The 272895-nt window shown below is 40.4% G+C and overlaps 4 protein-coding genes across 8 annotated transcripts; 2 read left to right on the top strand and 2 right to left on the bottom strand.

Moving 5' to 3' along the window:
• Window positions 1-86280: 86280 nt before the first annotated feature.
• On the top strand, window positions 86281-172180 carry CNOT2 (CCR4-NOT transcription complex subunit 2). Of its 4 annotated transcripts, none has more exons than XM_071423435.1 (15): window positions 86281-86513; window positions 137127-137249; window positions 148121-148187; window positions 151499-151646; window positions 152252-152434; window positions 154800-154879; window positions 156029-156154; window positions 158672-158796; window positions 160273-160393; window positions 160505-160661; window positions 162454-162515; window positions 162612-162661; window positions 163461-163561; window positions 164127-164271; window positions 171042-172180. In XM_071423435.1, the coding sequence occupies exons 2-15, from the start codon at window positions 137139-137141 to the stop codon at window positions 171126-171128; spliced, it is 1563 nt and encodes a 520-aa protein (XP_071279536.1). In that variant the 5' UTR covers window positions 86281-86513; window positions 137127-137138; the 3' UTR covers window positions 171129-172180. The 4 variants fall into 4 exon arrangements, with proteins under 4 accessions (XP_071279536.1, XP_071279533.1, XP_071279534.1 ...); XM_071423432.1 differs by lacking the exon at window positions 86281-86513 and adding an exon at window positions 86993-87127; XM_071423433.1 differs by lacking the exon at window positions 86281-86513 and adding an exon at window positions 87219-87426.
• Window positions 172181-178334: 6154 nt separating this feature from the next.
• Window positions 178335-196788, top strand: KCNMB4 (potassium calcium-activated channel subfamily M regulatory beta subunit 4). The gene is made up of 3 exons (XM_071424314.1): window positions 178335-178817; window positions 188010-188137; window positions 195712-196788. The coding sequence occupies exons 1-3, from the start codon at window positions 178479-178481 to the stop codon at window positions 195878-195880; spliced, it is 636 nt and encodes a 211-aa protein (XP_071280415.1). The 5' UTR covers window positions 178335-178478; the 3' UTR covers window positions 195881-196788.
• A 13695-nt stretch (window positions 196789-210483) lies between these two features.
• On the bottom strand, window positions 210484-258242 carry LOC139588281 (receptor-type tyrosine-protein phosphatase beta-like). Of its 2 annotated transcripts, XM_071423431.1 has the most exons (32): window positions 257912-258242; window positions 257466-257742; window positions 250294-250572; window positions 249732-249989; window positions 248722-248985; window positions 245986-246255; window positions 243919-244179; window positions 241506-241772; window positions 239935-240198; window positions 238676-238939; window positions 237464-237727; window positions 236566-236829; window positions 235421-235690; window positions 234535-234798; window positions 233436-233699; window positions 232773-233054; window positions 231315-231593; window positions 229266-229415; window positions 227823-228066; window positions 226542-226648; window positions 225933-226032; window positions 224374-224457; window positions 224253-224270; window positions 224067-224148; window positions 223518-223608; window positions 222299-222375; window positions 221354-221488; window positions 220214-220336; window positions 219848-220011; window positions 218642-218777; window positions 216111-216231; window positions 210484-215202 (listed from the first exon to the last, which is right to left on the bottom strand). In XM_071423431.1, the coding sequence occupies exons 1-32, from the start codon at window positions 257963-257965 to the stop codon at window positions 215180-215182; spliced, it is 6000 nt and encodes a 1999-aa protein (XP_071279532.1). In that variant the 5' UTR covers window positions 257966-258242; the 3' UTR covers window positions 210484-215179. The 2 variants fall into 2 exon arrangements, with proteins under 2 accessions (XP_071279532.1, XP_071279531.1); XM_071423430.1 differs by having other exon boundaries at window positions 210484-216231.
• On the bottom strand, window positions 257978-271872 carry LOC139587648 (uncharacterized; the record flags this gene model as incomplete). Its single annotated transcript, XM_071422043.1, has 5 exons — window positions 257978-258480; window positions 259065-259168; window positions 260490-260506; window positions 262914-263152; window positions 271449-271872. Coding segments are annotated over 5 exons (1287 nt in total), but the record flags the coding sequence as incomplete, so codon positions are not given.
• Between the last annotated feature and the right edge of the window lie 1023 nt (window positions 271873-272895).

Raw genomic sequence — 272895 nt, 5'->3', positions numbered from 1 at the left:
GCTACAGTGTGTTTTAAATAAGCCAGTTCATTTTAGGTATAGAAACTACTTTAAAAATACACAAAAAATTAATCATTATTTTTCAGTTGCAGTGCTGTAAGACTTTTATATGATATGTAGCTTTATATGAAGACATGGCTTTTACCTGTGACATTATAGTATACTTGGAAGCTTTGAACAACTGATGGAAACTCATGATAAGGAATCATTTACTGATCTTGCTTTCATCTTGGAGTAATTCTATTAATGTTCCAGATAAATTGTGCTGCAGAGAAATAATGTATTTCAGATTTGTGTCCTGTATCACTGATAGTCTGTCACTGCAAAAATCCCAGCTGCTCTGCTGGATTTGTGGATTGCTCCTCCTCAGGATGTTTGCTTCCTCCCATGTTCCCTACATGTTGGACAAGGCAAAAGGAAGGACTGGCTTTGATTTGAGCTTTTCTCACAATGATGGTGTATAACTGGATGCTCCCTCGCACATAGATTTCTTACTTGCCTTTGGTAATATTCAGTTTTTCCTGTTTCTTTCTGTGGGCACAAATTTTGTATTTTTCAGCTTCCTGGCTTCAGATTTTCTTGCATCTTAAAGAAACATAATTTTGCTGAGCCTCCATCAAATTTGATTGTAATTGGTCAACACCTTAAAATTATTAGTAAGCAGAATAGTGAAGCTGATCCATATCAGCTTGTGAATCTGATGTTGTGTTAAAAGCCAGGATTTAGTTCATTCCAGACAAAAGTATCTTGAGTAATGTCTCCAAGATTTCTTAAGGGAGATGCTTCTTTTTGAAACAGGATATCTGGGGAGTTTTAGTTTGTAGCTCCAAAGCTTTGGATAACATCTGTGGACCAAGGTGGCTGGGATGCAGTCCTGCTCCTCTGTAGACATGGGACCACTGATGAAGCCTTCATGCCTCCATTGCTCACTAATAAAACTTTGCTAATTGTGTTTTTACTTTGTGAAGGGGAAGAAGATTTGGAAGTGAGTCAGTGTTGTAAGGGTAAATGAATCAGGTACACTGAGATGCTCAGATGTGTCAGGATTATGTATGTCTTGTACTGATCAAACAGGTCCTGTTTGGTAAAACCATGTGCTCAGCACTTTAGAAAAATCAGCCCCAGTGAGGAGTGTACTAGGTCTAGATTTAGCTTTTCAACTTGAATGCTTTGATTCTGGCATGTTAATTCAATATCTTTCTTAAGCTACAGAAATATTTCTCCAGAAAAAGTATGAATGGTTTTTTTTCTGCACAGTGGGATCAAGTAATTGAAAGAAACTGTTTTCACTGTTACACTTCCACACCCCCTCCCCTTTACTTATGCATGCATAGTACTTGTGAAATTCTTCTGATATGGACAGAATAATTTTAATTAACATCTGCAAACCATCACATAATACGTGGAATGGCAGTTGCTGGCTATGAGTCGTGCATTTAGCTGAAAGAACTGTGCTTTCTAAGGAAAGGCCAAGGCATAGATCTCATATATTTGTCCAGTGACTTGCTTCCCCTCCTGCTTGTTTCTGGGCCATGCTGGCAGGTGGTCGGGAGCAGCCTGGCTGATGCACCCAGGGCACTGTGGGTACTGCCTGAAACCTCAGTGAAATTCAAGATGTGTAATGGCACTTCAGTTAGTCCTAGTGTGTTTTGTCCAGGTACAGTGCCAGTAAAAAAAGAAAAATTCATGCACTCACAGCACTTTGGGCACTGATTTCCTCATAAGCAGTTTCCTCTCCCCTCTTCAGCTTCACCAAATGGCATGTTTTCTGTCAAAACAGCACATGAGTGAACATTTTCAGTGCCAACCCTATATTCAAATAACAGGTTTTGCACTGGCAGTCCTGACCCAATTTTAGCTCTGGTTGCTATGGTGCTCTGCGGGCGGGGTGGCTGGCGGGGCAGGACGATGTGGGGATGGCACACAAGCCTTTTGTTGCTCCTTGGCCAGGGTCCAGCCAGCTTGTTTCCCCCCTTCTCCCTCCACCCCACAGCAGCTGGCAGCAGCCTGCATCTGCTGATCAGGAGCAGTGGTCAGGCTGCAGCCTCTGATGCCTCTCTTGGTCTGTGTCCTGGAGGAGGCACCTTCTCCCAGGCACCCAGAGCTGCTCCTCTGCAGACTAGAAGTCCCATCCTTTGGCTACATGCCCCTCTATTGGATAAACCTTCATCTTCCTGCTTCTGGCTTTTAAGCAGGCTCCCTCTCCTCATCCCTCATTTGCTGCTTTCCAGACATCCTGTGTCCTGCTTTACCCCCTCCAGAAAAGGAACTCATCACAATACTTTTAAAGGATGAGATCTAAAATAGGTCATATTCTTAGTAGCCAGTGGAAAGTGACTTCTATGAACAGGATTTGAAACAAAACTCATTATTTAAAAGGCAGATTAAAAAATTTCTGGTTGATGTTAAATGTATCACAATTGCCTACATGCAGTAATATAAGCACAGGATTTGCAAATATGAGTTTAATGTTAATTTAGCTGGTAGGTAGTCTGCAGGGTAATCAGTGCTTTGCATTTTTCATTTGATCTTAATGTTACACTTTGCCTTCTACAACATAATCCAAACCACAGAGCAGCTGGCTGTGTTGATTAAAATCCTTTTTCTGCTTTTTATTAATCTTCACGGTTTTGCCCTGGAATTATGATAGACCAGGTCATGGTCTATCACGAAGGAAATCTGCTGGGCCAGAATGCACTATTTACAAGTTGAGATTTCTGCCTAAAGCATATTGCTGATTCCTAAAATAAGTTGTGTCCTGACTACTTTGTTATATCTGCAGAGCTTGACATGAATTTGGAACAAAGCTCTTTCGTAAATGACTTACAAATAATTCGTTATGCATTTGGATGACACATTTTCTCACTGAAAACCTAGATTAAGAGAATATCATTGGGGGGGTGAAGGTGACAGAGGACTTTTGTTGTCAGTAGGCCTAATCTTGCATTTTGGAGGCACAGAGTCATGCAAGCTTTTCCTGTGGACCCTCATGACCTTTTCCTTGATGGTAGAGGGAGAATGGTTGGGGTCGGGGTTGTGCTGCAAGGGGGACTATCAGAGGTTCCTCAGGATGCACAGCAAAGGGACATGAGCAATTCTCAAACTGGAAGTGATGGAGCAGCAGGAAGGATACTCCCAAAATTAGCCCAAAAGCTTCTGGGACATTGTTTTGATCTTACTTCCTCTGTAAAAGTCATTGCACAAAGGATGTTAGTTCAGACTTGGTGAGATAGGCCCCAAACAAGTAATGTGCTCTGTGTGTTATTGCTTTTTTTGTAACTATTTGATCACAGTGAATTGAATTTTTAACAAATTTGATGTGATGATTAGACAATCACTTTAGCATGTATATTTTCAATTATCTCTTGTTAACAAAATGAGGCAGTAGCTAAGCATGATCTATATTTTCTGAATTCTCACAGTGTTAATTAGAGACTGAATATTCTTGCTGATGTGTTTGGATGTCTTTCCATCTAGTGCTGGTTATAATGGTTATGTCCTGTAGTTATGCCACCCATACATGGACCAAGACCCTACACTTAAGGGTGTTACTCTGAAAATGTTGCACAGGGAGACAGATGTGCTTTCAGGGCTTTGCTGCACTCTTCCTTTCCCTGCTCTGGTGCTGTTGGGGATTGTGTCAGTGCATACCTTTGGAGCAGAAAGAACACATTGTGATGATGCTCATAAACAATGCCTACTAATACTTCAGGGTTTTGCTGCAGGGGGTTCAGTTTTGTGTTAGGCTTTACTCTTTTATTCCTCTAGTTGCATTGAACTGCAAACACCCATTTTTACTACTCAGAGTAAATTTCCTTTTGGATTTTGTACCATTGCTACCTGCTTTGAGCTTTAGCAAGGGGATGTGAGATGTGCAGGTTGAAGAGTCAAGGCCCCAGATTTTTCTAGAAGGTTTTCTTTCACTCTGAGGAATGATATGCTTCAGCTCAGCATGTCTCTCACCAGTGCAGGGGTATCCATCCCACAGCAGAGTAGGACAGAGATGGCCCAGGAGGACATGAAATAGCTGCAGCCACGGCCTGCCAGATACCATGGAGAATGAAGTTTCCTCTGAGCCAGATCTGCTGTGACTTGGGCAGCTGAGCACAAGCTCTATCTGTGAATGGAGTTGTTCTCTACATTATTGCAGGTGTTGTAAGCCTTTATTGGGCACCCTTTCTGCAAACTCATGATTCTCAGTTTCTAGGCTGGTTGGGAGTCTGCTGCAACCTTGTGATTTTGCAATTTTAAACTTTAAGAAGCAATTTCTCTTTCTTCCTTTGGATGGTCTTGGCTGCAAAAAAAAGTGACTGTCTTCCCAATTTACTTTGGTCAATGTTTTTAGGAAGTGATAATAGTTTTCTGATTTATCCAGGCAAAAAAACTTGCACTAGCAACATGTTGAGGTAACCTCATTGCTGGTAGGGTGCTGGTGAGCATTGCTTGGCTGGCTGCTGAAGCCTCATGGGCACTAAAAAACAAACTATGAAAGCTATTGCATGGAGCAGGTTAATTGCCTTGGTTTTACCCTCATGACTGCCCAGCACTTACTTTCACTGGACTTTTGCCATCTCAGATATTCTCTTTGCTAAAGTGCACATAACAGCTGGGCTCTGGCTGCAGAAGTGACTGTAGTGGCATTCAGTTCCTTGTCTCCCCCTGTAGCCTCCTGTGTTCCCATCTTGCTCTCCCCTACAGTATCATGGCTGAAGCAGTACCAATTATCCTCTTGCCAGTTGTTTTATCACTTTCCTAGGTGATCTACTTCCTTTAAGGATCTGACTATTGCCTTGTCTATTGGTAACTATAATCCCAAAATTAAAATTCTTACCTTTATCTTCCAGAAATGTTCAATGGGCTTGGGATCTCTGCTGGCTTTTGTGTTTCTCCATCACTTTTGTCCCTACACTTTCTCATGTAAATCCCTCTTTCAGGTCACTATTTCCTACAAATACTAAACTGTACTATACTATAATACTATACCAGCCATGCTACCAAATATGTATTTTGTGAACTTTCATACCACAGTTTTGGTTTTTTGACACTTTCTGTGCTTGTGATGATCTTATTGACTTCAGCCTGTGCTCCAGGCAGCGCTGATGGGCCTCTGGGAACATATAGCAGAACTCCAGGTGCTTTATCTGCACCTGCTCCTGGGCACAGGGCACAAGCTGGAAACTTCACAAATAGAAAATACAAAAAAAAAAAAAAAAAAAAAAAAAAAAAAAAAAAAAAAAAGAATGGAAGTGCTTAACAAAAAGAATGGAAACTCTGTGTTTCTGATTCACTTTACTGTCCCTTAAGGATTTATTTTTGCATTAAATTGTGGGGTTATATGTGTTTTTCAAGGCAACAAAAAGTGACATGAGGAATCTCATTTAATCCATCTGTCTTGGCAAGGTTTAGTTTCCTTGCTTCTGTTCAGACAGCTACCAAGAACCATATCCCCTGTGTTTACTTATTTAAACTGAATTAGGTATGATGGTTATACAAATCTAAACAAAAATGGTCTGGGTATACAAGAAGCAACAATGTTCTGTTTCTGGAATAAGATATATGAAGAATTTTTTTTCAAAGCAGAAATAATTAAAAAAATCTGAATCTGTCAAAGTCAAGCATACTAAAGCAGATGGCTGAAAGAAGACCCATATGCTGTACATAGCATACGATTTTCTTTCTTTTCCATGTCTGCCCTCTGAGAGATGAAAAACTACAAGGGCAGAAACTGAAAGCATCATTAAATGTTAATCTGCTGGGGCTTCCTTAGTGCTAGCGAGGTCAAGCTCTGCAGCAGAGCGCGGTGACAGATGGAGCATCCTCTGTGAAATCCCTGCGTGCTGCCAAACGCGGCGCAGAGCCGCACCCTCCGTCCCTGTGCCCGCGCTCCCCGGCAGCTCCCGGGGCTGGAGGCGCTCCCAGGGCCCCTCGTGCACGGACACGGTGGCACGGGCGGGTCGTGCCGACACCGAGCCAGGGAGGATGGCCTCTAGATTGGGGCCGGTAATGAGCTTTCTGCCTCTGTGAGCATATTGTAACCTGCAGGCAGGAAAATGCGGTGTTTGGAAGTGGTTTGCCCTGGCGTAGTGCTGAGCTGGGGATCTCTAAATCCCTCTGAAGGGCAATGTCCCTGCTGAGCCTGGTTACTGCGTTTTTCATTGCCTTGTATTAGAAAGGCTGAAGTCTTGGAGATTTATCATGTTTGCAAAATTAAGTTGAAAGCTGAGTGACAGCCTTAAGGGCTTTTCACAGAAACACATAAAGCTATGTGCAGCTTTGGCAGAAGAATAGGGTTTTGCTTGGTCTCCAGATACACCTGCTCGTGACCAGGCTCCCTGCATTGCTGCACTTTTGGCATCACCACTTTGTAACTCACTAGCTAATTTAGTCATGAAGCTGCTGACAGGAAAACTAACCAGCTGAGTTCCTCCCTGAAGCTTTGGCTCAGCAAAAATGGAAACAATACCCAAATCAATGCCTGCCCCAGCTGCTTTTTGCCAAAGTCCTTTGCAGTGGAGAAGCTGAGACTGCTCCCTGGGGCTGCCAGGGCAGACACCGTCCATTAGGACTTGTCTGCTCTTGTTCAGCAGGGAGATAACATGAGCACCAGTTCAATGTGACCTCCCCCAGTGGCACTGCACACAGTTGTCTGCAAGCCTCATCCTCTGTTACACTCTGTGCAGTGGAGACCTGTGCCATAAGAGCAAGTGTTCAGCTCCATGGTGCTTTCCGGGGAGAAGTGGACAAGCCGGCTAGAAGCCCCCTCCAAAATTTTAGCAAGGTCTCTACAAATATTGCTGATGAGCAGTGTAACTAGTGAGCCCTCAGAACTTGTATAAACTCTCCTAACATTTCCATCAAGGATTAGGGAAAGAAGAACAGCCCTCTTGACTCCTTAGGAGAGGTCTTCTGACATCCACTGCAGGTTAATGAGGTCCTTATCACAGTTTCTGTAAGTATGAGTTTCACTTTTGGGAATCTGGGCAGGACAGTTTATGTCAGCCTGAGTATTGAATGCAATCACGTATCATTTTCCAAGCTAAACATCAATTCCCACACCACTAAGTGGTTCATTGCAGTTTTTCTTCTTGCTTGCATTGCCTGCATCTGAGCTCTGAGCCAGAGAGTGCATCAAGGTGACTTCTGTGGGGCACAAGGGCCACTGGGAGCCATTCCCAATACCGACCATCAGCCTTGCCTGAGAGGAACAACAACTCTTCTTGGTTTTCAGTGTTGTTGGTGCTTTTTTCTTTGTTAATAAGAATCGGTGTTGTGTTATTTTGGCCCATTCTTTGTTGCTTTTCTTAATGAGTTCCTCTAAGGAACCTTGTTTGAGCAAACAAAATTTGAAGTGTAAACTTTAGAAATATCTAGCACACATGTATTTTTGGCAGGACTGAAGCACAGGAGAGAGGGAACAGATAAACTGACGGATGAAAAGAGATCCATCTGAAGGAATTTATCCATGAAGAGGCCTCTTTAACCTATGAGGCTGCTTTGTACTCACTACCTTTGCTTTCATTTGGATTATAATGTCAAAATAACTAAAGTATCTAAAGTACAGACAGTCATACTTAAAGGAAATGACACATTTATGACAAATTAACCATTTCCCTACTTGAGGAGAAAGTACCTTAGGCACAAGCTAGATGGTGCTAGAGCATACGGCTAAGATGCTCTTCACCTAACAGCTGTGTGAAATTAAAATATGATAATCAAAACAGACTTTACTAAGGGAGCCTCTGCAGTGTTAGAGGCTTTTTAACACCTGGTTTTGTCTGCTGCTTTTGTTCTGACTATATAAAAGTTGTTTCTGCATCCCTGAGCCTCTCAAAATGCCCTGTCAAATATATCAACTTATGGAAAATGCTCTTTGATATTCTTATTTTGAACTGATTAATACGGACAACCCTGCTCTGTGATTTGAAGTAAGGTTGGTTTTGTCTCTCTCTTTCACTTCTCTATTTGCATTACATCAGGAGGGCAGTCAGACATTCTGCCAAAGGGCAGTGCTGCTCGGCATGGAGCTTGCAAAGAAAGTGGGCATTGTGGAGTAAGTGTTCAGAAGCATTCGTGGGACTGAAGGGCATAATTCCCATTGAAAACCAGTGGGAGCTGTACTTAGGAGTTTCTCTGTTGCAGAGCTTTCCCCAGCATGCTTGTGTCTGTACATCCCCTATTCAAACTTAGGGGAAAAAACACCCATGGCTGTGATTTAAATGATTACATGATTTTAGAAGTTTTGATATGCTTAAAATATGAATTAGTTTGACCTGAGGAATGAAAGAATGTCACTATTTCAGCTGTAACTACAGTCAAAAATTTGTGACCATAAATGTAGTCAGAGGATCCAATAATGCCTCTGGGGCCTGTGCTGCTGCTGTGCATTTTGATAGCACTTCAGGGTGATTTACCCCATGTAACAGAGTCCAGAGTGCTATTGATTGGAAGCATGCATTTGCTTCAGACCAGAAAGGAGAGGGAAAAAGTACCATGCAAGTTGAACAATTACATTTTTTAAAATATTTTTTTTAATTTATAATTTTTTAAAATTTTAAAAAAAATTAAATTTATTTTTATGTTTCATTCATTTATTTATTTATGTTAATTTTAAATTTAAAAGATGTTTTTAAATTTGTTTTATTTTATTTTATTTCTTTATTTGGGGTTTTTTTATTTTTAATATTTTTACTTTTATTTTTTATTTTTATTTTCTACTTTTTAAATTTATTTTTGAATTTTTTAAATTTTTATTTTTATTTAATTTTTTTTACTTTTTAATTTATTTTTTAAATATTTATTATAATTTATTTATTTTTTCTTTTTTCTATTTTTATTTTTTAATTTTAAATTTTTTCATTAATTTTAATTTTAATTTAATTTCTGTTTTAAAAATTAATTTATTTTTAACTAATTTATTTTTATTTTATTTATTTATATTTATTTTTTATTTTTTAATATTTAATTTTAATTTAAAAAATGTTTTTATTATTTTAAAAATGTTTTAATTTTATTTTTTAAATTATTTTTATTTTATTTTATTTTTTTAAATTTTTTAATCTATTTTATCTAATTTTAAAATTTTTTTTTTTACAGATTTCGAAATACAAGATCTTTGCACTTTTTAAAGTGCGGCTGATGAAGGGTTTAAGGTGCAAACTACTTCATCCATGTAAGAAGCTGAACAGAAAACCAAGAGACCATTTACTTAGGTAAAAATCCCACATGATTTAAGATTTCATACTTACTACCTTTGTTTGTAGTTGTACAACTTTATCAGCATGTGTGAGACCCAGCAATGTCCCTAGACTGTAATGTGATGTGATGGACAGAGCACCGTATAGTGAGTCAGGAGGCGTTTCTCCAGGCTCTTCCCTTGACTTGCCATAAGATATTCTGCAGGACTTAGTGTCTGCTATTCTTCACTTACAAAACGTTATAAAAATATTTTCCTAGCCTCATAGAGTGCTGTGACATGTATGGGTCACTGAGTGTAGCAAAAGGAGTAAAACTGGAAAAGCTGAGTATGTTCAATGCATGCAAATACGCCCGGAGGTTAATAATTTAATTGGCAGAGTGCCCTATTTTTCTGGCTAATGGGCCTGTTCAGTGAGCTCCTGCAGTGCCTGACATACTGGCCCACTGCTGTTCAGACACAGCTGTACATCTGGTGAACTGTGCTGTGCTGCTTCTTCTCTCCAACCCCTTTGGTGAGTGTGTCAGAGCTGAGGCGATGCCTAAATTCTCAGCCAAAGAGCTGTGCATTTGTCTGAGGCCTGAGGTCGTGCTGGAAGTGGTCCTTTTTGCAGTGTTCAAGGTGATGGCTGGGCACAGTGGGAAGCTGCTGTGATGTGTGGAAGAAACGGTGCTTGCAGAGCACTGGTGCTGCTCTGTGAGGAGCACACGTGGGAATATAGGTCAGTGAAACATCCAGAGGGGCTGCACAGCTGCAAAGGGCATATTTACACATGCAGGGTGCAGATGGCAGGCTTGAGCTAGACAAGCTGCTGCTGAGCAGCCTGGTGTGTCCCTGGGGAGGGAATGTCAACACTCCCTGTCCAAGCCTGGTCCTCACAAATAGCTATGGTGCTTTGGTCCAGAACAGCCCTCAGGCTGGCAGGACTATTTTGTCTCTGGAGTGGAGTGTCATCTGTGGCACAGGACTGTGGGGCATTAGAATTGTCCAGGTCCCATGGCTCCCCTGCAAGTCCTGGCAGGGCTATGTGCCTGGTTCTTGGAACCTCACTGAGCTTCGCCACAGTGAATGTGAGCAAGGTGAGGCTTGGGGGTCAGAGCAGGTATTGTGTCTGTGTTTTCCAGCTGTATCAACTGATCTGACAGACAGGCTTGGATCCACAAGCATTATTTCATGCCTGAAGCAGTGGCAGCCAGTTTTGCTCTTATGCAAGCCAAAACAGCTTCACTTGCATCAGCTGGTGAAGTATTTACAAGTTTGTACTGTGAGATGTCCCAAGTTTCATGGTCCTTTCCCGCTTACATGTGTGTGCGGCTTCTTGTAAAACTTCTTTACTCTTTGCTGCTTGTGTTTATTTGACTGCCATGATTACCCTGGTACCAATAGAAGCTGATGGATGAAGGGATTGAGAGCAGCCCTGTGGAGAAGGGCTTGTGGGGGGCTGGTGAATGAGAGGCGGGATATGGGCCAACAATGTGTGCCTGAAGCCCCAAAAGCCAAATCTATCCTGGACTGCATCCAAAGCAGCATGGCCAGCAGGGCCAGGGAGGGGATTCTGCCCCTCTGCTCTGGTGAGACCCCACCTGGAACACTGCATCCAGCTCTGGGGTCCCCAGCACAGAAGATATGGACCTGTTAGAGGAAGTCAAGACTACAGTCACAAAAATGATCAAAGGGCTTGAGCAGCTCTGCTATGAGGAACAGCTGAGAGAGCTGGAGTTGTTCATCTGGGACAAAAGAAGCCTCCAAAGTCCAGGGAGACCTTACTGCAGCTCTGCAATACCTGTAGAGGGCTTATAAGGAAGATGGGGACAAGGTAGGACCTGTAGTGATAGGACAAGGTGTAATGGTTTTAAACTAAAGAGGGGAGGAAGAGGGTCTTTATGAAGAGGTGGTGAAACACTAGAACAGAGTCCCCTGTTGCCCAAGTTTGGAAGGCATATGCAGCTCAATAGGGAGTCCCTCTGTCACTTAAGACTGTTGAATGTTTTTGGTTTGAATGTTATGTGACATTAGCCAAGCAGACAAACTTGCCTTACTCTGTTGTTGTGTCCTCTGCAAAAACATGGAAAACACAGTACCTTGCATCTTTCTGGAGGAGAAATTGAGGCTGTGGAGAAAAGAGTTTGCTGGTCGTGGAAGCCAGATGTTCTCACTTGTCATGCAATGTGTCTCCCTGTCCATCTCAGAGTGAAGCTGCAAGGTTGTGTTCAGTGGCAGCCCTTCTGAGTTTGCTGCCTCTTCAGGTTTATGAAATAAGCTCAATAAAACCTATTCCATGTTTATTTTACAAAAAAACCTATTTGTCTGTGATACCATAACTGAGCATGTTCATGGTTATTTAATCCTGTCCAGGATAAGGCAAAGATTTGCTCTACAGGGAATTTGAAGTCTAATGTTAGTTCTGCCTTAGCCTGGATTATGCAAGTGCTGACAAAAATTAATTTGGTGTCTTATTCCTGCTGAACAACTCAGGGTTTTCCTTTAGGGATTCTAAGATTGTTCTTACCTAGTAATTAATTAAATCTTAATTATGTTTTTGCCAAAAGCAGTATATTTGGATTGCAAGGGGGGAGATCCCTCTGTATCTTTCTGTCCCTCCTCCTCCTCCCAGTCATGTTTGCCTTCTCAGTTTTTCAATCTCTGACTCTGCAAACTGGGTCTGCTGGGTCTGCTGTGCTTGAACAATCCCTGTGCCACATCCTGCTTGATACCTGGGTCTGCTGTGCTTGAACAATCCCTGTGCCACATCCTGCCAGGAGTCATTCTCTTTTGTTCCCCTGGCATACAGAGGAGGTTTTCCTGCCCAGGAATGACAGCTTTCCCTGCCAGGAGCCACGGATGCACAGTGGGACTGGCACAGGGCCATCGTGTGCAGTACCTGCCTGCTGCCCAGCAGGGACATGTGACTGACATCAAAGGGCTCCAGGCAGGAGGCCCTACAGAGAGAGCTCCTGTTTTCACCCTTCCCGAGGGATTTCCTGGCACAGTTACCTTGGGTAAATGACTTCTGTCCTTGTAATAGCCAGCCTGGAAAACTGTACGTGCATGACAGAGCAGGGAAACTTGCTAGATTTAGAAAAAGATAGTATGTAATGCAGTGTGCAGATGTATTTGTGTATATTTTCCTGTTGTGTAATTAATCCCATATGGATCCTACTCTGGATTCTGGTATCATATTTGCGTTTCCAGGATTTGAGTCCTTTCTTTGTTCTCCCCAAACCCACAGAATCACAGAATCAATGAGGTTAGAAAAGACCTTTGGGATCATCAAGTCCAACCTATGACATAACATGACCATGGTACTACTGAGTGCCATATCCAGTCGTTCCTTAAACACCTCCAGGGATGATGACTCCACCACCTCCCTGGACAGCGCATTCCAATGCCCAGTCACCCTTTCTGTGAAGAATTTCTTCTTGATGTCCAACCTAAACCTCCCGTGGTGTGGCTTAAGACTGTGTCCTCTTGTCCTATTGCTGGTTGCCTGGGAGAGAGACCAACTCCCACCCGGATACAACCTCCTGTCAGGTGGGTGTAGAGAGTGGTAAGATCTCCCCTGACCCTCCTCTTCTTCAGGCTAAACAACCTCAGCTCCCTCAGAGGCTCCTCACAGGACATGTGCTCCAGCCTTGGAGCCTCCAGGCTTGTTTCACTAGCCTTGTCCTTCTCTGGACATGCGCCAGCATCTCAACATGCTTTAAGTGTCCTTTAGTGTTATTCTGAAAGAATTCTGCATTCTTCTCAAATGCCATATTACTGTTATTATTTCATTTCTAGAAATGCTCATAAAAGCTGTGTGTTCTTTCAGGAAGGCGAATGGTTATCTTACTGGTTTTCAACATCACTGCTATCATCAAAACAATGCTCTGTATTACTGGCTCTGTCATGATAATCTTCAAGAGCATGAAGTCAGTAAGTTCTATAAAACTTTTTGTACAAAGAGTTGAGTTTGTAGATGGATTAGCTACCATGAAAAAAGCAACACCAGAAAAAGTAACAAAATCTGATCACCTTTCCTGTCTGTTGCTCAGACTACTACATATATATGTCCTAATGACAAATCTTTAAAATTAAACCTGGATTTGCTTTCAGCTAAGGACAAACTTTGACAATAAAATCTATTGGAGTGCAGTTTTCTTTTAATTGTTTTCATTCTGGAACCATATTCTGCACTATGGGGCTTTCCAATTTAATGTACAAGTATTTTTTTCCCAGGCAAGAGTCAAACAGACATGTATATGGATATACATAATAATTCCATTTTACTTTTGGGAGTAAGCATAAATATTGCTAGATGTGAAGTATTTAGAGCATGTAGGGCTGAAAAATTGGGTTATATCACCTAGCTTTATCACAGCTTTGTCCTTTGCATGGCTCAAGGACTTACTCTGCTGTGAAAATTACATGCATATTCTTGGACAAACCTTTTCCTTTCTTTGTCTTGTTTACTTTCACAGACATAGTCTCCATGATGGTGATAAAAATTAAGCCTCTGTAGAGTTTTCCCAGGAAGAATATTGGGATACTTTCCCATTCTTCTCTTGTTCATCTTAGAGGACTCGAAGAGGATTTAGTTTGGTTCTGGTTGCCAGTGACATGTGCATTGCAGATGCCAGAAAGACCTTCAGGAGACACAGACACTGTCATGCAGGAGCTACCAGTAGTGACAACTGCATGTGACTTTGAGAAGGTATTAGTAATTCTTCCTGTTCTTCTCACGTGAGTTTGTGAAAATGGACCAAAATGGTGGTTTCCACTGCTCAAACCAGTGACCAGTGTAAAGGAGCAACGCTTTTTTTCTGTGAGTCAAATTGTCTGCAGCACATGCCAGTGTTTAGAGTCATGGCACCACAGCCAGATCATTTCAGTATGGAGCATATTGCAAGGAGAAGTTTCTGTCACCCATCCTAGAAGATCAAAAGACTTCAAGATGTGCATGTGTTTCACAGTCAGCAGTAAATGGTTTAATGTCAAGCCTTGGTATGAGATTGGGTTTGGATTTTGTCTACCTGAAGTAACACAGCAGTTAAGATTTACCTGGTTTATAGTGTTAAGAATTGCATTCAGAGTAATTTACTGAATGACTAGTACTACAGAATTAGTTTCCTTCAGGCACTCTTTTTGGGCAAATGCACTGAAAAAGGAGGTGCTGCCTTCACTTCACCAGTGGTAGGATCCATACCCTATTGTCTAGCTTGGATAAACTTCCTTATACTATGTAGGGCATTCAACTTTCAGTGCCTTTAAAAATGGAAGTATTGTGACAACATAATGTGACGCCCCTAGGTGTGTCAGAGTTTCCTCTGGATTTTCACTCTGAGCAACCTGCCTTCCTCCTCTCCCACCCGCAGACCATCAGAACATTCTTCAGTCCTCCTCTTCCCACATTTCTCTATCTTCCTCTGGCTCCCAGGTGCCATCTCCAGCTGCTGCCCTCCCAGTACCTTGCCAGTAGCAGAAGCCAAGTAAGCTGCAGCTGGTTTGACTCCATGGTTTTGCTCCCATTTTGTGTTCTCCAGGTTGCACTCAGGCTCTGCCCCTAATGCAGCACTGCACTGCCTTGCACTTTGTTCAGCAGGAGAATTAGTGCCATTTAAGAGAGTATGGGCCTTTTCCTGGTGATTAAAGAGACAGAAGTTGAAGGGTACCCAGTAAGATCCCCACTGGACAGTGCCAATACCCCAGTGAGAACCCTGGCAATGCCATTACATCCCTAGTGGATTCCCTTTGAGTCAGCCATGAATGCACAAGGATAAAGCCAAGATTCAGTTCCCCATTCAGTCCAGCTCTGGAAATCCAGCTGAAGGCTTTTTTGGTGGGGGGTGGGTGTTGGATTCAAGCGCCAGCTGGTCTTGAAACCACAAAAGGCACTCAGTCTTGCAGGTGCCTTCTGTGCATTTGTGAAAGTCAGGCTCCTCTGGTGGAATGTGGAAGGCATTCAGAGGGATAACATAAGGAGTATGTGAGCTTGTGAAGAGAATATTGCCTGCTTATGCACGTGTCCTGTTTTCACTGCCTCCAGTTTTCATCTGTGCTGTACTTAGGTGAGGATGAGGAGAAGACAAAGTCAAGGCTCTTCATGTTGATTACACTTAGGTAGTGGATTGCTCCAGTATTACTGATGTGATGGGGCAGTGGCAGCAGGAGGGATGGGAGTTAACTGCTCCTGCCTGGTTTCCTGCCTCTAAGGATTAATCTACAGCTTAGGTTTTTTTCTGCAGCCTTCATCATGCTGACATTGATGTCAGTCTGTGCTGACTTGTTTTTTTTCACTGCAAACACAAACAGCACTTGATGTGCATATTGTCATTTTCACAGCCCATAAGATCTTCTCAGGTTCCTCAGGTGCTTGGGAGAAAGGGGTTATTCAGCAGCAGCTTTAATTCATGGCACCTTGGGGAGTCAGAGATGGTCCTCAACAAGGGCAAGCAGCTAATCCCAGGCCTAGTACTACCCTCTGTCTAGGATAGTCTGGTTGGCAGTGTGGAGCATGGGAGCATTGGCAGTGTGGAGCATGTGAATAATTTAAGAAAAAATGAACATCCCTGAGAAAGGATCAGTTCTTGAAGTTACTGTCAAACTGCATGTCTACAAGGGAGCCCAGCTGAATCTTTGGGGCTGTAGACTTTTACCTCCACATGAAGGTGGAGCTGGCTGTCCAGAGGAAAAGGCAACGAAGTGCAAAAGTTTCAAAGGCTTCAGCTATTGTTTTTTTTTCTACCTGGGATCAACTCCCTTAGAAGTGAGACTTTCTGGATAAATGAGCCTTGGAGACACGGGAATTTCTGCCAGTACAGAGAGGCTGGGTAATCAGTCACATTAATTTGGGCTAAGCGAAGCATGAATGAGGCCTTACTATTCATTCAATGTTAATCATATTGTTAGCTAGAATAACAAAACTGACTCTGTAGAAATCCAGTCTAATTTCCTTTTGTTGTAAAGTTAATCCAACCATGTTGTTATGCATAGAAGTTCCGTCTTCCTGAAAGATCTTTGACATTGCCTTAACATCTCTTTCATAAGCTTAATTCTCCCAATTGAATATTGTTTTGGTCTTTAGCAAAGAAAACCACTCCACATACTTTGTGAAAATAAACATTTAATCATTTATATACCCTTGAAATGGGAGACTACCAAACATGCATCCAGGCAGAGTATGATAATTATGAAATAATAAGGAATAATCAGATGAAAAATCATAATATAAATAGGGACATAGACGTTTTCCAAAAGGTAAAATCACATGAGAAATATTAAGTAAATCTCCCTCCAGAGACAAGACAGACAGCTATGTGTTTATACTTATTTCAGGGGTGAGAGAAAACAAGGCTTGGAAAAGATGTCTAAATGAATGTTATTTAATTTGTATTTTGACTCAATTAATAATTAGATCATAGGTATTGCCAAAACTTTGGCTAATGATAGTTCCTCCTTAATATGTCCTTAAAATACACACAGAAGAAAAGGTTTAGGTCAGTTAATCAAAACAATCCCAACCTTGATTTTTTTGATGATGACATAATCAAATAAGTTAAAAAATACAATTAAATCCTATTTTCAAGTCTGACTTTTGAGTCCACCTTGTGCCCTCTGCTTAAAATAATTGCCTCCAGATATCCTTGCATACTTTATAAAGAAAAGCATAATAAGTATGCGTACACAGCCACAAACTAAAATTCACTGGCAGCCAATGCACCTAACTTTCAGCCAAGTGCACTTGTGTGGTGCTTGTTCTTAGTGATTTAGTGCTTTTGTTTCAAATTCATAAAATGTTAAGTTTTCATCACAGAAGCAATGAGGTCATATTCAACTGGTTGCTCAGATCACTTGCTACTGATACATGCTAAGTGGCAGTATAACCATCTTCTCCAATAACCATCTTCACAAATCTACCTTGATGTGCTTAAGCTGAGTTTAGAGTGCAGGGGATGGCTGGGTCTGACCTTTCCACCTGGCACTCTCCTCTGTGGGTGTCAGTAGCTGCACTACGGTGCCACTGAGGGGTACATTGGTGCAGGTTGAGAACACACTGAGACCTGATACATCCAATGAGTGAGCTGAGGTTAATGCCTGGTCAGACCCATGAGCTGATCTGACACCCTGTGTGGCAGCAGCACCCGCAGCCCTGCCTGAGTGACTATGGGAACATGACATGGGCATGACTGAGGTGCCAAGCCCACATTGAAAGGAGGTGGTGTTTTCCTCCTAGGCAGAAAGGAGCACCAAGAAAGGACACACCAAATTCCACCACCTTTGGAAACTGGGGAGGATGTACTACATTTTAGCTCATGGCAGTCCTGAAGACTCATTACCTGGAGGTTCTGGTTGTTATCAGGGCAATGTGGTTGTCTCTGCCTGCAGGTACCAAGGTGGGGTTATAAACTGCCACTGGGGAAGCACTTTCCCTGGTATTTGTTCTCTCTTGGCTTTGTGTGTCATAAAATAATTAACAGGTGTCTGTGAGAGATTTTCAGTAATGGGTGGTTGTCACTGTTTTGTGGATGTAGGAGCTGCCTTCCAGGATAATCCCAGGCCCACACCTAGGTCAGCGTCCTATGTTCCGTACTGGTCAATGTTGCTGGGAAAAATGCCCATAAATCCTGTAATAACATGTTGCCCATATGTTCCCCTTGGCCTATGTGTGATGCCTGAGTACCAATAGAGCTTTTAACTTTTTCTCCAGCGTGTTGAGGAAAATGAGAACATTTTTGTAGATTGCATTTTAGGGAAAGTGTCCTGAGGACTGCCTAATGCTCCCGAGGTTTCTGAGTGCTACAAAAATATGACATATTTATAAGCACATTTCAGTTGTAATGCTAAGCAACTAAGGCTGACATCCTGCATTTTGTTAGGGAAGACTTTCAATCCTACAGTGCTTTTTAAAGTTGTTTTCCTGTATGCATCTATTACTTAGGCTTATTGCCTGCTACATGGTGCCCAGTACTTCCAGTACTGGGATTTTCATGTATGAGTGAGGGGCAATTTCTGACTGGGTGGGCAGGGGGTCTCTGCATCCTCATCTTCAGGTGCTCCTGGTGAGACTGCAGCTCCAGCCCTGTGAATGGGAAGGGTGTGAGGTGACCATGGAGTTCTTCAGCCCAACAGCAGAGCCATGAGCCCCCCCAGACACTTCTAATTGTCCATCAGCTACTTTAGCAGGCAAAGGTAAGTATACGAGGTCAGATGGTTTCCAGATCTTGACTGTTGGAATTATTGCTCATATGTTGCAAATTTTATCGTTAGCTGGTACTACATTTGCCTGCTTGTGTTCCAGAAGTATTTTAATTTGCTATTTCAAAGTCCCCTAAGTGACAGTTTTAGTTGCCATATCCTTTTCCTGGCCATGACATCTTATTTATCCTCTTCTCTTTGACTTCAGATTTATTTTTTTCTTATGGAGCTTTTTGGCTTTGCACCTCAGTGCACAGAGTATAATGGCCCACTGGGAATTATTTTTCTGCAGCAGAGGCTGGGAGATCATTGTTCACCTCTGGAGAGGTCATGGCTGGGTGAAGGCCAGTAGACATGACCAGCATCTTTTCACACTATCCTGGAGCAGTCTCATGTGACAGACGTGACCTCCTTTGTCCCTCAGGATAAATCTGGCTTCTTCTAACTCATTCTCATTTTGCAAGAAGCTGGGGACAGAAACTGTCCTCAAGAAATTTTGTTAGGGAAATGTAGTTGGGGCTTTGGCTTATTTGTTTAATAGAGTTGTTAACAGATAGAATCAAATGTCCAAAGTTCTTTTAGTTTTGACTGAATTAAGGTTACTTAATTGCCATTGACTTTTGCAAACAATATTGGAGAACAGGAATTATGAAACATAAAATTAGTTGCAAAGTTATCAATCTTCAAAATGATTAATTGTGTGCTTTTTAATTAATCTACAATTGTTGCTTTGTATTTAAACTTGTATTGTGATTACTAAATTCTTTAAATAACAATCTATTGTTTAAAATAGAAGGGAAGACCGTCTGCTCTGATAATGTTTTACTTCAAGCATAGATTTCTGCACCCCTGCCAGTGCTAGCCCCATCTGACATCAGTAATATTTTCTGTCAGGAGAAAGATGCTTCTCCCTGAGATGCAATTAAGCAGTAAATTAGTGTTGGTCACACGAATGATGAAAACTCTGGAGCTCTTGGCTGGTGTGAGCAGTGACACTGCCCCAGGCTGAGGGCAGAGGATGTGCAGGGCTCCACCAGCCCTGCCCAGGGCAGATCCTTGGGGTGTGAATGTGAGATGGGGAGCCCTCCTGTGCCCACCCTGCTCTCCTTCCAGGGCTGGATGAGGGTGTGCTCCAGCCCTGAGCAGCATGGCAAACCCATGGCTGATCTGATGTGGATGCAAAGGCAGTGGAATTGGATGCTGTAGCTCACTGGTTCTTGGTATGTGTCCTTTGACAAGTCTTCTTAGGCAAGTTAACTTTTATGTTCTCATTGGTCTAGAAGAATGGGAAAGGAATATAGTGGCTGATACAAACAGGAACTTAGTTTCTGTTTGAAATTAGTTGTATCATTAGGGAAGGTTTCAGGTGATACAGGGATGCCCAGCCGGCAGGATTTTGTAGAGGCAGAGCATGAAAGGGCAGTGAATGAACCATCCTCTGCAGAGGTTAGGAGAAAAGGTTGCTGCCTCCTTGTTTTCCCCAACAGCTGTCACAGAGGGACATGATATCATGGATGTTATTTTGTGTGTTATTCAACCACACTTAAGGAAGCCTCTTGCAAAAGCTGGTATTGTAGAAGCACTCTGCTGCTCCCCAATTTGGTAGAGAGATCAGAGATGAGCAAAGAGATTTTTTCATGCTCTGAAAGCCACAGCCTTTCCACAGATGTGGAAATACAGAGATGAGTTGGTTTGCAGGAGCTGATGCTGCACTTGTGTCTCTGTAAGGCATCTCTGAATAAAGGAGCACAGCTTCCAGCACTGTCATTTCAGCACTTTGCCTACTTCAAACACAATGACAGGTGTTGTTTTGAATTAGTAGCAAAGTAGTCATCATCAAAATTACACTCACAGTATGATGAGCTTTAGCATTTACCAAGAGCTATGTATCTTTGGTATGTTTATCAGTATTTAATCTGCAAGATTGGATTGTCTCAGCAGAAAAGTTGACATTGAACTGCTTTCTGGATTCTCTCAAGCACCGTAAAACACAATTATCTCTACTCAAGCACTCTGTGGATAAACTAGAAAGTTAATTATTCTCAAATACTATCCTTACAATCTTGTAAAAGCACTGAAGTAGCTCCTGTAACCTAAAAATCCCAGTGAGAACAATTTTTTTCTATTCTACATAGTTACTTGAGGCCAACCCTATATGTTGTTCAGTTGAGCTTCACCCCAGTGGTATTCAGATTAAAACCAAAAAATTGATAAGAGTATTTTTTCTGTTAGTTTTGCACTCAGCCAGCCAGGCAGGATTACTTTTCCCATGATGCTGCTGAGGGTCTGTCACGCAGAGCCAATGCTTTGAGGCTTGAAGTGAGTCCAGTCTCTCAGTGGTCACCATGTCTCCACACTTCCAAGGGGAAGAGTCCTCAGGAGCTGAGGCTGTGTCCTTTCTGTGAGCTCAGAGGGAAGAGTTTCCATTAAACTGACTAGCTCTGGTGCCTTGAATGGATGGTGGAAATAACCTGGCTCAAAGAAAGGAGGTAGGCAATAGGCAAAGCAAACAGATTTTGCCACCTTTTTCTTCTAATCAAAAGAGAAATAATTGGTTTTGAAATTGGCACTGTTCAGCAGACCAGCACTTCCACCTTCCATGGAAGAGCCATAGAGTTATTTGCTCAGAGTATAAATCATCTCAAAAAGGGCTGATAAGACAATAGATCTATAGCTGGTGAATGACACCAAATATTTAACTTAGAAAAGAAAAAAAAAAGAAAATATGCAAATACTGAATTTATAATTCATTGGCACCAGCTATTTCCCCTTAGAGCAGGCAGATTGGGAAGAGCAATTAACTAAGGTCTTTTTTTTGGTGTGTGTTAGCGGGGAGCACAACCCCTTTCAGGTTACAGCATGCAGTGGAGTAAAAAAAGTATTTCTGTCCCTCTTGGATGATGAATGAGAGCAAGCCCTAACCCTACCTCTTGCTGAGAGACAAAATTTGCCGTCTGTTTGTGCCATGGGGTGGCCTGGCCATGGGACAGGACTCAGCCTGGCATGGCACTGAGCAGCTGTGTCCCAGCTGAGGTGACAAAGTCTGGGATCAGTGTTGCACTGGTGAGCCAGCCAAGACCTTCACAGGCTGCTGACAGGAATGATTTGAACAATGAATTTACCCCAGGGGACACTGGATTAATTTGCAGATGGGATGGAGGGAAAAAGCTAGATGTGTCTGATGACAGAACACAGAACCCCCCAGCTGATGTAGTTAGTGATTTAAAAAAAAACAACTCAAGTGCCAGACTGTGTAAGGGACAGAGTGGAAAAAAATTACATGGGGTTATTATTTTTCCTTTCGAGGAATTTGCTGTCCACTTTACTAGGAACATGATTTCTGTTCTGTTTGCCTGTTGTTTAGCAGAGCAGAGAGTGGTCTGGACCAGGCAATAAAAATTAATGAGAGCAGGAAAAGATCTCTGGGAAATACAACAAAAAAAATAGATTTTTTCAGCTAGAGTGGAGATGAATGCAGGGACATGTGGAAGGATGTGCATTAAGAAACAGTACACAGAAAGCAAATTGGCCCAACTGACTTTTCTTCTAGTTCTAGCATAAGAGGGGATTTTGTAAAATGAATTCATTAATGTAAAATGAAAGACTTGAAAGAAAGTGTTAGCAATCTTAGTAAAAGGAACAAGTCCAATGTATTTCAAAAGTTCTGCATATCCTAAACCATCCAATTATACAGCCTTTGCAGTAATCATATCACTATCACAGTATTGCCATTTTACAAAATATCCCATTGAAGTACTCCTTTTTTTTTTTTTTTTTTTTTTTTTGTGATGGCAGGTTTCAGTAAAGAGTAAGGTGGTTTTATAATTGGAATAGCCTTAATGTTCCCCATCTCCACTTCAAATATGTAATTGTGCATTTGTTTGACAGCTAGCTAGGGACCAACACTGCTGAATTTTTTGTCCTGACTTCTAAGACAAAAGAAATAAAACATGTAGAGAGATTTTGGGTTGAGAGGCTGGTGAAATCCAATACTCAGCCCTCAAGACCTCAAGAAACAAAGGGGCTTTTGGTGAGGGGCCATGGGGTACATGACTGATCTGCCAAGGCAGGGCAGGGTTACAGCCCTCATGTGTCTTGGCCAATAAGCTCCTTCTCCTTGATGTTCACTGGAGAAATCACTTGGACCTTTGCAGTGATGTGGAAAGGCTGAATCTTGTTTCAGACCCAAGGAGCATGCACTTTGGCAGCATCAGAAGATGGATCAAATCAGAGGTCCCTCACTCCTTGGTTTTAGTCTCAAGCATTTCACTGTGTCCCCCCTTGGTTACTTGGGGGTTTCCAGTGCCTTTTGGTGCCATCCAGCAAAGTCCATCTCCAAACTTTTTTTCCCTGGATGACTGATGAATGTGTGGGAGTGCACACAGTGTGACACAGGTCCTCCCTCCTGCTAAATGGAGAGGTCTGCAGAGCTGAGCCTCCCTCTGTTGCCAACCAAACCTGTCCAGTGAGGTTTTTGCATAAAAGTAAGCAAATCCATCCACTTTTTCTGCTCAGTACTTTCAAAGGTATTTCTCTAGAATTGCTCCACTGGTCAAGTAAAAAGTGTTTTTACTGTTGTCATAGTGTAATGAGATTTCCTTTTGAGATGTTTTTATGTACCTTTCAAAATAGAACCAAACCAACTATAGTTGGTTCCTTATGAGATTGAAACTGTACAGGCTGCAGAGATAATTCCCCCCCCCCCCTTTCATTTTAAATTGGTTTCTGATCTTCCATTTTATATAAAACTGCTTACCTGGGACAGGAATTTTTGAAGTGCCACGCATTCTACTATTTCTATTTTCATTTTGTTGGGTTTTCCCCCCTGAAATGTGGGAGTAATTCCTAGTAATTAGTGCAACAGCTTGTGCCAAAGCTAGTAAATTAAAGGCTTGATCTAAAGCATGAGGTCATCTCTCTATTTTTATTCATCTAGTAGCAAGCACAGATGTCAAAAGCACTCTTCTATTTCCTGCTCCATGCTCAGAGCAGGCAGAGAGGCACCCACAGAAGGCTTTTTAACCTGCAAATCTGAAACCCTTAAGGAGATGATCTGCCATTTGGAGATGCTCTCTTTCCCCTTTGCCAGAGGAGGGAGCCTCCATGATTAGATCAGACTAATCTAGCCTACACCTTGGTAAAACAAGTGCCATCCCAATTTACCAACTGGCAAAGGTCTTTAGGCCACAAGGTTGTGCAGTGTCCCACTGGCCAGAGTGTTCTTTGAGAGTACTCAGAATAATCCTGGTTTGATACCTGGACTGGAATGCAAAATTTATTTAAGGGAAAAACCATTTCATAGCAATGTTAAACAAAAAGTGCTGGGTTACTTAAATAATACTAAGTATCATGATGTTTAAATTTAATTAAAATCTCTCATTTTCATAAGCAACTGTTTCATTTTTTCCCTGCCTTCATCCGTATTATATATGCCATTTATACCAAGAACAAATTAAGGAGATTCAACAAATATTCTTCAATGGGAATTGAATTTAGCCAAGAATAGAAATGACAGATCCAAAAGCTAAACCTCAGTTGTTTAAACCCCAGGCTCTCTTATAAAGTAAAGATATATAGCATCCATGGATGAGGCTCTATTTAGTATATAAAGAAGGTTTTGAAAATTTGAGAATTTTTTTTTCTTCTGCCTTGTCTTCTGGTACATTCTGTAGGCTTCCCTTCACCTTCTCTTTTTTGGTGAAAGACCCTGAGATTAAGAAACTCTGGAGTTTCATGGCATGAGAAAGCCATTTTTCAGCCAGAGTTAATCTCAACCACAGTACCCTTGGGGGAATTGATAAGGTGAGGTGGGATTTATTTAAAAAAAACCAAAAACATGTTAATTTTATTACTACTTTTTCTAGCTAAACATTTATAGGCCACAGCAAGATACCCCAGCAAAAGCCATTAGAAAGACACTAGAAAGTTTTAATCCTTCTTCTCTTTTTTACCTCTTCTTATTGCTGTTTAGCAGCTGCTTTAGGTCAGAGTCTCCAGGTGAAATGTCCCTTGGTTTTCTCCTCATTTGCAATCCTCACCATATGAAATACACAGCCATGGCTGGCCCCACTGGGTCAGCTAAACCTGAGCTAAACCTCTTCTCTCAAATAGCAGTGCAAGGTTGACTTTTTTTTTTTTTTTGGCAAGAAGTGATTTATTCACAGTTTGACAACACATTACAAATCCAAGAGTGGGGTCATTGCAAAGGGGACCTCAGTTTTTCTCATTAATTTTGTACCTCAATTTCTTAGTTTTAGATGTGTTTGTCTGGAGTGCTTTTAATTAAAGTATTAATCAAAACTACCTCAGTCCTTATTTGGGCTCAGAAATCTCTGGATGAAGGACTGCCCTGTTGGTCAGACAGCAGGGACCTGTTCTCTCAGCCCTTTTTTCTGTGATTTCTGATGCTGCACAGGGAAACTGCCTGTGTCCTGATCTGATTTAGATTATTATCAGGTCTAGGGAATGACATTCAGATCAAACATATTTTTAAAAAAATCCAATATGCCATGAATTCCAAACAAAGCTGAAATTTGCCTGGGATGTAATGACACCAGCCTGTTGTGCTCTTCCACAGCAGCCTGTAATTATATCTCTCCTCAAACTGTGCATACATCATTGAGGAGGCTGATATATAAATAAAAAGGCTGCATTAATTTCAAGCTACATTAGGAATGCAGGAGTAAAAATAACCTGACAGAAGAAAGGGCAAAATTAGAATAAACTTGACTGTGAGGTTTCTAGGGAAATATAGAGCAAGGAGGAAAAAAATTCAGAAAGCAAAAAAGTTTGATATTGTTGCAGGATTACATACAGCATGTGGGCTCTGCAGCCTCCTGCAGGTGTTACTCTTGCAGAATCATAGAATTGTTTAGGCTGGGAAAGGCCTTTAAAATCATTATCCAACAATAAACCCTCCACTAGACAATGTCACCAAGTGCCACATCCACACATGTTTAAATACCTCCAGGAATGGGCAGCCTGTTCCAATGCTTGATAACCCTTTCAGTAGATTTTTGCTAATATCCAATCTAAGCCTTCCCTGGTTTGAACATTACAGGCTGGGCAAAGGCAGGGCTGCAGAAGCATAGTGAAACCCCTGGTTTTTCATCCTGTCTTCTTCAAGGTCATGAGGGAAATGTGATCACATGAAGCCCAGTGTGATTTTCTAAATTGCACGGGATGTGCAAGGTGAACATGTTTTATAAAAATGGGTACATGGAGCTGGCAGAGGCTATCAGGGAGGTGATGGATACTCTTGCTTTCCCTCTGCTATTTTGGAGTCTGCAGTTCAAAAGCTTTTGTGTGCTTGAGTACCAGCTATTCAAAATAGAGGATTATATTGGAACTGAAATTTCACATGAAGCTTGGGTTTGACATGATAAATAAAGGTCTCTTCCCATCTTCCCCATCTCACAGCTGGTCAGTTTATCTCTAGCATCTAACATCTAAACACAGGTATCCTCCATTTGCTCCCAGGAGATGCTGGTTTGGCTTTAAAACAAGTTCTTTCAGGTTAAGGGACATTTTAAAATAATTTTTATTTCTCCATGTCTGCTGTGTACAATCAGGAAGGAGGTGACTGTATTTTTCAAACCAGCATGTTACAAGTTAAGCTTTTAAAGCCATGATTAGGTACACAAATAAGAGTGATTCAGTTCCTGGAAGAGCTGAGTGATTTCAGCACATATTCTGCTGAAATCCCAAAGGTGACCATTTTGGCTAGGAGGGAATGTATGCTACAGAGGTTTTCAAAACAAATGAAATCAATTTCAGTCTTACATGTTTAGAAATCAAGGCCCTTGTTAGAAGAAAGGAGCACCAGGATGAGTTAGCTGCCTGTTGTGCAGCCAGGTCCTTCTCAGAGAGCATGCTGACACCTGTCCCAGAGGTGGTCAGAAGTTGGTCTTGCTGCTTTATTTCTCTTGAGCTCATACACCAGATCTAACTTTTGTGGCTAGGAACCAAATGGGGACTCTCATCAGCATCACCCTCTTGGAAATCTCCCTCCAGGTCTCTGGCAGGGGCTTTTCCTGGAGCCTGGTCCTTCTGGCCCTCCAGAGGGAGCTGGTGCCTGGAGCCAGGAGGGAGGACAGGGCTGAGGAGGGGTCCCACACAGCACTGCTTTGAGTGGGGGGTGCAGCAGGGGAGCCAGGAAGGACTGAGTGTTGGGGCAGTGAATGCCACAGATGAGCAGGAGAGGTGACACCTGGCCTTGAATGCCCATCCTGCCTCATGCAGGGGAGCACTCTGTGGGGAAACAGTGCTCTCACCACCCAGGAGTCCCAGGAAAGTGTGACCTGGTGGTTCTCCAGAGTGTGGGGGCTTTCCTGTGTCTTTTCTGAATATGCAAGGCCTGTTGTGTAATGACTGGAATTCAGGATTTTATTTTCTCTCTTATATACTTTGTTATTTGGGAAAGAGAAGTGAACTAAACAGAAACAAATTTCTGTTGAGTTTTTAAAGGACTGTGGCTTTAGTCAGTTTTCTGTGTGATGTAGTAAAGTTTAATGAGTTACCAAGGGCAGGCAATGAGCAACCAGGTTTTTTATGCAAGGTGTTTTACAGAAATCCATTAAACTCTGAGTGTTAATAGATCATACTTTCCACCAGAGTTTAAGATTACATTGCTGCTATTTCTGCTATGACTAGTGTTGTAGCCTATATTCAATTATGGGTATTCTCTGGCAGGTTTTACTAGACTGTCTACCCAAGTTAACTTCTGTAGCTTGATTGAATGGCACCAGTGAGAAACCTGATTCATGCAACACAAGCCAACCACTTGCTCCCCTATAAATACTCGAGAATTGGCTTTTTCTTGATTGCCTGCAGGAGCCAATCCAAATAAATTCTTCTTCTGGCAGAGGCTGCTGAAGGACATGGAAAGTTTTCCTCTGGAGTAACTGCATTTGACTGCAGAAATACTCAAGTAACAAGTGATTGTTTGGGAAAATGTGTGAATGTTTTCCTCCTTTATTTTCTCATCGTTGTCTGTTGCTGGGTCTTTGCCACATCAGTCTCTTTAAAGAGGGAGCTGTTCCAGCTGCATCAAAATAATTTTCTTTTAAGGGTGCATGTTTTCATTTGTTGATCAAAAGCAATTAGAGCAAGAAGAGCTGACAGTTTCAGTGAACTGTCAATGAAAATACTGTAATGAACAGTTCATTTTGAAATAACCAATTCTCCCATTAAATTATCTGTAGCCCTGGAGGGAGAAGAACTGCATGAGAACAAGAAGTATTGTTTGTTGCAGCCATTTATGTGTTGATCTTTTGATATTTTCTGGGAACACAGTGGTATCAGTATTTTGAAAGGAATATTGGGTGAAAGAGGCTGCACTGTACCAGGATCTGACCTTATGCTGGTGACCACAAGAAGTTTCCTTTTCATGTCAGGAACATTTGGGTGTTTTGCCTCTGTCAGAGCTTTGCTAGAAAGACAGGCCTCTGTGAAACCTCTATTAAAAAATGGGAGAAGTATGCCAAGCCTAGCTTACTGGTCTTAAATAATGTTATCTGTTGATTGCTTCATAGTCCCAACTATGTGGATGATTAATTAACCTTTTATTTTTAATGTGGACATGAATGGTTTGCAGCACAGTCCTCTCAGCCTGGGAAGGGTTTGTAGGACACCATGTCTTTACGTGGGCTGTTAGGTATGCATGCCTACAGATCTTTACCTCATTTCATAGGCAATTCCATCCAAAGATCATCAGCAGGGGTTAATGCAGCCCATCTCTGCACCAGGCACAGCCCACCTGGGAGACCCCAGTGGCTCTTGGTGGTCACGGTGTCACATGAGCTTTGCCTGCCCTGCCCAGAAGAGAACTGAGCAGACCGAGGAACTGCTCACAAGGAGTCATAGGCACAAAACCAGATGCTAGAAAGATGTTACATCCTTGGTGGAGCATCAGAGGAGTTTGCTCACCTCAGGCAATGTGCTCAACATGTTTTAGATATACCTTGCTTAACCTAAAATCCATTAAAGAAAATGTACATGTTTGTAAAAGACTGTATTAGTAATAGAACTTGTTTTGTGCTCTTAAATGCTCCTTTTCCATGGACTTCCCCAGGACCACCCATGCCCAGGCTTTTCCTGCTTTCTGCTTTCCTTTTCATGACCTTCCACATTTTATACATCTATGGCTTTTCCCCCATTCCTAGAAAAGTTCATCTCTGGCCCTCTCAGCCCCATCCCCCTTCTCCTGTTATTCTTCCCCCAGACAGCCTCTCCCTAGGCTGAGACTGACCCTTGGGTTTATGAAAGCACGAAGGAGAAGAGTCTCCTCTGCTCTTTGCTGTCTGATCCACTGTCGTGCTTGACCTATTTCCAGGCCAGGAGCCACCACAGCTGAGCAGCTGCTACCCTTCTCTGCAGCTCACAGACACAACCTGTACTGCCTTGTTTCACAGCCACAGCAAAAGGAGACAGAGCAACCACTTCACTCTTGATCTGCTGACGTCTTGTTTACCTCCCTAACAAAGCAGGGAGAGGATCTTGTGCCTGGCATTCCAAGTCCCCTTGAGAAAGGGAAATTTCTGGAAACACATATGAAGCTAACCTGTCTCAGAAATGGTAGAGCTCACAGTTTTCCCTAAGTGTTCTCTCCTTAGCCTGGAATTTGAAAGACTTCTCCCCTTTGTTCCCAGGCCAGGGCCAGGGTGTGCTCACCATGATCTTCCTGCAGTGTATCAAATGTCAAAGGGCTTCTCTTTGGTACAGCCTACTGAAGCACTTGGTCTCTGTGGCACCCTCAAGATGGCACCATTTATTTGGGACTCATTTTCTTGCACAGGGTCACACAAGAGGTACCACACCTCAGTTTTACACACCTGGTGTGACCACTCACTCTCCCCACCTTGTGTCTCTGAAGCCAAGGTAGGTGTGCTGAAAAGCCCAGAGGAACACATGGTCTGCAGCAGATATGTGCAGAGCTCAGACACCTGGCATGAGTGAAAAGCTTGGCAGTCTGAAGCTTTTCCCTGGAAAGTCTCATTTCCACATTTGTTTGTTACTCATTAGACCAAATTTATGTCTTGTAGCACAAATATCAGAAATGGCCTGCACACAGGAACGACTGACTGTCATCCATCACACAGGAGGTCAGGCCAAACAGTCAGTAATCCCATTATGACCCTCTTTCCCTCTTGCTGGCCTCTTGGCACTGCTTTTATAAACATGTGTCACGGCTGCAGCTCAGTCACTGACAATCTAATTCAGTTAGGCATCTGCTTGAACTACAAGAAGTTCCAAAAATATGGAACAAAAACTGCCTTCCTCAAGTATCTTGTGGTGTAGTGTGTGACAGCCAGTGCTTAGACACCTGGCTGCATTTCACAATGGGCTTCTTTAAGGGTATAATAACTAGCCAATGTAATTAGCAAGAGTTCAGAAATAGCACTGAATGCAATAAAAAATGGATGATCAAATTGGTGTCTTGTCTCCCAAGGATCTGGAAAAGGGAAAATTTTCTTTCCTACCAGAACAGCCAAATTCCCCAGATGTTACAGCAACACTCAGATGCTGCTTCACATTCCCACTCCAGTGTGTTTGTCTGAGAATTCAGAATTTATTACCTATTTTTCTGGTTATGCCTCTTTTCTTAGGACAATTTCTTTCGCATCCCCTTCAGGACGCGAGTTTTATATTAATTCCTGTGGTAATAAGAATCTGTGAAAAGCCTTCTCAGGAGGGCAAAATGGATCCCAAATTATTATCTCAGCTTAGTTATTGCTTCTTTTCCCAATTATTGTTTCCAAGTAAAACTTGTCAGTTTATGCCTTCTGACCCAGATGTAATTATAGCTTGGCTGTCTACTAAGAGATGGTTTAGTGCCAGAGCTGGGAAGCCTCCTGTGTAGAGACATAAGGAGACCATTACTTGCAGCTTCTCTTACAGGGTATGGGTCCTATTTAAATAATGAAAAAACAGCTGTCTGTCTCCAGGAGAACACTTTGAATATTGAGGCCTGATGTGGGTTTGGGTGGGATTGGCTTAATTTTCCTTCAGTAACTGGTAGAGTGCTGTGTTTAAGATATAATATGATATATATAATATATCATATAATACATAATATTATATAATAATAATATAATATAATAGGATATATAATAGGATATAATATGTACTCTTATAATTTTATATTATTACAATTATTTTATTAATATTATGATGATTACTTTCTTCTTTTTCTGTCCTGTAAACTCTCTAATCTCAAACAATGACTTTTCTAACTTTTACTCTTGGCTCCCCCATTCTGCTGGAGAGGATTGAGGGAGAGCTGGGTGATGCCTGATGGCAGCTGACAAACCATGACACAGCCTTTGAGTGAAAGGTTTGGTGCTGGTTTTATGCCTTTTGTTTTTTTCAACAGCTGTTTCAGTACAGTCTGATACAGCCTCTGATGTATCCAAGCTGGACATGAGAAACAGCAAACATAACAATTTTACTGGGCTCTTTGTTAGGATTTTCCATGGAGTTTTCCAGTGCTCAGGGAGGTCCCAGCTCTGTGAAATGCAGGAGTGACTTCTTGCTGCTCTTCCTGAGGCTGAAGTTTCTCCCCTGCTAGAAGCCATGCCAGACAAAGTTTCCAGGTGTCTGCTGATGCTGGAGCCATGCCAAGCCTTATTTCTTCGTGCTGAAAGATGGTGCAGGGTAGAGTTGAAAATTATCACCTGATAATTGTGTGCAACTGGGCTGTGTGCAAGCTCCCAACAAGTGACAGGGCTGTCACTCCATCTATTCCACATCCTCTGGGATCGTGTCCCTGACTGTGCTTTGCTTGGTGGCACAAAGCTCATTGGTGTTATCCCTGTCTCTGGAACACAGCAGCAATCCTGAGTTTAGTGTGTATAACACACCTGTGCCTTCCACTTCCCAGAAAGTGGTAGTAACATTAACACTTATTAGTAACATTTATTAGTAGTCTCTGTGGTTAAAGCAAACAATGCTCAAAATTGTATTTTTCCATGCAGCTTTTATACCACTTCAGGGGCTGGGCTCTTCACTGCCCTCTCCATGCGCAGGTAAGGTATTGGCAGTCATGGAAGCAGTGCTGAGTTTGGCACGCTGGGCTCTGTGTGTAACACGTTCTGGAGTGATCAGCCCTATACACATAAGAAATAGCCTTGGGCTCACACCAGTATTGATGCAACCTGTCAAACAGAAGTACCTCACAAAGCAATGCAGTGCTGGGCAAGTACACAGCAACAGGCTGGACACCCTCACTGGAAGGCTGTGGCAAATCCCACCCACCTTTCCCCAGGGATCCCTTCCTCTCCAGGACACATCCTGCCCACCCTGGCTATCTCCTTGCCCTGGCCCAGCTGCACATCAGGGTGTGTGTGCTCCTGGCAGATCCAGCAGCACTCCTGCTGCTGAGCAAACCAGCACAGCCTCTGTGCTGACCCCCAGGCTGGGCAGAGCAAGCTGCCACGTCTCTGCTCTGACTGCTTTGGCCTTGCAAGGAAGGCTGCCATGGATGGGTGCTGGGCCATGATAGATGCATCCAGGAAAGGATGCACCCAGGGGTGACCTTGTGCTGCAGCCACCTGGTCAAATAGCTTTGCTAAGCTGGGGCTGGGAGCTGGGCTGTGCTGCAAAGCTCACAGCAATGCACTGGCAGGCAGTGTTATACAAAATATCACAGCCTACAACAGTTCAGCACAGTCAAGTAATTAGCAGCTCATAAAGGACGTTGTAAACCCATAAAATTGTTGGACTAATAATGCAGACATTTGTGGCCTAAAGGAACCAAGTGAAAGTAAATGAGGTAAGGTGTTATGCTCCAGTCTATTGTTACTCTGGTTTGTAAACTTGCAGGCACCAAGCCTGATAAGGGTGAAAATAGAGTTGCCTGTATTTGAGAGGCTGGACTTTCATTTTCAGCAGAGGTACAAAACCCATAAATTCAGCAAAACCAATCAGCAATTAAGAACATTTTTCTGAACATCTAGATTTACTCCCAGCAGTAGAAAATTAAGTGCCCATCACTGTGATTTTGGCACTCAGCACTGGAACAGTGCCTGATGCTAAGGAGCAAGGATACTTTACAGCACCATAGTTCCATCTTCTACACCAGGTTAGTGAGACTCCTCCAAAGTAGAAAAGGTGCCTTTGCAAAGAAGGAGGTTGAGAGAAGGAGGCTGTGAGCACTTGCTTGCCAAATCATAGAATGTGTGTGACTGAAGATCATGCCGATTCCATATATAATCTTACTGTGTAAATAATAGAAAAAAGAAAATATTAGTCCTCAGGTTATGGTTTTCTTGATCAATTAAGCTTGCTTAAACTGCCCATTTCCTGGATAGTGTCTGATGGCAAATATTCACATGCCATAGATTCAGTTGCCACTAATATAATTGTTTTGTTTTGAGTTGCATTTCACAGCAGGTATATCTACCTTGACATCACAGGGACCTGATTGTGTGGGCACGGGAAAGTGGCTTCAAGTGCTGAATTTATTGTCAATACATTTGTTATCATTAGCTGTCATACATGTTAATGTGCTTTTTTTTTTTTTCTGCTGTGACGAAAACTACAAACCCCCAGATCCTGCCCTGAGCATGTGAGTGATGCTGGGTGGGAGGTGCTCAGCACACAAGCCTAGCCCACTGTGTCATCTGCTTTTTTTCTCTTCCCTGGTAACTGGGATGTCTCTGCATGAGCCATCCTTTGCAGCCATTGCCCTGGAATGCATTAAGAGGATCACCTCTGGATGACTCTTCTGAGTCTGCTCGTAGGCTGTCCCCTATGTTAGGTGTCTTCTTGTGCTCCTAGACCTGATGTCTGGAGAAACTCCTTCCACATGGGATTCTGATGACCTGCTAAGAAAGGTGCTATTAACCCCTGCCATTCTTCTGCTGTTTCTCCTGAACTATCCCATCCATTCTTCATTCAGACTTAGCATTTCTGTCAAATGGGAATAAATTGCAATTATGGCATCTCTGCAAAGATGTCTGCAGATATTTAAGAACTGGCCAAACCGACATCTGGCAGAAGTGATTTATGGAGCACAGAATCCAGCCATCAGAGCCAAGGGTCAGCTACATGATCCTCCACATGTCTTTCAGCCTAGCTCTATGGTCCATGTTTATATTACTGTATCCAGATTTCTTCCTTGATAGCACAAAAAGCCCTGAAAACCTGAGCTGAGATTAACCAAAACCTTCAAACTAGAATGTAACCAATTAATTTTGTCAATAATGCAATTAATTCTAACAGACTGCCCTGGTGTTTTTATGCCTAGGGTGATTTTCTAAATTCTTAAAATTTTAAGGATTTAATTGAATTCTTAAATTTTAAGTATAGATATGGTATATAGGGTTCCACAGTAATAGTAAATAAATACTGGCCTGCATTTGCATCTACAGTCCCCTTTATGTGCTAATCATATTCATTCCACACCTGCACCCCTAAGGGCATGAAGGCAGTTCCTATTTATTCCATTCTTTTCTTAATATTTAACAGCAACCAAAGCTAATGCAGGTAAATATTACAGTGGGATCTGAAGCCATAACTGAGGTTTTGTGTTATTACACCCTTTGGTGAGGAATCCTTTGACAGATTGGTCTCAACAAACCCAGCAAGTCTTCCTGCAGAGATGCTCCCCTCCCGGAAGAAATGAGGGTGAAAAGCTTAAGCTGGTGGTACTTCTGGCCTGAATGCAGCAGTCAGGTCCACACAAGCAGCTCCACACTGCAGATGTGGTAGATGAGTAGATTCCATGCAAATCCAAGCACAGCTTGTCCACATTGATAACCTTGGCTGGAGTCACACTTTTGCTCACCAGTTCACTGAATAGCCTGTATATTGCAGAGGAAATTCAATTAATCTGTCCTAGCTTTGCACTGTGGGTTCCTTTATTGTAAGTGAAGAGAAAGGGGCCCAAGGAAATGCAAGGAGAGGTGCTATGTCTTAGGGCCATTCAGTCTTCCTCCTCCTTGGGCCAGCAATTACTGGCCTGTAACACCAATTGCTTCCAATAACTGTTCCCCAGTAGTATTTTAACGCTTAACCTTTCATAGCAAAAGGTGTTTTTTAATGCAGAAGGTCCAGGAAGTCTCCTGAAGTTACTCTGGGAATTCATCCAAGAACAGGACAAACCCTGGCAAAAGGCCAGCCCTCCCTTTGAGCCACCTGGGCTGGGGCTGGTCTCAGGCAAGTGCTCTTAGCAAAGGTTTTCTCCTCAAATGGTGTTTTGTCTGCATGTGGCTATTTTGGGCTATGGTCAAAGCTAAATTGGAAAGTTATGCTCTGAGAAGTTTGGCTCCACTCTAATTACACATTTAGTTACACTGTTATTGGCATATTAGAAATATGTTTAAAAGCAGAACAACAGCCTGTACTTTATGTCCAGTTTGGTAGCTCCTACCTTGGGCACTGTTTACCTCTGTGAGCACATTAAATACTTCTGAAGCCCAGAGGAAGCCTCTCCCAGACAAACCCAGCAAGAAGTGAGGTCCTTTACCCTAAATTCTTGCTAAAGAAGTTCAGCAATGTTGCTGCCAGCAGGCATAAGGGTTTGGGTCACTGCAACACAGGTGACTGAGCAACCTGTTTATGGTGACCTTTCCTGTGGTGACCATTCACCATATGGTGAATATGCCAGAAGGTTTGAAAATGCATAGAGAAATATGCCTGTGAACTGGAGGATGGCTTAACCAGTTTCTCTGTGTACAACAGTAAACCTGCCTGAGCTTTGCACAGTTTTTATCCTGATGATTGCAGCTGGATGGAAATAGAAAACAAAAGAAGATTCAGTCTTTTTGTCCTGAAAGTAGATATTTTTAGTAGACTCTATTCCAGCTACCATGATGCTATGGTTACTGGCTTTTTGTAAAATAGATGTGAACTCTCTGTTACAGGCTAATGGGAAACAGATGTTGTCCAGAAAAAAATTCCAGGTGCACACAGCCTGCAACACTGGCCTTCCTGCTGCTGTGGCAGCCAGGGCTGCCACATCTGCATGGAGCAGGGCACCCTCAGTTGCAGGGCAAGAAAGAAAAGGGTGCTATGTTACCTTATCTTTTACTGATTTGGGAATTTTTGAGACCAGGCACTTGCACACCTTGATCAAAGATGTTTTACTTAACATACAATGAGAGCATTTTCAGAGCAGACAGCAGGGTCATAGCTGGGAGCATCACACACTGGCTCAGATTCTGACCTTGAAATTGCAGGTCTCCAGGGCCCTCCATTCCTTCCATCAACCTCCACAGCTGAATGGGGTTCAGCTGGGAAACAAAAAGGCTTTACTTGCATTAAATACAACTGTGACTTTGTGGGCAACAAACATTTTGGTTTAAAACAAAAATTAACAGATTTTATCACATTCTTTGGCTACAGGTCCCTACTGAATGGAAGCTACTGTGAGCAGGGTAAGTAATGCAGGGTTTTTTCTCTCTAGCAAAATATAGTCAGACTCCTTGCAGTTCACCAGGTGTACCTGTCTCCTCATAAGGACAGGGTAGAGCCTACACCAAACACTCAAAACATTTGTTTCCTGGTGAAGCCAGATCAGTATTTATTGGGGCAAGAATTTTTTTTTAGCAAAATATGATATGTTTCTTTTCTATGCCCCTATCCATCTGCTGATGGTAGACTAAAAATGCCTCAGTGTGTTTAGGTGTATTGTCCCTTACTGAGACATCCTGCCCAGCGTGTGCTGCTGGTGTGTGCTCTGTACTGATAGCACATGCTCTTTTGCAGCACCCTCTGACAGCTGGCACACAGGAACCCTGAAAAAGGTGGGAGGTTCTCTTCATGAGACTACCTCTGGTGCAGAATAAAACCATAGCAATGTATATCTATTTCTTTTCTTACTTTTGTAATAAGTAGAGGGACGTCTGCACAGCAGAGCCTTGCTTTATTTCTGTAACTCAATGGGGTCTCCATAGATTGGCACTGAAATTGATTAGCCACTGTAATCTGGCATCATAATGGCATCACCAGGAGGTCCTTCTGTGCATGTGCAAGGTCCATTACCCAAACACCCACCTCCTTCTGCTATGGCAGTTCTAGCTAATAATGACTTTTTAATGAGTTTTTTCAGAGCTAAGGGTTTTTCTTTTAAATCCAACATTTTAATGACCTTTTTTTATGGCATAATAAGACAGTCTCCTCTGTTTGACTGTTTGTAGTATTACAGTGCCTAATTGTGAATCTCAGTAGCAGAGAATAAGTGCTTTACCTTACCTGGCTGCAGAGCTGAGAAACCCCACAGAAGACAAAGGCAGGGGAGTGCAAGGGAGAGCTCAAAAAATAAGGCAATACCCTGCCCAGTGCAGAGAGCTTCACCTCTGTGCAGAGAGAAGCCTGGCAGATGAGGGCAGGCAGGCAGCAAAGGTCTCTGTGCAGCTGCCCAGCCTGTGGCTCTGAGTGCAGCAGCAAGGCCAGGGTGCCTGGACAGACATCTCCATTACACAGGAGGATTTTGGGTGGATGAACTGCCAGACTGTCCTAAGCTGCCACCAGCTGCCACTATCTTGTTTTATAACTTACTTAATTTTCTTTTTTTTCCCTTCAGAATTGCTTTCCCTCCCTTTTAGAGTGAGGATTAGCAAGTTGCCCATTTTTTAATTTATGAATGTGATTTTAATCACAACCCTTTTTATGTGAATGACAAATGCTTCTGCAGAGAGGGAGAACTGGTTTTAAATCCATGTTTCCTACAACATTCTGTGCAAAATTAATCTTTGCCAGTTTTTTTTCATCTGTCCCACCCAAATCCCTCTGCTCAGAGGGAGGCCTCAGGTCCCATTTTTGGTGCTGTTTTCAGACATTGCAGGCTATTGGTGCCTTGCTGTGCTAGCCCAGATTTACAGGAGAACGCTTTGAGAGGCTGAGCAGCCAGGCTGAAGCTCTGGCTGTTGGTGGGGCAGACAAATGCTTAGAAACAACATCTTCCCCTGCACCCCTGAGAGAGAAAAGGGGCTCTCTCAGCCCTATCCTGGCCATTTGGCCAGGGCAGCCCTGTCTGTGCTGCTGGGTGCAGGGCACCTGCTGACAGCACTCCTGTTCCCCTCCGCCTCTCAGGCCCACTGAGAGGTCCCCAGGTGAACGTGCAGCAAACCTTTCAGTTCCAGCCCCTGGCTTTCCTTTATGTATCAGCAGCACTGCCTTTCTGGGTTTAATTTTTTTGTCTTTCCTAGGTCTGATTTGTTTCTTTAATACAAGGCTTTGTGGCTGCCTCAGCACAGAAAACATTCAGGGTGAATTTGCTGGTCCAGTTATTTTATCTGCTGTTGAATCTGCATCTGCTGCTTCCTTTGCTCAGCATGCCCCCCTTGGCTGCTCTCTGCCCAGGTTAAACAGGAGCCCTGCCACCTCCAGCCCTGTGCAGCAGCATCTGAAACCCTCTCTGAGCAGAGATTAACATTCATTTGCTTGATGTGATGGTTCATAGCTCTGACAGGCTCTTTGCACAGCCACGGCACTCTGGCCTGGGGCGTGTACAACCTTTCCAGAGAGTTTCTCCCCCCGAGAGCCATGCAGAGGATGTGCAGCACAGCACTCTGTTCACACATCCCTGCTCCCTGGATCAGCCTGTGCAGCCTCAGCACTGGGGATTTGCAGCACAGGGTGGCTCTGTGCTGGTGCCTTTGCAGCGGCTGCTCCCTCCCGCTGGGGTGGTGTCTCCTTGCACACAGGGATGGCTCTGCTTCTTTCTGGTCTTTATTTACTCTCGTGACACGCTGCTCTGGTCATGCTCCCAAAAGGGACTGGATCTGTGTCTCTCTGCCAGCTTTCCCCAGGCACTGTGGGCACTGGGCTGTGGGGGGGACAGGGATGTCTGCTGGGGACACTGGAAGGCTGAGCTGGAGAAGGCATCCAGACAGTGCCTTTTTTGTCCATGGGCTTTGCCATTGTGCATGAACTCCCAAATTTTTTTTCACTGAAGGAAAAAGCTTCAATGGGGTAAATGGCGGGAGCAGGAGAGCTTTCTGCTAGCAGATAAGGTGCTGAGGAGTTCAGCTGAGATCAGGTTTGGGGTTAAGGTGCCACATTCCCCTTCAGGCACCAGGATCTCCCTTAGTATCTGTCCCAACATCCCAGCACGGGTTTGGCCCTTCACATTTGTGGCTTAAGTGCAGCTTTCCCTGGTGTTTCAGTACTGGTCTTATTTTCTTTCCTATGGTCAAATTGAACCACTCTTTATAATCTAAATTCCCATTCTTGATAAATACACAAAGATAAGGTATTTTCTTTGGCCATTCTGTCTGAAAGCTCTCACAGTTCAGCTCAGTAAAATGAGGATTGTTTGGGGCTAGAACTGCCCAAAACATGCTTTTCCAGCTCTACTGAAGGGAATAGTTCTAATAAAGCCTTTCTTTTGTCTTCACATCTGCTCAGCTCCCAGCTTTAATCATAAGTGAGAACAGGAGTTCTCATGAAAGAAAAGTACAAAAAAAAAAGAGCAGACCTTTATTTTTAAGCTGATCTTCAGAGGGGTTTTTGAGGAGCCAGCTGGTCCCCTTGGAAGGGAGGACAGTTTTAATGCAGTGAGGCCATCAGGTGATGGTGGCTTTTCAGGCTGAGTCAACTGTCTGTCATCTGGGGGTTGTCCTCACTGCAGGAACAGGATCACAGGCTATACACAGCTGTTAATCCCTGTCTTTTCACATCCCTCTGATCCTGCTCCTTGTTTCTTTTCTCCTTCCAGCTTTGTACAAAAGGGTGTTTTCTGTGCCCTGACCCCCTGCCCAAAAGCTCTTTCCTCTCATTTGCCCCCCTGTCCTCCAGTCACTGGCTGCCAGTGCCTTCACCCACTTGTCTCCTCCCCACACCCCACTGTCCTCCTGGCTCCCCTGCAGCCCCTGTGCTCCCTGGGGAACACGGCTGAGTATGCCATGGTTTTGAGGAGAATCACTTCAGGACAGGAATGTACGGGAATGGATCTGCACTGGAATCATCTGCAGCAATGACAGCACCTTTTGTTTCTCCCATGTGCACATTAACTTTATCAGCCGTTAGACCTTGAAATTGCATTCTACCCTTAAATATACTGTTGGGAAATGAATTCAGCTGAGTAAACTGCAGCTCTCCTCTAATGTATGTAGGCTCGGGCCAGCTGGTGTTTAAATTTCTTTTCAGCGTACACATTCTTATGGGCCACAAAGCGTGTGTGTGCAGTTCAGAAAGAAAAAGAAAAAAGGGAAAGGACTCTGCTGCAAGGAGATCATTTGCAAATATTGAGCGAGTGCATATGAATTTTGCAGGGTAATTAGGAGGATGAAGTTGGTGTTTACTCAAGGAAGTTCATTTGGCAAGCGATGTGTTTGAGAGATGCATCCACAGGAATTGTATTGAAAGACCTGGGTTATGTCTGTCTTCTGAAATGAATCCTCTGGTCCATCCATCCTGATGAACAGCCCCGAGGTGCAGAACCCCTTACAGTACAAAGTAATTTATTTTTTAACATTAGCTTCCTGGGTGCATACATTCAAACCCTATAACCCTTGCCACAAGTGTGTGGTAAAATCCACCAAGACTATCTTCAAAAGAGATAAATCTGAAAGGCTTGGCATAAATGTCACACATAAAAAGCACAAAAGAAATAAGGGAACACAACTTAAACAGGAGAAAGAGAGGACAGCATCTTTTTCCCAAAAGTGCATGGTTTTCCTTCTCACACGTCCTTCCATTTAAAACACTGATGATGTAAATCAGCATTAGAGAATTAGAAATATGGTTGCAAACTGGCCTTCAGGACCACACAGATAATAACTTATGGTCTCATGCTGAGCAGATCTTAGATCCACACCCTCCTGCTAGGCTTGTTACATGAAGGGAAGAACTTCAATTCTAAGTTATTTGATTAGCAAAAATCAGGGCAAGTTTTAAACAACTCATTAAAAGAGTTTAAACAGATTTTTATATTAGGTAATATGTATGTAACTGAAGTCAGGTTTGTATCTGATTAAATATAAAAGGTGTGAAATTAGAAAAAAAGTAATATATTCATATGTTGTTGGTTTCTGGGTTGGTCTGTGGAAAACCCTGCAAGTGTTTTTGGATATCAGTGACGTGTACAGCAGCAGGCAACATTACACATTAATGTTGATTAAATGCTCATAAAAATTCATTAAATAGCAATAGAAACTACTGTGCTGAGTAGTACAAACAGAATATGTGTGTGTGTTTAGAAAATCTCTGGACTGCTTTCTTCAATACAGTTTCTGATCTCAAGAAAAAACATAACTTAGAAAAGATTCAAGAAAGAATAACAAAATAAGAGATTTGGTGAGACATTTAAAAAAGAGTATACAAAACCAGAGAATGGTTCTTGGGGAGAAGGACAATGCAGTGAGAACTTGATTGATTATGATTGGTATAGCACAGATCAATCAGTCCTTTTAAATGTATTTTTTTAATTAAGGAACAGAATGATGCTTATGTGAAAGGATGGTAAAATTGTAAGCAATTAAAAGACTCCCACAGGAAATTTGTAGTGGACAGTGCTGGAAGAGACCATCTGAGCAGGCATCAGGGCAGGATTTGAACAAAATGTGCATCACACAGAGAGAACAGGTGATGTGTTCTCAGACAGCACCATGGAGACACTCAGTCTCCCAAAAATGGATGCAGAAATAAGCTAGGAGGAGAGAAAACCAAACCTGGAATGGCCTTTGAGGCCTGTCATGTCCGTGGCATAATAGACTGAAAAAAAGGAAGTGTAAATACATTCTAGGATGGGAGGCCAGAGGAAATGTTGTGGTCATAGAACCAGATTTGCTGAAGTTAATTCCTCCTCGCCACATCCACACAGAATTTAGCTGTGTGATGCCTTTCATTTGAAACCACTGGAGTCAATAGCAATTCTAGCTATATCATATACAGTTTAAGATTACTGAAAATGCATGAGGTGCACACTGATTATTACGTCAATGTGCATTCATGGTCTACTTGTAATTAAGATGCCCTCCTTTCATATCACATACAGTCTCTGCTCCCCTTCAGTATCTATGTCTTTGTTTACACTGCCACTAACTTAACAGAATATTTGTAACATAATTACTCTAATTAATGACCTTTGGAGACTCAAAACTTTTTCACGAAGTTATTTTTAGAATGTTGGTTTTGGGTAGTTGTGTTGTTGTTATTGTAGCAAATTTCTCAATTATCAGACAACATGCTAATTTCAATGAGACTCTGCTTGTCCCTGAGAATAAGATTCTTAATGTATAATTAACTACAACAACAATTTAGTTAGCTGTGGTTTTCAGACACATACTGTATTTTTAAATATGCTTTCAGCAGGATGGTGTTATCTTTTCATTTTTCAATTGACAATGGTCAGTGTCAGTTCCACTCAGCCCCTGTCTCCAGAGGCTGCCAGTGCCCCGCATTTTACAGCTTTATCTGAGGGCACAATTAAACCTCATATGCACCTGTTTGTCCAGGTTTGTCCCCACACAGACACTGGAAGATACCACTTCTGCAGCTCTTTCTGGCAAAACTTGAAGCTATGTTTCTTCCTATTTTATCCTGGTTTCTGCTTCTGCCCTTGACTTACTCCAGCACCTGGTCCAGTGTAAGCTTCTTGTCTTCTGCAGTGTCTGACCATGCTCTTGACCTGTCCTCTGCTCTCATGTGCTTGCTGTTTCTCTTCTCCAATGCCCAGCCTGGACTTCCAGGCCATGCCTGGATTCAGTGCAGCTTTTGCAGTGGTTTTGGTTGTGCCACTGTAGCACAGTGTCCCAGATCTCAGGCATGAGCCCAGCCTTGCTATAAGGACAGAAACAACCTGGTGGAACAGTAAACTTCCACAGCAGGCTGGGGATCTCAGCCTAGTATGTGTTTCCTCAGCAGCATCTGGCAGACCCAGACTGTGATCCCTCCCAGCTCTCAGCTCGCCCTGCCCTGGAGATGATGATGCAGAGGTTTTATGCATTGGAGCTTTGGGGTATTTCCAGACCTTGGTCTCTCCATCCCTGGGTACCTGTCTTCAATGAGGACTTCTGCAGTCTCCAGGGAAAAACTGCCTGCTCCTACTTTCATCTCTCAAATGTCCTCCAAAGATCATCCAAAGATGATCACTGGGTTAACTACTGGCACCTTGAGCTGGCTGCTGAGGAGTGGCAGCCTCATTAGAGAGGGCTCACTTACACCCAGCAGATGTGCTGCTGTTTGCAGCAGTTGTAGCGTGCCAGGGTTATTCTGTCAGGGAGGAAGGAGAAGGAAGTACCACCCTTACAGCTACTGCTGTGGAAGATACCAGTATTGCATCTGCTGTTCCATCTCTAGGCTGATTAATTCTGTACAAAAAAGCTTGCAGAAAGAAGAGATTCACATTAGATCTATGGACAAAATTCAAGATATTTAGCAATCCCTCTTTCCTCCACTAATCCTTAACTCAGGTCTAGGAGCACTTTGACAGCTGTAATGGTGTTCTCTGAAGGTAAGGAAGACAACTGTGTGGGCTGAATGGCTTGTTCCATAAAGTCTCTCTGTCAGCAGGCAATTAGTTAAGCTATTTAGATGTCTAGCTCTTAGATATCTTATTCCTTTTGAGAGTGATGCAATCTGAGTGCTTAAGTAGCTTATTATGTCAATTGTTTTCAACAGGTTTGAGGAAAAGTAATAAAAAATTATATATCCTCCCTATTTTTTTCTGAAACCTGCCCAAATCCCACTTGCTTATAAAAACATTTAATTTTCAAGTGATAAAAACCAGAAAAATTTCCAAATGAGAAAATTATCTGCAAAAATGTGCTTGTGCTCTTTTTTTTCTAAGATAGTTCTTTTCCCTCCGAAAGTATGACCCTTTCTATGCTAATTTCTGGAATAGAAGAAATCCTAAACTGAGAATCCAATGCACGGTGATTTGACAAAGGGAAAAGGGATATGCTAATGTAAAATAAATAGATGTAATTAAATTTATTCACGTCTTTGCAGTGCCAAGGAAAGAAAGGAGAAAGTTCTTATACTGGAACATTGCTGGAATTAGTTTTGTAAAATCTTGGCTCTCTAGTATTTATCCTTTTGGAGCAATAAACCTCGAAAGAAAGTGCAGAATTTGAAAGAGTGGAACAAACCCCCAAGAATACGAGCAGGCAATCTGATAAACCCAGTGGGATTGCTGCTGCAGGAGCTCCCTTTGCCTCCTACAGATGCTGTTTGCAGAGATGTCCTCTCTGGGCACGCTGCACTTTCTCCAGCCTCACCTGCTCACGATTCTGCATCGCCTCTGGGCTCTCCAGGTGACGTTTCCGTGGAACCCAAGCTCTGCACCAGGCAGGGCAGGAGCCCCAGGGTGCCCTCCAGCACCAAGGCAAGCACTCAGCACTGGAGATACCTCAGGATCCCCAGGTGTCTCCCTGGCCCTGGACAGCAGCTCCAGCGAGTCCCTTGTCTCCCGTGCTCCAGCTGCCTGCCTGGAAATCATCCCTAAGTGGAAAGGAGACTGAGAAGGACAGAGAATTGGGCTGAGGTCCAGGATACCCATTTGTGGAGCTGTTGCCACATTAACCTCCCTCCAAAGCCAGGAGTTTGCTTCCTTTTGCTTTACTCAAAATAATTCATGAGGCTCTTAAAATTTATCCTGCATGTACTAAACAGGGAAGCCCATAGAGCACACCTGAAAGATGGCATGAAAAAATAGGATATCTGAGGAGGTGCTAACAGTTTTATTGGGTCTTAATGACAGGGGGAAAATTTTAAAGCTGCTGGAACACAGAGATTTCTTTTTCCCCAAGTGTAACAACATGCTCTTCCCAGGCACAGTATGGAGGTGTGTAGCCCTTGACTGGTCTGCATACAAAAATGATACTGAAAACCCTCCAGTGGGCCCTGCAGAAGAAGCTCAGGCAGCAGTTTGGGGTGCTCCTTCTGTGCCATGTGCAGCAGCCCGTGTGACACCACCCATGCCTGATGGGCTACACCCAGCCTCAGTACAAGGGAAGCCCCCCAGCAGAAGTACTGCAGGCTCCCCCTAATTGCCTGCAGACTGGCTGCCTCCTGGGAATTCTTGTTTTACAAGTTTCAAAAAGCCAAACCCACCACCAAACCAGCTCTCCGGAGAGTCTGGCATGCTGTCAATCCTGAAATGTCTGCAGGATTTTAGTCCTGAGACTGTGTGTGTAGATGATTATTCTGTATTTCAAGTTTACAGGCATGCACATGCCTCTTTGTTGACATATAAGTTAGTCTTATATGGTCTCCTCCTATGCAGAGGCACAAGTCCTCAGAGTCAACAGCTCTATCTGCAAAACCAGGTTTTATAGTATTGCACATGCTATACAGGCTCAGGTGGGCATACACTCACATACAGAGGACAATCTACTGCATTTCATCATTCATAACTAAACCATATTTTCCTAGAGAGACATCTGACCTGCACATGACATAATCCTCAATGCATCCTTGGTGCAGCAAGCCCAACAGATAGTTATTTTGAGGCTCAATAGTGAAAGGCTTGAAGTACAACAAAAATGCCATTGCCTTAACAAGTGAAACATGCTCTGTGTAGCATAGGCCTGCTTATGCCATGCCCTTGGTCAGGCACAGATGCAGCTGTCACTGATTCTGCACCTTGTGCATTAACAAATTGAACACCGACCTTCCAGCTGCTAAGGAGAATGAAATATTACACTGTGAAGGAAACTCAGAGGCTTCCGAGGGCAGGACATATGAAGGCAAATAGTTCCAAGGATAGTACAAAGAATTTCTTTTTCCCCCTTCTGGTTACAGTAGCTCCAGTAAACTTGCTTGTAAAAAAAGATTATTTCTTCTAATATGCAGTTAATGGTCCTCTGCTTGGCATGCTCTTGCACTGCCTTGTGATTTATGAACCATTTCCATTTTAGGCAATGAAATTTTGACATGTGACATGGGATGTATGGAGCTGCTCTCAACTGCCCTTGAGGCTAATTTTAAGCAAATCAGTCTGGAGTCTGGCTGTTGCCAAAAGCTTCAAATGGGTGCATCCTTTCCTTTGCAATCCCTTTTATGCTATGTGATCTCTTTATGTGCATGAGCTGCTTGGGATGCATAAACTTCCATTTATTATTTTCAGTAGCAACTGATATTTTCAAAGAAGGAGATCATTAGGTCTGAAGTAGTGTATGAGTGACTGCCATGTAAATCAGCCCTTAATGTGGTTCATCTTCCTCTCTGAAGCTATCTTCAGCATCAGGAAGCCTCCAGGGGACACATGGCTACTGCATTTGCCCCCACTGCCTGGGGCTGGCATTTTGGCATTCACTCCAAGGTGGCAGCCCTCAGCACTGCTGCAACAGCCCCCAGGGTTTGGCAGTGTAATTTATGGCAACCATCAAGTTTCCTCATTTGCAGCTAAGATATGGCCAGCACTGCTCTGCAGCAGCAAGGAGTGGCACAGGGAGCCGTGTACCTCATGTATCTCCTGTCACTCACCATCTGTGCCCCTGGGGTCTGTCATGCTGCCCACAGGATCAGGAGAGGATGTAGCCTGTGTAAAACTTCAGAAATACCATAATATGCTCTGACAAATGAGAGAATGGTACAACTTTACCTCATCCACCAAGCCATCTCCATCCTTCAGAAAGGGAGCTTCTTTTACTTTTGAAGGCTGGTGGGCTTCTTGAACATGACTGGTGACCCTGGACGCACTGATCATGAAGGATTTACACAGCGGACCTGATTTTCCAAATTAGTGAAAATTAACAGTAGTATCCACAGCAGTGGCAGCTTATGGATGTGAGATCACTTGTTTACCCAAAGAGATACAGAATCACTCTTCTGCCTTTGACAGGAGGTTTCTCTGAGCACCTGGAACTTATTTAGTACCTGATAAATGATTTGCAAATTGTTTGTTAAATTCAGTTAGTGCCAGCAGAGAGCTCTCCTTCAAACACATATTATGCCTCTCTCAATGTACAATCCAGGTTTGGGGCCATGTGTTAAATAGTCTGAGCTGTTGATGAATTTAATAAATGTAAGTTTTTCTCATTGCATATCTTAAAGCAAATATTTAATGATTGGTGTTGTTATTACAGAATATTCCAACAGTTCTGCTTTTCAGTAGGGAGCGCATTAAAACCAAAGAACTCAAAGGAAATCATATTGTCCTGAGCTCCTGCTACTTGAAGACTTTGGGAAGTCATGCAGAAGGAAGATGCCTTAGAAAGTGTGCAGATAAAGATTTTGGAGGGGAATACCAGCATTGAACAGATGATGGGTGAAAATTTCTTTCTGATGGTAAGGCTCCTTGTTCACAGGGTTTGCTCCAGATAATTAGAGGCTTTTTTTTGTTTTAATTTCAAAGAAATTTATAAGTGAGGGAAGGGTTTAGGAGACCTGGAAACTTTCATATACATTAATTTCATGATCTATGGTCCTATGTATTTACTTAATATGAGAAGCTAGCAATTCTAGTATGTAACTCTAGTGAGTAAACCAAAATGAGTTTTGAACAATAAATCAGCTCTTTAATAGTCACTGGGTGTGACACTTTGTAAAGTATTTCAAAGCATAATTCAAAGAGATGTGCAGGCAGTTCTCCATTTTAGTGAGTTTTCCTAATTTTGGAGCCATTTAAAACCTAATCTCTGCCCCAGGACCCTCTGAGAAGGGGCAGAGGAAGAGAGTCAGTGGGTGCAGCTGCAGCTCTGGTGGACATCAGCTCTGGTGGGACTCATTGGACCCTGTGCATCAGAGGCAAGACACTCTCAGAGGGACTTGGTGAACAAGAGGCCTCAGAGAGGGCTTGTCTTACCATGGCAGCATTTGCATAGCCTCTGTCTGGAGAGCTTGGGCCATCATTTAAAAAACCTTTCCATGCTTGTTTTCTTGTTGTTTGAGGTCTGTTGCTGAGTGAACTCGGCAAGGAAAATGAGGTGAATAAATTAAGCTTCATTAATAACAGATCCCCATTATCTGTAGAAAATAAGACCAAGTTGTTTAGCTGATGCAGTGGGTGCTGTTTAAATCACTCCTATAAGCACTAGGGTTCAGAAAAGTGCAAGTAGTGCAAGTTATTCTATGTTTTAATAGTGTATCTTTTTGTGTAATTGGAAACTGGCAGGCAAGGAACACAGCAAAAACCAAATTTTTGCAGAGTGAGCAGTAATGAAACAAAAACAATTTCTTCTCTGTTTGCAATATAAAAATTACCAAAATGAGATTTCCCAGTCTACCAGAAATAGTAAGAAATGAAGAAGTGGGGGAGGGAAATTATCTAACTTTGAAAGAAAAAGAAACAAACGGAGAAATAGCCTCATGCTGTGGTAGAACCTGGTTTTGCATTGAGAAAGAGGCAAATTTCCTTTTGACTTTTACAGGAGCCAAACCTTAGTTCTTGTCAGAGCTGCCTGTGCTGAGCCCATGACAATGTGTCTTCTTAACCACATAGCTGTAGCTCATGCCCAGATGAATATCCTGTTTGGGAGCACACACATTTGGGATTTCTTTTAACAGAGAGAGAGAGAGAGGGAGCCATATGTAGCCTAACCCATGTCCCATTGATACATGAGAAGGCTCCAAGTTCCAACAAAGCAGTAAAACCTTCATCTTGGACCTTCAGAGAGCCCCAGACCTCAGCCACCATCCCTCATATGTGGAGTATAGATGGCAGCCTTGACAATCTCGACTTGGAAACCACATTGGATTTATATTTAACAGGCAGTAAATTCATAATTGTATCATGAGCACATGGTGCTAGGAAAAGCTGCAGCTCAGAGAAAGATGCAGCTCAGTCTGAGAGAGCCAGTCTGTGTGACAAGGGTGATGTGTGTCGCTGACACACGTGTTGGCTCTGGAGAATGAACCTCCCCTCTGGATAAGGACTGACTGAGAAGTTGGAGACTCTTCCCCCATATATTGCTCATGAAGATGGATTCACAGAAAATGCTGCACCATTGGAAAACAAGGGTAAGATAACATGTGAGAAGGGAATAGTTGAAAGTGCAGTGTCTGGAGGGGAAAGGACTTGGGAAGAGTAAAAGAGGGAAAAATAGAGGCCAAAATTGATGCAGTACAATTGTCATAGTGAAGTGGTTTTAAGTTTCTGAAATATTAATAGACCATCTTCTAATTGTTTTTTATGTTTATCTAATAGATGAATAAAAGAAATTACCAACAAACACATCTACAAACATTGATAAAGTAAAGGGCTAAGGAGAACATTTACAAATATATTTTTCTGTACATTCACTTGAATAACTAGAGATATAGCAGCCAAACTTAGGGACAAGGCACAGAGATAACATCATGTGATTATGCTCTCTCTCTCTGTAATTAGACAAACACTACCATCCTAAGCCTAGCTTGGTTTTCTAAAAACTGCATTGTTATTTTCACTACATGATGTGATACTTGGCTGTTACCAAAGTGCCTTTTCCCTCTGGAAGGATTATACCAATGAGATACAATTCTTTTGCCTCTACAATCAACATGTTTGAATTTTTACAGGGTGTGTTTTCTAAATCCCCTGATTCTACAAAATGAGTTAGACTAATGTAACCAAATAATAATCCAATAGTTATGAATACAGAAACATTGTGTATTTCTTACCACTTCTTAACTAATGTCTTTTTTTCATTGCTTATGACTAATTGTTGTTGTGTCAAAAGCAGTAGACAGGAAAATTGGTGTTTCTTCCAAACATATCATTACAGTCACTAAAGTAATGAGGAATACATCAGATATTTTTAGATCATAATTTTTTTGTCAGGGAAAATAGCAACCTTTTTGAATAAACTGAAAATCATTATTGCTTCCACTGGGATTCACACTGAATGCAATAATTATGGTGAATTCATTTGGTACTGACAAAGTTACAACAAAGTAATTTCCTCCATGAGATATTGCAGAGGGCCAAGTTGTCCCCGGGCCAGGAATTTTTCTTTTGTCTCTGCCAAGCAGTCTGTCCCCTGATGGGCTGCCAGAGGGAGAACAAAGTGGGTGGAGAGGGTGCAAATCCTAGTCCCCACAAATTCTCTGGGATTGCCCTTCTCACCTGCACCCATGGACCCCATGTGGGAAAAGAATGGACACCCAGGGGCTGGGGAAGAGGCTGGGAGCAGCCCTTGCCCTGCTGCAGGGTTTTGGGGCATCTCTGGGAGCAGTGGATTTGCATTCCATGGTTGGACTGCACACATAGAAGTGCTCAGGGGTTCCCTTTGCAAAGTAACCTCATGTATAGGTACGTCCTCAGGAAATTAATCTGCATTAACTAGAGGTAAGTGTGTGAAATACCTCATTAAATCACAGCAGGCTGAGGCACACAAGTGTCCACTAGACTTCCAACAAAGCAAAGTAAAGCCATCTTGCTTTCAGCCAGGAGAGTCTCAGTGCAGCCTGAGAAATGTGGATATCATGTACAGTTGATTCCTCCTTCCCATTCCTCAGTCACAGTGTCAGCTTCAGGCTCTCCTTCCCTGGCTGTCCTGGTGACAAGGTGCCACCAGTGTTAGTGGGGCTGAGCGAGGAGTGCCACCAGGGAACTGCCCCAGGTGGAAAACAAAGCCTTCCCTCTTTTCATGCAGGCTTGCTTCTATTGTGAATCCATCATCTGATATCATTTTACACGTGGCTCTAAAACCAGCTGGAGAGGCACAGCTGAGAAGGTGATGGGGAGCAGGAGTGGGAGGCTGGAGTCTGAGGGAAATGTTTGAGCTACTATTAGCATAGGAATAAAACTGTGGCACATGGATTTCACTTGCCTGTCAGCATCTTCTCCCTCAGAGTGTCCTTGTGATCCTCTGTGCTTCGAAGATGCCAAAATGGTCAGGTACTGTCCTAGTACAGACACCAGACCTAACTTAAGGAGTGAGAAATGTCCACAGAAGCAAAATCGTGGATGCCTTTTTATAACTAGGGCTCACAGAAGCACCAGAAAATACTTCCTTTTGTTTTTTAAACCTTGAAATTCAAGGGAAGGGGAGGGCAGGTCTCTTCCTAACATCACCTCCACTTTCCTTGTTGTTAAGAGGATCCTCTGCACAAACACAGCTGATTTGCCCCAGATAGCAAAACCACTGCAATCACTTCCCTACCTGAGCTCCTCCATCACTATTTTTGATCTGTACTGAAATCTGTTTGTTTTGTACAGTTTTCCATAAAGGCAATTCTGCTCCTCACAACACTCCAAAGTGACTACTGTGTGAAATATTCCAGGTGGGAGTGAGTACTGCTGGCAAACACAGCTGAATGTTCAAAACTAGGAATATTTAATTTTATACATAATTTCCAAAGACAGTCATAGGAGAGCCAGCATTTTCTGTTATTCTCTATTAATGAAATTATTTTTTTAGCTTTTTACTGATTATATTTACATTTTAAACTAGAAACTACTTGTCTGAACTAGAGCAATAGGTAGGTGTGGTTTTTTTGTCTGTTTGGCTTTTTTAAAGTAGAAAGCATAAAAAATATAAATAAATTTGGCTCATCATATATTTAGAATAAATATCTGGCATTGACTGCAAACAATCCTCAGATGTTTTTAAATTCATATCACAACCTTATATTTTATTACTTTCAAAGTGTAGTGGGCTGAAATGTGGTTCACAAGTGTTGCTAAACTTTGTTCATTAACTAATAGGCAATTCTGGAACAAAAAAATCCTGGAGGACATGTTGAAAAAATCCTGCAAGGTTTGTGCTAAAAAAAAAAAAAAGAAAAAAGAAATAAAGAAAAAAAGAGACAAGAAAGAACCAATTGAGATGTAATAAAGAGGAAAATGTCTCCAGAGTCAACTTACCTAAAAAATACAAGACTCTGAGGGCAGTACTTACCTTGCACCAAAAACCAACACACCTAAATCATTCAATAGATGCAAGCCACTAAGATGAATATATCATCCTGTTCCTCAAATATATCATGGATCAAAACACAGTGTTATTTTTCTGAAGGCACTGAGTTTCTAAATGAGATGGTCATAACCAAAGTATTTGTGCTTACTTACTTTTTTTTTTGGTCAAAGATTCACCTCACAGAGTGGTTCCCTTTGCAGGGTAGGAGACTGATCAGAAAATGGAATTTTGCTACAGTAGGCAGATTTAAACAGAGCCACTGATTCACCTTAATTTAGCAGAAAGGTAATTAATGTTTTGAATAATGGAATGTATTGCAAATTGATTAATGGTCACTTCCATGAAGCCCTTTCTCTTTTATCTCAGTTCAGTGCTCAGTTTGGAAGCTCAGGGCTCAGTTTTTCTTTCTCTTCCATCAAAGGTCCATATTAAAAATTTCCTTTTGTGGCCACCTGATGGTTGTTTTGGAAACTCGCCTCCCCTGCTACATTAGCTGTGACACCTCCATGAGCACTGGGGACCAGAGGAGCTTTCCCATCACCAGAGCCAGCACAAGACCCAGCACAGAGACCTCTACATCCTTCAGTCAGCACTGAGCCCTGGGAGCCCTGCTGACTTGTTTCTGTGGGCAGACTGGCATGCACAGGGGATTCTACATCTGGATATGGCAGATGACTTCAAAAGGCAACCTTGCCACTTTTTGGTTTGGTTTTATACAAAACCATCTATGTTTTCATATATATAGGTCAGAAAAGTAAGTCTGTCTGCATGAGCCAGCACTCAGATCCCAGAAGCATTGCTGAAGGATCAGCATTGGCCTACAAGAGGCAGATATCAGCTCAGATACCTTTAAATATGTGAATAATCTCTAATTCAGCATTCCTTTGATGCATTAAATTCTGACAACTAATTGGGAAAAACCTCTGTGCAATGCTTTGAGGTGTTTCAAGACTTCCAGGAGTGAAACCTAAGGAGACTTAGACTCTTTAATCATGTTGGGGCTCCTGAAGATGTCACAGTCATGCTGGGAACCAGCAATAAATATTAGTGGGAAAGACAGCTCCACATCACTTCTTGTGGTGTACAAAGACTGAGCCTTGTGGCTGCACACCACCAATTCCTGCCATTTGCTGAACCTGTCCTTCAGATATGGGTCTGTGCTGTTCCAGTGGGGATCAGGATTTTGGCCTTCTGTCCACAGGTACATATGGGTTAAAAGACAACCACAGAATGCAAATCTGTTGCCAACAGGCTGAAATCCACTGTGCAAGGATTGGCATCTCAGCTGGAGGTCATCAGCATGTACCTTGCTACCTATAATCAGTGCCTTCATAGACTCACAATGGCATTGTATTAGAGAACATCTGCATGAAACCTTGGCACTGCTGAAGTCAACAAGAGCTTTGACTGTGATTTTCAAGGTCTTTATCTGCAATACTGCTTCATTTTTTGAAGGTCAGCTGAAAGGGCTGGGTAGCTTTATGCTTACATGGTAACATGAAAAGAATGACAGGGCTGAAGAGCTTAATGATAGTTAATTTAGGGGCACTATTAAGGCTGAGTAAAAGTCAGTATTTAGAGATAAAAGTGGATGAATTCATTTCTTGAAAAAGGTAGAATTCCTGTAGTATCAGAATAAGTGTACTTTATAATAGTTTTTCAGAAAATGTCTGTTCTGGGACAGAAAGAAAATTCCTATGTTGTTTTTAAGCTTTCACATATTTTATATTATAAAACTGCTCTCCACATTAATTTTCTTGCAATTACATTTAGCAGCTTCTCTTTTTTTATCATTCAAAATAAACCCTGTCAATACTCTTCATACTTTCACTGGACATAAGGACACAGTTTTGCTGTCTGTGGCTGAGTAAATAGCTTTTTCAATGCCCCTTGCTTGGTGACTCGTGTCCCGTTTTACAAAAGGACTGTGAGCTAGGATTTATCATCCCAGGCATTTCTTTGCAGAGCAAATGGAAATTACTGAGTTTTCTGGCATTCAGGAGGGACTGCAGAGATGTGTATGCATGTATGACCTACTTTTGTATGTACAACCTGCATTTAAGGAGAGGAGACACACAAGTTGCCAGATCTGGTGAAGCTGTGAAAAGGGCACAGCCAGAGTCAGACTGTAAGTCCTGAATCCTCAGACTTTATGTAACAACTAGAATATAACCTGCCCCATAGCCATGGACAGTATTTCTCTGGACAGATGTAACAATTTGATATAATTACATGAAGTGTCTAAAGACCGTGTTCATGTCGGGTTAAACACAGACAAATGCAGACTCACTTTGTTGGGAAGACTCTGTGTCTGTGCCACTGGAGGATACTTCCCTCACAGCATTGCACCTTTTGCTGAGATACAGCTCCTGAATCGATTCAGCTGAGTGTTATATATAAAAAGACATGTGATTTTGGCTTAGCTTGCTAGCTGCAAGAACAGTGTCACCAACCATAATAAACAAACTGTCTCGCCCAGCTTAGAGATGCCATTGCATTCTGCTGTTGAGAGCAGAAGGAAAGAGGAAGGCCTGAAGTCTGGAAAGGCACAGAGGCAGCAAGAAGAATAAGTCTCTAGAGGTAAATGAGCAGTGTAAATTACATCTTTTCCGTTTATTAAGTACTAATTAAGGCTTGCAAGCCTGGCATTCTTCTACCAGACGTGTGGTGCCAGGAAAGCAGCCACCCGTGTGTTCGGAGGTCGATTGCTATCCTGTGATTATACAGAATCCAAGCGTGGCTTTTTCTTTTTTGGGCATTGCTGCCATTTGAATAATATATCCCCAGCATGCCTGGCTGGGGTGATCCATTATTCACAGGCAGTTATTGTCCAAGAGGGCTGTGACTGCTTCATGGAGCTCATGTGATGCCCAGGCAGCCTGCCCATATGCTGGGAGCCTCCTGAAGGTCTGAGCGACCTCAGAAGATGGAAAAAAGATTCCCTGGCCATCCCTCAGAATCAGTGAGAATAAGCTGGTCCCTGGTATCATTAGGCAGGATATTCCTGACTCTGAATGGAGCCATTGCTGCTAAATATACTACAAATCTCCATGTAGCTCCAGGTAAAAAATACATGTTCCCTGAAGCCCTCCTCTGTGAGGAATGTTTCATTTGCAGAAGGTTTGTTCTGGCTTTTTTACGCAGAGAGGCAATGAACCTCAGAACATTTGCAACATGGCTGCCACCAAATCTGCTACTGCTATCAAAGCCAGGCAGAGGGTGAAGGAAGGGACCATAAAAGGATGACAAGGTAGGTCCAGGGGAGGTTACAGGGAGCATCCTGCAAGCAGGAAAGTGCACACGAAGAACCTGGTTTGAAAATTAGTGACAAAGGTTAAGATGAAACAGAGGATCCCCTCCTGATACCTAAGGGGAAAGGAAAATTTGTCAGGGAGTGAAGGAACAGTAGAGCTAGGAAGTGGAATAACCACAGGGAGGCTGCACCAGGGAGGACAAGCATCCTGTGCTGCAGGAGAGAGAGGAAAGGGAGGTGCTGTTGAGGAGAGCAGCAAGGAGAGTGCTGTGTGCAGCCCTGCTCTGCCAAGGCCAAACAGGAGCCTTCCATGAAACCTCAGTGTCAGGGTACCAGTCATTGCTTCTCTGGGTCTGCATTGAAGCACTTGAGACAGTAGCTCATGTTCAGACTCAGGTGTTTATTGTTTCTCATCAGTAAAACAGTCTCAACAATGTGAGTTCAGCAGCTTTTCATTAGAAGGCACAAAATGGCTAACTATCTCTTGTTACAAGGTCTTTTAAAGCTAAACTGTCCAATTAAGAACTGGCACCTAGATTTTTTTCCCTTTTAACCCAATAACTGATCCCAAAGAGCCCACAATGCAGACTTTTCTGCCCAATTACAAAATGCCACCCAAACCCATGAAGAAGAAGGAAGAAGAAGCATGAAGAAGAAACCCAGAATGACACCCTGTGCCCTCCATCTTGTTTCCATCCACAACATACTAAAAATCCCAAACCCTAAATTTCTCACCAACTGATACACCTACACTGCTCTCTATAATCTATTTCACTCTTTTATGGATTCTAATCTATCTTGAAGTTTAGGAAACTTTCTCCATGAATGAGGGTCAAAGTCAGCGCTCCTCTGTGGGTCAGAGCACTCCAGAGCAGACAGAGAAATATTCCCAGTGCTCTGGGTTTCCACACCTCAGCTTTGAGATGATGAGAACCCAAACACGACCTTCGTCCAAGAGTCCAGCTTAGCTGTCTGGAGCTAGTTTAATCATGCATTAAAGTGTTTTTCTCCCACATTCCAGAAGCAAACAATAGTAACTCACCAAAGACTTTTAGTGGCAGTGAAGCCAATGTGAGATCAAGGGTGGCTAGTTTGGTCATGTACAACATGATCTGCAGGCTTCAAACAAGGAACTACTCTGGGCTGTTCTCACCATGCCTTCCTTTGTGCAGTCTCTTTGTGTTGCTCTACAAAGGCAGCTTAGTCTAAGCTATATTTTGCCCATACTTTGTGAATGTTTACAGTGAGCTTCTCCCAGACAGGAAACGAAGCATGATGGATGTTCCTACTAAATCCCATACCAGCTAAACCCAGCTATCTGAACATCTTCAGCATAATTCCAAATAATCCACTTGACTGAATACAGATAAATAGAAGAAGGGTTAGGCAAGATTAGGTAACTGGTTTTCTTTCAATGTTTTAGTTGTTTTGCTTTCCCTCCCTTAAGTTGCACTGCTAAAATTATTTCTTCTTTCATGACTTAAGGCAACTGTGATATGAAAGGTTTTTCAGTTTACTGACAAAACTATTCAAAAAAATACAGGAAGTCCTCCAACCCTGTTCATTTTAAAGATGTTTTTAAGACAGTTTTTCCTTTCTTACAAAGCTGAAAGCATTTGGAAAAAAAAGTTTGAGGACAGATGAAACTGGATTTTAGTTTTATGCTTGCATAGTAATAACAGAACAGTTAGGCTGAAAAGCTTTACAACAGTTAATTTAGGATAATTATTTAGCCAAAATAGAAGGTAGTATTTCAAGATAAAAGAAGATAGAAGTTTTCAAAAAAAGTATGTTTTGGGAAAAAAAAGACTAGGAAATGCAAAACCTCAGCATGCACTTCCCTTAACAGTTAAATGACAAAAATACATCTCAGAACATTGCAGATCCCAAGGCAGCACGTGCATGCCCCTATTTTGGCTTAATAATTAATGAAGTAGTAGTGGTGGATATCAGCATAAAACTGTTATTTGGGTTGACTACATGTAAGCTGTTGTGTGTAAAACTGTATTGTGAGGCAGAAACAGGAGAGAGTGCAATTTCAGAGCAATCCCTCCCCAGGTGGCATTCCTTAATATTGCAACCACTTTGCTTAATTATGCAAATGCTACTGAGAGTATTAAAGGGAAAAGCTGGAATCTTTAATTGTGTGGACCTCCTTGTCTATATTCTGGATACATCCAACTGTTAAGCTGTAATACTTTTAGGACTGTTAGTAGTAATTACTTTGTGCTAACTGTATTCTGCACAAAGGAATTACTGAGTTTTTCTAATTTTGGAAGAGACTCCTCCATTTTTGGCAATCATACTTTGAATTATAAAATAATTAGTTGATAGAAATGTTTTACTCTAATCAGACATTAGTTCTACAATGATTTCTGCTAAAATGTGTCAAAACAAGACTTCAAATTTTGACTTAAAAATAGTAGAAATTAAATGAACACATGGACCAAATACATTTTTTTTTCCATAGATTTCCACCTCAGTTTACAAAAATGCAGCCAAATAAATAATCTCAAGGTAACAATTTCCAGTCCTACATTATTGTTAGGATAGCTATAATTGTAAAGAACCCCAAACATTGTAAAAGTTGTCTTCACATCTCACACCTGTGGGGCAGATGGCTTACCTAGAATATAACAATACATAAGCAGCATCAGTTTAAGTCTGGATTATTTTAAGCTGTTCAAGAGAAGAGTTTGATCCAAATCCACCTTCCATCATCACACATGATTGAATGTAAGAAAGATTTACTCATCTGAATGAAAACAGAGAGAAAGTCACTCTGTAGGTTTTTTAAAGGCTTCTCTTGTGATGTGTCTGTGTTGTTCATATTTTTGTCTAATGTATCAATATACCATGAGATACAGAAACTAATTATATCATCTCTAAACAGACTTTTTTCAACTGGATAATTATGCATTTAACTTACTCAATAAGGCATTATTCTTGGATAGTATTTGAACCTCCACTCTCACTTTTGCACCTTGCATCAGGAGGAGAAAAAGATGAGTGTGATCAGGAGAAAGGCCCAGCAAAGCTGCTGAGGGCAGCAAAAGTGGCTGGAGAAACTTGAGTTAAATTGCAGTGAATCAGTTCCTCAGCAAGAAAGGGGATTAATTACTGTGCACATGTATGCAGTCAGTAATGGCAGATAATTTGGAATGAAGATTAATTGTTTCCTTAATATGTGATGTTTGCTGGCCAGATTCTGCTTGCCCGCTGCCACAGCCTTGTGGGAGCCCTGCCAAACAGTCTCTTAGGAGCACATGAAAAGAAGGGGGGATTATCCCTTCATGTGCCCTTTATGGTGATTTCCAAATATTTCAGTTTAGACTGTGCTCATGTCACTGCATCAAGCTAAGATTGCCCCTGAGGCTGACTCATGCTGTGAATCTCTCCATTTCCCCAGGCAGAAAGCCTTCAGATTGGAGAGGTCTGGGAAAATGGAACAGCTGGCAAAAAAAAAAAAAAAAAAAAAAAAGAAAAAAAGAAATATAATGTCTAGAGAAGACCAGTATTCATTCTGTAAGGATCACTTCTCTTTAAGGAGACATGTCTCCACCTCAGCAGGGTCCTGACCTGAGCCTACTGGATGATGTGTGGCATCAGGGAAGCAACTTTCAGGCTCACATTTGTGACAACGAACACTAAAAATTACTCATCTGCAGTGCTTTGGCTTCTGTGCTTACTTGCAGCTGTCCTGCACTTGCAGCTTTCTTCTAACTCCAGAGAAGCTACCTGCCATCTATATGGGGAGCCTAGAGGAAAGGAGAATGGGGCCATGTGTCTATCCTAGAAAAACATTGTAATCCTGCAGCCAGTGGCACCTGCTATGGTGGAAATTGCCATTACAGGACTAGGAGCTGACTTTTAGAAAAATGAAGAGTCTTCTCAAAGATGTATCAGAGCCTGAAGCATCCGTGAGACAGATCACCAATGATAGTTTGTATTAAAAGTATAGCAGCAAGAAAGTTGAAGTTCCACAAGATTAAGCACTTGGAAACTTTTCATTAATATATGAGGAGGGTTTCTTACAATCTGGATGTCTTGAGGATCTCAGATATTTACAGACTCATTCAGCTCTCTGCAGGCAGTAGTCTGAAATTCACCCAGGTCTTTATTAATTGATGCATGCAAGAGACTCTGGTCCTGGCAGCATAATTCCCCAGGAACATTTGGATGCATCACAAAAATGACCAAGAACTACAACCTTGTATGTAATCCCAGTTATAGGACTAAGTAGTAAATGGATGTGTAGCCTGAATTATCCCTCTCCTTTTGGACACAGTTCTTGCAGTTAAGGAACATCTTGGAGGAAGAGGGCTTGAGCTCTCTGTTCAGGTGTCAAATTTACATGCAATAAGCACTGCATTATTTTTCACAGCACAAGAGTTGAAATCCTGCTCTTGCACTGAAAATGTAAATACCAAGGCAAAATAAAAAGTGGCAGTGAAGATGGCCTTAAAAGGATGGAGCTCCATAAACACTAGTGTTGCTTTATAGGCCCTTGGTAAGCCAGTATTTCTGTGTTTCACTGGACTACAGGAATGTATGAAGAATTACTAAATTAATGCATGATATCCATAAAAATAGGAATTTTTATGAATGTCATGTATTAATCCCTCTGATCTAATAGCACAGTTGCAGCATATAATTAGCAGCTCTATCAGCAGGAGTCAACATTTGTCAAATTATCATTACATTAAAATATGCTTTACATGCACCTCTTGTGTAATCACAGAAGCCAAGTTCTTGCATATTCTCAAATAAAAAATCCAGCCTTCCTGTAGAGTGGTCCCACTGACTCCATTAACATGCTCCAAGAGTTAAGGTGATATAGACCACCTGGTTAAGGTTACATAAGCATCTGGCCCTAAACACTCTGTAGTGCTCTCAGTTGCCTAGATAAGGTGGAAGAGAGTGAAAGCACATTGATGTAATGCTGCTGTAAAGCCCTTTTTAGCCCAAATTGGGCTAAGGGTCTCCTCAGAAGATCTATGAGAGAAAAATGTAAGGGTAAGGGGGCTAGAAAGAGAAAGGAGACACATGGCAGTAGAGGTAAGTCATCTATAGTTCTTAGAGTTTATTCAGGTACATAAAATATTATTTTAATTTTAAGCAAGGAAGAGACAGATTGTGGATAAGGACTGGTTTTAATTATGACTTCCTGTGAATTAGGACTTGTAAATTGGAGCTTCTAACTGTGCTACTTGCAGAGCTGTTTGATCTGTATCCAAATGTACTGCTGCTGCAGCAAGACGTGGCCTTTCACTGCAGTGAGTGGTCTAATAGCTTCACTAAGTGTAATGTTGCAACAAAAACTCACTGCTTTTTAGTCTCATTTGTTACTCATGATTATTCATGAATCCTATATTAGTAAGGTTATCTATACTTAGCAGTCCTCATACAACAATATTATAAACCTTTCCCTTGCAGTGGTAAAGATATTTGACTTCAACATGTAATTTAATTAGCATTTTAAGTAGTGTGAGGTTTCCGGCTGGATGAATTTGGATGCCTTTGTTACGGTTTGATACCATACCCATGCAGTGCCAAACCCTGCTCTCGTGGGTATGACTGCAGGCTCACTGGTGCAAACTGCAGCTTGTTGAAATGAGATACCTACTGAAGTGAAACATGTATTCACCTGGATTTCCTTAACAGTTGATGCAGAAATTTTCAGTGGACTAATAAGCCAACAGGAAGATGCCTGTGTCCCTTACTGATGGTTGAACATGCCCAGACACTGAAATAGGTGAGATGAATCTGAGCCACTGAACTAAGAGATCCTTAATATTTTGAACTGTTCACTGAAGGATATGCAGATAATCAACAAATTAGTTTACAGAATTGTCAAAAAACCAGTCTCTTTCTTGAGGAAAAAAGCCCCCAGTGATCAGTCAAAGTTAGCATTTATTTTTTCTCATGTTACTCTCCACACTGGTAGTGTATACAGATACATCTTTCTTCTTTTTACTTACTTCTTATGAATTTAAATTACAAATTAAAATAATTTGTGGAGTCTTAAGCTCATTTGGGGAGAATGGGAACTATTTTATCTCAGAAAGCAATGTCAGGAATTAGATCTTAATGTAGAAAACTTGAGTGTGGTCCTTCAAGGCCACACCACACCAAAGGTCACTTAATACTGCATCTAAAAGTAACATTTTGGACTCAAGTCTGATGGACAGGAAAATCAATAAACTCAGCTAGTGTTGAAATCTTCCTTCAAAAGCAAGCACTACATAAAGGATGATATTGCAGGCAAAAATATTAGTCTTTAACTGACTGGCAAACAGGACTTACACACTGCATGGATGTAGCACTGTGGTGCTCTGCTTCTTGCCCTCTCTTGTGATTGATAAGATGTCAATTAATCCATCACGAGGTTTGTGTGTTCTGTGGTGAAGAGCTAGACTGAAGTTGCCAGCAGAAACTTCCAGTTACCATTTTTCAAGTGCCTTTTCTACCATTTCATCTCTGAGTGGATGCTATGTTTGGTAGCCAGGAGTGAACAGAACTACAATAGCCTAAAATCTCTAAATAAATTACTCTCAGGTTTTGAGTGAAGTTGGCTCATACGGCTGAGCCTCTGTTAAGAATTTCCTAACTTGCAGTGTTTCATTGCAAAGCCCTCAAAAGTTTCTGAGTATTGAATGCAGTCTTTCTCTCACTTACTCCTTAAAACATAGGTGAAATTAAAAAAAATTAACAGTGTCATTTGCAGAGGTCAGCTCCCTCTTCTCCTCACAAAAGAAATACATGCAAAAATCTCCAAATATGAAAATCAGTGAAAAATAGCATCAATAAAACATGTATCCCAAAACCTCTTGGTAAATTCAAACAAGAAAAGTGGAGTTTACTCTAAGCTAAATTTAAAAAGCCACTATTTGAGTTTCAAAGTTACACGAAAAATAAGAAGTCCATTTCTGTGGGTATACAGAAAATACATTCACTAAATATTTCTTATTTTCAAGAAGTCTCCTAACAGCATTGAGTAACATGTGAGAAAAATCTTTATCTTTGTTTTTAACTTCATATTGTTACAAAGTTAACATATACATCCCTATCCCAAATATATCCCTATATCCCTATCCCAAATAATTTCAAAGGTGTTTTCCAAACAGGTAGAAAAAACAAAGTGTTGGGAAAATGGTTTAAAAGTTGGAGGAAATATATATGTACAGATGAAAAGCTAATATTTTTTCTTTCCATGGTACTTGTCTATCCAGCTACATTGCAAATATTGCCATGTGTATCTTCTGTTACTAGAGAATGACAAGAATAAAAAATTTAAGATACTGGAGATGGCAGAAGGAAATAGAAATTGCCTGGATAAAATACCAATTTAGACCTGGACCACTCTCGTGTCTTTGTCTTTTAACCAAAAGTATTGTCTTTCCTTCTGACCATATTAATGGTATATGTGGATCTCTTACATTTACAAAAAAAAAAAAACAAACAAAAACCATCTATATTTTTGCTGGGATGCATACACATTTTCATGCATATTAATGGAACAGTCTGCTATATGGAAATGTGTTGATTGCTGTCAACATGAGCTACATTTATAGATCCTACAAAATGTAACGTCTTCACCTTCAGATACATAAAAGTAAGGCTCACTTCCTTTACCAAAATTGAGAGACCAGAGCATCCTCCTGGACAAATGAATCAGAACTCACAATGGACTGACTCATAAATGGATAAGCAAGCAGAAGTTTGTCCTAGAAGGAAGATGCATACTGAAGCACACAGCTGATGCAGAAGGACAGGGCAGTACTTCTCCTAATATGGCCTTCCAGCAGCTGGCAGTATCTGCATTTTTCTTGGATCTGCTCCTCACCATGACGTATCGGGTTACTTGCAACAGCTGGAATCAACTAGTATACATGGCATGTTAACCAGCACTTAAAATGCCATATATGTTGCCCAGTGTTATGAAAGAAGTTTTACAGCAGGAACTGTTGCATTCCTTTCCTATAGTATTAAATTTCTATTTCAGGCACTAGTGTGAAGGCGATCAGATAATATCTTTGTACAGGCTGGACTTTGATCCTGGGAACTCCCTGCAACAACACAGCATTCCAAGAAGATAAATTGGTGTACAGGCATCACAACATAGAAACTATTATATTTATAAATGGTGCCAGGATAGTTTCAATTATAATAAGAAACCTCTATACAAAAACTTGAAAAATAATTCTGTATGCGAACTTCCTCTCCGTTTTAAAAGGGAGACTTCTGAAGACAAACTCACAGGAGATGAGGTTGTTTCTTCCAATAGGAAAGATCAACGTAGAGCATGTCAGAGATTAAAACTCTGAAATGCAAAGCTTGTATTTGTTTTTGGCTTATGACAATGATGCAAAGAAGTAGGCGTAAAGAAACCGTTGGACATGTGTGATCTGTGCATTGCCTGGGCTAGTCTAGGCTAGGCTTTACCTTATCCATTTTAAAGTTTGCAACAAGATGCTGGAAACCATACCTTTCTTTAGCCTCCAGCTGTTCTTGTAGCTCTACTCCCTGACTTCCCCCTTGCACCCCTGGCACCCTGCTTCCAACCACTGCCTGCATCCACCCTGCTCCCTGGCAGGTCTCCCAGTCCTTGTGCCACGATGTCTTCACTGCAGGCTCACCATGAAGTGCCTGGAAACTTCCACACCTCCTCCTCGGGGCAAATGGCAGCAGAACGGGCTTTGGGCAGGCTGCCAGGGCAGCACCCTTGCACTCCTCACACAGGGTTTATTGATGGGCAAAGCTGGCTGTCAGCACATCAAACTGTCCATGAGAACAAAATGTCATTTGGAAAAGTGTATGTGTTGATCAAACTGCTTGTAGAGACAACCTCTCAGGGTTGAACACAAGTCTTTCCCTAGTGCTTAGTCCTTTAGGCTGGCCTGCAGAAGCCAGGGATCCTGGCATCCTTTACTCATTAATACTGAATTAATGCTGGAGCCTGGAGAAGCACAGCTTCAGCCTTGCCCAGGCATGTCTGCAGGCTGGAGGTAAGTTAACCCATGCACATGACAGAAAGTTCATGTTTCCAGCCTGGCTGTGGGAACACAAGCATTACCTGACCTGATAGAAACTAAAAGTAGCAAAGAGAGACAAGGCATGATCAAACATAAATACTGTTGATGCAAAGTCTAATCACTACTATTTTTGAGCAAAGTTGAACAATGAGTAATGGAGGATACACACTGTTGCTCAGTGTGGTTTTGATCTGGCTCCAGGAACCTGACCAACACCCTTATTGCACAGTCCAGCCTGAGGTTTGCTTGCAAAGGTTGCACATCCCAAAGATCTGTCAGGCAGCTCAGAAAGGGAGAACAGCCAAAGTATAGGAACACTGAATAGTCTCAGAAACAGCCACACTTCAAATCTGCTCAATGTTCCTGCTGCTGTCAGTTATACAAATGTAGCAGCATTATTGTTGTAGGACAGACTATTTTCAGATAGACCAACAGAGTCAGATTTCAACATTCACTTAGATTCTTAGTTTTGCCATTGCATGTGTTAGGGTTTTTTTTGTTGGTTTGGTTTTTCTCCCCCACCCCAAATGGCTCAATTAGACCTAATGCCTATTCCCTGGGGTGGGCTGCCAAGCTGAACTGTGACTTATGCTTATTATTTAAGGTTCTTCTACTGTTACTTGGAGAGATTTTGGTTACACCAGTACTGCTCATGCTCTTCCAAAACAAATTAATCAGATGGGGTCTGTGATCCTCCACAATTTTTAAGAGTCATGCTGCAGAGATGTGGGTAAAGGAAACTATGATCACCTCCTCAAAATCTTTTCAGCTGTTCAATTTATGTAAGATCCCTCCTTGGTAAAATAGGGGAACCAAGGAAAAAACCTTTGATAAAGCAAGTTAAAGTCCATGAACAACAGTACCAGAGAAAAATGCTTAGGTGTCGTAAGACTTAGCTCTTAATGAAGAATTTTCTTCCTTCCCAGTGAGTTTGCTGTGCCATCCCACTTAGATTGCCATCATTATTTTTCTCTTCAGTACTTTCTTGCATTTGACATGTTTTTTACTATTTCTGAGAGTAGAAAAGACCTTACAGTGACCTCTTTACAAGGATATTAATAATTTAAACTCCCTGAGAATGAAACTCCTTTTGTCACTTATCCTCAGCCTCACATAAAGGACTTTCTTAGGATATGCAATTTGATCTCCCATTAGCCTCTTCTTGTGGCCTGAATTTCCTCTTTCATGTCCTCTCTTGCATTTTAAGACTGTGGAGATTGTTTGAAGCCAGCAGCAAGCTACAGAAGATTTTTGCTGCTAGAATTTCTTTTTCAAAGAAGCCTTGCTATGGCCACTCCAGTCTCCATTAGCAGAGAAGGCCTTTGAAATGCATGAGGCTCCACAGCATGGTCGTAGTAATGATGAGCACACACACACACACAAACCCCAAACAAAAACCAAACACAGACATAAAAAAAGAGCTGTTTGTTTTAACTGTTGGTTGCCACCATATAATTAAAGTGATGAGAAGGTCAGGAGTCTGTTTGTCTTTTAAAGGAATGTTACTCACACAGTGGTTTCTGCTTTGCTACAGGTTGGGTAAACTATAGCCCTGCGACTCATGCTGTGACTGCCTTGTTATTTACGGTTTCCCAGATGGATTTGGCTCTTGCATCTTGTCACAGCCTCAGTGTTTCCCTGCTAAGCTGTGACTGTCTCCTGCACTGTAAATGTGAGGTTACCCATGCAGTGCAATACCTCCCAGAGCAACTGCAGGATGTCTGCACTGGAGGCTGCTCACTGACCTCAGGGTGTGACAGAGACAGGACACACCCAGAGATGGCCTGGCCCTGGCCCCAAGGGGGTTTCTGTCCTTCAGCAAAGCAGGTACAAGCTGCAAATACCCCCTGGGAGCTCAGAAGCCATGAGATGGGCTCAGAGTGAGGAGGGCAAGGGCCCCAATGTGCGGGCAAGGTCCTGGAGAAGTGCTTCCCTTCTTGGCCCGGTGTCCTGCCAGTGGCCACTGCACCCTGTGCAGGTGCTAGCAGCAAGGGGCTGGCTGCAGATGTAGTTAGAACGTGTCTGTTTGCTTTGGTGAGCCTTCAGCTACTGGACCTGGCTGGCAAACCCCTCCAGGGGGTGAGAGACCTCACCAACAGAGCCTCAAGCCAACAGTGAAGACCGTAGGTGTAAGTCCTGGGAGAAGTAATTCCTAACAAAGTAACGCAAGGAGAGCAAAGAAGAGAGTCAATCTGTTTTATCCTATCTGTTAGCGCACAAAAGTACTCAGTTAGTCAGTCAGGTAATCCTGGCCTGGATAGAATTAAGTTTGTTAGTCCCTTTGAATATAATGCACTCTCATTTTAGCTAATGCTGCTTCACCAATCCATCAAGCTAATCTGCTGTGCTAATGCAATAATCTTGAAAAGACAATTTGTGGGAGATCTCTATGAAGCTGGGGGTTACTTTTGTTTTATTTTTTGCCATTTTTGTGAGAGTTCGAGGCTAAATACATGAAACATCCAACTACTGAGAAGGTATTGGAGTTAAAAAGGACTAGTAGAAAACAATATAGCTCCATCCATGGAAGGACAAATTACTTCATCATTTCAGAAGACAAAATCTTTGAGTCACTTCTGTCTTTACAACTGCAAAGGTTATTTGGTTGGATCCCACAATTTTAGTCTCCCCATTCATCTGAACTTGGAGCACTGTTCCATTGCTATTTTCTATGAAATCCAGCAGAAAATTTCCTAGGCTTTAATTGGTTTTGGTACAATCCCATCAGCTGCACTCAATCACATACTACTCCAGACACTCTAGAAAGCCTATACTCCTGTACACAAATTTTATCAGGTGACTCATAGTAAAGTTTACTTTAAGATGAGCATGTTCACCATGGAGAGACCAGATTATGAATATTAATTTTACTGTATATAATTGCAGTGTTTAGTGTGAAATTCAAATGCAGATACAGATTTGCACCATAAAGCTCTTGCTTCCACAAAGTCCACTGAAGGAGAAAATAATTTTGAAGCTAAGCAAGACATGATCAAATAAAATCCCTTGACTGATACTCTGGATGCTTGAGTTTTATGTGCCTTAGTCAAGTAATTTTCTACAGTTTACAAAATACTAACAACAACACAGCTGAAAAATGTGATCTAGTATTTTAAAGATCTTTCAGATTTTCAGGAAAATACATCACCATGTCATATCTGTTACAATGCAATAACATTGGTGACTATTTTGTTTTGTTTGTGGGATGAACTACTTTATCTGAACTACATTACAATAGCAGAATTGCTACTCTCTTCATGGAGAACTTCAGAAACATTAAGAGGTTGGTTAAATATTGATTGCAAAAATTTTTACTAGGAAAAAATAGGACTTAAATTGGAGAGGAGGGGAAAAATACCCCTCTCTTTTCTTTCAAATTCTGCTTTATAAAGATAGAAAAAGACAGAATAAAGTGAAAGTAGTGGGAAGGCAAAAAGCTTAGTTATATATATTTGCTGGAAATGCTGTGTGAATCAGCATGAAGTGCTTGTAGCATTTGCTTTTACAAACCTTAATGGGAAAAAAATTTTCTCTGTTTAGTGTGCAGAGCTGCAGAGGCAATGTACAGCTTTACTTGGTCTGTGCCATGCAAGTGATTAACTGTGGATGTTTTTTTTCTCTTTGAGGACCAGGGAGGGTTTCCTGGGCCAGAAGTGGATGGACATTTTGTCCCAGGACTCAGCACAGTATGCTCAGCACAAGCACCTGGACCTAGTGGGGTCAGGCAGCAGCAGGCAGGGGAGGCAGCGTCCATGAATATCCCCCCTGGTGTCCTCCCAGGATGTCATACCACTGCTCAGTCAGCCATGCTCCATGTTCTCACTTGGCAATTAGACCCTTAAATCTGACATGACAGATGACATTTTCCATTTTCAAATTTTTAAGCTCCGCTCTGTCTTTGTTGAACCTGCACTGATGCCCTGAATGTGGGCTCATTAAAGGTTTTCTGTGATATCACCAAGGTGTTGCCAGAAAGCTCTCTTGTGCCTATCTATTGTGCCAGGGACAATAGATTGTCCCTGTCTATCTATTGTGCCAGGGACAGCCAAATTTAACCATGTTTATCAAATGAGGCATGATGAGGTGTGTGTATTTGTCATTCCCATGCTTTAACATGTGCTGTCATGGCATTAGCAGAACGAAGATTTATTTTGTAGTAACTTCCATGAGGAGGCACTGCAAGAGATCCATGTGATGGGATGCAAAGTGCTGGCAGGATGCCTGAAATTATCACACTAATACATCCCATTATAATGTGGTAATCACAGGGGACTGGGATTATTTATAAACTATAGGGTAGGGAGTCTCAGAAATTGTTTTACACACATGGGGAAAAGTATTCAGGCAGTTTCTAGTTTCAAGATGCCCAAGGAACAGGAAAAAGAGCTAATCATTTGCCCAGAAATGATTAAGGACAGACAAATGAGTTGTTTTGAGGCAGTTGACATGATTCAGCTGCTAGAGGCTGTGGTCATGTTGGTTCAAATTTAGAACCAAGCTGGAAAGCCCAAAAGCCACCCTGGTTTTCTCTCATACTTCCAGCCTCATCTCCTGCTATCACCAATGTATGTCCCTCCCACCTTCCTCCTGGGAGGGAAAGCAGTGTGGAAGGAGGCAGCGAGGCCACTTGGATGCCTGCTCAGCATGAATGCCCACCGTGATTTGAGGAAGAACACGCCCCGAGCTGCTGACAGACCTGGAAGCCCGTGGAGGACAGCGGTAGCTGTGATGGGGCACAGCAGCATCCGTCGGTGCGCCCTGCCAGGCTGTCGGGAGGGATGCTCGGGGAAGCGCCGGCAGCACGTGCACCGTGTCACAAGAAGGACACAGCTTTGGTTCGCCCAGCTCACGGTGAGGAGCCATCTGCGCACACGGATGGCATCGCTGGTGGCCAGTACAATAGCGAGAGGGCCGCTAGAGGGCTCAGAAGCTGCTGCTGCTGAGCAGAAATCCAAGTCCGTGTGATTGCCGTGCTCTGCAGCTCAGTCAGCACCGCAGCACACCCCCGTGCGATTTACTGCGGTGTGCGCTTCGCTCACCACTACCAGGAATAATTGGCACCTGCAAAACACCTTCTTGTGCGTTTGACACATCGGTCTGTTTAGTCAGTGATGCGTGTCAACATCATCAAGTCCTTTTACGAGTGCAGGGCATTAATTGTTACTGAAACTGAGTCCTCAGAAGTTGAAAGCAATTACTTAAGGAGTGAATGAAGTCCAAATTGCCACCTACAGGGGATTTCCCATTTTAGAAAAATTTTTACTTTCATCTTACTGAAAAGAAAAAAAAAGATATAATCATTTACTGAATACTTCAAAGGTAATACAACAGGGAATTATGTCACAGTTTCAGGTTATATTGTGTGCAGCTTATCTGTGTTTCTTGATTACTGAATAAAAAGGCAAGCTGTTCCTCATGCTGAAATTGGTGATTTCTCTAAATTTTTTTTTTTTTGCATAGCCTGTGAAAGCTGTTCAAAAGCATTTTGGCTGAACTGTATTCAGTTCAGTTTATATATTAAAATATAAATATTTTTCAGGAGTGTTTCAATTTAAACAAAATAGGAGATGAAATAAAAGTCTTAAATAAGATCTCATCATGTAATTTTTTTTAATATTGATTACTAGCTCACTGACTGTACCAGAATATCTCCACTGAATAGCTGAAACTACCTGCTTTTTCTGAGATTCTTCATGGGCCCTAATCTGCTGAGTTCAGACACATAGTAATGTGAAGTAATACACCTTTAAAATGCAAAAACATCTTTCACATAAGGAAACTGCATTACCTGATATACTCCTATTAATTCTCACTATTTAAGAGATAAGTTTAAAGTACAGAGCTCACAGTTCATGTTCTTATTGTCACCTATCCACCTACAAAACAAAGCATTGTCTAAGCAGCATCAAATTCCTGCTTAATTCTGCAGACAGGATGCTCGTGTTTACTTTCATTTTAAATATAGTACAGTGAATTTTATCATGAAGACATCATGACATAGTTAAAGACTGTCAAGAAAGGCAAGTTTATCAGTGTAAGCCATGTGATCTTATTTTATTGCCCTTAAAATAAACAATGAGATGTGCAATGGCTTCCATTTCACTTCTTACTATGAAGTGTATAGGTAGGGATAACACATTTATCAAATTAGCTGAATTAAATGAACATACTGTCAGACAAACAGGTCTTATCTCACTCTAACAATATTGTATTAAAAAAACCAGATTTCTAGCCTGTGGTTTTTGACCCCTTTTTGCCAGAGCTGATGGGAGATACTGTGTGCTTAAAAGTTTATCCTAGTTTTTGCAGATATTTAACAAAAATATCACTTCTTTCTGCAAGCATTTCCTTGTACCAGATTTTGGAGCATCATGCTTAAAACACTACTAAGATAGGTATTTACTAAAACACTGATTTTTTTGTTGCCTGACAAAATTTGCTTTAACTATTAATTTAAATATATATTTTTGTGCATCATTGAGTATTTTTGGCTACCAGTAAATAGCTATTTCAGTGTTTTTATCATCAAAGAAGTGTACTGTGGAATTTTATTTTTTTAGACCTGGGAAGATTCTTCTTGTGTACAGAGGTCTGAGTTACAGCCCTTTTTTGTTCATACCAGTGAATTGCACTGCCCTTGCCATTATTAAATATTTAACAGATATATTTAGCTATATTAGATCTATGACATAATATAACTAAATGTCAGAGCTTCAATACTGAAAAAACTCAGAGCAAAATTCAGCAGATGCCAGGATTTAATCCTGATGGAAGATGCCTACTGCATATCCCCAGGTTATTGCACAATGGGTGTTGACTACAAGCCCCTGCTGTGAGCTGCCAACACCAGGGAGCCCCAGGGACCTAAGCACAGTGCAGAGAATAAAGACAGTCTGTTCTGAGAGGGGTGCTCCTGTTAGAGAGAAATTTTGCAACTCCCCTCTGTTTTCTCTCTTGGTCAGCCAGTGAGTGCTGAAGAACCTCGCTGTCAACAAGTGACTTTTTGTTGGTTGCAGGAGACGGAGACAGCTCCTGTTGATGCCTCTCAGCATCCTGGCAGGGCATTGATTCTGCAGTGACTCAGAAGGAAATGTGTCACATAATGAGTCACCTGCATTGCTGCTCACAACACCTCTGCTCCAGCAATTTAGGTCTCCCATGTAAGCTGAAGTGACCTCATCTTACTTCTGATTCCTTGGGACGGTGAAAGCAAGAGATGTCATCACCATGAGGGGAAATTATCATGGAGACTGCTCAGCTGTTACTCTGGAGTTTGACATCTGTAGTCCTTTTTACTCTTCTTCCTTTTTTTTTTCTTTTTTTTTCTTTTTGATGAGGATGAACAACTGCTCAGGTTCTCAAGCAATGAAAACCCAGGACAGCATTTTCAGTACACTGCAGCCACTATCAGTATAATTATAAATATTACTTATGATAAATCATCATACACTTTAGACTATGGATATCAAACAATGATCCACAACTGGACAAAAATTGTAAAATGTTGCCTTTTCTTTTTCCTTTTTTTTTTTTTTTCTGTAAATCTATTAAAGGATTACTACAAGAAAGAATTGGTTCACTTACAAAGTAAACTGGAAATTAAAAAGGCTGAGCCATTACAGGAAGCAAAATGTGCCCCAAAGAAGCTACTCCTAAATAATACATACTCCTTGAGGGAGGACCTAACACAATAAACAATCTCTCACTTTTTTCCATTTAGCTCAAGGTTTTGAATTTTACTTTTTAATGTTTTTAATGTTACTTTTAAATGTAATGTTTCATTTATTTTTTTAAACAATTTAAAATAATTTTTCATATAAGTGGGTGATTTGTTTCCTGTGCTAATGTTTTTAACAATTGCCCCACTCTCTCTAGTCTGGCTACTCAGAAAACACAAGATACAGTAGCACATTGTTAAGGGAAAGATGCTTCTCTAAAAGCTGGTATTTCTAGTAGTAAAATTGCCATAAAAGTTTTTGCTTCTGCATCTCCTACCAGACGTGGATCATGTTCCCCTGAAGATCTTAAATCTCCTTGTTTGAAAAGGCACCAAATCCTTTAGGGGCACCTGAGAAATGAGAGCCTGCCATAAGTTGCTGTATGACCTTTGCCAAACCCCGTCCTGGGTGCCACAGAGCCGGGAACACCGATGTCTAAAGAGTCAAAGAGCATGACCAGAGGTGCTGCTGTGCTGGCATCAGGCATCTTTGAGGAATTTAATCTCCTGATTAAAAACACCTTGCATAATCAACGAATTGCACTATATGAGACAGAATTCCTGAAACATCAGCAGTTTGGTGGTGTGCTTTTATGAGACCTGTCATCAACCAATATGCATATAAAGGCTTTTGATTTTCTAATCAAAAGGATGAATTTATCTTGATTCCCCATATGCTAAGTGAGATTGATTAGTGAAAGATATAATATATTAAAACTTCAGCTGATTAAAACTAAATTATTCATTGCAAATCAGTTATCAGACGAGCTGGCCATTATCCTGTTTCTGAACCAATTAAAAACCAATCTAACATTCTCAAGCTCTATTTTGCAAGTTATTTCCAAGTACTGACAACACAGGATAAAAACATTTCAGAAAACAAACATGTGCACTTACGTTGATTATCCATCAATGCAAGATGGGTAAGTCTGCGTCACTTGGACTGCTCTTAACAGTTTTACTGAATGTCTGAAAAAATATACAGATACATCTTATGCATCTTCCAGTACAACACTCTTACATTTGAATTTTCTGTATCTTGCTAGAAGATACAGAAGACATTTAGAAGATATTTAGTTGTTAAAGAACTTGTTTTCAGTTAGAGGAGGGACACAGTGAAGCATTTACTGGTGTGTTTTTATGTTTCTGAAGAGGTGGGTCTGAACAGCTGCAGGATGCAAAATGGTTGTCAAGACCTTATGGCCTTTTTCAGGTTTTTCATGGACTGCAAGGCTACAATAACCCCTTTCTCTTTTATAAAACCAGCTTTACACACAGCAATAATGTTTAAAGCTGGTTTTATAAAAGAGAAAGGGGTTATTGTAGCCTTTTTCTACCTATAACATCTCAAAGCTTCCTGCTGCTTTTAAAGGATCAATCTAGCAAACACTCCTGTATTTCACACTGACAGGTTCCTGAGGAAGCAGTGTAACATACCAGCTTGCCACGTTGCCCTGTGGTGGCAACAGGCCTTGGCATACCAGTGGGATGTGGCCCTGGCTCCACTGGCTGCCACCTGCAGAGCTGGGACCAGTGCCCTCCCAACAGCTGCCCCCAGCCTCCTTCAAGGCTCAGTAGCAGCTAGCTAGGTAACAGTGCAGGAAAGAAACCCAGGAGAGTGAGCAAAGCTTTTGTAATCCCAAAAGCTGCTATTTATGGTGGGGTACCAGGCCTCCTGCAATGCTGTGTGCCCAAAGAGCCCCATGGCCCAGCTGCCTGGATGCAGCGATGGGGACAGAGTTATCCGTGCCTACATTATGGCACTGGTCGGTGGCTAAGGCTGGCACAAGCCCTTGCCAGTGGGCTGGATGCCACATGAACAGATGAAAAGCAGCACAGCCATGCCAGGGATCTGGCTGACTTCATCCCAGGAGCAGCAGCACCGGGGTCAGCAGCATCACACCTGCAACTTGTTGGTGCCAATGAGCTTGGCTAAAGATTTTAGACTGAGGTTAGTAACGGGTGGGCCACATTGACAGAGGAGCATGTTTGTGTCACTCCAGGCCAGAAGCAGATTATCCCAAAAATTTTAAATAGGAGTTTAGTGGCTGCATGTGAGAAACAACTAGATTGAGTTTTTAAATGAACAAAGAGGGAACAATTATTTGCAAGGAAGGTTTGGGCAGGGGTTTTGTTTGTGGGAGGGTTTTCAGGCTGTCAGATTATTTGCATTTTAGAGTCATCAGATTAGAAATCCTATTTGAATTCTTCACACTAGAAGATGACTAGCATGATTGGTGTCTGAATTTTAGTCAGGTTTTTGAACATTTTTCTTCTTTCAAACCAAAATATCTACATAAACACATCTTTCAAGGAAAAATGTTACCCAGTTTTTTCATAATTAGAAGGATGTTTCAGGAAAGCAAAATCTTTTATCTACCTTTTAAACATGAATGCTATATTTCCATCTGGCTAGGAGGGTCACTGGAGCTTGAAACTGAGGTGCATAAAATGCATTTCCAGGAAAAAACTGTTATGTTATTGAGCAAGGCTGCAGTTACTTAGACCCAATACTCCTGTCACAGTCCTTTCAGACAGAAAGAAGTAAAGGAGCCACCTACTGTGGATTATGTTTTTATTAGTCTATCTTTTTCAGTCTCCTTTTGCAAGAGGAGTGGCTAAAGGGGTGAATAATTTGCAGAGAATTGTGCTCCTCTAAGTATTGCACGTCCTGGGTTGCCAGACTCGTGTGTGTAGCTACTAACAGCAATGCCAGACTTTTTTCTAATCCAAGCACTTTTTTAGCTGCAATCCTTCTCACTTCTATGATGCAATTTCATGTGTGACACCAAAGCATGACTGTAAGCAAGGCCAAGGCTGGGGAGAGCTGGAGTACATGACAGGCAGCACCCGGTGGGCCTGAAGCTGCACTCTGGCCATCGTTGCCTTCCACAGGGAGACATTTCCTGATCAATAGTCATGGTTGCCACATCCTTGGCCTTGGAGGTGATCCTCCATGATGTGTCATTGTTGGAAAAAAGCAGTTGACTCCAAGGTGGGGTTCCCAGATGCCAAAGCCTGTTTTGGCATGGTGGGGGAGGAGTACAATCCCTGACATATCAGTGTGCTCTGATGGCACTGAAGAAATCTGTGTACTACACCTTCCCTCTGACAGCAGCATCATAGCTAAAGGCTTATAAAAATCCTGTCATGCAAAAGAGTAAATAGGAGCTAAAAAGGTCATTCAGACTTCACACTGAGAAGAGAAATGGGATGCTAAAGAAAGTGCTGGATGGAGGCAAGTGTAGAATGCAGAATATATCAAGCAGGGAACACAAAACAAAGGTCCAAGAAAGCATCCGGCTAGCAAAATGCTTGCCAAAATTTGAAACATTGAGAACAGTCTAAAAGACAGAGGTTTATGGGCAAGAATGCCCTTTTCCACTGATGAGCCAAATGGAGCTGAAGAAATCGTCAAAAGCCAGAGGGAGAGAGAAAGAAAGAGTCCCTGATGAGATAAAGAGAGTAACCTAGAAGGGAATCCCAGAAGTAGGGGGAGGCAGTATGACAAATGGTGTCATGAACAATACAAATTTACTGACCTAAATCCCAAATAACACTAAAATGCAGTGGGGAAATCAAGCAGAGTTTTATATGCTAAATTTCTTATGCTGCTTAAAATAAAATTCAGTTGAACATATTTAATTCAGAATTAGTGTATCCACAAGATTTGGATTCAGGGACAACACAAACCAAACTAATACGGTGTATTCAGTGGTTATTACTGCTCCAGTGCTGCTCACCACAGCTACATCCCACTCACAGTTAGGAGATCATGATATAGAGATGTATATATATATATATATATATATATATATATATATAAAAAATGTGTATATATATATATGCTGTGGGTTCCAGCCCAGGAGAGGCTGGCAGCTACACAGGTCAGTGCTGCCACACAGCACCCAGACACAACCTGGACACACAGTGGATGTCCAGCATGGACTTTTGTGTCAGCTTATGACACTCTGCAGGCATTTCATGCAAGATCAGAATTTCATTTTGAAAGGTAGATTTAGAATAACTCAATGTTGAATATATGATTTAGAGAGAACCAACAGATGAAAAATGTTTCTTTTATAAGATGTGAAAAGAATATCACTTCGGGTCACTCCTTTGAGGAGGTAAACAGGAAAATATTTTTATATGTAAGCTATAAACAAAATTTCAATATATCTACAGTAGAACTGATGTAGGGAGGTGAATATCTCTGACATTTTTGTTGTGTTATGGCACTTTGGTTCCTTCTGTATGTGAAGTGGATTTCATTTTTCTGGCAATTTTAGTTTGGTGTAAAAGTAGTGTTTCAATACTTCCACCACTGACATACAATAATCAGGGTATATCCCCTCTGGAAAAGTTCACAGTCTAAAATAAACAAGAACTTGCACTTGAGAAGTATGTCTGTTGGCCAATGAGTGCAAATGCCAGCTACATCTTGCGGACAAGAGAAATCAGAATGCATTTAAAAAATATTTTGATTTTACCAATTTTTTCCAGTTAATTGTTATACCAGAATTTCAGGGAGGGAATGTTTGTGTGGAAATTATAACTAAGCATCTCTTTGTCTCAAGAAACCCAAAAGAAAAAGAAAGTAATGTGATAGGCAGCATCAAGGACTACTAGTGAGCTTTTATTTCCATCCCAGGAGATGGGTTTAGAAAGTAGGATCCACAAATTCTTTGTTTCTCTCCAGAGAACTGTAACAGTGCAGTATTCACACACACAACACACATGCATGTGACATAGCCCTTAACACATGATTCTTAGTTATCTATGTTCCTTTCTGTGGGTGGGTAAAGCCTCAATGCTCTTGTAAAAGAAGTGAAAGACTGTTTGCCCAGTTTGGAGGATACAAATGAGCAATTATTCTAAAGTAATTCAATAGCTTTTCTTTTCCCCAAACTGTGATAAAATGCAAAATATTTGATAACATTGCAAACAAAAACATCACTGTTTGCACTTTTCCAGATGAGTTTGTACAAATTATTGATATATTATACCACAGGGATTTTAATTTTATGTTACAAATGATAAATTTTTAATGCATTAGACATGATTAAACTTATGAAAATGTTCAGTGGTGGTAAAAAAATGTAAAGATACATTTTTATGACTAGGGTTAACTCCTTCCTCCAACATAATTTTATCTATAGTATCAGGAACATCTTCTACGGAAACTACTGTGAGGCTAAGACACAGAAGTCACTTGACACTAGACTGAAGATATTTATTTGCTGATAACTACTGAAAATGTCATCGAATCATGCATTTATTTTATTTGCAATTGCAACAGATAATGAATGGAAAAGTTGAGCATGGACACTTGCAACAGAGCAGCCATGTGGAGAAACACAGAGAGAACAGGCTGCTTCTGGGGGCAGGGCTCAAGTGATCTGCCCCAGGCTTTGCTGAAAAATGATAACCCTGGCTCCACAGCAGCTGAGTGCTGTCCAGGGAACCTTTCAGGGCAGGTCCTGACCTAACACACTGCAACCTGGGCTCTGTTAAACACAAATCTTCCACAGGTAATGAGCAACTGTAGCAATGATCATACCTATAATAGTATTGAATCTTGTCTTCCCAAATCCTGCTTATGAAGGCCAATGGGAATTGCAAGGGTGTCTATAAAACTCCTTAGGTAAATGTGAATACACTCATGAAGAGATAAGCCAGCAGAGACTAATGCCTAGCAATCGGTGTTTAAGTTTCAGTTCAGATCCAGACAATTTTGGTATGAATGTCCCACAATTCACTCCCTTTTTTTGCTTTGTTGGTTCAACAACTGGAAGTGATGGCTCCAGATACTGCTTGAGTGGTTGATGGGACAGCAAAATCCACATCTGCACCAGAGGAGAGAGCAATGCCACCTCAAGTACCCCAGAGGTTGCTATGATGGCCTACTCATGAGTTTCACCCAAGAAAAGGGGGAAGAAGCACAAAGGCCAAAGTTCCTGGTGCCTCCCTGCACAGCAGAGCAATGCAAGGCAGTGCTCTCAGGGTAGGTCCAGTTGATGTTTTGCAGACAGATGTGAGGCCTCTCCCACTGCTCATCCTCCCTGAAAACAACACAACTTTGTTAGATGAGCACAGAGATCTGATTATTAGGGTTCCTGGGCTAAGCAGCCTTTTGTCAGTTTGCAATGTGACTAACTGTGGGATAAAAAAAGCAGCCCGAGATATGGCTATCTACCCTCAGGCTGTGATGCCATGATGCTCATGCTGGATCTACACATGGCTGGATCACTGCACACTCTGGTCCCCCCAGAATGGGCTTGCTGACCCACACAGAGCCAGTTCTAAGCTTTTCCTGATTTTATGTCAATGGCTGAAGGATGAACAGTACATGGTCTGGCATGAAGCTGGGCTCTTGATTTGGCACAAAGCCTGCTGCCACAAAATTATTCCATTTACATTTTTCTAAGCAAATATAAACCAACAGAAGAAAGACCACTTTCTTTGAGAAACAGTATTGGGAATGATGAAGTCAGATTTATTTTCTGACCAAACCTCAATTGTTTTCAGGGCTCAGAGTACCAACTATCCTTTTACTGGTTGAGCATGAGAAATGTCCATAAATGTCCTCAATAAAGAAACACTGGAGGCTGAGTGGGGAATATGGCATAGAGCCAGTGTATATCTAGTCCACTGAAGATATCTCAGATTATCTCATATTTGTACACTTAAAAAAAAATCATACTCATCAGCCTTTGGCTAGTAGTTTACCTGGGTGCTAGTACAGATTGCTAACAAGGATGTGGCAACCATAACTATTCCTCACAAAATCTTCTTGTATCTTTTGCCATTCTAACAATACTAAAAAGAATAAAATTCTTGCCCATGGTATTCCATGTTTGAATATAACTGTGATTTGTCATACTGTCTTTACCCAAGGGAACACTTGAACTGGAAAGGCCAAACTAACTGTAGGGTAATTCAGTCCATTTGAAGTCCCAGTGAGCAGCTTTACCTCCTCATTGGAGCTTGATAGAGGATATTGTTACGTGACTTTTAGCAAGGCACTTCAGTTCTTTTTCATCATCTCCTCCATTTCTGTCTTGTCTGTTTTGACAGTAAGCACTCAGGAAAGATTGTCCAGCTATGTATTTATAACACTAGAACCTTGATCTCTGGAGCTTGTAATTTAAAATAAATATGCCTTCATAGTAAAAAACCAGACATAACTGAATCAAAATGAAAACAGTGGATGTTAGTGTTGATGCCTACATTTTAAGAAGTTAATAACAATTTCATGTTAAGAAATTGTTTTCCTGCAGTTGAATTTTCCAGCCCTGAAAAAGGCAGGATCCTTTTGAGCTTTTGAGGTTTTTGTTTGGTTTTTTTTTTCAGGAATACACATCAGGATTACATTATTTTATATCTAGGATCTTTCTACTAAATTCAATCATTTCTGATTTTCTTATGCCAATATATTTCACCATATATTTTACCATGTGTACAAAAGACAGACCTTTGTGCATACCTTCCTAACCCAGGCCTGAGCAACAGATCTTTATATTCGTGCACAAATTTATTTTTCAGGAAACACTTCCTGAGTATGCAGAAAAAGTAATTTAGGCTTTTAATTTGAGGAAACAGACTGTACAATTTCTCCCAGCTAGCACCAGCCATCCAAGTGCCCCATGTCCCACCTATGCCAGATCCCAGCAGGGAGACCCACCCTCAGAAGGCAGCAGAAGGAGTAAAAATTCCCCTCTCTCCCCACTGATTTGCAGTACACTGGATTAATGGCTTGGATCAGGCACTTCCTTCTCAGACAGCTAAAGGTGGTGAGATGAAATGTATCCCTAGCTTTCAAGTTCACCTGACTTAACATCAAAAGAAAATTTAAAAAGTAAAATATATTTGTGTATATGAGCTACACGGCTCCTGCCAGGATGTGATACTGTATCCCTTCAGTTACCAGTGGGAACCAGCCTTGCTCCATTGCTTGGTCAGAAGGGAAAGCATGTGTACCTATCCCTGTGCCCAGGCAGGCACCACCTGAGAAACTGCTGCAGAAATGGGCTTTGATATTTCCATTTCTAGCTATCCCAATCCACAGTGAAGCAGGAAACATCCTGGATGCAGATATCATAACCATAAGTTTTACACAATATGAGCCATGTGTTTCAGGCCTGTACCAAAATCTGTAGGGGTTCCCAACAGGCACAGAAGTTTATTTGCACAAGAATCACAGCTGAAGTGAGGTCAGTCTCTTGTACTAGCAGGATTTGCTGCTTACTGCAAGAATATTTATGTCACTGTGCATGTGATCTCTAAAAGACAGCAAGATGAGAGAAAGAGATAAATTGAGAGAGAGAGAAAGAGAAGGAGAGGAGGAGGGAGGAGGGGGAGAAAGAGAAGACCTCTTTGTATCTTCTTCTGTGAAGATGCTGCCACTTTCTTCAGTGCCAACCCAAGCAAGAAGCAGAGCTAGGCAAGGAGCATGGCTGCAATATGAACCCTGGGCTCTGCTGGTGGTGATGGGAGCATGGCAGGCCACTGAATTAAAAATTCTGCTTACTTCTGCTGAGACACATCTGACTGAGGAAGCAGCAAACTGCCTTGATTAGTTGATCTCCATGTGCAGAACAACTCTTGCTCTCAGGTGTGAGCAGCTCTTCCTCTAAGACTACTGAAAATGATGAGCAGGATTGGAATGGGAAGAAGTGTGAGAGGTTCAAATATTTGTGCATGCAATATTTACAGCTGAATTTCTGTATCATGAGATTTCACAAATAGCTTGGCTTCATGGTAAATGAAAGTCCGAATTTATGGTCCTGAATGGGACCAGAATAGGGAATCATGGTGGGTAATATCCAAGGTATCTGGGACAGATTTATAAAACACCAGCATCCAATCAACCACAGCAAAATTCAGACCTAGGAAACTTTTGGAGGGTTCTGAGATGCAATGTGCACATATTTATATATCTTGTTGAGCAGTGTAACAAAGGTGAATAAGAGGTCAAAAGTAGCTGCTGTTGCTCCATTAGAGAACACTATAATCCATGACACAGTATGTTGCCCAGCTGGAAAAGCTCAGTCACAGTCCTGTGGTGGTAATGACTACTGGAGTTTCCCAGAAATGCCAGGGTTTGGGTTTATGTAAGCCAGAGCAGAACACAATACAATTCAATGTGCTGGTTGCAGACAGAGATCAGCTTTGATGCAGGAAATTCCTTCTCTCATTAGCCTAGCAAGATGTTTCTGGTTGAATTGGTTAAGGAGGTAAGCAACAGGCAGCAGTCCCTTGGGGTCTTCTGTAGCTTCATGCTCACAGCTCACCTGAACAGGGCAGGGGTCATGGGCTCATCGTGCTGCCCAGTGGGACAGTGATACTGGAGTCCTCTGGCTTCTGGTGGGATGGCAGACTATCATCAGCTGCTGTAGTGAGAGTTCATTTGTTGTACTCATTAACACTTATTTAGAGGAGAGCACATTTTTGGAAATAGGCCTGACTGTCAATCTTGAAAAACTGTCAAAAAGCAAGAACTAGAATTCAGCACTTTCCAGCCCCCCAGGCTGTTCCCTTCCCCAGTCAAGACCTGTCATAAGGGAAACGAATCATTCTTTTGCCTTATATACTGTGATGGCTTTCCTCAGGCTGCTGGTTATATATTTGCCCATCATTTTTGAAAAAACTGTGGCATTAACTCTTTATTCCCAGCTTAATTTTAATTATAATCATCCTTAACACTTAAGTTTATGTTTCTTTCAATAGACAGTGCAGCTTGATGGAGAGAATGTCCTATGTGGCTCATGTTCATTGTAACTACAACAGTTAGTCACATGGAAAAGTCATGCCAAGGAGACCCCAACACCTGAAATAAAACATTGCCTGTCTTTTGACATGATCACAAATGATGTTCCTTAGGCCTCAGTACTGGAGCCAGTTCTGTTTAAAATCTTTATTAATGGTCTGAAAGAGGGAATTCAATGTACTTGCAGTAAGTTTACAGATGACAGAGTTGGGTGGGAGTACTGATCTGCTGGAGGGCAGGAAGGCTCTGCAGAGGGATCTGGACAAGCTGGATCAATGGGCCAAGGCCAGTTGTAGGAGATTCAACAAAGCAAAATGCCGGGTCCTGCACCTGGGTCACAACAACCCCATGCAGTGCTACGGGCTGGGAGCAGAGTGGCTGGAAAACTGGTCATCAGAAAAGGTCCTGGATCAAGAGCTGGCTGAACATGAGCCAGTGTGTGCCTGGATGGCCAAGAAGGCCAGTGGCATCCTGGCCTGTATCAGCAATAATGAGGCCAGTGGGACCAGGGCAGTGATTGTCCCCTGTATTTGGCACTGGTGAAGACACACCCTGAATCCTGTGCTCAGTTCTTGGCCCCTCACTGCAAGAAGGACCTTAAGGCTCTAGAGCATGTCTAGAGACGGGCAACAGAGCTGGTGGAGGGTTTGGAGCACAAGTCTGATAAGCAGCAGTTGATAGAGCTGGGGTTGTTTAACCTGGATAAAAGGCAGCTTAAGAAGACCTCACTCCTCTCTACAACTGCCTGGAAGGAGTTTGTAGCCAGATGGGGATTGGTCTCTTCTCCCAAGTAACATGCACCAGCACAAGAGGAAATGGCCTTGAGTTGCAACAAGGGAGGTTTAGATGGGGTATTATGAAAAATTTCTTTGCTGAAAATCCAGTCAGGCATTGCCCAGGGAAAATGATGGCATTATTGTCCATGGAAGTGTCCAAAGAATGTGAGAAGGTGGCACTTGGGGACACAGGTTAGAGATGAACCTGGAAGTACTGGGTTAACAATCAGACTTTCTGATCTTAAAGGTATTTTCCAACTTAAGCAATTCTATGATTCCATGATTCAATTGTTTCAAAAGAGAAACAGCACTTCTGACCAGGCAGCTCTCCAATGACCACCAGCTGACTGCAATCTTGAGAACTAACATAAGAAGGGTTTCTCTTTCCCCACTGCCATAACTCCCATCTCTTTGGGGATAATATTGTTCAGGAATGTCAATCAGCACCTACTCTGGCACTGGCTTGTGTCTCTAATGCTTCTCTCCCCTGGAAAACATATTTCCATCTGCATCACTATTCTTCTCTGTCTGAACAGACACTTGAAACTGCTATCTCTAATTCTTGATTTATCCTCTCATTTACTAGCACTCTGGCAGACTTCTTAGTTGCTATACAGCAATGTGAAGCATCTTATTTTGGGAAAATGCTACATTTTATCTCCTCTTTGGGGTCATATTACTTTCCAGAATTGGCAGACTTCTTTTTAAATTTGGTATTTTTTTCCCCCTGATACTCTGTTATAATTAGCACTAAATCAGACACTGAAGGCACTGGAGCAGAAGGCTGAGAAAGGGTTCCCTGGTAGTAAAAATATGAAAGACTGAGATAAAGATACTTCTGCTCCCAATATTCCCTCCTGGAAACTACAAATCCAGCAGATGAGAAGCCATCTGTGTGGATACCTTGTGATGCATTTTAACGCTAAAATAGTAATTGAGCTGCACTTCTAGGGCTTCCCTTGCCAGCAGCCATCCCTGGAAATCCCCTGTAGGAGTGAAAGGATAGATAAGGACAGTGCCATGGAAACAGCTGATCCTTCCCTTACCTTTCCTAAATACAACTGGAAACTAATTTGCAAAAGTCAAACTAACTAACCAAATATGCACAAATCTAAATATTTTGTGCTTGATTTCAGTGTAATAGTTAAGAACTACGAGCAAACACACTAAGAAAATGTGAGGTCTCAGCACTTTTATTCTTGAAAAAAAAAGTGCTGTCAACACCTCTCTGTGGTGAGATCTCTAGATTTGGTGTACATTTTGACATACCTTTATCCTTCTGTTATAGAAATATTTAAAAAAATCAAATAGGCTATAATAATGAAAAAAATCTGCCACGTTCTTCTAGGGCAATGATTAATGCAGTGCAGTGCTGTAACTCTACAACCTTCCAAAGAAAGCGACGGAGAGACTTTTGAACATCATTAAGTAAGAAAGACATTAGGGAGAAGCTGCAGCTTCAAAGTCATGAGTCTCACACTCACATTTGTAAGCCCAGCAGAAAACAGAAACCTCTGCCTTCTGCCAAAGCAGTATTTCACTGTTTTAGCTGATCAAACACACTTTGCAATTCAAGTTGTTTCTTCCAAGGGACTTAATCTGTAATCTGGGAAAGAAAAATACAACCTTGTTTCACCACTGCTGAAAAGCTGCCAACTCTTGCTCTAGGTGATTGCACTGTATTTGTTTTTCCTGAAAATATGGTGAGAATACATAGGTGGAGAAAGAAAGACCCCTGCTGCATTCCAATTAACTTTTTTGTTCTATTTAAAAATTGCTTATAAGGCTGCTAATTTACCATGTTCTGCCTCCACTCATAACTGAGGATGGTGATCTTACTATGATTAATTTAATTTCATGTTTTGGAGAAGTGGAACAGCCTAACCCTGCCCTACACATACTCTGGGCAATTTCTCCCACTTCTGGGACTGCATTGCCCACATCTGTTGGTGATACTTTGAGTTGCTGAGCACTGACAAACTCTCTGGAGCTAAGCCTCATAAAAACTGCAGAGAATTCCCAATGAACCCTGAGATCCATAAAGCATTTGGGCATTCTAAGCACACCTGACTCTCTTGATGACCTCTTCCCAAACTTTCCAGCAAAGTGCTGTAGATTTTTAGCCTTCTGTAGGTATTAGCAGAAGCATTGGCCAAGAAGTCCATAGGGCTGGCAGACAAGTGTTGTGAGTGCTTCAGAACACACACATTCAGGGCCCAGCTCTCAGGAACTTCAGGTGGAAGGCTGTGTCAATGGCACCACGTGGATTGTGGTGCCAGGACAGTTGTAATCCTGCTTTCTAGTTCCTTCACCTGTGCTGCTACAGACAAAAGTTTTCAGATTGACTCCTACAGGCATTCTTACACTGATTGAAGATGGATGTGTATCAGTCTAGCCTGTGAAATAAGTCAATAGTAAGAGACCATTGATTAAATGAGAATAAAAATAACAGATGCATATCAGTTTGTAGACAAAGACTTAAAAAAGGAGGTAAAACGGTACCATACATGGTTCAAAATGGATTAGGACTGTCCACACAAATTAGCAGTCCTAGTGTTAAATGAGCTCAGGGCACTTCTTTAATTAAGCAGATGCAACTGTGGGAAACAGCCTCACCTTTGTAGCAAAATGTACTGAGTCAAGACTAAAAGCAGCAAATGTATGAATATATACTTGACAATACACCTTCTTTAATGGTGGCCTTGGATGTTATTTTAACACATTAAAACACTAAATGCTTTCACTTTCTTTAAGAAAACAAAAGAGGAAGTAGAATACACAGCTACTACAGCTTAAGTAATGAACTTCCTCAACAAAACACAGACTTAGGCAGAAGGACAGGTTAGATTTTTTCAATTAACAGAATTTAAATCACAATTTACACACATTGTGAGTGCTGGTTAGGTTGTTTATACTAAGCTAACCAGTCTAACACAAGATAACACACTTTTTTCCCCATTACTAGCTCTGTTGAGCTATTCAAGCTTCTTGTCCTATGAATGCTAATTAATTTGCATGTAAACTAACTTTGTAATGAACAAAGAGATCAGTCCATGTAGATGCAATGACAATATCAGGTTCTTAGTTTACTTGCATCATATTGCTGGGTATTGTCTTAAATCACTTCTCTTTGGGAAAATTGAATGAAAATTAGCTTTTAAAAAAAGAAACTCAGATCACTAAAGTGTGAAATGAAATATAATGAAGCAAAATGTTTATAAACAGATATAAAGAATCGGACTATCTAAACACTTATTTAATAACACTGAAGGTTAATTACATTGATTGTATTTTTCAGTCTAAAAGTACTGCTTTTATATTTGCTTTGTAGTAAAAGAGGAAATGTTTGATTTTTCAGACTGAACAACAAAAGTGGTCCAGAAGTTCATACTATAAACAGCATGTCACTTTTGGTACTGTCTAATCGTTTGATTCTAGCAAATGCATGAATTCGTCACAAAGGAAAGATTTATGATTGGAATAATAAAATGCAATGCTTTCCTGGATGGTGTATATACACATTCATTTCAATGACACAGCAGCCATGCTCATCACACAGCTAAAGCTGGTGGCATTAAGAAACTGGTCTCTTGGCTTAAAAGGAAGACTGCTCTTTTATCTTCAAAACATATTTATGTTGACAGACATGTTACTGTAGTACCTTTATCTATAAAATATTAGTGTTATGTAACCTGCTGAATTCTTCAGTAAGTCTAAATTCAATTTGGAGGTTCAAAATCAAGCCCGAGAAGAAAGCACATGTGTGAAACTATTGAAAGAAACATGCTATTTCTGCTCATCTCTTTGCTTGAAGTTTTGAACTTTACGATGATTTTACAACCAAACTAAGGTGTCAGTGCCATTGGGTTTTTTTTGATGGAGCAGAGCAGCCAGTTCACAATGATGTTGGCCATCATCCTGTAAACACTTATGCACAGGCTTAGCTTTTATACCATTGACAGTTTCATTGAATTCAAGGGGATTATTTGCATGAGTGTTTTGTGCATCAGCTCTTGCTGTATTCAAGCCACTGCTATAACACATGTTTTGAGGGTCGATAAATTAAAAATCCACTTGGGTCATCTTGTAAATGCTTTTCCACTTTATTAACACACCAAGTGGATACCTGGACCTGTCTCTCCACTGCTATCACACGCAGAGGAAACAGGAACTTTGACACAATTTACCCCATCCTCGGGTCGTTCCTGACCTAAAACCTCCCCAGGATGACAGAGAGGCCAGGCCGCTCCTTCTGCCCTCTGCGATCCAAAGGGAATTGACAGAGCAGGGCCACGGGGGCCGGGACGCCCCCTCTGGAAGCTGGGGCGCTTCCCACGGGAGCGCGTCCACCCGGGGTAGGTCTGCACAGGCAGCCGTGGGGAGGATCGGGGAACCCCGCTGCGCCCTGACCCTGCTCAGCCCCACGGCCCGCTCTGGCCCGGCGCTCCAGGCCTGCGCGCCGCCCTCTCCCCTCAGAGAACGAGATCTGAGCCGGGCGCGCCCCCGGCCAGCAGCGTCTCAGCGGGGCCGGCGGAGAGCGGCAGCATCCGGCAGCCCCGCGGCCTGCGGGCCCTGCCCCCAGCACTGGGCCGCGAATCCCGCGGGAGGCGGAGGGAGCGCAGCCGAGGGAGCCTCGCTGCTCCTTCCTCCTCCCCTTCCTCCCCGTTCCCCTCAGCCCCTCCGCAGGGCCGGGCCGTTGCGGGCGGTGCGGCGGCGCTGCCCCCGCCCCTCGGCGCTGGCGGCCGGGACGAGCGGCGGCGGGGTCACGGCGGCGGCCGGGTCAGAGGGTAAAGGTTGCTCCCCCAGCATCCTCCGTGCTGGATACTCAGCCATCTTGGATTCGCGGGACAAGAAAATTCATGCGGTGAGTCCGGCCCCGGCCGCCCCTCCCCGGCCCCGCTGCCGACCCGGGCCTCGCCGCCGTCCCGGCCGCGGCCCGATGTGCGAGGCCCGGGCGGCGGCGCGGCCCTTGGCGGGGCTCGGTGGACCTGGGGCCGCCCCACCGGGTTTCCGTTTGCTTTTGTCTCCGAGGGGGAGCGGGGGGGACGCGCGGCGCCCGAGCCGGGGGCGCAGCCGCAGGCCCGGCCCGGCCTGCCGCCCCCTTCCCTCCTCCGCGGCCGCGGGCGGCGGCGGCCCCCGGGCGCCGCTCCGGAGCCGGGCGAGGCCGCGGCCCGGCGGTGTTTGGGCCCCGCATCCCTGCGGCCGCCGTTGGCAGCTCGCCCTGCGGCCCGCTCGGCCCGCCCGGCCCGCCCGAACGGCTTCTTCCCGCCGTCGCCCCGCCGGCTGCTCCCAGGCCTCCTCCGTCCCTCCGAGCCCGGCCCCGCGGGGCTGCACGGCCGCCCGGCCCCCGCCCGCCGCCTTCCCCGGGCCCGGCGCCGGGGCAGCGGAACCTGCCGCCCACGGCCGGGGCTGCGGCGGCCCCGCGCTCCGCCGAGCGGCCGTGCGGCCTGCACCGCGGGCCCCGGGCGGAGAAAGGGGGTGACGGGGGTGCTGCTGGCTGGGTTTCGGCTGAAAAATTATTTTCTTTTTTCTTTTCTTCTTTTTTTTTTTTTTTTTTTTCTGCCTGCGCCTGTTTCACTCTCCTCCTGGCGGTGGTTAAGGCGGTGTGTAAACAGGTTCTGGCTTTCCCTCGGACGTGTTTGTAAAACAAACTTGAAAGGGATAGAGCGCGGTCGCCGGAGGAAGGAATCAGCCTTCCCCTGCCCGCCTGGGCGGCGATGACAAGCTCTGGCGTGAATCTGACCCGTGCTGGGAGAGGAGGTGGCACTGGGTGACAGGTTAGGGATAAGAGTGGGACAGTAGGGCGGTGGGGAAAGATGCAAGTGTCAGAGTTAGCAGTTTGGTTATCGTATGTATGCTCCTGGTGAAAACAAGGTACCAACTAATGGGTATTCTCGGTTTTAGGGTGGGTTTTTGTTGGTGAAGTTACAAGTAACTTTGTTTTGGAGGCTCTGTAGTGTGGGAAAACTAAAATAGGCTTGTGTAAGGTGGTATTTGCTTCTGCTGCTTATTCAAACCTCACACAAGCATGTTTAATTTCTGCTGTCTCTTTTGTCAGGGAAAAAGTTGTTTCCAACTTTGCACTGTTTTATCCCCAGGGGAGGAGAAGAACTTTCGGTGTATCTTTTATAAATATATATGTGTTTGTGTGACTTGAGTGTGTGAAAGAGACACTCCTGTGTGCCCAAACACCGGCAGCATCTGGTGCTGGTGACTGGCTGCTAGTCTTAACTCTTCTGCTGGGGAAAAATAGGTGATCAAACCTGCTGTCATATCTGTTATTGGAAAACCTTATGTTTTGGGAAACTTGGATTTGTTTCAAACTGTTAAAACTTGTGAAGACCTGCAAGAGCAAAGTAATTGTAGAAATTTATATTGCAAAGGTGTCTTCTTTTGGATCTGGAAGAATTGTTGTGTATGTGTTGATGTACTTTAAGCTCTCTTAAAATGACACATTAATAGAACATGGCTCACAGGATCAAGTTTTGTGAACTTGAACATGATGTATCTGTCCCATACCTTTTTTCCCCTCTTCTTTTTTTCCCCCACTTCCACTGTTCTTTATGTTGAGTATTTAGCTGGTATGCTAAACTTCAAGGTGTTGACTGCTTCTGATTTTAGAAAGGGATTTGAATACTCACTTATCAAGAGCTGACTGACTTGACTTGCAAGTGTATTTCCGTTTCATTTTCAGGAAGCTGTTGATAAAGCTAAGAGCATAGTAGTAGATAAACCTTGTCTACACATCTCTTCTAGAAACTTAATATTGCTGTCAAAGTAGTCATTGTTATTGCAACCTACTTGTGTGTCAGTTCTATCAAGAAATGAAAGAAAAGCCCTTGGCTAAAACTGAAAATAAAGAAACCCCAGAAATTTATATTAAAAAAAAGATTTGAATTCTCTTTAACAGAATCTACTTTTAGATAATTGTCATTTAGTGGAAAAAATAGGACAGTTAGTGTGTCCTGAAGTTTGATGCTAAAAAATTTTCCCATAAGTGTATGTTTCCACCTGAAAATTCTGGTCTTTCCCTCAGTCACTTCATATGAAAATTGTGTGTGCTCGCAGTGGACCGACAGATCTCAGAAAGTATTTCTGGTTTATTTTTATATTTGTAAGTGCATTTCTGTCTGGATAGAGATTAGCTTTGAAATCAGGAACATTATTGCTTTTTAAGTATTTGTTGTAGCTTTCTTAAAAATTACCCTAATATTCACGTTAATGCAAGGTCTGTAGTGTTGTAATTGCTAAGTTGTAACCTCATTATGGTTTTAAAGGGGCCTTGTGTCATAACTTTGTTTATTCAAACATATCTTCCACCTTCATCTTTTTATGAACTCAGGAAGTGAACAGAACTTAAAAATGCACCATAATTGAATTAAAACAGAGGTTTCTGTCACCTGGCTTTCTGACTTTATCTGGAAGCTAAAGCAAATATTGAATGGCTTGTTTTCCTATGAGGTAGTATAGAAAGTGCACCAAGTACAGAATTTTGTTCAAAAGAAAGTAGACCCCTGTATCTAACTTTTAAAATGATGTCTTGTCTTAAAGCTATAATTTGCTTGAATAAAAGGCACCTTAAAAATGTGTTATTAAAAAGAAAAAAAAAAAGAAAAATTCCTAAATTCATGGCAGAGTATTTGCCACATTTCTTGTACATGTTTAAAAATGTTAGCTTAAATAGAAAGCCCTATACCAGTTTCTATAGAAGTACAGTACCTTAGGAAGTCAAATCAGTATTTTTACAACAGATTTAAATGATTGCTCTGTAAATGATCTAAATGATCCAGTTTTTCTCATTTAAAATTACTCTTAATACAGTGTGTATGTGAATTTCAAGGATTGACAAAAGCATAGAAGTTGAAGTTAGGTTAAATTTGCTTTATCTGAGCTTTTGAGACACAAATAAGTAAAAAAAAGTATGTGAGCATTCTGCTATACAGCAGAAATCCGCTAATATATTTACTTTAAATTTATGTCTCAGTTGCACTGCACTGAACAATTCAATATAACTTGTTTCAGTTGTCTTTCCTGAGTAGAATTGGCCTTTCCCCCCCCCCCCCCCCCCCCTTTTTTTTTTTCTTTCTAGATATGCTTTAGCACATAGGTGCTATGTTTGTGTGTGTCCTGTTGGTCTCCTGACCCAAGTTCCTGGAAAAGAACACCTGAGCATATGAACACCTGAAATTTGTGTGTGGTCTCCTTGACTTAAAAGCACCTGCTTACATGCTGATGGTTAACTTTGTGCATGAGTTTTCAGGATGGATGGTGTATTTTGACAACTAACTATGCTTTTATTGAGCATTATAATAGCATAGGAAGAATTGTGTCAAATGAAAATACTGCACAGTAGGCTATTTTAAATTGTCCTTGTGGAATTATTTTGGTTTTGGAGCAGCTGTGTATATACCAAGCATGGTCTGTGCTAATCAACAAGAGATTCTTATGTAGGATTGAAAATATTTTTGTGTTTGTGTGCAAAAATGAAGAAAAAACCTAACAAAAAACCCAAAAACCCAACCATAAAATCTTCATATTGCTTATAATATATATTTTATCTTTCATTTTTAATATTCTAATAAAATAGAATATTTTTGTTGTGGTGGTGTGCACTAGCTCATCTTCTGCTCTGCTTGTGTAATAGGCTCCAAGTCAAGGTGTAAGTGGTTCTTGTCCAAAGGGGTTACTGAGAACCCTTAATTTGTCTTGCTGTAGCACTGGTTATCAGTAGCATTACAGAAAAGTGTGCATTATTTTTTTCCCCCTGTCTTGGTTACTCTGCCATCTGATTGCTTTTTGCAGTGCTAATATGTATAATTTCACAACTCTACGTTTCCTAGGAGGATTCCTTTCAAATTATGCTGGTAGGTTAAAATTTTATTATAATGAAGACTTTTTTTCATACACTATCTCTCTCTTGTTAAATGGAAATGTAAGAGTTGTTAATCAAAAATTCAGTAATAAGTAAACCATTGTTTCTTCCTGTTTGTCTTTTGATTTGGGATAATTTATAGGGTGATATTTTTTAAGTATTAGTTTTCACCCCATGTCACTTGGGATTTTTTTCCTTTTTTTTTTTTTTTTTTTTAGTTTATTGAACTTCAGAAGCATTTTTAAAATCCTGCTTTCAGATTTTTTATGTGCTTGAGATTGATCAATTATGTTTGAAAATAGTTTGCTGTGGTCAAGTTATTCATCAAAAGGTGTAGTTTATTAAACTGAAAACTGGTATAAAAGGCTGCTGTATTTGTGGTACATAAAATGGAAACTCTTGCTTTGCACTGCTGTTGCTGAGCAGACAGTAATCCAGTGGGCTGAGTTGGACCATGCTTTCTGTGTGAGTTACCTTCTGAAGTGGTGGGTTACTCTGGGTAAGTCATTTAACCAATTCATAGCCAAGTTCTAGTCTGCAGTAAGAGGATAAGGGTTTCCTATGTTTCACTTGCCTGGTTCAGGACTTCTGTGGAGCCACATGCCAGTAGCAGTTAGTACATATGGTTAGCAAAAACAATGTTAACCCCCCCAAAATGGCCCTGTACCAAGTTCAGTAGGTGGCAGTTGTCTGGTTTGTCCTTACGTGTTTCAGAATGGCATTGCCATTTTCATTGCAATCTAAATATGTGTGCATTTAGAAACAATAGCAGGGAGTTTTTATGCACCAAAAAGAGGCAAGAGTTGGACTTATTGTGGCCAACTATTTTTAATTTTAAAATGTTAACATTTACATTTGTAGGCAATGTCTTGGCAAGCAAGTTTTTCTAAAGCTGTCTTTGTAACACAGACAATGATAATGTGATATCATATATTATCTTTTCTGTAAAAGGGTTGTCGGAAAATGCCTGTCGTGGTGTAAAATGAGCAACTAATGCTTGTGTCAGTGAACTCTGTACTTGTCTTACTGTCTATATGACTGAGTTTTTGCTTTGAGCTTCACTGGAATAGTATTTTTCCCCTTCCAGCTTATGAAAACCTTGCATTGTTTGGGGTAGAATGACTATTCCTTGTAAGCATTTTTTATTTGAATCATGAAAACTATTCTTGCAAAGGAAATGTTGCCAGAGAATTATAATGGTGGAAAAAATGTCTGCCAGTCTTCCTTCTGTTGCTCTGCTGTGCAGGGGACTTGTTTGGGTATATACTTGAAGTCTTTTACCATTCAATAGTGATGAGGTTTGTGAGAAAGTACTTGTTGCATATAAATATTTATTTTTTGAAAAAGTTATAAAACAGGAAAATAGCTGTGAAGCACGTATTTTATGTAATGACCAAGTAAGCTAAAAAACGTATAGAAGAATGTCATCTCTTGAATATTTGTACCATGTATTGTTATGTGGAGAAGTGAGAATCTGAAAGGTTTTCAAATAGAAATCAGCTGTAAGCAATGTCAACTTTTGAAAGACTGACAAGATGATGAGCAATTCTGAATGTTGAAGTACCTTGTAATACTGTGTCCATCTGTAAAACTGCTTGACTCAAAAAATCTTTTTAATGAGATGTTTGATTATTTATTGCAGTGCTGGTACTGGTCTTGATACTTTTCCTAACATGTCAATAAGCACTATCATAAAGTAGAAAGGTACCTTATGTTGAAATCTTAATTTGTTGACTTATTTTCTGGATGTGGATGCACATTTCCAGTAAGATGAAATTGATCAAGATCAGCATTACACATGAGAGTAAGTCAGTATGACTCTTTATTTCACGGTGGAAGTCGAAGTAAATTCCGGAATTCAGGTTCCTTTGCTACTGTGGTATGGAGTTAATTTTTTTTTTTTTTTTTTTTTTTTTTTTTGCTTGTTTGGGGTTTTTTGGGTTTTCTCTTGTGTGCATTTTGTATTTTGTTTTTGGAAATTTCAGGATGGTATGTTTTGGACAATAAATGCATGTTTTGTTTCCCCCAATTTCCTGGAAGTTTAATTAGGCAAGAACAAAAATGTTGTGAGGCATCTATGATGGAACAGGGACTTTCAAAATTTCTTGCAAGGATAAATTTAGTTTTCAGAAGTTTGGTGCTCTTTTGAGCTAAGCTTAGGTCAGTGTACGTTGTGAATACCGGCAGTATATGGTTGATGGCAAGTAGTATTTTCATTTGGATTAGTATTTTAATTAGGAATTGCAAACTCTCAGTATTAGCTGTGGTCCTAATCTTTTATTGTCTCTGAAAGACATATAACTAGTTTAAATGATTTTTTTTAAGCAACTGGCAGTTCTTTTACAGTCCACAGGGTAGATTCAATTTTACACTAGTCTGAATTAGATGTTATAGCAAGAGTTCAGCAAGTCTTGAAAACTGGGATGGCCAAGTGTAGGTTGGTAACCAGGAGTGACTCACTAAGAGTAGGCATCTTTAACTTCCCCTTAACAATGTACTCCAGTGTCCAGCTGCTGGCCTTTTCTATACTAATGAATACCTGCATCTGCTGAGTCCAGTTATTAAAGCAAAACCATTTTGAGCAGTGTATTTTAAAACTTAGTAGACTAAAGGTACTTCACAGGCCCTTGTGTTAATGTACTTAGGAGAGGGCCTGGAGAGGAGTAACAGAGGCTGCAAATGAGTAAACTGTTGGTGATAGTAAATGAATAAACTGTTGATAGTAGAATGTGCTTCATGGATTAATTTATGTTTGTAAGAAACATAAAAATATAAAATAAGTCAGATATATATAGATTATCCAACTTTGGGTTAACTCAAAAGTTAAGCATTTAACTGAATTTATATAAATATGCTTCGATGTGGAAACAGAACTCAGAAGGAGAAATTAAGATTGGAAATATGGTCCTACAGACCTCATAAAATTGTGTCTAGGTGAAGGAAGGAATTTCAGATTTGTGCAACTTCTTGTAAAAGAAATAGTCAGACATGACCTACAGGTATGTATTTGCTAGGATGGCAGCTGGTTAAGCATCCTGTAAACACAGGCAGACTTTGAGTGCCCGCACCACAACTCTTTTCCCTGAAGTGGGGGGAAAGTCACAAAGAGATGTGGAAAAGAAGGAAGTTGAGGGTTATCGTGGTTCAAGTATTAAGAAGCAGAACAAATCTTTAAGAAACTAAATTTTATTAATTCTCCTACTCATAGCAAAGGTCTTTATGATTAGTAGGACTTTTGTGTTTTGGTTTGTTTTTTGTTTATCTACTGAATGTAAGTTAAACTTTATAGTCTCAGATGGTTCAGTATTTTTGGGACTATCAGGAGAGAGCTTCAGTCTGAATCGAACCTAATATTCAGCTCCAGCTGAGCAATTGTTCTTTGTGCCTATTGATGCAACTGTCCATGGCTCTGCAACAGATTCCAGTGCAGTACTTAATTTTGTGATGTGCTTCTAAAAATAAGTGCATAGTCTTATGTAACACATCTTGTATTGTTAGCACCTAGAGGCTTCGTCCCCACTGGTATGAAGTGGAACACATCCTACATGATTTTTGATTGTGGGTATTTACATCTGAAATACTTTGTCAGTGTCTATGGGCAAAGAGTAGCTTTGTTTTAAGAATGACTACTAGTTTTAGGAATATCAGGTACCTTGTTTGCATGGTGAAGTATGTTTCTCCTCTGCATAATTGAGCAAAACAACAGTTGGAAAGGTACTACATAGTTCAGTAGACATTTGTTTCCCTAAAGAAACTCTCTGGATTCCTGCTTATGGGTATGTGCACCTTCTCAGTGCTCTCACTTTATTTGGCTCTGCACTGCAACTGTAAGAGTTCTGAAAGTCTATGGATGCTGCAGACATGAAAATGAGATGTTAATCATATTAATGCAGCTTTGAGGGCAAACTCAAAATCTTGAAAAGAAGGGTGACATTTATGATCAAATTACACTATTCTGTTAGGTTTTGTACAACTCTTGCTGTAGTCTTAGCAATGTTTTGATCTCTTTAATGTGGCTTTTCTCATGCTTTTTGAATTCAGGCTGCAAATAACATATTAACTTAGATGATAAAATGCATCATGTCTTCCTGATAGGATGACACCTGTACAGAACAAACTTGTCATATGTAAATAAGGGACAGAAATCAAATTTATCAAGAGTTACAGCTTTATCTGAGTAACTTGGTTCTCATTTTTCACCCCTGCTTGAAGCAGGTGCTATGCTTTTATGTTAGAGGCACAGCTGAAATTTCAGAGTAGAGGATTGAAAGTTCATCTCAAAGTCTGAGGCCAAAACAGAGGCAACCATTCTTTATTCTCTTAGTGTCCCTCTAAAAGTTAATTTTCTGTAGTGCTGTTTACTGACATCCCAGATGCTTCACTGTACAAAATCTTTCTCTTTCCCTGAGAGGTCTGGTACTTCAGTGAAGAATGAATTCGAAGGGATCTGAAGAAATAGATATTTGTAAAACTAAACAAACAGGTAACCTCTTGATTAGGTTGCATCTTTAACAATAAGTGAGATGTTTGTAGATGCTTTTAATAATTGTTTTATCTGAACAATTAAAATTATTTCATTTTCTAGCAATATCTAGGCCATAACTTGATGCTGGGAAGCACTGTCAGCCCTCAGACTTCCTTTTATCAACCATGGAGGTAAAATCTGGAATGACTGAAAATGTAAAGCTTGGTATTTACAACACCAGAAGCCCAAGCTTCAGTGTTACGGTTACCCTTGGCAAAGTATGGGTTGCCTTTGTCTATCCTAACAAAGGCCAAACAGCACATATACAGGTAGTTAGATGTGTGCCATTTCTACATGTGTGGGTTTTGTTCTTCCTATGGAAAGGCTGAGACTGTGCCTGGGCCCCCGTGGAGCAGGCATGCACCTCTGATAGGCAGGTAGAAGGTGGACAAGAGAGGGAAGCATTGCAGAGAGGAGGAGCCTCTGGTGTGCAGACCATGCCGTGTTCTTCTGTCCCTGGTCTGTCAGCCCAGACCTAGCCTGTCATTAATACTGTGCTTGTAGAGAAGAAATGCAGTATTGTTACAGCAAATATGTTCTGTTCTGTCTGGTATTATTTCCTCTTTTTCTTGAGTAGGTGTCCAGGGAGCCAAATGCGAGAATAATGTGTTGGTTTGTATTTCAGCATTTTTGTGCCCAGACCTTTTTTTTTTTAAGTGTGTATCCCAGAGTTTGCTCACCACAGCTGTCTGTCATCTGTTTGTTCACTGGTAAGAGAAGACTGCTAACATGAAGTAGGTCCTGCACTGAGCCTTCTTGGCCTGATTTGAGTAGGGCTGTGTCAGGAAAATACTGGTTTCACCAGGTTCATGGGGGGTTGTTGAGTGAGAGGAGTTTAATGAAAAGAATGTGCCATTTATTTTGGTGTGGAAAGTCAGTACTCACTTTAAACAGTAAAGTTTTACTTAATTGTCCTGTTAATATAAATTCTATTTGTGAAATTAGTGTGTTTATCCCTCACTCATCATATAACTTACTATTTATTAAAAGCTTCAGAGTTTTGTGGAAGATGGCATAACCTCCCTTTCCTGTCTAATTAAGCAAAACTTTGAAGTTTTATGTGAGATTTATTCAATATCTACCTTTTTGACTTGCAGCTTATAGAATGAATGGATGGTCTATTTTATTGATTAATACACGGTCAGAATGAGCTCACATCCCTGTAATGTTGCTCTTGCCATGGCATGCTATAAAATTGTGTGGGTATGTTTTGATCCTTCTGAGATATGAATATTTTGGCAGTGAACATGTTTTCTGTGAAAACTCAGTCACTAATAATTGTAGTAACACTCTAAAGTATCTGTGACTGTTTTTACTGGAAAAGAAAAAAGTGCATAAGACCACAGAGAATGACAGATTTTGCTTAGAAGGTAAGCTTCTGAAATTGTTATGCATGAAGACCATTCAAAATAATTCAGTTGTCAGTGTTAAACTAATACTGAAACAAGAAAAAAAGTGAAAATAGTCTTGCTTAATCCGTTGCCCTCATGCTTTGTAGCGTCAAACCCAGAAGACATGTCAAATTTTGCCTTGGTTTGCAATAGAAAGTTCCCTTTCATGGTGTGTTTCTTCTGTATGAATGCAACTGGCATGGTTCTGCCCACAGCATGATGCTTTCTTTTCTTTCTTTCTCTTCTCTATTTTCCTGTCAGAGGTGAGATTCCAGTGGTGGTAAGGATATGGGTGGTAAGGGTGCTATCTTAAAACAAGATAGTTGCTAATAGAATGGGTCCCACAGCAAGGCCTTGTCATTCCTGGGAAATGTTGCCAGGTCCTGCTCCTGACAGCAGTCTGACTTCTGTGGAAACTGCCAAACTGGTAAAGTAAAATGGGCAAAAAATCAGAATTATAAATGGCAAGATTACTAATGAAAATGTGTCCCTTGAGTAAGAATGGGACTCCTAGTGATACCTTGTAATTACACATCTGTTACGAGAATCTAATCTAAATTTGAGGTTTGAAGTGATAGAAATCTATGCAACACTGCTGATATGGTCATATTCTTCACTTATTGATTCTTTAATATAAAATATTCTTTAAAATCTTAACTATTACAAGTTTAAAATTTTTTTCGTTTAGTGTGAGAAGCTTTGAGTTGGGTTAGCACATAAACCTGGAGAGGAGCAGCTTTGTTCCATCAAGTCATGAAGGCTTTCCAGTGTTAATATAGACATGTTATGCTGAGAACTAAAGTTTTGTCTGAAGACAGGGGTTTAGGTAAGTGCAAGACAATCCAGGTAGCCTTTTTTATCTCCTGTACTCCCAGAATGCCTCTCTTTTTTTGCCTTAGGTACTCTTATGGTTTGTTGGTTTGTTTTTGTTTGGGGTTTTTTTTGTGCTTTTCTTACTCTTTCATCAGTTCTTTTTGCTGCGTTTCATTTCTTCTCCTGCAATTTAAGATTGAAAAGTGATGTTTTGGATCACCTCATTGTTCTTCCTGATGCTTAGATTTTGTCTTGCAATGTCAGACTTGTGTAATTTTCAGTTCATAAACTGAGAGGGATATAGGTCACTGTTTAAATGAGCGTTTGAAGTTTTCTTGCAAACAAACCCCTCCCTCAGTACATAAAACCCTGCTTCAGTGGCCATTAAAATTGCAAACTCAAGGGAGTCTGAATTCAAGGAATGCCGGAATGAAGGCTTTCTTTCCCATCTTAACTCAGGTTCCATATACATGTCACTGTTACACAGTTTTTTTGATCAAATAATGTTTTCCCCAGAGCACTCTGGTCTCATTGGTTAGAGAGGTTTCATGGTGTTCTCACACTGAAGTTTTTCTTTTTTAATCCCGTTTTTCAGATCATGATATCCAAAATTATAGGCAAATACAGGATTAATGTTTTCTCTCCAATTTCTTCATTATAGTTTCATGGAAGTGCTTTATAATATGTTTTTGAAAAATTACATTTTTATATTGCCTCACTGAAATGACAACCATGCATTACAAATAGAGAAACTGAGACACTGGCTTAGGATTTCATAACATAAATACCTTCATTTAATTTGCAGCTGTGAATAGTTAATGCTTCTCCATAGACTCGTGAAATATTTCAAGCAGAAGGCACTTGTAAAAATCTGTGTGTGGCTCCCTCAGCATTGTTAAAAAAAAAAAGAAATACAAACCTTTATGGACAGACATAAAATTGGTTTACATATGTGGCATTTAAACAGCTAGACATGTTTTCTCTCTATAGTTTCTGTGTCATTAATTAGAAGAGGATAGAAGGAGATCTTGACAGTGGTTACTGGTCCATTGAACAAAATAATGGGAAAATCCAGAAGGGATGGGTCCAGGATCTGAGGCTCTGCATGCTATATTGTCTGAGTCTTTGGGGCTCTCTGCCTACCCATCAGCACCTTACACATCTGTCTTTTTCTTTCTGCAATTTCTTTTTCTGTTCCTGTTCTGAACTCCAATTCCTCTTCTGGTTTCCTCCTCCCTTGTGTTCTAGCTATTCTCCTGATAGCACCCAACTGGTATTTAAGACAATGCCAAGCATTTCTCAGTCCGAGGATGGCAGCTCCTTAGCTATCTCATGGCTGAGCTTGCATCCACACCATGGCCCAGCAGTCCTGTGCACGAAGGGGAAATGTGTTGTAGATCAGCAGAGAGCCTCCCCAGTCTCAGTGTAGCACGTGAGCACGGCCATGCAGAGCCTTGCAGCTGAAGTGGATTTGAGCAGCTCTTCTTTGTGGTGGTACACAGTGGTTTCCTAAGACAAGAACATACTAAACTAGTCACTGTTGCACAGCATTCAAGTACTAGACCATCCCAACAAAATAGATTTTTAAAATGTTTTCAGTTGGAGGGGGGTATTTTTCTGTTGAAAAACACTGAACTATCTTAGCTGCTCTAAAAAAGAATAAATTTGATCAGTTTTGCCCGAAAGATGGTTAAAGGTTGTGTTTTGTCCTAAAAGGCTTATGCATTCTGTAGTTGGGGTAAATGAAAGAATATGGGGTCTTAATGACTACTGCATACAATATTACTGCCTGTGCTTTCTGTAACAATATAAGTTGGTCTTAATTTAGTAAGACAGAATCAGTATGTTTTCATAGTTTTTTCTTCTTCCAAAGTAGTGCATTTGAAGGCACTTTTAAACAAGGTCCAGATTAAAGTGCATTTCATGTGCATGCAATTTATTGTGCTGTTCTGAACATGAAGCATAAGAAGAATTGTAGAAAATGTTATGAAAATTCCTTAGTTTAGAAATGCTGACTTAAACTTCAAATTACAGGATTTTGTTCAGAAATCCCAACTTTAAAATACAGAGTTTTCAAAGGGGACTATCTGCCCAAGATTTCTTTCGAAAATGGCTCAGGAGTTAAATGCTTAGAAAAAGTATTTTTTTGCTCTTGATTTTTTTTTTAATTTTCTTTTCTGAAATAAGGTGTCACTTTAGGAGATAAGTTGTGTCTGTAGGAAGATTTTGATATTTTTAGAAATTGATTGGAAAGCAGTTAGCTGTAACTTCATGGTTAAGGAATGACTACCACTTTGTTGTAAATGAAGGTACTTTCTGTGTAAGGGTATAGGAGGATTATGTCATGAGAAATAGGGTGAAGCAATTAAAAGTTAAACTGTTACAAGAGGAGTGGATGTTTTCAGGTGAGGTGAAGATTTTAGTTTTATTTGGTGTGTTCACCTGCATTAAAACTATTGTGAAAATAGTAAAGATGTTTATTTAAGGAATATATGACTCATTTTCTCCACTTTGTGTTTTACAAGTGAGACTTAATACCAGACTCAGCTGTAAGTCTTTGAGTGTCAGCTGTAAGATCCAGATTTATCCCACATATCTTTCTCCACTTTGTTTTATTGCTATTGAGTCTTCTGACTTCAGCTGGCTAATATGTAGGCATGTAGGCCTCTGCAAGTCCAGGTAAAGATGTAGTAGACAAGAGCTTGAGTATCCTTGAAAGTGCATGCATACAGCAGAAGTGGGCATTTGCTCTGTGATTGAATGTGCATAACTGGAAGAGTACCTGTGTTAGGGCAATGTGTACAACAGGTCACAGGGACATTGTAAATGATGCTGTACCATTGTCCTCTTCAGACTGTGCTTGTGGCAATACACTGATACCCAGGCTTTATGTTGTGCAGATATGCTGCAAATAATAATTGGGGATTTTCACTAGGATGGACTTAAATGTGTGAGTTGCTGAACTTCCTCTTTTTATGCTTCAATTTCCAGATAGGGATATTTTTTCCTTATTATGCAGGTCTTGTTTTCTGCGTGTAACCCAAGGTTTTGGTAAAAATCTTCCCGTATAAATAGGGAGTAGAGCTGCTAGGCGTGTGCTAAAGCATAAGAACCTGAATAAACCTGGTATAGGTGTAGCAATTACAGTATAATAATGATTGAGAAACCTTTGAATAATCTTTAAAAAACCCACAAAAACCCAAAACCAAACGCCATGCAACAGTGTACAGTCAGTAGGATCCCTGTGGGATTATGCATTTTTTGAAGACTGCCTCTATGTGCCTGTGTGAGTAGTGATTATGAAGATTTCAAATGGGAGTATGGTTAGCATATTGTCCTGTTAGGGATCAGTTCTGGACTCACATTTTCTTCTCTGCCACTCTGTCCTCCCTGTGTTGTGGTCCTTGTCCTTCTTGGTGAAGGGCCTGTATTGAATTATGGTTTGTTTACCGGCTCTTCACAGACTGCTTACTGCCTGCTTTTTAGGCACAGTGCCCCTGGAATCTTTCCTCTTCAAACTTCTTTGTCTGACAAAGTAAGAGTTTGTACTTCAGAAAATTTATTTAGATTCTTTTGGTTGAGAGATGTGATAATTTTTTTGATGTATAATTTTATAAGGATGTACAGTGTTGCTTTTGCTGTCTCAGTGTGTGCTTCTCCTTTCAGATGCATGTATAAATGATTACCAGTTCTGACTAAAAAATGTGTTTAAGTTACGGTTTCATGTGGATTTTTTTTTCTTTCTAATGAATCAGAACAGCATAAATGGGATTAGGAGTAGAACATTCATAATAAAAAGTTTGCAATATGTAATTTTTGCTCAACGACTCAGTGTCCTCTCTAATTGTGCACTTCTCTTGAGATCTGTTATGAAAAGGTCCCTACTGGGCCACCATGCTGACAGTATGAAGTTAACTCAAGGTACAGACTTTGCTTGTAAAAACCCCCTTAAAATGTGAGCTGTAGTACTTGCCACCAGTCTGTCCTAACAAAGTTCAAAATCAGGCTACATTTTTCTCCAGCTTTTTCAATGCTTTTTTATTGTATTTTTTTTCAAGTATGTAATGTACTCAAGAATCACTGAGTTTTACCAGTGTTAATTTATCTTTCTGGTGTTTTTGTTCTTTAAAATGTCTATTAGGCTTTCTAGCTGTAAAAATACGCTTGATACTGATGGGCTTACATAAACTGGTGGACTTGCTTATAAAAAATTACTTTAATTTTTTTTTTTTTAAGAGTTCTGGATAATTAAGAAATGCAATGGAAAAATACTTTTTTCTGTAAAGAGACAGATGCATAAATGGTTAAGGGAGCATCCATGAGGGTAGCAGACATACATTGCTCCCATGTACGTCATGTAACTGACACATGTTAATTATGGTGTGCTTCAAAAGAGTAAAACATTGACACAATTTCTTTCATTTGGGCTTTTACCTAACTAAACCAATTAGAAAAGATCATGACACTCTTTCATACTTCATTTAAAACTTTTAACTTATGTTTCATGTGGTTTTGAAAATTCTCAAAGGATCAGTTCTTTTAAAAGGCAAATTTTCTGTTTTATTTCGTGTCAGCCTTGCTGGATTTCATGTCCAGCATTAAAACCAATAGTTTCTCGATATTGTAGTTAATAAATTTAGTTGTGAAGATTCCTTTTGTGTGTGTTTATATGTGTCTTCATCCTCTTACAGAGAAGTCTTGAGATTTCTGGATTTTTTTTTTCTATTTTTGCTAATTCTTTAATGAAGAATTTATATGTTTACTCTTAATTTGCAAATATGAGTTGCAAACTCTAAACTGATATACCATCAGGTATATATTCCAAAATTGGACAGTTTAGATTTTTACATATAGATTAGTTTTGAGAGATAATATAACTTGAGATTGTGGATATGGTCCATTTTTCTTTTTTGCAGAATTAAGTAAGCAATTCTCAGTGAATGTCTTCCTTATAGAACCTTCTTATGGGAAATGCACCAAAATTAAAAGCATGATATCCATTTAAAAATATCTTTAGCTTGTGTCCAGATAGGAGACAGAGAGTACTGTCTTCTATTTGTTTCAAAGTAGGCCTTTGTTAAGTGAACACTTTGGATTATTTGGATGTTTAAAATGACCTGATGGACGTTCTAAATAAGGTCTTGTCTCTGATGTCTCTGTTAACCCACTAAGTAAATAAGGTCTCTGTTAAGGGTTAACACAGACATTACTTAGGCATTAAGTCTAGCTTTCCTCAGTTAACTCCAAGGAGCTTGCCATAGGATTCTTGTGAAAAGTAAATGTCCAGATCCAGGGATTCCAGTGCTGCAGCTGAATGAGGAGCAGAAGAACAGATTCGGAATCTTTTGGCTTTCAGTGTCCTGGAAGGTACAAGTAGTTGATAAACAGATACCATTAAAGAGTGTAAGGAGGGTGCTCCTTGAAAGCTGTTTAAGGGTTTATAAAGTAGAAGTTGTTATTATTATTAAGCTGTTCTTCATTTATGTGGTTGCTCTGATTCCTTGCAGTTGGTCTTGCAGCTCACCAAGGGCAGAGAGGAATAAGCTGTGTCTCTTAGAATTATTTTTACGTATCTGTCATATCTTGAGAATGCTGGTGTTGATCATTCATAGGCCTGCAAAAGGTGTTTTCTGCAGGCAGTTGTAGTGGATTTGGCTGAAATGAATTCATTTTCCCACAGCAGCCCTCACAGTGCTGTGCTTTGCATCAGTGGCTAGAAAGGGATTGATAACACACCACTGTTTTGGCTACAGCTGAGCAGCTCTGGCACAGCATCAGAGCTGTATCTCCAACAATTCCCCCACATCAGTAGGCTGGGGGTGGGCAAAATCCTGGGAGGGGACACAACTAGGCCAGCTGACCCAAAATAACCAAAGGACGTTCTATACTGTATGAAGTCAGCTCTCATGTAAAAGCTAAGACAAAGAGGAGGAAGGGGGGGGTGGTATTTGTTATTTTACAAAGTTTGGCTTTCACAGCAGTTGCTACAGGTGCTGAAGCCCTCCTTCCTGGGAAGTGGCTTGCTGAGGGGAAGTGGAAAGTTAACCTTTTTTGTTTCCTCTTTACTTCTGCATGTGCAAACTTCTGGTTTTGGTTTAGTAAGCAGACTTAACTCTAGAGTTGTTTTCCGTCTTACTTTCTTTCCCCTGTGCATGTGGGAGGGGAGAGCGATAGAGCAGCTTGGTGGGCACCTGGTATCCAGCCAAGGTCAACCCATCACAGAAGCAAAAAGCATTAGATGGAGGGATTTTAGAAAAATTGTGGAAATTGAGTTTTTGGACAATGTGGACTGTTCAGAACAGTGTCACATTTTCTCTTTTGGAAGCAAGACACAGAAACCATTTATGCAAGATGTTGGTTTCCCCTAGACAGAGATCATGGAAGAACAATATAAACATATTCTGTGGTGTCAGCCTTCTGAGTGAAATATCAGCTGCAGAGCAATGGCTCTAATACAGCCATGTCTGAGCAAGCTATTTATGATCATTACCAGCACAAAAAGCTTTGTGCTTCCTTTTTTCTCTGTGTTCATAAATGCTTCCTGGCAAACAATGGTCTGCCAGCACAGGTACCTGTATGAAAGGGAAATGAGCAACTAAACAAACCCAAGAGATCTGGCCAGTCAGTAAACTGGATAGAAAGTTGCTGTGAGAACCAATGCAGAAGTTGGTTGGCAAGGGCCTCCTCTGATAAATGAGGAAAGTAATTTTTAAACTGTTCTTGCTAGACAGGCTTGCAAGCACTGCCCTAGGCACTAACAATTATCTCTGATTTCCAGCAACTGCAGCTGAATTAAAGAGAGCTGCTACATCCGGAAAAGATGAACAAGTTTCTAAAGAGATATTTCAGGTAGTTTGCTGTGTTTTTCTCCAGCTTAAGCATGATCTTGGAAGCTATTACTGTTCTTGGGGGTTCTCACAGAATGAGGTTTTGGAGGTCACAGATGGGAGTATTTCATAGATGGAGCAAGATCTTGGCTTGGCAATTAATTTAAACGTGTCATTGAACTAAGATGTTTTTGGTCTGCTCATGGTATGATATTTCATGGAGTATCCATTGGAAATTGGCTGAGTTGAGGTGAAATCCGAAATTCTTTCTATATAGGATGGCTTTTTCTGTTTGTAGCATGTATACTTCTTTTGCACACCATTTTCAGAATAAGTTCAGCTTTTTACAAATATCACTTAGTAAGCTACTAACCCAAAATAGAATAGTTCAGTTGGGATGAATTTGCAAAATGAGTTACGGCAAAATTAAGCTTTGTGGAGGAAAATTTTCAAATTTGCCATCTTACATGCCTCTCGGTGTTTTATTTTGGGTTTTTTTTTTAGTTTGGTTTTGTTCAGATTTTAGCTCTATGCCTGTCTTATCCAAAGGTAGTTTTCTGATACTTTCCTAACAATCAAATTACTTTTTGTCTTCAAGTGTGTCTGTTTCCAGGAGCCAGACTTCTGTAGTAGCAAGTCCTAAGTCGTGCTCTTGGCTGCTATAGGCTGAGTATGCCTTATAGTAAACTTACAGAATTTATTTTGCTAAGAATAGCAGTTTTTATAGTAAGTTCTGTTTGTCTCACTTCTCAAACTTTAAATGGAGACAGAAGCTGCATTCTTTGCATTCTATCCATAGTGAGGGAATGAAGGAGGGAACTCGTGCCTTTCAGTAAAGAGTATAAACCTGGGATTTGCTCTTCTGTGTAGCTGCAAAATATGCTAACAATTCCCTGTAACTTTTGTTTGTGTTACTACACTCAACTGGTTAAGATCTGTCCAGTACTAAAAAAAAAAATTCAGTGCAGAATTTTAGCTTTAGAGATTCTTCAATAATATGCAAAGGAAGAAAAAATAGCTCTTACCATGTTAATTCTCATTCCCAGTCTTAGGGACAATGGGGCTTACAGTATTAGCAATCTGTTGCTCTCAGTGTTTAAATGGTACTGTCTGAGACCTTTGGGGTTTTTTCTCTGGCCTCAGTTTCTCTTTATGTTCTTGTCAAAGTGAGCAAAAATTTAATATAGATGTATGTATTCAAGTCAACTAAAAGCAAACTCAAGAAGAGACCTATTATTTGATCATATTCTTTATTAAACATTAACTGTTATGTTATGCTTTTTTGAAGTCTTTCAATTTGTTCTGTTGTTATTTTTTGTTTGAAGAGTGTGCTGAACTTTCAAAAATGTTTTGCATATTGGTATTGTAACTTAAAACATACTCAGACTTCAGATACATATATGAACAGAGATTATACCAGCATTATTTTTTAATTGATTTGCCATGGAATGGCTTTGAATACTTGTTTTGTTATTGTATTGTTACAGAGCTTTTTTTAAGGGATAGAAGCTGTCAAATAGGTAGCAAGAAGTATTGGAACATGAGGTAGGTGGCGATGAAACTATTGGGAAAATTTCCTAAAAATACTATATATTTTAATATTTAAATCTATGTAATTATCATGATCTCTAGTCTTGACTTTGGAGCATTTTTGGATACTTTTGGATGATACATATCTTTTAATCTTAATTGCATATAGTCAAGATAATCTCTGGGTGCTCGTTTCTAGATGCTTAATACTGCAGAAGAAGGATTTAGCATACATAGTAACATTTGTAATAATGAAATTTGACTTAGTCTTAAATGTTCTAGTGTATCTTACTTTAAAAGAATGATTCTTAATATATTGTAAAATAAAGGAGTGCTCAGTATAGCTGCATTTATGAGTGCCTGTGTAATGACACAATTTTAATTACAAGCTCATTGTGCTTTCAGATGTATCTGTGCTTACATTAAAAAGTATTTTTTTTTCTTTAGCTGCCATCTGAATGATACTAGTGCCTTATGAACTAGTGAGTGCAATTACTATTCTGGTCCATCAAGAAATTGAGAGTGGGGTAGCATAGACAATACTGAAACAATCAATAATTAGACCCAAAGCGTTTGCCATTTAGCTATTCCAATTTAAATAGCAAAAGGCTGAATCATTCACTGACCTGAGAATTGAGCAGGTTTATGAGAGACAAAATGAATAAACTTCATGTTTTTTCTAGGTACTTTGGATTTACCAGTCAGGAATAGAAAGGTGTTTTCTAATCAAAAGCAAAATAACCTGGGCACTAATCAGCTGCAAGACATGTGCAGTTTGCTTAATTGTCAGTACTACCTTGCTCCATCTTATTAAATGAGTGTAAAATCTGGATGGACCCTAGAAGGAATGATTATAGGCTTACTTTTGGTGTTAAATGCAGCTAGATTTTTGTAATTTTGATTGAGAAGTACACGTGCTCTGCAAAGAATAAATTGTTTTATCTGTTAACCATGTCTAAATAGAAGCAGTTGAGTCTAAACTGTTAGTGTACTTGGCCAAAGACAGTTAAACATTCAGTTATAAGAGACTGTGCTGTGATATTTAATGTGAAAGCCAACTTTTTTTGAAATTCCCATATTAAGGATGTGTTATTATGGGGCAGATATATATACTGGTGTGCTTTTTTTGTATCTTTCTCCTTGAATTTTTCTCCCTTGCTGTCTGTTTAAAGCAAGAGGAGGGAAAAACAAAGGGAAGGGTGAAAGTCTCTTCTACAATCCTCTTTCCCTCCTTACAAAAAGGGATATGGATACAGCTTTATTTTCAGACCCTAATTTAAAATGGTCTGTGCCTTGTTGGTATCAGTAAAATTCCCTGTGTGTAAAAGCACTTGCTTTGGGGAAGGGATTGACTCCAATCCCTAACTAAACATAGCTTGATTTAACTCATGAGTTTCTGATTTGACTTCAGTGAGGCTCATTGTGTATATGGCATTTCCACTTAAGAGTATGTTGTGTAAAAATAAAGTAGAAGAGTGATTGAAAGGGCACTGCTAATTTGTTTTAAGTTGATATTTTCCAGTAACGTATTTTGAATACTTTATCATGAGGCCTTTTTTATTTATTCAAATACACTTATTTTTTCCCCCTGCATGTCACTTGCTGATCTACAATTTGCTGCAGAAACTTTTGCTAGCCAGCAAAGGTATCTTGCTACTCTGTTCTCCTGGAGCACCTTGTGCTGTCTGCTGTCTCTTCAGGGCCAGGGTTGTTGCCCTTGTGCACTGGTTGGTCTGGGCAGATGGGAGTGCATGAGCAGAGCACAGTGTCCACGGATGCACCACGAAGGGGCTGTAAGAATGAAACCAGTGATCTGCAAAGTGCTCTCAAGCCAAACGAGCAAAAAGGCTAATGATATTTTGAATTAACTTTCCTCAATGGTTTGGCATTTGTTTGCCAGCAGGGCTGACAAGAGCATAAACCACTGTTTCATGGTTTAATAAAGTTCACGAGGGGTATTTAGTGAAGTCATGTGCTCTTGATTCTCTACAGAGTATGTGTATATTGAGGGTGAAGGCATATCTCCTTACCTTTTGTATTCCTGAGTCCTACTTAGGAGATATGTAGCTGTTTATCATGAATTGCAATTTTATTTTGCTCTGATATTGTAACTGCATTATTGTAAAGTTACTCTACTCACAATCTTAAAATAAGGGCATTTGGAGTTATCTTAATATCCACTTAACCATCAGTGGATAAAATTCTTGAAACATGCATGGGGTAATGTACTGTGGTATTGAGTTAAATGGAGCAATTGGAGAAAAAAGATACACCCATGTCTGGGCTGCGTTAATTTGAATAAATTAAACAAAATGGATCTGCATCAGTACCTGACTGGATTAGACTAGCCCAGACGTGCGCTTATAGCTCCACATAAATAAATGATGTTTGAGGAATTAAGTGGGAGAAAACTTGGAGAATCTATTAGATGAAATAGAGTGAAATTCAGTTTCATTGTATGAATTGGTTTAGCTGCAATGGTGTATACTGACCAATTTCAAACAAAAAAGCAGGAATATTGCAGATGTGCTCAGATGAGTGCTGTTGATGTGTGCTGAGCTCCCAGTGTCCAGGGGCAGGGTTGTTGCTGTTGGAACTGTCTTGGCTCTGTTTCTGCACACGTTGTGCCAAAGGCTGCAAGCTTTGGCTAAAGCTGGAGCTTAGATCCTGCATAAAACAGTTGGACAAATACTTAGTTACCCTGTTAACTTATTTGCCCAAACATCTAATTGAATGTAATACTCCTTTAACTATACTAAACAAACAAAAAATTTTTTTTGCGGGTTTTTAACAGATGTGAAGATTCCTTTACCTTTGAGGTATGAGTCATGTAGGTGTTCACACAGAGATGCTTGTAGCTATTTGAATTAGAGACCCTCACAGCTATTTGAATTAGAGACTACTTCTATTTGTAAGTGGTATTTAGCTGGCGTATTCTTGTTGCCCTCCCCTGGCAACAAGACAACACTTTAATGACTGGAGTTTCTGGCCTTTAAATCTACTTGCCCTACTTGTCATTGGCATTTGTGTTAGTGACTTTGTGGTCTTTTCAGGCTCTGTGTATTGTAGGACAGGGCCAAAAGATGGTAGCAAGGTGAAGAAACTTCTCAATAGCAGATGAGATGGATGCTTAACCTGTCTGAGCATGTGCTTCAGGCTGTGAATTTGTGGGGCATGATGGTGGATCTCTCCCACATCATCGGGAATGAAGTAACTTCATAATACAATACAGGTCTGCAGTCACCTTTGTCTATCAGAGAGAGCACAATCCCTAGGTGTTAGTAGGATAATGGCTTTGCTTCCAGGATTTAGCTGAAGGCGTGGCAATGGCCTGTGTATTAAGAACAGAAAAGGGAAGGGATGCATCCTGCGACCTCACAGATGCTGTGCGGTAGCTAGATTGTTCTTACCTGCAGGAATGGCTGAGGCCCAGCTCTGCTTCACTGCTGATTTCTGTTTTCTTGGCTGTAGGAAAGAAATGTCAGGAGTTCTAGCCTTCTAGGGGGATTTTTTGGTGTTGCCTTCATGTCTGGCTCTCTTGACACAGTCAGAGAAATTTTAATAGTTAGAGTTTAGGGATAGGCAGGAATATGTTCTGCCAAAGCACTTGTATCTGTTGAAGAGGATCTGCCTGCATTGTTTGACCTGAAAACAGATGGTCTTATGTTGACAGGTTTTCTAGCTGACAGCATCCTTTCTTTTGCCTCTTTTATTTTTTAGGGGATTTTTTTCCCAAATAAGGTGACTTTTACACTTCTTGGAGACCTTGGCTTCAGCTTTTCCTCACTTTCTTTTCAGACATGAAGAAAAATAGTCACAGTTGAAGGCTTTATAAGCTTCACCTCTAGCTCTAATGACCCATTTGTATTCACTCTGTTTGCTGTCACTGTAGGTGTCCCAGCAGGTTCATATTGCCCATTTTGTCGACCCTGCCAGCAGTTTTCTTTCTCTGAAGTGAAAAAAACCCCAGAGAACCAACGAGACAACCAAGCCAAACCCACAACAGACTCTCTCTCTCTCCTGTTCTTGATGCACTTAGCCACAAGTCCTACTGTTTGTACATGTCCTACAGTTTGTCACTACCTTTGTCTTTCTGGAGTCACTGTGGAATCTTGTTGTATAAAATTTTATTGCACTACAGAGAGAGAGAATTTTTTTATTGCCTGTTTTTCTAATATCAAAAAGGAGGAGGAAGATAAAATAATTTTATTCTGAACCGTTCATCTTCTCCTCTCCCTTTGCCTTCAGGCTTTGTGACTGGCCATTCCCTTGGCCACTTGGGAAATGAATTGGTGTCTCTCTTGATTTCAAGACACTGCAATGGAAATATGGAAGTGAGCATCACAGAGGAAGTGTCTGTATTTTTAGTGATGCAGATCTGCTAACAGTAAAATACCTGATTGCTTGGCTTCTTTACAGCACTAAGGTATGGTGATGATGTCTCCTTCAATGGGAATAAAATAGGGTTCTCTTGACTGAGATTCAAGAAACTGTATTGTTGACTTGAAGCATCTTTTTTTTTCTTTTCCATCTCAATGGAAGACTAAACTTTAGACTTGATGCCCAGAAATTTTGCCTGTGTCCTATTAAGTTGGATACAGCTGACTGGAGCAATTTGTCCTGCTACCTGGATTAAGGTCCTTAGGGTTGTTTTCAAAACAACCCTACATTTCCAATGTAAAGTTTAATTAGTGTTAGTTTTACTTAATCTACGATGGGATTCACAGGTCTTGCACTTTAGAGTTGTCCATTCCAGAGAAACAGAAATGTTACATCATTTTTCTATAGCTGGTAAGTGAAGTGGAAGGACTAAGAAGTTGCTGTCTTTGGGTGACAGTGATGATATATATCACTACAGTATAGCAGTATTGAAGAAATTGCTGTAAAGTCATGTGATGTTCATCAAGACAAAATAATTTAACATGTCAGGGACTGAGTTTGCTTTTCATTGTACTCTGGATGTTTTGAGTACCTTAGCAAAAGCCTCAGTCACTTCATGACTTGGATCCTGAGTGGGAGGTTTGGACCTGTGAGGTAGACATCCACAGATAGATCTGTCATCTCTCTTACGCATTCAGAGAATAGTTCTTGAAATACCAATTTCAGTTTATGATTGTGCTGAAATGGTGTATGTTGTGATTTGAGCACCTTAGCACAGCAGGGTCAAGGTTTGCCTTAGACCAGTGAGAAAGTTTGTTGTTCTTTTGAATAATAACCATGCTCCTGTTTGGACTTGCTTCCACCTATTGCTAGAAGCCTGAAGATATTTTTTCATTTTCATTTTTCCAGCAGTTAATGTCTTCCGGATTTAGGATAATTTTGGTCTAATATTTCTTTAATTAAAATTTGGATTTAAATAGTACAATGGATATTGTGAAATACCCTTCTTGAGAAGAAAAACACTATAAAACAGCATAATAGTTTGGGTGGCTGTAATTTCCAAGTCACAGAAGAGAGACGAGACCTTAGAAGCAGGTAGTATCAACAGAAGATTATGTAGTTTCACTGACATTGTAAACACTTACTTATGCTGGCCCAAACCAGAATTACTACTTTTTCTGTTTTTATTTTTTTTACCATTCCCATGTGAAGTTGCTTTCATCTGCATGTTTATTCTCATTTTGGGTTATTTAAGTACTGGAAATGGCTCAGTATTACAGTGATGTCAATTAGCTACTTTCCATACTTTTCCCTATACAGTACATTAAGATTTTCTTGCCAGTGTATTGTCTAGGAAGACTACTGGTGTTCATTTTTACCACTCCTCCTTGTAAGGAACCTCTGTTGCATCTGTGCAGTGGGGACCAAGGCAGTGTCTTTGCGGTGCTGTATTTTTATGAGTTTTTGTGGTGACATTTACTTGCCCCTTTTTATCCATTTAGCAGACTGAAATCTAATTAAATGAATGTTTTGTAATTTTTTAGTCATCTTTATTAAAAATAAGTAGTCTTTCCATTGGAAATTCACTCCCCGGATGAAATCTTCAGTGTATATGCTCTCCCAAGTACAGAGAAAGACATGAGTGTGTGCACAGATAAGATATGTTGATTTTAGTTATCTTGTCAGAGGTCCAATATGTGGAGGAATTAAAAGTGAAAGATGAAAAGGAGTTGTCAAGTCATACAGGCTAATGAAGAATTTTGAAGGAAGCAGTTGAGAAATGCAATTGAATGTGAATATGGTTAGCCAGAAACTGAATATTATCTTAGGTTTTATGAATTTGAATACTCTTCCATTGCTCTTTGTGATCTTTTCAGGACAGGAGGAATAAAATAAAGCTTACATTATAAGAGTTTTTTTTTTTTTTTTGTTTTTTTGGTTTTTTTTTTTTTTTTTTTTTTTTTTTTTTTTTTTTAATCCTGCCGGTTGGTAAAGCTTTTGACATCTGTAGTTGGTTGGGAGACCTTTTTATTGAGATCTGTATGTACACACATGTGTGTATGTGTTGTTTATATCTTGATCTATGGATTGTTATTCCCCTGTCCCCTACGTCTGGTGAAGTGAGAATGTTTGTTCTGCTGGGATTGTTAGGTTGTCTCTGTGATGCAAGTGAACAAGAATGTGGTTGTAAGGTAAGGTACCAAGTCGAGAGGGTTCATTTTTGTTTACAAGGATACTTGACAGAAAAGTATATAAACATGGGCATGTTTTAGGATTATCTCTCCATTAATATGTCAAAGCTAGTAATTCATAATCCTGCATTATTTTTCTTCATAATTATCAGATGATGACTCTTTCTGAATGGAGACTGTTGTTGTAATTTGGATTTACATATGCAAAGAAAAGACAAGGGTGACTTTATTTCATGAAGTAGTTAAAGGGGAAACTGATGCTAGAACAAACGCCAAGTTCTTTCTCCCTAACTTGGATATTTCTGTGCATCTCTACTTACTAAGTCGAGTCTAGGAGGTGAACTTGTCTGCAAAGTCGTGGCAGACTTTGAGACAGCTTTGAGAGCTGTCTCCCACTTAAGTTAATAGTGGTCGTATCTGTAGTAAAAGATCATTCAGAGTTACTGGTCCTTTATGCTTAATATTTGTTTTCTGTTAACTGTCTTTGATGTAGTTGTTTTGTGCTCCTGCCAAAACTCTGCACATTTGAGCAGTTTATAAATAATTTTTCATTGTCCTAAGAGCAGTTCATTGATGCCTGTTCTACTTTAGGCTTCAGGTGCTGCATCCTGAGATACTAATGTCAATGTAGAGCTGTCTTAGGCAAGTGTAAGATGCAGTTGAAATAGAATATGGGAGAGAATACGTAAATGAGCTCCAAATAAATATAATAAGTGGTAAACTCTGTTTTAGTTTTATTGTGTGTGGCTGTTCAGTTACTCGTTTTAGATGCTAGTTCCATATCTGTGTGACAGATAAAATGGTTGTATTCTCTTTAGCATGAACCATTAGAATTCTGGTGTGACAAATTTAGCATTATTGGCTTTGTTCCAATCAGTAAGATCAGAGGAAATGTGAAGTATGCTCCAGTAGATGCAGTGACTAGGTCTGCCTCACTTATGCTTTACTGCGTTTAACAAGTTTGAAATCTGATTCACCTGCCTCTTCAGAAATCTGCTATAGGCAGTGGCTTGAGATCACTCCGGGAATGATTCCGTCCCTGACACTTCTCTTGCCTGTTAAACCTAGGTGTTGCTTTTGAAAGCAGGATTCTTAATGCAGCTGTTTCTGAGTTCTTCAATTACTGGCAAAGAACCTGTACTGCAGACTTGGTTGGTTTGGTGGAGCATACAAAAGGACCTTATTACCTAGAGAAACCTCTTTTTTTTTTTTTTTTTTTTTAATTTATGCATTGGTGGACAGGGGAGGATGGTGCTATTTCTTTATAAGTAAAAAAAAAAATTCTCTGGATAGTTTGTTACTGAAAAAGACCTGAAGTGGTTTGGATTAGGATCACTGATCAGATGAAGGTTTTCAGGTGTGTAAAGTCAAAGCAGTGTAAGAATATTTGAATTTAAAGAACAATGCTGTAATAAAATTAATATTCAACTATGGCAAATGCAAATCAAAATTAAAAATAATGAAATTGTCTATCAAGACAATTGAGTCTGAGGCTACAGAGAAAACATCTTTCAAAGTAATTCTTCTACAGGGAAAAATGCCAGCAGTATTCAAAATGCAAATATTAAACTAATATATCTCAAATAGAAGCAGACTATAAGAAGCTGTATCTGAGTTTAATGTAGAGGAAACTTTGCAAAATGACATGCATATTTTAATGTGCTTCAGTATAAACACTGTTTTGACTGGATTTTTTACTGGAATTTCAAAATTAAATAATGAAATCTTTCCAGTAGTGAAATACTTCCTGTTGTCTTTGCTCTATGTAACCTAAGGTTTTCATGTCAGAAGCATCTTTGGTTTAGCTTTGCATTAATCTGTATTAAAGTTTGGAATGCTTGAAGAAATGCTTTGCAGTTTTTCTGGCCCATATTGTGTGTGTTCTGGTATATTTTTTTAACTGAGATTTCTTTGTATTGAGACAGTTGTCCAAACTCTATGGTCTGAGGTTCAAAGTGGGACTTGCCAGTGTGAATACTGCATAGTTTTTCTGAAAATCAAATGGAGGAGTGAGGAAGAGAAGCTGTTCTTTAAGAAAATATTTTATTTTCTTTTTTTCTCTCAAATCTAATAAAATAACCATTTTTTCTTTTTATTTTTCACAGATTTTTATTTATTTTCTGTGACCTCTACTCTCTCTTTCTTCTTAAATAAGATTGTTCTTTGTGTATGTTGTCTTTTCTTGGGTGTTTTTTTTGTTTGTTTCTTTGGGTTTTTTTTGTAATGTTATTGTTAAGATTTTTAAACCCCTAGCAATCTTTTTTCCCAGCCTTGTTAAAATGGAGGGTGAGTAACTTAGGGTTTGTAAAGCTAAAGCCTAAAGTTAGGTTGCAGATGGAATCTGATTGGGTGTTATTCTTGAAGCTTATTTTGAAGGGTTTTGTACAAATCCAACCTGTGCTGAAACAACCATGTGTTCTCCAGTGGTGGAGCAGGATATTTGAGTAGAGAAGCAATAGATCCTGTATGTTTCAACAAGAGCTTTTGGCATACACTGGTACAGTCTACATAACTTAGTTAAGAAGGTGTGTCATAGACTGAAGCTTCTGTAAGTTGTTTGGAAAACTGTACTATGAATATTTCACTGTGAAATTGTAGGAAATTTCAGGTGTCATATGCATCTTCTTGAGACTAGTACTTGACACTACTTTTCCTGAATTATTGACAGATAGAATAGAAATAAATGTACACATTTTGCATAAAAAGGCAAATACAGAAATGCCAAACAGTACAAATATATGATGAGGAGTACTGCTCAATTAGCAGGAAAGGAGGTAGTGCTTCCACTGAGCAGTAAGACATTCAAACCTGCAGTATGTTGTTGAGGGAAGGAGGGAAACTGACACTGTTCTGGGATGTATTCATAGGAGTGACTGTGTCCAAACACTAGTGAAATACTGTGGCTGCGTTCAACAATGTTAGGACCTCACATGGAACACTGTACTTAAAGAAGTATATTAACTGTTACAAGGACTAAAAAGGAATGGTTCTAGCAATTTGGACCAGAAATGCAGAGAGGAAGAACTGGAGCTGTGCTACAGGAAAGTGAGAGGGAAATGGAATTGACAATATTGTTATAAAGCTTTGAATAAAAGGGTTTTTAGGAAGCTGGAGAGTATTCGGATAGGTGTGGTCAGATGCTAGGGATAGGTTCCTCAGGGAGATTGCATGAGGACGCTCATGAGTTTGAGAGCCATTTAATGGTGTTACCCACTAGATACTGGCTCCTACCTTCTGGAGAACTGAAAGCTCAGGAGCCAGAAACTACCATGCAGGATATGGAGGCAACTTCTCCTCTTCAGTGTGAGGTATCTCTTTGGTAGGGAGAATCTCACATTTCCTGCAAAATTTTCAATCAAATTAACATCTAATTTGGAAGGGAAGAATACAGTTTGTTGCACAGCCTTTGGGCTGAAGAATTCTCGTTTCCTATAAAACACAGAAAATTAGGTGAAATTAGGGTGATTTTAATGAGAATAGAGTTTGTGTTCATAGAGGTGAAATAGACTAATATTTGGATAAGCATGTTTTCTTCTTAATATAACATTATTTATATATGTAACAAAACAATGTAAATTGGCATTTTCTCATTGAAAAGGTTTTTATTTCCAATTTGGTTTGGCTATAGTGCTCTCAAGTCTTACCTATTTTGGTACTTGAGTACTTGAGGGTCCCACTCATGCTTTATCAACCCCTATCTTAGGGATGATGAGACTGGAGTGTTGTGGAATTTCAGCAATACTGTGTTAATAGTTCTGGTAAAGTTCACTTTGTAAGGGTGTGAGATGTCTTTCTTCCATTGGAACTAAACAAAAAGCTGCTTTCTATGTAGTTTGATGCTGTAAAGAGAGGAGAAGGAGGAGCTGAGTGAAACCCAGCTCCCACTGTGACGCTGCCTAGAGAGGCTTTGCAACCCAAGCTCTTTCTTTCCCTTTTTGCAAGGCAAAGGAGCAATCTAGCCCTGTGTTGGAATTATGACACTTTAGGATTATACCCTGATACCAATTGCTTATGCTGTGATTAAGTTTGTCATATCTGATCAGGAAAAGAATATAATCCTTTCTCTCCAATTTCTCTTACAACTTCATTATTACTTGCATGCCAGCTATGGTGCATGCTTCCATCAGTAGGTTTATGAGACTTGTTGACAGGAACCATTCTATGTAGAGCAAGTCTGAACTTAATGTAATAAATAAATGTAGTAGCCTTCATGACTACAGTGTTAGAAGAAGTACTTAGGTACGCTAGAATCAAAATCGTAACATTTTAAGGCAAGTAAAGAAAGCAGCATTAGGGAGTGTGAGGTGAATATAGAATCTACCCAGAGGGAGTTGAGCAAGCTGTGAAGTTTTATGTCCTACACGTTGATGCTCCTGAAAGATCCAGTCCCTTTCCAGGCAGGATTGTTTCTGTAAGAGTTAGGTGGTGTAATTTGTACTTTTTATAGCCAGTGTAGTTATTATAGAAACCTCTTCCTCAAAAAAAGATGCCTATGGGTTTTCCACAGTATTTGATACCACCTCCGTTTTGTCAGATGAAGAGCCAGCTGTCAGACACATCCTTGTATCCAGTGGTGCCAAGTCCTACTTGCTTTGGGCAGCAGTACTGCTCTTTGCTACTGCTGGTGCAGGGAGAGTGTCTGGATTATCTGGTTATGGAACTTGGGAGACCAAGTTCATTTGCAGAACCAGAGGCATCTGAAACTTTCTGCTGGCTTTTTGGTGGTGTATGTTGACTTTGCAACCTTTTTAAGTGGAAGGAGGAAGACAGCAGCTTGCCTGCTATCCTCTGTTTCTTTGCTGGATGTGATGAGGCTGAGTGTGCTGTACAGTGTGTGCCAACACTGGAGACAACAGCCTGCCCTGCTGTTCTTCCTCCCATTGCCCCACGGTTGCCAAACTGGGTTGTGTTGCATGGTGCACTGGACCTGGGGCTGTGCTTCAATTGCTCAGGGACCACAAGGCTGACTGCTGTGGCCCTGGGCAGCTTGGTTTCTTTTTTCAGGCTTTCTTCTAGGCTGTGTTTGATGGTAGCCTCCTTGAATAGGTCCCCTACAGTGTCAGTGCTTCGGGAATGATTTCACTGAAGGGTTTTGGTTAAATGGCTTAAAAAATTTTGCAGAATAAGTATGTCCAAATTAGTTAGCAAATGTAGTTTGAAATGTTGCCACTTTTCTGAGGTAAGGAGCTGTAGGAAAGTATTGTGAGAAGGGATGATGCAAAACATTTGCTGAAGTTCTACCATGCAGCTGAAGGACCCACACCTGGTTGTGTTATGGCTCTTCTGGGCATCACTCTTACAGTGTGGATGTGCCCTTTGCTTTCTGGTGAAAAACAAATTACAACTTTGTGATTGTGTGCAACAGCAGGCTCCTTCTCTAGACCCTGAAAGGTCACCATCTGCTTTCCCAATTGCTTTTTGGTGATCTTTTGTTTCCTGTTTGTTTGTTTGTTTGTTTTTAATTGTTGGGGTTTTTTTATTTTTCTTTCCATTATTTTCTCAATAAACTGTGTTTTCTGTTGGGGGTGGTTTTGCTTTTCCTTTTTCTCCTTTGGATTTGGAAATAGGGAATTTGTGCTTTCAGCTTCTGGTTTTGTCTTTCCAGTCATGTCTGAAAACTATTGGTTCATGAATTTGAACTTAATCTTTTGCTGTCCCAAGCACTGGGTTTGGAAGCATTTCTGTCTTTTTGTAAGGAGGAAAAGTTCCCTGTAAGGTAGATAATAGAAAGAGTTGTCAGTATTCAAGCTCTGTTGAGGTTAACAGAGAATAATACACACAGTTAAAAATAACTTCAGGGCCATTTGTGATTTCTTATGTGGTATTCTTATAAGGCAAATCTTATAAGGCAAAACTTGTCTGTACAGTGTAAAGGCATTTATGGCTTTGTGTTTAGAGAAAGGGTCTCTAGATACTATAGAGCTAGATCTCTGCAGCCTTTAATTTTTTTTCTTCTGGGAAAAAAGACTCCAGCGCTTACTGCTGATCCATCTTTTTCCTAAATCTTCAAGTGAGTAATAGTTTTGTTTTAAAAATGAAATTCCTCTAGTTAATGACTCCTGCTTTAGTTTGAGTGTGATTGTTGCTTTTTTATGGCATTTGCATTTTGCTTTAAAACTACTCAGAACCTTTTTAGTTTATTTTCATTTTTTTTAGTGTATAAAATGTTTTCAAATGGATTTTTTTCCTGTTTATGGAACAATAGGACTTGTAAGAAGGTTGGAAGATAGCAGTATCTTTTACTAATAATGTTTTGTCAATTTACTTCATTTACAGGAAGTGGTCACTGGTCAAAATTTGCTTACCTGAGCAGGCACAAAAAATTAATGGGCAAAAGTACAGTGTGTAGGTACATTGCGATTTTCAGTGTGCTTAAGGTTCTTTGAGGAGAACCTTATTCTAAGGGAATGGGATTGGGTCTCAAAATGTAAGATTTTGGGTTTTAAAGTATTTAGGTAGTAGATTCAACAATGATGTGTTGAAGGAACTGGCTTCGAAGTATATTAATGTGTTCCCTACCTTTTTCAGTTTTTATTAAAAAGTGACAAGGAATGTCGATGCATTTGAGTGGTCAAGAGAAATTTTTAAAAGTCTACATGTACTTTAAAATTTTTTGCAAATACTTTTCTTTAAGATTTGTAAACACAGTGTTCCCAAAAGTGATAGTCATCCCAAATTTGAACATTACTAATTTATAAAGCGTTTTAGCATCTTTAGTTTTTGTTGGATGGGGTTTCACTACATTGAATTGAAACAGTGAATTGAAACATAGTGCAATAGTTTTTACACTTCAGTATCATTTACTGCAGTCTGTAATCATAATGAAAGTTAGTCAAGGTTCTGTGATTGTAAATTTGCAGCAGCTTTACCACACAGAGAGTGGTTGAGTTCTGCATTTTGTAATATGAATAAGAAACATGTTTTATTTATCCCCTTAAAAAAAAAATCCTTCATATTAACAGTCTGCTTTACATATAAACATTCTTTGGAATCCCTAGTGTTCCTTCAGCTGAAATGGCAAAGGCTAAAAAGATCTACAAAAAACCCCCTTGGTCTTGCTTATACAGAAATGTATATTGTTAATAATGATATGAAATACTTTAAGACAGCATTGCATTCAATTCAATAAAATCATCTTTGAAGATGAAAGGTTCAGTTTCAGGACTGTTTTTTATTTTAACATCAATAAGTAGAATTTCAGTGGCTGTGTTTTTTATTGCAAGTCTCAAACTGTGGTGCTATGCAGTGTAGCCAGTTTTGATATTTATGGCCTAAACATAGAGTAGGAAGGAGGTGACGTTTCTAAATTGGGTATTATGCCATTTTAAATGTAAAATTTGTTACGTTCTTGTGAATTAGGGAGGAATTTGGTCGACTGGACTCTGGGAGTTAGTAAAAGCTGACAAATTACTGGGAAAAAAAGTGAGTGTGATAAAGCATGAAGTTAAAACCAGGTGAGTTAGCTTTGGGGTTTTGCCAAATTGCATTCAAAAGTAGCCTGGTCACGTTCCCAGGAACATGTCGTGACATGCTTAGGATTCATTAAGCTAAGATGAGCAGAAGAGTCAAAACCTCAAGAATAGCTGGCTTTTGTGATTACTGTGTTTTACATTTTGGCAAGATGTGTTTGATTTTAATGATACACTCTGGAAAGTCCCAGAAGTGATTTTGAAGAATTTTTCGTTTCTGTTGTCATGTATTGTTTGTTATGCTCAGTTGGCACAGGTTAGTTTCTTGTTCCTCAGGGTAATTTATCAGTGTGTTCCTTTTGCATCCAAGATAGTCTCCAGATTGTTTTGGCTTTCTAAGAGCAAGGCCGGGTAGGTAGTTTACCATTAGGGACTGTGGCTTTCACCAGTAGTTTCTAAAAATTATTTTTGTGGCAGTTGGTTTCTCCTCAGTCTCTCATGCGGTGCTTAAGCTGAGACCAGAGAATCCTGTGGTGTGGAATTGCAGTTCCCTATGCAGGTGAGAGCTATGCAGCAATGATATGTGCATACTGGTAACCAGGAGTTTGAAAAGTTGTAGTTCCAGATATCTTTGTTATCAGGATGACAAAAGTTGTCATGACTGCCTTAGTTGCTGTGATAAGGAAGGCAGATGAGTGTTCTTGTTCATGAATTTATACATTCTGGACCAGGCAGTATACATTCTTAAAGCCAGTAGCGCTTGACACACATGCAGGTACCAGGGTGGGAGGAATATGGACTAGTAGAGCTTGAGAGCCCCATGGGATGTGATTCAGCTTATTTAAATTTGGACTAGATCTGATACTTCATGAAGCAGTACCAGACAGACCTGTTCTGAAAAACTGGATCCACATATGAAAAGTCATTCATTTATTGAGAGTGATCTTCAGCTTTGTTCTTTCTGAAGCATTTTAATGAGTTTGCCTTGTAAAAGAAACCTTCTTTGGTTGAGTACTTCTCTATCCATGTTGTCTCTCATTTCCAGTCTAGCACTTTTTATACCAAGGAATTTTACAGAAGCCTGTTATCCAAGACTGTATGTTTTATTTCCTTTAAAAGTAGGTACTTTAGAACACGACTTAGAAGTGATGGATGCTTTTGTAAGAATGTTTTCAGATGTAGATTTTTGTTTGTATTAAATCCTTTGTTGATTTGAACAGGAATGAGAAAGTTGTATTTCAGAGCCCCTGATTCAGAGATACGTTTGTTCCTATGAACATATATGGGAAGAGGGAGCAAACTGTAAAGTTCTACTTTATGTTAAAGTGCAATTATAAAATTTAGTAATGTTTATATAAAGGGATTGGAAAATTGCTGTAGAGAACCACATGCATACTTTGCTCTTGATGAGAAGAAATTCAGAAACATCAATACAGAGTAGAAGATCAGATAAGTATTAGAAGTCACAAAGTTCCCAGAGGGGCTCCTGTCTTTATCCTAATTAGGCTAAGTCACAGCTTTTCTTCCTTGTTCGTTGGATCACTATAAATAATTGATATTTGAAATAATTTTTCCTCTGAAATTTACCAACATTTTAAGAAAGAAGGCTGTTAAACTGGAAAACAATAACAAAAGGAGAAAATTAGAACTAACCAAGGATGCACTTTCTAGAAAACAAAAAGTTTATCATTTCAGTCTTTTGTCAATTAATCTGACTGTAGACTTCACAGGAATCCCAGAGAAATGAATACAAAAAGGATTCAGAGTATACTTTTGAAGTGCACAAAGCCATAGTATAGAGGAAGTCTTCATAGAATTAATTTTTCATGAATAACCTGAAATGTAGAAACTTTTTTAAAAAGACAGTAAAAATGTAAGTCCTTTTTAAAAGAAAATTTATAGCTCCTTAATTTTATCTGCTTAACTAGGGCTATGCATGTCCAAACTAGCTATCTAAGAATTTAATCTAAAGTTTAGCAAATTTATCTTTATTAACAAAAAAAGGCTCTTCAGATAATGCATCTTTTCTCTCTATGCTCCTCATGGCTTGCTGACAGATTTTTTTTCCTTTAGTGTTTTTGAATCATTAATTAACAGGCATTGGTCAATATTTTGTTCTTTTCAATTGAAAATTCAGACTGAGGGTTAATGTTTGACGTTATGTGAGAAGCATACAGGTGACAATAGTTAAGATCTTCTCGTACCCGTGGATTTATTAGGGTTTTGTTGTAATTTTTTCCCAGTGAAAAGGCAATTGAGCAAATAAAGAAAACCATGCCCAGGTGCTGGGTGCTGACTGACACCCTGTGCTGGAGAAGTGGAGTGGTGCATGTGGTTGCTCCCCTCATCTGTGCTCTTGCTCCTATCCCAGAGGTTTCTGTACTTGCTGTAGGGATGGTTGGACAAGGTATTGTAGCAAATCCTGTGTGAAATTCAGTGTAACCTACCAGAAGTAAATCGGTGGTACTTCAGTTGCTACTTGTGTTTCCAGCTTGTCAGCAGCAGCCCTTGTGGAGCAGGCATGATGAAAAAATTTAGGATAGCAACTTCATTGGTCACCCTAGTTCAATTTTACCATCACAGACGATCTTGCTTAATAGTATATTGCATCATACAAAAATTTATCCTTTTGATAAAGTGAATATGGACAACAGAGTGCTTGCCTTGATCTTCTGATACAGTTTCTTGGCTGTTAAGATACTGTAAATTGAGGCTGTGGCTATTACATTGTCCCACCTGCTATGGCATAGTGTAACCATGGCTGTAACCACACAGCTGGGCCAAGAACACAGCTGGCTGAAAACTTAAGGAGCCAGCCAGGAGCAGGACTGTGACAGTAGACTTCACTGCTGTGAAACTATGCCTTGTGAAAATTCTGCTCTGTGATGATTCCCACTGTAGGAAATCTTCCATTATGAAACACAGAATCTTTGTATTCAAAGCCTTAGTATAAAAACTATATTCTTAATGTAAGAATTGTCCACTGAATGTATAGAAGGTTTCTCTCTGTCACTTCAAAATCCAAAAAGCTCACTTATCATTAAAATTTTGTACTTGCAGCCTGTAATAGATGGTAGGTTATGTGTTTGTATTCCACCTTCCCTGTAATGATTTATTGTCACTTTTTAACTAATTTTAAAGTATCCTAAATAACCTTATTCTCAAAAAATGCTTTGGAGTTAAGTGAACGGCATTCTACCAGCTATCTGTAGTGTATCTGGTTTTCCTTGTTCTGCTTTTAAAGCTTTTTTTAGGTGTTTAATTTATTGAATCATCTAGACTTTTCTTTGCAGTTGCTTAAAATAATTCATGTTAGTACTTTAGAAGTAGTAACTCCTCCTTTCCAGCAATCTCCGGTATTGGAGGCAACTGGTTTGTGTGCATTAGAATTTGTTAGATAGCTGTTTAAGTTCAGATTCTTTTTAAAAAATCATGTGTTTGTGACTGATTCTTTTTCTGCATTTCAGTTAGGTGTGGGTGATATAGTCTTGTTAAGGTTTTTTTTTGTTAATCAGCAAAAAGCTTTTGATGTGTGGTATATATCCAGTCACTATATGAAATAGATGTTTTTGGCTCTTTTATGCTACCTGTATACGTTAATTATATTGCCATTTCTGAACTAGTTTAAAGATAAATTCTGGTCAGAGCTAGGAAAACATACTTTTTTGTGTGTGGCTAGGTTTGGGGAGTTGCAGATTGTGCACTATGCTTGCTCTATAGGCTGTTCATTTGTGCTGCCTCTGGGAAGATTATTCTTCATAGCAATAAGCATTTGGATAAGTTCCCTTTTAAAAAGGGGGGAAGGGTTAACAAAAGCTGCAAGGAATATATTTAACAGAAAAAACTTATGACACCACGGAGATACATAAACAATTTTTTAAAAAATGACAGTATTGAAGGAGATCAAACACAAAGAATACTTCAATATTTGTAAACGCTTTTGATATTTGCAGTTTTTGAGAGCTAGTTAGTGTACACTTCAGTCACTTAAAGAGAGCTGCAGTATCTGGGTGGTATTTTGTTTAAATTAAGAATAACTATAAACTTATGCAACATGTAGCTGCCTCCAGTTATCTGGTATATTGGTCCATGATGAAATGTATCACCCTCCATATTCTTGCCAGCCTGATGCTAAGAGAAAGACATATTCATGACTTTACTGTATTCATTTAGATTTTGAAAATATTGTAAAGAAATTAGTTTTTATCTTTCCTGAACAAGATTTATATCTGGAACCATTTTTTTTTTTTAATCTTCTAAGATTCTGCTTCAAAATTGTGGAGGCCGGGGAGGGCAGGAAAGGGATTGTATCACTCAAGGAGCAAGAACTTCTTTCAGGACTTGGCTGACTCTGAGTATACTTCAAAGAATTTGGCATCAGATCGTGGTGTAGTGATTTAAATCTTCTGCTTTCTCCATCTGCAATACTGGTAAAATATGTTGAGACGAAAATTGTCGTTGAGACGAAAATTCATTTGAGTGTTTTTGCTATTGCAAGTTTAGATGAAAGTGAAGTAATGGATAACTTCTGAATTTTGTGAAATCAGAACTAGGAACTCTTGAGTAAAGTGTATACATTAGCTGAAGATGGAGAAGTCACAATTTCAGTAAAAGTACTCTTTTTTTTCTTTTTTTTTTTTTTCTTTTTTTTTTTTTTTTTTTAAATGGGAGTGAGACCAGAATAATGGAAAGCAGTGCCCTCTTGGTTGTTTTACCAGGCTTTTGAGGCACTAAATGTTGCTGTTCTGTTTTGGAACTCTGTATACAACTGCTGTCTCAGAAACTGTGAGGAAGGTATGAGATGGAGGGGGCCATCCCATGTCTGGGACTTGGGCCAGGTCTCAGCAACATTTGCAGTCTGAGCTTAGACTGCCAATTTGAGATAGCTCTGTTTTAAAATGTTGTGGTGTAAAGTCTGTCCATTCCAAGAAGAGTTGCTTTTAATTTAAAACTGGTGTGTTATTTCAGTTTCTGATATTTGAACAAAGTTTACAGCATAAAGCCAGATTTTTACAATATGGAAATCTGATTAAAGTCCATGTGCATAGAGAGGGTGCATAGCTAGTCTGATTCAGTTTTTGACAGCTTTAATGAACAACAGAGTGATTGGAGAGGTTGAAATTAAACATGTGCAAGATTAACACAGTGGAAAGACATGATCGGTGCATTTACCACTTCCTTAATTCTACTTGTTGATTACATTTGTGATAGTGTCGTAGGGAGCTCAGTCTATGTATGATTTATCTTTTCCACTGTGGAGTAGTGTCAAATAATAAAAATTATGAGGAATTGCAGTTCAGAAATGTAAAGTCTTAAATAATTCTGGTACTTTTCCATTATCTTTTTTAAAAGATCAGCAAATTCTTTTTAAGACTGGTTTGGCCTTGTACTTCAGATATGATGTGAAAACATTCGAAGTTGTTTTGTCATGCTTTACTTTATGTCTGAACCTGGTATAGCTGTAATCACAACATAGCCTGGCTGTGTAATCAGAAGGTTACAAGAAACAGGCCCTGGAATATTTAGGAAGCATCTGAAGAGTTTCATTTAATAAAAAGCACAGTAAATAAGTAACCAGAGGGTAAAAGTTTGTAATTTTGACTTGGATTTTTTCATTTGCCCTGAAGAGTCACAGACTCGTACGTATGTTTTAGGAGGACACTCCAAAAACCCATAAATGAATTTTACTTCAACATGTCTGTGCTCCTGGGAAGTGTTTCTGCTTTTGCAGACCATAACATTAGTCTGGAGAAGGAGAGTCACTGAGAGGCAAGTATGCTGCCAGGAGGTTGTGGCAGCTCATAAATACTTCTTTTCCTTCAAGTATTCAATATATTAAACATACTTAATGTTTTGAATTTTCCAGTTGTATTTTAACGTAAGACAAGATGTTTGATGTGCTGTGTGTGCAGAATAAATTTTTTGGCCAGAAATATTCTCAGCTATTTCTATTCTTAAAATACCTCCAGGAGAAAAAAAAAAGCCCAAACCAAATGGAGGCCTGTATTTCTTAAAATTCAATTTAAATTAAAAGTACTGTTATTACCTCTTTCCTGAGGTGCTTCAAACAAATGGTTAGCAGCTTACATTAAATACTGTATGTATGAATGTACTGATAGAAGATAAAAAGTAGCGACTCTCTTATTCAGTTAAGATTTATCTACCTTGTGCTCCCTGTGCAAAAAGCCCTCCCACACCCAAAGCCACCAACAATACACCTTCCCCCGCCCCTCACCTTGGCAGAAGCTGGAGTAGAAATGGGTCTGTAGTAGTACTGATTTATTTAATGTCAACAAACTCCATCAGAGTACTGAAAGAAAAAAATATTCTGTTCTTACTCTGTTAATCATGCTGCACATATCACTGTACAGTGCTTAACTGCAGGAAATGCTCAGGAAACCAGGGCTTATTTAAAATACAGTATTTTAGATTAACCAAACATGAAAGTTTTGACTCTATCCAGGAAGAAATAGGAAGGCAGTGCAGCTGTCGTAAAAAGTTAGTGGAATTGGTGCTGTGCCAAAAAAAGAAAAAAGTAAAAAAGATAACTGCAATATTCCTGGGAAGAAGAAAATTTTTGTGGAAATGTCCCAGCTGGAGCAATGGTTGCCCTTTTAGCTGAAGCACAGATGCAGAAATCTAGCCTCCTGGCTGAGACTATCAGCTGAAAGCAAATAAAAAGTCAAAAGAGCCCTGTTGTTTAATTTTTAATCTTGTATTCTTCTCATACAGTAAATGAGATTTTGCATGATGAAAACACCTAAATCATGCGATTATGAACCAAAATTGAATTAACACTTCAGAGTTTGTTTTTTCCATTTGGTTTACAAGCTTTCATCTGCATGTCTGATATATAGTACAAAAGCTTTTAAACAGTAAATTAATCAACAGAAAACGGTGTTCAGTGAACAGATGCAGAATACTTAATAGATAGTGTGACACACATCTAATAAGACTTAATATTTTGTAGGAATACAGATCTAGCTGATTTGGGTGTGTGGGAAGTGTTAAATACTGCTTTAACAGTATGTAAGGTAGTGACTGCAGAGATAGCTGGAGGCACTTAGCAGATGAAACTCTTGTCAGTTTGGCTTAGGTGTCCTGTAAGGGACCACAGCAAGGTTAAGAGAAATGGGAAAAAAACACTCTCGCAGCAATAGAGCAGGCATACGGTAATGGTGATGTGGTAAAATACTTGCTCACTGACAGCATATCAACCCTGTCCTTGTAACCATCTTCCCTTGCCTGTGAGGCCCAGCTGACCTTCATATTTCCAGCTCATCCACTCCCATCCCTGTGCTACCACCTCCTGCCCTGACAGTGTCCTTGATGCAGGCCATTTTCACTTTTGATCCCCTGGAGGGATACAGCCTCCCTAAAATCTGAGAGTGTTGTTTCCTCTTTCCTCACCACTAGCTTTCCTTGTAAACATTTCTGATTTGGCAGATTCTGATTTCAGTGTAAGTGTCTGTGTGTTGCTCCACCAGGGATTTTCTTTTGTTTTGATAGCTTCTTAGAGGATTCATCAACATAAAAGGTTTTTGAGCTGCTCCTTATAATGGAACCTTTGTATCATTTCTTTGATACTGGGAGCAGTTACCTCTGCTTCAGAAGTCAGACTATAGTGCTGGCTTGGAGTAGATGAGGACCTGGTTTGTTTTCCAGTTTAAGCTGTGTTGGTCCATTTTTGCATTGTCTGAGTTGTCTGTTGTTTGTGGAAAATATTTTTGAGCAGCTGTGAATGATATCAAACATCAGAGGTGGCAAAGTGTGTCATGCTGATACAAAGCTGTAACAGTTGATAGAGAAAAAATACTTCAGCGCTGCAGCTCTCTTAATTGTGAAACTGGACTCCAAAGTATTTAATCCTACTTAGTTAACTTCTGTTATAATTGCTATTAAAAAGTCTTTTTTTTAATACATGGTGACTATTAAATACCATTGATGAAGGAAAAGTCTTAAAACTGTTTTTCTTCTCCCAGAAATGTTCTCATCTTTTTATCAGAAGTCATACTGTATTTCTCTTTGTATTTTTGAACATATTTGACCTGTCTGGGGATTCAGTGAGTTAAGATGCTAGAATTCCAAACTTGGCTTATGGCCTGTCTGATTATCACTTAACCTGCTTAGCTCCCTTCACAGGAGTGCATTTATGTCCCTTAAGAATCTTTGCTCTGCTACGTGCCCATACACGTGTTGCAAAACATGTATTGAACAACTGCCCTGTTTTACTGCATTCTAGCAGAGGGGCACTAATTACCTGAAGAGAGGACCACTACTCTGAGGTCAGAATGGTATGTCCCTTTTAAAATCCATTTTCTGTTGCCAGTACAAGATGGAACAAATTTTTTGAGACAGAAGCTTCTTAGTCCCTCTATATGCTTTGCCTCATCTGGCATCCCTCTTTTAATTTTCAGCTGAAGTTACTTATAACCAGTTCTATGACTTACTTCATACAGAAATGAGTTTTTAGAGTAGGAAGTGCAAACTTCTTTGAACTATTGGCTTTGGTCACAATTTCCTTTTTTGCTTCCAAGAGAAATTTATAGAATCTGTTACATTTCTAAGTAATTCAGAACAATGTGCATGTGCTTAGTGTAATTTTACTTTATGGGTTCATTTCTGCAGTTACCTTAATCCTTTCAGCTTTCGGACTGCACGTGCATCATGTGAGTTTGGCCGTATGCACAGTTGACTGCAACAGAATTTTGCTGAACGCAGAAGTTGCATGTTTATCAGTTTGCTCTGAGGATCACAGTGTTTAAGAAAATGCCACATTCCAATTTCTTTCTCTGGGGCCTGGAGGAAATGGTAGCATTTTGTTAAATCTGAAGAACTTAATGTATTAGGGATTTTCTGATCTTCTAAAGCTGGGCTTTACGATTGTATATGCTCTATTAAAGAAGTCTCAGAGCGTATCTGAGTAGATGTAGAATTTCTAATTGGGTAAATTCTCTTTTTATTTCTTTTTTAAAAGAATGTGCCACAAAGCAAGAAAAAAGGCAAGCCCAGCTATGAAACTGGAAATAAAATTCAAATAGATGAACTTGCTGAATAAGAGGCTATCTTATTCTGATTTGTTACAAAAGGAAAATTGCTGAAAAATAACTAAACTTGTTGTGTCAACAGTGAAATACTTAAAAGCCCTAATGCAGCTCATATGACAAACTGCAATGTTTTTCAATTACAAGATCAATTTTTAGTTTAAACTGCAAGTGGTTTTCAACCACTGTGTTTCTGAATTACATAATGGGATGAGTCAAAGGTTATCAAGCAAAAGAAGGTAGGAAGGTGCCATTCTGATACCTGCCAATGTCAGTTTTTTATTATGGCTGAGATGTAAAATAGTGGTTGAGAGGAACTCACAAAATAAATTTCTGAGGAGCCAGGAAAAGTGTCACTGCAGTAATAAGCTTATTATAAGGGTATTTGAAGACATTTAATTATCTTTCTGAAATGGAATTTTGAGGTTTTTTGCTTATTTATTTACAGACTTTACAGCTGAATTTCTCCTAAGATTCACCCATTCCTACATTAACCAAGTACCAGTTTTTTTAGGAAAGGTTTATTTTTATAATAATATCAGACAAGTAGTCATTGTTCCCAATGGACAATATTTGTTAAATCATGGCCTTGACAAGAAAATACAGCTGTGTATTTTACAGTGTGTGTGTGTGGGTGTGCAGATGTGTGCAGTAGTTAGGATTTGTGATTTCATTGCCATGTCTGCAGAGGACACACATTCCTCCTTCTCAGGTCCTATCATTGACTAAAGTGGAATGCATGTGGCATCATCCTGATTTCTCCCCAGACTGCTCTAGATGGAGTGTGAGTTTGTTTGCCCTTGTCACTCCTGCAAATCTGTTGCTGCCTTTCTTGTATTTTCAAATACAAGAAAGGCAGCAACAGATTTGCAGAAGTGTATGTGTTTTATGTGTTTGGATTTCGTTTGAATGGTCTATCAGAAGATTATTTTCCCTATGAGTATAACTCATTGATCAAACCCATAAAAGGCATCCAGCTTAAAGAGAAGTCATATCCCAAACTCTACTGTTGGTTGCTAATATATTTCAACTGTTGTGTCTGTACCAGGAGGAGAACCTGCAAGACTTTTTCCCAGGATGGACATGGTGTCAGCCATGTTACAAGACAAAATGGAGTTTCTTATACTCACAATTTTCCAGTTCAGCTTTAGTAATTTCTGTGTTGGTTTATTCTTATTTTAATGTTTTAAATAGGATAATTTTTCCTATTCCTCCTGTGCTATTTCAGGAGTGTTTTAAAATGTTTATTTTGTAAGAGTTAAAGATGATTAACAACAGTTAGCATGTTGATCTTGTTCAGGAGAATTTCTATGGCTTGTTTGATGTTAGGGACTGCCATTTCTTGGATATAGTTTGTATGCAGCAAAGATTCACAGTTTTAGTGTAGCTTTTGAAAGCATTATTATACTTCATAGAATACTTGTAAAACTTCACCCTGTAGATGATTGATCCTGAGAATATGAGTGGAGGGTAGTCTAAAATCATAACTGTATGTCCTTTATTTGCTCAAAATTTTTGTTTGGAGGTCCTGCATTTAGGTTTTTGAGCATCTTGTCTGTCATAGTTACTTTTTGAGAGGAAAGATTATGCAGTGTTTTAAGGATATCATTTACATCTTCAACTTCTCAGACTTGACCTGTGTAAGTCTGTAATTGCTGTTATTTTCTACAGTGCTGTGTGAATTTGGAAAACAGTCAATTTATCATGTGACAAGTACCTGGGGTTTATTCTAAAACCTGTCCAACTTAAAAGTTTTTTGACAGATTTCTCTCTCATGTTGTGATTGTCTTTTAGTCTTCTATGTTTGAGATTTTGAAACTTGAAGACTGACATAACTTAAAAATATATGAAGCCAGTTGTTAAAGATCACAGAATCATTAGGGTTGGAAGACACTTTAGGAAACCATCTAGACCAACCCCCTGCCAAGGCAGGGTCACACAGAAACAAAACATGCACAAAATACCTATTATACTGTTGTATTTTTACAATGGCTAAGAATACAATGTCTTAAAACTGTGCCAGTATTAAGCTAATCAAAGAAAAAAAAACTTTTTAACAAAAAGAGAAATCTAGTGAAATACTCTGTTTGCCATGATGATGTTCTTTTGGTACTACCAAGTTGTTGTTTGTTATTATAGCATAATCATACAGTGTTCTGGTAGAGATTATCATTCACCTTGAAGAAGTGGACAAACTGCGATTATGAAATGAGAAAACAAAGGATCTCAGCTTCTGGTTTTGTTTTGTCTTTCATGTAGAAAATGAAATCTATTTCTATCAGTGTACTTTTCATATATATTTTTAATAGCTTTAACTTATCTAAAGCTAAAGGTTTGGGATTTGAAACATTTTTTGCATTTAGCAACTTGGTAATGTATGTTCTATTGTTTATCAGCTCCACTTCAAGTTAAATAGGAATTATCTTTGGCGAGAAATAGGACCATAAACTGTAGTCGTTTTTACTATAAATTTAATTTATGCTAGCAAACCAACTGATGGAATTCCAGATTCTGTATTTTGACTTAAATTGCAGGCTCATTTTGTGTTTCATGTGATTTTGATAGACATTTTTAGAGACTCTTTATTTCTCACTAAAAGGCTCATTAAGGGTCACTTTTGTAGATCCTTCCCATGTGTAAGTATGTCATCTTCTGTGAAAATAGTGATTTGTGACAGACAGGAAATACAGTAAATTACTGCCTTTGCTTATTAATACCTAGGCAGCAACATCAGCAGCAATAGTAGGTAATTGGGTAGAAGCTCTGTAACATCAAACTGAGATTACAACTTTTAATTGCTTCCATGTAATGATAGTGTGCCTGTTGACAAACACTGTAGTCACTGGAGAGGCAGGAAAGGGAAGATACTGCTAGAATTCCTAAAAGGGTTTCTCTTTTTTTTCCAACTTGTATTACTGTGTATAGTTTTCATCTCACAAAGGTGATGAGTTTCATCAGTTGTAATTCAATGTTGGTTTTTCTACTCTATGGAAAATTAAAAGTATTCATTCTCCTCTGAGATTTTATAGTATCATCTTAGTTTACATTTGGCTATGTTAATGGCATGAGTGAGCGCTCTGTAGGCACTGCTTACAGTAATATGGCAAAACAAAAAATATAATTAGTTTTCATTTTTTAATAATTTGCTGCAGGATGTTAAACTAACATCGAAACACAATCATAGAACCGCTTTATAAGTAAATTTTTAAGATTTTCTTGCAGCTTAAGACAAAATTTTTAGTAGTTTTTCGTAAAAATTCAGTTTCAATGAGATATTTCAGTTATTGGTGAGACATTTTTGTGTCCTGAATTATGCTATACTGGAGTATTCTTCCCAATTTAAAATATTTCTCTTTATATCTTCTTTAAAATAAGTACTGGTTGTTGTTTAGGGTTATTTTCTCAGGTGAAGTATAAAGGTCAATGACCACAGCAAACTGGTTATTAGATCCTTCAAGTTCGTAAGATTTGTACAGTGCTTCTAGTTCTCCTGTTGTTAGGAAATGTTCCACAGAAGAATTTAAAGGTCTTACCAGGTTTCTGACTGCATTTTGCTTGATGAACATTAGCTTGAAGTTGTGAGTTCTAAACATAGAATCACAGAATGGCCTAGACTGGAAAGGGCCTTAAAGATTATGTGTTTCCAGACCCCTGCCATGGCAGAGGTACTTTCCACTAGACCAGATTGCTCACAGCCCCATCCAACCTGAAAACTGGGGATGGGGCATCTACAACTATTCTGGGCAGACTGTGCCAGTGCCTCATTACCCTCAAAGTAGGGAATTTCTTCGTAACATTAACCTAAACCTACTTGCTGTCAGTTTAAAATAATTTCCTTCTTGTCCTGTCAGTACATGATCCATATTTTGTGTAGGCTCCCTTCAGGTACTGGAAGGCCACAATTAAAATACCCTCAAAACTTCTCTTTTCCAGGCTAAATAATCTCATTTCTCTCCGCCTTTCCTCATAGGAGAGGTGCTTCATCCCTGCAGTCATCTTGGTGGCCCTTCTGTGGATTCATTCCATTAGGGCGATGTCCTTCCCGTGCTGGGGACCCCAGAGCTGGATGCAGCTCTCCAGGTGGGGTCTCACCAGAGTAGAGCAGAGGGACAGAATCCCCTCCCTCGCCCTGCTGGCCACACTGCTTTGGATTGCCAAGATCCAGTTGGTGTTCTGCTCTTTGAGTGCACACTGCTGGCACATGTCCAGCCTCTCATTCACCAACACACCCAAGTCCTTTTGGCAGGGCTGCTCTCGATCTGTTCATATCCCAGCCTCTGTTGATACCAAGGGTTGCCCTGAGCCAGGTGCAGCTCATGCTTTGAAAGAAGTGCATGTGTTCACTTGATCAGAAGTGGACAATGTGGTTTGTGGCCATGTATTAGGTTAGGTTAGTTCTCTTAACTCCATCCTAATATGTAGCTCCTTCCCTTTCTTTCCTCTGTCACCTTGAATATTTTCTAATAATATTTTGCATGGGACTACCAGTACTTTTGCAACATTACGCTAAAGAATGAATTGACCTAAGTGCACCGTTTTTACATTTTTAATGAATGGTTACACTGCCAGTGTGTCTTGTGCAACGGAGAAATGAGTTCCCACAGTAGAAAAGAAAGAGTACTTAGAGGATTAGGAGATGGGAAGCATGGCATTAGTCGAGAGACAAGAATTCTGTGTGTAATAAAATTGTCATGCAGTTGGCATACCACTTCTGTGAGATTGTGTTGGCATGTGTATATGGATATATATGAAAGAGGAACTGAAATATAAGGGCTGATTTCTACCTCTCTTCACCTCAACAATTTAGACCCTGTACCTGAAGATCGAAAACCTCAGGTCACTGTTAATTTCCAAAGGGTTTAAGATCTATTTGTAAGGGCTTAATGAACTCTGCTGTATTTACTTTCATAGCTGATTGGGCAGTGATCTTGTCAGTCTGCGTTTGAGGTTTCTCAGTGGCTTCTTGTCCTAGGAAATAAGCAACTAAGTTCCATCTGCAGATCTGTCTGCATTTGGCACAGACCCATTTATTCTCACACCTTCTTACAAAGAGTACCACAACAGTGTTTTTCCAATATCTGTGCATATGCTTGTAGCATGAGTGACTAATGAGCGTGTTAGTGAATCCTGGAATAAGTTAACATGGATTGGAAGGTGCCTGCTGCTAACCTGGCAACAGTATGACACTGTCATTGCATAGACCTGCTGTAATATAAAAGTCTGCATGGGGATAAGTGCTCTGATTCAGAAGTCTGTCAGCCATTTACTGTCACCAGTGACTATTGGGAAGTAGGTAAATTGGCTGCTGGTTTTAGCTTCAGAATGAGCACAAAGTAAGCAACCTCGCTACAGCAGCTGCAGTTTAAGTCTCTAATCCCAGTTCCTGCTCTTTCTGTTACTGGTTTTTAGCATCTTGCCTCATGTTACTGTGCTGTTAGTTTTGTGACAGGGCTGGATAGTGGTGTAAATTGTACCACCACATTTCTCTGTTGTGATCTGAGCTGTGGTTCCCTAAGAACAGGAGACAGCTCTTTCTAGTGGAGTGGAATCATGTTAGGGGTGCCTAACATGAATCCTTTAGGTGGTTGCCAGAATGCCCTCCACTGCCTGTACCACTTCCCTCAGTGGGAGTTTGGACAGGTTGAACACTGCATGCGACTGCTTCGCTTGGCAGCTTTGAACAACACAAAATCACATACAAAAATGCTATTGTGAGGAAGTGTCAGCAAAAAGTCTTCGAAGGTCTTGGGTGCAGTGATGCAGCTGGGTAGCAGACAGGAGCACTGCAGGCTCCTCAGCCTTCCCCTCTTCCCCTATAGCTGCAGCCTGCTGTGTTTTCTATGGAGTTCATCAGCACAGTCCTGTTAGGTGTCATGTAGAAATATGGATTTCCAATAAAAAAGCAGTATTTATCTAATTATTAGAAGTTTTCTTCATTTTCTTTCTTTATAACCATGCCCTTGTCAGACTCCATATTAATATCATTGTACTTCATCAGTCTTCAGGGAATAGTCATGATTAGTTTTTTGGGCCACTGTCATTTATGATTTTCAGTATAGAAAATAATATTTTAGAAAGTTTGAATTTAGTGGGGAATTTAAAATATCTTTCAGCTTTTCAGTAGAAAGACTACATTTGGACATACTTTCTTGGAGCAGCTATAGACATATATTTTGAGAGGTTTGACCCACTGACTTAGAGATCTTTACAGTACATAGGTGGCCAGCCACATGTAAACCTCTGAAGAAATAAGATCAAAATCTGCTGGGTCAAAGACAATAGTTTTTTCCCCTTATATAGCTCGTGTATTGTAGCTCAGGGTTTCTTATTACATTAGTACAGTACCACATATGCATCAGGGACTTGCTTTCTATCACAATTCAGTTGTTATTCTGATGATGTATCACAAGAGAAGGTTATGTGGCAAAAAAATAATAATTTACTTATCCCAGGTATTGTTAAAGGAGTACCAAAGAATTCTTTGGGACTTGTGTAAAGCTGCTTTTCTGCTTCTCAGGAGCAGTAGTTGGGTGAGACTGCAGCTTCTCTTCATTGCTGAAGATAGCTTCGCCAAAGCATTTCACTATCCTTTTTACTGCAGTTAAAGGCAACTGCTCATCTCTCTGCACTTTACTCAGGCAGAGCAAAGGACAAGATAATCCCCTTAGCCTGTTAAATGCTCCATCCCATCTGGTAGGTGATAATTGCATTGTAAGGGGATTAACACAGTGGGATATGCTTACAGTGTAATGAAAGCTTCACTATAAGTGTGAAAGTCAGCTGATTGCATTCTAGCACTTGGGGACCTTATATTTGCACATATTTTGTAAAAAACATAAAAGACAAGTTTCATCTGGGGAAGGTATGTAGTACCTTTACATGCCATCCTTCACATATTTGTAACAGATTTTACATTTGTTCTGGAATATCAGTAGTCCGAATATCTGAAATCCTCTTGGAGGAGTAATACAGTAGACTCTTGTTCAGCCAAATGTTTTGAGATCATTCCGTGGAGTATAGCTGTATTAAATGCATCCCAGGTGTTGACTACTGTTAATCAAAAGTACTATGACTTTGAAACCTTGAGGCTTAGTTGTTACCAGTCTAGGAACAGCCATGTTATTTAAATACTGCTTGGAAATCTTCATCAGTAAAGGGGAAATTTGAATAAGCCATACTGTGAGGAATATCACAGTAATTTTGTGTCAGCAGGGATTTCTGTCAAGAGGATTTCTGGCTGAAAGTAACTTTTCTTGAAGCCAACCAAAATAAATATTTTGAAATTTCAGTTTCAAGCATGAGCCTAAGGTAATGCAGACTGACTGTTTTTTTTTTTTTTTAAAAAGAAGTTTGAAATCCTGTGCTTTTTAAGTTTATCTAATGCTATAGTGAAGATAGTAAATTTTAAGGTTCAGAGCATTTCATAAGCGAACTCTACCTTAGCTTCCTTACCTTTCGAGATTATAAAGATCCTTGTGAAGATAAGTTCTGTAGGGCAGTAGCTCAGGATTGATTATCACCCTGTTGGATTGCACTCTCTCCAGTCTCCCCATATGGTGCAAGGAACTGGGAAGTTGCTCTGTGCTGACCTGCATGTGCCACTTGGCTGGTTTGAACATTAACCTGGGTGGTTAAAACAGGGCTTGGTTAGCGCACACTGTGCTGGGCCAGAGCTTCATAGTCAGGTGATCAAATGCAAGGTAGAGAAGTACACACTGTGTGCAGGGATGCTTTAGTGACATTGTGTGACCTTGCTGCAGGATTGAATTTTCTAATGAATTAAGGTTCTGTGACCAGCTGTGTGGCTGCTGTTTCTCTGGTTTCCATTTCCTGACTTAGCAGCACTGTGTGCATGTGCGATTCTGGGAGTTAGGGTAAAATGAAATCTAGTGGGTTTTTGTGGGCTGATTGCAGTAACTTTGCCAGTTGTGATGAGGTTGTTGAGTGTGGTTAAGCTCAACCTTCTCTTATTTATCATGGATCTGAGTGGGGTCAAGTTGAAAGCTGGTTTTCCAAGTTCTGGTGATGAGATATGGAAGATTTCACAGAACTTTCTTTTTTTCTTTCTTTTATTTTTGCTATTTCTTTTAAGGTGACTGAGTTCTAAAGAATATTGTTAATTATTTCCTTTTAGGCTGAATGTTTACCTGAGGAGAGGAAAACTAGAGAAGTTTGCTCTTTTTTTATTTTCTGACATGTTGTAATTTTAAGTAAGCTTGAGTGTAAAATAAATGTAACAAGACCCTTCCAAAAAATGAAAATATGTCCCCTTTCCCCACCCCAGTTGTTTCTGGAATATGAGTTTGTCACATGAAAATCCCTTTTGGAAGCACCATTACACTGGCAATATATTGCAAAGTATTTTTAAGAGGAACTTTCAGATATTTAGAAATGGGTTTTAACCATCCTTCTATAGATATATATTTAAAATATATACCAACTATGTAACAAACCAAATAATATATGGTGTGTAATGCATTTTCTTCTTATTTAGGTGACAAACAGCATGTTTGGTGCTTCAAGGAAGAAGTTTGTAGAGGGGGTTGATGGTGACTACCATGATGAGAACATGTACTACAGCCAATCATCGATGTTCCCACATCGGTCAGAAAAAGATGTAAGTTGAATAAGCTTATTTTTTCTCCTTTCAGTACTGAGTTAGTTTCAATATGTGAAATGTATGTGAGGAAGGTCTTCATTTAGCTTTAAGCTGTACATTTCCAGTGGCAAGTGCTTTAATTTCAGTGAATTTATCCATGTAAACTTCAGCCATATGCTTGCCAGTGTTGTTTTATGTTTTGGTTTTTTTTTCATCTTGAAGCATTGTGTTTGTAATTTAAATTGAGTTATTGATTACATCTTGTGTTTCTGTGCAGGGTCTTCAGGGTTTTTTTTGTGGTTTTGCATTTTACATCTTTAGCCATTTTTAGTTTCTGATGAAAATGCTTTGTGCAATTTGTTTGCTGAAGTAATCTAAGTTAGGTATTTCTCCTATTTGGAATGCCACACAGTTACAAAACTAGCAATTCCTAAACATTTTCCCCCCTCATTAATGACAAATTGTATGTTAGAACTGCATTGACATCAGTGAAGCTCTGCTGCCTCTTACCAAAGATAAATATATTCGGCAGTAAAGTGTGTCACTTTTACATGGAGTGGCATGAAGAAATACATGGAGGACTTGAAAGTGTGACTTGAAGTTCATGTCACCTGCAGGTCAGTAATGTAATCTCATGGCAGGCTTGTATTTGATATGTATAGGCAACACATTCTTCCTAATTAAAAAAAACCCCAATTCCATTCAAATTTTTAAAAAGGTGAAAATGCTTCAAGTCTGCCTCCAAGACTGTCTAGAAATATGGTTAATAGCAGTTGTGAACATAGTCTTGATAGACCTTGGCCTGTGTCAAAAGAAGCATTTCCTACAGACTCTTAGCTGAATTTTAATTTAGATTTTCGAAGAGAAGGAAATAGGTTTAGAGAGTAGAAGGCCTTTTCAGACAAAATGAAACAAAAAAAAAGTATAAATGCAGCTTTCCAATTCAGTTTCATAAATTGATAAGAGCCAGCAAAGGATTAAAATGTAGTACAGTGTAAACAAAACTAAATGGGCTATTCTTTTCTCTTTGTGTTGATTTCACATATACATGTACCACAGCTGCCCATAGGCACAATGGAATATTTATGATGTGGAATATACATCCTTTCTCTGGTCACCGAGAGGTGCAACTAGCACTCAAAAACAATAGAGAGAATTTCTCCAAAGTGATTTTGGTACATTAAATCCCTACTTTTAGATTAGATGCACTGAGGGTAAAATCATTATGGTGCAGTAAGAAAGATAAAGTGAGATAAATGCTATGCAGCAAGCATACACAGTGAAAGCTGATGGCTTGGCACATTGTTGACACAGTGAATGAATGTTTTAGTTGCCTACTTTTTCTGTAGGTAGAGTTGCAGAAGTGGATCTTAGAATGGCACTTCAAGAGGAGGAAGGTGGGTGTTCCCTACACCAGGAATGACAAATGAGAAATCTTGAAGGCCTATGGGAGAAGTGGCCAAAATGGGGCATAGAAGCCTGTAGTTGGCAGAAGAATGATGTCATTCCAACAGGAAATAGAAGAGTGGATTTGCAAAAGCTTTTTAAAATTTTATTTCTAAATTATTTTAAGGTTCCCCAAGTCCTGTAGCTTAACTGTTGACCATTACAACTTTCTGAGTTTATGCTTATGAAATTTTAAACTGTTATATGCTATTCTGACTTTTTTAATAATTTTATAAAAATAAATTTATTGCAATAATATTGACTGTACACCTTTCATCACTCAGGTATAGCTAAATGCATACTGTGTATTACATGTTCCATTTGCTCTTTCACTGGGCTCACAGTAGATAAGGAGGGTTGGAAAGGTTGTTACATTCTCTTAGTTTCCAACTTCTTGCGCAGCTTTGTAAACCTTTGCCTCTTGAAAATAACCATATTTTCAAATAGTCTTTCAACTAGAATTCAGCTAAAAATGTTGTATATGAAAGTAAAATAAATATATTGACTCTGTATTGACAGGCTAAAATAAAATTGCTCAGAAGTTTTTCCAAGTAAGCTAATAAAGACTAATGTTCAAAACCTAGATCCAGTTTTATGAACACCTGGGGGAAAAATTCCAGCGTTCTAGATCTTGAAGCACTTTGAATCTTTCTGTCTTCACATCTACTATGGGAATAAAGTAAAGGCAGAAGAAATATCAGAAAAGAAGCAAATTACTCTTATATTATCTAAACAAGGTGCAATTTTACTGCAGTTTAAGTTATTCCTCCTTTTTCATTTTCAGCTCCATTTATGTCTTTACTGAAAGCAGATACAATTAATGTTGCAGGCTTTTGCAACTGACCTATAAAAAAATTACTGAAATGTAATTTTTTTCTCTCCAGTGTATGATATGTACATATGAATGCAGAGTCCTTCATTTATGCTTCATTTATTTTCTAGAGTTCTTCCAACTGAAATAGAATGGTTTTGGTGGAAGCTTCTGTGAATGGACTCCCTAAATTCTGTTTTTCAGCAAGGGCTAAAGCTTGTTTAATATTTGCCCTTATAGTGGATATAGCTAGGTGTTTCTAGTTTTCATTTTGTTGAAGTTTTAGTGATTCTGATCATGAAAGTTACTGCTTTCCAAAGAACTGTTGCTGCTTGTGTCTATGTATACTCAAAGCTGGGGAGTATAGGAATGGGGGAACTTAGGGAATGGTGAAATCCTCCTAAAATTTAGAGTAAAGGTTATTACTGCAAGCGTATTTGTATAAACTTCAAAACTTACTTCTCACTTTATTTTTACAGTAAAGTCAAGCTAAATCCTGTCCTAAATTTCAAATATTATTGACATGGGGAAAAAACTAGCAGCAAATAATTTTGGACATGTTACTTTTATTTCAGCCTCAGTGTAGCTAAGATATAAAAGCTTTCTTTCAATTTACCTATTCTTTCACTAGAGAAAGCAGTTGTAAATAAACAGGGCTAATACAGTAGTTGAAATGGAAAAGTTGCCTGTTACTCACATATGCAAGTGCTTCCAAGATCATACAGATACTGATTGGATAAGTTATTTTAGGCCCACAATTATGGTTCCTTAGATGAGATTACATCTTATTCAAGCCATCTTAGGCTTTTTTTTTTTTACTGAATAAGTTGCTTTGACTTGAATCATCACATGCTTGCTGAGCTAAGTAGGGGAGAGAAACAGAGTATATGCATGAATGCTCTGTCTGTGAATATTTCTGCACTTGGTCAGTGCATTATAAGCAGGTCAATAATCCTTTGGGAAATAAATAAGTTGTTTTACAGTACTTAGAGAACAAAGAACGGGTTTAGAAAATAGTGTAACTTTTTGCTGGCAACAAGTAGGATCCTTTTAATATAAATTGATAAGATGATGCACTGGGCACCCGCAAAACAATTGCAGAGCTTACTTGTTGCTAATTTCACAAACTTAATTGAGCTGTCTGTGCACTCAGCAAAATAATTTTCAGGACATGGATACATGTCTATTTATTTGAATAGAGAGACAGTGGTAGAAATTGGTAACTCATGGTTCTCATGTACTTTTGAAACTACAGTTGTTAAATGAGCAAAAGAAAAATGCAGGTGAGCTTTGAGAAAAGATTGGACCAATGCAGTCTGAACTTCTTTGATTTCTCAAGTATGAGAATGTAAGAAGGGCTCCGCAAGGTTTGACCAATCTAGCCCAACCCACTGAAAATGTGTACTTGAGAGTGTAAGATAAGGTCACCTTCTGTTGTTTTGTAGCCATAAATCTGACAGTAGACACACATGCATTTTAATGAAGGTCTACCCAATCGGAAAACTTAGGAGATTTTTTCAATTAGTATTTTTTTCAAATCTTGGCCCAGACCTTCACTGTTCATTTTCTTTTCCAGTTGCTCAACAGATAGTAAAATGCTTGCAGTGAGGTAGTAGTAATACTTCTGATTTGTGTTTTTAATTGTAGCAGGTGAGATTTAGCTTGAAGATTAGATTTGTCTCATTGCAGTTGTTTGTGTAACTCCCTAGCACTAGGAAGTCCCCAGATTTGGATATTGTGTACAGAAAAATGGGTTGTTGATTCTGGGAGCCTGCTTTCCAGAGGTTTCTTCCATCCTGAGCTGAAGCATGTCTGTGGTGGATGAAATTCAGGGGTTCCTCCATCATGAGACAGTTGCACGAAGGCAGATGTCAGTGATGCTGATACAACAAAGGGTGGTCAAAGGCCTTTTACTGTGATTCTATTAAACTGATTTATAGAACCTTTACTTTTACTGTGTTTTGAAAGACTTGGCCTTACAAGGAGGTGGTACTTTTACAAGAGAGAAAACCCTGAAGGTTTAGCTTGCCATTATGATTGAGATCCAGAATCTTGCTAAGTTTTGGAAACTAAGTGTGTAAAAGTTTAGTCAGTTTTCTGGAGACAACTTTGACTTTAAGGCTGCTGAACCTCATTGATCCAGATAAATTGCTGACTTTTTAATGCTATTATTTCAGGATTCTGAGGAAAATGGTATGGTATCGTGTTTCCTAAGGTATCTTTCTTGCCTTAGTCATAATTTTACATCAGATGCTTCATATGCAGTTGTATGTATTTAAGAATTCCCAGGAAACCCCCTTGTGTAGTTGTAGCATTCACACTAATGATGCTTGGCTGAATAGAGATACTGTACATTAACCTAATTTGTAATTGTCTGAATAGTTTTGATCCATTTGTGGAGGGAGAAAAAACCCTTAAGTTTATTTTGAGAAATAAATAGAATAATGTCCTAATTATAAATGGCAAATGAATATTTTCATATGCATTACTTTGCATGTAAGCATTCTTGTAGATTTGACTGAATAGTGAGTTGGTTTGCCCTGCTGCTTGCTTTGTGAAACACATTACTTAGGCTTCACTCTTTGAAGTGTGAGCTACGAAGCAATAAGAGTTACTTTTCACCTTCCAGAAGAGTGATTAAGCATTCCTTGCATGTATTACTGAGTACACAATAATGTGGTTTTTTTTAAAAAAAAACCTAGCAACCAACAAAAGGAAAAAAAACAAGAACAAACAAACAAAAACCCTATTGGAAACAAACAAACTTTAAATGTATGGAAATTGCAATGCAATTGATACTGGCAAAAGTGGCAAAATTGTTGGAAGGATTGGCAGGGAATGAGATTAGTAACAATTTCAGGAGCTTTGTGTTTTAATGCAGTTCTCTTTCAGAGCCTATCATCATTCTGCCTAGAGTGTGCATTTTCATAAGAAAGTTATACAGTATGCTGAAAGAACAAAAAGTTTCAAATACAAAATGTACCCTTTACTGTCTCACCTATGAATTTGCACATGAACGGATTTATCAAATAGGACAATACATCATAAATTAATTTTGCTTAGAGACAAGTGTTTTATACTATTTCGCACAGTGTGCAAATATGTGTCTGAAAAATATATCCAAATGTAAGTTAGTTCACATCCCTTTACAATTTGGAATTATGTCACAAGGAAATTAATTTTACTGTTGATGACTGTAGTATAATTTTCATTATGATTCTGTTTGTATTTAGGCTTTTTATAGAATAATTGAATGACTGTGGTAGGTGTTCTATACTTTCCTGATTTTCATCTTAGCTTCATCTAGAAGCTTCATTTTACTGCATCTCCACTTCACAATGTATAATAATTTTTATGTGTCAGCTCTAGCTTTTGAAGTGAGGTCTTTAACTAGATTAATTCCATGCATAAAATCATGTGCATTTTCTAGAAGGGAAGGGTTATGGCTTCTTACCCAATAACTCATTTCATTGAACATGCTGTTTTGTAATATTGATGGTTTATGAGCTCAGTGGTGGGCATTTTGGTTTTGCTTTTTTGTATGCAGCTGGTTATTTAATTGGTGTAAAATATTTGCTTTGTTGTCCTAGTTCTCAATTGCTTTGGCATTTTTTATAGCATCTTTCAATGAGCTTTCAGTAGTCATTTGGCTCATTGATAAACTGTACTATCAGACAATGTCTCTACACAGGGAGAATTTGTTTTTACTTGGGTAGCTGTGTTAACCTCACAGTAATAGTGTCATTGTCATTCAAAAGCAACATCTTGTCTTTAAGATCTTGAGATATTGCCGCCATCAGAAGTGTGGTCCTACCTCCTTGTGCTTTCCAAGTGCTGCTGGAGGCAGAAGATCACAACCAACCAGAAATTATGAAATATGAAAGACTGAATAAAATTTCATTTATTTTACAGTATTGTATTTGAGCTTATATTTCACAAATTATTTACATCAGTAATAATTTTCACTGGCAGATAATAACCTGTATTTATATATGTATACAAGGTTTTCATTGTTTTATGATATTGAGATTTGGAAATACTTTCTTGTAATATGGGACTGTTGGGAGTGCTATATTAGAAGGTGGTGTAACGAGGAAGAGGGATAACACTACTAAAAAACTGGCAGAGTCTAGTATTTTTATCTGTTATTTCTTGACTTGTTTTACTACTGGTTTTACGTCAGTATAACACTTACTTCTTTTGAGGCTGTGGGTCAGATGTTGTTATTAAATAGTGCAGCACAGATGGCAGATACCAGAAATAAAGTAGTGTAAATAAAAAATTATGCTGATGTTTGCATCTGTGAGAATCCCATCATTTATCAGGCCAGATACTTCTCACAAACTTGCTTATTCTAACACATTTTGCTTCTAGGAGTTGACTTTGTAGTGCTTAATCTATATATTTTAGCTAGGCTTGCTTCATGTTTAAGAAAGTAGCTTTGGGCTATAACTGGGTAATGCAGCAGCCTTCACAGAATTGTTTTATGAGTTTTCTTGGTGCCACCCTGCTGACATGTGCTACCATGGCAGTGATGGTGGCAGGCAGCTGTCCCCAGGCCGAGCTGGGGCTGTGCTTGGGGGCGGCAGGATGCTGCAGGGCAGGGGAGGCAGCAGCCCCTTCAGCCAGCGCTGCTGCAGGGCCTCCTCCCACTACCCCTGTGCTCCTGTGTTCTGCACCCTCCCGAGAGGGTTGTAAAGGGCAGTGTTTTCTTCACAGTTCTGGCAAATATAAGCATTTTTGGTGCTGGTTTTTTTTTAGATTTGTTGACAATCTCAAATGAATTTACTGCAGTAAACTGATCAAGAGTAATGCAAGCTGTTACAGAAAAATCTCTCAGCACTAGGGATAGGGAATTGTCTGAGAGCCCCTTGCAGCTTATTGGTTCTTGGTGTGGATCAGTCCAGCAAAATTGGGCAGAATTGATAACTTGGATCATCAGTTGGTTTGAGTTTAGATGCATAATCTTCCACGATCAAAATTGCAGTCACTGTTTGAGACTCGTGAGTAAAATGATGTCCATGTCTTGAGTGTCATCAGCCTGCCAGTACTGAGTGTGGGTCTCTCCTGTATCCTGCAAAATAAAGTGCAGCCTTCATGTTCCACAAGGTCTTTTTTGCTCAGTAGTCCCCCTGTCCCATAGGAGAGGCAAGTCGTAGGCCTCCTCTGTCTTGTAATAGCAACATTGGGAAGCTAATAGAAAAAAAAAATCTGCCTAGTTCATTGATACAACTTAGGAATAGAAGGAGAAATCCCATGCTAGGTTTTGCGGCTGTTAACCACTTACAAATTGATTTAGGTTGTTACAAATATAATTCTGAGTGGTTTTTCCCTAAGATTGTAACATAATTTGGGTAAAGCTTAATAGGTCTTAGCAACTGGAAGAGGCTTTAGTCACCTTAAGGCTTAGTCTGCTTTGGTTTTTATTAAGGTTATGACTTTTGGCCATCGTAGACAAAAAGAAATTCAAGTAACCACCAGTCACAGTTGCAAGTATGCTTTTGGAGAGTTGTTTTATATTCTGTGTTGTGTAGCAAGTAGCCCAGTCAGATGAAATAATGATTGCAAAATGCCAGAGGAAATGTTTTTAGTACTACTAATACCATTCATCTTGAATCTTCAGTATCCTTGCTGGACCAAACTTGAGTAGACTATAATAGTGACTCAGAGGCTTTGAGTGCAAGTCAAGGTTCTGGTAATAGAGGTTAAGGTTTTGCTGAATTTAATTTTTGTTGTTGATCTGAATTGTATGGAAATAATAAAAAAACAAGACAATTCTAAACTGTTCCTTACTTAGATATGACAGAAAAAGATGTTTAATAAAGTAGAGATGAAATGAGATATCCATACAGCATATTCCTGGTCCATAAGATTTGAGAAATGCTGCATATAATCTGCCTGGAACAGATCCACAGGATTTTTTATTGATTTATTTCTTGAGGCTTGTTATCTTTGATGTTCTAAGTATGTTATGACATTAAATTATCAGACTTACTGAATTCAACACTTGGCCTTTATTATGATTTTCTATAAAGGATTCTCTACAAGTCATTTTGCAATTAACTTTTCATGTAAAAAGTAGGTGGCACAATAGATGTGACCTACTTTGCAATGTTTCAAAAGAAAATCCTCTTTCTAATAAGCAGTGTTCAATATAAATATTATTTGCTACTGCTTTTAATTGAATTTTTAAAATCAAGTAGTACTCATTGTACAAGAGGTGGGATTCTTTTTTTCTCTCTTTAAAGTAATCTATTGCCTCTTAGGGTTTTCTAATTATTGGGTTTTTTACCCCAAATTAATATTATAAATAAAAGACTTTATGCTGAGGTCTGTACCATCATCTGCTCATTACATCACATGCCACCACAGCAATTTTTTAATTCCCTGAGCAGCTGTGCTTATGGATATTCCTTTTTGGCTTAACTGTTTTGCTTATCTGTCCCAAAGCTGGTAGTACTTTTTGACTGATGTTTCTAGCTCAGTGTCTGTTGTGTTGACTTTTATTTTTGAACTTGTGTGCCTTTATCGTTGTCTCAGAAGGTGTCTTATAACTTTCTGACTCTCATTTTTTCCCATAGAATGATAATTTTTCACACCTTGCAACATGTGCTAGGATTTTCCAATTTGTTAAACTTGAATGTTGTTTTTTTTAACCTCACCATTTTACTCTGTCTTTCCTTTCTTAAAAAACTACTGTGTCAGCTTGTTTTATCAGTGTTTAATGAACATCAATTTGTTATCTTGGGGTGGGGGGGAAGTGTGCTTTTGAAATCTTGTCTCCCAAGTGTCCCTACTTCAGCATTCTCTGGTTCGTGTTGCAAAGCAATATTAAGTTTGAGTGAATTTTATTCTTTCTGAATGAAAACAGGTTGGAAGAGATGCTGCAGCACTGCACCAGACATATGCCACTCACTAATGGACATCTAGTCCATGGCATCAAGTGTTTTAGTTTAGGAAAGCATACAGCAGCTGGTAGGCCCCCAGAACCAACTTTTTTTTTTTAACAAATGTATTTCCCTATGTCTGCATCACTTGCTGATGCAGATATGGCCTGTGAACCTGGTTATATGAATGCTGAGCTGAAGCCACTGGGTGTTACTTAAAGTGGGTTTTAGATCACAGTGAGTTCTTCACTGAGAAAGATCTTGTCTTGCTATTTCAAACCTTTTTGTATGCTAGTGTGGATGTTGGTTCCTATAGTTGCTTACTATCAAATACCTGCACTTTATTCTCAATATGTGTAAAATGTATGCTGAGTTAGGTTCTGATATATTTTCTGATGGTCTGTGGTAATTGCCTGCTGTAATTTCTTTTATCATGTCTTCTGTATATATGCAAAAAATCCCATAAATACTTTGTGACTTACAGATATGAATGCTACTTTTGATACTTAGTGACTTACCCTGCCTGTCTTCTTTCTCATTTCTACCATCTGGATTTGGCCCCAGTATAGACAACTAGCAGATTTGGTTTATAAGGTTTGTTTGAATTTTACATCTGCCTAGATGATATCAACAAAGCAGTTTGCAGTTATCACGGTAAAGTTATTTTGATTTGAATTCTTTACTCTTAAGCTGAAAACCCTTGAAATTGCCTTATGTCTAAGAATCCAGACATTTTTTTTCCTTGAAACCATCCTGAAATTTAGTCCAAGTCCAGACTAATTCACTAAACAAGCAGCTATTTGCCCTTGTATTACTAAGTAGAAATAGCATGTTCTGTTGTGGATGGAGGGATTAGGTCAGCTAATAACTTCTTGCCACAGGGGGACAGTCAGCTGTACCTAGTGTTGGTGAACAGCTGATCAGCAAAAGCAGGGATGGATGTTCAAATATTTAACTTCCCTTAAGATTACAAAGGGGTTTTTTTCTCAAGTTTTTAAGGATATGTCCTGTTTCTCAAAGTTATTAATACCTTACATTTCTTTGGAGGCATGGAGAACAGTTTATTCTTTTCCTCTTAGAACAATGGCTGGAAATCTAGTGTCAAGTGCCTACATTAGTTGCCTTCTTTCTTGGTGATACGTGATTTCTCTAAAGTGGGAATGGTAGAGCAGAAAATATTGCTTCTGACATTTGTAGGTCCTGTTCATATCTCTGTAGAAGCATGAAGCCAGCTCTTAGGGCAATATATTATAATTTTAACATTAGAATCTTACCTGAAGTTCATATCTGTTTGTATATACCTGCTGCTACCTAGCCAATCATATTGTGAATGACAATATGAAGCACCCCTTTGTTGAGCAGGAAAGGATCTGGTTGTATGAGGCGTGTTTTGCAGTGGAAAAAGACCTCTGATTTAAGTAAATGAATATTTCTTTTTTCTGTAACGATGGGTCTTCTGGATGCATGGGTAGAAGACCTGAAAGCTTTTAGATTTTCTGTGGTCTTTGTTGCAAGTAAAATCTGTGTTTATACAGGCAAAGTCAGACATTTTTATTGATGTGTAATATACTGCTACAGGTGTTACAGTGCAGATATTTTGGGGAGTTTCTAAAATTTTTCATGACTCTGAACAAGTTTTCAGTTGTTTCGTTTTTCTTGGCGTAACATGGTGTTGTCAACTTCCAGAGCAAGATAGCACACTATCTTTATGTCTTTAATAACCTCTTATTCTTCTTACATTTTAGATGCTGGCATCACCATCAACATCAGGTCAGCTGTCTCAGTTTGGGGCAAGTTTATACGGGCAACAAAGTAAGAATTCTTTTTATTAATAATACGTTTATTTTATGCTAAATATATTGCAGTTTGACACTCTGGAACGTGCAGATGGCTTTGTTTTCTGGTGATTGTGTAAAAATGACAGTATGTCTCCTTACATACAATTATTTTAAGATACATTTTTGCTTTGCTTCATATGCATTTTTGCAGTGTTTAGTGTGCAAAATATTATATTGTCACTTCGTAACTGCTGAATATCCAAATACAATCATACTATAAAAAAATTCTGTGACTTAACAGACTCTCTGAAGGAAAACATAAAGAAAGCTGAGCTAAAATGAGCCTAGTTCAGAAAACTATGTAAGGAATAGAAGGAAATTATACCTTAAATATAACTGATATTTCATGCTCTACAGGAGCATAGTAAATCTTGTGCTTGGCAACTTGCATTTGGCAAAGAGCTATGCCATTAAGATTATTGCTCTCTGCATCACTGTTTTTTTCTTTCCTTGACAATGTCATGTGTCTACCACTCCTATGGACACCATTGCAATGGAAGAGCTATAGAGTGACAGTCACAGTGTAATGCTGCCTCAAGGACTGCCTAACTTAGGGCCAGCACTGAGAACTGAACCTCCTGGTAACTGAGGGTGCACTCAGGCAGTGTCTCAGAATACCCGAGTTAGATACTCTTCCACAAGTAAAACTGGTTGTGAATGTCATCTCTCCTGTGTCACTACAGTGCTTTTAAATGTTTTCTGCTTCTTGCTAAGTGCATCTGACTCAGATTCCAAGAAAAAGTGTCTTCAGAGTACTTTAGAGAGTCTGAACTTTTTTATCTAGTCAAAGTAAAAGCTTTGTTTGCTAGATGCATGGCCTTCCAACTTCTTTTGGCTTTCTTCAAATGATTTAAAAAACACAGTGGCGTTTTGGGGTGGGTTTTTTGTTTGTTTTTGGTGGCGTTTGTTCTTTGGAAGGTTTTTCTCCCTATCTCAATGGTTGTTGAAGAGTGACCCTGTAATATAAACTGCCACTTTATTATGCTACTGAGATTTATATGAGCAGCTTCTAGCCTTTCTTAGAGTCATGTTTGGCTCTTGTCTTATAGGTGCTGATTTTGGCACTGTTGAACCTTTCAGACTTTACTGTATACAGATACTGAAAAAGTATATCCATTCTGCTTGTCACAGTCATTTGTTGTTTATTTTTTAAGGTCATCTTTTTAATCAACTTGGTTTTTCATTCAGTTGGTTGCTGTGCCTAGGATGTAATCTCTGTAACATGGAGACATACATGCCTACAACCTTGAAAGTAAATATTATCAGGTGTCAGTTTCTACCAGATCTTGAGAAAAAGGGGCAAGAAACTTTTTTGTTGAAGTCATAGTTAACAATTAAAATACTCTTTAGGAAAAACAAAGCTGATAGTGCCTATGCACTTTTAAAGATCGGTAACTGTCAGTCATTAAACAAGATGCCATATTACAGCATCAATGTAACCTTGACCAGTAAACTTGATCAGTAGGAAGGAAATCTGCCATTTCATTGGTCTGCCTTCAACATTACTCATATAGATCTTGTCTCAGTTAGAAAACTGGAAAAAGAAAGTGTAAGAAAAAAGGGTTTGGGTTTTTTTTTTTCTTGAGTATTTCAACTGCCTGTCCTTGCCGGCAGTATGGTTCTACTTCACTGTAACAACCCTCATCAGTAAAAAAATCTAGTTTAAAGAGAGCCAATAAGAAGAAATAACCATCAGTCTAAAAGTGGCTTTGCTAAAACAAATGCTTGCACAAAATTAGGTTGAATATCCTTATTGTGTTTTTTTTGGTGTGCTGTATCTAGTTTGGAAGCGTATGTATTTTTTCTTTACCATTTTATTTTTAAAATCCCATGTAATTTTTAATCAACATGAAATATTATTTATAATACATATTTATGCTCATTGAAATTATTCTGATGCAGGAAATTGCCAAAATATTTACAGTGAACACTTTGATGTAATCAACATTTAATGAAATGTTAGGATGCTTCTTATAGCAAGTCACACTACCTCTTAATCTGAATGTACAGAGATAAATCTGAGTGTTATACTCTTGAGTTTTATTGCAAACTCCCTGGATTTGCAAATTGTAGGGTAGGACACAGACTGCAGTTCTTAGAGTGTAAAAGTTGAATGACTGGTACATTTCTTCATACTTTGTCCACAATAATATTTTGAGCATATGCTGTGTCTGTTCTTTGCATTCTTAGTATTTAACCATGTTTTGGTTGTCATATTCAGCTCTTCTGCTGGGGTGTTCTATCATGGGAGAGTGCTGATCCATCAAAATTTTCTTTTGTTTGGTCTGCAAGATAAGATTTTGAATTTGTCAGTCTGCCTCAGCAGCCTTATGCCAAAGCAGTAGGAACTGTCACAGCCATCATTTTTTATATGCTTTGTTATTATTGCCATCTTGCAGTAAATGACTTTTCTTGTCTTTGAACATAATTCTGAAACTACTTAAACACAGAAAAGTGACGTGAGAATGATGAAAAACTTCTGGACATTTTGAAACCAGGCAGTAACTGGTTATTTTCTGCTGTTCTCAGTTGTACCTCACTGAAGTGCTTGCTTTATTTGGTCACACATGATTGTTTGGTTTTAACAATCGGATCAAAAGTATTTTCTATACATTCTGTATGTTTTTAAATGCTGAAAGAGGGCTCTTAAAATTCTGCTTGCTTTCTTTTCTGATAAGGTCAAACTTGATCACTGACTCTGAAGTACTGATGCTTTAAAGAAGCAACTTTATGTAAAGAGAGAATTGGCCTCAAATGTCGCTTTTGTTGTCCTAAAAACAGTGTTATTGTTAATTAAAGATCCATCACTTTCATTTTTTTATGAGAGATTTGCTTAATTTTTAGCAAGACAAATCAGTGTTCGAAATACTGGTTAAATACATGCTTATTTATTCAAGAGTAATTAGCATATTTCTTGAGTGCAGTTACTGATTTTCCTAAAATGCTGCCTTCCTCTGAGATAAATTGTAGAATTTCATATCCGTATTGAAAAACTTAAAATTCAATCCTTCATCTACAGTATATGTCTCAAAGTAAACAAAATTTTGTAAGTGACTTCAGAGAAATTCCTCAAAGAGCCATTCCAAAGTTAAACAGATATGGGCCTAAATGTGATAGTGGAGTTTCTTCTATCCAAACAAGGACTTAGTTTTTACACTGCACTTTCCTTCAGTCTTTACACTTTTTGTACGTTGTCAGCATAAATTGTTTCCATCTATACCTGATGGAGAAGACCTTGTTCCTGATTGCTCTGTATCTCCACCCCTCTGAATTTTTTTTCAATAGGTGCACTAGGCCTTCCAATGAGGGGAATGAGCAACAATACCCCTCAGTTAAATCGCAGCTTATCACAAGGCACTCAGTTACCGAGCCACGTAACGCCAACAACAGGGGTACCAACAATGTCACTTCACACGCCTCCATCTCCGAGCAGGTATTTATCAATAGCTGATATTTCTGCCATTGTGTCTTTCTGCAGAGCCCTTGTTAAATGTTCTGCATATTTTGCCTCATACTTTACAGTCTGATAAATTAAAAAAGAAGAAAAGTAGTGTCTATGGACCACTTACTTTGTTAGGGAAATAATACCATAAAAAAAGTAAGGGTTTACTGTAAGACAGTATTTTATTTTTGTATGTAAAGGACAAATTGCTGGCAAATTCTGCTTCAGAATGTAAGAGGTAGTTATTTGATTGTGCAGTTAAAACTTTGCTATGGTGTCATACACTGCATGAGAATATAAAGGTAGTAGGTCTGAAGTGCTCATTAGAAAAGAGCTGAAACACCTTTTCATACGTATAATACTTAAGTATTTATCTAAACCTGATGAAGGACTTGATTAGCATGTAATAGGTCATTTGGTATTTCTGAAGAAATCCAGAACTGCATTAATTATAGAGAGTAATCCAAACACAGTGTTTGGTCGCTAAGCACAAATTAAGTTGCAACAGCTTGGAGTCCATCCTGCATTAGTAATCTAAATGAGTAGCCAAATACTGTTGTACAGATTCATCTCTGTGGATGGTTTTTCTTTTTCAGGGGGATATTGCCTATGAATCCTAGGAATATGATGAACCACTCCCAGGTTGGTCAGGGCATTGGAATTCCCAGCAGGACAAACAGCATGAGCAGTTCAGGGTTAGGCAGCCCTAACAGAAGCTCTCCAAGCATAATATGTATGCCAAAGCAGCAACCCTCTCGACAACCTTTTACTGTGAACAGGTAAGGCTCTTTAATTGGACCACCCCTGTACAACCAGAGACATGCTGCTCTGGAAATGTAATTTTTATCCATTAGAATAAATCTTGAAAGCTGGGTCATGTACTCATGTCTGCACAATAAACTTTGATGCTCCTTGTAATATTCTTGTAAGGTCTTTGAGGCCTTTAAGCTAAGTTCTCTTTCTGACTATTGAACTTCTACTGCATCCACTTTAAAGTATGTGATGTTTCTCATGTATTCCCAAGGTTATTTTTGAAACATACCTTAAATTTTCAGCATACGCATCTGTTTTAAAATTGTTCATCTAGGGCTTTGGGAAGAAGTAAGGCAAAATTTAAAAACATGATAGTTATTCTAGAAGGGAAGTAAACTGATTAGGATGCAGTAAGGATCTGGTATTTCTTTAAATTCTTAAATAATGCAGAAAATAGTGGCTTGCTATTCATTTAAGGCTTTAGTGCTCATTTGGATGCCAAAAGTTTCTCAATAGCTTTTTCTCTTTTTCTAACTTGGGGCAGGATACTAACATCACAAATGATGAGGCTTTAATGGTGTTGCTTCATTCATTTTGATAAACTTGTAGTAAGCACTGTCTTAGTTCTAATTATTTAACGTGTGTAGTCACAGCTTAGCATGGCTGGCTGCTTTTAAAGCTCAGTTCCATTACCTCATGATCTCTGTGCTCCCAGTGAAGTCCTTTTTCTTCCTTCAGGCCCTTACTTAGAGGAGTGACTCTTAGAGCATAAACAAGCTCATGGTGGTCAGGTGCCACCTCTAACCCAATCTCATATTTTACAAAATAGATAAAGGAAAGTGAAGACAAACATCACAGTTATCTGATATTTAATCAGATTGTTTCATTTTGTAGTTTCACATTGATATAGGCATGTAACAGATACTGTTCTCAAGCACAGCAACTAGTGATCCCCTAATAGCAGTTTGTGGTCCTGGAGCATGAAAAGACTTTGTATCTTGCCTCTCATTACAGAAAATTTGCCTTTTCTGTCCTGTCTAGTGGCAAGTAGAGCTGATAATTTTAAAAGATAATATATTTTAAAGTATTTTTGAAATTTGAGATCACAAACAGATGAAATAGTAATATACTTAAAAACTCTATGTGCAGAGAACAATGATACTGGATATTGATACATGTATACAAAGTACTGTTCAAATAGTATTCAGCTGTAGAGTAGATAATGAAATCCCTATGTGTAGGAAGTTCTGAATTAAAATGCTCATCTTTTACTCTTTGCATTGCTCACTTTTAATAAGCTACAAGTTTTACAAATTGAGAAGGAAATATCTCTGAAACAATGACTGGCTCTTTCTCCACAGATTATTAACCTGTGGAAGTAGAGTAGTATACATGTCCAATGGCTAATTAAGGTGTTTAACAAAATTTTGAACTTACTCTTGGGGAAAAGAATTTATGGCATTTGCTTGTCAGGTGCATGAATTATGTGACTTTCAAGAAGCATTTTCTAAATAGTTGTTTAGTTGGAGCAATGAAAGTTTTTAGGCTAGATTTTTGAACGTGAAGCATTTGAAGGTGTTTCAAATTAGAGTTAAATGCTTCAGATTTGTAACTGTAAAAAGTTTGCATAGGTAAAATTTCCACTAGGGAACCTTTTCATATTTTTATTTATGGAAACTTCCAAAATATTAGCTTCTATCCTGTTTCAGGGAGAAGTGGATGTTGTGATTTTCCACAGGGCAGACATTCAGAATTTCATTCAGTCGGGGGCCTACCTTTGGGCTTCTCAACAGGATGAAATGGATTATTTGTGGAGCTGTCTGCACAACCACAGTAGTCCTACATGATGCTTAGATGTTTTCAAACGTTTTTGCTTGACTTTATGAACCTCTAGCTCATGTCCTTGTATGACAGAGACCATCCCTCTGCTCACAGTAATGCCATGTGTACATGGTCGTGATTGCACACCATAACTGTTCAGCTTATAAATGAGTCGTGACAAACTTGGTCTTTTTCATGATCCAGCTTCCCACCTGCCTGTGTATGGATTGCAGCCTGACTTTTAACTACTGCATTTAATGCGGCTTCATTTTTGTATATGAAATTATTGAGTAATGATCATGTTAGTCATAACTTGTTTGTTGAGAGATGTCTTAATACACAACGGCTATTAAAAAACTAAGCTATTTTGAAGTCATTCCAGTTGACCTGATTGAGCAGTGCTTGATGCTGCTGCTCATTGTTTTCAGAAAATAATTAAAAACCAAGTTTAGGCTAATATGGGTTGCTTAGGCTTGAAATAATTTCAATTTTTTTCTCGCCTTTATATCTTCCACTAAAAATACAAAGTATATATATCCTTTTGTCTGACTTTCTGGATTTTTTTCACAGTATGTCTGGATTTGGGATGAACAGAAATCAGGCATTTGGAATGAATAACTCCTTATCAAGTAACATTTTTAATGGAACAGGTGAGTTTACTCTCTTATGTTGACCTTAAACTACAGTAGAGTTTTTTTAAAAAATAAGTTTAATAATTAATATTTTGTTCTGTTGCAGTGCAACTTTCTAACAATTTTCAGATGTTCCATAGAAACCCTGCTGGAAAGCAGTGCTAGGTAACTGGTACTGCTTTATAGCAGTGGATTTTAATACTTTTGAAGACAAAGTGAAAGTAGTTCTGTAGTATGTTTGCTGTATGTCACCTGCCTATAGATTATACTTACTCAGTTAGAAATACAGAACAGCTCTTGAACTTGAAAAGGGTATTGGAGAAGATTTATCCATATTCTATGAAAACATTAGGTGTGTAAAAGCAGTGGGAAAGCATTTTTTTTTTTAATCTCAAACTCCTTTTGAGCAGCTGAATTGTCATGTAATTCTTTCAGTTAGTTGTTTAAGTTGTGATTTTTCTCTGGGAATTACTTCTTCATCTGAATTTAATGAACTAGAGAGGAGAAAATATCTTTGTCTGTAAATGATTTAGGTTCATGTGTGCTGTTGTTTCTGTATGTGGCTGCATATATGAAGCAACCTGAGGTGCTGGTGATGTCACAAGATTGGAATGGTTTGGGCATTCCCTAGGACATTGTGACATTTTTATAGAGCTGCAGCTCTGGCCTCACCTCTATAGCATTTCCTGCTGCAAATCAAAAAGTGTTCCCATGTAACTTGGACTGCATTGCACAGCTTTTCAGCTGCTTCAGCTTTATCTTACCTTATCTAAGGACAATAGAGCTCTTTGATGCTGCTGCTAATATGGGTTATTCTCTCAAATTTCTTCTTTATAATTCTTCAAACTTAAAACAGATTCAAAACAAATTTCAATACCTATTCTAGAACTGGAATTTTGATAGTTTGCCTGTATTTTACGTGTACAGACTTTAATTCAAGCGGAGTAGGCTTTACTAAATGCTACTGTCTGTCGTTTGAAAGCAAACTTCAAACATACTGATGCTCTTTAGGGTCATCTTGTAACACAAAGGCTGTAGTTATATGTAATAATTACTGAATGAGAAAAATGATCAACTTGAAAGAAAATACATCCTACATTTATCTTGCTCATAATGAAGTCTGACAGAAATACATAAGGGAGTTAAGAATACCTGTTTTTATTGTAGATGGAAGTGAAAATGTGACAGGACTGGACCTCTCAGATTTTCCAGCACTAGCAGACAGAAACAGAAGGGAAGGAAGTGGCAATCCAACTCCATTAATAAACCCTTTAGCTGGAAGGGCACCCTATGGTAAGACCAAACTTTTGAAAGCTGTCTGAATGAAATGAAATTTGCTTGATTCACCTGTTGCTGTTCATAAGACAATAGCCAGTCTTTTCAAAAATGCCAGACAGGTGAGCTGCTAAGACTCATTTTTAAAAATGAGTAATTGGTACCTGTGGTTGGAGACTCCCTTTCATAAGTACTAGAACACATGTGTTCTAGTTTTACTGTCAATAGGGATTGTTGGGGTTTTTGGTTTGTATAGTATGATTGCTCTGAGGCTGCTCACTCTAGAAATTTCTTAGGCAATAGGTTTTGTTCAAATTACATGTAGACAAGAGCCGTTGATGTCTGAGTAGCAAATTGCAAGAATAGTGTTTTATTAGTAGAGGTGTTACTGTGTAAAAAGTCATAAGGTGTAAACGTACTGTAAACTTTCACTGTTTATTTGATAGTATTTGCTGTTGTACTGTTCAGTGTCACCCTTATGATTGAGTATCAGATTTCAAAAAATAACCTGTAAGCATCAATTATTATCACTCAGATTCCAAGTATGTGTCATATAATTCTTGCTGTACAGGTTAAAAAAATAATAAAAGGAAAAACCTTTAGGTGGATACAAATCTTACTATTTGGGTCTTGAAAAAATTCAGGTAAGCTTAGTGTGAGGTACAAAACTTTCTTTTTGTTACTGCTTTAGTAGATTTTGTTACGCATGTTGCATCAGCTCTTGTGAAAAGTTGCTTTTATAACCATAAGTTATTTTTGTGACACTTGTCAAATTTTGAACCAAAAATAACTTAGTGTTTTCCAGCTATAAAACACTAGTGTTCTTCAGAGATAGCTCCAACTTCAATTGGACAAAAGAGATACCACATTATCAAGAGAAAGTAGCCACATGGATTTGGCATAACCAGGCCCTCTGCATAAGATAGCTGTGAGAAAGAGTTAAACAAGTTAAACTGAATTGTTAAACATGGGGGAAAAGTGACTTCCCCACATAATGACACTCAAAACCAAGCATGAATGGAGACTTAGTACAGCTTGAGGCTTATGTAAGATTTTGTCCAACATAGAATAGCTTGGATGGGAAGGAACCCTAAGGACAATCTAGTTCCAGCTCCAGAAAAAGAAGACAGTATGTGAAAAACTGAGAGAAGATAGGAGGGAGATCCACACAGATGCACTTCCAGCACGGAGCTTGATTTCAGTATTAAACAGCACTGCAGCATAACAATGTCTGTAATTGTTCTTTTGCTTACACCATTTCCCCATTTTGGTGCTAGCATAGCTATTTGCATGACTGCATGATAAACGACGAAATAAAGTTCTCCAAAGAGCTACCCTGAGCATCTGCTTAGTGCAGCAGATGAGTATGGAGGTAGAAAAGGTCAAAAAATGAAAATGTGAAATACTTTGGATGTTGTCTTCCAGCACAAAATGTGGAGAGCACTTCTGGTTGTGGACAAGAAAGAGCAAGCTCAAAACAGAGCAGAGACTTACTTTCCTCATGCTTAATTATTCAGGAAAATTGTATTTCAAATAGCTTTTAGATGGAATAAGAATATCCATTAAAGTTAATTCATTATCAATTTTATTCATCCAGTGGAAGAAATTGTAATAACTCTGGATGAAAGGGCTGAACAGCAGAAACAAGATTAACTCAATGTTGGTTTATTTCCTTAAATAAAGAAGCATTGATCTCTAATTCCAGAACACTGAAGAAAGTCATGTGTTGTCATCTACTGAACCATTTTAGTCCTATCCATCTACTAAGAATCTTCAAAAACCAGGACCTAGACTTCCTTCTGCCTTCTTTTCTTCTAGTGCAGTGTCCTTTGCCACCAAATCACTGTATTATGTCTCAGCAAAGTGTAGTCACCCTTGGGTGTGTGGTGTGGTGGCTTGTTTGGTTTGGTTTGAACTGGCATTAAAAACAAGTTCCTGTTCAGTTGTCAGAATCCATGTCTCTGTGTGACTGGGCTGCTTTTTTAAAGTGAGGATCAGAGCACTGAGAGTTGCAGGCTAAATGTTTTCAGTTTTTGTACTGAAAGTAGGAGTCACCTTCATGTCACAGGCAAGTATTTAATTGTTAACATATTCTGCTGCAGGTTAGCTGGTTGTCCTTTGAGAATACGTGCTTTTGAAGATACTATGCAAAAAAATTCTTCATGCACTTAGGGGATGGAGAAAAAATGTATTATACTTCTAAAAGCAGTACATCCTTACCAGTGGATTTACCCAAACACAGCTTTAACAATGCCCGTAAAGATTATTTGATTATTTAGATGTGCGAAACAGGTGCAGTGGATGTGCCTATGGATTTAACCCGGAGTGTGTCTCAGCTCACACTTAAATAAGAGGCTTTAATCTAATATGTGTGGATGTTTTGAATGAATATGCTTTGTTTTGCTTTACCTGTTTCTTAAGTCATCGCTGTACAGCTTGCGTGTAATGAAAATGGACAGTAAGCAAGATCAGCAGAAGAAAACATTTTTACTTAGCAGTCATTTAATATTATTCTTGCTTTCATTTTGATGATAGTTGGGATGGTAACAAAACCAGCAAGTGAGCAGTCCCAGGACTTTTCAATACACAATGAAGATTTTCCAGCATTACCAGGCTCCAGCTACAAAGATCCAACATCGAGTAATGATGACAATAAATCTGTAAGCAAACCTTAAATCTTCTCTTATTTTCAGTGTTCATACTTCTTTTGGTGATTACTTTAAAATGGTCAGTGATTATATTTGTAATAAGAGATTTTCAAATTTACCCTTCTAAATTAATGAGAGATTTTGTATAAGCAGCATTTAAAATGTAATTATGTAAATGGAATTTCTCAGTAAGGTTTTTGGTCCAAACAGTCACCCTGCTTGGACACATCAAAACTTATTTTTGCAAATTGGTAATATTTTTTAAGTTTACAGTTTGTAATTATTTCTATCAATTGTAGCTCATCTTTTTGCTACTGATGCCTCTTATCAGTAGTAGTTATCTACACATTATAAGATTTTTCTTCAAAGTTGTCCAGTCCTTTAAAAGTTAGGTGGTACAATATCTCTTTAAGGTGAAATGCTTAATGGAGATGTGGAATCAGAGGGAACAAACTCTCTTAATAGAGAGCATTGATGACTATATTGTAGACTAGTGAGGTATACTATATCTTAAGTATTGGCATAATTATTGTCCATTAGATATATAGCTTAGAGCATAAGATTATGGGCTTTTATTCATTGTTTACTCTGAAAACTTTGTAATAAAAAAAATATTATTATATGCAAACAGTGAACTAGTTTCTAGTTACTGATTGGTTTATTACTTCTAATTGCAAAACCTATGCTAGTGACAGTGCCATAAATACTGAATAAGTAGTAGACATGACTACAAACTCATGTAAGAACTAAAAAATGAACTGCTCAAAAAGAGAGACATGAGGAAGTCTGGCCCTGCCCCCAAGTGTTGTGGGCAGTTTTATCATGAGGAAAATGTTCTGATAGGATTAGTACTGTGTACAGTAAGGAGAGGGAGAGTAAATGTGATTAATTGTATAACTGTAGACTTGTTATAAAGACTGTGAAAGAGTTAGAAATTATACATATGGCAAATATATTTTGTCAGTAGATAGATTCCTGGAGCATAGTCTGTTTTCTTGCCAGACACAGTCCGGCATAGTGTTTATATCAGACATAATGTTTATTTCCTGATAGCTGCAAATGTGCCAGTTGTATGTTGCTTGCACCTGAAATTGGCTCGAGTATTATCTCTTACTGTGTCATGGAGTGTTATTCAGGAGCAGGACTATAGGGAATATCCATGATGTGGTGAGCCAAAGGAACCTCTAGTCACAGGCACTGGGGATATCCACTGTGTATTCCAACTTGAGTGTAAAATAATTTATTCTTTCAGACTTCAAACTTTTAGCCTATTAATAGTAGTTCTGTATGACAGGTATACTTTGGAAAATGGTTAAATAGTACATAAGGTTTGTCAGCAGAACTCAGGGGCTTCAGCTTGATCCCATTTATTGAAGTGACTTGATGTACTGGCTTAGAGTGCCTGACTGAAAAAATATGGGCAATAAGTATTTCCATTTTGGTTTTTTTTTTTTTTATCATACCAACTCTGCAAATTATCTTTAATAGAATTTGAGTACATCAGGCAAAACATCATCCAGCACAGATGGGCCCAAGTTTCCTGGAGATAAAAGTTCAACTACGCAAAACAACAACCAGCAGAAAAAAGGGATCCAGGTGTTACCTGATGGTATGTGTCATTCCACTTTTTCTGCTTTAAAAGTTTTGACAGTCATTTAGATTACCTTGTTGATTCCTCTATTTCTTAAAAAGAGAAAATTAATTTGTTCTTCTTTCCCAGGTCGGGTTACCAACATTCCCCAAGGGATGGTGACGGACCAGTTTGGAATGATTGGCTTGTTAACATTCATCAGGGCAGCAGAGACAGATCCAGGAATGGTACATCTTGCATTAGGAAGTGATTTAACAACACTAGGTCTCAATCTCAACTCTCCTGAGTAAGTTTCTGGGATTTAATCCTCTCTTCACTTTTGGTTTTATTATGCTGTCATTCATAGTCCGTTCACTTAGTCCACATGACTATTAAACCTGCAAGCTGGTTTGCCAAATAAAATTTGAAAATGTAATGACAATAAAATAAAATTTTCATAACAAAGAGAATTGTGCTTCAGGGCAAGCTTTCAATAAACCTAGTGGCTTTGTTTATTCTCTTAACTTCTTTAGGACTTTTTTCAAGGAATTGTCAGTATATTGTTTATAAATGTAATGTATACGTTCCTTTTCTAATAATAATATTCCTTGGGGATATTTACATGTAACTCTTAGCAGTTTGGGCATAAATTAGATTTCTATAGTATAATGATGAACAGAACACCTGCAGTGTTAGGCTGCACTGAAGATTAATTTAAATGAAAGTAGTTGACTTCCAGTGACTCAGTTCACCTAAATAAACTAGTTTAGTCATCTAGGTTTGCTATAGAGGCAATGGGGAGAAAAGTAGTTAGTGACTGCACAAATGCTAGAAGGAGTGCTTTAGACTTAGGGGAGATGAATAACCAGCCAACCCAGGGTGCCTTTCTTTTTACACTAATTACTGAAGGAACTCAGATCAGTTTAGACAAAACTAGTGTCTTTCAGATGACTGCAGTTGTGAAAAAAAAATTAATTTCTGGTGCTCTTTCAGATGAAAATCTCACACCTTTTTGTCTTATCACAGATTTATATAGTGTTAGCCTTATAGACAGAGTACTATATATATTTTAAGGTTTGCACATAATATATTAAAAAAAAACAAAGACCAGACAGTGTACGTACATAGTTTCCATCTTTCACAAACTTATATGGAGCTGCATGTAATCAGGGAAGCTTGATGAGTGTGGATATCAAGCACAGGAAAAATGGCTCCCGATTACTCTGCTTTTCTTAGCAGCTATGCTGTAAATAACTGTATTTTTAATATTTAATTACCATACTTAGTGTGTTTAGATTCTTGGATGGAGAGGATAGGAGCTAACATTTGATGCAGACAGTTCCTATACTATAATGCTGGTTTTACTTCATGCTGCAAAAAAGCTTTGCAAACAGCCCATGCAGACCTCAGTGTCTGGCCTGCCATCTCTCCTTATATTAAATGTTCTTCCCTTGCTCTGTGGATTGTTGTTGGAAAAACTAAAACTGTGTCACATATGAAAAGGCAAATGTTTCTGCCCTGTGTGGTAGTTTGGTTGGTAAAAATACCTCTGTGACATAAAAACTTAGAAACTAATGTTCTTTTAGAAACAAAATTTTAGAATTTTGTATTTATTGCTAGTGGCTTAAATTATCCCTTCTAACTCCTGTTTTGAAGAAGAGTAAAATCTTTACTGGTTAGTTTTAAAAAGCAACCTGCCAGTACAAATTTTTCCTCCCCTTTTTAATCATAGGCTAATAAATCAGAACCCACCAGGCTTGTGGCAACTGTTCCTAGTTAAGTTGAAACCCTGCATAATAACAGTGGATACCTGAAAAAGGTTGGGACCTCTGGCACCTAACTTGAAGGAAAGATAGTTTTAAAAGAAAATTTTGACCCTGTAGTTTCCAGTGGCAGTTTAAATGCAACATTGCTCTGCATATTAAAAAGAAAAATAATAAATGTAACTGCTTTAGGAAAGTTTCCTTTTATCTTCTCACCCCAGCTAGGGATTTGGTTGTGTGATATAGCTCTTAGGTTTGCAAAATTGATTATGGAGGGGTTTGTTGGTTGGTTTGGAGGTTAATTTTTATAAATTTATGCTTTTCTTTTTTCTTCAGAAATCTTTATCCCAAATTTGCATCCCCATGGGCATCATCACCTTGTCGACCTCAAGACATAGGTAAGAGAGAAATAACTATTAAATTCAGTATTAATATTTGCAAATTATATTCATTTACATGTCTTAATAGTTGCATCAATTCCGATTCTTTTTTAGACTTCCATGTTCCATCTGAATACTTAACTAACATTCACATTAGGGATAAGGTGAGTACGTGTGTGTGTGTGTGTGTGCATTTTTTGTTAATTTATTACCAGTAATTTTCTAAATTTTCTTTAAGATAGATGTTCAAAGTCAGTCCATTTTGTGCATGTCCTCAATCTTTCTAGAAGCAGTGTTGAGTTAACAGGCTGATGTGACACATCGAGCCCCATTATATCTTACAAAAAGAGAATGGGCATGCAAAAGAATAGCTAAAAAGCACAATGTGTTTTTAAGAGTTTGCCCTTCATGTGAAGTTGAATTTTTTTGTGATAGAGTTCAAATGGCAAATTAAATTGAGGTATTTCTTCTTGAGATAAGATCAGAATTGTGTTCTCATTTAGCTGTTGCATTCCATATCTACATGTAAAGAGATTTTTGGAGATATATTTTCTTTCAACTGTTTGAAGGGATCATTGAAAAATAGCATAAGAAATTTTAGTAGTGTTACTTAATAGGGTGTGAAGGGAACAAATACATGCAGAAGTTGCGGTTTTGGGTTTTTTGAAATAAACTATTAGATGGGAATATACACTTAACAGGTAGAAAATTCTGTCTTGCTTGTTTGTTACATCTGTATTTTTCTATTGTATCCTTTAGCTTGGAAAGGCTAATTCAAAGTGAAGAAAAATTAATTGTTTTAATAATTATTACTCCTGTTGTATTAGAATATCATTTTCAACACACTTAGAATAGAAGGATGGAAGTTCCGGATGTGTTCTTATGTTATTTAAGTGGGGTAGTGTGTTTTAAAACATTTATCTATTGTGATTTTTCATCCTCATTTTCTTCAATCTTTTGCAGCTGGCTGCAATAAAACTTGGCCGATATGGAGAAGATCTCCTGTTTTATCTCTATTACATGAATGGAGGAGATGTATTACAGCTATTAGCAGCAGTAGAGCTGTACGTTCAAACTATTTTGTCAGTCTTATATGAGTTAAGCTATTGCAATAATGAAATGGCAGATGTTAAAAAAAAAAAACCAAAATAAAAACCAGAACACCCAAACAAGTTAGACATTGAAAGCAGGAAGCTTAGTCAATCTTGAACGGTAAAGCTTTTTTTAAAATACCTCCTCCAACCTTGGTGTCATTTTGTACAGAGTTTTTTTACATTTATATAGTGGAAATCAAAAGCCCATCTCATGTATTTTGCATTATGAAGCACTGTGGAAAAAATGGCAGGTGCCAGTCATTATTGAGTGTGTAACTTGCCTGTCATCAACCAAATCAGAACCAAGTAAATACTCATAAAAAAAGTTTACTGTTAGAACCTACCAGACTTGAAGTTTCTTGTGTATTTTAGTTTGAGGTATAAGAACTGTATGGAAGAGGTTAACCATGTCGGAGAAATTTGGTTTGGGATTTGAATGCATTGTACAGTAAATATTGAAACCTTTAAAGTTTATTAAGTCAGTTTCAGATAACTAACACTAAGAATTATTTTTCCTTTCTATCACAAATGAAAGATTTAACCGGGATTGGAGATACCACAAAGAAGAACGAGTATGGATCACCAGGGCACCTGGCATGGAGCCAACAATGAAAACCAATACGTACGAGAGGGGAACATATTACTTCTTTGACTGTCTTAACTGGAGGAAAGTAGCTAAGGTATCTCTTTTCCTTTGTGTAGATACTTTAAATACACTGTCAGCCGTGTATTTTTACAACAACAAGAGTAAAACACAAAAATCTTCACAAAAATCTGACTTTTTCTTCTCCTGTTATATAGGTTCATTACCTTAATTTCTGATTAAGGTAATGAGAGGAAAAAGATTGTCTAAAACACTGCCTTGCTTGTGGAAAATAAGGAGCTGTCTCTCTTATTTCCAGTTTTCTTTGGGAGGTAGAGGGACATAGGACTTCTTTTAGGAGTTTTGTTAAAATTGAAAGCTCTTCTCACAGCATAGAGTTGAATGAAAAGCATTATTTGGCATTTTAGAAATTGCACTTGCAAACATTTTATTTCTTTGTTTTAGAAAATTAAATAGGATGCTCCCACACCTCACTTAGGAATTTAAAATGGATGTTGGATGGGTGCAGGGAACACTTTTTTGGTTTTTGGGTACAATCTCTCCTTAACCATACTTAGGAATTCCATGCTCTGTTGTTTGAAAATCAGAGTCCTTTGAAATAAATAACTTCTTCTAAGGAGGAGGCATATTTCCATGATGCTTGTTTTCTATCCTGTAGACCAAGAGGCATTGAAAAATCAGAAAGCTATGGCCTTTTCCCTCCCCAACTGCCATAATCTGTTGGTCCCATTCTGTCCATTAATGCTGTCAATAATGTTCTATGTCAGACCATCTGTAGATACTGTATCGCATTCTTCTTTTCTCTAAAAAACAACAGATCAAATCAGATTAACTTTGAAGCCTTGAACTCAATAGATGTGCTTCCAGCATGTTGTAACTATATTTTGTGGTTCCACAGGCTTAGGTATTTCATAGAATAAGAAATCTTTTCACCTGCAGCCCAACTTATGAATTGTTTGCTGAAAAGGCATTTCATGTGGAGATTAGGGAATATTGCATGAAATAGTCACATGTCTGTTGATGTGTTTATAAACACCTGTTTTAAAGAGAATAAAGTTCAGTGTCCTCCTCTGTCTATACAGCCATTTGGCATCTAGACATGAACTAGATACATGATATTTTTATTTCCTCCCCTACTCCACCCAGTAATTTTGCATAGTTTGTGCAAAGTCCCCTCAGGAATTAACATTGCAGTTACCCTGAAGGTTACGGGAGGTTCTTTATCCAGTTGTATGTGTGACTTCTTACTTCTGCTGACTTTCTACTGCTGCAGGAAAACCCAGGAATCTGTAACTGACAGGTTTAATGGTGAGCCCTGCTGTTACAGTTTTTCCTAAGTGCAAGGTAATTCCAAAACTTCTAAACAAAAGTGCCATGCCTCAAAAAGAAAACACAAACAAAATGAAACTATTTGTTTCTACTTGAATTACTCATTTGGTATACTTCCTTAGGTTCCCCAAGATGCTGTTTAAAGCTATTTTATTATTGCCTAAGATCATCAGAGGGGAAGTAATTACCTTTAGAAAGGATAGTTTTCTTTCTGGAGTCAAATGAACATGTTCTGTTTATTTACAAACAACAAGCCTCATGTAGTTTCACATATCAATGGAATTGTGGTTTTAGTTTGTGTGGACACACAGCATTTCTTTTACTAGGAGGAAAAAGATAATGCCTATTGTAAAGGATAATAATAACCTCTTCAGTGTCTCCTTTTTCTGCCTGTGGTAAATGTATGCAGCTGCTGTTTGATGCTTAGCATTACTTTAAGACAGTATTGTCTCTGTTTGAAATCTTGAGTACTATTCTGAAACTCAGGATCCAGTGCTTGAGTGATGTACACTCCATCCTCCTGCTGGGCATTCCTGAGATATGGAGAGACAGGAGCGCTACTGTTCTCTGAATGGTTTTTCACAAGGTCTACATAGATTCTCTTCTTTTAAGTAATTCCCCAGCATTAGGAACCAATGGATAGCTAGTAAGGAGAGAGATTGGATTTTCTAAAGTTTTGTGCTTGTAGTGGTATTGCAACAATGAATGTGATTATTTTATTTATTCTCCCCTAATGTCCATAAGAAGCCATAATATCATTCCTTCTAGGCTTGTGTATTCCATAATGTAAAAAATTGAACTGGAATATTATTTTGAAATTTTTATTTAACTTTGAGCAGGCAAATTGACCATTGGTCAGAGGAAGCTAGAGAATAATTTTGGGGAAAACTGAGATTTTTGTTGCATAGAAAATGAGTTGCATACTAGAATTAATTCTGTGACATTTTCACCTTTGATAAACAAATAAGAACTTAGGTACATGTTGTATGATCTTAGCATTCCATGGTAATATTACCTGTGGTATTAATTTCTGTAGTGGACATTTCCTCTGAGGAAGACTAATACAGACTCACCCTAAGAAGAACAGCAATATTTGGTAACACCGTGTTGCTTTGCATGCAAAGAAAAGTTCAGCAAAGTAGTTTTTTTCCTAACAAATGCAGAAGTAATTAAAAATATTTCAGGATATTAGACCTATAAAGAGCTGGAAAAGAAAGAATTCTGATGAATTGCAATCTCTTATTATAACTGTTACCTTATTAGTGGATTCTGGGAATATCAGTTACTTAGAAGGCCACAATAATAATTGCTGCTGAACAGTTTCACTAGTCCTTTATTGAAGCTGGTGTACAGGAATACTTGCTCATAAATTACCGTCTCATATGTGCATATTCAATTTTTTCAAGGTGCTTTATAAATTTGGTTCTTGTTCTAGTGTAGTTGCTCAAATATAGGGCAGCACATACCCTAATATGCTGTGCTTTGCAGACATAGTGTATTTTGCATTATGGGCTTATGTATTTATTGTCCCTATTTTAAATTACACTGCAGTGTGAAATACTGCTGTACTGAAATACAGCAGTTTACTCTAGATAGCACAACTAAATCTTAAAACTTACATTTTTAAAAACATAAACCAGTTGTGATGTAGTAGATTTAGTGTTCTGGATTGGTTATAACAAAAGCAAAGAAGGCTGAATAACTTCTTTCAAGAAAAATCAAATAATATTTTTATCTTTTTTATTTAACTGTAGGCTCTACTTTTATATTCTTAATGGGTAATAGAAGCAAAGTAGCAGATACATGGTAGTAAAAAGAGAGAAAAATATAAATTATAGACTTCAAATTCATCTTAAATGCAAAATAAAAAGCAGGAAAATTCTGATTACACATGTTTATTATATGGTTTTTCATCCTAGAGCATGTGGAAAGTATGCTGAGGTTAAAGACACTGATTTTTTTTTTTTCACTGAGGTTTTGGCTATAGTTTGCTGCTGTTGAGGAGACATGAGAGAGGAGGGGAAGTAGCTCTGACACCAAAAGTGCTTTCTACAATGGCACGCTTACTGAAATCCTGACTTAAATTGTCTGAAGTAAGCTGCTTGAATTTTCTTCTTACTTTTCAGTAAGGAGAATTAATTTAGAGTACAGATTATAAAACCTTTTTACATTGATGATGTAGTTCTAAAACATGGAATTCTTCATGGGAGAGAAAATTAAATTTTTAAGTGTTTATTTGCTTGTCAGGGTTGCTGTCTAGACTAAATTATTCCCTATCCTGTCAAGATCAGTATTAATTGAAATAATAATTTCTATTATAATTACTAGAAAGTTAAATTTATTAGTCCAGTAAAGATGTGGCATAGTATTTTGGTTCAGCCCCTAAAGTGGGTCTTTGCATCTATCTTTAAGTCAGCATAAATGCTACTGACTTCCCAATTTAAGTTCCATTGGGAATTTTTAAGCTAGCCATGGGATTTCTACTCTGTTCTCATGGACTTCCACAATCCAGAATCTTTTGTCCTCAGGCCTATTCTGCTAACTTTTTTTGTTTAGTTTTACTCTATAACTGCTGTGGATCATCCTAAGCAATCCTCTCCTGCCTTAAGTATCCTTGCCTGTTAGTGTTTGTACATGTACAGACTGATGTAACTTTGCCATCAAAGCAAGTTTTCAGGATGACATGAGAGGTGATTATTTTCTTCGCATAGAACAATTTATTTAGTGTCACACATGCTGTAAGTTTTCACACACATTCAGTATTCATTATTCCTGGTTAATAAAGGGTATTTAAGTTTTAATTCTTACCTCCATGTGGAAAAGAAAGCAATTTAGCACATTTATCAATGGATGAGTGGGATTTTTTACTTTTTTTATATCTGTTTATGTTAAATAGTACCACTGCTGCTGTTGACATCCTAAACTATAGTGGCAAAAGCAAAAACATACAGTATACCTGTAAGTATTTTCCCCTATGTAATAAATAATTGGCTTTTAGTTTCCAGAAATCCTGGTCAGTGAATTCTTCTTTGGGTATTGTCAGGCAGAACTTCAGGTGTTCCTACATGCTACTGAATATTGAATTTGAGCTTTACTGACACTGGGATGCAAATCAAGGCTGTTTTAAGCCTGTTTATTTTAACAGTCAATGGCAGTTTGAAGTATGAACTCGCATTCTTCTCTAGAAAATTTGATAGGGAAAAATACTCCTTCTGAAGGAGAGACTTCCAGTTTGTAGGACACAAAGGATTGCTCAGAGCCCTGAGCATTTATTAAGACACCTTGTTAGCAGCTCCCACTGCCAGTAGAGGCTCACAAAAACTTTAAGTTTGGAAAACCCTTTTTTAAGATACAGTAAGTATCAGAAACCAGAGAGTATCAGTATCTTACTGGTTTAATTAGCAATTTGCCAAGGGTAATTTTGAAGGCATTTCAGAGCTTGTGGAAGCTCAGTTAACTGATTGAAGCTGACCATAGATGGATAGTATCTGCTGGCCCTTCCATGGTTATGTGAAAGAAAGAAACTTTGACAGCCATGAAAGGCAGAGAAAGCTTGAGTGGTATCTATTATAAAATGGCTGCAGAATTAGTGGAGATTATTGAATCATAGAATGATTTGGGTTGGAAGAAACATTAAAGACCATCTAGTTAAACCCCTGTACCATGGACAAGAACACCTTCCACTAGACCACATTGCTCAAAGCCCCATCCAGCCTGGTCTTGAACACTTCCAGGGATGGGGTAGCCACAGCTTCTCTGGGTAGCCTGTTCCACCCTCATAGTGAAGAATTTATTTCTAATACCCAATCTAAATGCTGCCCTTCTTCAGCTTAAAGCCACTTCCCTGTGTCCTGTGCCCTTGCAAAAAAATCCCTCTCCACCCTTCCTGTAGGCCGCCCGAGATCCACCCAGCCTAATCCAGCCTTTGACACCAAAGTACACGTATGGACTTGTACCTCTTCATCTTGCTTCTTACCCAAGGGGGAAGGTGCAGCATCTCTTCGGTCTCAGCATTGTGTATCTGCCCAAAAAGAGAGCATACACCAACTGGCATGCAGTTTTTATTAGGAATGCCAGAAGCAATTCACTTGAGTATATATGACCTAAAAAAGCCCAAACAAACAAACACACCACCTAAATAAATAAATAAAGAACCCCCAAAAACCAACCAACCAAAAAAAAAAAACCCAACCACAACAACAAAAAAAATCTTTGGTTGCAGTAGAGAGCTGGGAACTAGAAATGAAGCAGATGTGCAGCATTTCAGTACAGATGGCTGTAACTTCACATAGGTTTTGCTAGGGTTTTCCAGTTTTGGGGACAGTATTCTCAGGGGAGTGCACAATGGTTTGCATTTTCCACTACTTTGTTTCCTTACCATGCTGAATGTGCTTTCTATGCTAAATGGATCTTGTTTTGCCTTGAAAGAAGAGAGGTATAAGAGTTGGATTTCCTAGATATTATTTCTATTCTTGCATTAATTTAGTACAGATTTACATGTACTGAAGTATTATACTATTTAATCACTTTAAAGAGTGTTCTAAAATAATCTATTCATTGCTCATGTGTTTTCATCTCTGTGTGAAAATAGTGGGCTAAGTTTTCTTTGCAGATACAGATGTTGTTCTGCTGAGGTTCTCCACCAAGTTAGATAAAATAATTTACTGTGCATGTCCAAAGTTGTTGCTGTTGAATTATCAAGAAGTACCCCTACAAAACAGTTCTGAAACTTCTGCTTACCCTGTTTCTTGAATGACAATTAAATGGGATGAGACACAATTAAACTCCTGAAAGGGTCTGAAGAATATAATATTTCAGGTTTGGTGGGTATGGGGTGTAAATATGAGTATTAAATGTGGAGGAATATTTCAATAAATTTTGGCTTAAGTGGGTCTCAGTACTTTGTACCTGGACATTTTCACAGAATCATTTAGGTTAGAAGAGACCTCTAAGATCAAATCCAGCCTTTGACTGATCACCACCATGACAAACAGACCTTAGCACTAAGTCCAGTTGTTTCTGGAACGCCTCCCTCGTGCCCATCCTGAACCTCCCCTGCTGCTTCATGAAGCTATTTGGTCTGGAAGTATGACACAAAAATATTCCCAAACTTCAGTTCATCCAGAATAAGCCTCTGTACTCTGTCTCCTTGAAAGACAGCTTTTGTTTATAATTCAGCTCATGCTGTGACTGTGTATTTGTGTTTTGTGTATGTGCATACATAAAATTGTTTGAGATTATAACAGGGGTTCTGAGAGTCATGTAGCATTCAAAAGAGTAGGAGAGTCTGCATGTTGTGGGTGTAAAGGCTTAGGGTTGTTGTAATTTATACTTTTTTCCTCGTAAAATATGGAATTCAAGGTAGCAAAGTCATGTGGCTTTGCCTTAGGATAAGTTAGTACTTGATCTCCTCTGTATTTGTGCTTTTCAAGTATGGCTGGTAGACCAGGTGTTGACAGGTAAATTATACATTGTTTTATTTGTGTTTGTCTTTTTTTTTCTTTTTTTTAATTGTAGGAGTTCCACCTGGAATATGACAAATTAGAAGAAAGGCCTCATCTGCCATCAACCTTCAACTACAACCCTGCTCAGCAAGCCTTCTAAAGACTTCCCTTTTCTTGGGGTATGGCTGTCTCAGCACAATACTCAACATAACTGCAGAACTGATGTGGCTCAGGCATCCTGGTTTTAATTCCTTGAGGATCTGGCAATTGGCTCATGCGAAGGGTCACCATTTGAGGTCCTGCCTTACTAATTATGTGCTGCCCAACAACTAAATTTGTAATTGTTTTTCTTTAGTTTGAGCAGGGTCTGAATTTTTGTTTTTGTTTCCTTTTTTGCCAGCAGACAAGCTTGGGTCTGTAAAGACAAGCGAGTACACTGACAAAAGTTTACCACTTAGTTTTCCAAAATGTAAAAACAAAAAAAAAGAAAAAAGACAAAAAATTAGACAACAAAATTTGCATTGTTCATTGTAGCACTATTGGTAATAAAAAATGTTTGTGCATTTTTATGTGAAGATCCTTCTCGTATTTCATTTGGAAAGATGAGCAAGGTTTGCTTCCTTCATTTTACTTCCCCTTCTGTCTTTGAAAGGCAGTTTTCGCCAAGCTTAATGCAAGAATATCTGACTGTTTAGAAGAAAGATATTGCCACAGTCTCTGGTTAGTTTCCAGGGTTGTGTATTACTGAGCTTCATCTTTCCAGAATGAGCAAAACACTGTCCAGTCTTTGTTACGATTTTGTAATAAATGTGTACATTTTTTTTAAATTTTTGGACATCACATGAATAAAGGTATGTATGTACGAATGTGTATATATTATATATATGACATCTATTTTGGAAAATGTTTGCCCTGCTGTACCTCATTTTTAGGAGGTGTGCATGGATGCAATATATGAAAACGGGACATTCTGGAACTGCTGGTCAGGGGACTACTTTGTCGCCCTGTGCACTAAAGGGCCAGATTTTCAGCAGCCAAGGACATCCATACCCAAGTGAATGTGATGGGACTTAAAGAAGTGAACTGAGACAATTCACTCTGGCTGTTTGAACAGCAGCGTTTCATAGGAAGAGAAAAAAAAAGATCAATCTTGTATTTTCTGACCACATAAAGGCTTCTTCTCTTTGTAATAAAGTAGAAAAGCTCTCCTCACTGCAGTGTTGACTTTGATTTGAGATTGTGAAATTATTTCTTCAACAATGAAAAATGGAAAAAAATTGAAGTATTAAAACTATCGAGCTGTACAGTGGTTAAGACACTTGAAGAGTCTTTTTGCTGCTGACAAGTAAATTTATGAGAATTTTTAATATTCTTTTCCACAGTAAAGTTTTCACGGCTAAAAACTTTGGTTAACCTTGGTTTCAGATCCCCTCTTTATGATAGCAAATAATTTTTAGAAAGGTGGGTGGGTACCAAGTCAAATACTAGGAAGATGCTTCAAGAATTCATCACCTGGGAGAAGGTTGGGTTAGAGCTGATCACAGCTTAGTTCCATGTTGGTGTTTTCCCACTTAAAACAGAAATACATTTCATTTGGTGATTGCTATTACTTGAACTTTCAGATGCAAATAAACATGAATATAGACTGGTTCTAAAAACTGTAACTGTTCTGAGCGGAGTAAGAAAAACCTGAACTGTTGGGATGGTTTTCTTTTTCTAGATATGATTGCCACTTCTCATTGAGTTGCATCTGGTGATGCAGATCATTGAAAAATACCTGAAATTACCAAAGCAAGACATGTTAGTGAAACCTGGGATTTTTTTTTTTCCATTTTGACCCATTTTTCTATGTAGTGCAAAAGCAGCTTGTTTGCATGTATTGAATTATGCTTGGAAATTGGACCATTAGTGACCTTGCTGTGGTTCTGTATCAGGTGTATGGCGGATCTTAAATTCTGAACTTTTTTAATATCTATTTTAAGATGGTAAACATAAAGATATCATTCTGTTCATTATATTTTTTTTTCTATTATTAAAGCAAAGTTTTCCCAGCTTGAAAGAAGAGAATGGTTATAATCCATATAATTAACACAGCTGAAAAAGATCGTGGCTTGTTCTGTTTCTCAAACCAGAGCAGATTCAAACATATATTTGATTATCCAAATATAAATTTATAAATTTTCAGAATAATTTTTGAAAAGTATATTGTTCCTGCTACAATTAATGTTACATTTTTTTACTGTCAGAGGTTCACTATAACCTGGGGTTTTTGGGTGTTTTTATGTTTGGGTTTTTTTGGGGTTCTTTTTTTTGGTTGGTTGGTTGGTTTTGGTTTTGGGGGTTTTTTTTCTTTTTTGTAAGGTTTCCTGAAGTGACATTTCCTTCTTCAAATCTAATGTCATTATTTCTTATGTTTATGGAAATCAGCATATGGTACAGGGCGCAAGATCAACTACATTAAAATACTAAATACCTATGACACTTCTAAATCAATTTAGCTGAAATTTGGAACCTAAGCTCTCCCAAAAAATACTTGATGATACAGTTGTTTTCAACTGCCCAGTGTTTCAGAAATCTGGAATGCTGATTTTGGGAAACTTCTCACCGGTGAGCACAGAACTGGTGCTTTGTTCCTTCCAGTGGAAGAACAGTCTGGCTCTCATTTATCAGTTAAATGAGCACGTATGGAGACTTTAAAATCGGTGACATAATTTCATATTACACTGTGGGTTGAAGCAAGAGAAACAGATATAAACAGAAAACAAGGTGTAAGATTGAAGCAATTTCTTAATTGATACCATATTAATTTTAAAAATTGAAAAAAGAACATACTGCTTTTTTTACTGAAAGGAAGAAAACCTCAAACCTCATTTACATACTCACATGGCAAATGGGTGACTGAATCACCCTGCAGATTTTCAGACTGACAGTTAAGGTCTGAGGCTTATTTAATATGTTTTTACATTCCACTAACACTATAAATAGGAATATACTAGAAGCCTGTTTTGAAATTTGAGGAGGGTGTTTTTCCCCATAGCTAGTTTTGTACAACAATGTGCAAGGTAAGTTCTGGGTAGAAAACCCAGTGTTCTTGGAAGAAGTAGAAGTATTCCTATTTCTGGCCTGTCCAACATGCTTTCATAATCCTTGTTGCATATTGCTTAGAAATCTTCATTGAATAGTTACCTCCACTTTCTCTGCAAATCCACTACCTTCAACTTCCAGGGTTTAACATAAGTTTCACTGATTTGATTACAACTGGGATTGCAGAAGATACTTTGTATTTCAACAGTTGTTACTCAAACCACCCTGCTTGTGGAAAAATCATGAAGGAAAGGGATAAAGATGCTCCACTGGGGTGTTTAGAAATGAACAAACAAAAATCACCCTGCACTCAGTCTCCTCCACCTTAGTGGTCTGGTCCCACAAATACGTAAGCACATGAGAACCGTCATGGGCTTAATCTAATTGAAGACCCACGTAATTCAGGGAAGCCTGCAAATACTCACATGGGTAAAAATATTTTTGACGTGACTGTGACCTTCAGTGAAGTGTCAGCTGCACCTGTGTCAGGATTCACAGCTGACCACACCACTTCCTCGTGGCTCTGTAGCATTTCTGCAGTGCAGAGATGTATGATTGTATCACTTGGCTGCATGGCAGGACTGAAATCCTCTCTGACCCCCAGCCAGTACTACTTGTACTGGTCTGGTTCCATTTTACAGTTTCCATGACAAAAGGGAGAATGTACCCAAATAAGAATTTGTCTGTTGTAGTCAGATGCAAGATTTTTGCAGTCTTGACAGACTCTTTCTGTTGACCATGAAGAGACCAGAAAGAGTCTTTGGGATGACCTAGGCAGTGCTGGGAAAGAGAGGTCTGTAGGGCTATCATCTTGGTCCTGAGTGGCTCCTAGGTGGCCATGGCTATGGAAGAAGGCTGTCTATCTTCTAAATTATACTGTTTAAAGTTTCTAGTCACTTAAAAGTGACAAACCCCCCCCCCCCCCCCCCCCCCCCCACAAGTTCCTGGTAACTTTCAATTGAAAATACTTCCATGGCTGGACATTGAATGAAACAAAAAGGAAAAACTGGTTGCTATCTGTCACGCTCAAGAAAAGCCTCTAAATGCACAGCTGCCATCCTAAGCATGGGATAGCTAAGTGCTTTTGGTTTAAGATCCTAAATATAACAATTGCTATTCAAGCCAATTTCAGAGTGTGCTTAGTTTTCAAGTACCTTTTCATTGTGTCCCTCAAAATTTGCCACTGACCAAAATTAATGCTAGTAGAAGTTGAATTCTGATAATGCAGAGTGAACTAAGAAGTTAATCTGGATTGATGGCGGATGTGGCTGATGCTTTTATTTTCATATATAGCATGTGAATTAAGTTTTTGTTTCTCTGTGATAAGCATGCATGCTCTCGTTTCCATAAATCTGAAAGCTTCCAGTACATTAAAAAGATCTGAGGAAATGCAGCTGGATAACCTATTTTTGAAATTTTGGCTTTAATAGTTTCAGTAGCTTTCCTACTTAAAACCACTTCAGTGCTAGAGGTAAACTTTATATTTTTGAAAATAATGTTAAAGCATTACATTCATAACATTGAACAATAGTCATGACTGTTACTGATTCAGCTCACTTCTGGATTAGCAGTCGTGAACCAAGTTTGTGTATTTTTTTTTCTAGGCTTCAGTTTCTCTTTTGCATTTCATATTGTCTTATTGGTACTAATGAGCTAATATATGTAGGTATAGGTCAAGTTTTTTCCCCGATGAAACTACCAAAATAATTTTCTGTAAAATCACCTTTTGAACTCCCTGTGGTTTAGCAAACAATCCAGTGAAGCAGCCATTTGTCATGATTGGGCCATGCTGCATCAGCTGTAAACAGTCCTGATGAGGAGCCAAAGGAAGGCAGGTGTCCCAGAGCTGCTCTGGTGCAGGCATTGATGAACCTCTGTGGAAACCCTTCAGTGCTCTCGAAACTCATTCTCAACTAAAGGGTGGCTTTGGTTGTTCCAGAGATCTCTCTTCCCTTGGAAGGCCAGTTTACTTCTGGTGGGCATCACAGTATTGGTTTTATAAGGGCACTCTGTTGTTTTATATAAACATTTGCTTTTGGAAAAGGCAGTTCCTTTCCTGGAAGAGTCAGCATCCACAGACAGCACTGGGCTTGTGCAAGGAAACAGGAACAGGGTGCTGTGAGCCCGGTCCCCATGAGCGGCCTGGGCGGGTGTGGTGGCAGAGCTGCCCTGTGCCTGCCCAGCCTCCAGCTGCCTCACCAAGGCAAAGGTGTTCTCAGCACTGCCCGTACCCACTGCAGGCAGCTGGCCACAGGTAAGGCTGTCCCTTGGCTGTGGGGCAAGGAGGGGCCCAAAAGAGCAGGATCTGTTCTCCTGCTGTTGAGATTTTCAAACAGACATTGAACTTCGTATGCCGGCTTTCTCAGCCCTGGTGGCTCCTGGTGCAGCCAGGGTCCTGGAGCCAGCATCCCCACTCCTGCCCTCAGCAGGTGACAGCAGAGCTAAAATCTTCACAGCAGGCCCCCTTCACTCTGCTGCAATGATCAGGCATTCATGATCATTTTTCACTTCCAAGTGATCCAAATAGACTTTGAGTCTTGACTGAGTCATTTGTGCAGAAAAGTTCAAAATCTATGAGATCACCTGGTGAATGCTAAGGCCATTCCCAGTTAAAATATAACTTCAGCCTCTCCCCAGCTGTGGAGGATGTAGGGATTGGATGCACACAGGAGGACTAACTCGAGGGTGCTCTGTCACCCAGTGAGCTGTTGCCTTAATTTCCGCCTGACAGCACTTGATGTACAAGGGACTGCAGGGAGTTGGACCGAGTGTGGAAGGCCAGCTGTTCAGGAGGTAAGACAGAAAGAAGCTGCAGCTCATTTACACTGAGAAAGCAGAGCTGGAGCTTCTCTTTCAGGTGGTAAGTGACCAATAAACCTGATTATAATTTTATTTTTTATATTCTGAAAACTGTATGCAACAAGCCTCTACCATTAGAGACTGCTGTCACCAGAAGTGCTGGCAGTAAAACCTGCTGATGGGAATGAATGAATGGAGCTAAGGACTAAGCAAGAGGAGTTGTGTTTCTAGTATAAACACCTATAGGAGGTTTAAGTAAAAAAAACATAATTCTGGCTCAGAGCTGGTATACTTTTTCAGAAACCCTTTGATAATCAGGGCAGGCTACTGCAAAGCAGCTGGCTTGAGAGGAGTGTGGTAGTGCACTTGTGCAAGCAAGGACAATATTTACATCCATCTATATTCATGGCACAGTGTGGACTCTTAATAGCCTTCCTGCCAAACCTTGCTTAATAGTCCATTTGGAGAACCTGTGGATCAGCTTCATTTATAAAAGTTAGACCTTGCACTCTGCAGTGGGAAAGAGATTGAAAAAGGAAAGTGCTATTTCCCGAACTTTTTCTGTGTTCCTATGCCTTCTTGTCTGCTGTGTCATCAAGTTCAGCTATCAGCTCTGAGGCTCACATTTTGTTCTACCTAATTACCTGTGACAAAGATGACAGAATAGAACTATAAGTATTGCTTATGGTACTTTGGCACCGAAGAACTTGTGTTGCCACAGTGGGAAATGCTGGGTAATAACCAAACTTTATTTGCCAAATAAATGTACTTTCTTGAATCAGCTGCTTTTCTTGCAAACCTGCTTGGAAGAGATCACTTAGTGTGAACCTTCAAAGGTCAATACCTTCCTGTTCAAAGCAATTCCTGTGTGTGATAGCCATCATCTTGCTTGTCTGTTTTCTCTGTCACTGCTGTGCAGATGGCCGTTATGGGGCGGGCCAGAATACTTTACCCTGCACCCCAAAAATGTTAACATTTGGCCAATTCCCATTATGTCCCTTCTTAATAAATAAGGTAAAAATAGAAGCTACCTTCTCACTTTAATAGTTTCAGGAGCTTTACTGAATATTTCAGTATTTTTACTGAAATATTCAGTAAAGCTACTGAATATTTACTGGCTATTTCAGTAGCTTTACAGATATTTAATTTCTTTAATTTTGGGTTAGTTTCCTCCTCTACTCATAGAGACCCTGCAGACTTTGATGCCTTGGGGGTACTAAATGGGACTTTACACAAGATCTCCAGGATTTAACCAAGCCAGTGGTGAGATGTTGCCTTAGACGGGGGCCACAATGCACCCAAAGGACCCCACCCACCCACCCCCTTCTAGATATTGTACATTGCATGATGGTACCCAGTATTAATCCGGACTAGCCCTCTGCACAGCAAATCTCCAGGGTCAGATAATCCCGTTGCAATCTGTCCCTTTCCACCCCCGGAGGGCCCTGAATTAGGTCAAACGGGATTACATTTGCATTTTATTTATTTATCTTTTTTTTTTTTTTTCCGTGCTGGTTACACGCACAGTCAGCCTCGGAGGAGGCGGGGAGGGAGGCGGGGAGCGGCGGTGGCTTTAGCCGATGGCAGTGGTTGATGCCCGGCGGCGGATGCCAGCGGCAGCCGGGCGATGGCGAGGAGCCGGGCGGCTTACGAGTACACGGAGGCGGAGGACAAGAGCATGCGGCTGGGTTTCCTGCTCATCGCCGCCGGCTTGCTCTCCCTCTTGGGTCTGGGTTGTTGCTGGCTTCGCCCGGCGCTGCAGGAGCGGGGCGGCGGCGGCTCCGCCAACTGCACGGTGCTGGCGGTGCGGCAGCTGGGGGAGCGCTTCGCCTGCACCTTCTCCTGCGGGGCCGCCTGCCGCGGCACCGCCCGCTACCCCTGCCTGCAGGTGCTGGTCCGCACCTCCCGCTCCTCCGCGCCCGCCCTGCTCCATGAGGACGAGCGGCAGCTGCGCACCAACCCCAAGGTGAGACCCGCGCTCCCTCCTCTCCCACCGTGCGGGCGGGGGTCCCGCCGCGGTCGGTGCCCTTTCACCGCTCCTGCTCCCGCCCTCTGTTCAGTGCGCGGATTTCTCTTCTAGAAGTGAAGGGTGGTAAGTGAAGTGCGGGGGCATCCGTCCGAAATGCCGCTCTGCTTGTTGCTCAGCAAAAAGTAGTGCGTCTCTACAGTGTGTATCTGTAAACATGCTATACACTGTACATCTATATTTATGTGTTGTGTTTATATCTATATAATCTCGGGGAAGGTTTAGCCTCGATACTAGGAAAAGGTTTGTCACCCAGAGGGTGGCTCGGCGCTCGAACAGGATCCCCAGGGAAGTGGTCTCAGCACCAAAGCTGACAGAGTTCAAGAAGCGTTTGCCGGCAAACTCATGTTGTGACTCTTGGGGCTGTCCTGTACAGGGCCAGGAGATGGTCTTGATTATCCTGGTGGGCGCCTTTCAATTCGGAATATTTTGTGATTCTATACAGCATAGTATAACATACTGTGTATAATGTATAATATACTATATAGCGTATTGCACTGTACTATGTACTATACTAAGTATGATACATGCACACACAGACACACAGACACAGACTCTCACACACTCTCACACTTCACTGCCATCCCCGTTCCGTCCGTCCCGCCCGCGTCCGGAGCGCAGCCCCCGGGCGGTGGAGCACGGACAACAGCGGAGGCTCCTGTGCCGCTCCCGGCCCGGCCCGCCGGAGCCCGGGACGCCGGCGGGAGAGGAGCCGAAGCTCCTGCTGCAGGCAGGAGAGGAGCCGAAGCTCCTGCTGCCGGCGGGGCGGTCTGTCTGTCCGGGCAGCGCCCGGTGCCGCTGCGTGGCGCGTCCCGGAGCGTGGGGACCTCGCAGCGCCGCTCCCGAAAGCGCACGGAGAGGCGGTAATGGAACTGCTGCTGGCGGGGCGCTGGGGAAGCGGCTGCGCCAAAACAAAAGTTTCCCCCGTGCTGTTTTGATTCTTAAACTCCTCCATCACCCACACGAAAAGGGACCAAATGAAGAATTCGTGAAAGTTGCATGTTCCAGCAAACTGGGGAATTCTGAAGGTAAATGTGTGACTTGTGCTTTCTCTTTCTTTAAAGGCAGTTACTCTGCCTTCTCCTTTTTCTTTTTATGCTGGGTAAAGATGACAGCACACACCTGAGTGGAGGAGATCTTATTAAGGAGTTTGAAGAAGAAAAAATCATGTCAGAATCCTCCTACTCCTGAAAGAACTTGAGATTAGGAGTGTATTGGAGAAGGAAATTTCAGCTCTTTGATTGAGATGTGGATGCAACATAGTGCCAAGGGCCATGCTCAGCACGATGCAGGGGCTGGGAAGCACGCTTGGGTGTCCAGCTGGGATGTGCAGCCTCACATCTCCTCAGTCATACTTGTGCTGGTGTCCTCCATCCCTTGGAAGGCAGGTTAAGTTTCACACTCAGGATTTGAGGGTTGCTTTTTCCCCCTTGGCAGCTTGGAATTGTGGTGGGGGTAAAAATCAGCGGAGTAAGTAGCAGGATGGTAAATCTGGCAGGATTTGGATTAAATTGTTGGCACCGCTAAGAAGTGATGAGTGATTGAAGCTGCAGTGCTGGATGGAGCCTGATCACAAAGCAGATGAAATGCTGGCCTGTGAGGCAGCTTTGCAAACCTTTTCCTGGGAGTGCTGCTGCCAGGCTCCCTGTGCAGAGGACTGTGGTGGCAGAGGTGTGCCAGGAGTGCCCTAGCTGGCCGAGCCGCAGGACTCCTCTAAACACCTCTCCATTTTCAGGTGGGCAGGGGGGAGTTGGCAAAATGCAGGAGAAAAGTCACCCTTTGAGAGGGGGCAAGGATGACGTGGCTCTGCAGAGGGCGTGGCGTGGCTGTCCCCGAGCACGGCCCTATGGCCCTGCTGTGGCCATTCCAGCAAGGATGGGAGCTGGGAGATGGAAAGTGGGAGCTGGGAGATGGAAAGTGGGAGCTGGGAGATGGAAAGTGGGAGATGAGAGATGGAAAGTGGGAGATGGGAGGTGAGTGCTGATTGCCACCAGAGTGCCTGGGCTCAGCAGCTCTGGCAGCACCTGCAGGTTCAGCAGCAGCTTTCAAACTGGACCATGACCACACTGCCTTTCTGAGTAGTCCAAGGGCTTTGTTCTGTTTTTACTTCTTGATCTTATTTTGTTCTGCCTTTCTGGAAGTGTGGCAGGAAGAGAAGGATTGCACCTGGCTGAATTGCAATTGCAGGGAGGCACTCCGAGCTTCAGAAGTAATGCCTGTAAATGTCACTCAGAAAACTATTTCTATTTAACAATTAATTTCATGTTAACTCTACATAAGAAAACAGGGCTGTTGGCAGTGTGTGGTACTTTCCCGCTTTTACAAATATAATCTGTTTTCTTTACCTTCCACCTTGCATCTCTAGATGTGGGCTGTTTACCCTGGGATATTGATTGCTGAGGACTAAATCTGATTTACCAGATTTGACCAAGCAGAAAGGATGCATTTTTTTTGATGTAACTGTAATCTTTGGTAGTAATTGAATTTATCTCAGTGGAAAACTGTGTAGAAAAAAAATGTACTCTGATTATTTTTCCTACTTTGAGAAGCTTATGTAAAATAAAAACAAAATGAGAAGAAAAGTTGGTTAGGTCTCTTCAGGAAAAAATACCTTTGTAAGGGATTGAAGTCTGCATCTGTTTCTTCGGTTTTCCCTTTTTTCCCTACTTCAATGCCTGTGGAGCCAAACACACCCTCCTTTAATTTTTGATTTAAAGTCTTGCTGTCTTTGAAAGCTTTCAGGATTTTATGCTGGAACACATCAGCTAGAGCCACAGAGTAGGAATCTGCAGGATTTAATGCTCAGGATCCTGTATGTATTGATGAACAAACACTTAGAGAGCTGTCTAACCCTTCCTGTTCCCATCATATTTTTACACTATGCCTCCTTGTGTTCATCCATTTAGACATACATACAACATGTTAATCAGTTCTCACTAGCTAGAAGGAAGAAGAAGACCAATTTTTTTTGAACATTTTTTAAATTTTACTTTCTGCTTAGGTGCTTCTCTTTGTGGGGTAGCAATTTTTCCCTGTAAATCAATAGTGTTGAAAGGGCATAGTTCAAGCTCCTTACAACACACAACAATAAAAAATCAGTTGGTAGCTTCACTCCACCAAAAATCCCCAGTGTATTTGATTAAAAATCTTCTACTTTCTGTAGTAGAGCAGGCTGACATATAAACATATCACAGATATGAATGTCTGTTCCAGTGAGGAAAAATATTTTTCTAGATGCAGGAAAAAGAATTTTTTTTTTCTTCTCTTGCTTTCTAAGATAATCACATCATTGTGCAGCCCAGGATTCATTTTAGCTCTTAAAAGATTATATAGCTGGGTCAGAGATAATCCAGGAATGTATATATAAAGCACCGAACACGATTACATTTGTGTTCAGTCTGAGTGATCTGTGGATTTCCTTTTTTTTTCTTTTCTGATTGCTGTCTCAGAGGAAGAAATTCATTGGAGTGACTGTAGCCTTTCTTCAGCTGCCTTGATAGCAATAATAATCTGGGAGATAAGGCTTAAGCAGGATTAATTCCAAAGTCAATTTGTCGCCGTTCCTCTCTGGCCATGGGGTATGTTGGTGGCGCACACAGCCAGCGCAGGGAGCAGGCCCAGGGGAGTGTGGCAGCTGCTGAAATGTTTGCTTTCTGGCTTTTTAGACATTTCCCTTTCCACATCTGCAATTAAGTGTAGGGTTGGAAGAAGTTGCCCCCTGTTTTGCCAAGGAAACTTTTAGGGGAGTGACTGGTAAGACAGATGTTAGCAGCTGTGCAGAGGACCTGGTTCTCCCCCTCCTTGTCCCCAGGCAAGGAGCAAAGCAGCTGCTGCCTCTTGTCTGCTCTCCACACCTGCCTGTGCTCCTGCCATGCTTCTCTGTGTAATGGCTCCCATGACAAGATGATGTGCAGTCACTCTTCTGTACACCTGTAAATAGACTTGGGCTTAATTTTTGGACTCTCTTAAATAGGGCCCATGGCAGAGGAGGTATCATAACAAAATACAACTTGACAATAATTTTGTGAGAGCCTGGAGCCTCTGGCTGGTGAAGCATTCAGATCTGTGTTTGGGCTGGTACCTGTGACAGGCAAACTCTGCAGAGGCTGCCAAGCAATTCCTCTGGAAGTGGGCCCAGGGGCCATGGATAAACCCTATAACCCACTTGTCTCACCTGGGCACCACTCCCTGCCTCGAGCCTCTGTGAGGGGTCATGGGTTTGACCACTCCTGGTGGGCTGTGCTGATGATGATCATTTGCACTGACAGATGCAGGTGAGAGCCAGGCCTGGTGTTCAGCTCCAGTTCCCTCAGGACACTCAGCTGGGAGGGGGCAATTTTTGTACTAAAGGAGCGAGTGCCCCTGCTCATGCCCTGCCCAGTGGGATGGTTGTGGCAGCCCTGCCTCCCTTCCACGCCATGAAGGTAACCCAGGAGTGCATGGAGACACACACAGAGTTAGGAGAAGCTCATCTATTACTTGCTGTGGTGGGTTGACCCTGGCTGGACTTCAGGTCCCCCCCAAGCTGCTGTATCACTCCTCAGGTGGATAAGGGAGAGAAAATATAATGAAAGGTTTGTGGGTTGAGATAAGGACAGGGAGAGATCACTCATCCTTTATCATCATGGGGAAAATGGACTTGACTCAGGGAAATTAATCAGCTTTATTGCCAATTAAATCAGAAAAGGGTACTGCATAAATAAAATCAAATCTAAAAATGCTTTTCCCCTACCCATCTTTTCTTCCAGAAAGAAGAAAACTTCTTTACTTCTTTACTTTACTTCTTAACTTCACTCCTGATTTTCTTTACTTCCTCCTTCCCACCAGCACAGAGGGACAGGGAATGTGGGCTGTGGTCAGTTCATCACACATTTGCACTCCTTCCTGTTCACCCTCTTTCCCTGCTCCAGGGTGGGGTTTCTCCCACAGGAGACAGTCCTGCATCACATTCTCCAGCGTGGGTCCTTCCCACAGGCTGTAGTTCTGATGAAGTGCTCCAGCATGGGCTCCCCTCTCCTGCCAGGACCCTGCTCCCATGTGGGCTTCCCTCAAAGCCCCAACCTCCTTTGGGCACCCCTTTGCTGTGTTGGGGGGTTCACCATGGGCTGCAGGTGGATCTCCACTCCAGCAGGTGTGGTAGGGCTGTGCCACACCAAACAATGGCACATGCTCTGTCCCACAGCTCACCAGGAGCCAGCAGGATGATCCTCCACAGGTCACTTGGAAACTGAGTTTGAAATCTTGCTCCTGAATTACTTTGTCTTCTGTTGGGTTGAATTGCTTCTACTTTGGGCTGGGATGTCTCTTCACATTTGAAACTTTCTTTGACTTGTAGTCTGTCAAGTCTGTTTTTTTTAATTAAAAACGCAACTGAATTAGGCAAGAATTGATCTTTGAAAAGCATGAAATTCAACCTGGAACTTAAACCATAGTCAAGAGTTCATACATCTGTTCTTTCTCTGTGATTTGGAAGAATATCTGTCCTCATTAAGTGTTCAGAAGTACCAGAAATCTTTCCAGGCACCTGCAGAGACTGAAGTGGGAGCATCCAGCAGCAAACACAGATACAAATCCTACAAAACCTTGGTGTAAAGACGTATTGGTTATTAACTGACATTTTTACTGGTGTCCTAGCTTGCTTTCAGTTGGCATTTGTTTATGTTTTGATATCAGTATTTCATGCCATGTCCTGCATGGGAGGACTACAGATTTAATGTTTCAGAAACTGCCTATTGCCAAAGTAGAAATTATTTCACATCCATCCATCGAGTCACAGCAGCAAAATTTGTGAGGACACGATTCCCTTTTATCTGCCTGCTGAATCTGCTTTGGAGGGTGATAGAGCTGGCTGAGCAAAGTGCCCTAGAAGTGTGCTTGGGAGGCTGAGTGAAGAGAGATCCAGCCCCTGTGTGGGTCAGAAAGGGACAAAAATCACCTTGGATTGGTAGGGACAGTGCTGGCATCCTGGGGAGGCAAACAAGCTCCATTGTTTGTGCAGCAGCTGAAAATGTTCACCCTGGGATTGCATCTTGGGTGTTTTCTGGAGCTCAAGGCCTTTGTCCATTGAGTTGATGTTTCAGGGTGGTCCCTGGGATTCATATTTGGACAGGGACCATTCCTCTCCTCAGGACTGTTAATCCTCAACAGGCAGAAGTCTTGAGGCCACGTCAATTTATGGCAAGACCCCAGGCATCTCCTTTGTGTTTTCCACATGGAGACAAAGAGGAAGAGGTAGAAATGTATCCAGCATGCTTTCTGTCAGCTGGGATTATGTGTGCAGAGAATGATGTAAAGTTTGGGCTATGGAAAGCATTCACTGTTGTGCCCAGCTTCCAGGGGTCCCTCCTGTAGGTACTGGCAGCACTCCTATACACTGCCTTGCTTTGGCACAGGAAAACAGAGAAGTGCTACCCAGAGAAACTCTGTGGGCCCCTTTACATCTTCCAAACCAGAAGAAAAATCCCTGCCCTGAAAAACTCAATTTCTAATATCTTCATATTGAGCATGGGGACTGATGGGAGAAAAATGTGAAACTCTCTGTGATGAAATGTCCTGGGAGATTGCTAAAGCTTGATACTTGTCTGTTCAGATGGACATCTCTTGGGGAAAGAGACCTCTCTGGTTGTTTCTAAGCCTGAAACTCAGCTTGGGGCTTACCGACAGCTCACCAGGTTATGAACTTTGTGAAGGATTCAAGTAATATTTTGTGGGGTGGAAGGTCTCTGAAGGATCCAGAGAAAGTTTAACCAGGACTGGTGGGGCACTGGTTGCACTTTCATAGAGGACAGCAGCAGGCTCAGCCAGGAAGAGGAAACATTTCAGAGGATAGAGGAAATATGTGTACTGGAGCCAGGAACACAGGAATAGGAGTTTTGAGATAGCTGGGTGTGTTTAGGCAAAATAATCTCTATTGGTACTTAGCTGGTTTGTCTAGTTATGTATTTTGTGTGCTGGCTAAATAGTGTCTGGTTTGGGAGCTCTTTCTAGAGCCCCTAAAATCTGGGGGCTGCCTACAAGCTGGGGCTGGGAAGAGCAGTGTGGTGATTACTGTCAGAGGGAGGCAGTGAGTGCACAGCTCGTGGGATTTGGTGCCATTTGCAAAGCAGGAAAAGTTCCCTACAGGAAAACATCGGAGTGGAGGATGTTGGAAGCGCTGGAGCCCGGGCCAAGCAGGGAGGAGGGCACCAGCTGGAAAGGTGCAGCACATTGGTGCTGGCAGGGGTCAGAGCAGAGCCAGCAGTGCTCTCAGGTGTCTTTGGGCCAAATTTGCTGACTCTGCCCAGCTGCTGCACAAATGTGTTTGTGCACTGGGAGTGTGGAGGAAAAAGGGGAGTGTTTGATGCTTCCAAAGTGGACAACCAAACCAAAAATTCTGCTGACCAAGGAATATTATCTAAGATGGCAATAACAGTATGTGATAAGCCCTGCATTCTGGTTTCTGAAGTAGAATGGTGTTGCCCTCGTTTCTGTCCTCCATCATCAGCAGTGGGACAACCCTTGTTCAGGGTCCTGTGAACAGGGAGCTAAATGGAGCTCTGTGTCATGGCAACACCAGCCAGGAGTCCATGTGAAAATGAAGATCCTTGCATGTGGAAAGGTAGGTTTCAGTCTGGAAGCAGCAAGGAAGACCTTGCAGATTCTTTCATTCTGAAGCATGCAAAACACTGGCAGCAATTGCAGGTGCTGGCAGAAGTGGTCAGATTTTACATGATCAGGGGAATAAAATCCTGAGATTTTCCCTTGCCATTGGAATGGCAAATCTTCAAGCTGTTGTATGGTGAACACGGTCTTGTAGGTCTGTACATCTTAGGTATAGTGTGCAGCTGGGGGCAAGGTAAGCCCTGTGAAGCCTCAGCAGGAGGAGAGGAAGCAGTGTTAGGCCAGGGTGATGTTTATGCTCATGTCAGAGAGGGTATCACTCCCCCTGCTGTTCCTGCCTTCAGGACAGAGGAGAAATTAATGTTGTGATCAGCTGTGGGACCCCTTAAGGGGCTTCCCACACCCTTCACCTCCTGCTTCCTCATCCTTCCTAAGCAGGAGGCCTTTTAGCTCCCTTCCCAGTCACACTTTTTTTTCTGTTTGCAGCTCCCAGTTTTAAAGGGATTGAAAGTCAGTGTGTTCAGTTCACTTGGCGTCCGTATGTCCTGCAGGGTGAAAAGCCTCTGTGTTATGGGAGGATCAGCCAAGCTCTGTCACTCAGTGGGGTTCAACAGCTCCTGTCATGATCTCCTGTATGGATGCCTGGTAAAAATAAGAGAGATTGTGCTTGGACACTGAACTCTGATAGGCTGACACTTAATTCAGTGCACTGTTTGTTTTCTGTTGTTGAACTGCCTGTGGCAAGGACTTAAGGGTGGTGTGGCAGAGACTTGGAAACAAGGAGTGTGTGTATGGGGGGGGGGGTTTGTGTCTGACCCATGGGGAGCCTCTGAAAGCCCAGTCCCAAGGGCACCAAGCTATGGGAGGAATCTCCCTTGCTCTCTGGGCTTTGAAGCAGATGTCTGAGGGTGAGATCTGCAGGTAGCTCAGCTGCATGCTGAACTCTCCTTGACTTCTGTACAGCAGAAGCAGATGCTGAACCTTTCTGCTGAAGCAGGGCTCTGAGCCTTTTTTCTTCTTTCCGTGTGTTGTACACAGTGGAAGAATACCTTCTTATATCAGTGGCCATCAGCCAGATATCCCATCATCTGGGAAAGCTTGCTGGACTCTTTGGGATATTTATTAGCATGATACTTAGCTAAACTTCTGATTACGTGCCTCACTGAAAATAGGAAGTTATGCAAATCCAATCCATGCAGCTGGCTCGGAATACATCAAAATGAAATTATCATTTTTACATTCATCATGCCAAACCCCAAAATATTATGAAGTGGTTTGGTTTAAGAGTGGAACAAACATGGCAAAGCCTTTATTTTCTTTCTGAATGCTACTACATTCTTTTCCAGTACCCGCACAGAATAATTAGCAATTGAAGTGAAGTTCAGCAGATATTTCTTTTCTGTTTCTTTGGAGCTTTTGTTTATTATTCTCAGTCCATTTCAGTCACGCTGGTATCATGAGGAAAAGGCAGAGAAGTGATGCCCTGAGTTCTTGAGCACAGCAGTAACCCTGTTTTGCAATGTGTCTTGGCAGTGCTCGTACATCCCTCCCTGTGCAAGAGACGATCAGGAGAACTCTGAGAATGTCACGTACAAGCAGAAATACTGGAAAGAGAAAGTGGGATCTCAACCATTTACGTGCTACTTTAACCAGCACTTGAGGTGAGTAATCTCCATTTGGCTGGGCAGGAGTGCATCTGCTTAACAGCTGTCCATTGGTTCTGTTTGAACATACATATAAATGCATGCATATGTGCATACACACACAGACCCCCTCCAGGGCAATGTGGTTTATCACACAGAGCTCAGTGAAGAACTTTGCAAGACAGCTCTACTGATGAAAGACTATACAGAAAGGAAAGGAGTATTTTTACAACTTGAAGTAAAAATATAAAACTCTGAGAAAAGTCTTTGCTTAAAGCATGCAATTTTTATAGCAAAAAACATCTTGCCTTTTAACACATAGATGGCAGATTTCTGGTGTGAGTATTAACATTCCTTTCCTCCACAGGAAAGAAACCCTACTGTGCTCATGGAAGAAAAGGGGAGATCAGTAAATACAACAAACTAACTCAGCAATTGTGTTCATAGAGGGTTAATGGATCAGATAAAAATAAACAGCAACAGAACTGCCAGGTTTCATACATGCTTGCAGAGTAGAAAAAAAAGAATCTCCCCTTCTGTTTGAGTTCTTAATTTTGCTGCCAGTGTTGATGTGACTTCCGTGTGTATGACGTGTGGTTTCCTTCCTCCAGTAAACAGAAAGGGGAGGGAGTCCTTTTTCCTGTCTCTTTCTGATGTGATATGCCAGGAAATAAAAGGTCATGTGGCTGCAGGAGGAGGTTAGTCCTGTCCCACAAACACTTGAAAGTTAAATAGATGAGGGAATAGCCCATGACTTGCAGGTGCAATTCAGGGCTCAGTCTGGGAGTGTTGGCACCAGATATTTAAGTTCAGAAAGACAATCAGGAGGAAAATGGATGGCAGGTGGAGAAATGCCTGACTCACTGTGAGTGTCCTGCCGTGTGCCTTGGGGGCTTCAGCTTTGTCCTAGGCTGGCTATAACAGCTGTCTTCCTGAAGAGACTGTAGACCCAGTCAGCATGCCCAGGATGAGTTTGTTGTCCCTGGTTAACCCTTTGCAGAGGGATACCACCAAAACTTTGTAGCAAAACTTTTTCCTTTAGAAGGGAGAGAAACATTGATTACAGCATGCAGAGGTTAAAACTTAGGGCACTCTGAGTGATGGCATCAGACCTATTGGGGACCTTCTTGGGAGTCCTCTGGTCCACAAGGTGCCAAAGCTTGGATCTTGTAACCAGGAGCCAAGTTATGATTCTGGTTTGTCTGGGCAGGCAGGTGTTGCCTGTTCCTTGTACTCCTGAGAGCTGGGACTTGCAGCACCCACTGCCCAAGTGAGCAGGAGAGTCAGAAACATGGGATTGTCTGCAGGAGAAGTCATGGCTAGGATGCATCTAAACTGGTGTGGAAAGGATGATGTAAAAGGTGTGTGACTTTTTCAGCCAGTGGAGAGAAGCAGGAGCCTTTTAGCTTACCCCAAAGTAAAGCCTGATACAGGTCAGATGCCCAGAGATGTTTATTTCTCTCTTGTAGAGGAGTGGAGGGTGATAGGTGTCCAGAGCTATGGGAGCTGATTCTCACATTACATTTTGGTGTAGCAAAGACAAACCTTTTCTTTCTGCCTAGCATCTGACATTTATGTAAGCTGGCACTGAGAAATTATGCAGCATTCAGGAAGAGTTTTTTTCCCTAAAGATGCTGAATCCTATATTGCTAAAAGTTCTTGCCAGCACAATGGCTGCCTTGAAACACTGCCTTTTGCTGATCATGCAACAATTCATACACAGGATGAGAGAGGCTTGCTGCCAGAGATACTAGAAGATAGTCTAAGCTGAAATGTATACACCATCTATTTTCTTCTGGAGATAGCAATGAGCTTTGGGAGATAAGTTCTGCTGACTGGGAATGTGCTTGCTTGGGTATACTTTTAGAGCAATGATGACTAAGCAGCCTGAAAAGCAGTGAAAAGAAACCACAACAAAGAGGGAGAAATCTGTTCCTCTCAAAATGTTTTCTGACAGTATTTTTTCACTGTGTGGATAAACTAACTGTTCTCTGTCAGTCTGTATAAAATGTATGGTAAATAGTTCCTTAGAGAATGTTGTGTTTGTAATATTAATACTCCCTCTTTTGAAACAGCAGAATAAAATTCTAGGTAAATATGCAGGCAATGAATGAACATCTTCTCCTCTTCATTGAGTTTACTCAATTTTCATTGTCAGAACTGTTGCTGCATGCAGAGTGTACTGTTGGGTATCTTCTCCCTTTCAGTTTGGTGGGTTCAACAGGTTATTTTGAAAAGATGAAAAAAAGGGATGCCATTCTCACAGTTCAAGCTTATGCAAAAGGGATGAGAAGCAGACTTGGCAATTTCAACCATTCTTAGTTACTGTAAATCAAACTACCCAGCAAAATTAGCTGCCTGACATTTGTCTTAGGGAACCAAAGTACAGCTTATCTTGGAGCTCAGTGCTTTACTGAAGAGTGAGGTTTTGCTTTGCCACTGAAGGCACTTAATTTCAATGTTGCACTCTTCTCTGACAAGCTTTGGGACAAGGGATTCAAGTTGCTTTTCTGGATCTCTGGTGAAGGTGCCCGTCTGTTGGCATGATGATACCCCAGTCTGAAGGAAGCCCAGCACAGCAGAAACCAACCTTCAGTTGGTTTCAGACTCTAAAATAAAGGACAAATCCAGATGAAGTTCTCAGGCTGTTGCCAAAGGTTTGAGAAGGAGCTGAGCTCTAGGGCTTTGGTGTTCTGGGTCTCTCACCCAGTGTCCCAGCAGTTTGCAGTCATGACCTCATGCAAACAAGGGCCACGGCTGCATGCCCTAAAGTGGGAGGCCTGTGGGAACAGGCAGGATGGGGAAGATCCTGTCACTTTATTCCTTCATGTTCCAGGTGCCATTGACATCCATGACAAGAACAAAAAAGAGAGAAGCTAAGATTGCCATGAGCTGAGATGTCACTGTCTCACGCCATGCAGAGACAGGCAGAGCAACCTGTGGCAAGTCATTTCTTATTAGTGGCTGATTTCTATGGCACTATTGCTTGTTAGCTCTGGGTTTGTCCCATACACAAGAACACTCTGTGTTTCCTTTGCTGTGGCACAGCAGATGAGCCAGCCATGCTTTAACCTCCTCTGTGTTTGCTGCAGGATGCTGTACATAAATTCATCAGAGATTTGAAGAGGAAACCCTGTCAAGTGATTAGTGACAACCTGTGTGTTGTTGGGGTGCCCTGCAGGATTCCCACTTATCTCAGAATAATTATGTGTGCAAGCCAAGGGTGCTCAGGTAGTAAGGCTGCTCATCCATAAAATGTTGGAATATAAATCTTGGTTTGCTCTGTTACTTCACAGTTTTCTAAATTAATTCCCTCCACCTGTGGAGCAGAGCTTGGGCCTGAGGGGGAAAGGGCTTGACTGTCAGTAAGACACTGTGCTGCCTCTGCATGCAGCCATCCAGCTGAGGATCTCTGCATCTTGCAAAAATAAGGGAAAAAATGACTGCTTGTCAGAGTGAAGGGATGTGAATATCTGCGGGGAAAAAGTCAGTGTATTTCAACCATCTTTAAATCCAGATTGTTTGAATACCAAGATATTAGTAAGGTTTCCCTATCCAGCACCTCCACCTCTGTCAGCTATTGTTGTGTGACATTATGTTCATAAGTGATGACTGAAATGCTTATGTGCCTGTAACCTTTTGGTCCTACATGACATTTTGGTAATCTGTGCCCTGCAATTCTCCCCATGATGTTCAGTAATTGCTCTGCAGGCTCTGATGGAGGCCTGTTTTATTTGGTGTCTGAGCTACCTGGCAGAACCTAACAGGGATGTGTTGTATAATGCAACTAATCCAGTTATCCCTGCTCAAAGCTTCACAAGGGTCTAGCCCTGAGCTCAAAGTCCTGCTAAAAATAAGTCCTGGTCTCACCTTTTAGCAATGAAAACAAAATGCCTTCCTCCTTGTCTGTTCAGGGAAAGGGAAAGCTGTGTTTTCAGGGGTAAGGCAAAGGCTTCTTCGGGGATGTTTTTTTTCAGTTTGTTTGTTTTTTCACCCTGGGGCTGTTGCTGGGCAGAGGTGGTGCTGCACAGTGGCCATCACTGCTGGCAGCAAGAGCCAGCTCTGGATGCCTGAGCATGGCTTGCAATCACTGCAGGGTTTCCCCCCTTTGTCCCACTAGGCCTCTTTCTTGCCTCTGCCACTGTTTTATGCATGGATAACTGGTGGTAGGATTTTGGGTGCATCTCCTCAAGAGGCTTTACATTTGCTGGAAACCTGATTGGCAGCATTGCTAGAAAGAAGAGACTGCCAATAATCGTGCTTAGGGTGAATATGCACAACCCCTCTGCCAACATCTTTGAACTGAAGTACTGTAGAAAGTCACAGAGCAAAGATGGGTTTATTGAAGACACTGTACTAACAGGAGCAAGACAACAAATTTAATTATATCAGCTGATTTTCATAGGGAAAAGAAACATGTTTCCAGGCATAATGTACCTCCTTTTGGTTCAACATCACTGCCTCAGCACCAGGGGAGTGATGCTCTTAGGCTTTCCAGCAAGGACTGGTCTTTACCATGAAAAGTCTTCCCTTTGGGACAGAGCCTTTCCATTTCTGTTTCTAAGTAAAACAACAAGCCTTCAGACTGTGGGAGCAGGCAGGTCACCTTTAAAAAGGTAGCATGAAAAGTCAAAACTGCTAGGTTTGCCAAGCAAACCCAAAGCAGCTACATTACTGTGTTTCAAGTGCTGCAGAATCACAGAATACTCTGAATTGGAAGGCACTCACAAGGATCATCCAATCCAGCCAATGGCCCTGCACAGCACCATTCCCAGAGTCACTCCATGTGCCCAAGAGCATTGTCCATATATGTTTCTTGAACTCAGACAGTCTTGGTGCTGTGACTGCTGCCCTGCAGAGCCTGTTCCAGTGCCCAACCACCCTCTGAGTGAAGAACATTTTTCTAATACCCAACCTGAACCTCCCCTGACAAAGCTTCCTGCCATTCCCTTGGGTTCTGTCACTGGCACCACAGAGAAGGGATCAGTGTCTGCCCCTGCTCTTCCCCTTGTGAGGAAGTAACTGCAATGAGGGCTCCCCTCAATCTTCTCTTCTCCACACTGAACAGTGACCCCAGCCACTACTCATACGGCTTCCCCTCAAGGCCCTTCACCATCCTCATGTCCCTCCTTTGGATGCTCTCCAACATCTTAACATCTTTCTTATATTGTGGCACCCAAAACTGCACACAGGAATCAAGGTGAGGCCACTCCAGTGCACAGGGACTCTTGCTGTACTTAAAAATAGCAGTAATACCCATCTAAACCCAAACCTCAGCTCCAAACTTACTTAAAGGCTTTGTCTTTGACTCTTTTCTAAAAGGGAAACTCTTTTAAATTACTAAGTCATTGTCATATCTATACTGAGTGTTTGACATCCATCACTGGTACCTTTGGTTTCTATGTTTTTCAAAACATTTAAGATTCAGTCTAAAAGATATCTTACTTTCCCCAATCACACTTTCTTTCCTTTAATTGAATCCAATTTTCTAGGTTTTTGCTTGTCCCTTATTTTTGAACTATCTGCTTAAAAAAATACTTGAAATAATAAGTTCAGAGCTGTGAAGAATGAGTGTTGCCTATTTATGGCCTCCTTGCCAATTAGCACTCTGTTGTTACAGGTGATGATACAGTAACTGTGGGGTAGAAGGCTTATGCCTCTTGTGAGAGGATTTCTCTGTTCATGTGCACAGTTTGGTGAATTTGCACCCATGAAGTTAATACTGCTTTATTCAATTTATAGTCTCCACCTGTGCCTGCTTATATATCTTGAGGATTTTGGTTGTGCAGAATTCATACATTCCACTACTGAATACACCTGGGATTCTTTTGCTATCTTTTTATGCTGCTGAATTTCAGATTTTATATAGCTGAGCTGCTCACAATCAGAGTTTTATTCTGCTCCTTACTACAGAAACAAAAAGAGATGAATGGTGCTGGCCTTGGAGACTTTCAGGCTGGCACAGTGCAGAGGATTCTCCACACAGCAATTTTGGGTGAGAGACCCCCAAATGCAAATGCAGGTGTAATTAAATCTGGCCTCAGGTGTAGCTTGGCAGTCTGGCTCCAGTAGCTCCTTAAGGATGGATAAAGCTCTGTGGACTTGCAAGCATCTCCATTCAATTTCTCAGTGAAGGAAGAAGAGTTCCTTCTTTTTCCTCGACAGAGAATTCTTTCTTAGGGCTCCTGTCTGATCAGGACAAAGCTATCATGGGAGAGACAGCACAGTCATTGAGCAGGTATCTGCTCCCATGTGCCACAATGTTAGGAGACCTTGATTCCCAGGATGTTGCTGGAGGGGCCTGGTTTGCCAGGATTTTAGGCTGTGAGGTTTGTTGCTCCAAGGAGTGTCAGGTGGCATTGGTGAAGCAACAAGCGATGGGAGTGCTCAATGTGAGTGAGGACCAACGTGAGTCGAGACTATAGATATTTTTCTAGTTGGAGAAAGTTCTCTTTCCCTCCTTTGCAGATAGTTTTCCAGCAGACTGTGTGTCTCTGGCTGTAGATGGGAAAGCAAGAGCAAAGTGCAAATGTCACAAGATCGATTTAATAACTATTAAACTGCAAGGGAGAGCAGAAAGAGCCAGAGCTGAGAAAAATCTGCCATCACATTTTGCCAACAACCTTCCAGACTTGGAAGAGGCAGATAGACAACAGGTCTTTCAGACATGTGGCACAGCTATATTTCCAAATGTCTCAAGATACTTCCACCTCAATTCTCCTCCTTCCTTCGTTTCCCTTTGGAAGTGCATAGACCTGTCACAGACCCCACCATGAGTGTGTATTAGATGCTGCTGCTGGAGGCAAGGAGGTTCAGACCTTCGTGGGAGTCTTGACAAATTGTCCCTGTAGGAGCCTACTCAAGTCTACTGAGGCCCTGCTGTGTGCAGCCCCAAATCCCAGCCTATTGCTGAAACAGCCACTGCTGGGAAGGAGCTGACTTGGGAGCCTTGGCCACCCAGGGCAGGCTGTAGTCCTGGTGGGGATGATTTCTTGCAGCCTGCTGCCTGCCAGTGCAGCTGGGCTAACCTGGGCCACCAGCAGGCCAGTGCTGAGGACAGGGACCAGCTCCCTGCCCAGAGCCAAACCACAGCCAGGGATTGCTTCATCAGGAGCCTCCATGGAGCCCCATGGACACATCAGTGCTCAAAGCTAAAAGTGAAGCTTTAATTACTGTTTAAATCCTTTCACAGGGCCTGATGGCATTTGAGGTAGATATGTATAAATGCTGCCTGGTATTATGTTTTTGCCAGAGTGGTTTTGCAACCCACAGTCAGTGTGATCCTGTATCTCTCATGGCTGTTTGTGATGACCACATTTGCTGGAAGATCTAGAGCACCAACACTTTTTTTTTCTTTCTTAATCCAAGTGAACTTGTTAGCCTGTAAACACTGCAAGTGGAAAGCTCTCCCAGTCTGCTGTGAGTGCTGGTGATAAAAAGGCAAATGCAAGCAGTGAACGAAATAATCCACCTAATCATTTTCTAACACTTTGGCAAATAAATCACCTCTACTCTTACCATGCTAGATGGCTCTCACTTATGAATTGATGGTATTATGTTGATTTATCTTTTCTCCATCTTCTGTTTCCCAGGCCGGATGATGTGATGCTGAAGCGCACCCATGATGAGACTGTTCTCTTGCACTGCTTCCTCTGGCCCGTGGTGACTTTCCTGGTCGGAGTCCTCATCGTGGTCCTGACCATCTGTGCCAAGAGCTTGGCTATCAGGGCAGAGGCAATAAAAAAGAAGAAGCATTTGTGAGTGGCAAGGCTGCTTGTGGAAAGAGAAACCTGCAAGAAGGTCTGAGGTGGGGCAGCCTGACACACCTGCAGGTCTGCGGGGCACCCAGCTGCAACTCCTTCCAGGGTCTGATCTGTGGTGGAGTAGCTCTTGTCTCAGGACTGTCCTTGGGAGATTGCCCCGTGAAATGCCTGCTAATTGCTTCTTCTGCTATGGCACTAAATAAGTATATTCTACCAAAAAAAAAAAAGAGAAATCTACACTGCACCAAATATGCTGTGTGCTGTTAGTGCTGAAGAGCAGCTACCCAGAAACTGAGACAGTTTATGAAACTCCCTGATGATGTTGCTTTCATCTCTACAAAGCGATCTTTGCTAATGTTTATTAAGAAATATTTAAAATATTTACTTTAGATAGAACATATTTTCAAAATAATAAAAATTTATTGTTTGGGGGGTTTTAACTTTTGGGGGTTTTCTTTTTTTTTCTTTTTCGTTTTTTTTTTTTTTTTTTTTTTTAATGCTTTAAGGCAAACGTGACATTGTGCTGGTTAGGTTTTTTTCCCGCTGTGTAGAACTTAATTTTGAAGTTCAAACCTTACCTTCTGTCTAGACAAAATCTTTCATCATCACCCATTCACTGTGATGAAATGTAGAAATCTCTCAGAAATACTTCTTAAAAAAATGAAACAGTTATTGGAAAAGATGATTAAATACTGGATCTACCTTTATTGCCTCAGTGGTATTCAGTCCTACAGTTTTTCTTGCCCCCTCTCAGACACCCTCTTCACGAGTGCTCCGTGCTGTAAGGAGCAGGGGTTTTACAGTAGTGGTTTTACAGGAGTATGTTTTACCTGCATCCTGCCCAACCAGTGGAGTGCCTGAGTGCTTGCTGAGGAGAGCCTGTGTGTCACTGGTGTGGCTCACACCACCAGAGAGGGACAGCAGCTCCTTGTAGGGCTGTGGGTGTTTGCTGCGGAGCTGCCCATCCCAGTCACACCAGCTCCACGGAGGCTGCCTCCCAGGGGCTGCTCCACAAAACACACGGCACTGTGGGCATGGAGTCTTGCTGGGTCTGCTTCCTCTGCTTGCCCCACCCTTTGCTGTGTGTGATGGGAGCACCAGCTCTAGCCCACTTGCTCAGCACAGAGAGTTCCATGTTTCTGGCAGTCTCCCAGAGCAGATTTTACCCTGCTGTAGTCAGGGGCTGGGGCCAGAGCAGTCTCATGGCACTTGTCATTGCCCCACAGGGCCCCCCCGGGACCAGCTGTGCAGCTTGGCAGTGCTGGAGGGCAGCAAATGGAAAAGCCATGTGGCTGGGTCAGGAAAGTGAGTGATTACTGGCAAAGCACTTTAATCTACATTAACAATTCTGCAATTCTAAACATACTGTGCATTATACTAATCTCTGATATTCTTAGTATTATGTGTAAAAACCTTGGGGTTCGTTGTGATTTTAACACATAGCAAAAATATTTCCTGAGGATGAGAAAAGTGCTAGATTTGAAAGGCTGAAAGCTTAGTTGGCACAAGGCATGATGACAAACCTGCTTGTATTGCTCAGTGTCCTTTTCAGATTAATTGTCTTGTGTGTTTTAGAACTGATTTCCATAAGACCTCTTGTACACACTGTGGTGCCCAGTGATGAGGCTGATGCATGGCAAGGGCAGCAGAGTGACTGGAGGTCATTTGCTGCTTCCCTTCTTACTTGCTGTGTGACTTTTGGAGTGTCCTCTGGTCCCAGTCCACACTGGGATAGCTGTTCCTTCAAAGCAAGTCAAGGAAATGTGTTTATAGGTGTAGGAACTTGATGCTTCTTGGCACATTACTCTGTATGAAAGATGCAGCTGGCATTGGTTGCACATGTTCAAGCACCTCCAATCCTGCAGATGAAAAATACCTCTTGTAAGAAAAATTTCCAATTCTTTGTGTTAAACATCACCACTTTGAAGGTGCCTGCTGTCCAGCTCACACTGATACCTTCTGTCTCAGCCTACTGAAAAGAATAGTGCTGGATATCCTGGGTGCAGAGAGGTTGTGAGCTCTCAGCCTCTCAGAGGAAAGCCTGCAAGCTTCTGAAAGAGCTGTCCTGCAAAGGACACTGTGTTTTGTTTCACTCTTGTCTCACTCTTGTGGCCTTGTTTGCATCCACTGCGATTCTCTTGCCTCAGCAACCCACAGAAACACTGCATTGTGGGTCTGATTTGGGGGTTTGGCTGCTGCTTTTTAATATATATATTACTTGCTCCCACTCTGCAAATCACATAAAGCTGCAGGTGGTTTGGTTATCTGAGTAGGGTGATGCCAAATTCTCTTCATCTATTTCTCCTTGGCTTCTTACAGTTAAGAGGAATAAGCCTGATTTTCTACATCCATTTGTCCTTTGTTTTCCCAAGGGAGAAGGAAACACAGGGTGACACACATTCATCATGAAATTTTAAACCAGTAGCTTGGGGCTCACAAATCCAGATTAACAAAATCCTCTCTTTCTTTGCTCCAGAAGCTTTTGTGAGTGAATCCTACTGCTGGTTCTCTGAGCAAAAGGCAAGAAGCAAATTGGGCGGATGCAGTTCACTTGATTGGCAATCATATATTTAAATCTGTTGGAAATGCCTTTTGCAAAGGCCTCTGGAAGAAAGTAATGGCTACAGAGATGATATTATATTGTTTTGCTGAGAGATTAACCCCAAGTTAAATATCAAAACTGATATCCGAAGACCAGCAGTAGGTATGAGCCTGGCATGGCAGTATGGGATGCCAAGGGGAAAACTCAAAATCCTAACATTCAGTCTTTTGTCTCATCCCATCCCTCAGTGATTTAGAAATGTCTTTTTAATCCCTGTACTTGATTGTGGAAGCTGGGGATTTCCCTCTAGTGGATTATTCACTCCTTGGCTTTGCAGATTTCCAAGTTTTGTAGTGTGTTCTCTGAAACATACTTTCAGCCAGAGTGGCTGCTTTTCCCAAAGCCATCTGCAGAGTTGGCTTTTACATTTTATTCAATATTTATATGCCATTGCTTTGAGGAATTTTGTTCTGGCATGCTGTCTTACTGCTCTGCTTCAGTAAGACCTGCCTTTGCTTTCATGTAGTGCAATTAAATCAATTTGCTTATACAGTATCTCTCTGTGTTAATTTCTTACCCTCATTTTAAAAGTTGTAGTAATAGAAACACTTTTTGTTGTTTTTTTCCCTGCTTATGTGTTTCTGTGTTGCCAGTAACAGACAAGATTTCACAAAGTTAGGAAATATGGCTGTTGAATGAACAGCTAAATTCAAACTCAGGCAGATGAGGGATGTCATGGGAGAATCCAGGGGCATTTTAGAAGATCTTTACCCATAATCTCTGCTATAAACGTAGCCCTTTGACAGGGGTCCAGCACAGAGTGCTGGATTTAAGGACTGTTTTCAGCTCAGCTTTTCAGCAGGTGCTGCAGGATGCAGGTTGGGAAGTGCAGTGGGGAGGTAGCAAGGTCTCAGTTTCCAGACTTGCACTTCCAAGTGTGTTTTGAGGGATTTGTCCTAGAGCAGAACAAAGACATCTGCGAGGTGTGAGAGCACAGATCTCTCCCTGCATCTGCTGCGTGGCACAGCCTGCTGTGCCCACCCCAGCCCTGGTGCTGCCATCTGGGGTGTCCCTGTCTGCAGTTTGCTCCTTGGGAGCCCTCCTGGCTGAGCCAGGCTGTGGTGTCATGCCCACAGGAGCAGGGATGTCTACAGAGGGCTGCCACACAGCTCAGCTCATTTCACACACTGCACGAAAGCATCCATCAAGTGTGTGTTATCCCATCGAGTCCAGCTGGGAAATGCAGAAGGGGAAACATGGGTCAATGTTTAAAACCTTTTAACAGATAAAGTGGTAGGGCTTCAGTATTCCTCAGGAAGTGTCTAATGCAATTTGCTAAGGCTTACTTGGAAAATGAAAACTTTAAAATTGGCAGTGGGGCTGGTCTGACAGCAGGACAGTGTGGATTGTCTGTGAGCAGAAGGGAGGTGCTGTGCAAGCATCTTTGCTCAGCACTGCAAACACAGGAGCTGCCCACCAAATCAGGGCTTCTGCAAACTTAAGCCTAAATGGCCAAAGAATCAAGAACAAACACGTGGAAGAGGAGACACCTAAAACAGTGTTTAATCAAAAAGAAAAACACTCATGCCATGGCTTATATTTCAATAATCAGATGAGAGAAAGCACAGCTGAATTTCTAATTATGATGCCTATTATATCATGCAAATATGGTCTTTCAATCCCTGACAGAAATCCCATAGCCAGAGTTATTGAAAAATCAGCTTATTCCCATGTGTGGTTTTCTCTGAAAATCAAAGCCTGTTTGGTTTGGGGCTTTTTTTCCCCCTCAGCATGGAACAGCTGCTGTTCCTCCATTAACTTTCAATCAGAAACAAACCTCTTCCCTTTCTGGCATCTTAAGAGGCTGCTATGCTGATCTGTCAAGCTAACAATCTTTGCTGCAGAAAGCATGAGCAGGAAAACCTCCGAGGGAATATGTGTGCAATTAATCATGCTGCCTTGTCAGGTCACAGCCCCACTGAATGAATCAGCCCCACAGTTTGGTATTTGAGAGGCTGTGCAATTCCCCTTCTGGTTTGATAGTGAGCCCAAATGCTGCCATTGCCTGCACTGGGCTCAATTCACAGCTCCTTGGTGGTCTAATGGTTTGGAGTCTGGTAAGCCAAAAAATCCCTCTGTGTGCATTGGGTGCATGGCTGGAGATGCTGTAAAAAGAAAAAAATAATAGCTTATTACACTACATAGCTGTAATTTGCATGTAAAATTATATTATAAAATGTGTTGGCATGGCTGTAAAATTGCATACACACCTAGAGTACACAGTCTCCAAACAGCACATGCAGCAATCAATTGAAAATAACCCTCCCAGAAATTCAGTACTGCTTCTGACACTGCATTAAAGAAAAGCAAACACTGTAATTTAATTTAATGAGCTAATGGAGCTCAAGCTTTACTTTTAATAATATAACTTGTTCATAATGTTTCAGCTAGCAGAAGTTCTATCCTTGTTTTTATTTGCATGCCAATTGCCATTCGCTAAAAGCAATTGGAAAAAAAATCAACCCGTAAGCTCTTTCACATAATTGCTTGTTCAGCAGCTGAGGGTTTCTGGACAAAATACTTCCATTTGGACCCCATGCAGCAGAATCATTTCCTTTGCCCTCTTGCAGCAGGCTGGTTTGTCTCATGGTACCCACAGGGGAGGGAGCAGGGCAGCCACCCTCTCTGCCCTGCTGTGTCCAGCCAACAGCACCTCTAGGATGCAATACCTGGGACTTGCCAGGGGCCTGGATAGCAGGAGCACTGCCAGGGGAGGGAGCATCACCCAGGGGCATCAGGGAGGCAGCTCCCAGCTAAGGCAAAGTGGAACATCAGAAGGGGCATGGGTTTGGCAAAGAATGAAATCTTCCATGGAATCCAAAGGGCTGAACTATACTTCTCTGCACTATTCCTCTGAAGAATAATGCTTGAGACAAAAAATTACTGTGAAAATTCCAAGAAATCCTTTCTTAGGCAGGGGGAGAGTAGTTTGGAAGAACCAAACATACAACAGCACACCTAAACAGCAGGTAACCTAAATCCTTACTAGTTTTTTCTGAAAAATCATGAAAAATGGGTCTGATACAAAAGGTAGAAATATATAGAAATTATGGAGTTAGCTAGGGTTTCTTGCTTTTGATGGCATAATTTAAAATCCTTATAAAAGTACAGAGCATATGTTATGAATCTGCAAGTATTTGGATAAGTGAATCACAGGCAGTAAATGATTCTGCTCTATTAAACATAAATAGTGCCCTGTGAACTTCCCTGCTTTTTTGCTAATGGAGACATGTACGAGAAGCAATACATCATGAGGAGCATTTAAAGTATTATCTCCAGATTTTATTGATAAAGTTAATTTAGTTCAGGCTGGCAACAACAGAGAGGAGACTGAAAATGGGCTGCAGAATTGTCAGCACGAAGCAATAATGAAGAGTGAGCTCCCAAGCACAGGTGTGGGATGAGGTGTCTCAGTAACTTTTTTTCCATTATATTAAATGGCAAGATAAAGGGCAAATTAATTGCATTTTTAAAAATATGCCAGATCAGGAGCTTTATGAGCTTCAGTTTGATGGGCAGGTGATTCAATAACAAATATTAGGAAGTAAGAATACTTGCAGAATAATAAAATGTCTTGTCTATTCTTGGAAAATATAAGGTAATAAATAAAGACAAAAGGTACAGACCAAATGTTTTGGTGGGAGGAAACATCTCAGCAAGCAAAACTGTGACTGTAAAGCCTTCAGATAGGCTGCTAAAAACACACTGGTGCTAGCTAACCCTGGGTTTTGTTGGCATGTAGCTGATGGTTTAGGTCTGAAACTGCAGCCTTTTCTCCAGTAGCTGTCACTAGGTGACATTTTGGGGACATGTGGTGGTACCATGTTTTTTAACCTGTTTCAACCTATTTTTTTCACCTGTTTTGCTCAGAGAAATGTATTTCCCATTCTTTTTTGTGTTGAAATTTCTGGGAAGTTGAGAGCAGTGTTGCATGGTATTGTTTACAGCAATTTGGATGGGTTTTGGTGCCTGAGGAAGGACCTGAAGCAGGCAGAACCCAATGGAAATAGCCCCATCCTGTCCGGGTCTAGGTAAAGCAGAGTAGCAACTTCTACTGCCAGCTTCAAGCTCTGCCAGTGCAGCATCAGGACCATCATGCTGATCTTTGTTTCCAAAAAGCAGCCCAGTTCTGCTGCAAACTCATGCACGACCAGAGAACCCCTGCCTAAAGTCTTGCCAGGGGAAGGAAGTTTGCACAGCTGGATGCAGCAAGCAGGACCTTGCTGGGGGTGAACACCTCAATGTTCACTGGGGTCAATGTCAACAGGTTTGGGACTAGGGGGGCTTTTCCTCCAGACTTATTTTGGGCATAAGCCATTTATTCATGCACACAATCTACTGGCCAGTAACCTGTCTTCCTCACTGACAGGACATGCATGTGTGCCCACAGAATTCATGCTATGCCAAGCAAAGCAAAATTGAAAATGGTTTAGGCAATACTCCATGTTTCAAGTCAGTTTTTAAATTATGCCTTGGCCTATATTGAAACCTTGTGGGAATTAGTTGTTTCTGTTTATAGCACCTATACAGATTCACAGCCTGTTCTGTAGGAATAGAACAGCTACTGCATAGTGGAAGCTCATCGCAGCACTAACTGTGCCTCAAAGTAAGATGGACTGGAAGTTCTTCCTTCCCTGCATCCTGCTATTGGAGTGATGCACACATGCTTTGATTTCCCTCTGTTGCTTCCTTGTTAAGCACCCTCTCTCCAGGCACACAAATACATATGTATTGTGCTGTAAGTGTTTACCCAACTCATCATTATTCTGCATTCATGCACACTGAGCTGTCTTTCTCAATAATTAGCTTTGTAATGATCAAAGACATTCTGTACCAACTTGCATTCCTCTTTGTTTTATTGTTCTTCCATCACTCCTCTCTAACTCTTATGTTACATTTTCAAGGTTGTTTTTGCATTCAATTCTCCCTTTATTGATAGCCAAAACAAAAAGACAAAATTAAAAATGAAAAGCCAAATTGATTACTTTGAAATTTATTTCGCAAAGACATATTAGAATGAACTTTTTATTTTGCTTGATGTACATTCTGTGCTTTGCTAAATAACCTTGAAGACTGTGCTGCCAAGTCAAGAGTGGCTATTAGCAATACTCATTATGTAGTTCAAAAGTGTTCTGATAATTTGTCCCTCTATGTTTAAACACTATATTTTGAGAAAAAACCAAACCAAAACAAAAAACCAAAACAAACACATAAGAGCTGCAGTCTTGTTGACAGTGAAGCATTTGCTTCCTCTTTCACAAGAGCAAATTTCTGGCAAATGTATCATGTAAAAATGTACTCTGACCTTGGATGAGGAAGAGGGCTGGCAGTAGAGTTATTAATTGGAGTTGGGTCTCCTCTCAACCCCAGGAAGCCAGAATTTTTTACAGGAAGCTGAACTGCTACATGCAGAGGTTAGATTTTATATGAAGGGCTGGATACTGAAACAGAGACAGCTATGAACTGCAGGGGACATGGTTCCTCCACCCCAGCCTCAGAGGCTAGCCCAGTTCCCATCCCCTGCTGAAGCATCTGTGGGAGATGCAGGTTTTGTGGAGCAATTCAACGTTTCTGCTCATCAGCAGCTCAGTTAAGTGCCTGCAGTGCTCTGGGGAAACCAGCTGTGCAGGCCAGGCTGTGAGGCTGTGAGTGCCAGTGCTTGCTGCTGCTTCCACTGGATACTAGCTTGGCAATGAAGATGTGGCTCTCCGTGTTGGCAGGGGTTGGTACTCACACATCTGAGGGAAGGGAGACAGCTTTGCCTCCTTTTTCCTCCCTTTTCCTCCCTCCCCCGTTGCTTTATCCCTTACTGCTCCTCTGAACAATGCCCTCGCAGTTTGAACTCATTTTCTTTGAACTGCAGGCACTACATAACTCATACTTGTGCCTGTTATTCCATCCCTAAACATCTGCCATTATTTATCTGGGTGGTTTAAACTCTTTATGTTCGATTTATTAATCTCCCTGAGAATTACCTCCAGCTTTGAGTGCAAATATGTTCAGCAGTGGAAACAGCTGCAGGGCTCCCCAGCTCCTCCTGTGACGGATTCCATTACAAGGCGACCTCCACCATTCAGAGGGTGGGATCTGATGACTGTGCCATTTTCCTGGACAGAGGCCATAGCTCCATCCAACACAAGCTGGAGCAATCTCTTTTACCACCTATGTGTTGAGTGAAGATATTTTTAATGCAGATCCAGAGGCAAATGTCTTTGGTGAACCCCTTTCCTCTGTTGTGGTGGCAGAGGAGCTCCAATTCTGTGCTGCTGGACATGCTGCAGTGGGCTCCCACCACACAGTGCTCCTCCAGCATGTCTGGGGACATCCAGCATGGCTGGGGACATGGCATTTGTGCTGCCAGCAGCTGTGGCAGCTGGTCCTCACCCAGCCTTGCCCGCTGTGATCTTAAATGTAAGGAAGACAGGCAACAAGGGGCCTAGAGTCTCACACAGATAAATGATCTCTTCTTTTTGGTGTCTTTTCCCCTTACATTTCAGACTTGTGCCAGGCTGAAATGCTTGCTTCAGGGCTCCATCTTGCCCAGATCCCATATTTCCTACCATTGTCAGTTTTACCAAAGACCTGGTTAGGTCACACCACATTCTGTGGCAGATTAGACCAGCCACAATGGTCATAGAAAATCTTGATTTGGATACTTAATGGTGAGTATCAAGTTGAAGGATGGAGGGCCATTCATTCCTTTTGCTTAAAGGTCAGTGCACAAGCAGCCTTTGAAGTTCAATTACTTCAAGGCCCATATACCACCCAAATCTGTCTGTGTCTCTGCTGTAAGGTTTAAAATGCACCACTGTTTTCTCTAGCATCTTGCATGCCATCTGTTTTCCAAATAACTTTCCTCAGCTGCATAATTTAATTACTGAAGATAAGAACTGCAGGGGGGAGGATATGGAGAAAAATGAGAAATTTGTTTGTGAAGTCTCTGCATTCAATTCTCCCTTTCAATGTGTGGGTACTAGAAGATGTAAAGTGGCACTTCAGGAGCAAAGGGGACCTGGTCACACTAACAAGGCTCTCGGCTTTTCCATTTCCCTGGAGAAAGTTGAGGCAGGGAACAAAGTCTCACCATGCTGGGCTTTTGTGTGCTTGGCATAGCACAGGACATGAACCAGTATCCATCCTCCTGCTGCTATCCAGAGCTTTTCCTTCACTTTCTCTTCGAGGCTGGTACCCAGCCATTGGTCATACTTGCATTTATGGGAAAGTCAGTGTTAGACTAGCCTTTTTTCAAACCTGTCATTCCTGTTCCTCAGGGGGATAGGTGGTAGTCTGGGGGCTGAGGTGGGTTGGAGTCTCATTTTCTGGGGACAGCTGCGAGGGACTTGTGAGTGGCAGATCATGTTTGGCCAGAGCAGCTGGACTAAGGGATTGGGAAAAGTCTGAGAAACAAAGAGAGTGATGTCTGACAACTCATGTCCTGTGAGCCTATGGCTGCACAAAAACCTCTGACTCTCTCCTCTGGAACAAACTGGGGAGATTAAAAATAGCTATTTGTTTTTGTTGATGACAAGGTAATTTTAACACAGGTCACTTCCCCAGTCTGCTGCACTGCAAGGCAGCACGCAGAGAGATGTGGGAACAAGTGGGCAGCACAGGGGATGGAAAGGAGGAGGTGGGAGAGAGCCACTTCCTTGGGGACAGCAGCATCCCACACAGAGAATTCCAGTGTGTCTTTCCCAGGGGAGGCTGAGTGAGGAAGGAGAGCTGGGCCCCCCTTGGTGCAAGGACCTCATGGGAGAGGTGAGAGTGCTCCTGCACTGTGTGAGCTCCTCAGCTCAGCCCCCTGCTCGGAGCGCAACAGAGACTGTCCCCTGTGATCACACCATATGGTCCTTCACAGGCTTTTTTTTCAGAGAAGGGGAAATAAATAAAAGATGTCACCACAATACTGTTGGAGGTCTTTGGTGTTTTTCCCCAATGAAATGGATGGATCTTCCTTAGACAAGAACAGAAAAATTCACTCAAAATCTTTTCTGTCTTGTCTTCTTTTTCTCTCATGGACTCAGTGCAATGAGATGTTTAGATCTAATCCCAGCAAAGTAAACACAAATTTGTGGTGAAGAATATTGCCAAGGCAAGGATCTGAAATACATACCTGACACTAGCACTTCTTTTTGGTTTTTCCATTCTTGACTTTTCTAATTGAAAGCTCTGGCATTTTAGAGGCAAGATTTCACCCTGGGAACTGCTGGAGGATGCTGGGGGACTTTCTTGTTCACCAGAATGTTTACAGAAAATTTGTCACAGCCTGACCAGATCTAATTGGCATGATGTGTAAAGAAACAAGCTCCTTGGATATTTTTAGTACTCTCCAACCTTTCTAGCACAGAACTGTTGGGCATTAATTAATTCCAGTTATCTGACAGTTCATTCTTTCGAAGTTGGATTCTCACAAATAATTTGGCTCCAGGTGTCTTTCAGATCCAATGATAAGACAATAGGATGCTGGCATTTATCATGTCTGGTGTCTTGAGTGTATATTTTCTGATGTTTGATACTTTGGACATTATATATCTCTTTATTGCCTTTGCAACTATCCATCTTTTTCTCCTAGTGGTTTCATTACTGCAACTTTAGTCATTGACAGGCAGGAGAAATGCCCCCAATTAACACATGGACCTTTCTGTAGCTGTCTTTTATTTGTACAACATTTTTTCTCTAGCTAAGATGTGTGGAGCATTCTGAACATCTTCACTTTGCTTTCTGCATCCAATTATTTTTATTCTGTGTTTTTACAGTGTAGCTCCATTCATACCAAAGCTATTTGGGTAGCTTTACTACAGGCCATATGGTCTCTATTTGATTTTCCAGGACATTTGTGTGTTCCTATCCGGAAAGCCCCTAGTCTCTTCTTTAACTTCAAGATTCTTTACTCTCTATGGTATGGAAAACAGAATTGGAGGGCTTTCTTCCTGTGCTGGCCACACTACAGCCCCAAGCCCAATTTAGACAAAACCCAAGTATATGTATCCCATGTATCCAACAGGACTGGGAGAGATTTTATGATTATAGTGGAAAGAGTTAATTCTCAGAACTATTACTAAGTTTCCAAAGTAAAATTTTCTGAGCTAGAATTGGAGACAGGATTTTGAAAGAAAGAAAGAAGTACCAGATCAAAGTCAAATTTATGCTCCTGATAACCCACCAAGGAGTTTTTATGATGGTGTTATAGTAGCCTCATATTCAGCTTTCTTCTGCCCATGTTTTGGACCTATGAATGAGGATGCACTTGGGCATTGCATAGTAAAACATGGATAGTTTTAATGCTTTGTGCAAACCAGCCCAGCCTAGACAGATACACAGAAAACATCCATGAGATCCAACCTTTGAAAAAGGGCTGCTGGAAGACATGGATCTCCAGGAGGGGTTCACTCAGCTCACCCCTTTATACCTGCTCTCTCCTTTGGAAAGAACAGTTTCTCTTTTTGAAAAATGAGTTAAGATTTTCAGGGGCAGAAATATCCAGGTTTGGGCCCCTTCTTGTCCTGAGAGGACTAAAATTGCAGGTCTCAGGTGTCCTCTGTGAACAAGGCTGTGTGCCCTCATGGGTGTCAGGAACATGAGAAATCTCTGCCTTTATCCTTGGTAAGAAGCAGCTGCTCTACCTGCTACTGGTTTGGTTTGGCAGCAACAGCAAACAACCACCAAAGGCAAGCAAGGACACTGTGTAATTTGGCAGGGATTTTGGCATGAGTGTGCAAAAAGCTGTGTACAATGATGTCTGGCCAAGCAGCCACAGGACTTGCCAGTGGTGCCTGGAGCCTGGCATTCGGCTGCTGCACAAGGCCATGGCTGTTGCCCTCTTGGCTTGGCTCTTGGCACTGATCTTGGCTCATGCTCTGGGCCTCTGGAATGTACAGATTCCTGTCAGCCTTGGGATGGGGCACTGGTAGAGCTGGTGTGTCCCCATCACGCATCTCTGCAGCCCCCACCACGCGCTGTGGCCCCACAGCTCAGTGACTGAAGGCCTCAGCATGGCGGGGGCACACACCACTCACAGCAGTGCTGAATGCCAGCTGGGCTGCCTCACAGTCCCCTCCCTCCTTGAAGCTGTGTGCACCACCTGGAGCACTCTGTTGGCTAGGACATGCTTCTGCCACCCTTTCTGACTGGGAATTTGAGTCAGGAGGGGTGGGGAGGGCAGCCTGCAATTGGGCTTGGAGCATACCCTCCCTGTGCCAACAGCAGGGACCCTGTCTGGTCAGTGAGAGCCCTCAGGAGAACTTGAGCCTCTTTTGGGGGCCCCAGGACCTCTCAACAGCAAAGCTGTGGGTGCTGAGGTGATGTTTTCCCTGGAGACTTAAAGGCTTTGAGGTCCACAAAATGCTTTGGACCAAGGTGCCTTTGTGCCTGCTCCGTGCTGCTGACACTCCAGATCTCTGGGAGCTGGGACCATCTCTCACCCCAAGGAAAGCTGCTCATTGTAGCGAGGTTCTGCACGGTGCAGTAAGCACCCAGCTGGGGTATAAAGAGGATGCCAGGCACCTGCAGGAGCCAGACCCCAAGAAGCTGCAGCTGTGGCCTGAGGAGAACCAACAGCAGGTCAGTTCTGGGGGGAGCCCATGGGTGGCTCAGTGACCAATCCAGCCCAGCCACGCCACGGCTGCCTCCCAGCCTGCCCATGGCCTGTGCAGCCACTGCAGAGCATCCCCCAGCCCCACAGAGCACTGACCTTGGCAACAGGAGAAAGGCTCCTTGCTTTTGGAACATCTCCACAAATTATGAAGTGCTTTTATTCTCTCTTTTTCTCCTGTGGTGTTTTTGTTGTTGTTGTTCTTGTTTTTTCTTTTTTTCACAAGTTGGGAGTGGTATTGTACCAGAGTGATGTGCAAAGCCTTGGCTAGTAACATCTGAAATTTTCACTTGTGGTATTTGCTGATATACCAGCATCGCTATGTCCTGCCCGCCATAAGATGTCTAAGCAGCTATTTCTAGGGCATAATAAAGCAACTGAAGTGAAGACAGGCACAGACAGAAAACTGAGATTAGGGTACAGGAGCTGACTTTATCAGACAAAACCATCAGCTTGTAGGTATGAAGCCCAGGTACAAATCAAATGCACATAAAAATATCAAAGTTAAAAACTAGATTCTGGGGATATTTTAACAGGAATCAACCACTGTGTTCTTGTTGAACTAGAAGAGACTCTTTAGTTTCCTTGCTGTACCTTGTCAAAACATTCTTATCTATCTTTGTCTGCAATGTTGGCCTTGTTTTTCTTGTGTAGAGATATTAACTGTACATTATTTTATCTTTTTCACTTCTCTTTTGTGTCTACATTGGTTTCAGGACAGAGCAGAACCCAGAGATAAACTTTTATATCATGAAGAAAAAATCTCACAACTCCCTCTGCCTTTGCTACACATCCCCTCAGCAAATAGTTCACAGTACAAGTCAATAAATCATCCTTCCTCTAAAGTAAACTTGTCTTAAACACTTCTGATGACCAATAAGGAGTAACTGAGACAGAGCATTAGCATCAAACACGCTACTGCCAAGCACCCTGACCCCACAAGGACAGTTATGCTATTGGTTTTTAAGACCAGTGGAGAGCAGGAGGAGCAGAAATACATTTGTTAAAAAGCATGGCTCAGATCCTCGAGGGGCAGGCAGCGATGGAAATGCAGTGCCGTGCTAATTGGTGCAACTGCCTGGCAAAATGTCTCTAAAATAACAGGCACTCAAGTTCAAGACCCACTGTGGTTTCAAATACCCACTGCATAACCCAGACAGTATCTGGCCTATTAAAGGAGGGCACAAAACCAGGGAGCAGAGAACAACGGTATCTTTCCACATGGGCACTAATCTGGCCAGCAGGCAACAGCAGAGCCTCTTTTCCCCCAGCAGGCTGAGGCTTCTGATGAATTTAATGCTCTCTGAAGACTGTCTCAATTGAAATCAAACTCACTTATGACCTTTCCTCTGAGCAGCAGGACAATAAAATCCATAATGAAAAGGCAGTCAAACAGAAGACAAGAATATGATTTTTTTTAAAATGGATGTTTTATTCATGAAGTATTTCTAAAAATGTGTAAAATACACTCAAATATATTTGATTTGTTGACTGTAGCTAAAAATATAAAAATATACTTAAATGCATAAATTAAATTGACAATAGTAGCACAATTCTGTGTTCACCCAGTGTTTGTTAGAAACACAATTATAAGTAATTATATTGCATATGAGCATGGAATAAATACTGAAGATGTTTTCCAGACACTTTACTCCAAGCACTGGCAAAGAATTTATGGCTGGCCAAATTTCAAAACTGTGGGGTTTTCACTATAGTGTACTGCCCTGCTCTAGAGCAATATATATTTAGTGTCCTAATGTTACTTACAGTATTTCTCTAGCTTTCAAAAAAACCAAGAAACAACTAAACTGTCATGGATATTAGACTACCAGCATTGCTGACACTGTGTGTGTTCCAGTTCCACAGTTTTTTCTCAATTAGCTGGTCCCTAGTCTCCAGTATTTCCTGCAAGCCTTAAAACAAAAAGTCCCGGTTTGAACCAGCTGTTGATCTGTGAGGTCACTGACAACAAACCAGTTTGCTTAGGCCAGAGAGGTGCTCCCAATAGGTCAGGAGTTTGATTTTGTCAGCATGAGGGAGACAGTTGAGGGCACAGGGTCTATAGTAAGTTGCCCAAATACTGGGGTGAGCGCTCATTTCAATTCAAAGTTACAGCATCCTGGGATTCTGGGTCCCAGAGCTCACAGCTCCAGAGCCCAGACATCTGTGACAAGGCCATGAGGGAGTGGTGGTCATTCTATATTGCATTTTATTTACACTAACTGTACGTCTGAAGTACTGAAAGAAATCTGAATCAATGTTAAGCACCTGCCAAGGCACTCCTTGGGCATGAAGCTGTGGCTGTGGTAGGCTGTATCTCTGAGTGTCAGATGCATTTCTCTGTTCCGTGGTCTTGGAGAGAGATGCTAATAGAGTGACTTGATGGCTATTGTTCTTATTCCTCTAGCCCATATATTAAACCCCAGGCTGAGGAGCACAGCTAAGTGCTCATGTACTCCTATCTGTCTAGTGTTTAACTTTGTGCTTTCAAAGTCAAAGTGTAAATAACCATATACAATACATTATATAAACTTAAAGCTCACACATTTTCTTTTCTCTGTTCTACAATTGGAAGCAAATTCATTGCATATTATGGCACAAAATAATATTTCTGGCATTTTAGGCATTATTTATTGCTAAATAACTATAGCAGCAGAGAAAAATGTATAAAGTTGCACTTTTTGACATCTTCACAGTATGCCTATTTCTCTCACCCACTTTTGTGTTCCATTAGTAACAAAAAATATCATTTATCAACTCCAGCTATGTAAAATCTATTTTTCCCCCTACAATCGCTAGTGGATCTTGTAATTTTATTGCACAGATTTAAAAAAAATATTTATTACAATTTTTTCATTATTAAATAACTTTCAATACAAAAATTTGAATTAACCTAAAAGCCCAACCCTGCAAGTGCTTCAGAAGTGGAACAGTATTGTCTTCAGGCAAGCATTCCAGTTGACTTTTTCATGAAAGTACTCAGGTAGCTTTGTGGACCATGCAGAGATTCAAAGGATGGGCTCCAAGTGTGCAAATCTTAGCTTATGGATCAGCAACAACACTAGCCTTGCTTTCTAACATTATTATTGGGAAACATCAAGAAGGGAATTCTGAACTTCATCAAGGACATTCAAAAGACGTCTTTTTCCTTAAGAGCTGTCTTCGTTCAGCACACAAGCTCCCTCAAATCTATTCTTGTTACATTAACAATTTCCCATCAGTCCTGTTATTCAGCTTAGAGGCACAATAAATATAACTACTTATACTGATAAGTAGGTGTTGTATATTTAAAAAATGCTACATAGATACTTTTTTACTTTTTCTCAGTGGATTTACACTGGTTTCATATGAGCAGAACTGGCTAGAGAGCAGAACCAGAGCAATAATGTGTGTATACATCTCATATGTGACCTACTTGGGCAGAAATGTAAAGCTGCTCAAGAGCATTGTGCCAGAGTGTTTAAGGTCATCTGTCATGTTATGAAGTGATGAGGAGGAAAAGGCTTCTGAACAATGTCCATTATTAACTGAGAGAAAAGGTGAAACTAGCTGTCTGCTATGACAATTTTGGGTAGACATGTACAAACTCTGTAGCTGCAGACATGGGAGCTGAGAATGATAAAATAAACTGCAGAATGATGTGTGTCTCTGAAAATGATGAACAACACACATACAGAGCATACAATCAGACTTTTGCCCTCAGAACATATAGCATTGAGTGAGCTCCACTTCCCTCAGCATTAAAAAATGACATGGTGATAGAGAGTGTGAGGTAATGTATAGGGTACACTTGGTGTGTGTTAACAGTGTAATTGTACTGCTGGTAACTAACATGGTGATCCTTGTTCCTCGGCTACCCCTGCAAAAAAGAAAGGACCAAATGCAGTGCATGTAACACAACAGTAGTTTTCACTATGCCTTAAGTGCAGAAGTTATTAGTCTGATCAACAATCAATCTAAAGCTACCATGCTTGTTTGTCCTTGCTTGCTCCTCTAGCCATCTAGCAAAGGAAATAGAGAAAAGAAGGCATCTGCAGAAAATGTGCTCATTTCTTTGTGGTTTTTCTTAGACTTTCCTCTGTGAAAATGTCTTCCACCCTAATGCTAGTTGCCTTCTTCTTTGGTTTCCATTAAGGGTGGTGAATTGTGAATTTTGAAGTTTATGTGGTGCCAAAGAGGACGTGCAGGAGGGATGAGCAGTATTTTCCTTCAGAAACACCTAAAAAGAATGACCAAGTTTACATGTTTGGAGCAGCTGTGAGAGCTGATTTGAACGGTGGCTTCTGAAGCATGTGGGTGTATTTGGTCAAGAAAGGATGAGATTCCAGATGGAATAGGAAGAGTGACTATCATGCTGTTACCTTCTCTAGGAAAACTAGAGTAACATGGATATGCACAGTCCTGCTGTGGCACAGGAGTTCCTCAGTTAGGCACTCAGTTAGCTACTTACTGATTCTCAGAAGGCTTCAGAAGTATTTATTTTTCTCCAAAACAGAAGTGGAATTCAGGCACTTGTCTTCAGCAACAAGCTAAGTTTTCTCTATGAAAAGTATGGGTAGATATATGAAAGAAGAACTATGAATCCCTTCTTTTCATGGTGGAGATGAACTGTGTACTGGCTTTTCACTATTTGTTTGAGGAGCATTTTATAAAGATAAGTAATAGCTGAACAGAGTGTTTAGACCCTTGAATGAGATGCCTCTTTGCAGAGGAGAGAGAGGCTGTGCATAATCTACTTGGCTGGGCAGGATACCTGGTAAATGATCTTTGACTGTACTTCTTGCTATCATTCAGTTCTTTTATTGATAAAAAATTAAGTTGATATGTTTTGAGTTTTAAACATGTTTTCAGTAATGAGCCCCTGCCTGGGGGCATGGGGGTTGGAACTAGATGATCTTTAATGTCTCTTCCAACCCAAAACATGATGATTCTAAGATCAGGACAGCCCTGCCAGCCTACATTCCCTGATGAGCCATTTTCCATTCCAACTGCCCCTGTGGTGGTGACATCAAATAACATTCCAGTGGAGAATTCTTTCTATGGAGACATGCTGGGGCCAAACTGTCCCACAGTGAAAGCAAGTGGCATTTGAAAGATACCAGCACTTGGGGCAAAGTGCAGCTTTACTCCAGCTGAGTAAACTGTGGGATATATACCTTTATATGTCTTTGTTTCAATATGTTTGCCATCTCTCTACTTTTTTGGCTGTCGTGGTACAGCATTGTTTCTGATCAGCTATGGAAGTTGCCAGACTTCACATCCTCACAGGTTTGTTAACACAAATGTCTGAGGAGTGTCTTTGAACACCTTTCTTAATAAAAATTTTGCACACGTGAAAGTGCACAGACACAAGTTGTGGTCTGTTTCTGCTCTCTTAAACCAGTGTAAAGAAACCAGTATGTGACCTGTTTCCCCCCAGAGTATGTGGTCAGAGAAAGGTCTGCTAGACTTCACTGCAGGTATGTTGTTTGATATTTTTCTACTATGTCACACTAGACTGAAACAGTTGCTTCTAGTGAGGTGAACCCTGTTTTGGTCAGTTATTAATGAGTTCTGTAAAAGGTATGCCACTGTGATATGGGTTACTCCCATTTTTCTCAGATGAAAAGCAGTAAGTTTAAAGTGTAGAGTAGCATTGTAATTGCTATACAGGACTACTGTTCCTTGCTTAATAGTAGCTTATTTCAACTCACAAACACTGAATATTTTTTAAAAATGAGGTTCTCTGTATAGGACTTTTTCCATGTCATGCCAATAGCGCCCCAAACGTAGCAGTCCTGTTAGCCATACAATTTAAAATAGTTTATGTAGAACAGTTTATAAAAACTGTGATAAGAAAAAAATAGTATTATCTGAAGCATAATATTAATATAAACAATATGGAAAAAATACATATTTACATAATGCCAAAATACAATTATATACATTAATATCTATTACATTTAAATTATATATCTTTAAAAAATCACCAGACCAATAAATTATACACAGTCTCATCCAAAAGGTCTGGCACCTTTCTGGTGCATGAAATACATACATAAAAAAACCAAAACAAAACCCCTAGTTAACAAATGTGTTCACAAAAGCAGATATCTCTAACATTCTTAGTGCCTTGAATAAACAGCATCTGAAAGCAAGGAAAAATGAGATTAGAAAAAGTAAACCAACACAGATTCATCGGTGCTCTGAGGTGGCTGTGTGGGAGCAGCACTAGCTGGTGATGGATGTTACAGCTAAAGTTCAGATCCTACCTCTGCTTGGTCTCTCAATGTGTGAAACCTGGATGTTTCAGTTCTTGGTCTCCTCCAAGCCTATTCTACCTGTCTATGAGAACTCTGATTTCTACAGGCTAGATCAAGAAAATTATTTGGATTTCTCATGATACAATCCTAATTCCTAATGTCCAAATTTGTGGAACTACTGACATCCTTCTGTCTTGACCTTAAAACTTCTACATCCTTTAGGAATCAGCCCTACCAAGGCACAAGGTCACCACTGCTTACAGCTTCTCCACACTGGTCCTGTGGCCATGGGCCTAGGAGGTGAAGGGCAGTGCTAGAGCCAGGTTTGCTATTCCTGACACTCTTATCAGCAAGGGACTGGAAAAGGAGTCTACAAGGATGGGGAGTCTGAGGAGAAAGAAAGAGCCCAGCCTAGAACACTTATATTTTCCAGTCAAAGCAGATGGGAAGTCTCCCAAGGCCACCTGTATTGTTAACAGCAGATGAGAGCAATGCAGACAGAAATTGAACCCCATGAATGGCAGAAGAGCCCCGTGAGTGCTGTCAGTGTTCTCAGTTGCTTATGGATAGTGAGAGCATAAAGGTAAGGTGGGAGCAGGAAGTGATGCTATAATGACTACTAATGGAGAAAATAAAGACACAACTGCAAGAATGAAAAGAGCAGAGGGAACAAATGAAGGTCCAGGAAGTAAAGAAATATCAATGGTTAAGGATAGCACAATTCCCCCTCAATTACACTGTCAGTGAGCTACTACATTTGAAACATTTTACAATTGGATAAACTTGCAGTTACCTCTGTGATACTCTGGATTCACATTTTCATATATTGGAAATAAGGGATTTTCTTGTTCACTGCGAAGTTTTCTGGCTCTTAACACATCTCTCACACATTGATGTAGATACACATATTGACACTGTAAAAGATTTGTTTTCAAGACACTGAGTAATTTTGTAATTTAATTTTCTGTACTGTGAAAAATCATTACAAGCTAACTCCCTCAAAAAATCAAGGGTGGTGTTAAAAATTAAAATATAATTCTAAAATGAATCTCCTTTTCACACTACTAATTATAGTAAACTTTTGTGATCACCTCTCTTTAGAAATAATACCAGTAAAACATAAATGACCACAGTATGTTTTGACAGATCATGCCATTAGTGAAAGCTTTAGCAACTGTAAAGAGCAATTTCACATGGTGCTGTGTTGGATAGCTACTACTTCTGAATGCTTTGGTATAAAGTATATGTAGAATAATTAATATGCACAGGGAAGCATGCAGGAAAGACAAACAATTTCCTGATTTTTCTTTTTGTTCTGAAAAGAAAAATTTTCCACAGAATTTTACAATAACATATAAATATTTCAGACAACTGTGAGAAACCTAAATCTCTGAAAAAAAATCAGAAAAATCTCTGAAAAAACTATTTTTTTCAGATCCAGCATAAGTTCTAAGATTATTTCTGACTATAGAGCAGATGACAGTCTTTTCTGAAGAATGCCTTTCATAGAATGGAGCTAAGATGACATTCACAACCAAAGTAAGGAGGGTCAGCATGTTATTGACTGTTGATTACTCACCAAACTATCTTGACAGAATAGATTAATAAACTTTCATGCTTTGCTACTCTTTGTGGTTTATGACATAGGTCAGGTCATAATAGTCTTTTGATTAGTATAACACGGTACCCAAATGTCAGGCCAAGCATGTTTATATATCAAGGTGTACCTTTCTAACATTATCTCAAAAACATAATTTCTCCAATAAGTATATGTATTTTCTCCCCTCACATGCTCTGTGTCTTTCTCTCAGTGCTCTGGCTCTGGGAAAGTGAGGATATCTGCCTTTATGCACATGCAGCTGCTCTCTCTGCAGAGCAGAACCCTGCACCCACCAACACCATGAAAGTCGCCCCAGCATGGAGACTTCCTTGGCAAAGACCATTTTTCAACTGGAATGGTTATAGCTGCTGTAGCATGCTGCCTTTTGAGCTGATGCACAGTTTTCCCTTGCCTGTCTCCACCTCCAGGCCCTTGTCTTAAACAATGCTGAGCCAAGACTGAAGCAGAGGCATTGTTTTGTTGCTGCTGTTTTTCTGTGACGGAATATTGCCAAGTATGATGGTACTGTGGCCTTTGACTTTTGTGGGGATCTGGCTGCCTTTTGACTTAGATGTCATGTCAAGCTCATGCCAAAGGCAGGTTCTGTATCACACAACTTTAGGTGTTTGTAAGTAAAATTTAGGCTCTTGAGGTAGTTGCCTCTTTTTTCCAGCTAGAGAAAAAGAGCCATCCTCCTGAGATGTCTGTCTGCCTTTGCAGACTACAGATGATGGGAATGTAGGAGGATCTGTCTCTGAAGATGCAGAGACTAGGCTGGGAACTCCAAAAGAAGGTCTTCTGTGATTAAGATATTTCCAGGAGCCCCTTTGTTTTGTGTTCCCAGCTGGGCCTCCCTTTATACCCATACGAGACTTTTACATCTATCAGAAAACACTGTCACTGACAAACTGGTTTCCAAATTGCAGCAAAGAGCTCCATTAGTATCAAGCTACTTGATGCATCAGGCAGATGCATCAACCTTGTTTTCATTCTTCTATTAACGGTTCACAGGGAAAATGTACAGAGTAACTCCACAAAACACCTTTATTAAATCAGCTCCTAAATGTTTAGCTTCTATCAGTATAACATGATTTTCTTGCCATTTTAAAAGCACAGAAAAAAAAATACAAAACATTTACTTTTTCTGAACTTTGAGAACAAATGTACTTGCTTTTGCATAGTACATTATATTAGGAGAATGCCAATCAACTTTCCAAAATCATTGTAATGAAAATGAGAGAGCAGCTCAATAAAACATAAACAGCAAAGGCACAAGGTCACAGTGGCCAGAATTTTAAAATTGCATACATCTGATTTTCTCTGTCCTGCATTCCTCTTTCCCCTTATGTCAACCTATCTGTTTGTTTTACACTTGTCTTCCAAACCCATCCCTGAAGGACCTATCTCCACTTAAAGCTCATTTACTGGACTCTGCAGTGAAGCAACTGTGAGCTGTTAAGTGCCTGATGCATAATGCTGCTGGGGTGATTATGGGGCTGGGGAAAGAAAAGGGAGAAATCTACAAGAAGCATAACTTCATTTTGTCATGGTTTGGACCCTCTCTAAGAGAGCCAATGGAAAAAGACCTGAACTGGAAATTCTCACAGAGCTAAAATACATTTAACTTGTATTTCACAGTGGAGTAAGTGCAAAGTGCTTTGAGAGCCTTTAAGATGAGATTGATTATTGCATACTGTAGGCATAGCAGGCTATCCAAACCTTACCTCTGTCTGAACCATGTGAACACGGTGAAGCCTTAGATCATGGACTGCTGCATAAATGTCAACAGTGTCCTTTGAATCCAGCTGCTGCAGAATTCGGTCCAGTGCAATGAATGTGCCAGTCCTGCCAACACCAGCACTGGAAAAGAAAACACCCAAGAGATTTAAAAGCAGATGGATCAAAGCATTCACTATCTTCATGTGATACTTTTGTAAAGTTCAGATCTCCAGGGTGAGAAGCAAGTTGTTCAAATGGCATCTTTGGGCATTTAAACCACTTTATAACAGAATTTATTTAGGAAGGAGGAAAGGATAGTAATGGTAGAGGTATCTCTGCTACTGCCTGCACTGCTTTCTGCTTTGGATTAACCCAGTTATTGACATACACTGAAAGGCTGCACCTGACTCTAACTTTGAAACCTCTTCCTCCAGAGATGCAGCTGTGGGACACAGCAGACATCTGACATGCTGCAGCCCATGCTGTCCAGGCAGACACAGGCAGGGTCATGTAAGACACAAGCCTCAGCCCATATAATGGTGGAGGGCTCAGATTCTACAATCAGGTACTACCAGTGAACATATGGCTTTATCAGAAGATACAGCACCAATTGCACTCTTTCTCCCTCTGTGGCCCTATACTGTGCTGCAGCTGGCCAGTGGATAACCGATCAGGCAGTTCAATTTTGCAATTTTTTATGCAACTGTAGTGGTGGACAACAGAACTGAGAGAAAACTGCAGCCCTGTGACTGCCAGGGATGGAAAAAGCAGAAGAGCATGAAAAGGCAGTAGGAAAAGGGAATCAGTCAGAACGGGGGAAGGACAGATCTGTCAGCTAGTCTCAACATCCACACACAGTCAGATTTACCCCTGGTACACTTTACCTTTTAAACACCCCTCTGTGATTCCAATGATAGGCCACAACAGCAGCATGTGGGCAATTTAAGAATGCAAAAGCTGATGAGCAGTGGCAGCTGCTGACACTTTCATGCTCTGCAGTGGTACCACAGAGACACAGTGGTTCCCTAAGAATAACTTTTGAGCCATCTCCAGGGTGAGGTTGTGGGTGAATGCATGTGCCCTGGGAATACTGCTCTGTTGTATCTCTCAGATTCTGCAGCTGCCCATAGTGTAACAGGGATGAAGATCTGGGATCTTCCCAAGGGTAGGCACAAGGGCTCTGTGCCATGAAGTTTTGGTGCTGCACATACCTGCAGTGTACAATACTTGGTCCTGTGTCTGGGGTCCTGTTGATATAGTCTCTCACAGTTCTGACAAACTGGATCAGGGATTGGGTGGTCTCTGGCACACCATGATCCGGCCATACAGTGTAGTGGAAGTGACGAATGAGCCTTGTTGAGTCAAGCTGCTCTTCCTATTGGGATTCAAAAGTGTGGGTCATCAGGACAAGAGAGGAAGGGACTCATAGAACAGGTACCCTCAGAGAAAATGCTATAGCTTCCACCAGAGGGGAGTCAGGCATGATGCAACTATGGTACAGCAGAATAAACCTTCCTAATTTAGCCTTGCAAGTGTTTTAAGCAAATTAATCAGCGAAGAAAAAAATGCAAACATACACTGCAGATTTTAAACTCTCGTATTGTCCACTCTGGGAGCACCGATTCAGACAGCATCTCAACAATCAGGTCTCCATAGTACAAGGAATCCTGGTCATGGGGCCAGTATTGATCACACTTTACCTGCAGAGACACAAGGAAAGACAGATTTAGTGGTCAAAATAGCTACAAACAATGCCACCATCCTGCACTGGCAGAAGCAGACTTCAGACTCCTTGTGCCTGAGGATGAAGGAAGACAGGCAGCAGCTGAATTCAGAGATGCCACTCTCTGCCATGTCAATAAGCAGGGTCTGGAATGGGAATGGGTTAGCATGGGGGTGGGAAGTGGAAGTTTTCATAATTCATTTGTGATGGGGGGAATGGGAAGTACTTCACTGATACCTTCTTATAGGGCATATTTTCTGTGCCAACATTTCTCAAATCTCTGCTTGGATGAGAGCTATGTCTCCAGTGCCCCTTGCTCATCTTTTGCTGAGACATGGCACTAAGGTCCAACTTGGAACCAGTGAGATGCAGAAGGATACAGATCCTATTCTGTGTTGGCTTTCCCCCTCTCCTCAGGAAAAAATGGTAAGCTGAGAGGAACTGACCCTATATGTGCTACTAGAGGATCACGACTTCAAGTTTGTTTAATCTTCTTACAGATCTAGTCACTGTCTTACAAAGGGACAGGACGCGGTCATACCTGGGGAGGTATGCTACACCTGCATTCAAGGAAGAGTGTTAAGTGCATGAGTGGTTTCTTTGCTAACTACATCAGGGCTTATATATCAGAGATAATTTGATGTATTTACTGATCAACATTTGCTCTTCAGAGCTTATATTTAAAGTAGAAGTTGATCAGAGTTGATGTGATAAACAGGCACTTTTTGTTGGTGGTTGTCCTTCTGCATGCTGAAGAGAATTGTCTAGTGAACAGGGTCCTGGATTAGAGACCAGAAGCACTGAGCTCTGTTCCTAATTCTAGCCTTGACATGCTGCCTTCATCTGTCTCCAGTCTTTATATTACACCTTTTCTTTCATGCTGTGTATCTCCTTGACTGGGCTCTTTTTGGCCTTAGTGTGATGAAAATAAGAAGCAAAATCTTTTAATAGATGTTAAAACAGACATTAATAACAAAGAAGAGTCACTGCTTACCCGGCCCTTCTCAACACACTGGGTTACCATGACAATATTGTGAACATTTTGCTCCCATGCCATCTTCCAGAACTCATCTTTGGTTCCAGGCAAAGGACCCTGAGTTGCTATGTATTCCCTGCGGAAATTATTGCCCTGCAAATAAAGAGAACTCCATTAGTTTCCAAAAGGGCAGGAAAAAAATCTTCTAAAAACTGAACAAGGCTTGGGATTGCAGACAGGGCTCTGCAGCAACCCTTCCTGGGACAATAGTTTTGAAAGCTGAATTGTTGCCTTGGACCCGAAAGCAAATGACTGATTGGAACAGAGAGAAGGAAGAGATGGTGGCAGTTTATCTAAATACTGTCCCTTTTGTGACAGTCAAAGCTTTCCATTGTTCTTTTGTGTTCAGCACAGTCCCAAGCAATTTTAAAACTGCTAGGGGTTTTTGTTTTATTTATCATTTTTAATAAAGTAGCTGAGTTCTGGCTTGAAATCTGGATTGCTAAAGCCACTGCTATTATCAATCATAACTCTTTGGCAAAGGGCATTAATTTAATTTCAGCCAGTTTTGTCACCCTGCAAGGTGCCAATGCTGTCAGGATGAGCTACAGCTCTACAGTGAGGATGCCACCTGCAGTGATAGCTACAGTTGTTGTGGACACTGTATAAAATCAGCGACCTTTAAAAATATGTCCTTGGCCAATTAGACTTGCTATCTTACATAACTATAGCAATGCTAGAAAGTGTCCTTAAGTGCTGGGTAAATCACTCACAGTTAATTTAATGGTAGTCAGCCACAGTCTTTCAGTACACCCACAAAATGAGTTCTTATTTTTTTAGCGAAAAGTGAATCAAGGAAGGGGGAGGGGAGCCTTAACCATCCAGCTTTTATAGTCAGCTTTAGATGACGGAAAAATTACCACTGGAAGGAGGACTGCAAAACACCACCCTTGAGTCACTTACTGGTATGTAGCTTGCATTAATGTAGTCTGAGCAAGGGTCATCATCCACATTGGAAAGCTTCACTCTTGATGTATCATCTAGCAAGAAATTGATTACAAGAGGCTTAGGGCTAGGTCTTGATTTTCAGTCCCTTTCAGCACTTACAGAAATGCGTTTGTGAAAGGACTGCCAGCACTATTACAAGATTTTATATGAAGAGCTAATTTATAAGGAATAACTGCTGGTTTTACTGCCTCTTTAATCTGTGAGTGCTGTGGAGTGTTCCAGAGACTAGGAGATAGATGGGTAAGAAGGATGCAGTAAATATACTGAATTTCCTCTGCTGAGCTGCATAGGATTTGTTATGACAACAAAAGGGCCAAAATAGCATCCTCCTTTGATCCTAACAGCAGTATGCTGTACTGAGAAGTAGTGCCCAGCTCTGCCCTTGAAAGAACAGTTGCACTTCAGTGGTATTCTGAGCTAATGCTGAGCAGGCCAAACATCTTCTGTAGGTGAAGGGCCCTCTGTACAGAAACATATAGTGCCTGAGCTGCCAGGACACTGATTCATGAGATAATGCCATGTTGGATCTCAGTCAGGTGTCACTGCTGGCATGAGCAGGCAGGACACAGGAGAGGCTGTGCTGCCAGCACATGCCACATCCATTAGTGGGGATGTGGAGCAGTGAGTTATGTGGTGTTCCTCCTCAATGTTCTACCTCCAAAATGACAGGTAGGAGATTAAAGGGGGAAACTCTCAACAACAGACAGGTCTTGCCTGAGAGGAACAGGGTTAACTTACACATCTTACCATGCAGAATCACACTAGCTCTATATTGTATAGTAGGTTTAGTGTACACTGAAGAACAAAGATTTGGCAAGGCTGTCAAAGAGCACTGAATGGATGATACTCTGCATGTAAAAAACCCTACTGTTATTTCTACTATCCTTGTTATCAGCAGTGACTGAATGCCCCTAATAGCTGGAGCTTTTTCTCCCTGGACTGAATGCTAGTCATTACACCTCTAGTGTGAAATTAAATTACTGGTCTGTGTGAAGCCATTCAGGGCCATGCATCATCTGCCTCCTAGCACAAGAACCTGAGCTGGCACAGATATTTCATTGTGGACAGAAAGGAGGGGAGGGATTGGCTGCACTCTTTTCCACTAGGCTTGCTGAAAAAAAAGTGAAAAATAGCTGGTGTGATGCAATGTTACACAACCAAAGCTAAAACTCACAAGGCAATATATTATTGTATCGATTCTTCCCTCTGTTCTCTGGCAGAAGTGCTATATCACATGTCTGGTTTCGACCCACATCTTTCAAGTCCTGCAAAAAAGGAATAGGAATAAAATGTGAGGCGAAAATAATTAAAGGACAAGACAACACAAAGGGAAATAGTGTTCATCAGCTCTCAAAGGCCTTGGACAGAAAACAGGTGCTTTTTTATAAAAAACAAACTGAAATTACATAGATAATCATACTGTTTTAAAGCAAGTGCATGGTTGGCAGGTACCTTCTATACTTTATCACACAGATGTGCCATACAAACAAATGTTCCTAATCTCCACCAGACAAGTATCAGGCAGAGGCTGCCAACCAGAATATGCCAAATGAAGAGCTGGTTTCTGCACATGGACAAGTGGAGTTCAAATGAAATGCTCCATTTTTTTTTGGATTTGTGTGAATAATACAAACATATGCAGATCTTTCTAATACATTAACCAGTTGACTCAGTCAGCCCGCCCCTTCACAAAGCAAGTCCTTTGCCTAGGTTAGGATCCCACCTCATACTCCTTGGACAGAAGGTAGTTGGAGTCTGCTTGAAGTTTGGTGAAGTGTGCTTCAAAGTGACTGACTTTGATCGGACTGAAATATTCAATAGGAGGAAGAAAATCACAGGATGAATCACAGTCATAATTTATCCAGTTGGCTACCAAGAAGGTTTTAGGTATTAATTTTTTTCTTTTTACCTGGAAGTTTTCCGGTACCTGGAAATTATTTCAAAAGAAAAAGAAACACTTCATCAGTAAGTGATCAGATGGCTCTGTTCAACCACAATGCTATGTTAAAAAAACCAAATTTTTACATTACCCTTTTTGCCCCAAGTTCAAATGGACTGACAGTGGCCTGTCTCTGCGAATGTTCAGCCTCGCTGTAGGTCTCTCATGACCATTTCTGGAACAAAAAGGAAGGTATTCTGTTATATCATGAAGTTTTGAAACTGGTAAGAGTTGGCACTGATGTAAGTTATACTTTCTTAAATTTCTTTTTTTCCAGTTTACCGTTTTCCAGTGTGTTTTGATTTTTGGCTCTGATCCTGTGACATTGCTCTTAGCTCAGGCTCAGACTTTTCTTGTATTTTAGCTTGGCAATAGTGATGTGGAATGTATGCATGGCACAGGTAGGTAAGACATTTTTCTTGTTCTGAAACACTCACAGCCCAGTCCATCATTAAGGAGGGTGCCCTGTGCTAAGATGGACCCTAAATCAGTTGATTCTCTACATATAGAGCAACACAAAGGTAGATTTTCAGAGCTGTAAAAGGTCTACAGCTTCCAGCACATCCACTCTGCAGACCAAGCCTGTAGCAGATGCCCACATTCATGGCAGGAGTAAGTGGCATAACCACAGCAGGCTCTGGGAAAGCCACAGAAGTGGTACTTACTCCACACAGTTAGTGTTGCCTTTCATCTTTTTGCTGCCATCTCCTCCTTCAAGACACCTACCTTAGAGAACACTTTCTCTTTATGTCTGATGTGGGAAAACCATACCAGTACTACTGCCATCCTGCTGGGTGGCAGCACTTACAACACGAAACCACATTCTATAATGAAGTTTATCCATTTTGGCTAAAAGCTATGACTAGTCAGAAAATAGATTTTGTTTCAATCTGAAATTCTGGCAAATTCATATCAACTTAATTTTGCATCAGTAAAAGAACTGAATTTCAGACTTGCAGTGTTTCCCATGCACTGGAAATGTTGAGGTTTTTTTCTAATTACAGAAATTACAAAGAATTTCACATTTCTCAGTCATGCAAAATAGTTTAAAGGATAAAGATTTTTTCAGTTGACATACAGTATTTAATTTTTTAAAAAGATGTAAGTCCACTATTTAGGATTCATCTGTAATGTCAAACATACAACTATAACTGACAAAAAAATGAGAAGCAAGGTTTGAGCTAATCTTTCGGACACTGAGGTAATGCCACATTTCAGTATTTTTGAATTGAAATGATAAAGTCTAAATGAACAGTTTCAAAAGCTTCCCATCTACAATGCAGATGCAATTAATCTGAAACACTTCGTTTTTTGACAAAAGACATTTTTTTTCCCAGAAGATAAAAGTTTGAACGATAAACCAATTTTTATTCAGAACTATTCAGACTCCTACTGCAAACTAAAAGTTACAAGGATCCTCTATGACATAATTCTGACACCATTTGAATTAAGTATATATAGATTTCTTAATATGCAAGTCATTAGTTGTATACTTAGTGTGTACAGAATTTGGGGGGACATAGATTTTATCTGTTGAACAGTTCAGTGCATCCATCCAATTTTTAGCTAAGCCTTATAAATTGTATTACTTAAATGAATATAATTTGACATGACTTCAGTAATGGAGACTGACAAAGGGAGTCAGCTTACCCAACTTTTTGTCTGCAGACAAATAAAGCAGTAACAGCCACCAACATCACAATCAGAAACAAGCCAGCACTCACACCTTCAATAACTCCAAAAAGAGGCTCTAGAAACAAAACAGTGTATTTATGTATCTTGAGGAAAGGATCAAAAGAATCAGAGAATCAATAACTTTCAGGGAATCTGTTATTATCAGCTGAAGAAAATGGCTAAATACAAGGAAATCTAAGGCATTAAAACACTTAGCTAAAACCTGGCCTTGATCTTCTATCCTCATTTTTTCAAACCATTAAACAAAATTTTTCACTCCCAACCACAGTAAAAGAAAGCAAAAACTCCATTACATGGGAGTGATTCTCTTGCAGTTAGAAGCTTTCTTGGTGATAGCCTCACTGAGCATTTTTCCTTTTCTCTACTTTCAGCAGCTCTGTCAAGCAGTCCTCTGAATTTTCCAGTAGAGGTAGATAAGCCAAGTCAGCTTCCTCTCAGAGCAGCTCTCAGGACATGCACAACAAGCTTTGTTCCACTCCTTACAAATAGCTCTAGATGCCAGAGTATTCTTAGGCACAATATGCAATCACATGGCACAGTCACTGATAACAGCCTGAAACTAACCTGCCTCTGTAGTGATTGGTAAAGAGAAGAAGGTGTCTGCAAAGAGCGGTTTAGGAAGTTCCTTCGGGTCTTCACTGAAAAGCTGAGTAAAAGCTCGTATGCTGATTCTAGAAAATACAGTGAAAAAAATGGTTCATCAGATGTTCAGAACCAACAGCAGAAAAGTAAAAACTCATTTTCCCCTTTGAGACAACGAAAACCTTTCCACTGACCACAGATAATTCTTAATATAGACACCTGAGTTAATCAGTCTTCTACCTAATTAATAATACTGATCCCTGAGTTAAATATGGGGGACTACAGCCAGTACAGGTGGAGGGCCCTGAGGTACCCTGGCAAAGGTAACAGATGGGGCTCTGGCTGCAGGCACACATAGCCTGACCATGTCTAAAGGCAGGACTAGCAGAAGCTGCAGAGGAGAGAGGACTCAGAAATGCTTCTCAGGGGGGACACACTTTCCCTTCACTTGGCTGGGCATGACTGTGCTAATGGATAAATGTTATAGTCCTCTTTGTTCTCCTGGTAATGTGGGTGTTTCCCAGACTGAAGTTTTGGGAAATGTGCCCTAATGAGAGCAGCCTATAGTAGGCTAGCACTGTTTTAATGATGATGAAGAAGCTGAGAGGCACAATGGGCACCCCTTGGCATGTGCCTTCTGTCCATGTGGCTTTTCAGTGAGCAGCTTGCAGGTCTCTTGGGACAGTATTTGCCTATGGTGGGGGGGGGGTGTGACTGAGCCACACTGGAGCTCATGTTTGGTCTCACAGCCAGTGTAACTTCTGAGGCTGGTGTTGGCAGTCATCCTCTTCTACACCCTACAGCTAACCTGGACCTAGCTCGGGAGCCTGTGAATGGTGCCACAGGATAGAATGGCCTCCAGGTTTTTCTAGCTTGTTCCAAAACAACAAGTGGGGTAGTTCTGCCAGACTGAGTGAAGCATGCTTTATTTCTTCTTGCCTTAACTTAGCCAATTGTCTTCAGTCTTTCTAAAGAAATGTTGAGCAGCAACAGGAGAGCTTCCCATGAAGTTGATGTAAATAAATAAACCTATTCACTGCACAGAGTTTTGTGCATAATTAATCATATCATTCCCATGCTAGTGGATGACTGGTTCTTACCTATGGAATAGGGCCATGGATAATAAAGCTTTCATAAATTTGCAGTGAAACACACAGAACATTGTACAATGCAGTCACTAATCTACTGAAGCTCAAGTGGATGAGGCACCCAGATGACACCAAGCCTAATATATAAGAGCACAACTACCAATATGAGTCTAACCTGTATGCAGTTCGAGGCTTTAGAGGTCCATCACAGAATTTCTGGTGATCTGGATCACACTTTCCTCCCAGATTTTCCATTTCTCCTCCAAGCTTAATGTCAAAGCTTTTATAGTCACTGTCAGGGTTTTCAGCACAGCTACTGGCAAAATAATTTGTCTGGTAGATGCGTATAGAATCATTGTGTTTGTACTCCAGGTAGGAGGGTAACGGGTGCTGCTCATCGGGCTTTGGTCCTTCACTGCCTATGCCATGTGCAGAGAAAGACAGAAGGTTTAGATGCCACAGCCATTAATGTGATGAGGTTTATAGGCTCAAGCTCTTGACAGACATGTTCTTATCCAATTTTCTATTTCTTGGAGGCTACCTCATGAATGCAAAGCTACAATGGTTAGGGTACCTTGTTTCTAGTACCAACCTTTCTATTATTTTTTTGGCAGATTTCCTCACAAGTCCTCAGTGCAACTTTTGCTGCAATAGGCATGCACAGGTCAATTGCTATGACTTTTTTCCTGTGCTGTTGTTGGGAGTTTTTGTGATCCAGATTCCTGGATCCTACTACTAGCTATTTTAAAAAGAAGTAAAAACCCCATAAACGGACAACTCTACTGTATATAGAGAAAAACTACAGTAGGAAATTGCAGGGACCTCCTGAATGTAAATTCACAATACTGGAAGAGACTCAGATAGGCAAGCTATAGCAATGAGTAGTCCTTCTCAAAGAGCTTTATAGCTTGCCCAAACATGACAGAGCAGACAGTGGAAATATTATCTGGTTTTTTTTCCTAAGGGCTGATGGACAGAGAGATTAATAACTTTCATAAAGGTCACAAAATATGTCTTAGTATGCCAGTAAATGCAGCCACTTCTAAAAACAAGGTATAAATTGTTGAGACATGTATCTGATTTGCCAGACACACATCTCAACAATAGGTCAGCTGTAGAAAGGGAGGTTTACATGCATGTCACAAGGACCATTTCTGTTCTGCTTTATGGTGCTGCATGCAAAGTCATTTTCTTCAGTTAGCAGACATCACCTGGCAGACCTGTGGCTTCTCAGCATGGTTTACTGAGACTCTCCAAGGGGGTTGCCTTTTAGTGTTCACACCTAACATTTAAACTACCTTTCAAAATCTATGTTCACTATGATCTGTGTTCACTGGCAATGGCAACCAACATAAGCCTTCGACTACAAAAATTGTCTGAACATACATGACAGTGTAATCTAGAGTACTGCTTCTGTCTGAACTCTGTAGTTGCTACAGACTCTCTGAGAATAGGACTCTGTACATCCTCAGGCTAGGGAGGAAGTATAGATCCAAAACCTGTATGACACTCAGCCATTAGATAGGAGAAACCCTGTTGCTGTGCAGTGATAGGGATGTACTTCCCCATGTAAATTTTATTGGCTATGGAGAGAATAGCATTAAATCATGACACTTACCATCAGCCTCCCTCACAACCACAGTAAAGTACTTCACAGCTCCATTAGTATCACTAAACCAGCTGCAGTTGAAAGTAAAGTTGATGGAGGATTTGGTAATCAGCACCTCTTTTTTGTTCACCCGTACATCTGGAGGTGGCTGAGGAGGACCTGAGTAATTAAATAAATAAAAAATAGAGAAAAAGCATTACTTATGTACTTGCTGTGAGATAGACCTAATAAGGAAAATGCAATTTGTAATAAATCTTGGTTGCCTGGCCCTAAGTCTCTGATTCTACTCTCTTTGCAATCAAGAAAGTGTCTTCACCTCCCACAGTGAAACTGCCAGAAGATGAAACAAGCCAGCAGTGTGTTCACCATAATAAGTGTGACACCTCCTCAGTATGAATTCCTGCAGAAACCCACATGGAAATGCATTAAAGACATGTCAAGCCTATGAAAACAGAAATTGTAGCTGCTGAAAACAACACAGTTTTAAGCCAAGCATTTGGAGGCCACTTAACATACTCACTATAGACATTACCTATTTCAAGCATATATATTTCTGCTTTCTTTTCCAGAGGAACAGCCAGGGTTAGCCAGACAGAACACTCAACTACAGAGTACCATTTTCTAGTCTGACTGCAGAATGTCCATAGGAAATGTTCTTTGTATGATACAAAACTATACTTTGAACACTGACACAGTAGAAGTAAATTGGAAAGTGAAGTTCACAGGGAAGAAAGTGCAGCAAAGGTGGGGATTTTAAGGATCTACATTACTGATTCTTTTAAAAATCTGTAGTACTGAAAGTATATTGCACATATGGGAAACATATAAAAACTGTAAGCAGAAGGCTAAATTTCAAAAGCTTTTGGAATGCCAAAAGAACCAAAAATTCACACAATTATATGCTTTTTAGCTAGACCTCTTACATCTATGAAGTCTAGCTGCAATTTTTTTTTGTTTCCTTGAGGTAGGGCCTCCAGTGTTAACCAGGGTCTGGGAGAGCAGCAGTGTTCAAAACAAGTAAGTGACAATAAACAAACATGAACATAAACCAAATAAGAGTAAACATGATCAGCAAACTTTCAAACAGGACTCAGTCTCACCTCTTGTGACATGAATAACTAGGACTTACATCTGGATTTGTAGTATCCTTTGTGATAGGGGAAGGAGATTAAAAGGCAATTGAGGGGCAAAGGAGAAGGCAGTTTGGTGACTGAACTCTAGCTTAGCTCAACAGCTCCCAAAGCAAACATAATTTTTATGATCTAGCATTTCACATAAACGTGGCTTTTAAAAAGCAGCTACAGAGGCGTCCCTGAATATAGGACTCCTGGTTCTCCTCTCATTTTTGAGTTTAGCCCTGGAACAGAGCAGGCCTCTGCATTGTGCTGTGCCACTGAATCTTGATGCAGTGCAAAATCTGGGGCAGCTCTAGGGTCAGCAGTGGCAGGCTGTTGACTGCAGTGATGCCTGGCAGTGCAGAGGTACCAGCAGATACTACTGATACATTCCACTCAGCAGCCTATGGGTAGAGAAACTGAAGAATCTATTTCAAAGCACATGCTATAGATATCTGGATCCTCCCTCAGGTAAAAGTCCTGCAGGTGATTTGGCCAGGTAGCACCTCAGAAGAGTCTACAGATGCCAAAAGAGAATGTGGTACTACAATCCAATGTCCTTATTGATGGATATTTGTGCTGAGGATGGCTACCATCAATAAGGGGTACAGATGGCCAGATACAGAAAGCCAAGCAGCAAGCATGAAGACAACTGATGAAAACAAGGCATGTGATGATGAGGACAAAGTATTTATGTTTCTCAGGCTATATTTAATGAATGAGCCAAATAATTGTGTTTGGCAATGTAATGAGAGGCAATATAGTCAAAATCCTGCATGGTCTGTTACAACAGAGACCAAAGAATGGGTTCAGTCTACTTTGGCCACCACTCCACACACCGGCAATTGTGGAGTTCAGAACTCCTTTTACTGTCTAAGTAACACGAGCATTTGCTTATTGCTGCTCAGTGCTGGTCTTCAGGGCAACCCTGAATTGCACTTACGATCAATCATTGTGATGGTGCTGTCTTCAACCACTTCACTCGTCATGTCTGCAGAATGCACCTTGATGGACACCAGGTATCGCTTGTGGGGAACAAGGGTCATAATATTAAGCAGAGATTTGTCTTTTTCTATCCTTTTAGAAAATTCCACTTCACGGGTGTCCATCTTCTTGCACTCAATGCTATACCCATCAAAATCAGAATCGGGAGGAGTCCAGGAACACGCGATGGCAGTAGAGGTTTGGGGCCGACAGTGAAGGCTTTGTATCTTGTCTGGCTCTAGAGAAATGTTAAGAAGTTGAAACTCAGTGGGAAAAGGGACAGGTGTCACACACTCTCTGCTCACACTACAGCTCCTAGATTCTGCATCAACCATCAGATCAGAACAGGAGGCTGGGAGTCAGAATTCCCAGTTATCCTGCAAATGTGTGCTGCCTGATTATTATGTAAGGCTGTCTAACTCATTTTAGCCATCTGAAATCAGATCTAGCGACATCTGCCCCATTAGCATTGTGAAGCTCCAGTAATTAATTCTGAAAACAAGGAAAAGATTTCAATCCTACTTGATGAAGTCTTACATGAACAGCAACACCACAAAGAAATGGATTTCTAGAAAGTTGTTACAACTTATTTGGAGGCTTCATGTGGTCACTTATATCAGTAAATACTGATACTGTCATCTCATGACTGATCTGGTTTCCTGGGCAGCATGTGATATGTCCATATTACTCAAACACAACATAGAAATATGCTTCATCCATGTAATATGGGAGCAACATTTATATCATGTAACCTGTAACAAAGACAGGATTTCAGTCTCAGATGGCAGACATCTACATTTAAGTGATTAAGTACAGGAGAAATTTTAATTATGCTGTATTAAAGAGTATATAGCTTACTAAACATAGATGTCAATTTACAGCTGAATCCTACCCCAAATAACATGAGGATTTGCCACTACTCAGTTATTTTTACAATTTCATCTCACTTTTTCAAATCAGCCTTTTACTGAAGTTGCTAGAGACAGCTAGAGATGAAACAGATTCACAGACATGGGCAGAAATGCAGAGCAGTGAAACACTGATTCCAGTTTCAAATCTAGTACAGCACAGTTTCTTTCATCCCTCCTGTCTTACCATTCAGAAACATGATTATTTCAATATACTACTATCAGAGAAGTTTGGATATTCAACCTTATTTTACCCCTGAAACAGACTGATTCAGTCTCTGCAACCAAACAGCTTGACTCTGGATGTGAAGATTATAAATGTATGTCCATTATCAGTCTTTAAACAGCTGACCTTGCACACAGCAAGAGCTTAGAATCTAGCTGAATTCATCACTGTCATTCATGAATTTATTAATGGAAATTACTGATTGCAGAAGGAATTCGTAATATTTTACAGTTTTGCATCTTCTTCAGCTGAGTGTTAGGGTGCAAGGGAAATTTTTACTTACTTGTTCTCACAGTTGCAGACTGTGACTGGCTGTATGTCTTCCAGCTGTCGCCACTGACAGTTCTGACTCTGAACTCATAGAGCCTCCCTGGTCGCAGGCCATAGATGATGCGTACTTTAGATTTGCTGCTGCTGTAGGGATTGAATACTGTGAGGGGATCCTTTGGAAGCCACTGCACCTCAAAATCATCATAGTCTGTCCAGTCTGGAGGACCCAGCCAAGTGATTGATAAAGAAGTGTTTGCAACATCGGTAAATGACACAGTGTTAGGAGGCCTGGGTGCTATGCAGAAAGGGGGGAAAAAAGGAGAGAAGAAAAAGAGATTCTTAACAAATTTTTACACAAGACAAATAAAATGAAACATGGATTATTTTATTTTCTTCATGCATCACAAAGTAGTTTGTATTATCTGATATACAAAGCCCGTTACTGCACCTGTGCTGATGATGGTGACTTTCACAGTTGTAAAATATTCCTGAGCCTTTGAAAGAAAAACAGCGCTGACTGCTTTTCTTTCACATTCCATTGTTTTAATGCTCTTAAGGTTATCCGTCATCTTTATACCTTCAATGACTCATAATAAATCCTCCCTCAGAACAAGTCTGTTGCATAGTTGTGAACTAATGAATTCAAACAGATGGGACAAAAAAAAAAATCCCATACCTGTTCTTCCTTCAGCATTTGCTGTGTTGGTCAGCTCACCACTGTGAGTCACCACGACCAAAGTATACTTTCTGCCAGGAACAAGCCCCTGGAAATGCCACTCTTCCAGATCTTTCATTTGCTCAGTTTCTTTCTGTGTCCCATTTGGGTTGTAAAGATTCAGCTCATAGAAGTCAACATCTCCTGCTGCTGGACCCCAAGTGAACCACAGACTGTCTGTCATGTTTCGGTTGGATGCCTTGAGACCAACAACTGGGGCTGGTACTGAAAAAAAGAAGGAATGAATATTACTTTATGTAGAACATCCTTTGGGTGAGAAGAAGCAAAAAGGTCAAGCAGACCTTATATCTGTCCTGTAATGATAGTAATTTTATAAACCAGACAACCACCACAGCTGGCTGAAAAGCATAAAGCATATCTCAGATGCTTCCTTTACTATTTTGAATTGCCACTGTTACCAAAAGAGGTTGCAATGTTTATAATGGACAGTTTTGCAAATATGAAGCAGCTTTTTCCTAGTCAGTATTTGGAAACACCCATTTCTGAGGTAGCTGAAAAATCGCACCTACTTGCAGACGTAGTCCCACAGATGGGTTCCTATATGGTGCCGCAGGAGAATAAAGAAAGGTTACACAGAATGCCACAGCTGCTAGAGCTGCTTAGAAAGCCGCTTCCCACATGTGGCTGAACAAACACAGAGCTGCAGCCAGAGCTTCCCATGGGAAACAAGTTTTATTTCACTGGTAGACTGGCTATCCTATTAACCCTACTTGCTTTGCCTTTTTGCTTTTTCCACTCAGGCCAATATTGCTTTTAGGATGGGAGACAGCCATTTTCCTGCTTAGGGAGCGTACACTGGGATGTCTTTCTTCTGACATGAGCTCCTGGGAACTGTTGTAGGGCTTTTCATTTTTCCTGCTGTAACTCCATCATTCAGAATTTATCTTTTCGTATATCTAATGCTTTTTACATATTAGACACGATTTGGATACTTCTAATAGTTGCTCTAATCTAGTGTGAGCATCAGACTCAGACCAGCTCACTGGTATCCCCCATGAGCACTACACTGGAGACAGATAGTTTTCTTAGATGTCCTTGCCTGTTCTTCCATAGACAGATGACTCATTAGAGAGGTTTCCACTGTGTGTAACAATGACCATTCGATACATCCTGCCTTGATGCAGGTTCTGGAACGAACACTGCTGGAGATGCTTCTCTCCTGAAATCCTGTCATGAAGGGACTTGTCTGGATTGTACAGGAAGATGTCATACGAATCGAGCTCCCCTTGAGAGGTGGTCCAGCTGAAGGACAGTCGGTCAGTGGTGTTCTCTGTGACTTTCAGATTTGTAACAGCTGCTGGAACTGAAAAGAAGGTAAGAGTACATATCAGAGTCTAGGCACTAAGCTGAACCTTTAATAAGCTCATGGCTGTAACACATTTCAATTAAGCCACAAGTAGCTAAGTAATATCAACAGCAACTGTCAGAAACAAGAGGAGAGCTTTTATGAAATGCCATTGAGTCTCTCCAATACAGTATTTTTATTTCCCAGAAGGCCTGATTCTCTAGACCATGCTTACAGAGAACTGTCCATTATCTTCTACTAGAAGCTATAAATCAGTAAGGACTGCAAGCAAGATTTGGCCTTGAATTTAGAAGTGTGTATTCACATCAAATCCCAGACTAAGAACCTTGAGACTGTGAATTAAAAACTTGATGACAATAAAGCATTCAGGTATATCCACAAAAGACAGAGGGAAGCATTCAGCATTTTGGTTTAATATCCTTATTATGAGCCATGGTCACAATATTATGATAATTAAGTTCAGATTCACATACAAAGCATGAATTAGGAAAAATGATGCATAAACATCCAGAGTCTGTACCTTACCAGAATCTTTGTAGAATCAAAATACACAGATGGTTCATGTATTTAATGATATCTGACTGAGGGAAACATAAGTAAACCAAGATGTTCTAATTACCTGTTCGGCCAAAAGTTTCTGCACGCTTACTGAAGAGTCCACCACTGACTGTCAAAACTTGTATTTTATACTTCTTGCCAGCTAGTAAATCTTCAAATTTGTGTTGTTTGGCAGTAGCTGGCTCTGATTTGTTACTCAGGAGGATTCCTTGCTCGCTCAAGAGAAGAATGTCGTATCTTTCGGCTACACCAGGAGCTTTCTGCCAGGTTACTAACAAGGAATGACTGCTGTATGCATGATGGGCTAATAATTCCTGGACAGAGGCTGGAACTGGAAGCAACAATTAAAGGCAGGATATTACCAGGTGAAATACAGACCATTCAATATACAAATCTGAATAAAGTAATTAACAGAACATAACTCTATATGTTTTCAGGTTCACTCATGGGAAAAGAAATGTCTGTGCATATGTTTATGTAAACAACTAATTCTTAGACATAAATACAAACAGATGAAGTTACAGAGCATCATGGATATCTGAACCGGGAATGGAGAAGCAACAGATATATACAGACTATCATGAAAAGATGGAGAAGGAGAGTGAAATGAACCAACTGAAACAGTTAAGAAAGGAATATGAAAACTAAAGGAGTGGTAAATTGGTGCAAAATAGTAGCCCAGAATAGAAAATGTTAGCCAGCAGCTGCTGCACAAAAGTCAAGGCCATAGATAACAAATGCAAGTGCTAAAGAGAGAGGATACATTAAAAACAAGGTATTGCATTGTTTTGTATGTTCTGACACCCTGGACACTGGGGCAATATGTTGTCTAACAAGCCTTGACCATGCAATAGGCTCGGCTAGAACACAATACTTGCCTACATGGAGTGGATGTATGTGTCAGATGGGTACAGGCATAGGAAATGAGAGGGATGGAACTGCATTCATCCTATGAAGGAAGACACTGGGCTGGACTAGAATTCCATGCACATTCACCCAGGTAAAGCAACTGAAATGACACATCTCACTGGTATTAACAGATCCATGCCAACATCATGACTCATGCTTTGAGATAAAAACTTCCCATGAGTGTGAATGTCCCCATGCCCTATGGTACATTCATAAACATTATTAAACATTATCAAACAAGGGTCAGTCTATGGGAAGATAAAATGCAACTTTCTCGTCGTCTCAAGCAAAACATACTTGTTCTCCCAAAAGCAGCTAAGCTGTTGTGCAAGGTGCCACTGTTAGATTGCACCAACACCCGGTACTGCTCCCCAGCTTCCAACTTGTGAAACATGTGCTCAGAGATGTGTTTGGAGACACTCTGAGAGTCAAGTTGATGGTTTTGTTGAAATATAGTCACTGTGTAGGAATCAACATCTCCACCTCCAGGGGTCCAGCTCACTTTCAGACTGTTTGTCATGCCATTAGGTGACACATGAATGTTTCGGACCTTGCTTGGAACTGGAAAAAAACAGGGAACAAAAAGGCACCTGCTCACAAATTTCCTGTTTGACTCAGGCTTCCTAATTTCTACCTATTTTATGGCCACAAAAAAGTGATTCAAAAGAGAAAGATCATTTACAGGTACAAATAATGTCATTCATGGGTAAACATAAGTAAAGTTGTAAACATTTGTGTGGGATTATTAGAAACACAGTTCTATGTGTAATCTCCCTCTTGTCCATATCATGCCTTAAAATCACCTCAAAAAATGAAGGCTCTTTAGGTACCCTCAGTTAGTTAGTAATTTCTCCATCATTATCTCAATCATTCACTTCAGGTAGGTAAACAGAGGTGCAAAATAAGTAAGTGATTTAACTAGAGACACTAAGCAAACAACTGGCATGCATGGGAATAGCAGAAACCTAAATGCTGACATCTCAATACAAATCAGATTGTCTGCCAACAATCAAGTGTTAGTAAATGCGACACTTTTTTATTAAGCATGGGTGTTGGCTAGGGTGATTTTCAATGAGATCTGCTGTCTCTGAGCCAGTGTTACATAAACTTGAATATAATCATGGCTCACCCTTGATTTTGAGTGGTTCATTCTAGAAAAGCCTAAACACATTTTAAATACCACATTATTTCTTACTTGTCAGGCCTTCTATGAAAGTAGCACGCTGTGCATCTCCACTGATGGTCAAAACAAGAATCTTGTATAGACGTCCTGGAGTCAGAGCTGTGAACCAATACTCCTCAATGGTGTTCTCAAGGAAAATGGGTGGGAAGATCTTCATATCATTGAAGAGGAGCTGAATCTCATACTTATCAACATCCCCCTCAGCCTTTGACCAAGTTACCTGCAGATCTTCTGTGCTTCTGTTACTAAGAGTCAGTTCCTTCACTGACTCTGGCACTGAAGAAGTGAGAAGAAAAATGGGAAACTTCTCAGTACTTACTAAGAGATCACAGCAAAAAGCTAGTAGCTCTGAAGTCATCCTTCTGAGCTACAATTCTTCATGCAGTTCCCTTGAGAAAGCAGTAGATTGCACTTATTTGGGTAGTTTACACCCCATCTAACACTGGAAAGTCCCATTTCAGAACAGATGTCCACAATTTATCAGCATAAAAATAAGAAATAAATAATAATGTAGCCTGCAGAGAGTTCACCTAGCCAACAAAAACTGAGTAAGATCTGCACGTACAACAAAGACAGAGAAAAGAGGCCTGAGCTAGTGCCAAGTCAAGGCAATCCATCTGTGTGATGCAGCACCACAATCCAGTTTCCAACTTGTGCCAGACACAGATGAGTTATTTTTGCCCCATGCTACATCTTTGTTAATAAACTGAGTTTCTCAGCATGGCTTCTTAACTCACATATGGTGCAAGGTGAAGATTGCACCTGAATCCCTGCTAGCTCCCAGCCAGCCACCTTACCACTCTTATCCCATGCTCTCCAATTCCAGTGCTTGGGGTAGTTTGAATAGACTGAGGTCTAGTCTATCTTCTGTCCTATCTATTTCCATGACCAGAGAAAACAATTTAGTACATTCTGGCATAATTTAATGATAAATACTAAGCTCATGTGGAAAATTGTATAACTGGTTTTTTTTGGCTTTTACTGTTTCAAGATTTGCTTTCCAATTGAACAGCACAGGTCTCTCACTTTTTGCTTGTTTGTAACATAAACACTGGTAATAAACTAAATACTGCTTTCTTGTATTATTTGAAATAATACACATTCAAAGAGTCAGAGTCAACATTCTATGTTAAAAATCATATGAGATTTTTGTTCCTGGGTTTGGTAAATAAAAAAAAAAAATACCCTGGGTTGTCTCAGAATGTTTCCAGGGTGCTTACTTACTTGTTCTGCCATAGACTCTTTCACTGGTTTCGTATGTCCCACTCCTTGTGCTGACCGTGACACTGTACTGCCTTCCTGGGACCAGACTGGTGAACACACATTCATTTTCATCCTTTGGGACACTTTTTGTTTGGATGAAATCATTGTTGTTCCTGATGGTCACTTCATAATTATCAAAATATCCAGATGCATGTAACCAGGACACCTTCAAGTAGTCACTTCTGGCTGAATTGCTGACAGTAAGTCCCTGGACACTTGAAGGGACTGAAAGAAAAAAAAGAGCAGAAACTTCCTGAAGTTACCAGAGTTGTGGCAGAGAGCTGTATTTGTGGTAGTTAGCAGACTTTTGTGAGGAAGTTGCGAAAAAACAACAATGTGGATTTAAGTAATAAAGTAGTAGCTGCACTTTCCAGGCTGCTTTACATCTTATGACAATAAAATTGTTTGCCTTTCTAATTTTTGGTCTTATGGAACTTGCTCCATTTTTTGAAGAGTAGTGAGTTCCACAGACAAACACTGATCCAAAATTTGGTTCTCATCTTTTTGTGGCTGTTCCTTGGATTTTCACTTAGATCATGAGAAGACTAAAATTGCACCAACTTGATACTCTTTGTTATTTTAACATCCTTTACAATCTTTCTTTTGTTTTACTGGTTTACCAAGTGTAAAGTCTAATTTTTTTCCATTTTTGAGAAAGTTTTAAAAGGTCCTCCATCATTATTGCCATCTTTTTCTGAGATTTCTCTATTCCTGTTATAATATCCTTGAAAATTGCATGACCAAAACCATAGATACATGTGTTACATTACCAAAACCAATTGACATGGGTGTTACTCATGATGAGTGACACCTCACTAATATTTTACTAATTAGCCTATCCTTCTCTGTTCTTTCAGTGCCTGAGTAACTTTCTGAGGAGATGCTCTGCAGGATATACTTGAAGGGCCACATAGAGGCATTAAGGGCAGGACAACACATTTGAGACAAAACTGACACATTATTTCTGTTGACTCATAAGGACTGACATTTCTTTCATTCATGCTAAAGTATTTTTGCATGAAACAAAGCAGCAACAGGGGCATAAGAATAAAACGAAGTCTATAAAGCTGTAATTTCATGGCTTGACCCTCCAACCCCTAGTCATGCATCCCAGTTTGGTCAGCTATTGATAAATCATTGGTAATGGCCATTACCAACATTAGCCATTACCAACAGAACAATGTTTACAGTGACTGTACTTGCCCAGAGCCTCTCTTTACCTGTTCGTTCCTGGCTGAGGGAGTAGTTTTCATACTTTCCACTCTTGGTGGTTATCATCACATCGTAAAGTGTCCCAGGAGTAAGGCTGCTGAAGGAGCATTCACTGAATGATTTGGAAATGGTGAGAGTCTGAACAATCTTGTCATCATGAGAGAGTGTTACCAAATAACTGTCTACGTCTCCAGAAGCTGGCAGCCAAGAAACACTGAGGTAGTCACTCCGACCTGAGTTATTTACTGTTACTCCAGTCACGCTGGAAGGAACTGTGCAATACAGAGGAAAAAACAAACAAAAAAAGCATTTACTAGCCAATTTTTATTGTTGTGAGTATCCCTGTAATGCCATCCTCTGCAAAATAAGCAGTCTGGGACTCCTGAGAAGTTCTGCACTGACTGCCTCTCAGCAACATTCATCTCCTTTTTTAAATACAGTGAAGGAAATTGTCCTTGGTGGCCTGATCCCAGCATTTCTAAAATCCTAGAAGCTGAGTTATCCTCTCAAATTGCCATTCCTCAGTAACGACAATAACTGGTGAGGCTGGTAAGAGGCTGAGGCCTACAGCTGAATGTTTCATTTCCAGTGGGTTCTCTGACGCCTAGTGGACAAAACACGAATACCACTTGTTTTTCAAGCCAGCAAGGTGAGCTTAAAGGCTCTGCATTGCCAGAACTATCATCACTCAGGTACAAAATTCAGTTTTTGCAGGGACAGAACTTAGACATAATGAACTTCCAAATTTTAACTGGACTCTGTTGGACTGAACTTACTTATCTCAGCAGAGGGGCTGGCCAACAGCTGTCAGAGTCAATCCCCCTCCCACCATGATTTTACAAAAGACACTACTCTACTTTAAGCCTTTTAGTATTATTCTTCTCCATTTTTTTTCAGGCTTGTTTTGCCTTTTCACCTGAAAATAGTGGTTTTCAAGGAGAACATTGCAGAAAACTGCAAAATGCCTGGCCTTTGCCAAATTCACATTACAGGTAAAATTGCACTATGTTGCCAAATTTTCCCTCTAAATATCCACAGAACTAGTATTACATTTCATGACTCTTTAAACCTAAAGAATTTGATGCAACAGTAAATCTTGTTCTACGAAGTACAAAAGGACCCCATAATAACTAATTAGCCCTGGTGGACATTCTTTGATGCTGGATTAAAGAAAAAGAATGAGTTGTGAGAAACTGAGACACAAATTCACCCTACCACCTCTAGGCAGGTTCTTGGCACACATAAGTAAGGAGCAATCATACTACACCACCACCACATAGCCAATGGAACAAGAAAGTCCCTTCCAAGGAGTGATTTGCCCAGACAGTTGCTCATTACTCTCAGGGCATACTTTTGTCTTTGTTACAGAGTGATCCTGCTGTAGAGTTCCCACTGCACTGAGAGCAGTTAGCTCTCTAAAGCTGTATTTACACAAATCTGCATGACAGTGTGCACATATGGAGCTGTACGGATGAAATTCCTGTTTTTCTGAATTCTCAGTGTGGTGGCTTAAACACAAGACCATTCTCTTAGATAAATTCAACTATCAAAAAGTGTGCTGGAGTGTTTTCCTTTTTACCTGTTCTTTCCTCTGCAATTGTTTGCCTTGAAGATATTCCTCCACTGACAGTGGTGACAACAACTGAATAGAGTCCTCCAGGTTTCAGGGCATAGAAATGATATCTGTTAGTTTCACTGGGAACAGTTTCATTTTTAATGACAACATTCTCATGAATCAGTAGCACTTGGTATGAGTCTACATCTCCCAGTGCTCTTGTCCAGTTGGTGAACAAGCTGTTGGTTGATCCCTGACTTGACACAGTCAGACCTGTCACTTGGGCTGGCACTGAAAAGGAAATTGTCATACTGTTACTGAGGAGAAACAAAATAAAACAAAACAGAATCCCCCAAAGAACACAAGTTTAGTCACACTGAGGAAGTGCATCAAAAGAACATTCCAATTTGCAGCCAGACTCAACAGGACTAAAAATACTTTAACTGGGGACTGCTTCCTGTCTGGGATGTGGTCTATGGGAAACTAACTAAGACAGAGAAAGGTCTTTCAGCCTTTAGCACAACTTTTCTCAGACAGATGAAAATGATTCAAGATCAGGGAACTGGAAGAGATGGCATTTTATGAATACCATTAAATAAAAGCCATCCATTTAGGAAATCATTCAGGGTTTTTGATGACTACTTCAAATATAGCCTGTGCCTTTAATTTTCCCTTTCCTCTCCCATTCCCAATCTTTAATTTCTAATAAATGGCAAACTTGTTTGAAGAATACCTCAGGCACAGTCATCTATGCTGTGTCAGACCCTTTAATTTTGAGGATAACGGAAATACATGGTTATGGTTTAACTTTTTATGTAAGAAGATCTGCAGGATAGCAACTTTTATAGCATCAAAAGATGAATTGTTAAACAAACATAACATTTATCTAAGCATAAGCTCATGAACTTAGCAAGACCAAAAAGGATCAAGAAATAACAAAGGAATGTAATATGTAGCACAAATTTTACACCCAATCCTCTTTTTTAATTTGGTTTGACAATATTTGGTCAAAGCAAGGAAATACAAATACTTCTAAAGATTTCTTTTTACATGACCAAGTACAACTGAAATAAAGAAGACTCTAACTTTATAAAATGTGAATGCACTCTTCCGCTCTTGTTTTTTATCAGCCTTTTTGCACACATAGTACTGGTTTAGTAATCATTAACAAAAGCTAGAAAGTTAGGCACAAAGCTGAAGAAAATGCAAAGTTGACAAAAAACTCGATCAAAAATCCTTCCAGTTTTATAATGTTCTCATAACATTAGCTCCAACAAGACACTAAAATGTCATATTTCTGTGCTAAATGCTCATTTCAGTGCTCTTTGCAAGTAAGGCCTACTTCTGTCATGTTTACAGCAATATTTTTAAGCCTAGTAAGCTGTCCTGCTGCAAGGAAGATTCAGAGGTTTGGAATGCTTATTAAAACCTGTGTTCTAGCTAAATAATGTTTGTTCTTTATAACTAACTTTGAATGTAATATTGACACACAATCAGTGCCTGATGTGTTTTCAAGCATTGACTCATACTAGTGAAGTGGGACCTTTATGGTTGAATAGGTCCCCTAAAGGGGTATAAGTCAGATGGAAGTGAAATTCCAGCTATCTAATAACATAACAGAGAAATCGAAGTATAAGCTAAACTTCTCAGGCCTTGGAAGGAGTTATAAAATTTAAGTAAGGACCACCATCAACCCTAGGAATGCTTCGATTCAAACACAAGCAGCTTATTTTTCCCTGTGCTGTGCAAGGCCAGAGCTACATTTTAAAACTTTGCTTGCACTGGAGAATGTTTAAGTCAGTGCTTAAGCCGAGTAAAGCAACCTGTATGGTTTAAAACTTGCACGTGTGCACAAAATCAGCACCCTGCAGGGGTGAGAATGGGACCTTCCTTGTGACACAGTCATCATCCTCAGTAACAAACACATATTCTGAAATCAGAAGAGCAAAAAGATTAGAAACACATCTTCAAGTTCACATATGTGACCTTGTGTCTGTCAACCTTGGAATGTTCCCCCTAAAGTAACATTTTCCTGTGTGGTGATGTTTCTCTTTTTCCCAGATGATGGATGCTTTGCATCAAGGAAGTGACCCTCCTGAAAATACACAATGAAAATGGTTCTTCTTAAATGGAGTCTTGTGCTAATGTAGATTGACTAGATATGACATAATATTTCAGAAATCTGTTTTGCCAGGAAACAGATTTCAGAAATCTGTTTTACACATCTATTTTCCAAACATCTTGAATAAATACAGCAAGATAACTGACAGTCAGAAATTAGAGACTCAGACATGTAACTTTTTTTACTGAGGAAACAAACATAAGATCAAGACTTTTGAGATTTAGACACCGAGTTAATTAAGTTCACTGCAAAGCAAAAAGAAAATTGTTAATGGTTGACAGAAATAAAGATTAAAACAGTTTGATAAGATGATACCTGTTCTTCCTTCTACTGAAGTCCAGTTGCTTAAAGTCCCACTAATGGTAGTGATGATTGCTGTGTATTTCCTTCCAGGTATCAAGTCAGTGAAAGTGAATTCCTTAGCTTCTTTTGCAAGTCCTTTTTTTACAATAGGGAGCTCACTGACTTCCAGGGAAACCACATAGCTGTCCCATTCTGCAACAGGGGTCATCCACATGACACTAAGTGAAGTTTCATTAGCATGCTTCACACGGAGTTGGAGAACAGGCTCTGGAGCTGGAAAAGCACACAGATACGACAACAAGAACAGAACTGTGTGGTGAGCACACATGTCCTATCTCAAGCTGTTGTAAGAAATGTGTTCTGTAAGACAGAAATGTGACAGCAACAGAGTATCTGCAATCAAGTGGAGATTCTTTACCTTTTTCTAGGAAGCCATCGTTACAAATCTAGTATTTGTGCCCCTCATCCAGTGAAGGACTGTTAGCAGCAGACTTCAGCAATGCACTATGGCTGTAATGCTTAGGTTTAAACTTACACCAGGATATATATTTTAGTGCAAATGGAAACACAGGGAAGTCAGCGAACTTCCTCTTGAACTCTAGGTGCTGAACAGGGATATAAGGCATTTGTACTATAAATCAGACCTACAACAATGTACTTCTAACAAACAAGGATGCAAATTATAGGGTCAGAGTGACATTGATTTTGCATTGATTTATACCTAAGTCAAGCTGAGAGACACTTCAAACCTAGAGGGGCATAAAAGCAAGAATTTGATCAGTGAATTTCTCTGTGTGTTCATGTGTGTCTGTGCCTGCATACCCAGCAAGCACGTCTTGCGCAATATAGTCCCTGATCTGATTTTGTCCCTGTCACATTGAAATATAACTCACTTTCCAAGTCTGTGGGTTAATGTAAGAAAAAACTGAAAACTGACAACCACAACATGGCCTAATACCTGTACTTCATAACAGACACATTATGCACCTCACTAGGTCAAACACAGTCATGATACACCCATTGCTGGATATTATTAAACGGACCATGTTTTAATCACAGAATCATAGAATCACTTAGGTTGGAAAAGACCTCTAAAATCATTGGGTCCAACTATTAATCACTTAGCTGAGCCAATTAAAAGTAACACCATAAGGTTAAATTAGTTGCAACATATGTCAAAATAAGGAAGATGAGACTGTATCTTTCTCTGATCAAGTTTGCTACAAGTTAGAGAAAGCTTCAGTTCTTTAGCTTCTATGGGTCTTTCTGTTTCGCAAAATTAACAAAATTAAGTTCTCGGGGAATGACAGGTAAGGGTATAGTAGAAAAGGCAGGCTGCAGGAAGGGTGAGGATAAAGTAGAATGGCACTCTCCTATCTGACATTTTTCAGTCAAGTAAGGCTTGAGCCTTGCCTGTTATTCCTACTCCAAGTCTTCCTTTCCTCTGAATTGCACTTATTCTGCATTCACTGAGCAGAAATTCTAACAATTATATAAGAATTATTTTTTAAGTTTGAAGCAAATCAGATGCGGCTTTGACTAACACACTGCAAAAGAATTCCACTCATGTCCCTGCAGGGTATATCGGTTTCCTTTGGGAACAAAGGCTTGAACAAACTAAGCCATTTTCTTTATGGAGCACAAAAATAAGAACTGGGATGTTAAAGGACAGCCATACTAAGATACACTTTCACCATATGGTTAATATTCTTTACACAGACTGGCAAAGAAACATACTGATGAACAATACAGGAAGGCCCAGAGTGCTTTCTTTAAGACCTTTATAGGGTGCCCTACAATTAGCTACAAAAGATAGCAGTGAAATGAACATGTAATGTAACACCTGAGTCATGACAGAATCGCGATATAGTTCCCATAGTTTTCACTAACACAACATTTACTACAAAAGTAATCCCGAAAGTTTTCACAGAGCTGCTAAAATTATCTCAGTAGTTTACAAAGGGAGCTCCTTTTTACTGTATTAATAGTGAAATTAATTTGCGGATTCCCAAGTACTCTTCCATTGCCCACAGAGCTGAACACTTTGCACTCTCACAGTGCCTGGACAAGCATGCTGACCTGTTCTTCCTGTGCAACTCGTCTTGCTCTGCAAATCGCCGCTCTCCACAATGACTTCCACGCTGTACTCCCTGCCTGGGATGAGGCCCACATCACGGACGAGGTACTCGGTGCTGTCCTTGCCGAGGGTGGTGTTGAGCACCAGGGCTGAGCGGTTCCACAGGAGCAGGTGGTACCTCTCCCAGTCTCCCGCAGGGGGCACCCAGGTCACTCGCAGAGACCGCGGCCAGCCACTAGCACCCGCCTGCAGCTCCAAAACTTTCTGGGGAACTGGAGAAAGAGAAAGCAAAAAAGCAATTCTGAAGTGGGGTATTTCTGGTGAGATGTAAATGTACTGGCAAAACCTGTCTCGCAGCACAGCTATTGTACGAGCGTTTGGACTAGCTAGAGCAATGTGAGTTATCTTGTTGCAAAGGTTGGCTTTCATTTTAAACACAATTTTTACTCTTCCCCACAAAAACCACTCACTTATTTTCCTGCTGGTTTCTGACATCAGAAATGGGCAGCCCGTCTTAGGGCACCCCTGTACACTTCTTGGATGCCCCTTGCAGTTTTCAGTCAGGTTCCCTGTTGTTTCCTGCACTTAAGCTCACTTAGAAACTATCAATTTTTCACTGCTAACATTCAAACTTCAATCTCTATCAGCCCAATTCTGGTACCAGCAGCAGAAATGCAAAGCCTAATGACTTCTTTCACAGAAATAGATTCTTCCACCTTGTATGCCCTAATTCCTCCCAACTGTAAAAGGCACTGCGGTTAAGACACTGGTCTATTAAAGCATCCACTCCATCCTGTCCTGTATTTCAAGGATCCTGAATTTACAAGCCTAACCTTCTCCTGTCTAACTGTATGCTCCTGCAGGTCACATTGGAACACTGAAGATTTCTGATTTTCATGGAATAATTAAATATTAGCCAGACCAAGCAGAGATTAGAGGGCAGATGCAGACCCTTAGGACAGGATACCTGTAAGCTTCATGTTAAGATACTCAGAGATCAGCACTGGAGCCCTGAGACCATCCACAAGTATTAGCTACATAACTACAAGGCTAGCATCATGTTCTTATGCTTTATCTAGCTTAGTTAATATTTAATTGATCAGTAGGATCAATTAGTAGCAGAGGATTGAAACCTCTTTACTAGCATCACAAAATACTCACCGGTTTCACTTCCCATGGGCATAGCTGGCTATCAGACCTAGAACTCCCATATGCCAGTGAATATGGGAAATGTGTTTCAATTTCTGAGTGAGTGGATAAAAGCACACAGTGTATTGTTAGGAAGCACAGATGAACTTACATCATAACAGATTAAGTTCAGCCTTATCAGGCTGACTGGACATCATTATACCCTAATGGCACAAAGTTTCAGTCTCTGAGATGTCTGTATTTCTTACTACAACATTTCTTGCCTGGTTCTGCTGCACCCTCTCAATACACAGCAATGTGTATTATGTTCTTGGGCACCTGGCTCTCTCAGTGAATTACAGAGGGACCTCAAGAGTCTAATCTCTTCAGCATCTGTAGACCTGACAGTCTGGACTTATGAATATATCGTTACTCCACAGAGCTTCTGCTGGAGTGACTGTTTTCAAAGCTCTTGATGTCTGTGGTAGAGGAAGGAATTGCTTATGATCAGCATCCTTGGAAATAGGATTTGTAATCCTAAACTTTGAAAGCACAGGGTCTAGGTCACAAAGCTGGGGATCAGTGTTGTTAAATGAGGGCCTGAAGTTCTCCCTTTAGATTGAAATGGTAATCTTAAAGGACTTTAATGGTAGGTTTAACAAACATAACAGACATGCATATAAACTAGTCCAGCTTTGTACTTTCTGGACATGAAAGACTTCTAGGGCTCTTCCAGCCTGCACTGAGAATGGGGTATCAGCCAGGTATGTCAAGGATGTGACTTTCACATGAGATGTTTAATTGTAGACAATAGATATGTACTAAAACAAATACTCTGCTCTCATACATACACATTTTCTCCCTTTGGGTTCGGAGTCTACTAGATATTTATGCATTCTTCACCGAGTTCAGTTTTTTTTTTACCATTTAACTTTTGCTCAAGTTAGACTGGTGTGGAAGAGATGACACACCTCTAGGGCCAGTAACACTGTGGGAGAATGATGAAGGATTTTTCAGGTTCAGAACTCATACAAAAGATACCTGAAAGAAAATTATTACTTCGAAGAATTATTTATCGAAAGATAAAAAACTCATAACTCGGCTGTATCTCAGCTGCCACATGCCTTTGTTAATCCACGCTGCTTGTAGTAAAGAAATCTGAGACATAATCATTTCTGGTTTGTAGATTTGTCTGGAAGAAGGAATAAGACTAGACCTTGCAAAATTACTTTAAAGTCTGTAAATAATTTGACTACATGCATACTTCCCCATAATGTAAATCAGTTTATGTAGTACGCTGAGCTGAATTCAAGACAACAAAGTTGGTCAGAAGTGCAGTAGTATGCAACAGTTTTGTAACAGACTCACTCAACTATGAAGTCCAACAAAAATTCACAACTGTTGCCTGCTCCCAAGATATGCAGGAGCTGCTTTTGGCTGTCAGATTAACTGTTGCCACAGAGTCAGCAGGGGGTATTCCTGAAACAATATTGTGCTCTAAATCTCATTTTGCCCGGAATCCAAATAATTTTGTCTCTTACAATGATTTGCTACAAGGCCAGTGTAGGCAAAAATTAGTTACAATGTTCTTACTGAAGCAGAAGACTTACATGTCCTCCCAGTTGCCATCCGATCGGTGAACAGCTCACCACTGATTGTGCGGGCAGTAACCTGATACAGACGTCCTGGAGTCAGCTTGTCAAACTGTGTCTCTGTGACTGGTGGCTGTACACTTTTGACTTCTTTAACTGATCCAAGATGAGACAGAGTGATATTATAGAAATTGAGGTTTCCTGAAGGTCTTCTCCACTTAACTTTTAAAGCATCTAAACTGCCATCGTTAGTCACCATCAAATCTAAGACTTCAGCTGGGGCTAAAAAAAGAAAGAGAATAAAATACAACTACCACAAAACATATAAGACCTGCTGCCTCCCAAACTCCCATAGTTAAGTTTTGATTTTGAATAGTTATATGAAGTGGAGTATGAATGATTTTGCTGAACAGTGAAGACTGGTCACAGTGCACATCACTTTCCAAAATCACTTCCCTAAATGCCTCCCATGCAAAACCACCACATTTGATAAGATTTCCGTAAAAGAAATTGCATCTTACTCTTCCCAGAAATTAAGGAGAACAAAGGCATGACCCATTTTTTCCCTACACAAGTGTTTTAACCATTGGACTCTAGTAGGATGTCATCTTATCATTATCTCTATGACCACAGAACTCCAGCCCGAAAAATGTTCCTGGAAAAAAAAATTCTATAACTCTAATTCTTTGAATCAGTATTTCTTTGTGAAAAGAAAAAAATCCTGATAATCCCCAAAAACCCATATTAAACCCACCAACTAGGCAAACAAAAACCCCAAACAACCCAAACCACCATTTGATATTGCAATTCTTAACCTACTTTACATTTTTTTTCTGCTTCCCTTTCACACTTTTTCTACTTTCATTTTAGCCTCTAAGTTGTTGCAGTGGTAACTTAGGGAATTAAATAAGCTTATGGTGTCTCTAACTTGGAACATAAATCACATATTATTCTGAAATATGTCCTATAATGCTATTAGGTTATGGCCTTAGCTTCTTGTTTTGTTGTGATAAATTCTGAAATCATACCTGTCCTGATTGTTTGAAAACTGCTGCTCTCCAATCCTGCAGCCTGGGTTATGATAGAGAGGTTATACAGGTGGCCTGCTGTAAGTCCTAAAAAGGTGTAGGAGGTAAGGGAGCCTTCCTGGTGAATCTCATGAACTGGCACATGATTATCCAGCAACAGCAGCCTGTAATGATCCACATGTCCAGAGCCAGAAGACCACGAAACGTGGATAGTGTCTGTCTTAACACTGACCTGAATATTTTTCACAGGAGATGGCACTGTTGGTATAAAAAGGACACATGCTTAAGGTCTAATGGTTATCTCCATCATTTCAGCAATTTTAAATAGATTTAATCTTGGAATATGTTGGGTTTCTTCAGGATTACTGAAAACCCAACCCCAAATATACAATAAAAATGAGACTATTCTTAGCAAACAATTCATTATGTCAGCCAGAGATTTATACATTATTTCTACTTATAAATAAGTAAGAATGATACCAATTTGCTAATTTCAAAACGCAGAAGTACAGAATACTGTAAGTGGTTTTACTTAGATGAACTACAGGAAAAGAAGTCCTACCAGTGGATCCACTAATGTGAAGTTCTGGGGTAGTCTTATTTCCAGCAACAGCACTGAGGAAAATGCTGTATTTATTCCCAGGAATGAGACCGGAAAATGTATTTTCTGTTTTTGAAATTCTTCCTGGTATGGAGACTTCTTGTATCTTTTTATTATCACGATCAAGTAATACTAGGTTATACATGTCCACCTTTCCTGAGGAAGGATCCCATTGAACCTGCAAGCTTGTGAGTGTCGTTTTTTCCTTATTAATTTCCAAACGAGACGGTGGCAAGGGATCTGCAGTTAGGAAAAAAACCCAGAAAACATAAACCATTTCTTGCTTTGGCATTATCTGAAATTTTACACAGCAGCACAAGAAATCTTCCAAAACTCTCCCTTTATCATCATCATGCTGCCAATACTTTTCTCCTTCTATTTATAAACACTGTACATTGAAGCCAGTCTACAAGAGAGTCTTGAAGAATTCAGAAATATTACTTGTATGTATTTGCACACACTCACACAGACATGCACATAGCAAAACACTTCCACTGTGGATGTATATTGCAAGCTTGGAAACCTGCTTGCAGTAAACTCTAGTAAAACTCTAACAACTTTAGTAAGAAACAGCAAACATGTAAACCCAGCAAATTAAACTCAGTGCCTCAGTGTAATGTAGCTTTATAGATGGCAGCAACAGCTTTCATTTCCTAGCACTCACCCTAAACACTTCATCAGTTAAGGGTATGAGCGTTTATACAATTTTAAGGGCAATGATCTTTTATTTTTAGTATTAGCTTCAACAACTTCAAACATTCTGATAGAACATGCTTCTGCTCAGTTGTAGTTCTGTTCATAAAAATTTAAAAAAACCAAACCAGTATATTGGATATACCTTAAGAAACTAATATTGGAATTACTTCTCTGAAACTCTCAACATTCATTATGTTGTTTATTAAGAAGCTCTCCAGTAAAACCACCTGTGAAATAAGATACATTCTAAAGGAAAGATAAACTGACCAAACCTAAAGAATCTGGTTGATTTTTTTTCTCTAGATGCATTTCATGACTCACAAGAATTCATGCAAACAACACAGAATGTATTACATGTTGATGTACTAAGGTATTGACATTTGTGTCTTCCAAAAAGGCTAAGCAAATACTTGTTAAGAAGATATCATGAAACAACTCAAAGCGGTGAAATCAAGCCTTCATAAGTTGGGACGTTAAAATTTCCCGACAATTTAGGAATAAATTTGCCTACCACAAGAGTACACTCTGTGCTACTATTTCTTAGCATCAGACCAGGAGTGTAAGGTGCATCCAGACTGAGAACTGTGGTCTCTGTATGAACAGCACCTCAAACACAGAAGAACAAGACTATTTTTCCAATACAGTAATTGCTGCTTGGTTCCCTGAACAAAGAAGACAAAAAAATGTCAATCACACTAAGTTAAAAATGCAATGTAAAGGCTGCAAAGATGAAGTTGAACCTACCTCCCACCTACAAATACATAAGTAGGAGGGCCTTAGCAGCCTTTAAGCTGCTTTTTCTTCAAATTCTGGATGATGTGGAAGGTTTAATCACTTCCTACAAAGCTCTGCTGAGAACAGAGTAGTGCCAAGTTTTAGTGGTGTACTTTGTCAACCAAATACATTAGGAATGTTAAGGAAGCATCTCCTTCCTTGGAAACATTAAAAAACTGACTGGACATGGTCCTGGGCAACCAGATCCAGGTGGCCCTGCTTGAACCAGGTTCTTGGACCAGATGACTTCCAGAGGTCCCCTCCAACCTCAACCTCTCTGTGGCTCTGAAAGCACTGTGTCCCTTTGAACCTATGTCTCTGCTTAAATTCAGATTCTTCCTTTGGACCACAGAGATGTTAGTGCTCTTCAGAAAGAGATGAAAATTAAACGAATTGATTTACAAAATCAATCAATAAAAGTAACTATCTTTTCTTGACCACTTTCTTAAAGGCCAAACTAAGTCTGCTTAAATCTGAAAAAGAAGAAAGTAATATTAAAGACCAAGCACATCAAACTTCAGGCCAAATAGTTAAAACTTCACCCAGTTACAGCAACTGAAACATGAGGTTTTAATGAAAAGTGTCAGGAAATCTTAACAATAGGCTTGACTACCAGCTCCACCTATAATATATACTAAGCCACCAAAGACTATTATGTTGGCAAAAGTGAATAGTGGGGGTATAATCTTGTTCCTTGAAGGCAATTGTTCTAATCCGAAAGGTCAGACTTTGGAAGTCAGAAATAAATTCCAGCACTATATATGGTCAGATGCACAGCCAGCCAAAAAAGTTTTAATTTGACTGACATTGAGAGAACAGTCATGATAACTATCAAGAAGTTTAACCCTCTTTCTGACTAAGTTAGGACAAGGTCAACAGTTCTTTAGTCCTGCAAAAGTAATCACCATTGCTATCCATATTATTTGCCAAATTTGACAAAAAAGATATCTGCATTTTCAGAAGCACTTTTACTATCCTGGGTAATCTGTCTCCTAAGGTGCATGAGTAAAGAAGAAAGTTGCGTGCCTAGAAGGTGAAGTTCAGAAATTCAGACTTTATCTAATCTATCTGGTCCAGAAAACAAAACACTCAGTGCTTTGTACATCCGCTAGAACAAAGGAACAATGAGACTGGGAAGTGCCTGGGCTGAAAGAGCCCTGGATGGAAACAAACACTTAAAAAACCATTTACATTGTTAGACAAGTCTCTGTTGGCAATGATACAACACAGATATATCACAGAAATAAAATATTTTCATCAAGATATTTTTATACCATTTGACACTATACAAATTAACGTCCCCTGGTCTACAAAGGCATCTTCCAGAGACTTAATGGTCTTTGAATTATATTGCAACTCCATTTTCACTTCTGGGGAAGAGGATATGCTTTCTCTGCACAGCTGCTGCAGATCCAATTTACAGATATGGCTATGTCAAACTCCAGTGACATGACTCCCAGATACAGCCTGTAAGCACAGAAACACACCTGCCTTATGCAGGAGAAAACAAAAACAGCTGGGAGGTATGAGCCCAGGACTTAGTAACGGGGAATTCCTGCCAGTCTCAGTTATCTTCCTACCACATTTTTTCCTACCTTTCCCTCTTCATAAAACAGTAACCTACTTCATAAGGACTTTTCTGAAGATTAAGTAAAGAGGGTTGATTTCATTGTCTTTACTAAGCACAAATATCCATTTCTTTGGGATGATATGCAAATTAGAGAATCTTTAAAATACGGTTATTTATTTTCTTCTTGTACTCTGCCTTTGAAATGATGATCATAACCATTAGATGATTACAGATGATAGGATTATACAGCCTATAGTTAGAGCCATGTCACGTGTTGTTCCTATAGATGGCTAATAAATCAAATTTGTCCCAAATAACTTGAAATTTACAGGAGTGAACACATGACCTGTGTATGCTTAGAAAGTTACATATTACAATGAAAAACCACTCTAACAGTTGCGTCTTGGAAGATAAAATTCTATCTTCTTTTCATTCAAATATTTAATGGATTTTCTAACAAAAAATTATTTACCTATAGTTCTCTCAGTACAGGAGGCTTGAATTGGATAGTCACATAATACAGCACTGCAATATTTTTGTAGACAAAGATTCTGAAAATGGCATTTATAAGTCTATTTTAGAAGACATAGTTGAAAGTGGGGTAATTGCAAAATTGTTTTCCATGGCTCTCTAGACCAGTATCTCAAATCTGTATTTCAATTCTGAATTGAAATTTATAAATTTAACTGTAATTTAGGATCTATTCATATACTACTATTTTTACCTAGACCTAATCATTCACTGAAATATAGTTATACTGGTGCACAGACATTTGGAGATTTGAGAACTTAAAATGTATCTTACTTATAATTGAGAAAGACAAAATCCTACCATCTTTTGCTGTACATCAATTCTTAATCACAGAAATAGTTTTATTGAGAAAACAATATAACATGAAAGGACTGACAGGTGCATATCCCAGCTTTACAATGTCAGCAGCATGCTGACTAGTTGTATGGTTTTATGTGCTGTTTAATGTGCATATATATATATAACTTAGAAAAACCCCAACAAATTGTAAATATTAATATGAAGCAAATATGCATACTTGTGCCCACTGACATCTGTAATCTCAGTTTTGCAGTGGAAAATTTATCTGTAGTTAAGAGCTGATAATTGTGTTATCAGTTTTTTCTTCCTTTCCTATTCTACCAAAACAGCACAAATGTCCCCACTCTGTGTGTTTCCATGCCTATGTATACATGGCTTATGAAGTGCATATGTGACTGTATTTTCCATCATTTTGGATGACCTATTTTAGTTCTGCTCTACAGGATTAAATACTTGCTGTTTTAAATTTACAACCCACAGACCAAAATTTCTCGAGTAAAAAGAGTCACTTTAGAGGATTAGTGTGGATTCTTGTACCACTATTTCATACATCATTAGACTTAAGATCTATGTATCCACAAGTGAAATAGAAGCTGCTTCTCCAAGAAAAGATTCACAAGGGAATCTGGTGTTACTTGAGAGTTTATGGAATCTTCTCGAGCTGCACAATTATTCTATCAGACTATGAAACTTGCAAACAACATAGACCATGATTTTAATGTAACATTATATACTCAAAAGGCCAATATGGTCCTCTCCAACCTTTTACATTACCACTGCAACTGTGGCATGCATTATTCATTGCTTTCACCATGAGTTCCCAGTCAGAAAATATCACACTCAAAATTTAACCAAATGTTTTGGATTTTATGTGCTTAGCGACTCAAGTACTTTGTATAAGGAACTTGATGAAAACTAAACTCAGAACTGGCACACAAAGATTTTTACAGGATTGAATATGAGCAAAAAGGTAGTTTCTGAACTAGGCATACAAACAAACCTGAACATTCTCACACTTTCTCATGTGTATTTATTTTATCAAGACAATACAGATGTTCAAACATCTTTTTGCAAAAATAAAACACATGAGATGGGATTCCTTTCATTTCAACCAACTACACTTTGGCTTTCTGGTTTAACCTAGCCTTCTTTGATAGCCAGTGGAGAAAGCACCTTCAATGGACAGCTTAGCCCATCTTCCTTAGAAAAAGAGCTCAGGAAGGAAACCTCACTGACCAAGGTCAGACATTGTGGTTTTAGATGGCCCATAACTCAGTTCCACTGCCAGTGAAATTGGTAGAAATTTTGTTTACAATATGGCTGGAAAGACTGTTTATACTTCCATATTCACAGGACAATTTCCAGGAACGCATGCCTATGGACATTCAGGTTCAGTAGATAGTAAACTAAAACTACTGTCATCAAGTTACAAAGAACAGGTGAAAAAGAGCTTCCATGAAATTGGTTTAAAATGCTGCCCCTAGTGGAAACATAAGAGAAATAATCCTCCCTCATTCTGCATTGAAAAGCTCAGTATGGACAATACACCATGGGTTGTTCACAGGCATAATTTAGAAAAATTCTTTAGAAAAAAAAATAAATTGGGGCTAATTGTGTATTTTGAACACCATCAAGCAATTCAACTCAAGGAAAGCAAGGAACCACAGAGCAATCTCAATCTCAGCAGCTCTCTGCAGGAAACATTCATGGCTCCTCGATTCTTATTTCATGCTTTTGACTGATCTCTGCTATCCAAAACCTAAACGTAAACCTCACTTCAACTATGGTATACCAATTATCAGTATTTCAACTTAAACTTTAATCAGTCTTTTCACTTTGATGTCAGCTACATAATATGACTCTAATGATCAGCTGTTTCCAATCACTTTCATCGTACAGCCTTGAAAAATCTATTTAGTGATAAAAAAGTCATAAATGGCACGTACAAGCTTCTGTGTTAATGGTACTCTATTAATCAAAATGTGCTCTAAAGTGGTATCTTCTCACCTTCTATGCAAGTGTTCAATAATAGAACTTTACTATACAGAAATGATGGTGATTTATACCTGCCTCTCTGATATCTATTATTTCAATTTTCACATTACAAGTCATCAATATCAATATTAAAAACAATCAACATGATGCACAACGAATTTAAATCACAGTCTGCATAGGAACTATTACTCATTTTTACCAACTGACATGACTTGTGCTTAGTGTACAGCTATGACACCAGCAGACTTGTCAGTGGATTTTTTTAAACTTGAGTTACCACAGCAAATTAATGGAGAGTATTTAGTGCATTTGTATGCTTAATATAGGAAAAGGCTCCGACAGAAAGCAACACCTTTGTAATTGTGAACTACTTGGCTGCTGTAATCTTCAATACTAATATTAAGTACCTCTCTAAAACTAACCTTAGGAGCAAATCAGAGAGGCATTTAATGATGGACATTATTTAAGACATCTTTGTTTTGGGTCTTGAACTACTACCTTTAAGAGGTCGAACAGTATTATATTTTATCATCTTCACAAAGCACAAATACAGGTAGAAAGAGGCCAGTTGTGCCACTGCAGCTGTTGTCATTCAACGTTGTCCATTGCTTCACAGCTGAATTGTTCGCATGCCCGCACAAACACGAATGCAGAAGGGGGTCTTTCCTTGGCAGCCCTCTGTCAGGCTGCTGGACCATTTTTTACAGCCAGTCATGGATGTGTCACTGGAAGTGCTCTGTACACAACTGCATATCATAACACCTCACTGGTGATATCCAAGGAAAACATATAAGAAGGAAGTTTCAGCCTTACTGTCTGACTTTTAGTCTCTGCTTAGACAGAACCAAAGCATGGAAATGGGCTGAAACAGTGTGTTTCAGTACCCTTAAAGAAGACTTACCTGCTATGAAATAGATTGTATTTTAAACACAGTAAATAAACTGTCAGCTGAGGAATTATGACAACAATGTATTTGCATAAGCACGAAGGATGTTATGAGCTAGTACGACAAAACCATTTTTTTTAACTTAATATCCTCACAGCACCTTCTTTCAAGCCTGGTGGGTTAACTGTCGGCAGGAGTCACTTCTGGCAGTGGGCTAAAGAGAACTCAAGCGCAGGGCTGCTATGTTCAGCAAACACTGCCCACTTGCAGGAGCTGTAAATGCATCGCTCTCCTCCTCCTCTTGGAGCCGGCCGAAGCAAGGGGAGGAAAGGGAAAAGCCCGGCGTCCCTCCCCGCGCACCTGCCGCGCCCGCGCCCCTACCTGTCTGCAGGGAGATGTTGAGAGCCTCGCCGCCGGCGAGCGGCTCGATGCGCAGGTGGTACCAGGTTCCGGCCTCCAGGCCCCGCAGGGTGCAGCCGTAGGTGCCGTTGCCCGCGGGGGCGGGCTGGCAGCCGGCTGCCTCCCCGTCCTCGGAGCGCCCGCTCACGCTGAAGTTGCAGGCGCGGCCCGCGGCGCCCCAGCGCAGCCGAACGCTCTGCCCGGCGACGCTCCGCTCCGTCAGGTTGGCGCTGCATCCCGCCGCCTGCTCCGGCGCGGCCTGCGGAGAGCGAGGAGAGCTCTGAGAGACCCGCCAGTACCCCCGGGCTCAGCCCCCAGCCCCGTCCCCGCGTTGTGCCGCTGCGGGGCGAACCTGCCCGTGTCCCCCAGGCTCGCCTGCGACCTGCGAGGGACGACCCTACACCGCCCCCCTCCTCCCGGCCGCTCACCTTGGTCAGGGCCAGCGCCGTCCACAGGGCGAATCCTGCTCCATAGCTCAGCATCGCCGACAGTTTTTAACGCCAAAAACCCTCGCGGGGAGGGGAAAAGGGGAAGGGACGGCGGGGTTGGGGTGGGGGTATCCGAAGAAGCGAAGTGGCGGCGGCGGGCCCCGGGGGCCCCCGCTCCCCGCCGGGCTCCGAGCCCTGTGCCGGGCCGCCCGCCTGCTGCATGCGCTCGGGGCTGCCCCGGCCGCCGAGCCGCCTCCCTGACACCGGCGTGGGGTGGGGGGGCTGCCCGCCTGCGGCTGAGGAGGAGCGGAGGAGGCGGGGGAGGCGGCCGCCGCTTCCCACGCTGCCATTCTGACCCGGGCTGACTCTCCCGGAGCCCTTCCCGCCGACTTCCGCAATCAAGAGGCGATTTCCTCGCGTCTCGCTGCGGGGGGCGAAGCTCGGCGACTCGGGACCTGCCGCCCACCGGGCAGGCGACCGGCTCCGGGGTGCCGCCCCTCTCTCCTTAAGGATCCCACCTTCCTCCCGGCTCCTCTCCCACCCCACGTCTCTTCCTTCCTCGCTGCCTCCTCCTCATGTCGGTTTCCCCCTCTGTCTTGTCTTCGCAATCTTTCCCCCGGCGCACGGGGCCCTTCAGCGGTGCCGCTGTTGGGGAGCGGCACGCTTGTCGCACGCTGGCTGCACCTCACCGGGCGCTGCCTTGCCTTGTCTCCTGGCTGCATCGCCTCACAATGTCTTCTTGCCTCTGCCCCACCTCGCAGCTGCCTTGTCTCATGCTGACCTTGCCTCATTCCCACCTTGCCTCTTGCCTGCCTTGCCTCACGGCCACCTTGCCTCCTGTGGCTCCTTCTCCTCCTGCCTGCCACTCCTCTTGGGCATCTCGCCTCATGCTTGCTTCATTCCATGGCCACCTCACCTTGCATGCCTGCTCTCCTCACACCGGCCACCCTTCACAGCCATCCCTCCTCCTGGTCCACCCTCCTTTTGGCTTTAGCTATCAGTAACCCACCACTCCAGCTCTTGTGTCCCAAACTCAGATGTTTTTAAGGGTTAACCATAGAGCACCAAGGGCTCCATTCTCTCACTGGCCATGTGGCACTGCAGCCAGGGCCTTGCATCAGGAGAGCCCAGCAGAGCCCAGCTGAGCTCCTGCCTGCAGCAGCGGAGTCTGTGGGAGCGGCCAAGTCATCTCCGTTTTCTGTTTCAACTTGTGTCCTCGAAACAATTCCTTCCCACATCGCCTGAATATCTCCCAAGCTAAAATTACACACGCCATGAAAAGCAAAAAAGTCTCCCTGTTTTCAGACTGCACCAATAAAGATGTGTGCAACTCTGAGTTGGCTACTGCCAAAATGAAAACTTTCCATTTCTGTCATGCATACCTATTTCCTTCTTGCTTACATTTCAGCCTCTGAGAACTCGCATGTCAATGTGTGCATGGGCAGACAGGGAAGAAGTGTAGACAGAAGCATTTTTGCACCTTCAGATATTCAAATACGCAATAGCAGACATGGAGTGAATTTGGAGGTGCACAAAGAGAAGGAAATGGACATTTACTTTCTTCAATGGGAATAGTATTTTTCTGCATCTTTCTGTACTGCATAATGTGCGTGAGATTTTAACTTCTAAAAGCAGTACCTCAAGCAAATTCAACACCATCTGTATCGCTTTTGACCTCTTTGAGGGAGAAAAAGGTTCTAGGTTCTACAAACATTAGTCTACCTTTTAGAGGAGCTGCTGCTCTAGGATTTTTCTGGGCACTAGCCTGTCAAACAAGATACAAATATCTGAAAAACCTTAGCTGTCCTTCTGTTCTGAAATCAAAAGTCTGAGCACTCAAGAGTGGTACCTGTCCCTACAGAAAACTTCATCTGTCCCAGTGGAGCTCTGTGCCTGGTCCTAGGGACGTGGTACTAAAAGTGTTGTGCTGTACTTTGCAAAGCTGAGGGTAGTTAATAACTTTATGATCATTGCCTTAAGTGACAACATAAATCTGTGTTGGTTGTTATGCCAGAGAGGATCTCCTTTGGAAGAGATGTTTTACATACTTCAGACAGAAGGAGGAACCAAACCCCAAAGAGCTAGCACAGGGATAATCATACCATTGATAGGAAACACAAGATGTGTTTCTTAGACCTAAACTAGGACTAAAATGACATAGATGTCTTGTAATCATTTAAGGTGAGAGTTTTACAGTGTGATTTCTTCTTTAGGTGATTGTGATTTTTGGGCTTAACAGCATAAACCACACCAATACTTTTCCAGCACTGGAGAAGTGCAAATCTGAAGGCTTATTGGGATGTTTGGATTACTTCAAAACCCTCTCTGAAAATTAAAACATTCAGGGTTACCTGCCTTTTCTTGAAAAGGAGCTCACATTATTCTAGGGATTTTTGAAAACATCCATGACCTGAACTTCCAGGGAAGATATAATTTGGATATTTAGATATAAGTTTTTTAAAGTAGATGTAATAAGTAAAAGGAAAATGAAGCATAATCAACACTGCAAACATAAAATCCAGGAAAAAAAAATGGAACCTACCACAAGTAAAACTTAAAGACTTTTGGACATAAATACCTGTTTGTCTCTTCTAGCTAGCATAAGATAAATTGTGGAAGAAAATTATATTACTGTTTCTCAGAAGTGCTCATAATTCCTACTTTCTTACTCTTATTCTTGATATCATAAAATATTTACTTTTCTGTATTAGTAGGAAATTACTGGTTTATTACAGGTTTTTACTCCTTCTGTATGTTATCCAGAAAAAGTTGCTACATGGGTAAGGTCTTAGACAGATGTCTATGCCAGCACTGGAATAAAACATGAGGGGTCCATCATTCACTGGTGGCAATATATTTATATAGAATAGCCAACATAATGCCACAAGTAATTATTTCCAGACTAGTATTGAATAAATGGGCTTTTAGTAAATCAGTCACACAGCCTTTAACACTTACTGACCTGTGTGGCAAGCCAAGAAACTAATTAAACTGAAAAAAGAACTGGAAGTGAGTTTTGGGAGTTGCCGGACGTGTCTTTAATAGCAGGCTCCAAAGTCCCTTTCAGACACTTTCCCAAGGTTTCCTGACTTTTTTTTTTTTTAACACCAACCTCTCTGTCTCTCTAATCAAGAGGAAATGGGCTTTGCATAGCTTTTGTCATGGATTCAAAGTGCAAGCTGCAGTTTTACTTGAAATCCAAGGCAGCTCTAAACCAAACATTTTGTTCAATTGAAATGCCACTATTGTCCCCCCAAAATGGGTATGTGCACAGCCAAATAACAACATGGCTTTACTTCTGCAAACAAGAGGCCCCAGCCTGGGCAAATGCACTTCATAGAAGGTATTGTCTTCCTCACAACAATATTCAGCACTTAGTCTATGTGTTTTCAAAGTATTGTGTTAAATCCAGTTAATCCTTTAAACATCCCTAAAGCTTGACAAAAATGTTTTTAACTCCACTCTAAAGACTGGGAAACAGAGAGGGAGGCCAAAGATTTTAAGTTTGTGTGTCTAAATTGGTATATCTAGATTCAAATGTCCAGAGCCAGCTGGAGGCTACAAGAGAAAGCTACTGCTGATTTTTTTTTCATAGATATGCTTAGACAGCTTATCATCAGAATTCTGGTTTGAAAGTTTTGACCTAAGCAGCTTGTTCAGTGCAAATGTTGTGATTCAGGAACAAGTGGGGTAGAAATACAAGAGGCAGTAGTTTCTGTTAAAATGGTGCCATTTCTCTTGCTTTGGCAGGAATATGTAGTAGTAGTGTTGGAGGCAGTTTGGGTAATCCTTGTTTTTATAGGACATTTCCATTTGGAAAAAACAAGTATTCTGTGCAGGAGGAATGCAAATGAACAGAGGGCATGAGGAAACAAGCTCAGCCTGCATGCACTGAGCCAGAAAGATGATATTTAGAAAGAACTGCATCAGCTGTGGAATAGCGTGCAGTGTGCCCATCCTTGGCTCAGTCCCTTTCCCTTGTCAGCATCAGAACAGCAGTGTTGGGGTCCATAAACCACAAGTTTGTGGACCCTGACACTCTGTCCACAGCCTTCCCAAACATAAAATACCTTTCTTAGTCTTATCCACTTCAACACACAGTAGTAACTGAAGCATGTTTGCCTGCCCCAATACACTGAGTGTAGTGTGGTACCCTGGAAGATAAACCACAGGGAATTTAGGGATTTTCAGTTCTAAACCACTATGTGATAATAGTGATACAGGGACCAATAATGAATGTCCTGCATGCTTCTAACTGCCTGTGCACATTTTGCCAGTGGTAATTCCAGATTTGTCCTCACATTACTGAACTGAGTCTTACAGAAAAGGAAGACTGGAAATTGATTTGGAGCAAATGGCCTGCCATGTGCTCCTTCTACAGCTGGGCAGGCAGCCCCATTGACCTTCTCTGCCGGGGCAGTTTGTGGCCGGACAGACCAGAGACCAAGAATTGTCTGTGTGTTTCCACTCTGCCTATCAGCCAGTACATAAGCTGACCATGGCCAAGGCCAGGGTTCCTTTCGAGGCCAGTTAAAGCATTTGGATTTCTCTTGCTTTGATCTGTAAACAATGTATGTAATTATCTGTAAATAAGGGCATTGCATACTGTAATTCTTAGCATGTAATTGGAACTAGACCCTTACATCATATAACAAACAATACCAGAGCCTGAGTCACTGAGAGCAGATACCCAGGCTCCTGTGGCTCCTGCCACACAGGAGCCTTCCATTGCTTCTCACATATCCTGATCCAATGCAACATTTGCACCAGGATTGGGCTGTACAGAAGAGGCAGAATTTTTCTGCAGCTATGCTTCTAGCAAAGGACACTGTCAGCATAAACATCAAAACAAAGCATCCCACCAAGAAAAGAACAAAGCTTAGTCCTTTAGGTAGTTTGTTTCAGGTTTTGGTTTGTTGTTTTTTTAAGCCCACTTGTAATAGCTATCAGGCTCCACAGAGTGGAGCAGGCTTTATAAAAATCAGTAATTCTTCTGTCTTACCTCTTCTGTAGTGCTAGAGTACTGAAGAGTGGTTGTTGGAATCCAGGCTTTCTCTGTTACTACAGATTTCAAGTCAAAGTAGAGGTTTTCAATTGGATTTTTACTGAAGTGTTCAGTCACATTTCTGATGAACATCTCTGTGCTACTCTTCAACACATTTTCAGGCCTAGAAGTAACAGTATTTGAAGAGGAGGATGTAGTTCTAGTACTCCACACAGAAGTGTCTGCATCTTGGAGATCTAAAACAAACAAAGGAAAATTATTTAAATTGCCTTAACATTTTTATAAACAATTAATTAGATCAATAAATGTGGCTGATACAGCTTCCAAGTAGTTCAAGTACACCTGTCAGTTGTATAGGTTTTTCGTTTTCAGTGCAAATGTGTTTTTGCATCAATACCAAAGCCTGAGAAACATAACCAGAAAAAAATAATGTCCCTGAACCCTCATACCATTCATTTTAAATACTGTCTGTGAGTGATTCTGAAGGGAAGAGAAAGGTTGTACTTTGTCATTAATGGCACAATTGTTTTCATTTGCAACTTTTCCCCATACTTGTATCTATCAAATGGCACACAGTCATATTGTCAACCCTCTCCCGTCCTTTCTAAGTGCATGGGCCAGATTCACTTCTGCCTTTTTTTGGTGTAAGTTTAAAACAAGGCTTTGTTCAGTATAATTTTTCAAGATAATTTTTTTCTCAACGTATATGTTCAAGTTCCTTGTGCCCACATGAACATTTCTCTTGCTTTCTAAAATCAGTCCTATGCTGACCCCATGCTAGTCCCTGACTGCTGCCTTCCCAAGGCTCAGCTAATGATCTATCACTTAACTGAAGTATCTGTAAATATGGCAGTGGGTTCGCTTTTTTAGTCACGTATCCTTCAGAGAAAGCCAAAGTTGCAATTAGAGCTCAGGAAAGATTTTACTACACATTTTTCCTCCACATTTTCATGGCTCTTCCTCCCCATTGGTATGTATTTAATATCCTTTCTTTGTGGCAGTGAGGGCAGGGTTCAAGCTGTGGTGGCCTCTACATCTGGTAGCATCACATTTCAGCTAAACTATTGGAATTACTCACTGGCCCCTTCTCACAAAAAGCTGCCCAGCCATTGCTGTAACACAGCTAGTGTGTATTGGCTCAATGCCCAAGACACTTTGTCTGTCCTTGAACTGGGGTCTCCAGCATCACAGAACCTTGTTTTGCTGCTGAGCCACTGGGCTGGTTGCCATTTATAACAATTTTAGCTCACAAATCCTTTAAAAACAAAGTAGTGACTGGGTTAAATTGCAGTAGAAGCTTTCAAATGCAATTACTTGGTGTGCAATTATGATGTCTTAGCTGGGCAAGGTGTAATTACCTCTTACCCAAAGGAGCAATGGGTGAGCTTCCACAAAATCAACATTATCAAGTTTTTGTATATGTGTAAATATATATGTTAACATGTTTATGTAAAGAATATTGCAGCACTCTGATTTGCACAGAAAAGATTGTAAACTCTAGTAGGAAACATTTCCATGCAAGTATTTGCTGTGCTTGACAGCACAATATGTTCATCTGGTACATGATTCTGGAACTTTTTGAAAAGTAGTAGTTCACTGGAATGGGTTAGTGTCCAGCGTAGATATTTCCTTTCCTTTTATCTAATTGTGCTTTTCTGGAAATAAATTAAAAAAAAAAAATCAAAGTCTCCATTAAATTACAAAAAATGTTGATTAAATATTTTTTCCAAATTGCTTGTGCAAAGGTTTTCATTGAAACCTCAGGTCTCATCTAACTGCACGATCATCTTCATGCTGCTGCCTTTGCATAACCCCCTGTAGAGAGCCTGAGGTGCAGAGTCTGCTGTGGTCCCATGTCACATACCTTCATGGTTCCCACCAGAAGGACAGGAACCTTGTGCTCAACCTGACATCAGGTGCTGCAACAAACCCATTAGCTGACAAAAGTCCAGACTTAGTCTAGATTCCATGACAGTCATTGTTCCTGGAGATATCCTAATTGTTGTGGGCCTCTGAAAGTCTAGAGTAGCAACTAGAAATCCTAGCCCTGAGGACTTGGAAAGAGTTCTATGCCTTTCAGATGTCTCTGAGATATCTCTCTCCTACTTCAGCAGGAAGTAGAACTTATTGATAGAAAGAAAGCAAAAAAAGAGTATATCTGCAGTCAGCAATCTCTTAGAGAAAAACCCCACACATTTGGGTTTCTAAATATATATTTACACACCCAACATGAAAACACTCTAAACATTTTTTTTAGCTTAATTTACAGAAAAATAGCAGTGATTCCAGCAGGAAGGCGTTTGCATTCCAGTGCAATTGTGCTTTAGGAAAGCTGTTCCTCCATAAAAGGAAGCTGGTGCTGCCAGTGACATTTATGGGACTCAGCAGCCAGGGAATAACTGGCATTCTTGGTGCAGGAGCTGAGGGGAGAGCTCAACATCCCTGGAAGCAAAACACTTGGTCCTCAGAAAAGTTCCACCATCCCACAGAGATCCCATGAACAAGCATTTGGTCACTGCATGACCCAACCTTTCATGTTAATAAGCTTCAGGCTATTCTGGGTTTAAAGCTAAAGGGTCTTTCCCAGAAAATACTGGTTACAGTCTGTTACCTGTAGCCTGTGGATAGAAGCGACTTGTGTACAGAACTATGCCATACTGGAACTTCAGATATATGTACCAGTGTTTTCCATATATCCTACAGTGGACTGACTAATGGGGTTCATATCTGTTACCCACTTTAAGAAAGTCAGAATTCATGTTTATCTTCTAAGTAAAGCCACTATTGTGATCCTAGCATAAGGACCCTCACAGCCCTTCTTCAGTAGCAGGCACTTAAAAAAAGACAATTGCATATTATAAGGCCCATGTAGCAGATTTCTACACAACTTGAGTTCCAAATTTTTTAACCAGAAAAAACACACCTCCTCTCTGGACATTTGTGAAGTACACAGAAATCTCAACAGTGGTATTTTTCAGATGTGTTTAGCATTGTTCCAGCAGCCTCTTTGGAAATGGGTCATAAAACTGTTCTTGGGAACAGGACAGCAGCGCTGACACTGATGTTGATCACTAGTGGCTGCATGATATACAGTGTGTGAGCATAATATTGTAATAATCAGTAGCACACCCAGGAGAAATGATGATGTTCTGACTAAGTGCATATTTCATCCACGGAGTGTACTGCAAACCCCATCCACCCACACAGCAGCAGGCTGCTGACAAGGAAGGGACTGCCATACATTTCCATGTAGGAACAGCAAAAGTGCTGGTCAGTTGCCAAGAGCTGAGAACCCTACAGTGGTGCTTTCAGCCTCAGCTGAGCTGGCACAGTGCAGCTTTCTGAAATAGCTCACATTGTACTGATCTGCCTACTCTATTAGAGCACAGTTTCAGAAAACTAAGGCTGAACTGCTAGTGAAACATAACTGAATCAGATATTTTGTGTATGAGATACAAAATACTCCATAAAACTGCATCTAACTCTCTGCAAGACTTGAAACAAGAAGGGGCTGCTTTAAGATCTCTTTATGTGCAGGACAAAATGAATTATCTTTTTACCTAATTACTTGTAAATAAAAGAAGCATAATTCAGATTTCTGTTGTATGTTGAGGTATGAAAGAAAAACAAAATTCTCTGAATGTCCTTTCTTTCCCATTCAACGTGACTTTTAAAACCTGCAAAATCTGTGGTGCTTAAATTTTTTTTTTTCCTTTATTTGGATGTTGTAGAAGTTAGTATCATTTGTATCTTATGTCAGAGAGGTTGAATGTCTCCAAACTCCAGTCTAATCCTGAGCTGCTGTTTTACTTGCTTGTTTTTGAAATGCTGAAGTTGCCACTGAAAGGTTCTTTCAGCATCAGTTGTAGCAGAACATCCATATAACTATGATGATAACACCATTGCTGTACCAGCCCTATTTCTGACACTATGAGTAGTTCCAGCTCACCCTGAAGTGGATTTTTGGTCACTGGGAGGGGCATCTAGTTCCACTAACTCCATGGATTATACCTCTACTGAAGAGAGCTCAGATATGCAGAAATTACATGGACACCTAGGTCTTGGTTCAGTTGCCTAAACCTAGTGGAATCTGAACTGCCCTAGGGCATCTGGGGCGTCTGCCCAGGCTCTCATAACACTTATGGGAGACCTGTGTCTTTCTGGGCTGGCAGCCAGAGATCATGTGGAATATTGTGGAGCATCTCAAATGACAAAAAGCACCTTGTTGAGGTAAGTGAAATAATCCCTTCCTTCAGACACCTACACCTATTTAGACAGCTGAAAGTTCAAATCCACATGAAGGTCCACACAAAATAGAGATAATGTAATAATGAAAAATACCAGTAAAGTTGTTAGCACTAGCAAAGATGAAATTATAAAGCAGGACATGCCTGATTGCTCTTGGAAGCTGTGCCTATTGTTCCATTTTTTTCCCTATGAAAGTAGCTGAGCTGGTTTTGTTCTATATTCTTTGTGCTGTGGCTCATTGAGGCTTTAGAAATTTACAAAACCCAAGGACCTAGGCTACACTGCAGATTTCTCCCTTTCTTTTTAGAAAATCTAAACCTATATTTATCTCTGAGCTTCTATCAGTATGCTGTTGGATTTTGTACAGTCTTGAAATTATGTCCAAGGATCTGACATTGATACCTCTCCTTAACTAGGTGAAGCTCAGCAGAAATGGTCAACCATGTATTTCTTTGACCCAAGAAAGAAGATTCAAGTAATTTTTGATATTTAATGGGTTCACATATGTGTTAGCAAAATCTTATACTTAGAAAACCCTATAAAATAACTTGGAGAGATTAAAATGAATTTCAGTAAAGGTATTTTAGGAAAAAATATTTTGGGTCAACTTAAAGGTGGAATGAAAATATCGTTTATCACTGTTCTAATTTATCCTGAAGAAAATTGTAAAAGTTCCACACACAAAAAATTACAACTGGTAGTGAACTTATGTATGGATTATTGCAGTATCTACAAACACTAAAAGTGTGGAAAGCTTAAAGTCTAAGATATTTAATTTAATTATTTAATTATTTCAAAAATAGGTAAGAGTTTCTGCCTTTTCTGTGCTTCTGCCATCTTTCTTTGGTGCTTTCCCACCTTCCCAAAAGTCCCAAGAAGCCTGTGTCTTCCCATGTTCTGCAGTGCTACTGCTGCTCCAGTGGTTCAGAGCACGCTTGGAGTATGCACTGCTCTGGTCTCTCCTGTGCTCCATCTCAGCCACTGAAGCATCACCAATGGGATGTGAATTTACTTAGCTGAAGTTCTGATTATGAAACAACTAAACTGAAAGAGGGATAAGGGTAAGAGAGAAGCTTATGTGAAAGAAATGATCCCAGACAAGAGCCAAGGCTAGAAAAGGGGGAAGGAACAGCATGAACATCAGATGGCACATCAGACTTCAGCTCATACCTGGTATCTGGTATTTTGTCTATTTCAGGCTGGAAACAAACAAGAGATAGAAAGATGTTCCAGTTGTTATTTGAATTCCTTATCCAACATGTTTTATATCTTTGTGGATCCCACTATGGTTCTTCAGTGCTTGGCACACAGCTGTAAGTAAACCCTCCACAAAATCAGCTACTCTTTTTGAATGTCTTGATATCCACAGTTCTAGGGTTGTCCCTACCATGTATGATATGATAGAAGAGAAATGCAATGAAGAACATCATATTACAAAACAGTTACTGTCACCTTCTGTATCCAGACTGCTCTACAGCCTGTGTGACAGTCTCCAGAGCTCAGTGCATAACTGCAGCATACAGCTTGGCCTTGTGTCTACTACTCATTTGAAGTAATTCCCTGCTTAGTGAATAATTTTTGGTCAGCAGTGGTTTTGAGGTTTGCTGGTAATATTCAAGATGCCACATAGCATTGCATCTGTTCTTAATTGGATATTTTATTGAAATTAACCTACCCAGAACAAAAGAAGCTCAGGAGTGACATCAGTGTTAGTCTGTCAGCATTAATGGTGGACATTTGTTCCACAAGTGTTATTTACATGCAACATTCTGTGTTCTTTTTCAGTCATCCTGCCTTCTAGCTCTTCAACTGCCTCATCTTTTCCTCTTGCCTGTTTCCATTCCTGTTCCTTCTCCTGGTTTCTAAGCTTAGAGAAGCTCTGAACCCAACAGTGGGCTGGTGAAAAGAAGGCTTTAGCATTACAGAGATTTTTTCTCACTCTGCCCAGAATGTCCTCATGAATTTGGTGGGAAATGAAGTCTCACTTTCTCAAGGGATATTGATACCTTAGGACCATTCTTCATGTTAGCTGTTTCAGCTGGAGGCCTGATTCAAACATGAGTTTGTGTGAGAAGGACTGTTTGCTGCTAGATTTGGAATTACCTCTGAGTGAGCAGAGAGGGGTTACATTCCCAAATTGATCCTGGTTTCCGCAAACAGTCATTTAGGTTAGGACTGTTACAAAACATGTAAATCCAAACACATCTCGGATGATTTGAAATCCAAATCCAAGCTCAGACTTTCCCCAGGTTTAGAAAAATAATGTTTGATGTTTGAGTAAGGTCCAGAATAAAAGGTAGTTGCAGTTACTGGGTTTGGAGCTTCTACTCTATCTGGAGTGATGTTTGGGATGCAATTCAGTGAGCTAGTCCTATGCCAAAAGAGAACTCTTTCTATAAGAACTGTGAAAATAGAGGGTAAATTATAGCAAAATGTGGTCTTAGGAGGAGAAAAACTTACAGCCATTTCAGCTCCAAAGATTTTGCTCAATTTTTACTACCTTAGCTAAATATAGACCAAATATGTTATTTTAGGCTGATCCACTTCTGCTTGTACTGAAAGCAGATAGATGTTCTTGGAAGACTAATTTTACACATTTAGCATTGAAGATTTTCACAAGCATATGGATGCCATGACCAGAATTGGGGGCATTAGATATTGTTATCACAGTACTTACTACTATTTGGAAAATTAATCTCTTAACAGTACTTCCACTTTATGAAGTTCTTATAGTCCTATAATTCTTATTTGGGTATTGAGGATTACAATAATTTCTTGGTTTTTCAGCAGAGCTTCCCAGAGCTGTCAAAAATAAGGTAAGTAACACTCTTAGAAAGGATTTACAGACCTGTCTATGGAGAGAATTTCAGGAAAATCAAGGCAAATTCATTTAAGAACTGAACACAGTAAACAAATGAGAAGGTGCTTTAATATCTCATGACAATTGTCTTAGTACTTATTGGTCTTAAATTGCTTCTCCTCTGGGGATGATTAAGAAAAGTGTGTAAGGTTACTTTAACTTTGTTAGGCCACACTCCACCCAAAGGAAATAACACTACCTGTGCACCTCATCTGAACTGTTCATAGTGTCTTTGAATATGCAAGCCATATGCATCCCACAGGACTTCAAATGATTTTGCCTTTTTAATCTCTAACATGTATGGGAGGACTGGGATGGCATCATGGCCACTTTTCCATTCCCTGGTACTGCACACTATCCTTTCATGCCTCCACTCAGGTGAGTAGTCCTATGAGCAGAGTTCTGCAAGTGCAAATTTGCTGAAAAAATGGTACCCTGCCTTACAATAACTAAGAGTTTAGAAAGAATGAGGATTTGGTTTAAACATTCTGAAAACTTGGACATATGCAACAGTTTTCAGTCATAAAACTTTTTTTTTAACCCTGTAAAGACAAGAATTAACAGTAAAAAGATGTCTGTAGGTTGTTCTTATTTACTGTGAAAAATTGCTTAATATTGCAGAAGAACAATATCAACATCTTTGCCGGGAAGGATTGACAATGGGACATTGAAGAAGCATTATCAAGCAGTATTCCAACCACTGTACCTTCCATTTTGTTGTGGATATGGAAACCCACAAGTACACAGATATACTGTAGGTATATCTGTATGGCTGTAGGTATGTGCACAGACCTTGGCATTTCAAGGTGCTTTTCCAAAAATTTCTGAGACTTTCAATTCAATTCATTATTCTCAGGATTTTGAGTGCTCTCATGTACATGGCATCTAAGAGCAAAATTACACTGAGTAAACATGCAAATGTGTAAGCCATGACTGTTCTAATAATGCATTTAGGTTAATCAGAGAAATAATTGTGCATGTGTTTGATTTTCAGATGTCTTTTTGCTCTTGACAGATTGGATCTGTATTTGTATGATAAAATGAATGGGGAGGAGAACTTCTTTGCCTCTACATTTTTGAAAAGTACTAGGAATCAGTACCCATAGTTTAGAAATGGAAAAAGGAAATGACACACTAATAGTGAGCTGAGGTTACATATAAGCTCATTGATCCAAAGATTGGGAGTAGACAAAAGGAGAGACATCCTGAAAATATAAAGTGGATTAAAAACTTCACCAGTTGTGAGAAAGACAGCACTCATCTCAGCTGTTCTTAAATAGTTCTCAAAATGCTTTTCGACTGTGAAAAACATTCTTCTGTATGAATAAAATATCATAATTTTTCACATTTGAGTTAGTATTAGCATAACAGAGACATTTTTGTTACCAAAACTCCCAGGATATTTTCTTGAAGGAATAACTCACCTTGCTTTGAGCACAGATTTACATAAACAGGTTTTCCCGTCTCGCTGGCTTTTAGTTGCATCCATGTATGAAGGTATTTTTTACTCCGCTTGGCCATGACCTTCTGACCTTGTTTTGTGAGGAAAAGGGAGCTGTTGGCCACCTTCAGGAGCCCATCCTCGTGGCAATTCCACCTGACTGCCTGGGGACAATCGACAGTGATGCTGCGAGATGACAGAGCAGAGCGTGTGGAGATGCTCAGGCACTGGGCAGACTTCACATGGAGGAGCCTGTCATCTGCCATCCACTGCCACTTCTGGTTCAGGTCAGTCATATTGCACTTTTCCATAATGACTCCTCTCTTTTCTGAAAGACACTGCTGTTTCTGGACATGGATAATCAGAAACCCTTCTGGAAAAGGAAAATTCCACGAAAATACGATTGATTACACATTTACTTGACAAAAAGCAAATTACCAATGATTTAAAATACATCAGCAAATAAATTTCTCTTCCCACTTTCTGAGTGTTGAACTTTTCATGAAACTTCCAGAAGCTGAACCTATTTTAAAAAAACCCCTCCAAACACAACACCCACGTGATGCATGTGCTGGTAACATAAATAATGAAAATGCAAAATCCCAAGCTATTGTGGCAAGGTTATCTTGACCTTCATTATACATAAAAATAAGAAAAAATTAAACTGGATATAAAAGAAATCCAAGAACTATCAAATTCAAACACCAGTCCCTCATTTCCCCTGCTGGAAAGCAAACACGTCTACATGAATTCTCAGTCTCTGTTTCAGTTTTACAACAGACTTTTAAAAATATAATTTACTGCCTAAAAGTTGTTTTAGTAAAATTCATAATGTTTCTGAGGGAAACGTAGGAGGATATTCACAAATTGATGAATCTCTCAATGCCTGTGTTACAGGAATGGAGGTTCTTTACTGGTAGGAAGCACATCTGTTTTACTGGATTTATTCCAAAGTCTCTAGCTGTTAGCTTTGTGACCATTCCAATTCACGTAAGATTAGCTCTCTGTGTCACCACACTTAAAGATCAACACCAGCTACTCAAATGAAGAAAATTACAGTGCATTAATCAAAACCCCACAAAGCTACCAAGCAAAATGCATACTTGTTACAGAACACAGAACTGGTTATTTCAAATGCAGCCTCCCTGCCATATCAAGTTTAGGTTGTTATTTGTTTTTAATCTCAGTTACTCAAACATTTCCAGCCCCATTAGTTACCAAGTGCTAAACCAAATGTGTATTTATTTCCCTCAATTGATATTGTCATTTCCCTGTTTTTACAGATCTGGGAATTTTCTAACTAAGCATTACAGAAAGTTCTTGTCTCTGAAGTTTCATAAGAATGAATAAAAGACAGGCATCTCCTGTCTGAAGCATTTGTCCCAAAAAATCAGCTCCTGGATTGTCTATCAGGAGATCTTCTTAAAAAA

This window comes from Agelaius tricolor, unplaced genomic scaffold, assembly GCF_023055355.1.
Source record: "Agelaius tricolor isolate 1412-34295 unplaced genomic scaffold, bAgeTri1.0.p SCAF_3, whole genome shotgun sequence".
NCBI lineage: Eukaryota > Metazoa > Chordata > Aves > Passeriformes > Icteridae > Agelaius > Agelaius tricolor.
The sequence above is the reverse complement of the archived record's forward strand: the minus strand, read 5'-3'. Positions and strand labels throughout refer to the sequence as shown.

What these genes read in the sequence shown, in the direction of transcription:
- LOC139588281 (XM_071423430.1), bottom strand. Translation starts at nt 257,965, where the DNA reads ATGCTGAGCTATGGAGCAGGATTCGCCCTGTGGACGGCGCTGGCCCTG. An exon ending in TCACATTAGTGGATCCACTG is followed by an intron (nt 249,990 to 250,293) that starts GTAGGACTTCTT and finishes TTATACCAACAG; the next exon opens with TGCCATCTCCTGTGAAAAAT. An exon ending in GAGTTGCACAGGAAGAACAG is followed by an intron (nt 244,180 to 245,985) that starts GTCAGCATGCTT and finishes GTGCTTTTCCAG; the next exon opens with CTCCAGAGCCTGTTCTCCAA.
- KCNMB4 (XM_071424314.1), top strand. Translation starts at nt 178,479, where the DNA reads ATGGCGAGGAGCCGGGCGGCTTACGAGTACACGGAGGCGGAGGACAAG. An exon ending in AGCTGCGCACCAACCCCAAG is followed by an intron (nt 178,818 to 188,009) that starts GTGAGACCCGCG and finishes GTGTCTTGGCAG; the next exon opens with TGCTCGTACATCCCTCCCTG. An exon ending in TACTTTAACCAGCACTTGAG is followed by an intron (nt 188,138 to 195,711) that starts GTGAGTAATCTC and finishes TCTGTTTCCCAG; the next exon opens with GCCGGATGATGTGATGCTGA.
- CNOT2 (XM_071423435.1), top strand. Translation starts at nt 137,139, where the DNA reads ATGTTTGGTGCTTCAAGGAAGAAGTTTGTAGAGGGGGTTGATGGTGAC. An exon ending in GATCCAGGTGTTACCTGATG is followed by an intron (nt 160,394 to 160,504) that starts GTATGTGTCATT and finishes CTTCTTTCCCAG; the next exon opens with GTCGGGTTACCAACATTCCC. An exon ending in CTATTAGCAGCAGTAGAGCT is followed by an intron (nt 163,562 to 164,126) that starts GTACGTTCAAAC and finishes CACAAATGAAAG; the next exon opens with ATTTAACCGGGATTGGAGAT.